This window comes from Patagioenas fasciata, chromosome 3 (genome assembly GCF_037038585.1).
Source record: "Patagioenas fasciata isolate bPatFas1 chromosome 3, bPatFas1.hap1, whole genome shotgun sequence".
In the NCBI taxonomy this organism is placed as follows: Eukaryota; Metazoa; Chordata; class Aves; order Columbiformes; family Columbidae; genus Patagioenas; species Patagioenas fasciata.
The window spans coordinates 125,427,748-125,637,997 of record NC_092522.1 but is presented as its reverse complement, the minus strand read 5'-3'; the positions used below and the strand labels follow the sequence as shown (position 1 = coordinate 125,637,997).

General features: G+C 56.4%; 1 protein-coding gene across 22 annotated transcripts; it reads left to right on the top strand.

Moving 5' to 3' along the window:
• The first annotated feature begins 9,798 nt into the window (after positions 1 to 9,798).
• On the top strand, positions 9,799 to 200,121 carry DTNB (dystrobrevin beta). 22 transcript variants are annotated; one of them, XR_011738581.1, is made up of 22 exons: positions 9,799 to 9,945; positions 10,520 to 10,598; positions 19,584 to 19,651; positions 24,633 to 24,713; positions 27,115 to 27,328; positions 34,779 to 34,864; positions 38,560 to 38,714; positions 44,906 to 45,011; positions 53,903 to 54,069; positions 60,241 to 60,365; positions 75,714 to 75,791; positions 106,380 to 106,487; positions 111,853 to 111,940; positions 119,125 to 119,210; positions 121,196 to 121,309; positions 124,914 to 125,010; positions 136,280 to 136,300; positions 180,207 to 180,363; positions 186,008 to 186,097; positions 189,151 to 189,204; positions 196,082 to 197,285; positions 197,335 to 200,121. XR_011738581.1 is itself a non-coding variant. In XM_065833710.2 (22 exons), exons 3-21 carry the CDS (start codon positions 19,585 to 19,587, stop codon positions 193,572 to 193,574), a joined length of 1,896 nt encoding a protein of 631 aa, XP_065689782.1. In that variant the 5' UTR covers positions 9,799 to 9,945; positions 10,520 to 10,598; position 19,584; the 3' UTR covers positions 193,575 to 193,605; positions 196,082 to 196,183. The 22 variants fall into 22 exon arrangements, 14 of the variants coding, with proteins under 14 accessions (XP_065689782.1, XP_065689781.1, XP_065689775.2 ...); XR_011738580.1 differs by having other exon boundaries at positions 196,082 to 197,302; positions 197,352 to 200,121; XR_011738578.1 differs by having other exon boundaries at positions 196,082 to 197,383; positions 197,433 to 200,121.
• The last annotated feature ends 10,129 nt before the right edge of the window (positions 200,122 to 210,250 follow it).

The window sequence follows — 210,250 nt, the reverse complement described above, 5'->3', positions numbered from 1 at the left end:
GAAAACGCAGTTTAGACCACACTGAACCTCTGTCTTTTGCTTTTTTAAAAGGGATTTAAATTGGAATAGAGGGTATGTACAGAAAAATCGAGTCGACACCATTTTCAAATGTATTTTTACACAAATAATATAGAAAAATCATATTTTACATAAGAATTTTAAGTATTTGAAATCTGTATATATATACTGTATGTACTTCATATATTCTTTATTTTACATTTTCAATGTATTAAAAAGTATTTGAGCTGTTGGGTTGAGCGTGTGATGATGCTTAAGCCGCGGGGGGGTGGGAGGAGGCAGCGCCGGGGCCGGGCAGCGCGGGGCGGCAGGGCTGGGCAGCTCAGAGCTCACCGCACGCTTCTCGGTCCCGCTCCTGTTTGTGTTTCCATTAATTTGTGCTCCTGTCGCCTCCAAACAGCCCAGAATAACCTGTGGTGAGCAGAGCGGGGTGGATGTTGTACCCCGGTGCCGCTGCCGTCACAGCCACAGGGACACTGCCGGAGCTCCTCGCCAAAACCAGCGCCCGAGCGGCTCCGACCGCTGTGCGCCGGAGTTGTGATGAGTAGCTTGATTTCTTCTGTGAGCATCTTATGGTGCTTTGGGGAGTTCAGACAACACACCCAGAGCCCAGCCATTCCAAGGAAACCGTCACGGCGGTCGTGTTTGATTGTGGTGGGAGAAACCCCTGCAGGGGACGGTGCGGCTGCGGCTGTTGGAGACCAGAGCTCTGGGAAGGGTCCCGGGGGCCCTCGGGCAGCCGGCGGCTGGGGGTGCTGCGCCAGCACTGGGAGCGGGGGAACACGAGTCCCTATGGAGAGAGAACAGGAATCCCTGCGGAGAGAGAGCACAAATCCCTATGGAGAGGGGGAACATGAATCCCTACGGAGAGAGAACAGGAATCCCTACGGAGAGAGCACACAAATCCCTATGGAGAGGGGGGAACATGAATCCTATGGAGAGAGAGCACAAATCCCTATGGAGAGGCGGGGGACAAAAATCCCTATAGCGAGAGAACACAAATCCCTATGGAGAGAAGGATGGAACACAAATCCCTATGGAGAGGGGGAGGGACAAAAATCCCTATAGAGAGAGAACACAAATCCCTATGGAGAGACGGGACACAAATTCCTATGGAGGGAGAACACAAATCCCTGTGGAGAGAAGGATGGAACACAAATCCCTATGGAGAGAAGGATGGAACACAAATCCCTATGGAGAGAGAACACAAATCCCTATGAAGAGGGGGTAACACAAATTCCTATAGAGGGGTGACACAAATCTCTATGGAGAGGTGGGGACACCAATCCCTATGGAGAGGGGGATGAATGTCCAAGGGATTCCCGCTGTTCTCCCTCGCAGGAGCGCCCGCAGGAGCCCTGCGCCCACAGGAGCAGCTCCCGGCCCTTCCGTGTCGCTGGGACTCGCAGGGAAGGAAGCGATGTGGGAAACGGAGAAACCTGCCCAAGTCAGGCTGTGGAAGTACAAACCCAAACCTGCACCGGCAACGGGTGCTTCGTCCCGCTGCAGGTCCTGTAAGGCTCCTGAGAGACCAAACCCCGCACGCACCTTGTCCTGCTCCTCACACACCGAGGGGCTTCACTCCATAGGCAGCTGCGCTATACGTCCTGCTCCTGGGGGTGTGCAGGTCTGTATGGGGCTGTGCGGCCGTACGTATGGACACACGCTGCTGGGGGTGTGCAGGTCTGTATGGGGCTGTGTGGCTGTACGTATGGACACACGCTGCTGGGGGGGTGCAGGTCTGTATGGGGCTGTACAGCCATACGTATGGACACACGCTGCTGGGGGGGTGCAGGTCTGTATGGGGCTGTGCGGCCGTACGTATGGACACACGCTGCTGGGGGGGTGCAGGTCTGTATGGGGCTGTGTGGCTGTACGTATGGACACACGCTGCTGGGGGGGTGCAGGTCTGTATGGGGCTGTACAGCTGTACATATGGACACACGCTGCTGGGGGGGTGCAGGTCTGTATGGGGCTGTACAGCCATACGTATGGACACACGCTGCTGGGGGGTGCAGGTCTGTATGGGGCTGTACAGCCATACGTATGGACACACGCTGCTGGGGGGGTGCAGGTCTGTATGGGGCTGTACAGCCATACGTATGGACACACGCTGCTGGGGGGGTGCAGGTCTGTATGGGGCTGTGCGGCCGTACGTATGGACACACGCTGCTGGGGGTGTGCAGGTCTGTATGGGGCTGTGCGGCCGTACGTATGGACACACGCTGCTGGGGGTGTGCAGGTCTGTATGGGGCTGTGTGGCTGTACGTATGGACACACGCTGCTGGGGGGGTGCAGGTCTGTATGGGGCTGTGCAGCCATACGTATGGACACACGCTGCTGGGGGGGTGCAGGTCTGTATGGGGCTGTGTGGCTGTACGTATGGACACACGCTGCTGGGGGGGTGCAGGTCTGTATGGGGCTGTACAGCCATACGTATGGACACACGCTGCTGGGGGGGTGCAGGTCTGTATGGGGCTGTGTGGCTGTACGTATGGACACACGCTGCTGGGGGGGTGCAGGTCTGTATGGGGCTGTACAGCTGTACATATGGACACACGCTGCTGGGGGGGTGCAGGTCTGTATGGGGCTGTACAGCTGTACATATGGACACACGCTGCTGGGGGGGTGCAGGTCTGTATGGGGCTGTACAGCCATACGTATGGACACACGCTGCTGGGGGGGTGCAGGTCTGTATGGGGCTGTGCGGCTGTACGTATGGACACACGCTGCTGGGGGGGTGCAGGTCTGTATGGGGCTGTACAGCCATACGTATGGACACACGCTGCTGGGGGGGTGCAGGTCTGTATGGGGCTGTACAGCCATACGTATGGACACACGCTGCTGGGGGGGTGCAGGTCTGTATGGGGCTGTGTGGCTGTACGTATGGACACACGCTGCTGGGGGGGGGTGCAGGTCTGTATGGGGCTGTGCGGCTGTACGTATGGACACACGCTGCTGGGGGGGTGCAGGTCTGTATGGGGCTGTGCGGCCGTACGTATGGACACACGCTGCTGGGGGGTGCAGGTCTGTATGGGGCTGTGCGGCTATACATATGGACACACGCTGCTGGGGGGGTGCAGGTCTGTATGGGGCTGTGCGGATGTACGTATGGACACACAGATATATTTTAGCTACGTGCTCATAGCAGGATCAGCTTCATCTCGAGCTCCTGGTGTCGCTGGCCCTTGCAGCTCCAGTCACGGACAGAGCCTGGGTGGCAGCTGGGGCCAGGGGCACCCGGGACCCCCCGGGGCTGCCGCCCCCAGCTCTGCGTTCTGGCTGAGCTGGTTTGGCAGCGTTTGCACCCATTTTGCTGTGTGAGTTCCGCCCAGCTCAGCAGCGCTGGGAGGGCCCCGGGAGCTGGAACGGCCATTTGTGGGGCGCCACCGGCAGAGCCGTGAGCCTGAGGAGACGGCGGCGCCCGGACGCGCGAAGCGGCCCTGTGCCTCGTGTCTTACTGCACATTCTGTCCCTCTTCTTGTCATGTAAAACTACCTGCTTTATACATTCATGAAAATACAGCGGTTCTTCAGCACATGGACAAATGTGTATTTTTTTCAGATGTCAACAGGAATGTGCAGATAACATCCTTCAACAAACCACTTCAGTTTAGAGCTCGATAATTCTTATGAGTCGTTTAAAACGTTCCTTTCACTGTCTCGCCTGCATTAAAAGTGATGTCGTGCTCTTGGCACCGCTTTTTCAGCTCTTCTGTTCATTACATGTTGTTCTATCCCGTCATGGCTGTTCATCCCAGCCGTGTGTTGCCAACGTGAACAACGCCGGCCACGCACTCACCCCGTTCCTCATCGGAAGGGTTCCCACACCTCAAATGCTGTTCCTGACGTGCAGTTTCCTAAACGTTGTGTGACCTGAAGCTCCTGCGTCCCCTGTGCAGCCCACCAAGGTCGGTCCTGCCCAACCAGGACACAGAAACCTTCCACAAGAACACAAAGAACGTTAAACCCCTTCAATGCCTACAACGATCTACCTTTGTGGTTGGTTTTGTCCCTTTAACGCCTCGTGCTGGGGTCCGAGGTGGCGTCATCCAAGGTTTCCTTTCACTCTTGCGTCCTGCTCAGGGCTGGATGAAACGTGTGACGACACCGGAGCTGCAGATGTCACTGAGAAGAACAATCTCCTGTGCCCAATCTGTCATTCCAATCGAGTCCCACCACTGGGAATGCTGGGTGCGTCCTTCCGACGGAACCTCCACAGGACTGAGCCCTCGAAGCCCGTTCCTACAGCAGAACGTCTGCAGCCTCTTCTGCTTTCGTTATGCAGCTGCCTCTGCAGCTGGAACAGGAACACCGGGGGCTTGCAGGAGCTGTGCGACATTACCGGCTCCAATCCACTTATTCACCACTTAGGGAGAATGATGTTTGGATCAGGACGGATCTGTAGGGTTTTATTCTCCTCTTGATGCACGTGTCCATTGCCCACAAATACGAAAAGAACCTTGCATGTGCACAGACCGAAGGGAACATCCATTTTTTAATATCTAGGTTCTCTGCGCAGGGGTTTTCACGCTGTGACAATGGGAAGCAGCTGCAAATGCCAGGGGGGCATTTCTAAGCATTGGTGCTTTCTTCATGTTTATGTCCTGAGGGCAGCACATTCTGCCTCTCGCTAATTTGTGCATAAACGGGTTCTGAAAACGCTTGTTATTCGTGGTCCAGAAAACAAAGCGGCAGCACCAGGAAAAGGCAATTTACTGAAACAGCATAAATTACACCTTGGTGATGGTAAATGGAATTCTCAGCCATACGGGACGTTTTAAAGCGTGTGTCACCACGTGCAAACACTGGGAAACAGTATCTGCTGCAGCTATGGGTGAGGAAGGACCAAATCGCTTTGATATTGAAAGAAGCCAGAGGGGTTTAAAAGAAAAATCCATCAGACAAAAGAGACACGACCATTTCCTAACAATGCTGAAGGGTGACGAACGTCATCAACAGCTGCTCCTCTTCTTTATTACCTTGATTTAAGTTTTAAATTTAAATCTGTAACTAAAATAAACCAGAAACTCTAGAGGGAGCAAACTCTCTTAAAACCGAAGTGGAACAGCCTGATGTAACTTCAACGCTGCCTCTGCGGATCTGCGAGGAACCGCGTGGACCACGATGAGCTCCAGAGGCTCCTTCTCACCCTAATTACTCTCTGGCTCATTAACTATAAGGACAGCTCATTAAATGCACGGGCTGCAGAGCCTACCTGTGTCTGAAGGCAGCGGGGCCACGGGCGGCCAGCAGGCTGAGTGCACAGCCGGGGCTTTCTCAAGCCCACGCACTGCCTCTGCTTTCCAGGCGCACCTGTCGGGCTCTGCTCTGTCCCAATCCGCTTCAAACACCGCACTATTTCTTTTCAAACGCTGTCGCTCCATGGCGCACACAATGTTTCACAGAGCATTCGATTACCTGCAGGTACGTGATGCTGAAGTTCCGCGGAGCAGGGCAATAACTGGCCGTGCTGGTGCAGGTCCATGTTGGTGCGGGTCCGTGTTAGTGTGGGTCCGTGCTGGCGCGGGTCCGTGCCGGTGCGGGTCCGTGCTGGTGCGGGTCCGTGTTGGTGCAGGTCCGTGTTGGTGCGGGTCCGTGCTGGCGCGGGTCCGTGTTGGCGCGGGTCCGTGTTGGTGCGGGTCCGTGCTGGTGTGGGTCCGTGTTGGCGTGGGTCCGTGTTGGTGCGGGTCCGTGTTGGTGCGGGTCCGTGCTGGTGCGGGTCCGTGTTGGCGCGGGTCCGTGTTGGTGCGGGTCCGTGTTGGTGCGGGTCCGTGCTGGTGCGGGTCCGTGCTGGCGCGGGTCCGTGTTGGTGCGGGTCCGTGCTGGTGCGGGTCCGTGCTGGTGCGGGTTGGAAGCTGCTCCAGCTGTGCGCCGCGCTGGTGCTGGCACCACCACTGACACCAGGTGGGATTCACCGGCCGCACTCCGGCACCTTTAGCCTCCACGTCCCAGCTGGACAGCGAGGGTTCCCCACAGCAGTGCGGAGTGCAGAGACACAGGAACTCACCACAGAACTGCTGCCCAAGGCGCCTGTTACCTGCGTGGGAGGCGATCCCAGGGTGTCCACAGCAGTTTAAGATTTCTCAAGCCAGCTGATAAGAATCCCGCTCAGAGGGCTCAATTCACAAAGATACAGGCATCTAAATGTCTCTTTATTGATCCAACACAACACTGTTAGCACCCCTAAACCCCTTATCTAACCCTGCACCTGCTTAAATGTTTATCTTCTCTAATGGAATAACTTCCAGCCCACGTTAGGAAGCGGCTCCCGGCCCGCAGGCCAAGCAGAGGAGCACGCTTTGTGTGCAGAGCGTCCTGAGACCCCAGGCGCAGACCCAACCAGGGCACAGCGGCCGCTGCCGCCTTTCCCCCCCAGCACAAACCTCTCCTGCGCACCTGCTCATCCTCAGCTCGTTGTCCTGAGACTACACCAACGCGCTATACGTAAGGACGTGCCCTCTCCGCACGCTTTCCGCTGCTGTTTGGCTGCAGCAATATCCTCTGCACTTTTGCTGTGGTTCCTCTTTTTTAATTTCTTCCCTGGAATGGCTTGGAGAGGCAGTGACTGAGAAAGGAGCGATGCTGGGCATCCTGGGGCAACTGTGCTGTCGACCACAAGGGAATGGAAAGGGTTTTGTGCCCATTCATCTCCTCTCCCAGGCAGTGACTTCGGTTTGGGCCACAGCCCTGCCTTGCTTTCCCCCTGTTAAAGACAGGGTTTGAGCCAAGGCACTAAGTACACAGTAGCGTGACTATATTGTCCTGTTTCTGCTGAGCAACACACAGCATGTGAGAAGGGAACAGTCTGTTCTGCCTCACCAGAGGACTCGGGAGCGGTGTGAGCGCGGGGCCGTTCCCAGCTCCGGCTGAGATCATGGGGATCGGGGGTGTCCCTGCGCACCGGGCAAATGTCACTTGTGCCCTCAGGAAGGGCACGGCAGGTCCAGCTGCACCTCCGTGCCGGGAAAGCGATGCAGTGAGTGAGTCTGGAACCATTCTGGAACAGAGAAAGGCAAGAAGGTGATTGAGAGCAGCCAGTGAAGGCAAAATCGTGCCTGACCAACATTATCACCTTCTGCAGTGAGATGACCGACCTGGGCCACGTATGATGAGGGCAGATGTGTACCTGGATTTCAGCACAGCTGTTCAAGCTCTCGCCCATAACACACGGATGGAGAAACTGGTGGAGCACAGAGCAGAGGAGGGGACAGCGGAGTGGCCCCAACACTGGCTGAGCTGCCAGGCTCAGCGGGCTCTGATCGGCGGCACAGGCCCAGCTGGAGCCCGGTCACTAGTGGAGTTCCTGGGGGTCGGTACTGGGTCCAGAGGGGCAGCATCTTCATGAGGGGGCAGGTGGGGATGAACCATCCCTGGAGACATCCCAGGCCAGGCTGGACGGGGCTCTGAGCAACCTGAGCTGGTGAAGATGTCCCTGCTCACGGCAGGGGGCTGGGGGAGCTTTAACTGTCCCTTGCCAGCCAAACTATTCTGTGATTTGATGACAGCGTCCAACCCCAGCACGTCTGCAGTGGATATGAAACTGTGAGGAGCAGGTGACAGTCCAGGTGCTGGTGCCACCATTCAGAATGGCCTCAGCAGGCTGGAAAAATGGGCAGAGAGGAACCTCGTCAAGTCGCCAAGTCCTGCGCTCGGGAGGAACGACCCCAGTCGTTCACAGGCGCGAGGCCGCACGGCCCCTACACACCAAACCCTGTCAGCCTGCACAAAACATGATCCCATCCAAACTGCCAAGCGGGAATGTCCCTGTCCCACATGAGAACCGCCTGGAGGAGGTTGGGAGAAGAGTAATTGGGCCGGAGCTTGTATATGCACACCAAAATACATTAATTGCTTCACCGCTTCAATGGTTAAACAGAACCATCAAATGCCAGTGCCAATGCCCATGTCCTGCTGCTGCGGAATTCACCAGCAGAAACAACCCTGCCCAGCCCCTCTGCCTGGCCGGTTCTGCTGCTGCTCACAGGCCTGACTCCAGATTCGGGGGAAAAACCACGTTCTCCCACCTACACATACATAGCTCAGAGTAAACATTAACGCAGCGCTAGCTAGAACGGCTAAGCAGCACTTCTTCTTCTCATCTTCCTCTCGGCTCATGGCAAAGCATCTCCCTCCCACACACGCCACGTGTGATGTAAGAATCCTGCCCCTCCCCCAGGGGCACAGAAAACATTTTGCAGCAGCAGCCGCAGCATTTCCACCCAGGGAGGCTGAGCAGAGGGAGCCGCACACGCGGGCTGGCCGGTCTGCCCACGAACACTCACGGACTCGTCATCGCTGTCCTTGCTTGTAAAACGCCCGGTTGCCAGCAAGCCAGGCTCTTGGTGTCTGCTCCCCAGGAACAAGCGCCAGGAGCAGAGGAAACGGCCTCAAGTTGCCCAGGGGAGGTTGAGGTTGGATCTGGGAACAATTTCTTCCCCAAAGGGCTGTGGGGCATTGAACAGGCTGCCCAGGGCAGTGCTGGAGTCACCATCCCTGGAGGGCTGGACAGACGGACAGGAGGTTCTCAGGACACGGGGTAGTGCCACAGTTGGTTGGCTTATGGTTGGACTTGATGATCCTGAGTGCCTCTTCCGATGGAAATGTTTCTATGATTCTCTAACACAGCCGATCGCTGTGCAGTGGCGTTGTCCAGCCAGGCACCGATGGCCAAAGAATGAGCAGGGGACACTGTCACTTGGGAAACTGCTGTTCCTGTGCTGGGGCGGCTGTGGGATGCAGGAGGTGCTCTCAGAGGCTCCTGGGGAACAAGCGACATGTCCTTCAATGCAGGTTTCCTTGGCAGCCTGAGCTGCCCTGCAGGCTGCGGGAGACACAGCCACAGAGTCCCAGAGTGTCAGGGGCTGAAGGGCCCTGGAAAGCTCATCCAGTGCAACCCCCCCGGAGCAGGAACACCCAGCTGAGGTTCCACAGGAAGGGGTCCAGGCGGGTTTGAATGGCTGCAGAGAAGGAGACTCCACAACCTCCCTGGGCAGCCTGGGCCAGGCTCTGACACCCTCACCCCAAACAAGTTTCTTCTCAAATTTAAGTGGAACCTCCTGTGTTCCAGTTTGCACCCATTGCCCCTTGTCCTGTCACTGGTTGTCACCCAGCAGAGCCTGGCTCCATCCTCCTGACACTGCCCCTTTCCATATTGATCCCCAGGAATGAGTCCCCCCTCAGTCTCCTCCAGCTCCAGAGCCCCAGCTCCCTCAGCCTTTCCCCACACGGGAGATGCTCCTCTCCACTCCTCTCCCGCAGCACTGACACGGCCGATGCGCTGCAGCAGCCCCGCAGAGCGCTCTGCCCGAGCCGAGCGTCCCCCGGCCCGGTCTCCCTGAGGGTCTCCTCGGTCACGTGCGGCCGCCCCCCGGCTCCCGCAGCCGCCCCCGGCCCGCGGTGCCGCCGCTCCGGGCAGCGCCGCCCCCCCAGCCCCACGTGGGGGCGCTGCGAGCCGCCGGCGGCGCGCGCTGGGGCAGCGGCGGGAGCGCGCGAGGCGGCGGCCGCGGATTGGCTGGAGAGCGCGAGCGCGCCTGGGGCCCGCTGGCCTCGGCCGCCGATTGGCTCAAGGGGGGGCAGGGAGCGCGCGAGGTGCGCTCACGCACGTCCGCCGCCGGAGCAGCGTCCGCCTCGTGATTGGCGGCCAGGAGGCGTCGCACGGGGCGGGGCTAACACTTTCGGCCGCCGATTGGCTGGCGGCGGCGTAGGGGGTGAGGCGGGCGCGGGCTCAGATTGGCGAGAGTGCGCGCGTGCCTGCGGAGGCGTGCTCGGATTGGCTGGGCGCCGCGCGGCGGCCGGGGACCGTTGGAGAGGGGCGGCTGAGGCGCTTGGCCGCCCGTGCCCGTGGGGCCGGAGCGAGCGGCGCCCGGAGCCCGCGCTCCGTGCCGGGCGGCCCGGGACCCCCTGCCCGCTGCCGCGGGACACAGAGGTGCGTGCTCGGCGGGACGCGGCAGGCGCCGGCGGGGCTGAGGCGGGCCCGCGCGGGCACCGCTACCGCCCGCGGGTGGGAGGGAGCCCGGGCCGGGCGCGGGGCCGGCGGCAGCGGGCCCGCGTTCCTCCCCTCCCGCCCGCGGGTGTCGGCGGCAGCGCCGGCCGGAGCCCCGCGCCTCAGCCCGGCGCCGTGGCGGGTTCGGCGGGTTCACCGGGCCTGGCGCGGGGGAGCGGCCGGTGCTCCGACGGGGCCCCGCGTACGCGGGGGAGAGCCCGGCGGGTCTGCCGGCCCCTCCTGCTCTGTGGAGCCGCTCGGCTGGAGCGGCCCCGGAGGCTGTGGCCGTGCCTCGGTGTTTCCTCCGGCAGCCGAGAGGTGCTGGCGGGGACACGGCGGCTGCAGCCGCGGTTCGGTGGGACTGACGGGAGCCGCGGTCAGGGCTGAAGTAGCATCATCGTAGTTGTGACTGCAGAATGGGGGAGTTGTTATTTTGCTGTGGAAAACCGTGGTTTTCTGGGAAAAAAAAGTTTTGTTTTGTTTTTAATTTTTATTTTTTTTCCCTCCATGTTTTCAGATTGTCTTTAAATGTTTGAAGAAGGAACCGAGCCCAGGAAAGTGGAAGTTGCCCTGAGAGACCTCTCAGTGTAATTCAGGTAATGTGCTCTGTTGTGACTGTTTGAGTTAAAGTTGTATCATGTAACTGAATTCAGTCGCCTGTGTGCCCCGCTCACATTACTGACATGGAAATGTTTCATTTGTGAAAAACTTCTGGTATGAGGTAGTGAATTCTGCATTTTATCTGAGGTATTGGACATGTAAAATACTCCTATGTGAGACACAATTGTTTATTTAAAAACCCCACATGGTTACGTTCTTGTGCAACAGATCCCTGCGCTGGGGAGGGTGACACGATGGGTGTTCTCACAGAGACCGTCCCTGCTCCGCAGGGCGCCGGGCTTGGAATTTCTCCTTTCGGGGGAATCGTTGATCCCCTGAGAATGGGCCGGACAGCACAAAGATACTTTGAAAATTGATTCTGTGCTGCTTGAAGTTCCGTGTCTAATAGAATCTGACTTGTTAAGATTTGGTCGATAGTTGTGTGTGACTGCCCTCTACAAATGCTTTGTACTTGTGGTTTTCTTTTCTTACTCTGACTCCCAAACCTGACTGTAAGGTCTGATGTTCTGTCTGGTGCGGCTGCCCAGTGACAAATATTCTGCGTGCCAGAACCAGTGGTTTAAAAAGTCAGAAGTCTCAGTTCCAGGTTTAAAAGTTGGGAAATGCTGGACTGAAGAATTGGTGGGGTTTTTTTTCTCCCCTCCCCCCATCTGTTTTTTCCCCTGGTAGGTGTATATGATCCTGTACTGCTAGGTGGTATCGTAAAGTACACCCGAAGGAGAGGAGGGACCCCAAAAGCATTGCGTTGAGACTGTTGCCTTTTGTGTTTCTTTTTCTCCAAAGGATATTTTGAATTAATGGGGGATTTAGATAAAAGGGCAAACATGCTGTTGACCTGAAGACTTCTTTTTAGGGAAGCTGGAAAGAAGAGGATTAACCACTGTGTGGGGCAGGGCGAGCAGAATTTCTCTCCCCAGAGCACGTCTGTTTTGCAGAGGTTGGCCCTGGCCCGTGCTGCAGTGTTTTCTGACGTTCTTTTCCAGCCCAGTCAGTTCATGTGTTACCAGCACCATCGTTCCCTGGACCCTTCCGTTCTTACTGTGCTTTCATCTGCCCAGGACGCTGCTCCAGAGGCCTTAACTCATCACCTTCACCCTATTTCAATCCTGTTTGGGTTTCTGCTTCTTATCCTTACCATATGTAGGATTCTTGGCTCCATTTGGTAGCTGTTTGATGTTTTATCCGCAGTGTGCCGCTGAGGTCCTGCCCGGTGCCCAGCGGCAGCTCCCGCTCTGGTGCTGGGGTGCCAGGGTTCGTTGCCTACTTGTGGCACGAGCTCACAAATTAAGAAGTGATGGGTGGTATACAAAACTCAGGAAGAAGTTGTAGTGGAAGAACAAGGGCTTTTGCAGTGTTGCAAAGCCAATTTGATTACCTTACACGCTCAGTACCACAGGTACCATTAGGAGAGGCAACTTAGGATTCTTGTAGCCGTGGTCGTGTGTTACCTGTGGTGTGTTGTGCAAGCTGACAGTTTTGAAGAGGGAGAAAATCAAGTCTTGCAGCTGAAACCAGCGCCTCGGGGATTTGTTGGCGCATTAACCAGAGTGCACAGCACGTTGTCTGCGCGTTTTGGAGTCGGGTTCAGGTGCTGCTCCCGTACAGGCTGTTGTAGAACCCAAATGATGTGTTCAAACGAGGCACTTCCTGGAACCTCTTTTAAGAGGAAAGTTAAACAACTTTCTCAGTCTGTAGCATTGGCACTACCGCTGTAGTTCCTGGAAACATCACCTGTGCTTAAGTGATACAGATTTATAAGAAGACTTGCACCAATGAAGATCTTTGGGCAACCTCAATCTGGAAGAAATGGCAGGAGATCTTTATAATGTGATAACTGTTCTGGAATTTGATTTGGCCAGTTGTCTCTCTTTGCAAATGAATGGAATTATGCCAGCAGCTTATGGTCCCCGTTCATACCTGACTTTTAAAAAGGTGGGATGTATAAAGCGTCTACGGTAGTTACAAAACACTTAAAATCATAATAACTGTGCTGCAAGTAGTTCCTGCCTGTGAGCGTGAGGTGTTGTGTAGTCTCTGTCAGTCCTGCTGCTTTCCAGTGCAGCTTTTTACTTCATTTCAGAGGTGGGAGAACAAGGAGGGCGTTTTGCCATAAAGCAAACAGTGAGGAGCCAAGTCCCTCATTTAAATTTCCGTAGAAACAGGCAAAGTGAGAAAGCTGAAGGATAAAAGCTCTTGGTTTTACAGAAGCTGGTGGCAAGCGTGAGCTATTACGGTTTTACAACTGGCTTACTTTGTTTTTCCTTCCTTAAGGAGAGAACAATCTCCATGGTTGTCCCCAGCTGGTCGGGTGTTTGGCGTGTTGTGGAGCGGGGGGTGGTTCCGCAGGGGGGCAGTTGTGGCTGCGTTGGGTGGGAGCAGCGGGGCAGAGCACGTGGAGCCCGGTGCTGCAGGCCCAGTATCCTAAAGGGAGGTTTTGAACGTAGTCTGCAGGGAGATGGGAGGCAGGGCAGGGATGAAGCGTCCTGCTGCCCTGTGGTTATTCTGTGTTAATACTGGTGGGGCAGGTTCTTGTAACAGCCGAATAGGTCATGAGAAGAGACTTCTGGCAGCAGCAAACAGTAAGGAAACTCGCCTGGGTAGCAGTATCGGTTAACGTGCTCTGTGATTGTGGTCTGCAGATGTACGTACAGATAGAGCAGAGCAGACAGCAAGTTGTTTGGAGGTGTGCTGTGAAATACGCACATTAAAGTGTTTCTTGCCATGGTTGCCTAGTGGATGCAACCAAAATCTGGTTTGGGGTTGTTCATCTGGCGCAAGATGAGCAAAGCTGCAGAGCTGGGCGGCGTGGGCGGCGCGGCCGGGCAGGGGGAAAGCGCAGCGCTAGGATGGGAGCTGCTTTCTCTACGTTCTTTTTTTATTTCAGTGCTAATGGAATCTTATCTTTTAATTATTGTGTGTTGGTCTTTTATTTATTTCTATTTGAATAGAATGATCACATCAAAGGAAGTCCCGAGGCAGCAGGGAGGCACTGCTGGTGTTGACTTCTCGTACCTGTGACTGTATATACCTTCACTTTCCCATTGGCTGTGCAAATGGCGGATACACTCTTAAAGTTTAGGTTAATGTAAATTCCTTATTCTATACTCTTATACGCTGCTTCTCCTGCTGGGCCGACACTGAATGTGTGGTGGTGACGCCTGTGTGAGGCGGGAAGGGCAGGGGTGGCAGGGCTGCGTGGTTGGTGAAGTTGGTGGCAGGTGATGGCGATCTGGAGCTGATGACGTGTGCTGGCAGTGCTCTGATCCTCTGCCGCTGTGGCGGGACGGGGTCAGAAGTGCTGGCGCTCCAGACCATCGCCTGGCAGCCCAGCCGAGGCTTTGTTCTGTCTGCCCACGGATGGATGTTACCCTGTGGTGCTGTGTTCCTGGCTCTGTTCCTGCTCCATCTGTTCGTCCGGGTTAGCAGAGAGAGGGCAGGAATGGAACTCAAAGCATTTCCTAATCAATGTTTCCTTTTGGTGAAGGGGCAGTGGTAGAGTCCTCTAGGCTCCGGGGAGCAGCTGTGGGTCTCTGTGGACTGCACGGGGCAGGAAGGGCGGTGAGGCTGGCGTGAAAGCCGGGCAGCGCACGCTGTGGAAATCCCCTCCAGGGTGGTGAGGAGGGGTGCGCTGGCAGCTGGGACACTTCCAGCTTCTCACTGCTTGAAAATCATGGTGTAATATTTCATTTAGCTAACATGAGCGCTGCTTTATTTTAAGGAAACAATTTGAGCTGCCGTATTTGCTCTTGTTTGCAGGCTCATGTTAAATCTTGTGTAGAGATGTTACTTTTAACTCCAGCATCCACATCACCAGGGCGGGCTGTAAAAAGCCATTGCTGTTCCTCAGGCCTTTGGGCAGTCAAGAAACGGAAGAGTTTGTGGTGGCTCCGGTTGCTGAAGAAGAGCATTTTTCTATCCCAGGTGCTGTGTCCTGACTGCTTAGTGCGCTGGAAGCCAGCCCTGCCTGTGCAGCGCGTGCTTAAATACCCTGTGCTGGCCTTCATAGTCTTCCTGTTCCCCGTGCTTAGCAATTCCTTCGTACTATAAATGAATATAGGTGGCGATGTACCTAAAATAATACCTTGTAGTACTCTTTTAAAGCTTGCTTTGGTTTTGTGGCTTGAATTTCCCAAGGCTCCAAACACAGCGTCTCTGTGCTCATCAACCTGGCTCCAGCCTTGCCTGGAAATTCTTCAGGGCAGGGATTTCTTTCTGTTCTGGGCATTGAACAAATAGTTCCTGCGTGGACTGAAACCTTGTGTCGCAGTCACTCGGCTGCTTTCGAACTCTACCTGCAGCTGCATTCTTTTTCTATTTTGCCTCGAGATAATCTGGAGCTGCTTCTTAAAATTAGCGTTAAAAGCTTTGGAAGGTTTTGAAAGAAACTTGTGATTAAGTAGTGTTCCTTGTTCCATCTTTGTTGGCTGGTACCTGGCAGAACCTCAGCAGCGTGGTGTGGGTGGGCGGCGCAGCGCGGGGCTCAGCGCAGCGCCCTGGTTTTCCACCGGTGAACGAGAGCGCCGGGCCCGGCGGCGGCTGTGCTGCTGCTCCGTGGCCGGTCAAACCCAGCACGGGCGTTTGGTGCTTGGGAACAGCTCCCGCGTTGAACAGAAGCGGCAGGCCAGGGAGCAGGGAAAGCTGTTGTTCTTAGTGCTATGGTTTTTCCTAATCTGCTCGGTTGCCCAGTCGTCTTCAAGCAAGTTTACTGGACAATATCTGCATGTTTTTGCAGAATCTTCTCTAAGAGTAGGTTTTGATCCAAGGGATTTGCAAAAAAAAAAGGAAGGAACTGTTGACTTGTATAGAATTTCACTGCAAAGTTACGATCCCTTTTCTTGGTCTTAGTCTATAGTCTATAGCTGAAACCATACAGAAGACAGAAGTCCAAACCAAATGCTTCAAGTGCTAAACCAGAGACGACATCAACACTTTTTCTGCAAGTACAGATATGCCCCGGATTTTTGTTCAGTATCTTAATCTCAGCGACAGCTTCATTCAAACTCTTACAAGTGAATGAACTGACAGGGATGAAAGCTTTTCTTTAAACCACCCACGGAGGTGCTTTCCTTCTAATTAGAGAACTGGCAGAAAGTTACTGAATTTCCCTGCTGTGGATCGAGTACGTGGAAGAGCAACGTGTGCCCCAGACTGGTCTCCTGAGGTTGTTTTCATTGCAGGTTATTTGTGAAGATAACTAGGTATAAACACGATTTTACACTCTCACAGCAGCTGCAGTCATCTCGTTGATATCAAGTATGATTTTTGCTGCTAAAATGCGACATCAAGAATCTGAACAAGCTCCAGTTGAAGAATTCAGAAGTTAACTTGTATTTCTGTGTTCTTCTGCTTGGCGGCTGCATTTCAGTGCAAACCGTGGTTCTCAAATCATAAAGATCAGGATTTCCTATGGAAATGCAGAAGAAAACAGAATTGACTATTTAAAGGAAAAAACCCACTGACTTTCTGGCTAATTAACTGATTTAGTGATTAAATTAATAAAAAAAAACAGCAAGGAAGCACCTGAAATTGGAGATATGGAAATGTGAAGTTTCCAGTGTCTATAGTGGGCAGTCCCCATAGTGGCAGGTGGGGACGAGCAGCAGCGGGACCCAGGGGGGTGGCTCGAGTCGGTCCGGGCACGGGCAGGCAGCTGTTGTAGCCCGGTTAATGTCGCTCCGTGTCCCACATCCCGGCCGGGGAGGACAAGCTGCTGCTTTAGGCCGTTACCTACAGCTGATGAGCTCCAAGAAGAGCGAAACCTTTTAAGACGGGTCCTGTAGTATTGGCCTGGGAGCGGCTGGAGAACGCGGGGCCGTGGTGCTGGGCTGAGCCTGGCCCGGCAGCGGGGGCAGGCGGGCGTTAGGCTGCTGGGTTTGTCTCTGGGGTTTATCCAGCCGGGTGTGACGCGCGGGTGCGGGAGGGAGCTTGGGCGGGGAGAGCGGGGGCTCTGCATCTTCCTCCCAGCCCCGTCCAGAAGGGATCCTCCTGCAGCGGATCGCTCAGGCTTAGAAACGGGCTGTCAGTGATTCTAACAGACCTCGTGTGACTAACGTCATTTCCACAACTTGCCCATGGATCTGCCAGTTTCTCTTCTCTCTCCGCTCTCCTTGTCCTCCGAAAGTGTACCTCTGGCCCAGGAAGATCATCTCCTGGGTGTCTGCCCCGTCACAGGTAACAGCAGGAGGGTCAGCACGGAGAGCTTGTGCAGCTCAACAGAACACGGAAGTTTGTTTTGGTGAGCAGGTACAGGGTTGCTGAGCTGTTCATCTAATGACAATTTAAAATCTTTTGCTTCCTTCAAGACAAGACGCTTGGCGGAGGACCTGAGAGAACATTCCTTAGGACAGGACTTTCCTGTGACCGTACCCGAAGAATCCGTACAAGGGGACTGCTGAGCGTGGCTGGTGTGTCCCTGCAGCTCTTCGCACCAGCAGGGCAGGTCACTGATGCCGATCTCGTCTCAGGGCGGCTGCTGAGCAGATAACTCACTCATTGCCTTGCAGGGACCGTGAGGGGCAGTGCTGCTCCTTTGCCACACAGAGCTGCGTGTGGAGGGCAGCGTGAGCGGCGGCTGGGCACTGCGTACAATGGTGTTCTGTGGCGTGGGCTGGGACCTCCCAAAAACCACAGGCCCTGACACCGCAAGGGCAGGAGTGTCTGTAGGGAAAGGGGTCCGTGTCCTGGTAATATTGGGACTTTAAATGTGCACCTTAGCAGGCAGAAGCAAAATGAATTGCAGCCCGTAATATACAACTGGTTCTAGTGCTGAAAAACATGGGGTTGTCCTAGAAGTGGGAGCTGGGAAGGTGGAGTGAGGGACATGTGCACCCGGAGCCTGAGGACTGGGAGATCGAATATTATCAGGATTGGGTTTTTCTGGTGTTGCAGAAGATTCAGGTGGTGTTGTCCCATGACAAAATAGTCTCTACTAGAAACAATTTAAAATATCAAATAACTGTAGCAAGGGGGAGGTCGGGCTCTGCTCCCCAGGAACAAGCGCCAGGAGCAGAGGAAACGGCCTCAAGTTGCCCAGGGGAGGTTGAGGTTGGATGTGGGGAACAATTTCTTCCCCAAAGGGCTGTGGGGCATTGGAACAGGCTGCCCAGGGCAGTGCTGGAGTCACCATCCCTGGAGGGCTGGACAGACGGACAGGAGCTTCTCAGGACAGGGGGCAGGGACAGGGCTGGGGAATGGTTGGACTCGGTGATCTTACAGGGCTTTTCCAACCAAAATGATTCTGTGGTTCTGTCTACCCGTTGGAGTCCATCTGTTGTGGAATTTAGAGAGGGACTAGCACTGCAAATAAAGCTAATTACTGGAACGGTAATTGGCATTCTTTGAGGTGATATGCGTGTTTCTTGTGGAAATCAAGAGTTGGTTGCAGAAGCTCCGCGGGCTGAGGCTGAGCAGGGGTTCCCAGGGCCCGATGTCTGAACAGCCGCTCTGCTCTGCAGGGCAGCCCAGCTCCAGCTACCGCATCCTCCAGAGCCTTGGCCGAGTGGACAGGACACTCCTTTTGCTTATGGATATTAGCTTAAGAGCATGGATTTATTTTAGGAAACTGGAAAAAAGGTAACTTTAGCATATCTGCGAAAATGCCCCTTAGAAACCAAACAAACCACCACAACCCAGGAACACGTTGCTTCTGAGTCTGAGATTTCCTAAAGTAGGAAAAAAGTCAGGCAATAAAGTATATTTGTGAACTGCTCTATACCACCGTGCACTTGTTTTCCTCCTCTGCACAGCTGAGGCAAAGGTTTTGGTGTCAGGCTGGATGTGTCGTGTTGAGCAGCGAGTTACCAGCAGGCGCTGCCTGCCCCGGCGCAGCTGGGACGGCGCTCTGTTTGGCTCCGCTCGCTCTTCCTCCGGTGGCGATTCAGCCCGGGACATCTGTCCTGCGGGGGGGCTGACCAGGGCTCCCTTTGCAGGACCAGCGGTGGGGACTTTGCCCTCCCTCTCCCCACTCCTTTTTTTTCTTCTTCTTTTTAGGCATTTAAAAACCATATTGAATGAGTTGGTGAATCTGGTAACAAAAACATAACGTCATAATTTCAAGTGAAATTTTACACTGATTCCGATATTTTGCCTTTTTTCCGCTGGCATTGGCTGAGATTTGGCGTCTGTCTCTTGGGAGCCCGCGGCGCAGGGGGTGTAAGGGCTGCGGAACGGTGCCTGCGCCTCCCTGCCTCGGCCGCGAGCTCCGCTGTGCCGCTGTCCCTTCTTCACTCTGCTTTCCTAAGGAAGGAGGGCTGCCTGACCAAACTAGGCTTTTTTTTTTCCTTTCCACTTTAATTGTATTTAAGATCTTTAGTTCCCTGACAAAGATGATTTGAGCTCAGGCATCGGGTTTCCAAGTGAAGTGGATTCTCACAGGTTTTGTTCAGAGGACGGGGCTGCAAAGCGCCGGCCCGGCAGGCAGAGCCGCTGGAGCCTCGGGCACCACGGAGAGGGGCGCCGTGGGCCGGAGAGGGGCGCCGTGGGCCGGAGAGGGGCGCCGTGGGCCGGAGAGGGGCGCCGTGGGCCGGAGAGGGGCGCTATTCAACGTGTTTCCCTGTTTGAACCGCGAAGCCTCCGGCGCACACCTGCGGGGCCTGGCTGCCTTGGCTTGGCTGCCTTGGCTGCTCTTGCTTTCTGTTTGCAAACAATCCCTTTGAACAGAACGGATTTTTACATGATATCCTTATATGTATGTAGCATCTCTGAGCTTTGCAAATTTAAGATTAGCAACCAAAATGTTTCCTGTACCACGCACCACTTTAAAAGGCATTGAACGAATGCGAGGCGTATCTGTGTTACGGAATGCGATCGTTATCGGGAGATGTCTGTCTGTCTGCTGGTCTTTCCATTTACCAACTCCAAACAAACTGTTTCAGTTGAGGGGGAAAACGTTGTTGTTCACAGTAAGCTGCTCGTGTAACAGAAATTCCAGCACCAACAGTGTTTGCCGTTTTTGTCTTCAGAATGATTGAGGAGAGCGGGAAGAGGAGGAGGACAATGGCGGAGAAGAGGCAGCTGTTCATGGAAATGAGTAAGTAAGAGATGTGAAGACATAATGTCGTTTATTCTTTACTGAGCTTTGCTTTGGTGGTTCCAGGGGATCACTTGGACCTTGGTTCCACAGCCTGTTGCCTCCCGTGGTGGCAGCACCCTCAGCCGCCCCAAAGTCGCTCATTTCTGCTTTGTGAAGGAACATCCACATTTCTCATATATGGCAATATCTAAAGTGTGTGGACAGCTGTTAATAATGACAGCAAACACATCTCTTTTTACCTTAAAAGATATGAGTGTGACTTGGGAGAGAAACGGTTTGGGGGTTTTTTGTGCAGACCCCTTGTCTGAAGGAGAGGCTGTAGCTGTTATTAGAAATCAAATGCCTGCTCAGAGAACATAATTTAAGGACATGAGGCATAACAGCCTTTAAAAAGTTAGGTGCAGTTGTTGTATGTTTGCATGGCTTCATGTGATTTTACTTTCCTCTGGGCACACAAGGCTGTGGGCAAGTATGTCCTATAATTCCAGTTACAGGTGGAGGTCTGTCTTAAACCAGTAGTATATTCCTGCTGTTTTGCTGAAGGAGTTCTGGAGTACCATTCTTGCTGTGGCTATAAGCACCTGGTAGCTTCAGGGACAGTGTAATTCCTGGCTAATTGACATCTGCTCCATCCTGCTCTGGCACAGCATTTCTGCCCCGCTTGCACCACTTTACCTGGTGCTGGAGTGGCCGGTCCTGTCCCTCTTTGGCTGTTGGTGCGACCCCGGCTCCTGTGCTTCTCTGCTCACGTTTGCTGAGCGAAGGTGGTGGGATGGTGAGTCACATCCTGGATGTTAGAACCGTGTCCAGTGCCAGCAGCACTGCTGCTCTGGAAGTGCTTTGGCTTTGTGGTCCTGTAGTACAGAAATGAGCCTGCTAGTTGGTAGCTTTGGCTGAATTGTTAAAAATGCTCAGAATTCTGATGGTGCAAGGTGTTGGTGTGCAGCTGTGGTTCTTGCTGTTCATTACTGCTGGTAGTGCTGGTGTTCACAATTCTAAACGGCGTTTCTCTGGGGGCTCTTTGCACAGCACTGTGAGAAATCTGAGGGCTTCAGGCTTCCCCTGCCCTGTGCTGGAATATTTCACTCTAGGCTGCACATGTTTGCCTTTCTAGGTGAGCTTCATGCACAGAATAAATGTGTGGGGGGAAAACTGATGCTTTCAGTGACCACTTGTTGCTGGTCAACACACAAGTTTACCAATGTGTTTGGATAATTGGTCCTGTGAGCGCAGCCTGGGCACTCAACCCACCGGACGTGCTGCCCAGGATGCGCTTGTTGGGCTTGCAGTAGGTGTGTTGGTTTTGTCTGACAGGCGGGAGTTGTGTGCAGGCTATTGTGATTCTGTGCGCTGCAGGACACACATGGAGTTATCTCATGGGAGGGTGTGAAGGAGAAGGAGCCAGGCTGTTCTCAGCCTGGGGGCAGGGGACAGGGCAACGGGGACAGAGTCCCAGAGTGTCAGGGGTTGGAAGGGCCCTGGAAAGCTCATCCAGTGCAATCCCCCCATGGAGCAGGAACACCCAGCTGAGGTTCCACAGGAAGGGGTCCAGGCGGGTTTGAATGGCTGCAGAGAAGGAGACTCCACAACCTCCCTGGGCAGCCTGGGCCAGGCTCTGACACCCTCACCCCCAACAACTTTCTCCTCATATTTAAGTGGAACCTCCTGTGTTCCAGTTTGCACCCGTTGCCCCTTGTCCTGTCACTGGTTGTCACCCAGCAGAGCCTGGCTCCATCCTCCTGACACTGCCCCTTTCCATATTGATCCCCAGGAATGAGTCCCCTCTCAGTCTCCTCTTCTCCAGCTCCAGAGCCCCAGCTCCCTCAGCCTTTCCTCACACGGGAGATGCTCCACTCCCTTCAGCATCTTGGTGGCTGCGCTGGACTCTCTGCAGCAGTTCCCTGTCCTTCTGGAGCTGAGGGGCCACAACTGGACACAATATTCCAGGTGTGGTCTCCCCAGGGCAGAGCAGAGGGGCAGGAGAACCTCTCTGACCTACTGACCACCCCCTTCTAACCCACCCCAGGTACCATTGGCTTCCTGGCCACAAGGGCCCAGTGCTGGCTCATGCTCACCCTGCTGTCCACAGGTCCCTTTCCCCTACGCTGTTCTCCAACAGCTCGTTCCCAGCTTATACTGGAACCTGGGGCTGTTCCTGCCCAGATACAACACTCTACAGTCTGAACCAGCCGGTTGTGCCTGGTGTGATCAAACCCTGCTGCGCGGTGGCTGGGCCCTGGGAGAGGTTTCGGAGTGGAGCTGTGGAGTGCCCGTCCTCACCCGTATCACAGCCCGGCCGGGCTGGAGCTGCACAGAACACATCCTGGGTCTGCAGAGAGCTGAGCAGTGACCCGCTGGAGCTCCTGTGGTGACGTGGCACAGGAAGACAAGAACACAAAATGGGTGACTTTCTGAGTTTGCCTGTAGCTGTTAAATAACATTTTAGGTGGATGTGTGTCTATGTATACACACACATGTATTTTTTATGGGTTTTTTTACATGTATTTTATATAGACAAAGCATTTTGTGAAGACTCATGGTCTATGGGAGTGCTTCCTGTTATTTGAAAGACAAAAGTATGCACCCTAACTGAGAGTTTTGAAAGAATATTGCATAGAAAAGACCAAATGACCTGTTCTATTGGAGTCTCGGATCTGAATGCTCCAGCTCACGTCACCTGGCCAAGCACTTCCCTGTAATATACCAAGGAGTGTTTTGTCTGCAGCTGAGCCAGTGAACATCCGTGGGGTTTGTAGCACCGTAGCCCCAGCAGCACGGTGCCACCCCGGCTGGGCTGGCCTGGGCAGCCCCGGCTTAGCAAATCCCTCGCTGAGCTTAGGGGGCTTCACCCCTTGCGTGCTGCCTCAGCCACCAGGAGAAATGGTCCTTGCGCATCATTTTCAAGGCACGGTGCACATGTCTCTAAGAACAAGCAAGTGCTTTGGCGTGGGTGCAGGTGCTTTGGCGTTGCATCTGTGAAGCTGTCATGGAATATCCAAAAGATGAGAATCATTCTTCAGTTTGCAGCTGTGAGTCAGGGGGTGCACACGCAGGTAATTTGGATGAGGTGTCTGCAAGCTCTGAATTCACCATGTAGGAGGAAGTAACTTCTCGCCTTTGAGCGAGAGCTGCAGATATCATCAGATGGCTTCTTCAGGAGGATGTGGCTTTGGGGGTTTGTTTTTAAGTATCTGTTAGAGGTCTGGATTCTCCAAGTCCCGGTTATCCCCGTCTCTGCTCATCCAGGCTCTGGTTTATGAGAGAAGTGAGCCGGGCTGCGGCCGATCCTGCTCTCGGCCCTCCCGTGAGAGCACAACGGCGCAGGAGTGTCCACCCCGGTGTCCACCCCGGTGTCCCCGCAACGGGATTGTTTCCGCTGCACCTGGATAGCATGCAGCTGCCAGTGCTGCTGAAATGTCCACTGCTTAAAAGGCATTTTGGTTTATGATTAATGGGTTTTTTGAGACTTGTTGGCTGCTTCCAAATTAGAAATGGTCGGTACTGGACTTTGAACCAGTATCACTTATCATGCCCACATCATTTACGATTGTATCATCAGAGGCTGCACTGCCGTGCAGAGCCCTGGCCAGGCCGGGCTGGGCACACAGCACCTGATGGGTTCAACAGGGGCAGGTGTGGGGTCCTGCGCCTGGGCAGGAACAACCCCCAACCAGCACAGGTTGGGTGACCTGCTGGAAGCAGCTCTGCAGAGGGACCCGGGAGTTCTGGGGACAGCGGGGTGACCACGAGCCAGCAATGTGCCCTGTGGCCGAGAGCCAGCGGGACCTGGGGGTGTGAGGAAGAGTGTGGGCAGCAGGTCAGGGAGGTGAATCCTCCCCCTCTGCTCTGCCTGGGGAGGCCACGGCTGGAGTTGTGGGGCCAGTGCTGGGCTCCCCAGGGCAAGGACCAGGAGTCACTGCAGAGTCCAGGGAGGGACACAGAGATGCTGAGGGGTCTGCAGCATCTTTGTGATGAGGAGACTGGGAGAGCTGGGGCTGCTGAGTGGAGAAGAGAAGCTGAGAGGGATGTGATCAATGATCAGTAGCTCAGGGTGGGTGTCAGAGGATGGACCAGACTCTGTTCGGTGGTGCCCAACGCCAGGGTGAGGGGCAACGGGCACAGACTGAAACACAGGAGGCTCCATGTGAACATGAGCAGGAACTTCTTTGCTGGGAGGTGCCAGAGCCTGGCTCAGGCTGCCCAGAGCGGGTGTGGAGTCTCCTTCTCTGAGACATTCAGACCCCTGGACCCACCTGTGTGACCTGCTCTGGTGACCCCGCTTGACCTGCTCTGGTGACCCCGCGTGACCTGCTCTGGTGACCCCGCGTGAGCCGCTGGGGCTGGGGATCTGCAGAGAGCCCAACCCAGCCAGGCTGGGCCTGTGTGGTTCTGTGTGGTTGGTCCGTGTAGGAGGCCCAGGCTGGTTTGGCAGCGGGTTCACACGGCTCTGGAAGGGCTCCGGTTTGCCATGGTCAGAGCAGTTGCTGGCGCTGGGGGGTGTGGTGCAGACTGGTGACAGATAACAGCGTTCGGCTCCTTTGTGGTGGTGTTTGCAGGTGCATTACACACAGCTTGGGATGGGAGGGTGTTGGCGAAGATGCTTTTTCTTCCTCTGCTCTGCTTCTCCTCCTGGCTCTGCCCTGCCTGGTGTGTTTGGAGATGCCAGGGCTGTGCAGGGCGGGCAGGAACCCCCACTCCCTTTCCTTGTCCCTTGCCTCCCGTGTGTGTCCCAGCACCATCCTCTGCCTGCCACTTGCTTCTCGCTTCCTTTTAACGTACTTGTGTCAGTCTCAAACTTAGGTCACTTTATAATACATTGGTGAAAATCACTTTACCATGAGATATGTAATGATCTTTGTCACCCTCGTATGACAGACCGTGTATGTGAGGACATGCTCGTGCCAGTCTGTAAATAATTCTGTCAGGTGAGCTCAGTGCTACAGAGGAAAGAAAAGCACAACCTTGGTTTTATTTGCAGGAGCACAGAACTTCGATGTCATCAGACTTTCCACGTATCGAACAGCCTGCAAGCTGCGGTTTGTACAAAAACGATGTAACCGTAAGTCATAATTACACTTTACGTTCAGAAATTTCTCACGCATGATTGTTTCAAGTATTTTACCCATGTGAATTATAAGTACAGCAACAAAAGCAAATATTTTATCAGATAGTGGTAGTTGTTACTTAAATAGAGATTAAATATCTAATTAAAAAGAAGCAATGATCTTTCTTCAATACTGTCTAGTATCTTCCAGTTAATTATTTAATGCTTCTAGAGTGTTCAGTATGTGGGCCAGCCGGACGTGTCCCGGTTCTCCTGGGTGCCGCCTGGAGCTGTCGGAGCTGCCGGTCCATGTGTGCGGCACAGAGCACCCGGCAGCTCGGCACAGCCGGGCGTTGGGGACCACCCTGTGGTCGGTGTCTGGGTCTGCTCGTGGTGCTGTGTGTGTGATGTGGCAACCGGAACGAATTCTGTAAGTGCACGTGGCTGTGAGCCAGCTGAACACGAGCCAGCGTGTGCCCAGGGGCCAGGAGACCACGGCATCCTGGCTGGTGCCAGCACTGGTGTGGCCAGCAGGCCCAGGACAGTGACCGAACCTGTGCTGGGACCTGGGGAGGCCAAACCATGAATCCTGGGGCAGTTCTGGGCTCCTCGTGCCAAGAAAGGCCTTGGGGTGCTGGAGTGAGTGGAGAGAAGGGAACGGAGCTGGTGAGGGGCTGCAGCACAAGTGTGATGGGAGCGGCTGAGGGAGCTGGGGGGTTCAGCTGGAGAACAGGAGCTGAGGGGAGACCTTCTGATCTCTGAACTGCCTGAAAGGAGCTTGGAGCCAGGGGGGTCGGGCTCTGCTCCCCAGGAACAAGCGCCAGGAGCAGAGGAAACGGCCTCAAGTTGCCCAGGGGAGGTTGAGGTTGGATCTGGGAACAATTTCTTCCCCAAAGGGCTGTGGGGCACTGAACAGGCTGCCCAGGGCAGTGCTGGAGTCACCATCCCTGGAGGGCTGGACAGACGGACAGGAGGTTCTCAGGGACATGGGGCAGGGACAGAGGTGCGGAATGGTTGGTCTCGATCTCAAGGGTCTCTTCCAGCCCCACAGACTGTGAATCCATGCCACACTATTCAGTGCAAGTTTTCTTGTTCTCTCCTGTGCTCCGTTGAGCTCGGCTGGTGCCGCAGAGCAAAGCTGAGCCCAAGGCCCGGAGGTGGTGCTCTCAGCACTCTGCTGCCACGGCTGAACCACAAGCAGAACGTGGAGCAGGCAAGTGCACAGGGCCAGGCCGTGGGGCAGGATCAGCGTGTGTGTGGAAGGGCAGAGCGGAGCGGGGATCCGCAGGGCACACGTGGAGCTGCCCCGCGCGTCCTGTCCCCGTGGCACAGCCCGGCCTGGGCCGCGTGTCCCGCAGCGCTGCTGTGGATGCCTTGGAGCTGCTTCATTCCCGTGCAGAAGGGCTCGCTCTTGTCTGTCTGTCATGCTTCTGAATTGAAAACCTCTTAACGAGCAGAGAGGTATTAAAAATGCTGATTGTAGTGCATCGCGTGCTCTGGGCCCAAACGGCTGACGCCAGGCACGTGCCTTGGGTGACCCACAGCGCACACGGGTGTCCAGGGAGGCTGCGTGCTCGGAGCCTGGTCTGGACACCGTGACCAGCTGCACGTGCTCGGCTGGGCTTTTATTGTTGTCTGGCTTTTGCCTGAGAAATATCAAGATTAGTTTTGTGTAAGAAATGTTAGCGATCCCACTCTGACTTGAGACCATTCTTTGTAAGTCAAGGAAGACAACAAGGTTGTGGAGTTAGCAGGTAAGCCTGGCCTGGGTACCTGTGTGATCATGTTCAGCGTGGGTTGTGGGTTCAGGCTGATCCTTAGATGCTGTCTCCCACTATCACACACGCCTTTCAGCTTTGGAACGCTTTAAAATAGTGTTTCATGTGGCTCTGCGGATCACTTGGTATGGTTTTGGAGATCTTTTTTCTACATCATTAACACTTGTTAGATAGGTGCTGAGATACGGCAGGGAATTGCTGTGCAGTTCTCAACCCGTGTTTAGAAAGTATCATCCTCTGGCCTTGGCAACTGGATCAACTGGAAACAGCCACAGTTGAACTGGAACGGCAAGTTCCCCTCAGTACTGAGCTGCTGGTCAGTGTGAGGCTGTTCCAAATTCCTGTAGCCCGTTTGGAGTGGGCTTAGACTGCGCCTGATGCCTTTCTCAGGTGGAAACACCCAACGGCTGCCGATTTCCCGGTGCGAGGGGTGGGATTTGGGGCCGGGCACAGGAGGCGCGTGGGCTCTGCCGCCAGCTGCCGGGGCCCTGAGCAGCAGCAGGGTCTGTCACCCTGAGTACAAATAAGGAACTGTTCATTCCCCGGTAAAAGCTAACATACTATTCAGAAACTGTACCATGAAAGTAAACTTGCATGCATTACAGAATAGAAGTTAATTATTTTTCCTTTGTTTTTAGTTCATCTTGTTGATATCTGGAATATGATTGAAGCCTTCCGAGATAATGGCCTTAACACTTTGGATCATAACACAGAGATCAACGTGTCTCGACTAGAAACAATCATTTCATCCATCTACTACCAGCTAAACAAACGCCTTCCTTCTACTCACCAAATCAGTGTAGAGCAATCCATCAGCCTCCTCCTCAACTTCATGATAGCAGCATACGACAGGCTAGTAACTCCTGCTTGTATTCTTCAACTAATTGTCTCTTTTAGTCAGCCGAACGCAGCCAGCAGCCGCACGAGCCTGGGGCAGTCTGTCCGCACGCGGGTCCTCAGGTTCATGGGATCGGCTGTTGCTCACACACGTGTATTTACTGTGTTGGTAGCGCCTTGCAGACGTCCCTTGCACAGCACCAAGGCTGTGCCAAATGGGCTGTGTGGTGTTCTTGCAGACTGCGAGCGCGGGGCTGGCCCGGGGAGCCGAACCGAGCTCTATGGGCATGGACAGAACGTCACGTTAGCCTCGTGCTGCTGTAGCGCTGTTTGAAACCCTGCAAGCGCGTTACTGAATCTGTGTCAACAAAACCATTTTCTAACACTGCCTCGTTTTGACAGTTGGCTTGGGTCCTGTTCTAACATGCTGTGACCCCAGAAAGGTGAATTCTTGTTTCGTGGCTGGCAAAGCTTGATTTCATGTTCAGGCACTGTCGAGGTGTTTCCTTGTGTCCAGTTGAGTTCCTTGCGCAGCCTCTCTCAGGGTTTGGTCTGCGAATGCTCTCGGGTAGCTGTGTCTGTGTGGGTTCTGTGGCACCTGCAGATCTTTCTCTTTAGCACTTCTCACCTTTCGTGGTCCCTTTTTCCCAGTGCACTGTTGTTTCGGTCTCACCTTTCTCCCGCTTTGCCCTCTCTCTGGGCAGTCAGGAGCTGCTTGTTCTACCCAAGGCAGCCTGCAGCACTGAATATGCCGAATAGCTGTGTTTGCAATGCCCACGCTTTGATCCTTTCCTAACGCGACTCTGTCCTGCCGCCAAACAGAAGCTGGGTTTCCCTAGAAGAGTCCAAGACCTCAGAACAACCCGTCTCACTAAGGACAGATCAAACACCGCAAAGCTCGGAGCAGGAGGACAACAGAATCAAACATGTGTTTGTGTTTAGTTCTGGCTTGGTGTTCGTTGCGAGATTGGGTTGTGGGGGTGAGCTGATGGGTTCAGCCGTTCTGAGACGGATCATACTAGAGAAATATAGAATTTAAACATAGAGGTGGTCATGGCTGGGGGCTGGCCCCAAAAACTGAGGCTTTGGAGAGATGATTTTCTCCCCCAAGCCTTCACGTTCTGCCTGTTCTGGAACCCAAGCAGCGCGTGTGATCCCAGCACGGTGCAACAGCTTCTCATGGCGTCTGCTGCCGGTGCAGGGACGGAGAGGGCATGGAGCTGCATCGGGAGCCATGCAGTGAGAGGGCATGGAGAGGAGCTGCAGCGGGAGCTGTGCAGTGAGGGGAGGAGCTGCAGCGGGAGCTGTGCAGTGAGAGGGGATGGAGCTGCAGCGGGAGCTGTGCAGTGAGAGGAGCTGCACCGGGAGCCGTGCAGTGAGAGGGGATGGAGCTGCAGTGGGAGCCGTGCAGTGAGAGGAGCTGCATCAGGAGCCGTGCAGTGAGAGGGGATGGAGAGGAGCTGCACTGGGAGCCGTGCAGCGGGAGCTGTGCAGTGAGAGGAGCTGCAGTGGGAGCCGTGCAGTGAGAGGGGATAGAGAGGAGCTGCACTGGGAGCTGTGCAGTGGTGGCTGTGCAGTGAGAGGAGCTGCAGTGGGAGCCATGCAGTGAGAGGGGATGGAGAGGAGCTGCACTGGCAGCCGTGCGGTGGTGGAGAGGATCCCGAGTGAGAGGAGAGGCCAGGTTCGGGCTCCCTCTCCAGGAGCTGAGCGACATGGCACATGTTTCTTTAGAAATGAAGATCCGTTGGGCTGGGTTTGCACCACTGGTAGCTGCGTGGCTGCTCAGATCACGTCATTCAGTAGGTTCCTCCGAGGTGGTGCTGGTGGTAACCTCACCAATTTCACCACGCAGGTATAGGAACCGCAGTCTTGGCTTCCCCGTGGAAACGCGGGGGTCAGAGCTGTGTTAGTGACCCACGGCCCGGCCCTGCCGCCCAGGGCTCTGTGTGGCCTATGGGGCTTTATTCCTGCTCGGGTTTGCACAAGAACATCGCAGGGCTTTCCCGAGTCTCTGGCCCAGTCACGGCTCCTTCCCTCAGCCTGTGGCACAGCAGTTGGAGTTATTTTTTATTTCATTGTTTCTAGAAATCACAATTAATTAGAGAGTGGGTTTAGTTACTTCAACTTCCTTTATTTCTTTTTGAGTTGTAGGTATCAAACCACGCTGTGCTGGTCACAAAGCAGCGTGCAGTGAGGGGGGTGACCAGCAAACACGTGAGGAAGCGAGGTGGTGAGCAAAGTGTGGGCGATGTGATGAGGAGGAACCCACTATCTGAGGGCTGGGGGATCCACTCAGGCACTCACACACACGTAGGGAAATGCAGAAAGCGCTCGCACCTTTTCTGGGGACCCGGCAGCCCCGGGAGCCTGTGCAGTGTTGGCACTGGTGTGGGGCACGGGCAGCAATGGGAGCAACTGGGACTGGTTCCACAGCGGGAGGGATGGGTGGGGGAGCTGCCCCTGACGTGGGGTGCGCGGAGCTCTGGTCGGCCCTGGGGAGCCTGGGGGGGATCTGGGAACAATTCCTTCCCCAAAGGGCTGTGGGGCATTGAACAGGCTGCCCAGGGCAGTGCTGGAGTCACCATCCCTGGAGGGCTGGACAGACGGACATGAGGTTCTCAGGACAGGGGGCAGGGACAGGGTTGGGTTATGGTTGGACTCCATGATCTTGAGGGGCTTTTCCAACCAGAACAATTCTGTGATTCTCTTTCCAGTTTTGCCCTTTTTCCTTTCGATAGGGAATTCAGCAGGTTGAGTAGCATTCGCATTGAGAAGCATTGGTCCAGAAATCGATTTGGGCGAGTTGCTTAATAACTGCACCTCCACCAGCTTGCAGGGAGGTTTGCTTTTTTCCCTTGATTGCTAAGCAGCGTGTGAGCAGAGGCAGGCCTGGGGTCTGAGGGGGCCGCGGGATACCTTTGCAAGGGTGGGTTTGTGTCCTGTGAGGAGGTGTCGATGGCTTTAGTGTTTGTTCTGGCAATTAATTGCAAGCTGAACCGTTTTGAGAGAAAGGAATGTTTATTAAAAAGAGAAGGGGGACGTGGGCGGAGGCTGGAACTTTGGGAGGTTTGAATGAGCTGGTGGGATTTACTCAGATGAAAGCGGAGCGCAAGGCTTGAGGAGGATGAACCTTTCACAGCTGATTAGCAGTCAAGTCTTTAACACATGGAGGGAGTCTCAGCTTATTCCTTTGAGAAAACTCTTTAAGAGAAAAGAAACAGAGTAGGATAGCTGAGATCTTTACCTTTATACAGCTTGAAATAACTATGTGCCGTGCTTAGCTCTGTCCCTTGGTTCCCAGGCAGGCTGCAGGGAGCTGGGTACCGCGGCCTCTGCATCGCCCTCCCGGCAGAGCATCGCGCTCCCGCGGCCCCTGCTGAGGGTGTTTGAAGTGCTCTGGGCCTGGGCTGGAGAAACAGCAAATTACATTTTGGGTGCTTTCCAGCCTGAGAAAGGCCGAGAGCCTTTAGCTCACCTGAAATGGTACCAGAAGATGATATTTCATATTAACTCCTAGTGTGAAAGGGGAAAGAAAGTGATTTGGTGACTTCCAGATGGCTCTGTCTGGTTGCTCGTCTGTCACTGACGCTGCACCTTGTCAGTGCTCCAGTACCACGAGCCAGCATTTACTGGGAGTAATTCTGCTCTTGATGCTCCCCGGTGCCCGCTGTCCCAGCACAAACAGTGAATATGCATCTCCTGCCCACCAACGAGTGTTCCCGTGTCTGCACACACGGTCCATGTGCATCTCCTGCCCACCAACGAGTGTTCCCGTGTCTGCACACACGGTCCATGTGCATCTCCTGCCCACCAACGAGTGTTCCCGTGTCTGCACACACGGTCCATGTGCATCTCCTGCTTCCTGACGAGTGTTCCCGTGTGTGCACACACGGTCCCTGTGCATCTCCTGACGAGTGTTCCCGTGTCTGCACACACGGTCCGTGTGCATCTCCTGACGAGTGTTCCCGTGTCTGCACACACGGTCCATGTGCATCTCCTGCCCACCAAAGAGTGTTCCCGTGTCTGCACACACGGTCCATGTGCATCTCCTGCTTCCTGACGAGTGTTCCCGTGTGTGCACACACGGTCCCTGTGCATCTCCTGACGAGTGTTCCCGTGTCTGCACACACGGTCCATGTGCATCTCCTGCCTCCTGACCAGTGTTCCCGTGTCTGCACACGCAGTCCCTGTGCATCTCCTGCCCGCCGACGAGTGTTCCCGTGTCTGCACACACGGTCCATGTGCATCTCCTGCCCGCTGACGAGTGTTTCCGTGTCTGCGCACACAGTCCATGTGCATCTCCTGCCTGCTGACGAGTGTTCCCGTGTCTGCACACACGGCCCATGTGCATCTCCTGCTTCCTGACGAGTGTTCCCGTGTCTGCACACACGGTCCCTGTGCATCTCCTGCCCGCTGACGAGTGTTCCCGTGTCTGCACACACGGTCCATGTGCATCTCCTGCCTGCCAACGAGTGTTCCCGTGTCTGCACACACGGTCCATGTGCATCTCCTGCCCACCGACGAGTGTTCCCGTGTCTGCACACACGGTCCATGTGCATCTCCTGCCCACCAACGAGTGTTCCCGTGTCTGCACACACGGTCCCTGTGCATCTCCTGCCCACTGACGAGTGTTCCCGTGTCTGCACACACGGTCCGTGTGCATCTCGTGCCCGCTGACGAGTGTTCCCGTGTCTGCACACACGGTCCGTGTGCATCTCGTGCCCGCTGACGAGTGTTCCCGTGTCTGCACACACGGTCCCTGTGCATCTCCTGCCCGCTGACGAGTGTTCCCGTGTCTGCACACACGGTCCCTGTGCATCTCCTGCCTGCTGACGAGTGTTCCCGTGTCTGCACACACGGTCCATGTGCATCTCCTGCCCACTGACGAGTGTTCCCGTGTCTGCACGCACGGTCCATGTGCATCTCCTGACGAGTGTTCCCGTGTCTGCACGCACGGTCCGTGTGCATCTCCTGACGAGTGTTCCCGTGTCTGCACGCACGGTCCGTGTGCATCTCCTGACGAGTGTTCCCGTGTCTGCACACACGGTCCGTGTGCATCTCCTGACGAGTGTTCCCGTGTCTGCACACACGGTCCCTGTGCATCTCCTGACGAGTGTTCCCGTGTCTGCACACACGGTCCCTGTGCATCTCCTGACGAGTGTTCCCGTGTCTGCACGCACGGTCCGCGTGCATCTCCTGCCTGCTGACGAGTGTTCCCGTGTCTGCACACACGGTCCATGTGCATCTCCTGCCCACTGACGAGTGTTCCCGTGTCTGCACGCACGGTCCATGTGCATCTCCTGACGAGTGTTCCCGTGTCTGCACACACGGTCCGTGTGCATCTCCTGACGAGTGTTCCCGTGTCTGCACGCACGGTCCGTGTGCATCTCCTGACGAGTGTTCCCGTGTCTGCACACACGGTCCGTGTGCATCTCCTGACGAGTGTTCCCGTGTCTGCACACACGGTCCATGTGCATCTCCTGACGAGTGTTCCCGTGTCTGCACACACGGTCCATGTGCATCTCCTGCCTGCCAACGAGTGTTCCCGTGTCTGCACACACGGTCCATGTGCATCTCCTGCCTGCCAACGAGTGTTCCCGTGTCTGCACACACGGTCCATGTGCATCTCCTGCCCGCTGACGAGTGTTCCCGTGTCTGCACACACGGTCCCTGTGCATCTCCTGACGAGTGTTCCCGTGTCTGCACGCATGGTCCCTGTGCATCTCCTGCCTGCCAACGAGTGTTCCCGTGTCTGCACACACGGTCCCTGTGCATCTCCTGCCCGCTGACGAGTGTTCCCGTGTCTGCACACACGGTCCCTGTGCATCTCCTGCCCGCTGACGAGTGTTCCCGTGTCTGCACACACGGTCCATGTGCATCTCCTGCCCGCTGACGAGTGTTCCCGTGTCTGCACACACGGTCCATGTGCATCTCCTGCCCACCGACGAGTGTTCCCGTGTGTGCACACACGGTCCATGTGCATCTCCTGACGAGTGTTCCCGTGTCTGCACACACGGTCCATGTGCATCTCCTGACGAGTGTTCCCGTGTCTGCACACACGGTCCATGTGCATCTCCTGCTTCCTGACGAGTGTTCCCGTGTCTGCACACACGGTCCCTGTGCATCTCCTGCCCGCTGACGAGTGTTCCCGTGTCTGCACACACGGTCCATGTGCATCTCCTGACGAGTGTTCCCGTGTCTGCACACACGGTCCATGTGCATCTCCTGCCCGCCGACGAGTGTTCCCGTGTCTGCACACACGGTCCATGTGCATCTCCTGCCCGCTGACGAGTGTTCCCGTGTCTGCACACACGGTCCCTGTGCATCTCCTGCCCGCTGATGAGTAGCTGAGAGGTCTTCTAGACCTCTCCCAACACCCAGCATGTATTTTCCCCATCACCATGTTTTCCATGATAGCACAAATTATCTGTCTGATACATTTAACTCCTTATTTTAATCCTTTTTCTCCTGTCCGATGTGACTCCATGTTGTGGTCTGTCAGCCCGTACCACTGCCTGTTTGCAGTCAGGATGACGACTCAGTACGGTCCTGTTTGCCAATAGGTTTCTCACAATTCCAACAGCTTTCACACACGTTTCCTGTGCCCTGTGTGCCGCTGAACCAATGTACAACCGGCTTCATGGCAACAGTGGGTTTACAGTGAGACCGTCACACCGTGCCTGGCTTAATATCCCGTACTGGAGGTTCCTGATTGTTCAACCCCATGAGCCACCTTTGTGCTTCGCTGCCTTAGTTCCCTCTCTATTTCATCCTTATCTGTCTTCCTGCTAGCAGGAATACGTATTGCTACAATAATAACACTATTTCTATCTATAAGCTAAATGGGCTTTTTTGTACTTTCCATAGAGACAAAATAGTTTTCTCTTGCTGATCCTAGAAAATGATTCCCCGAATGTGGCATCTGTTCGACAGCACAGCAGCGTTAGTGACTGAGATGAGAATGAAGCGTTGCTCCTGTTGTTCCTGCTGTGTGGTATATTCAGGATATACAACTTGTCCGTTGGCTGTCAATCGCTGTGCTGTCTTACAATGAAACTTGTATTTGAACAGCGGAGTTTAAATCGAGAGTCAAACTTTAAAGCAACTAAGGAAGGGCAGGAGAGGGAAAAAATGAGATTTTTACAGTGAGCAAATGTATTTTAATGTAAAAAACTAAACTAACAAGTTCCTTTTTTATAAGGCAGTTGTGTGATGAACAAGACAGGTGGGAGTCTCTTTATCTGTGTGGGTGTTGTCATTCTGCAAGCAAAACTGATTTGTGGTCAGACACGTGTTAACTCCTCCAATACATTAAAATGCCGCTGTTATCGCTGTTTGAACGTTGTGCTGAATGGGTTTGGCGGATCTTGGGAGTTGAGGGAGCGCGTTTGTGCGTCTCCTCTGGGCCGCGCGTGTTGCTGTTCCCTCTCATTCCTGGTATTAACTCCTGGCCTGTTTTCCGCAGCGAGGGCCACGGGAAGCTGACGGTGTTCTCTGTGAAAGCCATGTTGGCCACCATGTGCGGCGGGAAGATCCTGGACAAGCTGAGATGTGAGTATCTGCAGTCGCACCCTTTGGTGCGGCGTTTGTTTCCATTGCTGGCCACACGGTTCGATGATGGTTGTTCTGCGAGCTCCCTGGTTTGCTTATCCAGCGACGTCCTCCCGAACCGCGGCTGCCGCGCTGGGTTTGTTACCGGGACCCGGCGCGCTCTGTTACACGTGCGGGTCTCTGGTTTGGTTGCAGTGCTTTGCATGGCAAACCTCAGCTCTGCTTTCTGGGACAGCAGTGGCCAATTAGTTGCCATGTCCCCTGTTGTGAGGATGCTGGATTTCTGCAGATCTCGTGCTTCGTCTGGGGTGCTCCCTGTACCTCCTCACTCTGTCACTCCAGCTTCCCGGTTCCTATTTTTGAACTACTTTATTCTCTTTTCATCAGTTTTACTACCTCTTTTTCCTCTTGTTTCCATGGGCCTCCTGCTCTGTCAGTAGAGAACCAGTGATACCATGAGCATTGGTTTGTCCTTCAGGGTTAATTCCTGTTTCTGGGTGACAGGGAGCACTGCGGTGTCAGTAGAGAACCAGCGATACCATGAATGTTGGTTTGGCTGCTGTGTCAGTAGAGAACCAGCGATACCATGAGCATTGGTTTGTCCTTCAGGGTTAATTCCTGTTTCTGGGTGACAGGGAGCACTGCGGTGTCAGTAGAGAACCAGCAATACCATGAGCGTTGGTTTGGCTGCTGTGTCAGTAGAGAGCCCGTGATACCATGAGCGTTGGTTTGGCTGCTGTGTCAGTAGAGAGCCCGCGATACCATGAGCGTTGGTTTGGCTGCTGTGTCAGTAGAGAGCCCACGATACCATGAGCGTTGGTTTGTCCTTCAGGGTTGGTTCCTGTTTCTGGGTGACAAGGAGCACTGCTGGGGTGGGTGCTCTTTCATTTCCACCCTGAGAGGCCGGGAGGTCAATCTCTCTGTCAGTGCCAGATTTTATTGTTCATGTCTTTCCATTTTCAGCTCACCCTAAATTCCCTTTATGAAAGTTATCTTGTAATAATTCATTCCTCCCAATCTCCACGGTTGTCAGCTTGAAATAGTTCTTCCTGCTTTTCTACACCAATAAGCTTCTTTATGCTATTTGCTTTAAAACTCGCAATGTGAAACACTGGTGTGCTGAATTAAATGAGGTGACGAGGTCTGCAAATGGTGAGAAGGCACTGCATGCACATGTTGATATTGGAGCTGCACATGTTTCGGTAGCAGGGAAACCCCTACACTGCTCTCTAATATGTGATTTCCCAACCTGTACTGGAACCTGGGGCTGTTCCTGCCCAGATGCAGGACTCTACACTTGCCCTTGTTAAATTTCATCAGGTTATTCCCCGCCCAGCTCTCCAGCCTGTCCAGGTCTCTGATGGCAGCACAGCTTCCAGTGTCACCACTCCTCCCAGCTTGGTGTCACCAGCAAACTTGCTGACAGTCACTCTGTTCCCTCATCCAAGTCATTGATGAATATATTGAATAATCCCGGCCCCAGCACTACCCTCTGAGGCACTGCACGGGATCCAGGCCTCAACTGGACTCTGCCCATTGACCACGACTCTCCGGCCTTTCTCCTTAAGCCAGTTCGCAGTCCACCTCCCTACCCGCTCATCCAGACCGCACTCCCCGAGTTCAGCTGTGAGGATGCTGTGCAGACTGTGTCCAATGCCTCGCTCAAGTCAAGGTAGATCACGTCCACCGCTCTGCCATCATCCATCCACCTTGTTACATTCTCATAAAAGGCTATGAGGTTGGTCAAGCACAACGTCCCCTTGGTGAAGCCATGTTGACTGCCCCTAATGACCCTCTTATCCCTGATGTGCCTTGAGATGGTACTCAGGATAAGTTGTTCCATCAGTTTCCCAGGGATGGAGGTGATGCTGACCGGTCTGGAGTCACCCGGGTCCACCTTCCTGCCCTTTTGGAAGACTGCAGTGCCATTTGCTTTCCTCCAGTCCTCAGGCACCTCTCCCATCTCCCAAGACTTGGCAAAGATGATGGAGAGGGGTCTAGAGCAGTCGAACCAATTCATCTCTTAGATTTATTTTCTTGACTTTTACTGATATTGAATGTGGTATTTAACAAATATTTTATGACTTTGTATGGTAAAAATGGAGAACCTCATAGCAATTGTGAGACACAGGTCGGACTCAAGGTCAAGACCCTGAAAAACAAGGGTGCCAGGTTCTTGGTGCTTTGTTTTTAGCGTGATTGGAGACGTGGTACAAAGCATCGGGCTTTGGTGGGAGGGCACCGAGCAGTGAACCTTGGCAGTGGTAAAAGGGGCTCTGAAGGGAACTGTGGCACAGGTTTAACGTGGTATCACGAGCTCGCTTCTCAATGTCAGAGTTTTACTACAAGGATTTGGAGAAAGGCAATCGCATGTTGCACACGTACCCTTTTACCTTGGTATTTTGGGGAATGAGCAGTGTTTCTTGCAGTTCTGAATTTTCGATTTAAAAATAGATGTAGGTTAGTGGGGCTTTCTAAAATTTACCCTTGATAGAGCCTGTTCTACGTTAATTTCATTTTCACTTGATTTCCATAGCTTTAATTATGGTTCCGACCTTGCAGGCAGTTGAGCTCGGATTGCGGGCGGTGCGTGCCCGGCAGGTTCGTGTCCTCTCAGCGGTACATGCGGCGGTGTCCCGCTCGCCTCCCGCCGTTCCGCTCTCGCAGCTCCCGTTCTAGACCTTCGCTCTCGTGCGTGTGCCCGCTCGGAGCGGTTCTCACCCCGCACTGACCAGCATTCTGGCGCTTTGCCTCTCGGATTAGTTTTGGTTATTTCCATAGTTCTCATTTGTGTGCATTTTGATCTGAAATTTTCTCCATGTTCAGTTTTCCGGTTAAATTTGTTTATTCTATGAGGATTAATTTTCTAAATTCCGGTGTTCCCCCCAAGCCCTGTTTCTCTCTTTATCTTTTTCCCGTTTTTCCCCGTTATTGCTGGTGTGCCCTGTCAGATGGTTCCACGGGGGCTCAGAGCTTCACCTCCCACGGGCGTTCAGCCCCGGTGTGGGTTCCCATGGGGGTGCTTGTGCTTTCTCCTGAGCTCCTTCCTTCAGGACGCTCGACTGATTTCTCTGGTTTATAGAAATACCCCGCCTCAAATAGTCTTGGTTTTTTGTGCAGACCTGGTTTTGATCTCATTTTCTGTCGCTGTATCCTCTCTGATGTTCAATTACGGATGATGTCCTAAATAACCTCAGAGGTGATTCAGTGGCTCTTAGCGAAGAATTCGGGTATGTGTCACCTCTTGGAAAGCTGTTGCTCTTGGTAATATCCGTGCTGCTTTAATGAAAGCTCCTCAGCAGAGCCCCGCGTTGGCCGTTGCAGAGATTGCTCTTTTCCGGAGAGGTTTCGGTCCCAGGGCAGTTTTGTTTTCCATTGTGTGTGTTTTGAGGTGTGAACACGGTGTGATGCTCCGCAGCTTTGTGGTGCCCCGAGCTGCCGCTCTCCCACCACGCGATTGCCGCAGGTCTGTGCCCAGCACGGGCAGCTCCGCCTCGGATGGATGGAGGACACAAGATTTATATCGCTGCATCTTTGAATATCTTCACTTACGTATTCTATCTTGATAGCAAGCGATGAGAGACTGTGTTCAGAATAGAACAAGAAGATGTTTCTTGGGGTTTAAATGGATTGTGAAATAACTTTTCTGTAGCGAGCACGTATTCACTGTAGGGTTTTACTCTGTTTTCTTACAGATGTTTTCTCTCAGATATCGGATTCGAACGGACTGATGATATTCACCAAGTTTGACCAGCTGCTGAAGGAGGTCCTGAAGCTGCCCACGGCCGTGTTCGAGGGCCCGTCCTTCGGCTACACCGAGCACTCGCTGCGGACCTGCTTCCCCCAGCAGGTAACGGCTCCGGACCCGCGCCCGCTGTCGCTCGTTAGCGCTGCGCGTTAATTGCGCTGTGGCACGGGGTGCGCGGGACGCAGGGGGTGACACAGGCTGTAACCCACGCACCTCGGGCGGTCCGAGGAGCTCCACGCAGTGTGTGTGGGTCTGGGGCCGGGAAGGGACTTGGCACGGTTTGCAGTGCCCCCCTCACAGAGACTCCTGCTCCCCAGCAGCCAGACACCAGGGATCACTGATTTATTGCCTAAAACACATGAAACACAGCATTTTTACTGTTTGCCCTTGATATTTTTAAGCTTTCTCGGTGTGTTAAGAGTATTAGTTTCAACAAACCACTCGCTATTTGGTGTGGTCTGTGTGTTGTGTGCACATGGTTTGTTTCCGAATCTGTCTCACTGCTCTGCTTTTTGGTATCGCTGTCTTTATTTCCAAATATTTCCATTATGTGTAATGTGTGGATTAGATATTGTAGTAACCATCTTCAAAGAGCTTTTGATTTCTTGGTACATTTTAGTTGTACTTTATTGTTCCAAGGATTTGTTTCTACTTTGAGATAACGTAAGTAGTATAAATAAACCTGAAGTCAACGGTAAACATGAACCTACATAATCTTAGGCCTCAGATTAAATGTGTAGGCTCTGGTCATGATTGTTCTGCAATAAATATTTCCGACTTATTTAGATTTAGAATTTGTAGTCACTTTTCCCAAATTTAAGTTAATTAGCAGTTAGTATATTTGAAATACAGCACAGGACAAAGCAGCCTTTGCTGTAGGGGACAGTAAGGCCTGCAGCCCACCTGGAGTCACTGAGGACAGAGTTTTGGGTTCATTCAGTGGCATTAGTGGATGTTTTTCAGTTTCCATGCTGGCCGAGGCGTTTGTGGGCCGTGTTTGTTCCCATGCTCGCCCTCCCGTTCGGCCAGCGCGAGCTGGGAGGTGATGGCATCGAATGGGGGTCGTGGAGGCGACACCGAACCTCAGCCCCACAGGGAGTTGTGCGGTGCAGCTGGGGCTGTGGGGGACACTGGGGAGGCCAAACCACCAATCCTGGGGCAGTTCTGGGCCCCTCACACCAAGAAACGCCTTGAGGTGCTGGAGCGAGTGGAGAGAAGGGAACGGAGCTGGTGAGGGGCTGGAGCACAAGTGTGATGGAGCGGCTGAGGGAGCTGGGGGTTCAGCTGGAGAACAGGAGCTGAGGGGAGACCTTCTGATCTCTGAACTGCCTGAAAGGAGCTTGGAGCCAGGGGGGTCGGGCTCTGCTCCCCAGGAACAAGCGCCAGGAGCAGAGGAAACGGCCTCAAGTTGCCCAGGGGAGGTTGAGGTTGGATCTGGGAACAATTTCTTCCCCAAAGGGCTGTGGGGCATTGGAACAGGCTGCCCAGGGCAGTGCTGGAGTCACCATCCCTGGAGGGCTGGACAGACGGACAGGAGGTTCTCAGGACATGGGACAGTGGTGGCCTTGGCAGCGTGGGGTTAACGGTTGGACTCGATCTCAAAGGTCTTTTCCAAGCAAAGTGATTCAGTGACTGTGATTTGCTTGCGTGTCTCAGTGCTCTGCATCCCATGAACAACAAGGTTAATTCTTCATATTGATTTACATTTAGAAATTCCTTTGCTCCAGGTTGTTCAGCATTACGAAATCCCCAGTGTCAGGGCAGGTTGTAGAGTGGGAATGTTTTTCTAATTAATCCAGATGCACGCTGGACCCCAAGACAGTTCTTTCATTTATGTGAAAACGCTGGAACAAGCAGGTCCTGGGAAGCAGATGGATAGGCTCTCTTAGATTTAATTTCATGTTCTTATGCCTCCCAGCTTTGAAAATGAGCTCCCAGAGGTACCTTGGTGCTGTTCTCTGCCAGCCCGTCCGTTTGCTGGGTTCCCTGCAGACGGCTTTGCTAAAGCTGGGCGTTCAGACTTTGGCGTTTCCATGGCAGACACGTAAGCCGCATCTGTACCGCTTATAGTGAACCGGGCCTTGAGCTGGGCTGTGCTCCTGGGCCAGCCCAACACTCTGAGCACACCGTGCTGTTCAGCGCTCTTATTCCCTCAAGCAGGGTGGTTACAGGGAAACTGCTCATTAAAAATGATTCCTAGGTGATGTTAACACCGGTCTGGATGTTGGAATCATTTGAGGGAGTGAGCGGTTAAACCAGGCACATCACAGTGTTCTGGCTCAGGTGGGGGCTTCCACACATGTAAGATACTGTAAATAAGGCAGGATGGCCTGGTGTATAAAGGGTGGAGTGAGCAGCTCTGAGAGATGCAGGGCAGTTAGAGGTGCAGGTGGGTCTCGTGCACAGCTGCTTACATTGCTCTAACTGGTTTTGGTCGCTGCAGGGTGACAAATGACGTGTCGTCGTGTTGGCTCAGCTGATGTGGTCTTCTGCCAGTGTTTTGTGGGGAAGTCTGTGCATTAACATCTTGTTGAAACAAGCACATTGGCAGTGTAGCGATAAAACCGGCTGTGTTAAGGTTCTAAATATACGAACGGCATTGGCATGAGCTGCCAGTGCACTCCTGCGAGCCGCTGGGGACGGACCACGGGGACGGACCACGGGGACGGACCACGGGGATGGACCACAGGGACGGACCACAGGGATGGACCCCGGGGACAAGCGGCGGCACCAGCAGCAGGCGCTGGAAACAGTCGCTGAGCGGCTGGAGAGGAAGCAGGTGATTGCAGAACGTACCTGTGCGGAAACACCCGTGTTCTCCCAGGGAGCGCTGGACCCTCATGGACGTTGTGCCTTCACATTTGCTGACTCTCAGTTGATGAACCTGGAGCTTGGAACCTGCTGGCAGATCCTTTGCTTGGTGTTGCCTCCCGAGTGGGGATGCGGGCTGTGTTTGCGGTTGGGCTCTGAGGCCAGCAGGAAGTGTTGTACCAGCCGCAGGAAAGGGCTGGATCCCGGCTCTGCCCGCACCGCAGCGCCGTGCCAGGCAGGTTGGACGCTGCCCGGGCTCTGGAGTTCTTTCTGGGCAATCTGTTGCAAAATTTCCTACCTAAAAGTGGAGAAAAACCCCAGAGGCCGTGTCCGTGCTGCCCTCTTGTGAGCTGCGCGGGCTCTGCAGCACTGCGAGCAGCGGCTCTGACAGCTGGTGCTGAGAGGGAAATGGTTTTTCTTTGAGGAACATCCCTGTGTGTGGCAAAGGAAGCTCTTCTGCTGGGCTTGGCTGCTTCTGCCGCTGTGCGTGTCCTATAGCGCTGCCCAACTGTAGAGCCATAGAATCACAGTACGGTTTGGGTTGGAGGGACCATTAAATCTCCCCCAGTCCCCCTGCCATGACAGGGACATCTGCACCAGCTCAGGGTGCTCAGAGCCCCGTCCAGCCTGGCCTGGGATGTCTCCAGGGATGGTTCAGCCACCACCTCTCTGCCCAACCTGGGCCAGGCTCTCACCACCCTCAGCACAAACAATTTCTGCATCATGTCCGGCCTGAATCTGCCTCCTTTAGTTTAAAACCATCACCCCTTGTCCTATCACTACAGGAGCAGAGGGGCAGGATCCCCCAACCCTGCTGCTCACGGGGCTGGGGACGCAGCCCAGGACACGGGTGGGTTCTGGGCTGCCAGCGCACATGGCCGGGTCATGGCCGATCTCTCACCCAGCACCCCAAGCCCTTCTCCTGGGGCTGCTCCCCATCCTCCATCCAGCCTGGACCGATACTGGGGTTACCCTGACCCAGGGGCAGGACCTTGCACTGGGCCTTGTTGAACCTCATGGGGTGGGTCCTGTCCCTCAGGTGTGTCCCCTGCCCCACTCAGCTCGGTGTCACCTGCAAACCTGCTGAGCGTGCACCTGCTCCCACTGTCTGTGTCACTGATGAAGATGTTAACCAGTGCTGGTCCCAGTGTGGACCCCTGGGACACCTCGTTACCGGTTTCCACTTGCACGTGGAGCCACTGACTGTAACTCTGGACGTGGCCATCCAGCCAGTTCCTCATCCAGCCGCCAGTCCGCCCATCAAACCCATGTCTCTCTAATTTAGTGGCCAGAATGCTGTGGTGACTCTATCAAAGGCCTTGCAGAGGCCCAGGTCCGTGCGGTCTGTAGCCCTTGTTGGCTGATGGAGCCACGTCGGAGCAGCCCACCAGCTCGGTCGGGTCTGACCCTCTGCGGTGAGGCCACACTGGTGTCTCCCACCGCTGCCCTGTTCTCCCACCGCTGCCCTGTTCTCCCACCGCCTCCCTGTTCTCCCACCGCCGCCCTGTTCTCCCATCGCCTCCCTGTTCTCCCTGTGTCTCAATGTGTTTTCCATGGCCGGAGCAGCTGTGGGGTGAGGCTGAGTGGCCGTTCCCAGGGTTCCCTTTGTCACGCCTGTGGAAACGGGTGTGATGTGCGATGGATCCCAGCTCTTGTCTCCAGAGAACTTGTCTGTGAGCAGCGTTTGTTGTTTGGCATAACCTCATACTCTTGTGTACGAAAAGGTGAGCCAGGAGCCGCAGCCGAGCAGGGAGCCTGGGAGGCGTTTTCCCAAAGCTGCACCATACCCGCACGAGTAAGTGACTGGGTAATCATGTACAGACGGGCAGCATCCATTCTGCCCGTTGATTACAGCCGGAGCTGCCGTTTAACCTCGTTAGCACCGCGGCTCGTTACGTGAGCGGCCTCTGCTCTGGGGCACCGTGCAGCTCCATGGGTTCGTTCCCGGTTAAACAGCAGGGTGGGTGTCTCCGAAGGCGCTGGGCTCAGCACCGTGCAGGGTTCCTGGGCTGGCCCAGCCGTGCTTGGTGGAGGGATTGGGGGTGTTCGGGCAGGAGAGGCGGGCGGGTGCTTGGACGGGCCAGGCTGATGTGTGTCCAGCACGGGACAGCCCTGGGCTGCCGTTAAAACTATTTGGGAAAAGCTTTTAGTGACGAAGCAGGGAGACTGGAACAAGGACACCTTGTGGAAGGAGCAAGATTAAAGATTTCTCACCGTTTTCCTTAGTGGTAGCTGGGGTAGTTGTCCCTCCGCGTTGTCTCCAGGACAGTTGGCTACAGCGCAGCCGATGGATGGGTTTGCCGCTAATCACAAAAATATTGGTGCTGCTGGGTGCCGCTGTGCGCCCGCTTCTCCCCCCGCCCCCAGCGCCTTCCTTCCGCTCAGCTCCAGCCCGAAACGGTGCGTCCAGACGCCTGAACATATACGTGCGACACAAAACCCAAACCTCCTGAGCTGCCTAAATGCCACCCAACACGGTCTGGTTTTGCCGGCAATTTGTATCAAGAATGTCAACAGAAAGATGAAGTCTCACTTAAAAGAACCAAACCCAAACACAGACCTGTATGGATCTTGTACATTATTTCGCGTGGAACTTGAAAGCTGCGTGGTATTGCTGCCCGTTTCTAAGAGCAACTTAAATATTCCTTAAGGAATGGCTTTGAACGTTGCACTCACCATAAAATGATTGAAGCGTTTCCTGTGCCATTTCTCTCTTTTTGTCTCCTTCAATACAAATATAATCAGTCGCCTACCGTGCTCCTTTCCCCCTTCATTTTTATTTTGTTTTGTTTTTTAATTTTAATTTTAAATTTTAATTTAAATTCGCAACTAGCTCACAGAGCACTGAACAAAGGCAGCAGCTTCTCCAGCGGAAGTTTTCTCTTGCTCGCATGGGTTTCAAACCATAGCAAATACGGCTCCTAACTTGCTGACTCCCTTCTCCGTATGATTTCCTTTCCATTTCATTTTATTGGCAGTTTAAAAAAATCTTGCCTCTTTCTTTACTTTGCCTTTAAAGCCCATTTCCTGTCTGGATGGCCTGTGTACGTGAGCTGTAATTACTCCGTGATGCGTGTCTGCTGTGTTCGGTGCTGTCTGCAGTGCTGTTTCCCCGCTGGTAAATCACCTCTGCTCACGTTTCTGCGTCCCCTCCAAACTCAGACCCTTCCACTGCCGCTCCGAGCCGCTCCAGGCTCACCAGTCCTGCCTTCCCTGGGGCTTTCTGTTCATCTGCTTATGGTTTATCTTCGTATGACTATATCATGTCTATACTAACATGTTTTTGTGGTGTTACTGTTTGCCCAATACAGATTGAAACCCCCCTGAGCAAACAAGTTGTGATTTTTCTCTCTTTATAGCATATGAAATATTCCCGGTGGACAGAAGTTGAGTCAGAGAGAGATGTTAAGGCTGAAGTAGTTTTTGGTGTGTAAAATTGGAAATTGTCGTGTAATCCAGTTCTGCTTGCCTTTTCTTTGCAGAAGAAGGTCACGCTGAACGCGTTCCTGGACGCGCTGATGGCCGACCCGCCTCCCCAGTGCCTTGTGTGGCTGCCCCTCCTGCACAGGCTCGCCCACGTCGAGAATGGTGAGTGGAACGTGTTCCTGCTTGGAACACCTGCTCGGAGCAGGGTTTCTGTTCCACAGGTGTAAGTGTGCTGTTCCGTCTCGCGTAACAAAGCACTTAGTGCTTCCATCGTTCCCACTGGGACCGTCTTGGTCCCAGAGCGTTTGAGCCCGACTTCTGTTAGAGTGAAAACACCGCAGGGCTGGAGGCCGAGTCTATGAAATCGCCAGCAACGATACAAAACAAGATTAATCTTGGAGCTCTGGCGTCGCTAGTGGTGGAAGATCACAGTATCACACAGTATGTTTGGGATTGGAAGGGACCTCAAAAGATCATCTAGTCCAATCCCCCTGCTGGAGCAGGAACGCCTAGGTGAGGTCGCACAGGAATGTGTCCAGGCGGGCTTTGAATGTCTCCAGGGAAGGAGACTCCACAACCTCCCTGGGCAGCCTGTTCCAGTGCTCTGTTACCCTCACTGAGAAGAAGTTCTTTCTCAAATTTAAGTGGAACCTCTTGTGTTCCAGCTTGATCCCATTGCCCCTTGTCCTATCATTGTTTGCCACTGAGAAGAGCCTGACTCCATCCTCATGGCACTCACCCTTTATATATTTATAAACATTAATAAGGTCACCCCTCAGTCTCCTCTTCTCCAAACTAAAGAGACCCAGCTCCCTCAGCCTTTCTTCATAAGGGAGATGCTCCACTCCCTTAATCATCTTTGTTGCCCTACGCTGGACCCTCTCCAGCAGTTCCCTGTCCTTCTTGAACTGAGGGGCCCAGAACTGAACACAATATTCCAGATGGGGTCTCACCAGGGCGGAGTAGAGGGGAAGGAGGACCTCTCTCGATCTACTGACCACCCCCCTTGTAATACACCCAAGGATGCCATTGGCCTTCCTGGCCACAAGGGCACAGTGCTGGCTCATGGTCATCCTGTTGTCCACCAGGACCCCCAGGTCCCTTTCCCCTACACTGCTCTCTAATAGGTCATGCCCCAACCTATACTGGAACTTGGGATTGTTCCTGCCCAGATGCAGGACTCTACACTTTCCCTTGTTAAATTCCATCAGATTATCCCCCGCCCAACTCTCCAGCCTGTCCAGGTCCCGCTGGATGGCGGCACAGCTTCCAGTGTCAGCCACTCCTCCCAGCTTAGTGTCATCAGCAAACTTGCTGATAGTACACTCAATTCCCTCGTCTAAATCATTAATGAATATATTGAATAATATAATATAATATATGAAAAAAACAAGCAGCAGAAAACCAGAATTTTCTACATCTTCATGTTTATTGTGAAACATTTAAAGAGCTCCTGTTGAGCCACACTTTACCGTGCGCTGCCCGTCAGCGGCTCCTGGTGGTGCCGGTACCCGCAGCGCTCGCAGGGGTCCGTCCCAGCTCCTTTCTCCACCATCCCTTTCCTCAGCTCAAGTGTCCCGGCTTTGCTGCCCACGGGAGGAGTTGGAGCAGCACCAAGGGGTGGAAGCCGAGCTCCGTGGTGGGTGATGGGAGAGCCCCCTGCCCCAGAGGGGCCAACGGGCTCGGGGGCACCGGGGCTCCCGCAGGAGGTTGTGCCAGGGTATCGAAACCAGTGGGTTTAGTGGCCGGACGGGTGGTGTGTGATTCATTGTCCAGCTGCACACGGCGGATGTGTGTGAGGGTTCGTACGTGAATTCTAGAACCAAACCAAACCAAACCAAAAGCAAACTTTGGTTTTTTTCCACCCATAAACTAAACTTCATCTTTCGTTTCCTTCCGCACAGAATAAAATCGTGTTATCATCCCTCCAACCCCGGCCCTACTGCTTGTTACCTCTCCTTCCGCTTAGTGCGTCTGTAGCCGTTTCAAGGTGCGCAGACTTGTTCCCTTTAAGACAGGGCTCGGTAAAGCCCAGCCCCAGGCTGCAGTCTGGCTCCAGCCCAGCTTTCAGGGGTTATATTCTGTTCTCCTTCCTGACACCCGTGCCTGTGACGTGGTTGGGTGCTGCTCTGGTTTTGATGTGCTGGTTTTGGCATTTGTTTCCTCGTCTTCTCTCCATCCTCTTGCAAAGCTCATCTGGTTGTGAACCCAGCCGCGTTCGTTGCGCCGTGCACAGGGCTGGGGCGGGGTGCTCCACGGGCCTTTGCTGCTGTATTGCGACGCGAGAGAAGGTGGAGTTCCCAGGTGCTCTGGATGCTTACAGACATTTCCTGATAACAACGGGTCTTATTTTAAAAAGAATTTTGAGAGGAGCAATTTCACAGAGACAAATCTTGTGGGAAGACTGAGAAAAAGCCGAGGGGGTTGATGCAGTTAAAATACTGGGGGAAGCACTGCGCTGTGTTCCCCTCCTTCTGTGGCAGTTTGCACCAGGACAAGGGCAGCAGCTGCTTGGTGCTTTCTTCATCCTTTAGCCTCTTATTCTTATAAACTCATCCTTCAAGAAAAGCACACACGGTGGAATAAACACGGAAAGGAAACGGGCACTCAGAATGTTTGTATGAGTTACAGGCCAGGACAGAATTGCACAGAGCTCAGATCAAATGTTTGAACATCGTGTTTGGCCAGAAACGGTGGGAAGGTCTGAGATAACCCACAGTCCCATCTTTGTTCTGCTTGAAGGTACCTGGAGGGAGTTACTGGATTCCCAGTGTAATCCATCCCTGTAGGTGGGTGCGTGTGTTCCTGCGTCACCGCCAGCTTCAGTGCCACATGGAGCAGGCGGGTCCCCATCCATCCCTGTAGGTGGGTGCGTGTGTTCCTGCGTCACCGCCAGCTTCAGTGCCACATGGAGCAGGCGGGTCCCCATCCATCCCTGTAGGTGGGTGCGTGTGTTCCTGCGTCACCGCCAGCTTCAGTGCCACATGGAGCAGGCGGGTCCCCATCCATCCCTGTAGGTGGGTGCGTGTGTTCCTGCGTCACCGCCAGCTTCAGTGCCACATGGAGCAGGCGGGTCCCCATCCATCCCTGTAGGTGGGTGCGTGCGTTCCTGCGTCACCGCCAGCTTCAGTGCCACATGGAGCAGGCGGGTCCCCATCCATCCCTGTAGATGGGTGCGTGTGTTCCTGCGTCACCGCCAGCTTCAGTGCCACGTGGAGCAGGCGGGTCCCCATCCATCCCTGTAGATGGGTGCGTGTGTTCCTGCGTCACCGCCAGCTTCAGTGCCACATGGAGCAGGCGGGTCCCCATCCATCCCTGTAGGTGGGTGTGTGTGTTCCTGTGTCACCGCCAGCTTCAGTGCCACATGGAGCAGGCAGGTCCCCATCCATCCCTGTAGGTGGGTGCGTGTGTTCCTGTGTCACCGCCAGCTTCAGTGCCACATAGAGCAGGCGGGTCCCCATCCATCCCTGTAGGTGGGTGCGTGTGTTCCTGTGTCACCGCCAGCTTCAGTGCCACATACAGCAGGCAGGTCCCCATCCATCCCTGTAGGTGGGTGCGTGTGTTCCTGCGTCACCGCCAGCTTCAGTGCCACATGGAGCAGGCGGGTCCCCATCCATCCCTGTAGGTGGGTGCGTGTGTTCCTGCGTCACCGCCAGCTTCAGTGCCACATGGAGCAGGCGGGTCCCCATCCATCCCTGTAGGTGGGTGCGTGTGTTCCTGTGTCACCGCCAGCTTCAGTGCCACATGGAGCAGGCGGGTCCCCATCCATCCCTGTAGGTGGGTGTGTGTGTTCCTGTGTCACCGCCAGCTTCAGTGCCACATGGAGCAGGCGGGTCCCCATCCATCCCTGTAGGTGGGTGCGTGTGTTCCTGTGTCACCGCCAGCTTCAGTGCCACATGGAGCAGGTGGGTCCCCATCCATCCCTGTAGGTGGGTGCGTGCGTTCCTGTGTCACCGCCAGCTTCAGTGCCACATGGAGCAGGTGGGTCCCCATCCATCCCTGTAGGTGGGTGCGTGTGTTCCTGTGTCACCACCAGCTTCGCTGCCACGTGGAGCAGGCAGGTCCCCATCCGTCCCTCCTGTGTGGGAGCAGGTGCAGCGGTGCCCCTGTTGATCCGTCTGATCTGCAGCAGGTCCCCAGGCTTCATCCCGTCCTGCACATTGGAGACTCATTACACATCGGTTTAGCATTCAGATAACCCAATAGGGTAACTACTAATTATTTGTGGCATTACATTTCTGACTCTTGTCACCCTCTCCTACAGCTGCTTGTTGAATTATGTTACCAGCGGTAATTTCTGCCGGTGTTCTTGCCCTCTACATTACAACAGCTTTTTCCCCAGAAACTCTTACTGCGTTTCGAGTGGTATTTTTGCTCAGCAGTCAGGCAGCTTCACAGTGTCGATGGGAAGTCCCTGCAGCTGGTGTGCCGGGGAGTGTGACAGGTCACAGCAGGCTCAGCGGGGCGGGATCGGTCTGGATTGTGGCCCCGCAGTCCAAGGGCGGCCTGGCTGCACGGGCCTGGCGCGGGGAGGTGAAACAGCAGATGTGGAGGATGGGGACAGCAGAAGGAACGAGCCTGGGATTCCTGGGATGTGTTGGGGGAAGTCACAGCTCTGTTAGGGCCAGGCCATATGCAAGGGGTCATTGTCGCCATGGGTGACTATCTCCTATGAAATGGTCATTTGCAGTGTTTAAAAAGCAGGAGATGGAGGATGTGAAGTTTTGTCCCAGTTTTCTAGCAGGAGTCTCCTTAGTGCAGTGTAAGCCGCAGTTTGCGGGTTCGTGGCGCCGTTGCTGTGTCTGTGGGGCCTTGGGTGTGCTGGGCGACCCGGCCACCCTGTCCACCAGGTACGTTCACACAGGTCTGGTGCTTTCTCCCACATCTTTTTGGAGCCTGACACCCCAAATGGGACGTTTGTCATGGTCACTCAGTATGTTTATGGAACGTACTGAGCGGCGAGTGTCCTGGAGTAAAGCCCTCTGCGCGTCAGACCTTCCCATGTTGACAGTTCTGTTCTCTGCTGTTTTTCCAGTGAGATTCACGTCCACGTTACCGTCCTGTCATCTCTTGTGTTTCCCTCTGTCCTGAGAATATCATGGGAGACCAATTTTGTTAAAATTACTGAAGTAAGAGGAAAAACTGATGGCGTTTGATGCCTGTTTCTTCCTTTCAAGGTCCATCACTGTGCCTGGGAAGACATTGTGTTGATGTGGCGAGTGTTGTCCGTGGCTCATTCCTCTGCTGTTCTTCAGGTGCTCAGGGTACTTTGCTCTGTGATTTGTTCTGGTGTGTTCTACAAGTTCAAATAACATGGGAAGTCAGGTACATATGTGTAACTTCACACCCTTTTAAGGATCATAGTCACCGTTCTTGTCATGGCCTTTTAAAATCCCCAGCTAGTTTTCTATTGTTCTGTTTTTCTGCCTTGGTCTTGGACTATTTGAGTTTCTCTTTTAACCCTCATTGGTAACGTGTCCTGGTTTTTGCCCCTGCAGGTTTCCTTTTGAATTTTAGCCTATTGGGGAGCTCTTAGTTTCAGGCGCGAGTCTTTCCTGCTCCTTGCTCCCAGCTAGTTCAGGCTGCTTTCTTCAGCAGCGTTTCTTTAACAATCAGACGGTTCTCTGACCTCGGCTGTCCTGTTGGGTTGTTCCTTCCTGTAGCTCACGCTGTAGTCCCGAGTGCGCTGAGATGTGCTGAACTCGCCTTCTCTCTCCTCTGCTTCCTAAAGTCCACGGAATTGCCCTGTTGACTGGTCACCTTTAGCTCACTTGTCATCACCTTTATCAACCACTTCTTTTCTACTATTTGCGACAAGCCTACAAGTCTTTCTTTTCATTGCTTTCTCTATTAAAAAAAAGATCACCGTTTCCTCTGCGGTCCCTTCCGTCTGTGCATTCGTACGCGTGTGCATTGAAACCGCGCTCCGCAGCGCAGTCCTGTGCTTTACCCGGCGCTCTGTGTGCTGCAGGGAGGCGTCACCCACCCGTTGTCTCGCCCCAGTTGCCCATTGTGTTCCCGCAGGCCGGTGCTCCTGTTGTCTCGCCCCAGTTGCCCATTGTGTTCCCACAGGCCGGTGCTCCTGTTGTCTCGCCCCAGTTGCCCATTGTGTTCCCACAGGTCGGTGCTCCCGTTGTCTCGCCCCAGTTGCCCATTGTGTTCCCGCAGGTTGGTGCTCCTGTTGTCTCACCCCAGTTGCCCATTGTGTTCCCACATGCCGGTGCTCCCGTTGTCTCACCCCAGTTGCCCATTGTGTTCCCACATGCCGGTGCTCCCGTTGTCTCGCCCCAGTTGCCCATTGCGTTCCCACATCCCGGTGCTCCCGTTGTCTCACCCCAGTTGCCCATTGTGTTCCCACATGCCGGTGCTCCCGTTGTCTCGCCCCAGTTGCCCATTGCGTTCCCACATCCCGGTGCTCCCGTTGTCTCACCTCAGTTGCCCATTGCGTTCCCACATGCCAGTGCTCCCGTTATCTTGCCCCAGTTGCCCATTGTGTTCCCGCAGGTCGGTGCTCCCGTTGTCTCACCCCAGTTGCCCATTGTGTTCCCACATCCCGGTGCTCCCGTTGTCTCGCCCCAGTTGCCCATTGTGTTCCCACATCCCGGTGCTCCCGTTGTCTCGCCCCAGTTGCCCATTGTGTTCCCACAGGCCGGTGCTCCCGTTGTCTCACCCCAGTTGCCCATTGCGTTCCCGCAGGTCGGTGCTCCCGTTGTCTCGCCCCAGTTGCCCATTGTGTTCCCACAGGTCGGTGCTCCCGTTGTCTCGCCCCAGTTGCCCATTGTGTTCCCACAGGCCGGTGCTCCCGTTGTCTCGCCCCAGTTGCCCATTGCGTTCCCGCAGGTCGGTGCTCCTGTTGTCTCATCTTGGTTGCCCATTGCGTTCCCGCAGTCCGGTGCTCCCGTTGTCTTTGCCGCAGCCGTTTCCCGCGTTCGGCGGCTCTCGCGGCGCCAGCTGCTCCTGGGACGTTCACTGGCCAGACCTCTCTTGGATTTGCTTTGTTGCTCCCTGTGTTATCACACCAAGTCTTGCTTGCAACAGCTAAGGTGTCATTTTTATCATAGATCAAGACCTGAGCCTGTTTCCAGGTCTTTCTCACCCGTGTCTCAGCAGTTGGTATCGGATGTGTGTAAGGACCCAGCTGGCCCGCGAGCTGCTCCGGCTCTGCACGGCACCGCCCTGCCCGTGTCTGCAGGTCCTGCTGCTCCAGACCACAGCAACGCTCAGCTCCTTGTTCCTGTGGTTCACCGTCACCTTCCGCTCTGTCTGCCGTGCCTCCCCTTGTGAGACGCCTGTGAAACAGGAGGGTGTCTCCAGCACCTCATGCCCACATCACTCTGTTGTTTATTCTGACGACTTTCATCTTAACCGGAGCGAGCCCGCGGCTGCTTGTTCACGGGTGGAACAAGGAAGAAGCATTTATTTGTTGTTCTAGTCCCCTTCTGGTGGCGCCTCTGCATGTTTAATTGAATTTCCCAGTTGTCAGGATGGCGAGAGGGGGTGGTGCTGGGCGGGTGGTGGAGCGGGGCCGGCTGGAGGCTCCTCGGACCTGAGCAGGTGCCCCTCACCGTGCTCCGATTTCCGTCTGCTGGAGCGGCTCAGGGCTCACACCGGGCACGGGGATCCCGGGCACACACGAACCCCTGAGCACAACCTCCTGCTTCCCCTGCCCACGCAGACGGGTTCTCGGGGGCCTCCATGGAACCCCCTGGGGCCTCCATGGAACCCCCTGGGGCTGGGCGGACCAAGGAGGGAGAAACACCGAGCGTGTCAGAGGGAACTGTATTGGGAATTGTATGGGGATCTAGCAGAAGATTGGTGAGGAGGTTGGTTAAATGGAAATACACTCCAATGATTGCAGCTGTCTGTAGAAAAAGCACATACATCACACTTATTGTTTTAGTGAGCTTGTGTGCTTGATGAGTAGAACCAGTGTTAGGTAACATAGGCCTGTGAGCAGCTCCAGATACCTTCACACTATGGGAGTCCTGCTTTGCTGTGAGAAAGAGCCGGAGGCTGCGCTGGCCTGGAGCCTTGAAATGCAGGTGAGCTCAGCAGGTTCACATCTCCCAGCAGGGCTGAACTGACCAGCGCCTGCGTCCCCCCCGGTGTCACCTCTGCTGGGAGCTCCGGTGCCACTTTGGAGACCCCCGGTAGAGAGGGAACTAAAGTACAACTTGCTCTTTGCAATGCATTCGTGGCCTCTGGCTGTTCTGCACCGTGCCCACCCTGGTTCACGCAACCATCAACCTTAAACATGCGGTGAATTGTACTGAAATGGCCAGTTCTGCGCTCCAAAGCCACGACCTGCCGGAATAACAAGGTGGTTTAGTGCTTGTCGGGGGTTAGGATTGCGGGGTGACGATAAAACCCTGACAGATGTATTGTTAACCTGCTCCCCCCCTTTTCCCCCTTCAGCCCCTCACTCTCCCCCTTCCCACACAGGACAGGCGATGGGGAGGAAAAGGAGGACAGAGAGAAGAGAGTTGGGAAAATTAACAATGTTTTACTAATGCTACTGCTAAGAATAGAGAAAATAATACAAAATATACAAAACCAATCCTGAAAGTCCCAGCAACCGCAGAGCCGGCACCCGAAGTCCTGGACTGGACTCTGCAGCCACCCGGAGCTGGATTCAGTCTCTCACTGGGCTCAGTTCCAGGGACGACTCGCGAGGTCCTCTCCTAATGTCGCCATAAGGAAAAGGGACGAGATCCTCGTGATCTCCCGCTTTTCTATGGAGTATTCACGTGAATGGGATGTTATACTCCGTTGGTCGGTTTCTGGTCACCAGTTTCTCGTTGCCCCTCTGGCCAGATGTCCATCCGTGCTTGTCAATAGCTTCATTCCATTGCTGTGTTCACCAAAACATGGATCTGGTTCTCCAGGAAAATGCAGCTGATATGAAGCTTTAGGCAAATTCACTAGAAGAGAAGCTTGGTTTTAACAAACCCAGGGCAGTGCTGTAGAACCGGGGGGGTGGAAGCTCCAGTGAAATGTGGTGTCGAGGGTTTCTTAATGTTCACTCATTGCTTTTGTTCCTTTTTGCCCTGCAGTCTTCCACCCGGTGGAGTGTTCGTACTGCCGCTGCGAGAGCATGATGGGCTTCCGGTACCGCTGCCAGCAGTGCCACAACTACCAGCTGTGCCAGACCTGCTTCTGGCGCGGCCACGCCAGCGGCCCCCACAGCAACCAGCACCAGATGAAGGAGCACTCGTCCTGGGTGAGGCGGCGGGGCTGGCGTGCGGGACCGCGCGGTGGGGCCTCCGCGGGTTCACGTGGCCGGAGCGCGTCGGTCGGTGAACCCGGCTGGTTCTGTTACGGTGATGCTGTGAAATTATTGATGGTTGTCATTGCGTTCAGCACACAGGGCCACACTGTCCTGCTCAAGACCTTAATGTGTGGCTGGTTCCCCTCTTCACATCAGTCCTCTTTTCTTCTATTTTCCGCTCTTCTAGCTTAAAAACATGGAAAGGCTGCGATCCCTTTGCTCCCCAGAAAGGAGCTTTATCCCAGTGACATCCTTAAACACAGCGTTTCTCTAACAGGAAAAACGAGCGTGGTGGTTCTCCTGTGACTGTAAATGCACACACTGGGAACTCTTCACTAAAAAGCCTTTAGATAAATTATCTGAGAAATAGCGTTCAGTTAGGTCACTGTATGATAATCACAGCTCAAGAAATAATAGACCATTTTACATATAAAAGCCTATTTTATGGCAAAAGATTAAGTGCGACCTTTTACTTATTCAAAGAGACGTTCAAATGATTACTCGATTATAATTAGTAATTATCTTCAAGAGGAAGAGTCATTATGGTATGACCGTTTAATTTCGAAAATTGGGGCTTAATACCATTCAGTAGTTGGAAGGCGAAGATAGGAAAATTTGGTCTTAAGTATTGTCCTGTTTTAAACTGTGTGGGTAGGGAACTTGTGGAACGTTTAATGTGAGGTACATGAGGTTGTTATCCCCTTTGGTATGGACAAATCCCATCTGCGTTGGTTCACAGAGATGTCCGAGTTGTAGCTCTAGTGCTGGTGGACTCTTCATCCCACCTTGTTCAGCATCAGCCTCTGCGCCGTGTGGTTCTTGCTGGGCCATATGGAATAAGTTGGATTTTAAGATAGGACGTGAACTGGAGGAGCAGGCGCTTCTCTCCTGGGGCAGACGCACATACAGAAACAGCCCTAAATAAACACTACTGCGAAGCACAAGTTTACTGGAAACAGGGTTTTTACAGAACAAAATGAAAGAATCTGTGAAAGAAAATGATGATGTGAACAGCTGGGAACCCGGAGGGCAGAGCAGGGAGCAGCTGGGGCTCTGATCCCGTCGAGAAATACATTGATTTCTCTGGGGTTTCAGTCCATCCAGAGCCGGTTCAGTCTTGGGTGGTGTGTTCAGAGCTCTGGAGCCCCAAGACCCAGAATAAGCGTTAATAACAGGTATTGCTATCAAGTTATTTTTCCTGAAATTCTGAAGTGCCTTTGATAATTTTGTGCTACTATAAATCACATCATATAGTGATTTAAAATATATAGAGAGGAGTATGTACATATTACTATAGCGATTATATATATTGTAGAATCACAGAATCATTTTGGTTGGAAGAGATCCTCAAGATCCCCGGGTCCAACCATTCCCCACCCCGGTACCCTCCATGCTATAGATATGGATGTAAGTTGAGCAGGGGTCTTGCTGCAGGAACACAGCTCCCTGTTGGGTTTGTTTCGAGGGAAAACAACAACCCCACACTTCACAAATTTTCCCTTCTGGGCTATTTCAATTTTGGTTTTATTGAATAGCCTTAAACACAGATTCATTTCGCTGCGTATGCGCAGCAGGGCTGAAAATCAAACAGTTCATTTGGAAAGTGTCGTTAGTCGTTGTCCATTCTATTCCTTTAGTTTGTGTCTATTCTGCTGAAGTTGAGCAGTCTCTGCCATGTATGAATTGTAGGTAAACTGCTGAAATAGCCACGTTACCCGCAGGGTGTTCCTGGGGTGGTTGTTGATGGACCGTCACCCGCTGCAGCTGAGCTGGCAGTGACAAGCTGGTTGTTGGTGGGTTGTCACCCGCTGCAGCTGAGCTGGCAGTGACAAGCTGGTTGTTGATGGGTTGTCACCCGCTGCAGCTGAGCTGGCAGTGACAAGCTGGTTGTTGATGGGTTGTCACCCGCTGCAGCTGAGCTGGCAGTGACCAGCTGGTTGTTGATGGGTTGTCACCCGCTGCAGCTGAGCTGGCAGTGACAAGCTGGTTGTTGATGGGTTGTCACCCGCTGCAGCTGAGCTGGCAGTGACAAGCTGGTTGTTGATGGGTTGTCACCCGCTGCAGCTGAGCTGGCAGTGACAAGCTGGTTGTTGATGGGTTGTCACCCGCTGCAGCTGAGCTGGCAGTGACAAGCTGGTTGTTGATGGACCGTCACCCGCTGCAGCTGAGCTGGCAGTGACAAGCTGGTTGTTGATGGGTTGTCACCCGCTGCAGCTGAGCTGGCAGTGACAAGCTGGTTGTTGATGGACCGTCACCCGCTGCAGCTGAGCTGGCAGTGACAAGCTGGTTGTTGATGGGTTGTCACCCGCTGCAGCTGAGCTGGCAGTGACCAGCTGGTTGTTGATGGGTTGTCACCCGCTGCAGCTGAGCTGGCAGTGGCAAGCTGGTTGCTGATGGGCCGTCACCCGCTGCAGCTGAGCTGGCAGTGACAAGCTGGTTGTTGATGGGTTGTCACCCGCTGCAGCTGAGCTGGCAGTGACAAGCTGGTTGTTGATGGGTTGTCACCCGCTGCAGCTGAGCTGGCAGTGACAAGCTGGTTGTTGATGGGTTGTCACCCGCTGCAGCTGAGCTGGCAGTGACAAGCTGGTTGTTGGTGGGCCGTCACCCGCTGCAGCTGAGCTGGCAGTGACAAGCTGGTTGTTGGTGGGCCGTCACCCGCTGCAGCTGAGCTGGCAGTGATAAGCTGGTTGTTGATGGGTTGTCACCCGCTGCAGCTGAGCTGGCAGTGACAAGCTGGTTGTTGGTGGGCCGTCACCCGCTGCAGCTGAGCTGGCAGTGACCAGCTGGTTGTTGATGGGCCGTCACCCGCTGCAGCTGAGCTGGCAGTGACCAGCTGGTTGTTGATGGGTTGTCACCCGCTGCAGCTGAGCTGGCAGTGACAAGCTGGTTGTTCATGGGTTGTCACCCGCTGCAGCTGAGCTGGCAGTGACAAGCTGGTTGTTGTAGCCCCTGTCACACGGCGGCTCTGGGTTGTGTGAGCACCGCAGCAGAGCTCGGTTGTTCCTGCGACAGCCTCGGTGGCTCCCGCTGCGCGTCCCTGTGCTGATCGCTCGGAAACACAAACCAGAGCCGTAGGCCTGCCCGTTCCGCCTGGCGCTGCTGTACCGAGCTGGTGATGGCCTTTGGCGCTCAGAATTGCATCTCTCGCATTTCTGATTCTTTTCAGTGCCCATTTAGACTAATTTAAAGTTATTAACATTTTTTACTATGTTTTTATTCAGTCCCCTGGAAACAAGCCGGAAGGGCACAGGGCATGAGAGCGTGTGCTCTGCGTCCCTGTCACATCGCGGTCGGTGTGGCTGTCACCATCACAGGAGGGGAAACGCTCCTTCTCTAGTCCCGTGTTTCCAGCAGAGGGCATGCGGCCCTTGGACCGGGATGGGGACAGGGCTGGACATGGGGGACAGGGCTGGACATGGGGGACAGGGCTGGGCATGGGGGACAGGGCTGGACATGGGGGACAGGGCTGGGCATGGGGGACAGGGCTGGGCATGGGGATGGGGACAGGGCTGGACAGGGGGATGGGGACAGGGCTGGGCATGGGGGACAGGGCTGGACAGGGGGACATGTGGGGCATTGGAACGGGCTGCCCAGGGCAGTGCTGGAGTCACCATCCCTGGAGGGCTGGACAGACGGACAGGAGGTTCTCAGGACATGGGGCAGGGACAGGGATGAGTTAGGGTTGAACTCCATGATCTTGGGGGTCTCTTCCCACCAGGACGAGTCTGTGATTCCATCTTTGCAGACCGCGAAGGTGCTTACAGACGATAGCAGATGGGTCAAGATCAGCAGCAGTGAGAGGGAGGTGGGTTTTATTAGACGTTTCTAAAGCAGAGCTCAGCTAATTGGAAGGAAACCAGCCGTTCCTCAGGGCAAGGAGACCCCAGCAGCCGTGTGTGTGCTGCTGAAGCCGCGTGTCCGTTCAGCCTGCCGAGCTCTTTTCACTGCCAGCTGCAGCGTTATCGGAAAGTGGGCATCAGTGGAAATTATCTGTCCCCTATAATTTTCGGAGAGGGAAGCCGCACTGTGGCTCCATCGTACAGCGCTCTGGACAGCACGGAGTTTGATAAATCAGTGGTGGGGCAGCACAGTGGGATATCGTGTTTGCTATCCCAATGGAAAAAACCCTTTAAATTAGCCCAAAAATACTAGGAAGGAAGGGGGCGGCCAAGGCACAGCGGAGTGGATGGTCCGTGCAGACACCAAAGACAGACACAGGGTAAAGTGGGACATACGCTAAGGGGAGAAGTGGAGAACAGATTGAGAGAAATCAGCAGTAATCCACATTTTAATTTGAATGTGCCTTGAGCATTGGTCCCAATTCCACCTTGGGATGTCTCACGGGGCAGTAAATCACTGCACAGGAGCGCTGGGCAATGGGTTACACACCGCTGGTCAGGGAGCCGCAGCCGCCGGGTGACGCATGGGCGCTGTCCGGCTCCCGCATCCTGGCCTGGGGTGTAACCACATTTCAGGGCTTGGTTTCTCAGGCACCAGGGGACTGAACGCACATTTGGAGAGCGTGGCTGGGGCCATCGCTGTGTGCCCCGACACTTGCACCGGCCTTTCGCTCCTCACATGTTCCCAGTTTGCCCAACCAAGCGAACTGGTGAAAGAAAACAAAGAAACAGGTTGTTCATATCCATCCAACACTGTTTCACCTGGGCTTTGCCCACAGGGAACAAAAAAATGTGCAGTTGTCTCTCAAAACCACTTACCTGGATGCACTCGCCCCTTGATTTAATGCCTCATTGCAATACCAGACAATCACAGAATCACAGAATGGACTGGGTTGGAAAAGACCTTGGAGATCAAGTCCAACCCATGGTCCAACTCCAGTCCATTGACCAGATCATGGCACTGAGTGCCATGTCCAGTCTCAGTTTACAAACCTCCATGGCCGGTGAGTCCAGCACCTCCCTGGGCAGCCATTCCAATGCTGACCACTCTCTCTGCACAGAATTGCTTTCGAATCTCCAGCCTCAATTTCCCCTGGCAGAGTTGAAGCCCCTGCCCCCTTGTCCTATTGCTGACTGCCTGGGAGAAGAGCCCAATCCCCCCTGGCTAGAACTGCCCTTCAGGTCGTTCTAGAGAGTGCTGAGCTCACCTCTAAGCCTCCTCTGCTCCAGACTGAACAAGCCCAGCTCCCTCAGCCTCTCCCCATAGGGCTTGTGTTCCAGTCCCTTCCCCAGTCCTGTTGCTCTTCTCTGGACCCGCTCCAGCACTTCAATCTCTTTCCTGAGCTGAGGGGCCCAGAACTGAACACAACACTCCAGGTGTGGCCTCCCCAGTGCAGAGCACAGGGGAAGGATCACTGCCCTTGTCCTGCTGACCACGCTGGTTTGGGTACAGGACAGGAGACCATTGGCCTTCTTGGCCACCTGGGCACACTGTTGGCTCCTGTTGAGCTTCCTGTCCATGAGTCCCCCCAGGTCCCTTTCTGCCTGACTGCTCTCCAGCCACTCTGTGCCAGCCTGGGGCACTGCAGGGGTTGTTGTGGCCAAAGGGCAGGACCCGGCACTTGGCCTTGGTGAACTTCAGCCCATTGGAATCCAGATCCCTCTGCAGAGCCCTCCTGCCTTCCAGCAGCTCCACACTCCCTCCCAACTTGGTGTCAGCAGCAAATTTGCTGATGATGGTCTCAATCCCCTCATCTAAATCATCAGTCAAGATGTTAAACAGGACTGGACCCAACCCTGACCCTGGGGCACCACTGGTGACTGGTCAGCTGGATGCGGCCCCATTCCCCAGCACTCTCTGGGCCCGGCCCTCCAGCCAGTTCTGAACCCAGCAGAGTGCGCTTGCCCGAGCCATGGGCTCCCAGCTTTTGCAGGAGTATATTATGGGAGACAGTGTCAAAGGCTTTGCTGAAATCTCGATAGACCATGTCTACAATTGGTTTGTTTCTTCATCTTATGTATTTTGTTAAACTCCTTTCACGTTTTCAATGTTAGAGCACAAAGAGAGCCCACGGGCTTGTTCACCCGGGCAGCGTCTGTGCTGGTTTCTCAGGCGTTCCTCCGAGCGCCCTGGTGCGATGCGTGTTCTACGCTGTCGTTCAGCTGGTCGCACGCGCTGCGGCTGCTCCCACAGCCCCGCTGTGCTCACCGTTGTTCTCCGCAGAAATCCCCGGCCAAGAAGCTGAGCCAGGCCATCAGCCGCTCCCTGGGCTGCGTCCCCAGCCGCGAGCCGCCCCGGCCCCTGTTCCCCGAGCAGCCCGAGAAGCCGCTGGACCTCGCGCACATCGTGTGAGTACCTGCTCTCCTTTGCTCGCCCAGGCGCTGCCTGTACGTTGGTGTTGTCACAGTGCAATGCTATTCGCGTTGTGTTTCTCTGAAAAATGATTTGAAACATACCATTCTGTTAATATCTTGCTCACAAGAAGAAGGATGCAGAATACGTTTATGTGCCACTGGCTATATATTTTACTTGCATTTAGTAGCGTTTCAAAGTACTGCATACCCTTTGCACATCACCATAATGGATTGGACTCTCTATTCTCCTGTATTGCGGGTTAAAATCATACAAACAAACCGATGGTAAGTAAGGGACGCGTTGACCCGCAGGTTCACGTTCCGTGCTGTGGGCAGCCGCGGGTTTAGCGGGTGCTGCGGTCTGGGAGCGTTGGCTTCGCGTCCTTCTCTGTCCCCGAGGTCTTTGTGTGTTTGTTGTAGCCCTTTTTTTCCAGCCACAGAGTCGAACCGATGGAATGATTTTGACGAAACACCATTGTGCTGGTGTTGTTTGGAACAAACCTGAAATGAGTCTGCTTCCCCGATTTGCCAGTTTTCACATCAAAAGTTAAACCTGAGACAGAAAAACTCCCTAACAGATTCCCTTACTGTGTATCTATAATAGACTAAGCCCCCAAATCAATCTGGTTTAACGCCCTCTGGAGTAGTGAGGAGGAGTCTCAGTGCTTCCATGTATCTGAAGTTAAGCACGTGCTGTGCAGTGAGGAGCAAAGTGAAGGGACGTAATAGATGGACAGTGAACATCTCCCGTTTGCATGAGGACTGAGCCGGTTGCTGTTGTGCGAGTGAGCGGAGCTGGTGCTCCTCTGGGTCGCGTTTGGTGGTGTTGTCGACACCAGCTGCTTCGAGAGCTGCTTTCTGTGCCGGGATTTGTGACCGGAGAAGCGGGGTGTCCGGGTGCGGGTGTCTCACTGGGGTATGGGATGTGCTGCTGGGTTGGCTTGGAGTCGGGGTTTCCGTGTCGGGGCTGCTGTGCCGCAGAGAGCGCAGTCCCGAGTTCACGGTGTTACCACATCCTCGACCCCTTCGCATTTTCTGTTTAGGTTTTTCTGCGTGCTGTTCCCACGTTGAAATGGCACGAACGTTCCCCAGAGCACATCAGTGGTTCATGGTGTAATACTTCTATAAAACATAAAAGAAGATGTAACTGTGTGAGTGCAGTGCATGTAAATAACTCGGGGGTGGAACAGCGGCTGCCCGCACAGGCCGGTGCCGGAACCGGGCCCAAAACCACCAGCCAAAGCTTTACTCTGGCACAGATTGCCCAGTTTGACCAGTTCCTGTTCTCTTTTGCTGGGACTGGTTGGTTTGGTGGCGGGTCAGACCAGGTCCCGGTGAGGACGGGGAGGTGGAGGCGGTGGCTGACGGGGGTTTGTGTTCAGCAGAGGCTGCTGGAGGATCGAATTGGTGCTGCAGCTGCGCTTTGCGCCCGGTGGCAGACTCAGCCTGGACTCAGAGCCAGGCTTTGTCCTGAACCTGGCTTTGTCCTGAACCTGGCTTTGTCCCGAGCCCAGGGGATGCTGGGCAAGGTGGGCTGGAGGGCGCACCCTAAAAACTCAAAGTATTGGGAAATACTACCTAATGCAACAAGGCCAACTGTGGGAAGAGCAGCTGATGGTCTGGTGTAATGACAGTGTAAGTGGGTGGTTTATATCAAACACCAAATCACATGAAAATGAAATCAACATAGGACTAAGAAAGTCGTTGTTCACCTGTGACTGTGACTCCTTACGGTTGTTCCATGTAGAGGAGGCGCCCGTCAGCATCTCCCCAGTGCTCTAGAGACTGGCATGGCGCTCAGATCAACCGCAGCTGGGTAAATAGCGTGGACATCACAACTTTAATAACTGGGAACAGTTAAGGAGTAGTTGGCCAAACGCTCCGGGGAGAGCAAGGCTGGGGGGTGCAGACCCAGCTCCGCCTCCATGGGAGAACGGCCAGGGATCAGCAGCAGGGCTGCACGGAGTCGATCAGGGCGGTCTCTGACGTGTTGTGTTTGCCAGCCTGACCGTGATGGATGAAGGAACCGAGCAGCAGATAAGCGGTTTTGGTGATGAGGAGATAGAAAGGTAGCTCGTGCCAATCAAGCACTGGCTTTTGGCAATTTGGTGTGGTAAGACTCAGCTTGTACCTCCTTGTATGAGGTTAATTTTGATTAACTAAGTGATATCGTTAGCATAATGCATTTGTTATGTGCGTTGAATAGTTTACAACACAATCAATGCAGGCGGATGGGAAAAAAGAATCGTTTAGCTTGTGATCCTCGGTGTAACCACAAGAAGGAGGTGGGATCAGGTGCATTTCGAGGGGCTGACGTAGGTATGGGACGATGCAGCCAACATCGCCACACACGGAGGCTGAGGAATCATCCGATATTTCTAGAAATTAAATACAGTCCCAGGGAGCTTTCGCAGGCAGAGGACACAGAGCAGATGATGGAACCAGGCAAATTCAGAATCAAAATGAGAAATGTGTTTTTAATAGGGAATGTAAAGACATAATTGTTAGGGTAGATGACGATTGCTGGAGCCCACAAGCTGCAAAGACTTCTTTTTTTAAGGAGAAAAAGGTTTTTTTTAAAAAAACGCTTCTTAGTTTATGCCTGCTGAAGGAGAGACTGTATTTGACATGGATTGTGTTTCCTGGGGGAGATCATGTCAAGTTTTCCCTCGCTGCGCTGTGATTTCGGTTCTAACTTGACCATTTTCCCCGGCTCTGGACCCATCAGCTGCAAACCCCTCCCAAACGCTCATTAAACTTGGACCCGAGCTGGATCGTGTTGGTGACAAAGCCCTCTTGTGAAAAATGACCCGTGTGAGATGAGGTGGCTTTCCCAGCCAGAGCCCCCTGCGGTGCCACCTCTGCTGGACGTGGCACGTGCGGGTGTTGCGGTGGCACGTGCGGGTGTTGCGGTGGCAGGCGCGGGTGTTGCGGTGGCACGTGCGGGTGTTGCGGTGGCACATGCGGGTGTTGCGGTGGCACATGCGGGTGTTGCGGTGGCAGGCGCGGGTGTTGTGGTGCCACGCGTGGGTGTTGCGGTGCTGCTGAGCACGGCGGTTCCTGGTGCCGCGGCTGCAGTGACAGATGGGCTGTGTCACCCGAGGCTGTGTCACCGTCCTCCCTGTGACACCCCGGGGTCTGCACAGGGGAGGGGGCAGAACGTGGCGTGTGTCCCCTCCAAGCTCAGGAGCTCAGCGTGACCAGTGACGGTGGCTCCGTGCGGGTGAGCTGTGCCGTGACAGCTCAATGGGGAGTGTGCGTCCCACTCTGTGGTCACAGCCTCTCCAGGTGACAAGTGTGCGGAGCCACGGGGAGCTGAAGGTCGCTGGAGGATTTCAAATGCACTTTGAGGTGTTTGGGGACTGGAGATGCTGCTTTGAGCCCTCAGCAGGGAAGCGATGGGGTGAGGAGGCGTTTGCAGGGATTCAAAAGGGTTCGTGCTCCTGCTGGCAGGGCCGGCAGCAAATAAAGCCTGGGCCACTGTCCTGCGTGTGTCCCCGTGCTGTCCTGGTGGGCAGCGGGACCGCTGTCCCAGGGGTAATACCCTGGGCTGTAGAGAAGCTGCACCCAGAAGGGAGCTGGGGTTTGGTTGGTGGCCCTGGCTCGGCCAGGGTGTTGTTTGCTGTGACCCACTGGTGTGACCACAGCTCCGCTGGTCCCTGCCGGCCCGGCGGCTTTGGCACCGTCGTCCTGGTGCTGGGGTCTGCTGGTTGGAAAAGGTCTTTAAGATCATCAGCTATTAACACAACACTGCCAAGGCCACCACTGCCCCCTGTCCTGAGAACCTCCTGTCCGTCTGTCCAGCCCTCCAGGGATGGTGACTCCAGCACTGCCCTGGGCAGCCTGTTCCAATGCCCCACAGCCCTTTGGGGAAGAAATTGTTCCCAGATCCAACCTCAACCTCCCCTGGGCAACTTGAGGCCGTTTCCTCTGCTCCTGGCGCTTGTTCCTGGGGAGCAGAGCCCGACCCCCCTGGCTCCAAGCTCCTTTCAGGCAGTTCAGAGATCAGAAGGTCTCCCCTCAGCTCCTGTTCTCCAGCTGAACCCCCCAGGTCCCTCAGCCGCTCCCATCACACTTGTGCTCCAGCCCCTCACCAGCTCCGTTCCCTTCTCTCCACTCGCTCCAGCACCTCAAGGGTTTCTTGGCATGAGGGGCACAGAGCTGCCCCAGGATTGGCGGTTTGTCCTCCCCAGGTCCCAGCACAGGTTCGGTCACTGCCCTGGGCCTGCTGTCCACCCCAGTGCTGGCACCAGCCAGGATGCCTTGGCCTCTTGGCCCCTGGGCACACGCTGGCTCGTGTTCAGCCGCTGGCACCAACACCCCCAGAGCCTTTTCCAGCAGGTGGATTCAGGCTGGAAACAAGGAAGAAATTGTTGCCCTGAGGGTGGTGAGAGCCTGGCCCAGGTTGGGCAGAGATGTGGTGGCTGAACCATCCCTGCAGACATCCCAGGCCAGGCTGGATGGGGCTCTGAGCACCCTGAGCTGGTGCAGATGTCCCTGCTCATGGAGGGGGGGAGCAGGCGACCTTTAACGCTCCCTTCCCACCCAAACCACTGCGTGGTTCCACGATTCCACAATCCCTCAGCACCAGCAGGAACGGACACTGGAAAACATCTGAATTGTCACCGTTGGTGAGGTGCTTGCACGTGGTTGTGAGGTCTCGGCACCCCGTTGGCTTTATATTTTTGCAATTATTTTGAAAATTCCTGTTCTTCTGAGACCCGCCGGAGCAGGTGGTGTGAATGTGTTCTGCTGGAGCACCAGGGCTTGCTCTTGGCTTGGATGCTCCTTCTGCCGCTGCCACATCGCGGGCACGTTTACCAAAATTACATAAATATACGTTTTAAAAATGTAAAGATGTTTATCAGAAAACAGATTACATCTTATTCTATAGTAGACTTCTGAAGGTAAACACGTCCAAAACGCATCTTTCCCTCGGTATTCCGTTAGGTTTGCAGCTGAATACCCCGCCTGCTGCATGGAACTTCCCTTCATCTCCGGAGGAGGAAGCTCGTTGCTCTATTTCCCGTGGTCGTCTCTGTAGCTCCTCCAGAACTCAGCTGGGTTTGGGTGTCTCCGCAGCGGCGGGCGCGTTCGGCCCACACCCCCTGCATGTTTCCCCAGGGCCCTTGGATCCCCGCGGGGGCCGCAGGAAACCCTGCGCATTTCACCCTTTTCTGGTTCTTTCTGTTCGTGCGGCACATCAGTCTGTGGTGGTCTTTTCACAGCCTCGGCGAGCGGCTCTCACCTCTTCCCTGGCGAGGGGATATTATTGAGGTTATGTCACCAAGCTACGGGACATTGCCAATAGTTATTTCATAATGATTTCCTGTATATAATACTTGTATTCACAGTGTGGTTCTGGAAATCACGCTGGTATTCTGGGGCAGAATATGGGGCATCAATTATAATTCCCTTTATACTTGAAAAAGGATCTGAGACGTTTGATTAACCCTTAAGCTATTGGTGCTGAAAACAAACAATTTCAATTAAAAATCTGCTGCTTTGATCACGATAGTAATGGAATAAAGAACCAGGGGAAGCTGTTGTGACTGTTTCTCTTTGGTGCCTTAGACTGCGCTTGTCCAAATTGGGCTTTAGACAAACCTGAGTAACTCGGCTCGGTGCTGGAGGCAGCGGGTGAGATTTCAGTTGTTCTTGTGTTTATTTTGATATGCTGTAGGTCAGGTTACGTGGTAGGATAACATCTATCTTACTAATTTATGAACCATATATTCATTTTTCTTTTGGCTCAGGAGGCGGAGGAGTTTGCATTTTAGTGTGTGTGTATTGGTCAGACCTGTGCTTGGATTCTATATTCTGTACTCTTTATTTGTTTCCGTCCGTGCTGCCCTCTCGGTCCTCGTTCTGCCGGCGCTTCGCTCGCAGTGGGGATTCCCTGTGCTGGGTTTGTGCGTCTCTTGATGGGTGCTGTGGTTTGCAGAGTAAGCTTTGCACTTCGATGTTTGTTAATTGAAGGGGAAGAGCGCAGTGAAGTGTGCAGCATCGGTTGTGTGTTACAAACCCTGACGTGTCGGGGCGCCCTGTGCCTGGAAACACATCCCAATGCCTCAGGTAATAAAATACTAACAAAAGAAGAAAGAAAAAGCATCCTGAGTGGTTCTGCAGCCGGACAGTTCGTCCTTGGCTGCCTTCTCTGAGCAAAGAACGTTTTGCCGGATAAGATCCCTTATGCTCAGGAGATGCTGGATCACGTGGCGGCCCCGTTTCCTTAGAGACGGCCCCGGGATGCTGCGCGGGGACACTGCGTGTCAGGATGATGCACCTCAGGATGCTGAATGTCAGGATGATGCACCTCAGGATGCTGAATGTCAGGATGATGCACCTCAGGATGCTGTGTGTCGGGATGATGCACCTCAGGATGCTGTGTGTCGGGATGATGCACCTCAGGATGCTGTGTGTCGGGATGATGCACCTCAGGATGCTGTGTGTCGGGATGATGCACCTCAGGATGCTGTGTGTCGGGATGATGCACCTCAGGATGCTGTGTGTCGGGATGATGCACCTCAGGATGCTGTGTGTCGGGATGATGCACCTCAGGATGCTGTGTGTCGGCATGATGCACCTCAGGACACTGTGGGTCGGGACGCTGCCGGTCAGGATGCTGCACCTCGGGATGCTGCAGGTCAGGATGCCATGCAAGGATGCTGCGCCCTGGGGTACCAGCATGGTGCTGGAGCGGGACCGGAGCAGCGTTCGCCAGGACCGCGCAGGTTTGCTGGGTTTCCCTTGCTCGCCGGATTTTTGCTTTGGCATGAAAGGGTTTGCGGGTGCGCGCAGGCGGGAGCGGGTGTTGGGCAGTTAACCCTCGCAGCGCTGCTCCCCTGCAATCCTGTTCCGGGGCAGCGTGCGGGGGGGTTCCTGGCGGCTGAGAGCAGGTCACAGGGACAGTGTGGGCAGGGACACGAGGGATGTCACAGGGACAGCATGGGCAGGGACACGAGGGATGTCACAGGGACAGCATGGGCAGGGACAGCAAAGGGACGTCGCAGGGACACGAGGGAGATCACAGGGACATAGGGATGTCACAGGGACAGTGTGCGCACGGACATGAGGGGCGTCACAGGGACACGAGGGATGTCACAGGGACAGCATGGGCAGGGACAGCAAAGGGACGTCACAGGGACACGAGGGATGTCACAGGGACAGCATGGGCAGGGACAGCAAAGGGACATCACAGGGACACGAGGGACGTCACAGGGACACGAGGGATGTCACAGGGACAGCATGGCCAGGGACAGCAAAGGGACATCACAGGGACACGAGGGACGTCACAGGGACATGAGGGATGTCACAGGGACAGCATGGGCAGGGACATGAGGGATGTCACGGGGACAGCATGGGCATGGACAGAGAGGGACATCACAGGGACAGGAGGGATGTCACAGGGACACAAGGAACATCACAGGGACAGTGTGGGCAGGGACATGAGGGATGTCACAGGGACACGAGGGACGTCACAGGGACAGCGTGGGCAGGGACATGAGGGATGTCACAGGGATGCAAGGGACATCGCAGGGACACGAGGGACGTCACAGGAACACAAGGGACGTCACAGGGAGAGCATGGGATGTCACAGCGACATGAGGAGCATCACGGGGACACAAGGGACGTCACAGGGACAGTGAGAGACGTCACAGGGACATGAGGGACGTCACAGGGACAGCATGGGATGTCGCAGGGACATCACGGGGACAGCATGGGATGTCACAGGGACATGAGGGACTGCAGGGCCAGCCCAGAGCGGGACATGCAGCAGGTCCCGCCGTCCTGTTCGTCACCGTGAACAGGGCAACAGCAAAGTCACAGTGACACGATATGGCACCCTGGTTTACAAGGACAGTTATTATTAATAGATCGTCCATACTCATGTGACATTTTAGTGGAGAACAGCGGAATTTACCGTGACGTTTTGTCACGATAAGTAACAGCGTATTGCAAACAACTGGCAGTAAACAGGCACGATGAGGAGCTCGCCCGTGTGCGGGCGTCGCCGCTCCCGTCCGTGCCGCGCTGGAGAGCGCTCGGGACGGCTCCGTGAGAGGTGTCGCACGCAAATGACTTGGCTGTTATACAAAAAACCTGTGCAGGCTTCATTTTCACGTTGCTCCAGAGCAATGCACTGCGCCTGTTTGCACTGGATCTTATAGTGCTCAGGGACTTATTTTGCTGGGTACTCCTCTTTCTGTAAAGTCTCCAACATCCATATCTATTTTCAGGGTTGCAGTTGGTTTTTAGCTGCTCAGCGTGTCTCACTCGTTCCCATCGTCCCGACAGCAGCACGTCCCACAGTCAGTCCTGACTCGGGTACTGAAACACTTTCCTATCCAAACATGTTCCAAATGTTGGCAAATATTTAGGCTGCTATTTTTGAATTATACATTTTTAACCTAAATAGCTGTTGTATGATGTGTTGTTGGTGATTTTGGCTGCCTGCCTTTGCACCGCGATAGCTCTTGGCTGCTTTACTGCTGAGTAAAACGGGTCCCGGTGAAGAGCGGCTGTAACGGCCCCGGCACGGCGTGCGGAACGACCCAGCTCGACCTTCTAAAGGGAACCAGAGACCGCACGGGTCCACAAACAAGAAACCACCCATGAATAGGGCAGGAATTGGCCATTTTCTACTGCTTAAAATAACAAAAAGGACTGATTACTCTGGAATCTAAACATGCACATTTTCTTGCACAGTGCTGATATGATTTGCGCCAGAACGGGGTGGTGAGGTCCGATTCAGTATCACAGTTGTTGTGTTCCCTTTTCGTAGGGAAGAAGCATTGGCTCAGCACCCCCCGGATGGCTTTGCTCTTGGTGCTCTCATTGTCAGCTGCTATTTTGAAGCAGTTCCCCATTTTCTTCTTGCACAGGCACTGTCGGAGAGCAGCGTGACCGGGAGGAGCTGCTGCCGCTCGTGGGTGTGCGCTGGGTGTGCGCTGAGTGTGCGCTGGGTGTGCAGTGTCTGTGCGCTGGGTGTGCGCTGGGTGTGCGCTGGGTGTGCGGTGTCTGTGCGCTGGGTGTGCGCTGGGTGTGCAGTGTCTGTGCGCTGGGTGTGCACTGAGTGTGCGCTGGGTGTGCAGTGTCTGTGCGCTGGGTGTGCGCTGGGTGTGCAGTGGTTGTTCGGTGGGTGTGCGCTGGGTGTGCAGTGTCTGTGCGCTGGGTGTGCGCTGGGTGTGCAGTGGTTGTTCGCTGGGTGTGCGGTGCATCCCGGAGCCGTGGCCACACACAGTGTTTCCATTAGAACACCCTAATTCCTTGGATATCTTTAAGCAATCCCGTAATCCGGATTACTCCAGGAGCTGGTGAAGGGCCACAAGGAGCTTTACGTCTGGTTCTCTGCCATTCAGGGACAGCCACAAGTGCGTCTCCATCCGCAGGTTTGTTCCACCTGCACAATTAATTGGTTTGCACGCCCCAGAAATTCAGGTTACCCCTTTGTTTGGGGGTTGGGTTGGGTTGGGTTGGGTTTTTTTGTTCCCTGCTCAGAAAAGAAACTCAGTACCAGGAACTAAGTACCAGAGGTGTCCGTTCTTCACTGGGCGTGCACTTTGGCTTTCAGCTTTCTTATTGGTCTGACATGAACAGATGTATTCATCTTCTGTTCTACTTACCCAGGAAAAGGCAGCAGGAGATCATTATTTGTATTTGAATAATAAATAAAGGGCCTTATTTATATATATTACACTGTACAAAAGAAGCAATTTTTTCATGCCCGCCTACTTAATGATGGTTTTTGAGTAATTAGAGAATAAGAGTTCATACAGCAAATAACAGTGAAAGAAGCACCCTCTTCAGTGTCAGAAGGGATGGGCAGGGGCTGGTGCTGGGTGCTGGCGGTGTGCGCTGTGACACCAGCACCGGAGCCCATGGACGCGGCACCGCGGGGGGATCCGGCCCGGTTGACTCCGGGGGGTTCAGGTGGTTGTTGAGCTCCTCAGGCGCACCGAGTGGAGTAGCCAGGGCAATGTGTAACAGATCGAAACCGTTTTCGCCTCATCTCATTTAAAAGGAGCAATGTGTGCTCCTGCGGAGCTCCAGCGTCCCTGTGTGCTCGAGCCAGCGCTCCTCTTTCGCTGGGATTAACGTCTAGATTGCGCCGTTAGCCCACGTTATGCTCATTGTCCTTGCACAGGAAGCTCTGAAATAGGTATCGGTGCGTTCGCTGAAGCCATATTCTCTTCCCTAGCATGGTTAAGCTTTCTCTTGTAGACATTGTTTAACCTGGAGCTGGTTTGACAGGTAGCAGCCTGGAGTTGGGCCTGAAAGGCCGTTATGAAGTGAATGAACCTTCTGTGTTCGGGTCGTCCCAGCTGCTCGCTCAGCACTTGCCTCCTGAGCCCCTGCGGGGTTATTATCGCAGGATCATGGACAATCTCGAGCTGGAAGGGACCCATCGGGATCCCCGAGCGCCTCGGCACAGACTGCGCTGCTTCCGCACGTCATCCCGGGTCAGAGTGCTCAACACCTCGGGTGGATGAAGGAAAACTGCTGATTTTGGGTGTGCGAGGGGTCTCGAACACGGGTTACTCAGAGCCTGGTGGGGTCTCCATCGCTGGAGGTCTCAGGAACCCAGCTGGCAGGCTGCTCTGCCTGGTGCTGCCGCGGCAGGGACCGGGACTGCGTCACCTCACCAGGTGCCTTCCCAGCTCAGCAGTGTCACCTCAGGTACCCAGCTGCACGAACCAGCTCCAGGATGCTGGGCAGGGTGCTCAAGCAGTGCCAGAACCCATGGGTTAACTCGGGATTGGTGCCACCACTGATGCCGGGGTTTACCGGGGCCGTTGACGCTCATCAGACCCCTCCTGGCAGATTTCTGATTGAATGCGGTGTGGCTTTGATATCTTCCCAGGAAGAAATTGCTCCCCACATCCAACCTCAGCCTCCCCTGGCGCAACTTGAAGCTGTGTCCTCTGCTCCTGGCGCTTGTTCCTGGGGAGCAGAGCCCGACCCCCCTGGCTCCAAGCTCCTTTCAGGCAGTTCAGAGATCAGAAGGTCTCCCCTCAGCTCTGTTCTCCTGCAGGTCCCCGGCTCAGAGCTCTACCCAGCTCAGGCCCACAGGATCTGTGCTGTTGCGAGGGGAGGAGGTTGTGACAGCAGCGGCTGACGGTCCGGGATTAGTGAAATTTGGCCCGAGCGCTCGTTATTGCGATGAACTGGTGCAGCGTCCCCAGCGACGTGTGTTACAGTCCCTCTGGTGGACTGGAGCCACGTCTCTTTGGACAGCGAGGTCCGGGCTGCGGCGTGTGCCGCTGGGGACCGGGGAACGCGGCCGGTCACCCCGAAACACCCGCAGAACCTCCTTAGAGCGTGCCTGTGAATAATAACAGTCATAACAGTAATAGTAGTAATAATAACATCAATCACTCTCCAGTGTGGTGTGATGTCAGTATGATTTTTCAGTTTCATATATAATGTATATTTAGTATATATACAATATTGTTTGAGTTGTGCCTACCGCCACGGGCCGGTGCAGTCTTAGTTGCAATTCTTTGTAGTTCTCTTTGCACAGAAAGCACAGCTGGACTGTGTTGGGGTTCCCGAGGAACATCAGAACCACTAATAATACATGGTGTGAAGTCTTGTTTAGAAGTTCCCGGGTCACAGGGCAGGGCGCAGCTCTGGGTTAGCAGATACACAGCTGTGCAGTTGGTACAATAGCTTCAATTTTAGACAAACTAACAAAGGAGACTGATGGGTGTGTGATGGAATCAAGTAAATGATGTTGCTGTGCCGCACACGAGCCATCTCGGATGGCAGAACCGGTTTGGTACATTTTGGTTACTGCTGCTTTTTGGTCAAAGTCCCTTTGCAGGGTGATTGTCCAGCACAGCGAGAAGTCCCAAGGCTCAGTTCCTTTGACTCACGGAGGTTTTAGGCTTTGGAAGGCTCAGAATTGTCCTCGTTTTGTGCTGGAGCTTGATCGACCACGTCTGACAGAGACAAGCAAGTAATTAGGCTGAGGCTTAATTGTGCTTTTCTCCAGAATGCACAATGATTGATTTTCCTGCCTGAGTTGTTGACTTAGGGAAAACTGTTGACACAAAATAGCGATGACTGATCTATCTCTTATTTCTCCTTTATAGACAAGATTACTGTCACGTTTAGACAAGATCACTGAGAGCAGATGTGGCAGCAGCTTCAGTTACATCCGGTTCTCGTAGGTTTTACTGCAGGTAGGAGACAGTAGGCGATAAGAGTAAATGCTCGTGATAGAGACAAGTTCAGATCTTTGCTGATTTTATTAGAATTACGGCAGTTACCCATCCAAGCTTGTTGACGTGTTTGGGAAGATGATGGGAAGTCTAAGAACAAAGTGTCATCCACCCTGGGTTGGACCAAAGTGCTCTTTAGTCCAATATCTTGTTTCCAGCCAAAAGCAGACACTTAGAGACAGAGGGAACGTTCACGTGAGTGTGTTTGGGAAAAATAAATGAAGATAAGCAAGTCCCAGGTCTGGAGAGCTCAGCGTGCGGTGCCTTCTGCAAAGATGACTCAAGGTATTTTAGCTTCACAATTCGCTTTGTGACCTGTGTGTAGAAGAGAAATAAAACTAGGTGGGTGAGTAAGTAGTTTAAAACGGCTCCGAAGTGGTGGTGTCCCGGCGTTGTGATGTCCTGGTGTCATTCCATCCCACCCCTGTGCGGCATGCAGGGCACTCTCGTGACCCCGTGTTCGAGCCCTCCCGAGAGAGGAGGGTTTATGTATGGTTGTGTCTGTTGGTGTCTGTTGATCTGTGCTCAGCAGCACCTGCTGCAGGGTCTGTGGGTGCCGGGGAGCGCAGCCTGACACAGCCTGGCTCAGTGGCACCCCAGGGCTCCCCACAGGTACCCACAGCCCTGAGGTTTGCAATGCGTGGCCCTGGACAAAGCAGCACCCAAAGGTGCTTCTCCCGGGACCAGGGTCCTGCTGAGCCCGGCCAGACCGGGGCTGTTATTGCCCCAGTGACTGTTTCCAGCTCTGGTTACGTGAACAGGGAGAAGGTTTCCAACATCGCGCCTGCTTCAGCGCAGCCAGTGAGGTGCAGCCTAAAATAATCCCTGAGCTCACCTGAAATCACCCCTGAGCTCAGGAGCTGCGGGACAGCACTGAACTGGGGGGATCCTCGGGAAGGGTTTGTGGGGTGTGCACAGAGCACCCCTGAGCTCAGGAGCTGTGGGACAGCGCTGAACCAGGTGAATCATCAGGAAGGGTTTGCGGGGTGTGCACAGAGCACCCCTGAGCTCAGGAGCTGTGGGACAGCGCTGAACTGGGTGAATCATCAGGAAGGGTTTGTGGGGTGTGCACAGAGCACCCCTGAGCTCAGGAGCTGTGGGACAGCACTGAACTGGGTGAATCCTCGGGAAGGGTTTGTGGGGTGTGCACAGAGCACCCCTGAGCTCAGGAGCCGTGGGACAGCGCTGTTCATCAATGCTCTCACCACAGCAGGGGTTTGCGTTTCCCTAGCAAAATGAACGGCTTCCAAACGTGGCACCATGGCACATCTGTTGGCTTTCCAGCTCCTTAGAACCCTATTTCTGCTTTTCTGTACAGCAAGAAGTTCCTTTTCCAGTGGAGCACACTCATTCAGTATCTTATGACCAAATCACTTCTCGGTGCAATGTTATATTTAGAGCACCATTCGCACAAAACATGCAGAATCATTATTTCTGCGTGAACCCGTCCTGAGCGAGGGCTGAGACTGAAGCGTTGTGCGCTGGGATCCCACCCGGAGCAGGGACACCGGGAGTCCTGCAGGGAGCAGATCGCGTGTGATTCCCTGTGTTTGACAGCCAGGGGATTTGGGTTTTAGCGCTTGGTTGATTCTCAGGATTACTGGGCTCTGGTTGGAGTGCCACGGCCGCCTGGGACGTGGGGTGGCAAGGCTGGTGGTGCGAGGCCTCTGCAGCGCCCGGCTGGAAACCGGCTGGCAAGGGTTCATTGCAGCCCGGTCCGCAGTAAATCTGATGGGAGGTGAGTGTGGACATGACGGCAAAAACAAACCTGGGGAGAATGTGACCCCGCTCCAGGGGAGCGCACAGGGAACGTGGCGCTTTCCTCAGTTTGGATCCCTGTGAGTCCGGCGCTGTCTGGTGTGGAACCCCAGGTTCCAGTGTAAGTTGGGGAACGATCTATTAGAGCAGTGTAGGGAAAAGGGAGCTGGGGGTCCTGGGGACAGCAGGGTGAGCATGAGCCAGCACTGGGCCCTTGTGGCCAGGAAGCCAATGGTACCTGGGGTGGGTTAGAAGGGGGTGGTCAGTAGGTCAGAGAGGTTCTCCTGCCCCTCTGCTCTGCCCTGGGGAGACCACCCCTGGAATCTTGTGTCCAGTTGTGGCCCCTCAGCTCCAGAAGGACAGGGAACTGCTGCAGAGAGTCCAGCGCAGCCACCAAGATGCTGAAGGGAGTGGAGCATCTCCCGTGTGAGGAAAGGCTGAGGGAGCTGGGGCTCTGGAGCTGGAGAAGAGGAGACTGAGGGGGGACTCATTCCTGGGGATCAATATGGAAAGGGGCAGTGTCAGGAGGATGGAGCCAGGCTCTTCTGGGTGACACCCAGTGACAGGACAAGGGGCAATGGGTGCAAACTGGAACACAGGAGGTTCCACTCTGGGATTCTGGGCTTGTATCCATGTGCACACAGCCCTGTGCGGTCCTGCACATCTGACTGGAAGGTGACGGATGCGCTTGAATGTCACTGGCGGGTAAACGTGGGCAAATATTGACTCTGCCATAGCAGTGGCTGCAGTTCTTCTTTCCCAGCACTTGAATTCAGGGCAGAGCTGCCTGGGATGTCCCGGGTGTGCAAACCGTGTCCCCGGGCCCAGCGCAGCCACGTCCACTGCCATCGGGAGACTTCCAGCCTTCAGAAATGCAAATAACGGGAGCACCGGCCCCTGGTTGTATTTTATAGAGCTGTAAGGAACGTGAGGCTCTATCAAGTTGTTTTTTTCCAGATAACTTTAACTTGTTAAAGCAAAAATCAAACAGGTGGTGTACAGGGTGGTCGTGTAAATGATTGCTTGTTATAATAAGTATTTGCTTAATTTCTTTAAGCGTTTCAAATAATTGCCCTAATTAGAATGGTTCCTGTATTGTTGAACTGCTGGGTGATGCCAGAGGTCCTTTATGTCGTGGCAAACGTTGGGTTTGCCGTGGTTTTAGTGTAACGCAGGAGCTGTGACGAGCGGTTAGAGCAGAGCAGCCCTCGCTCCTCAGGCGCCTGCGCAGAGCTGCTGCTGCTCTCTGGCTGGGCATGGTCCCAGGGACAGCGCTGGCCTTTCCCAGGTTCCGCTCGCTTCCTCCTGCGGTTTTTGGGTTTTAGATGACTGACTGGAGTCACTGTTTCCCTCCTAGCCCTCCTCGGCCTGTGACCAACATGAACGACGCCGCGGGGACCCACGTCTCCTCGGGAGCACCCACGCCCACCAAAAGGTACGTGTGCCGCGGCGGCGGCTCTGCATTTGCAGACGGGGAGAGCGCGGCGTGGGGTGAATATCGAATACCGAATATCACCAGGGCTCCTTAGCACGTTTCACATGACACCGCCACTTCAGAATGCACACGCAGCTTTCATAACGTGAGGAGTTGTTTGCAGGGCTTCGTTTTGTTCTCTCGGAGGCGCGGATTTCTGTTGGGACAGGTGTGTTACGTGAAGAGGCTTTTGATTTCCTTTTCCAGCAGAGCGTTAGGTGCCAGGCTGCTCCGGGCAGGCTGGTCTGCGCCCGGGGCTGCTGCGCTCACACGGGTGGTGCTGTGCACACATGGACCAAACCGCGTGGCCACTGTTACCCCTGTTCTCACCCCACCCGCAGCTCCCAGAGCCCGTCGAGTTGCCCATGTCTACGGGAGGCGCTTCGGTTTGAGTCGAACTTGGGTTTATGTTTACTCAGTTCTATATACGTAAGTTATTGTATGGATGTACGTATGTAAACATGCGTGAGCTACCTTTCTTTCTCTTTGAGACGTGCCAGGGAGGATGGTTCCCTGGTTCCCTGCAGACTTTGCTTGCCCAAAGCTGTGAGTGAATAATGGTCCCTGCATGGGATGGAAGCCGTGTCACTGTTCCAGTGCCGAGGTGGCACTCCTGGGTTTCCAGAGCTGGACGGAGCAGATGTCCTCGTGCTCTCCTCCTTTCCTTACCAAAGAAGCCACTTGTGCATGCAGGTTGGAACTGGCCATGGTAAAGGTATTTCAGGGTGCAATGACTGTGAGTGGGTGGGCAGTGAGAGGGTCCCCGTGGCTGGAGGTTGCAGGATGCAAAGGACAGGGTGCTGGATCATCACACCCAGGCTCCCTCGTCCCGGAAGGCCGGGTCTTGTGTGGATCTTCTGAGGTCCCCGAAAGGCTGCGCCAGATCATCTTGTGAGGTCCCTTCCGACCTGGGCCGTTCTGTGATCTATGAAACACACCTGTTGCTGAATTAGACCGTCCGTAAGCAGCGTGAGCCGTAACATCGTCTGGTTTGTCGGGTTTCAAGCACAAGATCTCTTGTATCGGCTCCACTTTCAGCCTCTGCTTGTGGTCCAGGTTTGTTCCCGTAGTGCCAACAACAGTCGTGTTCAGGTGTGCTGGAGCAGGCCCTGCTCTAGGCACACGTGTCCTCAGTGCACACGGGCTGGAACGTCTCCCGAGAGCAGCACCGCCTGGTTCTCCAGCACCCGCTCGTGCTCCAGCAGAACAGACCTCACGGAGGGAGCGGTGCAGCCCCGCAGCTTCCACATCTTTGTTCAACCACCTTTGCCCATTTTCTTCACCCAAGCCGGACAATTCATATTTTAAAAAAGCCACCTCCCGGGCCGGTGGGGATGGTCCCGACGCCGTTGGGTTCGCTCTCCCCGTCCGTGCTGGTCGTGGGGAGCGATGGTGCCGCTCGTCCCACGGAGCCGTGTGGTCCCAGGAACCCTCCGTCCATCGACTTCTCCCCCCGAGGTTCCCGTCTTCTCTTCTCAGGCTGCGTCTGCCGTGTTATCCAGAAGAATCGTGTGTGACCTGGAGGAAGGGGCCGTGGAACCGGAGTCGGGGTTTTCCACAGCACGGAGCTCCGTGTTCCTATTGCAGGTATCGGGACACAGACCTGTGCAGAATACACTGAGTGCGGAGGATCATCTCCCGTGGAGGGGAGGGATCCTCCCTCATCCTGGTTTGGTTCCAGCGCACAGGAGCGAATTCTTCATTACTAAAAGAACAAATGAGAACATAGCAGCGTTGGCTTTATTGCCATGGACCAGTGTTGATTCTAAAGTGCATTCACTCTACCTAAGGAAACAGCTTTTTTTTCTTCCATTTTTTTTCCTTTTTTCCTCTCTTTTTCTTCCTTTTCTTCGCATGTCAGCGTGCAGAGTCTCATTCGGGCCATGTCTGTCACACCATCATCTGCCAGTTACGCTGCTGTTCTCTGCGTCAGGGCCTCGCCTGTCTGTTCTGTTTGTGTGGGAAGGGGGCACCGCAGAAACGCCGGGAAACCGCGCATCGGTCGCTGGTCAAGTTCTGCCCTTGGTTTTTGCGCTTGCCCCCGTGGCACAGCAGCCAGCGCTTGAGTTCCTGACCCACAGTGTATACAGAGCTCTGCTTCAGGAATCCAGCCCACGAGAGAGTTCTACGATGCAGTTATGACCTGTGTAAGAGAACACTTCCTTTTTTGTTGTAAAATTCACCTGGTAAGGTTCTTCATGCTGCGGAAGGTTGAATATATCCCCCTGCTCCAAGCCTGAGGCCTCGTTGCTGGGTTCTGCCTGGCGCAGGTGAGCTGGGCCCCGTCTCTTTTTGATGTGTGTCAGCCACAACCGCACCTGACAGCCAAACCTGGGCCCCCTTGGGGGTTCCACTCCCGTTTTCTTCTGCTCGTGTGGGCTGCAAAGGTCTGGGAACCCCTGGGGAGCAGAGACCGTCCCCAAGGCAGAGCTAAGAATCTGTGGGCGAGGATGTCCAGGGATCTGGATTTGATCCCAAGAAACCCAGAAATCCTGGATGTGGGAACCGCGGGGAGCAAGGGAGACATAAAGAGCTTTTCAGCAGTGCTGCCAAGATGAGTATTGTGGCTAAGGAGGACACGATAGAATCGGCTTTAGAATCAGCAGCACCCGTGGGCTTGGAGCTTTGTGTGGGTGAGGCAGCGAGGTCTCTGCTGCCCGCTGGCCAGGACGAGGTCAGGTAGAGCAAATACAGTCCCGAAACAAGGACCCTGTGCAGGCGGAGCTGTTAGGACACGAGGAGCGTCGTCTGCCCCCACGCACCCACAGGCCACCAGCGACCGAGACCGCGCGGAGCTCCTGGTGGACGCGGTTCTGGTTTGGTAGCTCAGCCCTCACGCTGTGCGGGAGCTGAGTGGGAACATCGAGCCGGGCCGGATGGGAACAGAATGTCAACACAGGCCAGCTCGGCCACCCAGCGCCGTCCCGGGTCGCAGTTATCAGCACCTACGGACCCGCTGGCTGCAAGCAGCACCGAGTTGGAAAAACACGCGACTGCAGGTGGCTTCCCATTGAAAACCAGGACATTCTCGTACTCTATGCAGTGCTGTTCCTCCGGATTCAAAGGCTGCACGGGGGCAGTTCAGGGGGCAGGGCTCTGTCCACACGTACCCTACGATACCATCCCCACCAAAGGCGAGAAGAACAGGTGGAATTTGGAGTAAACCCCAAAGAAACAGCCCGATTGTGCAGAATGGTCCCTGTTGTTGTCCCCTGTGCACGGTTTGCTGTGTGCTGAGACGTCTGCAGAAGGGAGGGATGGCACAGCCTGGCCAGAACGTGCCTTTGGAAAGCCAAAGTCACCTCTGGTCACCTTGGTCCTTTGCAGAACACCCGGTGGTGGTGGCAGCAACTGGGGTCGGGTTGCTTTTCATCACACAATGTGTTACCTGTTTGGTTTAGTGGGAAGGGAGAGACGGGGTCGGATTGCGACGTTACACGTTTCCACCCGTGGAAATCCGCCTGGTCGGGAGGTGTTTCAGCCTGGTGTAGAGCGACATGTCGGGGTCCCCAGGGACCCCCGGAGCAGCTGCTCACGGGGCTGGGGCCTGGGGCTGAGCACCAGAGCTCAAACACTGCGCTCGCCTCCGCTCCAGAGTCCCTGTGCCTGTCCCAGCATGTCCCCATCCATAAATGGTGCAATGTTAATATTTCCCAGAGTTTTGAGGGAGCCGCTGGAGCGGTGGCGGCTCATCCATCACCCCCTGTCAGCACAGAGCCGTGTTTGTGTCCGTGTGTCCTGCGGTTCTTCGCACCTGGAAGCGGCGCAGGTGTTGGCAGTTAATAACAGAGCCGGGGGAGGAAGAGAAACAGGCTTCTCCCCCTTTGAAAACGTCTTGTATTCCTATTCTGTCAGTTCGCGTGTGCCTGATTACAGTGTTTTCCCCGAGATTTATTGCGGCCGCCGTTGCTCCGGGTTGGTCCGCGATGGAGAGGATCCTGGAGGCCCCGGCACGGCTGGGCCGGTGAGGCAGAGGTTGGGTGGCCGGGGCTGCCCCGTGCAGCTGAACGGTGCCCAGAGCCGCGGTTCAGCGCGCTGGTGCTGCTCAGAGCCACCGTGGCCAGTGGGCTGGCTTCCTCGTGGAAGCTCAGTTTGGTCCTCAAACCCACCTGGAAAACGATGGGTGAAGATGTTAGAACTTGGGCGTGCCTGTCTGGGGACACACAATTCACCCTGAAAACGGGGAGGATGGGGCTTAACCCCCCTGCCGATGTCCTCGGTGCTGGGGGAGAATGACGGGGCGTCAGCAAACTCAGCAGCGTTTGCTGGAAGTCTGATTTCTGTGATAGTGACGTTGCATGGTGAGCAGAGGTGTCCCGGCACATCCTGAAATCTGTCTGATTTCTGTGATAGTGACGTTGCATGGTGAGCAGAGGTGTCCCGGCACATCCTGAAATCTGTCTGATTTCTGTGATAGTGACGTTGCAGGGTGAGCAGAGGTGTCCCGGCACATCTGAAATCTGTCTGATTTCTGTGATAGTGACGTTGCATGGTGAGCAGAGGTGTCCCGGCACGTCCTGAAATCTGTCTGATTTCTGTGATAGTGACGTTGCATGGTGAGCAGAGGTGTCCCGGCACATCCTGAAATCTGTCTGATTTCTGTGATAGTGACGTTGCATGGTGAGCAGAGGTGTCCCGGCACATCCTGAAATCTGTCTGATTTCTGTGATAGTGACGTTGCATGGTGAGCAGAGGTGTCCCGGCACGTCTGAAATCTGTCTGATTTCTGTGATAGTGACGTTGCATGGTGAGCAGAGGTGTCCCGGCACATCTGAAATCTGTCTGATTTCTGTGATAGTGACGTTGCATGGTGAGCAGAGGTGTCCCGGCACATCCTGAAATCTGTCTGATTTCTGTGATAGTGACGTTGCATGGTGAGCAGAGGTGTCCCGGCACGTCCTGAAATCTGTCTGATTTCTGTGATAGTGACGTTGCATGGTGAGCAGAGGTGTCCCGGCACATCTGAAATCTGTCTGATTTCTGTGATAGTGACGTTGCATGGTGAGCAGAGGTGTCCCGGCACATCCTGAAATCTGTCTGATTTCTGTGATAGTGACGTTGCATGGTGAGCAGAGGTGTCCCGGCACGTCTGAAATCTGTCTGATTTCTGTGATAGTGACGTTGCATGGTGAGCAGAGGTGTCCCGGCACATCCTGAAATCTGTCTGATTTCTGTGATAGTGACGTTGCATGGTGAGCAGAGGTGTCCCGGCACATCCTGAAATCTGTCTGATTTCTGTGATAGTGACGTTGCATGGTGAGCAGAGGTGTCCCGGCACGTCTGAAATCTGTCTGATTTCTGTGATAGTGACGTTGCATGGTGAGCAGAGGTGTCCCGGCACATCCTGAAATCTGTCTGATTTCTGTGATAGTGACGTTGCAGGGTGAGCAGAGGTGTCCCGGCACGTCTGAAATCTGTCTGATTTCTGTGATAGTGACGTTGCATGGTGAGCAGAGGTGTCCCGGCACATCCTGAAATCTGTCTGATTTCTGTGATAGTGACGTTGCATGGTGAGCAGAGGTGTCCCGGCACATCCTGAAATCTGTCTGATTTCTGTGATAGTGACGTTGCAGGGTGAGCAGAGGTGTCCCGGCACATCCTGAAATCTGTCTGATTTCTGTGATAGTGACGTTGCATGGTGAGCAGAGGTGTCCCGGCACGTCTGAAATCTGTCTGATTTCTGTGATAGTGACGTTGCATGGTGAGCAGAGGTGTCCCGGCACATCCTGAAATCTGTCTGATTTCTGTGATAGTGACGTTGCATGGTGAGCAGAGGTGTCCCGGCACATCCTGAAATCTGTCTGATTTCTGTGATAGTGACGTTGCATGGTGAGCAGAGGTGTCCCGGCACGTCTGAAATCTGTCTGATTTCTGTGATAGTGACGTTGCATGGTGAGCAGAGGTGTCCCGGCACATCCTGAAATCTGTCTGATTTCTGTGATAGTGACGTTGCAGGGTGAGCAGAGGTGTCCCGGCACATCCTGAAATCTGTCTGATTTCTGTGATAGTGACGTTGCATGGTGAGCAGAGGTGTCCCGGCACGTCTGAAATCTGTCTGATTTCTGTGATAGTGACGTTGCATGGTGAGCAGAGGTGTCCCGGCACATCCTGAAATCTGTCTGATTTCTGTGATAGTGACGTTGCATGGTGAGCAGAGGTGTCCCGGCACATCCTGAAATCTGTCTGATTTCTGTGATAGTGACGTTGCATGGTGAGCAGAGGTGTCCCGGCACATCTGAAATCTGTCTGATTTCTGTGATAGTGACGTTGCATGGTGAGCAGAGGTGTCCCGGCACATCCTGAAATCTGTCTGATTTCTGTGATAGTGACGTTGCATGGTGAGCAGAGGTGTCCCGGCACGTCTGAAATCTGTCTGATTTCTGTGATAGTGACGTTGCATGGTGAGCAGAGGTGTCCCGGCACATCCTGAAATCTGTCTGATTTCTGTGATAGTGACGTTGCATGGTGAGCAGAGGTGTCCCGGCACATCCTGAAATCTGTCTGATTTCTGTGATAGTGACGTTGCATGGTGAGCAGAGGTGTCCCGGCACATCTGAAATCTGTCTGATTTCTGTGATAGTGACGTTGCATGGTGAGCAGAGGTGTCCCGGCACGTCTGAAATCTGTCTGATTTCTGTGATAGTGACGTTGCATGGTGAGCAGAGGTGTCCCGGCACATCCTGAAATCTGTCTGATTTCTGTGATAGTGACGTTGCATGGTGAGCAGAGGTGTCCCGGCACATCCTGAAATCTGTCTGATTTCTGTGATAGTGACGTTGCATGGTGAGCAGAGGTGTCCGGCACATCCTGAAATCTGTCTGATTTCTGTGATAGTGACGTTGCATGGTGAGCAGAGGTGTCCCGGCACATCTGAAATCTGTCTGATTTCTGTGATAGTGACGTTGCATGGTGAGCAGAGGTGTCCCGGCACATCTGAAATCTGTCTGATTTCTGTGATAGTGACGTTGCATGGTGAGCAGAGGTGTCCCGGCACATCCTGAAATCTGTCTGATTTCTGTGATAGTGACGTTGCATGGTGAGCAGAGGTGTCTCGGCACGTCTGAAATCTGTCTGATTTCTGTGATAGTGACGTTGCATGGTGAGCAGAGGTGTCCCGGCACATCCTGAAATCTGTCTGATTTCTGTGATAGTGACGTTGCATGGTGAGCAGAGGTGTCCCGGCACGTCTGAAATCTGTCTGATTTCTGTGATAGTGACGTTGCATGGTGAGCAGAGGTGTCCCGGCACATCCTGAAATCTGTCTGATTTCTGTGATAGTGACGTTGCATGGTGAGCAGAGGTGTCCCGGCACATCTGAAATCTGTCTGATTTCTGTGATAGTGACGTTGCAGGGTGAGCAGAGGTGTCCCGGCACATCCTGAAATCTGTCTGATTTCTGTGATAGTGACGTTGCATGGTGAGCAGAGGTGTCCCGGCACATCTGAAATCTGTCTGATTTCTGTGATAGTGACGTTGCATGGTGAGCAGAGGTGTCCCGGCACATCCTGAAATCTGTCTGATTTCTGTGATAGTGACGTTGCAGGGTGAGCAGAGGTGTCCCGGCACGTCTGAAATCTGTCTGATTTCTGTGATAGTGACGTTGCATGGTGAGCAGAGGTGTCCCGGCACGTCTGAAATCTGTCTGATTTCTGTGATAGTGACGTTGCATGGTGAGCAGAGGTGTCCCAGCACATCCTGAAATCTGTCTGATTTCTGTGATAGTGACGTTGCATGGTGAGCAGAGGTGTCCCGGCACATCTGAAATCTGTCTGATTTCTGTGATAGTGACGTTGCATGGTGAGCAGAGGTGTCCCAGCACATCCTGAAATCTGTCTGATTTCTGTGATAGTGACGTTGCATGGTGAGCAGAGGTGTCCCGGCACGTCTGAAATCTGTCTGATTTCTGTGATAGTGACGTTGCATGGTGAGCAGAGGTGTCCCGGCACATCCTGAAATCTGTCTGATTTCTGTGATAGTGACGTTGCAGGGTGAGCAGAGGTGTCCCGGCACATCCTGAAATCTGTCTGATTTCTGTGATAGTGACGTTGCATGGTGAGCAGAGGTGTCCCGGCACATCTGAAATCTGTCTGATTTCTGTGATAGTGACGTTGCAGGGTGAGCAGAGGTGTCCCGGCACATCTGAAATCTGTCTGATTTCTGTGATAGTGACGTTGCATGGTGAGCAGAGGTGTCCCAGCACATCCTGAAATCTGTCTGATTTCTGTGATAGTGACGTTGCATGGTGAGCAGAGGTGTCCCGGCACATCCTGAAATCTGTCTGATTTCTGTGATAGTGACGTTGCATGGTGAGCAGAGGTGTCCCGGCACATCCTGAAATCTGTCTGATTTCTGTGATAGTGACGTTGCATGGTGAGCAGAGGTGTCCCGGCACGTCTGAAATCTGTCTGATTTCTGTGATAGTGACGTTGCATGGTGAGCAGAGGTGTCCCGGCACATCTGAAATCTGTCTGATTTCTGTGATAGTGACGTTGCATGGTGAGCAGAGGTGTCCCGGCACGTCTGAAATCTGTCTGATTTCTGTGATAGTGACGTTGCATGGTGAGCAGAGGTGTCCCGGCACATCTGAAATCTGTCTGATTTCTGTGATAGTGACGTTGCATGGTGAGCAGAGGTGTCCCGGCACATCTGAAATCTGTCTGATTTCTGTGATAGTGACGTTGCATGGTGAGCAGAGGTGTCCAGCACATCCTGAAATCTGTCTGATTTCTGTGATAGTGACGTTGCATGGTGAGCAGAGGTGTCCCGGCACATCCTGAAATCTGTCTGATTTCTGTGATAGTGACGTTGCATGGTGAGCAGAGGTGTCCAGCACATCCTGAAATCTGTCTGATTTCTGTGATAGTGACGTTGCATGGTGAGCAGAGGTGTCCCGGCACATCCTGAAATCTGTCTGATTTCTGTGATAGTGACGTTGCAGGGTGAGCAGAGGTGTCCCGGCACGTCTGAAATCTGTCTGATTTCTGTGATAGTGACGTTGCAGGGTGAGCAGAGGTGTCCCAGCACATCCTGAAATCTGTCTGATTTCTGTGATAGTGACGTTGCATGGTGAGCAGAGGTGTCCCGGCACATCCTGAAATCTGTCTGATTTCTGTGATAGTGACGTTGCATGGTGAGCAGAGGTGTCCCGGCACGTCTGAAATCTGTCTGATTTCTGTGATAGTGACGTTGCAGGGTGAGCAGAGGTGTCCCGGCACATCTGAAATCTGTCTGATTTCTGTGATAGTGACGTTGCATGGTGAGCAGAGGTGTCCCGGCACATCCTGAAATCTGTCTGATTTCTGTGATAGTGACGTTGCAGGGTGAGCAGAGGTGTCCCGGCACGTCTGAAATCTGTCTGATTTCTGTGATAGTGACGTTGCAGGGTGAGCAGAGGTGTCCCAGCACATCCTGAAATCTGTCTGATTTCTGTGATAGTGACGTTGCATGGTGAGCAGAGGTGTCCCTGCACATCCTGAAATCTGTCTGATTTCTGTGATAGTGACGTTGCATGGTGAGCAGAGGTGTCCCGGCACGTCTGAAATCTGTCTGATTTCTGTGATAGTGACGTTGCATGGTGAGCAGAGGTGTCCCGGCACATCCTGAAATCTGTCTGATTTCTGTGATAGTGACGTTGCATGGTGAGCAGAGGTGTCCCTGCACATCCTGAAATCTGTCTGATTTCTGTGATAGTGACGTTGCATGGTGAGCAGAGGTGTCCCGGCACGTCTGAAATCTGTCTGATTTCTGTGATAGTGACGTTGCATGGTGAGCAGAGGTGTCCCGGCACATCTGAAATCTGTCTGATTTCTGTGATAGTGACGTTGCAGGGTGAGCAGAGGTGTCCCGGCACATCCTGAAATCTGTCTGATTTCTGTGATAGTGACGTTGCATGGTGAGCAGAGGTGTCCCGGCACATCCTGAAATCTGTCTGATTTCTGTGATAGTGACGTTGCATGGTGAGCAGAGGTGTCCCGGCACATCCTGAAATCTGTCTGATTTCTGTGATAGTGACGTTGCATGGTGAGCAGAGGTGTCCCTGCACATCCTGAAATCTGTCTGATTTCTGTGATAGTGACGTTGCATGGTGAGCAGAGGTGTCCCGGCACGTCTGAAATCTGTCTGATTTCTGTGATAGTGACGTTGCATGGTGAGCAGAGGTGTCCCGGCACATCTGAAATCTGTCTGATTTCTGTGATAGTGACGTTGCAGGGTGAGCAGAGGTGTCCCGGCACATCCTGAAATCTGTCTGATTTCTGTGATAGTGACGTTGCATGGTGAGCAGAGGTGTCCCGGCACATCCTGAAATCTGTCTGATTTCTGTGATAGTGACGTTGCATGGTGAGCAGAGGTGTCCCAGCACATCCTGAAATCTGTCTGATTTCTGTGATAGTGACGTTGCAGGGTGAGCAGAGGTGTCCCGGCACATCCTGAAATCTGTCTGATTTCTGTGATAGTGACGTTGCAGGGTGAGCAGAGGTGTCCCAGCACATCCTGAAATCTGTCTGATTTCTGTGATAGTGACGTTGCAGGGTGAGCAGAGGTGTCCCGGCACATCCTGAAATCTGTCTGATTTCTGTGATAGTGACGTTGCAGGGTGAGCAGAGGTGTCCCGGCACGTCTGAAATCTGTCTGATTTCTGTGATAGTGACGTTGCATGGTGAGCAGAGGTGTCCCGGCACATCCTGAAATCTGTCTGATTTCTGTGATAGTGACGTTGCAGGGTGAGCAGAGGTGTCCCGGCACATCCTGAAATCTGTCTGATTTCTGTGATAGTGACGTTGCATGGTGAGCAGAGGTGTCCCGGCACATCTGAAATCTGTCTGATTTCTGTGATAGTGACGTTGCATGGTGAGCAGAGGTGTCCCGGCACGTCTGAAATCTGTCTGATTTCTGTGATAGTGACGTTGCATGGTGAGCAGAGGTGTCCCGGCACATCCTGAAATCTGTCTGATTTCTGTGATAGTGACGTTGCAGGGTGAGCAGAGGTGTCCCAGCACATCCTGAAATCTGTCTGATTTCTGTGATAGTGACGTTGCATGGTGAGCAGAGGTGTCCCGGCACGTCTGAAATCTGTCTGATTTCTGTGATAGTGACGTTGCATGGTGAGCAGAGGTGTCCCAGCACATCCTGAAATCTGTCTGATTTCTGTGATAGTGACGTTGCATGGTGAGCAGAGGTGTCCCGGCACATCCTGAAATCTGTCTGATTTCTGTGATAGTGACGTTGCATGGTGAGCAGAGGTGTCCCTGCACATCCTGAAATCTGTCTGATTTCTGTGATAGTGACGTTGCATGGTGAGCAGAGGTGTCCCGGCACATCCTGAAATCTGTCTGATTTCTGTGATAGTGACGTTGCAGGGTGAGCAGAGGTGTCCCGGCACGTCTGAAATCTGTCTGATTTCTGTGATAGTGACGTTGCATGGTGAGCAGAGGTGTCTCGGCACATCCTGAAATCTGTCTGATTTCTGTGATAGTGACGTTGCATGGTGAGCAGAGGTGTCCCGGCACATCCTGAAATCTGTCTGATTTCTGTGATAGTGACGTTGCAGGGTGAGCAGAGGTGTCCCGGCACGTCTGAAATCTGTCTGATTTCTGTGATAGTGACGTTGCATGGTGAGCAGAGGTGTCTCGGCACATCCTGAAATCTGTCTGATTTCTGTGATAGTGACGTTGCATGGTGAGCAGAGGTGTCCCGGCACATCCTGAAATCTGTCTGATTTCTGTGATAGTGACGTTGCAGGGTGAGCAGAGGTGTCCCGGCACGTCTGAAATCTGTCTGATTTCTGTGATAGTGACGTTGCAGGGTGAGCAGAGGTGTCCCGGCACGTCTGAAATCTGTCTGATTTCTGTGATAGTGACGTTGCAGGGTGAGCAGAGGTGTCCCAGCACATCCTGAAATCTGTCTGATTTCTGTGATAGTGACGTTGCAGGGTGAGCAGAGGTGTCCCGGCACATCCTGAAATCTGTCTGATTTCTGTGATAGTGACGTTGCAGGGTGAGCAGAGGTGTCCCAGCACATCCTGAAATCTGTCTGATTTCTGTGATAGTGACGTTGCAGGGTGAGCAGAGGTGTCCCGGCACATCCTGAAATCTGTCTGATTTCTGTGATAGTGACGTTGCAGGGTGAGCAGAGGTGTCCCGGCACATCCTGAAATCTGTCTGATTTCTGTGATAGTGACGTTGCATGGTGAGCAGAGGTGTCCCGGCACATCCTGAAATCTGTCTGATTTCTGTGATAGTGACGTTGCATGGTGAGCAGAGGTGTCCCGGCACGTCTGAAATCTGTCTGATTTCTGTGATAGTGACGTTGCATGGTGAGCAGAGGTGTCCCGGCACATCTGAAATCTGTCTGATTTCTGTGATAGTGACGTTGCATGGTGAGCAGAGGTGTCCCGGCACGTCTGAAATCTGTCTGATTTCTGTGATAGTGACGTTGCATGGTGAGCAGAGGTGTCCCGGCACGTCTGAAATCTGTCTGATTTCTGTGATAGTGACGTTGCATGGTGAGCAGAGGTGTCCCGGCACGTCTGAAATCTGTCTGATTTCTGTGATAGTGACGTTGCATGGTGAGCAGAGGTGTCCCGGCACATCCTGAAATCTGTCTGATTTCTGTGATAGTGACGTTGCAGGGTGAGCAGAGGTGTCCCGGCACATCCTGAAATCTGTCTGATTTCTGTGATAGTGACGTTGCATGGTGAGCAGAGGTGTCCCGGCACGTCTGAAATCTGTCTGATTTCTGTGATAGTGACGTTGCATGGTGAGCAGAGGTGTCCCGGCACGTCTGAAATCTGTCTGATTTCTGTGATAGTGACGTTGCATGGTGAGCAGAGGTGTCCCGGCACATCTGAAATCTGTCTGATTTCTGTGATAGTGACGTTGCATGGTGAGCAGAGGTGTCCCGGCACATCCTGAAATCTGTCTGATTTCTGTGATAGTGACGTTGCATGGTGAGCAGAGGTGTCCCGGCACGTCTGAAATCTGTCTGATTTCTGTGATAGTGACGTTGCATGGTGAGCAGAGGTGTCCCGGCACGTCTGAAATCTGTCTGATTTCTGTGATAGTGACGTTGCATGGTGAGCAGAGGTGTCCCGGCACATCCTGAAATCTGTCTGATTTCTGTGATAGTGACGTTGCATGGTGAGCAGAGGTGTCCCAGCACATCCTGAAATCTGTCTGATTTCTGTGATAGTGACGTTGCAGGGTGAGCAGAGGTGTCCCGGCACGTCTGAAATCTGTCTGATTTCTGTGATAGTGACGTTGCATGGTGAGCAGAGGTGTCCCGGCACATCCTGAAATCTGTCTGATTTCTGTGATAGTGACGTTGCAGGGTGAGCAGAGGTGTCCCAGCACATCCTGAAATCTGTCTGATTTCTGTGATAGTGACGTTGCAGGGTGAGCAGAGGTGTCCCGGCACATCCTGAAATCTGTCTGATTTCTGTGATAGTGACGTTGCAGGGTGAGCAGAGGTGTCCCGGCACATCCTGAAATCTGTCTGATTTCTGTGATAGTGACGTTGCATGGTGAGCAGAGGTGTCCCGGCACGTCTGAAATCTGTCTGATTTCTGTGATAGTGACGTTGCATGGTGAGCAGAGGTGTCCCGGCACATCCTGAAATCTGTCTGATTTCTGTGATAGTGACGTTGCAGGGTGAGCAGAGGTGTCCCGGCACATCCTGAAATCTGTCTGATTTCTGTGATAGTGACGTTGCATGGTGAGCAGAGGTGTCCCGGCACATCTGAAATCTGTCTGATTTCTGTGATAGTGACGTTGCATGGTGAGCAGAGGTGTCCCGGCACGTCTGAAATCTGTCTGATTTCTGTGATAGTGACGTTGCATGGTGAGCAGAGGTGTCCCGGCACATCCTGAAATCTGTCTGATTTCTGTGATAGTGACGTTGCAGGGTGAGCAGAGGTGTCCCAGCACATCCTGAAATCTGTCTGATTTCTGTGATAGTGACGTTGCATGGTGAGCAGAGGTGTCCCAGCACATCCTGAAATCTGTCTGATTTCTGTGATAGTGACGTTGCATGGTGAGCAGAGGTGTCCCGGCACATCCTGAAATCTGTCTGATTTCTGTGATAGTGACGTTGCATGGTGAGCAGAGGTGTCCCTGCACATCCTGAAATCTGTCTGATTTCTGTGATAGTGACGTTGCATGGTGAGCAGAGGTGTCCCGGCACATCCTGAAATCTGTCTGATTTCTGTGATAGTGACGTTGCAGGGTGAGCAGAGGTGTCCCGGCACGTCTGAAATCTGTCTGATTTCTGTGATAGTGACGTTGCATGGTGAGCAGAGGTGTCTCGGCACATCCTGAAATCTGTCTGATTTCTGTGATAGTGACGTTGCATGGTGAGCAGAGGTGTCCCGGCACATCCTGAAATCTGTCTGATTTCTGTGATAGTGACGTTGCATGGTGAGCAGAGGTGTCCCGGCACATCCTGAAATCTGTCTGATTTCTGTGATAGTGACGTTGCATGGTGAGCAGAGGTGTCCCAGCACATCCTGAAATCTGTCTGATTTCTGTGATAGTGACGTTGCATGGTGAGCAGAGGTGTCCCGGCACATCCTGAAATCTGTCTGATTTCTGTGATAGTGACGTTGCAGGGTGAGCAGAGGTGTCCCAGCACATCCTGAAATCTGTCTGATTTCTGTGATAGTGACGTTGCAGGGTGAGCAGAGGTGTCCCGGCACATCCTGAAATCTGTCTGATTTCTGTGATAGTGACGTTGCAGGGTGAGCAGAGGTGTCCCGGCACATCCTGAAATCTGTCTGATTTCTGTGATAGTGACGTTGCATGGTGAGCAGAGGTGTCCCGGCACGTCTGAAATCTGTCTGATTTCTGTGATAGTGACGTTGCATGGTGAGCAGAGGTGTCCCGGCACATCCTGAAATCTGTCTGATTTCTGTGATAGTGACGTTGCATGGTGAGCAGAGGTGTCCCGGCACATCTGAAATCTGTCTGATTTCTGTGATAGTGACGTTGCATGGTGAGCAGAGGTGTCCCGGCACATCCTGAAATCTGTCTGATTTCTGTGATAGTGACGTTGCATGGTGAGCAGAGGTGTCCCGGCACGTCTGAAATCTGTCTGATTTCTGTGATAGTGACGTTGCATGGTGAGCAGAGGTGTCCCGGCACATCTGAAATCTGTCTGATTTCTGTGATAGTGACGTTGCATGGTGAGCAGAGGTGTCCCGGCACATCCTGAAATCTGTCTGATTTCTGTGATAGTGACGTTGCATGGTGAGCAGAGGTGTCCCGGCACATCCTGAAATCTGTCTGATTTCTGTGATAGTGACGTTGCATGGTGAGCAGAGGTGTCCCGGCACATCTGAAATCTGTCTGATTTCTGTGATAGTGACGTTGCATGGTGAGCAGAGGTGTCCCGGCACATCCTGAAATCTGTCTGATTTCTGTGATAGTGACGTTGCATGGTGAGCAGAGGTGTCCCGGCACGTCTGAAATCTGTCTGATTTCTGTGATAGTGACGTTGCATGGTGAGCAGAGGTGTCCAGCACATCCTGAAATCTGTCTGATTTCTGTGATAGTGACGTTGCAGGGTGAGCAGAGGTGTCCCGGCACGTCTGAAATCTGTCTGATTTCTGTGATAGTGACGTTGCATGGTGAGCAGAGGTGTCCCGGCACATCCTGAAATCTGTCTGATTTCTGTGATAGTGACGTTGCATGGTGAGCAGAGGTGTCCCGGCACATCCTGAAATCTGTCTGATTTCTGTGATAGTGACGTTGCATGGTGAGCAGAGGTGTCCCGGCACATCTGAAATCTGTCTGATTTCTGTGATAGTGACGTTGCATGGTGAGCAGAGGTGTCCCGGCACATCCTGAAATCTGTCTGATTTCTGTGATAGTGACGTTGCATGGTGAGCAGAGGTGTCCCGGCACATCTGAAATCTGTCTGATTTCTGTGATAGTGACGTTGCATGGTGAGCAGAGGTGTCCCGGCACATCTGAAATCTGTCTGATTTCTGTGATAGTGACGTTGCATGGTGAGCAGAGGTGTCCCGGCACGTCTGAAATCTGTCTGATTTCTGTGATAGTGACGTTGCATGGTGAGCAGAGGTGTCCCGGCACATCCTGAAATCTGTCTGATTTCTGTGATAGTGACGTTGCATGGTGAGCAGAGGTGTCCCGGCACATCTGAAATCTGTCTGATTTCTGTGATAGTGACGTTGCATGGTGAGCAGAGGTGTCCCGGCACATCCTGAAATCTGTCTGATTTCTGTGATAGTGACGTTGCAGGGTGAGCAGAGGTGTCCCGGCACATCTGAAATCTGTCTGATTTCTGTGATAGTGACGTTGCATGGTGAGCAGAGGTGTCCCGGCACATCTGAAATCTGTCTGATTTCTGTGATAGTGACGTTGCATGGTGAGCAGAGGTGTCCCGGCACATCTGAAATCTGTCTGATTTCTGTGATAGTGACGTTGCATGGTGAGCAGAGGTGTCCCGGCACGTCTGAAATCTGTCTGATTTCTGTGATAGTGACGTTGCATGGTGAGCAGAGGTGTCCCGGCACATCCTGAAATCTGTCTGATTTCTGTGATAGTGACGTTGCATGGTGAGCAGAGGTGTCCCGGCACATCTGAAATCTGTCTGATTTCTGTGATAGTGACGTTGCATGGTGAGCAGAGGTGTCCCGGCACATCCTGAAATCTGTCTGATTTCTGTGATAGTGACGTTGCAGGGTGAGCAGAGGTGTCCCGGCACATCTGAAATCTGTCTGATTTCTGTGATAGTGACGTTGCATGGTGAGCAGAGGTGTCCCGGCACATCTGAAATCTGTCTGATTTCTGTGATAGTGACGTTGCATGGTGAGCAGAGGTGTCCCGGCACATCTGAAATCTGTCTGATTTCTGTGATAGTGACGTTGCATGGTGAGCAGAGGTGTCCCGGCACATCTGAAATCTGTCTGATTTCTGTGATAGTGACGTTGCATGGTGAGCAGAGGTGTCCCGGCACATCCTGAAATCTGTCTGATTTCTGTGATAGTGACGTTGCAGGGTGAGCAGAGGTGTCCCGGCACATCCTGAAATCTGTCTGATTTCTGTGATAGTGACGTTGCAGGGTGAGCAGAGGTGTCCCGGCACATCCTGAAATCTGTCTGATTTCTGTGATAGTGACGTTGCATGGTGAGCAGAGGTGTCCCGGCACATCCTGAAATCTGTCTGATTTCTGTGATAGTGACGTTGCATGGTGAGCAGAGGTGTCCCGGCACGTCCTGAAATCTGTCTGATTTCTGTGATAGTGACGTTGCATGGTGAGCAGAGGTGTCCCGGCACGTCTGAAATCTGTCTGATTTCTGTGATAGTGACGTTGCATGGTGAGCAGAGGTGTCCCGGCACGTCTGAAATCTGTCTGATTTCTGTGATAGTGACGTTGCATGGTGAGCAGAGGTGTCCCGGCACATCCTGAAATCTGTCTGATTTCTGTGATAGTGACGTTGCAGGGTGAGCAGAGGTGTCCCAGCACATCCTGAAATCTGTCTGATTTCTGTGATAGTGACGTTGCATGGTGAGCAGAGGTGTCCCGGCACATCCTGAAATCTGTCTGATTTCTGTGATAGTGACGTTGCATGGTGAGCAGAGGTGTCCCAGCACATCCTGAAATCTGTCTGATTTCTGTGATAGTGACGTTGCAGGGTGAGCAGAGGTGTCCCGGCACATCCTGAAATCTGTCTGATTTCTGTGATAGTGACGTTGCATGGTGAGCAGAGGTGTCCCGGCACATCCTGAAATCTGTCTGATTTCTGTGATAGTGACGTTGCATGGTGAGCAGAGGTGTCCCGGCCCGTCCTTCCCGTGCTGAGGAGCACTTTGCGTTGGTTTATGCCTTCACAGACCTCCTTTCCTCGTGGTGAAACGCTCCAGCTTCCACCAGCAGACTGGGACCTGAGGGACGATTTTGGTTTCGCTTTCCTTCTCCAGGAACTGCAGCGAATACAGATGAATTTACTCAAAGGCAGAGCTGGAAGGGATAGGAAAAGGATACCGGTGCCTGATTGTGTTGGAAAAGAGAAATGCCTCTGCCGTTTTTTGATTGCGTCCACTTACCATTAAGAAGTTGCTTTCCGCAGAGTTTCCTGTAGGTATAGATGATATAGATATAGACGCAGATGATGTACATAGATCTAGATGAGATGTAGCTGCGGGGGCAGCTGGAGGGAACACAGAACCTCAGTGGAAGTGTGTACGGATTAATGTACATGGCGTGAAAAGCCGTTTTCGTCTGCTTCCTGGTCATGTTTTCAGTAAAGGGAGTTCAGTTGTAATTGTGGGTTGTCCTAAAATACTTGTGCAAGACAGCCTTGCTCCAGGTCTGAGCTGTTCGGTGCAGAGGCACACGCAAGTGGTTTGGGTTGCTCCAGAAGGGTTTGGGTCTCTCCAGGAGGGTTTGGGTCACTCTAGGAGGGTTTGGGTCACTCTAGGAGGGTTTGGGTCTCTGTGGGAGGGTTTGGGTCTCTGTGGGAGGGTTTGGGTCTCTGTGGGAGGGTGTAGGTCACTCCAAGAGGGTTTGGGTCTCTCCAGGAGGGTTTGGGTCTCTCCAGGAGGATTTGGGTCACTCCAGGAGGGTTTGGGTCACTCCAGGAGGGTCTGGGTCTCTCTAGGGGGGTTTGGGTCTCTGTAGGGGGGTTTGGGTCACTGTAGGAGGGTTTGGGTCACTGTAGGAGGGTTTGGGTCACTCCAGGAGGGTTTGGGTCTCTGTGGGAGGGTTTGGGTCACTGTAGGAGGGTTTGGGTCACTGTAGGAGGGTTTGGGTCACTCCAGGAGGGTTTGGGTCTCTCCAGGAGGATTTGGGTCACTGTAGGAGGGTTTGGGTCTCTCCAGGAGGGTTTGGGTCTCTGTGGGAGGGTTTGGGTCACTGTAGGAGGGTTTGGGTCTCTGTGGGAGGGTTTGGGTCTCTGTGGGAGGGTTTGGGTCTCTGTGGGAGGGTTTGGGTCACTGTAGGAGGGTTTGGGTCACTGTAGGAGGGTTTGGATCTCTCTAGGAGGGTTTGGGTCACTGTAGGAGGGTTTGGGTCTCTGTGGGAGGGTTTGGGTCTCTCTAGGATGCTCTCCAAGGTCCCTTCCAACCCAAACCCCTCTGTGATTTGGTAATTCTGTGGTTCTTGTGGCCGTCCATGGCACAAGTGGTGCCAAACCAGGATGGACCAGCTGCACCATGGAGCTTCTCGCTCCTCCAGGGCAGCATGAACATGGTGGGGCAGGATGGAAACCTCTTCTTGTGATTTCCTGCCGCTGTAAACATGAGCATAACCCCCCTTTGTTAGTGGCTGTGTGCCCTCGCTCGTGTGGGCTCAGGCTGGGCGGCGGGTGTTCCGGACCTTTCCTGGGACAGGCACAAAGCGGCAGTTTTGGGGCAGTTCCGCCTGTTTGTTACCTGTGGTCCAACAAAACACGGGGTTTCTCTGTTTTATACAGCCAGTGAGCCTTTCTAGATAAATGGTGGTGACGTCTCCTCTGTCAGACTGGGCCAAGCCCGCTGAACGTTATTTGGTTTAGCTAATTTATTTTAAATTCAATTACTTCGGGAATAGATGTTTTTCCTCCTGTTGTGGTCGATGTGCACTGTTCTTCTTTCAGCAATTCTGTTCCCGAAGACAACCTGTCCCTGCTTAGGTTAATTAGCTATTTCCCTCTTTAGACACCCTGCTACGTCACTTGTTTCTCAGCGGCCCGTGGGCTGTGCAGCACCTTTCACGTTGCAGATCCACGTCAGAAATTCACTGTGTTTGTGTTTCAGTCTGGTTGGTGTACGTGCCGTCTGAAAACGTGGACGGGTCCTTCTGGTTTGTCCTAAAGGGCTGGAAGGCGTCCCTGTCCCGTCACAGCCCGCGGGCGTGCGAGGGACGTGGGCGCAGGCGCTGGGGAACCTCTGTCCTCTCCTCTGGGCCAACAAGGGTCTTTGAAACACAAATCCTGGCCTGTAAAGCAGTCGCTGTATTTGGTACCTATAATACAACAAAACATCGCTTTCTTCTTTTCTGATTTCTACAGCTAAGGAGCCCGGAGCCTGCAGACATTACATTTGCTCAGGTGAAACCCGTTCTTACAGCCTAAACACAAAACTATTTGCAGCGTCAGAAGCGAAGCTGAAAGGGATCCCGTGTCACCTGCCCGGCCACCGTTAAACCCAGCTTCTTCCTGTCGGGGGGGTTTATTTCCAGTACCTGTGACTCGGACGTGTGCCCGTCTCCTGCTGTCGCTGCTCACCCGCCGCTCCCGGTCCCTGGGCTCCTGCTGCCTGCGTGTTGGTTGAATTTGCTGCCTCCAGCCCACCGATGGCCCCGGTTCGTCCCCTCTGGGTTTCCCGTTGTCAGCCGGACCGGGTGATTTCCAGGTGTGGGTGTTGCAGGCCCTGTCCTGTGCCCAGCTCCGCCGCCGTGGCTGCGTCACCGCTGCTGTCCTCTGTTTGCTGAGGTTCTGTGACCCGGAGCGCTCTCTTTGCTCGGTTAGCTTAATGTACCGTCTGACGATTCCCAGCCTCTTTCTCCGTGGTTCCCGTGTCCCCGTTCCTCTGTGTCGTTCCCTTCCCGCTGTCCCGTCCCCGGTCCCATCGGGAGTGACTGACCCCGCTGCCGCCGTCCGCTCCCCGCTCTCCTCTGGTGCGGTGTGGTACGTTTGCTTTCTTGCCTTTGGCCTTTCGGACCTCTGGAGACGCCGGGTCCATCGCAGCCACGGGTTCATGCGCAGGGAGCTTTGGGGAGCGTTCACGGGTGTGAGCGGGCAGGGGTGGCAGCCCGTGCTGCCCATTGCTGTTCCAGGAGCGGTGCGTTTGCACCAGGACACCTGGGACACGCCAACATCCTCCCAAAATAGACGTTCTTTCTAGAAAAGCCGTGAACACACCTGTTTGTTTGAGATGAGGGACATCCCAGCCCACACGCGACTTTGCTCCGTGGAGCTGTGACGCGTCACAGCAAGAGGAAAACGAGATAAAGGGGGAGCGAACGGTGAAGACGAGGGTCAGCGTGATCAACCCATCTCACGGATTCACACCAGAAATCTGTGTTTCGGTACTTATTATTTAAACCGGTACCTGTAGGTGTTCATTTTTAACCTGTGGTTTGAAATCCTCCGGGTGCAGTTGTGAGTCTGCGTTACGAGGAAAGTGGGAGTGGGGGGATTTTGCTGGGGTCAGGAGGCGTCAGCGAGGGGAGCGGGTGGGCGGTGTGGGCGCTGCGCGGGGCCGGCCGCGGGGACCGAGGTCGCAGGAAAACGTGAACGAAATATGGACGGAGTCTTGGGTGTGGAGCCTGGGTGTGGAAGGTGCTGCTCAGGGGCTGTTGCAAACCCTGGTGCTGCTTTGATGGCGTCTGTGCCCCTAGTTGCGGTGACAGCTTTGCTGTGTCCCTGTGCCCCTGGCAGCGGTGACAGCTCTGCTGTGTCCCTGTGCCCCTGGTTGCAGTGACAGCTCAGCTGTGTCCCTGTGCCCCTGGTTACGGTGACAGCTTTGCTGTGCCCCTGGTTGCAGTGACAGCTCTGCTGTGTCCCTGTGCCCCTTGTTGCGGTGGCAGCTGTGCCGTGTCCCTGTGCCCTACATCTGTGCCCCTGGATGCAGTGGCAGCTCTGCCGTGTCCCTGTGCCCCTGGTTGCGGTGGCAGCTCTGCCGTGTCCCTGTGCCCCTGGATGCAGTGACAGCTCTGCCGTGTCCCTGTGCCCCTGGTTGCGGTGGCAGCTCTGCCGTGTCCCTGTGCCCCTGGTTGCGGTGGCAGCTCTGCCGTGTCCCTGTGCCCCTGGTTGCGGTGGCAGCTCTGCCGTGTCCCTGTGCCCCTGGTTGCGGTGACAGCTCTGCCGTGTCCCTGTGCCCCTGGTTGCGGTGGCAGCTCTGCCGTGTCCCTGTGCCCCTGGTTGCGGTGGCAGCTCTGCCGTGTCCCTGTGCCCCTGGATGCAGTGACAGCTCTGCCGTGTCCCTGTGCCCCTGGTTGCGGTGGCAGCTCTGCCGTGTCCCTGTGCCCCTGGTTGCGGTGGCAGCTCTGCCGTGTCCCTGTGCCCCTGGTTGCGGTGGCAGCTCTGCCGTGTCCCTGTGCCCCTGGTTGCGGTGGCAGCTCTGCCGTGTCCCTGTGCCCCTGGTTGCGGTGGCAGCTCTGCCGTGTCCCTGTGCCCCTGGTTGCGGTGACAGCTCTGCCGTGTCCCTGTGCCCCTGGTTGCGGTGGCAGCTCTGCCGTGTCCCTGTGCCCCTGGTTGCGGTGGCAGCTCTGCTGTGTCCCTGTGCCCCTGGTTATGGTGGCAGCTCTGCCGTGTCCCTGTGCCCGTGGTTGTGGTGGCAGCTCTGCCGTGTCCCTGTGCCCTTGGTTGCGGTGGCAGCTCTGCCGTGTCCCTGTGCCCCTGGTTGCGGTGACAGCTCTGCCGTGTCCCTGTGCCCCTGGTTGCGGTGACAGCTCTGCCGTGTCCCTGTGCCCTTGGTTGCGGTGGCAGCTCTGCCGTGTCCCTGTGCCCCTGGTTGCGGTGGCAGCTCTGCCGTGTCCCTGTGCCCCTGGTTGCGGTGACAGCTCTGCCGTGTCCCTGTGCCCCTGGTTGCGGTGGCAGCTCTGCCGTGTCCCTGTGCCCCTGGTTGCGGTGACAGCTCTGCCGTGTCCCTGTGCCCCTGGTTGCGGTGGCAGCTCTGCCGTGTCCCTGTGCCCCTGGTTGCGGTGACAGCTCTGCTGTGTCCCTGGTTGCGGTGGCAGCTCTGCCATGTCCCTGTGCCCCTGGTTGCGGTGGCAGCTCTGCCGTGTCCCTATGCCCCTGAATCAGCACCGCTCATCCATTGCAGCTCTTTGTCCCTGCGGCTGGTGCTGGGTTCCGATAACCTCACTGCAGAGCAGGTGCTGAAGCGCTGGTTTCTGTTCAGGTCACCTGTTCTTACACCCCCACACGTTCTTCCACCTGTTTGCTTGAAGTGTCCTGATTAAGATTTCGATTTATGTTTGTTAAGGAATTCACATCAGCACCCACACCCCAAGGGCTCTTAGCGCTCCTGCAGCCCCTTCGCTGGCTCTTGCTCCCCTCCGGTCTCTCTTTCAGTGCAGGTGTCAGATGTTTTCCCCGCTCTCTCTGCTTTCGCAGTGACCATCGCGTGCTGCTGTTGGGCTGCGTATCCGGGGTCGTTGTATCGTGTGATTTCTGCTCAGACGGACGCCCCGTCCTCCCATCCTGTGCTGGGCTCTGCGGAAATCAGAGCTTGTTCCGAGTGCTGGGGACGCGGTGCCTCCCCATGGCCCCCGGCTCTGGGGTCTGGCCTTGAGCCCCAAATTGCTGTGCTAGATTTCATCGCCTGGATTATGCAGGCGATGCGTTATCCTTTGTGACCTTAGCGCCTGTTTAAATCAGCCCTGGGGGACATAATGCGGCAGGAACCAAGAGGTCCCTTAGATGACGTCTGGCAGCTCTTTCCAAAGCGCTTTCCCGTCCCCGTGCCCAGAGCAGCCGCGCGCAACCTCGTGAGCCAGCGCCAGGGACACCTGCAGGGGTTTCCTGCCGTAAACTGCAGGTTTTTAAACAAATTGACTGTTCTCCTTGGCGTTGCTGGTAGGTTTTCAGGAGTTGAGGCACCAAAAGCACCATTTAAATACCTCAGTAATTCATTGAGTTGCTTGTAGAACCAAGTCCTGGTGTGTGAAATGTGGGGCTGGAGCCGCAGAACCTCTCGGAGCCTGTCCCCGCTGACCCAGACCCGCACCCGTCACCCGGGATGGGACATGGGGGGACCTGCACCCTGGATGGGACACGGGGGGTCCTGCAGCTTCAGGATGGGACACGGAGGGTCCTGGATCCCGGGATGGGACATGGAGGGTCCTGCACTGTGGGATGGGACATGGAGGGTCCTGCACTCTGGGATGGGACATGGAGGGTCCTGCACTCTGGGATGGGACACGGGGGGTCCTGCAGCTCCAGGATGTGACATGGAGGGTCCTGCACCCTAGATGGGACACGGAGGGTCCTGGATCCCAGGATGGGACATGGAGGGTCCTGCAGCTCCAGGATGGGACACGGAGGGTCCTGGATCCCAGGATGGGACACGGAGGGTCCTGCACTCTGGGATGGGACACGGGGGTTCCTGCAGCTCCAGGATGGGACGTGGAGGGTCCTGGATCACCGGGATGGGACACGGGGGGTCCTGCACCCCAGGATGGAACATGGAAGGTCCTGGATCCCGGGATGGGACATGGAGGGTCCTGGATCCTGGGATGGGCCACGGAGGGCCCTGCACCCCGAGATGGGACAGGGAGGGTCCTGCACCCCGGTGGGCCCTCTGTTCTGGGTTTTCTCTCCCCGTCTCTCCCCTCTCCCTCGAAGGAGCGGGGTTATCGCTATTTCTTGCTGTCTTCTGGCTGTTGCTTCACCTGGTGTAACCTGGTTTGGCGTATGGCGGCTGTTGTTGCGCGAAGAGTGTGGGAAACACCATCAAATTACATTCAAATGCTGCTTTGACGAGTTGGGTGGCAGCACGTGGCCGATCCGGGGGACGAGGTGGCGTTTTGTCTTTGACACCACCTTCTGAAAGTGACGACATTCCGTGTTCACAGTGTAAGGCTGAGTTTCTCTGCCTGGGGTGTATTGGTTATTTTTCAAAGCAGAAGAAGAGCCCTCTGCAGCGTCTGAGCCGCGGCAAGGGCCCGGCCTGGCCCTCGGACGCCTCCAGAACTCCTCTCAGAAGACGTAGATACGGCTCGAAGTGTTGGTTAAATAGGAGGTGACTCTCCAAAGGCAGTTTTTGAACAAGGAGCCTGCCCAGAGCTCACGTTCGAGGGAATCGCAGAGACGTGCAAATCCAGCTGTGGCTGCATCTGTGCGGAACCACCCGGAGTGTCCCCATCCCCATCCCCATCCCCGCCGGCTCTTTCTGTATGGACAAGGAGCTGAACCTGGTACGGGTTAATGATGGAGAACAAAGAAGGGGGAGAGGAGCGGGAGGGGATGGGGGCGCCAAGGCAGGACATGGCCGCCCCTGCTCCCAGCTGTGTGAAGACGTTGCCTTCGCTGGGACACGTGTCTGAAGGCAAAGGGACCCCTTCCTGTTCCTGAACGCGCTGTACACCGTCAGCCCGTGCCCACGCAGAGGGGCAGGGGCTAAAACAGCTGGCGGAGCGAGGTGGGGAGCGAGTCGTGTGGAAGGACGGAGATGGGGAGGACGGGAAGCACTAATTCTGCGTCTAGTGACTCATCAGGCTTTTGACACCATCCCATATGGTGTTTTCATAAATAGAGGAGGCAGGTGTGGGCTGGCTGACACTACTGTTATGTGGGAGCAACACCAGTTGACAAACTACAGTCAGAGGAAGAAAACATCAGTGTCTTCCTCCCAAGAGGGAGCGGGCGGCAGGTGGGACCCACGGGCTCTGGTCCCGCTTCAGCCGCACTCGCGTTGTTCCCCGGCGGCTCCAGGATGGAACAGGGAACGCGGGTACAGAAATATCAGTGCTGGGGGCTCTGCAGAGGGCAAACTGCTAATTCAGAATGGTCCTGGACATCAAACCGATGGAATTAATAGAGACATTGTTGAGTGACAGAATAAGAAATGTACGGACAAGACGTAGAGATTGACCAACTGATGGGGCTGTTGCTGAAGGGTGTCCTGGGAATTGCCGTGGATTGGGAGCTGGATGCAAATCAACGCAATTCCCACAAAAGGGATGATGCTGCAGGTTTGCGGGGAGAGCAGCGCCGTGTCCAGGGCGGCTGGGACAACGGTCCCACGGCGGTGACTTCCCTTCTCCTGCCTGTGGGGCATCACACGGCGAGTCCAGAGCCGCAGTGCCATCGACACCGGGCCTTGAGATACAGGTGTGGAGACAAGATGGTGATTCTGTTCCTGGCTGTGGTGCTGAGCTGGGAATCAGCGGCTCCCCCCGTTCCTCGTCCTTCTGTACTGGGAAGCCCAGAACTGCTTCTCTCAGCCTTTCCCAGAGGAAATGAATTCAGTGAAAGGCGAGCCCTTTGGAAGAGGGAGTTAAAGGTACATGTTGGCATCTCTGTGCTGGGGACAGCAGGGTGAGCATGAGCCAGCACTGGGCCCTTGTGGCCCGGAAGCCAATGGTACCTGGGGTGGGTTAGAAGGGGGTGGTCAGTGGGTCAGAGAGGTTCTCCTGCCCCTCTGCTCCGCTCTGGGGAGACCACACCTGGAATCTTGTGTCCAGTTGTGGCCCCTCAGCTCCAGAAGGACAGGGAACTGCTGCAGAGAGTCCAGCGCAGCCACCAAGATGCTGAAGGGAGTGGAGCATCTCCCGTGTGAGGAAAGGCTGAGGGAGCTGGGGCTCTGGAGCTGGAGAAGAGGAGACTGAGGGGGGACTCATTCATGGGGATCAATATGGAAAGGGGCAGTGTCAGGAGGATGGAGCCAGGCTCTTCTGGGTGACAACCAGTGACAGGACAAGGGGCAATGGGTGCAAACACAGGAGGTTCCACTGAAAGAGGAGAAGCAACTTGTTGGGGGTGAGGGTGTCAGAGCCTGGCCCAGGCTGCCCAGGGAGGTTGTGGAGTCTCCTTCTCTGCAGACATTCAAACCCCCTGGACCCCTTCCTGTGGAACCTCAGCTGGGTGTTCCTGCTCCATGGGGGGATTGCACTTGATGAGCTTTCCAGGGCCCTTCCAACCCCTGACACTCTGGGACTCTGTGATTATCACTTAACTCCTGCATCTCCGAATGAGGAGCAGGTGCTCCAGGGCTGGGGATGGTGCTGCACAGCCCCACGCCTGACTGGCATCCCCGTGACACCCGGTACCAGTTAATGCTGCTTTTTGAACCATGGGGCTCGTGGTTACGTGAGCTGTGCAGACCAGGATTACCTCCGGGAGCTCCTATAGTTTAGTACAGCTTCTGCTCCAGGAAGGCAACACACACACCTGCAGAATCCTTGTGATACCGCGGTGCAGCCCACAGAACGTCACTGAGCCACAAGATCATGGAGTGGTTCGGGTTGGAAGGACCTTAGCAGGTCATCTATGCTTAGATGTTCTCCTGGATGAGCAAACACCACTGCGTGGTAGCAGACACAGCGCCCACAACGGGGACAGACGTCAGAGACTGCTGGGGATGGTGCTCAGACACCTACACCTCATCCAACTCCTGTTTCGTTTCCAAACCCAGGATGCCGGTCCCTGCTAAAGCTGTTCCCGTTTGGAGTGGGAACCGTGACCATTTCTGCTGCGCTTTTCCTTTCCAAGGAGCGTCTGTGTTGCGTTACGGTGGAAAAGGGTTCGGCACCTCGGTTGCGGTTGCTCCAAAGCTGCAGTGCCGCTGTCAGCGCCGGCCGGGCTGCGCGGTGCTCGGGAATTCCCGTGCGCCACGGTCGGGTCTCTGTTCTTCCCAAGGTTGCTCCTCGCCCGGAGGGGCTGGCGCAGCTCGTTCCGTTCTGCCTGTTTGGTAAGGTCTCGTTCTGCTCCTGGCAGATCTCTCCGACACGCTGCTGCACGTAGCACAGCAGAAAAGGGTTTGTGTGTCTGAAAATGTGGGTTCTGTTTTCCTAGGATCCGTCTATTGGTGCTGAAAGCAATAAATGCCACGTACATAAAAGCCCCTGAAGCAAATACTTCCTGGGCGTGCGGAGAGGGAATTAACTGGGGGTTAGAAACTGAAAGAGCTGCGGGAATACCTGACATGGGAGGAACAGCCGGGCTTCTCGTGCGCTTGTATTTTAGGCAGAAATGCGTATTAAGCTAAAATGATAGCGATACATGTTCCAGAACCATTTCTAGGTAACAAACCCTGATCGGCTGTGGGGATTTGGCATCTCCCGCTGGTTCTGTCTCCTCGTGCCCCATCGCATGTAGAGATATTCAGAACTATGGTAGCGTTATTTTGATGAGCCCTCAGAAATAGACCCGCGGCGTCATGGAGTGAACCCGTGTTAGAGGACAGTGGTGGTACCGACCGCTGCCTGCACCTCGTTGTCACTTCACTCAGGTTTCGTTTGCTGGAGCTGGATAATGAGAGAAAGAGGAGGGACAGGAACTGAACCGAACCGCTTTCGGTTCTGATCGGAGCCGTGATAACAAAGCTGCACCCCGCTGTGCTTTGGGGGATTTCAGAGCGGTTTGGGGTCCTTTGGAGTGGTTAGGGGTCCTTTGGAGTGGCTTGAGGTACTTTGGAGTGCTTTGGGGTACTTTGGAGCGGTTTGGGGTATTTTGGAGCGGTTTGGGGTATTTCGGAGCGGTTTGGGGTATTTCGGAGCAGTTTGGGGTATTTCGGAGCAGTTTGGGGTATTTCGAAGCAGTTTGGGGTATTTTGGAGCAGTTTGGGGTATTTTGGAGCAGTTTGGGGTATTTCGGAGTCCCTTTGGGGGTGTCTCTGAGGTGTCCCAGGGGTCCCTTTGGGGTGTCTCTGGGGTCCCTTTGGGGTGTCTCTCGGGGCACAGCGGGCTCAGGGATCCCCAGCTGGACCCGTTCCGTGCACAGGTACCAAAGTTCTAATCCACAGCAGGTGACTTGCGTACAAACTGGAACACAGGAGGTTCCACTTAGAGATGAGAAGCCACTTGTTGGTGAGGGTGTCAGAGCCTGGCCCAGGCTGCCCAGGGAGGTTGTGGAGTCTCCTTCTCTGCAGACATTCAAACCCGCCTGGACCCCTTCCTGTGGAACCTCAGCTGGGTGTTCCTGCTTGTCCCGGAGACACCCTGAGGTTCGTTTAAGGGACAACAGGGTCCAAACCAACTTTTATTAAACCGGTGACAAACAGGGTTTTAGCGCTCCAAAAGTGACTTAAATATATGTTCGGATATCAGTTGAGGAAAATTATTAAGGGGCAGCAACTGGTACAACAGGCGGTCCACAGAGTGCATGCATGTGGCTTCACCCAAAACAATGCCGGAGCCGGCTCTGAGTCCAGGAGGAGTCCACACTGCATGAACACGGTGCGGGATTATTCTTAAAGAGACACACGTACTCGTAGTGAGTACGGAAAGCGCACGCTCGCGATTCCGCAAGGGTAAATTTATAATACACTCGCAATCCTGCGAGGGTTCATTTACTTACACGTGCAAATGTGCACGGAATACTACACGTGCTTATATGGAAGCACGGGAGGAAAATACAATCGCGATTGTGCGAGGAAATAATTTAAAGTACACGTGCAAGTGTGCATGGAAAGTTACTCATGCATGTGTGCACGGAAAGTTACTCGTGCTTGTATTAAACACGGAAAGTTACACGTGCATATGTGCACAGAAAGGATAAATACACTCGCGATTATGCGAGGATTAATTTTACACGTGCTTCTATTAAGCACGGGAAGTTACACGTGCATATGTGCACAGAAAGGATAAATATACTCGCAATTCTGCAAGAAATTTTCCTCACAGCCGTGGCGGCGAGGCGAGCGGGGTCTCCATCCCGGGGCTCTCGGTGGCACCATCTCGCTCGTGCTCCGAGAGACCGGCGACAATGGGCGCAGTCTCGACGAGAGTCCTGTTTTTATAGGCTGATCAGACCTGACTGTGGCCATTCCAGAAGCTTCTCTGCACCCCCACACCGGCTGTGGGTGCCCCTGAGCCTCCAAACATCCCCACACTGGCTGCAGGCGCCCCGCGGCTCCTGGCGCCTCGGCGCTGCCTTCTCCTAACGGCCCTGCCAGGGGGCTCTGGGGCCAAACAAAAGGAGCTGTCAGCCTCAAACAGAGAGAGGGAGATGTGCCTGCTCCTTCCATACTGAAGGAGGCGGGGGAGAGAGGGGGGTGTGCATTCTGCCACACTGCTCCGGGGGGATTGCGCTGGATGAGCTTTCCGGGGCTCTCCAGCCCCTGACACTCTGGGATCCTGTGACACATTTCCATTTTCAGTTCCTCCTCTGTTTGCTCTGGTTTGTAGCTGTTAGGTCCATTATTGCTGCGTCGAGTGGCACCATGTGCTTCTGTTGCCCATTTGCAGGTGCAGTGGCCCCGTGTGCTCTCTCAGGTCCAGTGACCCCATGTGCTCCCTGTTGCCCATTTGCAGGTGCAGTGACCCCATGCAGTGACCCCGAGTGCTCTCTCAGGTGCAGTGACCCCGTGTGCTCCCTGTTGCCCATTTGCAGGTGCAGTGACCCCGTGCAGTGACCCTGTGTGCTCTCTCAGGTCCAGTGACCCCATGTGCTCCCTGTTGCCCATTTGCAGGTGCAGTGACCCCGTGCAGTGACCCCGTGTGCTCCCTGTTGCCCATTTGCAGGTGCAGTGACCCCGTGCAGTGACCCTGTGTGCTCTCTCAGGTCCAGTGACCCCATGTGCTCCCTGTTGCCCATTTGCAGGTGCAGTGACCCCGTGCAGTGACCCCATGTGCTCCCTGTTGCCCATTTGCAGGTGCAGTGACCCCGAGTGCTCTCTCAGGTGCAGTGACCCCGAGTGCTCTCTCAGGTGCAGTGACCCCGTGTGCTCCCTGTTGCCCATTTGCAGGTGCAGTGACCCCATGCAGTGACCCCGTGTGCTGTCTCAGGTGCAGTGACCCTGTGCAGTGACCCCGTGTGCTGTCTCAGGTGCAGTGACCCTGTGCAGTGACCCCGTGTGCTGTCTCAGGTGCAGTGACCCTGTGCAGTGACCCCGTGTGCTGTCTCAGGTGCAGTGACCCCGTGTGCTCTCTCTCGCCCACCCGCAGGTCTGCGCGCAGCCCGGACGCCGCAGCGGACGAGCACGCCCTGATCTCCGCGCACGTCGCCCGGCTCCAGCGCGGCACCCGGGGGGCGCGGGGACGGCCCAGCCCCAGGTACTCGCAGGGAAGCGGCTCCGGCATCCTCTGCGGTCTCCTGAGAACGCACCAACCCGTCTGCGCGCACCATCGGGGAGGAAGGGATGGGTTTGTGTGCGTCCCCCCGATGGCACTCGCTGCGCTGCAGAATCCCATACAGGAACTGGTTAACGTCACTTAGAGAACTTTTCTCACCTTCAAATCTCATCTCTCACCAGCAGGAAACTAATTTCCACCTTCAGGCTTTCCACAGCCAGCTCTTGGCCACCGGTTCCTGCGCCCAGTGCCGCTGACTGCTCTTCTTTCTCCTCCTTCTCTTATTCTTTCTCCTAATTCTTCTTCCTCCCTATTCTCTCCCCCAGACGCAGCCTCGGACTGATGTCCCCTCCTGTCACCGTCTTTGTCACTCGGACTAAACAGCCAAACTCTTTCAGTCCCCTCAGCACGACCCGCTCCATACGGCTCTGTCTGTCTGTGCCTTTCCAAAGACGCCAGTGCTTTGAAGAATTCACGTCTTTGATGTCAGCCGCAGTATTTGTGCGCACTGTTATTTCCTGTCTGTGGGCAGGGGGTTTTGCCCCAGGGCAGCTCTCCCACCAGGCCGGGCCGCAGCCGTGAGGTTTTCCATGTTCTGCTTTGGCCCTCATTGAGTTCTGCATTGCAGGGCAGGGCTGGAAACCCATAGTGATGTCCACAGACAAGAAAACCAAGAGATTTCAGACTCACCTTCACTCAGTTACTGTAACCATAGGGCTCTGAGGTACAAAGGAGTGCAGCTTGAGGAGCGTACGACAACTTGAGATACAGGGTGTCCAACCAAAAAATCCATCCATGCTACATACGGTGTGCAGCAAACAGAGCTCAGTGCACTTCATTCATCTTACAATAACATGTTTTTCTTCTTTTGCCCACTGTATTCTTGTGGTAACAAGTCCAATGGGTTAAGTGCTTTTCAGCAAACAGTAGAAAACGCCCATTGGGAGGCTGAGGCAGAGCAGGGAGCGCAGGGCGCAGCAGGTCGCACCGGGTCCAGCTGGGCGGCTCGTGGAGCTGAGGAGCTGAGCTGCATTACTTGGACGGGTGTTTGTTACGTGTTTTTACGCTCAGCGTTCATAACTGACGTTCCCCATCGTTCAGCAAGCCTGTTTTTCCCCAGTCCACATGAAGCCTGAATTTCAGCTCCTGTTTCCACGAGTGCCGCTGCGGTTGTGCGTTACGCGCTGCGCGCAGGAGGCGGCTGGCCCCGGGTTTGTGTGCTTTGCCGTTGCTGCTGCAGGTGGACGGATGGCGCTCGCTGCTCGGCGGGTTTGGTTTGGTGTCCTTTGGTCTCCTGGAGCGGCAGCTGTCTGCAGCACTCCCGCTTTTGAAGGAGAACCACGGGGAGATGTCGGTTTTGTTAAGGACGCTGTCCCAGGATCCGCAGCCTGGCCACCCTGGGTGCCCTTCAGGCCAGTGCCGGAGGGACGAGCCATGTCCGGCTTTGCCACATCCCGGCACCGAGGATTCCGGAGCGGTTTTGGAAGGAGCCAAAGGTCTCAAACCTCCCCTGGTGTGGCCCCATCTCCTCTCAGCCCTCATCGCCCATCCCTGGCCAACGCTTGGCTTGTCCGAGCTCGGTTCTGTGTCAGTATTTGCCGTCAGGGCACTGGTGTCTCTGGCTTTGCTGGGCACGGTTTCACAGAGCCCAGCCCAGGCGCTGGTTTTTCCCTGTCCCGTCCATCCTGCCCGTGTCCCGCTCTCGCCCACGTGTGATCCCCACCTTTCACAGCCGCTTGCTGAGCTGGCTCAGGGAGAGAATGAGTTACGGTTTTGTCAGGCCAGGCCTAAGCTGATTCCCGTCCCTTCGCTGGCTCATCCCGTCGCCCTGACGTCCCTCGTTCGGGGCAGATCGCGGTGGCTGCAGAATTGATATTTCCTGCGTGTGTTTGTCGCGTTGTCTCAAACGTTTCCACTGACACCTCAAAACCAGCATTGCTTCCCCTCCCAGTCTCCCCTGGGACTGCTCGTGCTCCGTGCTCCCATCGCTTCCATTCTGTCTCCGTGTTTCTGCGGCAGAGCCAGACTGGCCCGAGGGTGGTGCTGCCTCCTGCACATCACAGAATCACCCACTCACTGATGGGTTGGTAGGAGGAACCGTTAAATCTCCCCCAGTTCCCCTGCCATGACAGGGACATCTTCACCAGCTCAGGTTGCTCAGACCCCATCCAGCCTGGCCTGGGATGTCTCAGGGATGGTTCAGCCACCCCCTCTCTGGGTTCCTGGCTCTCCCCACCCTTTGAGAGCTGCCCCCGGGCTCAGACCGTCCCACTGCGTTACCCACGTTCCAGCTAAAGCGGCATCTCCGGGGAGGGAGAGCTCGGGGTCTGCCTCACCAGGGCTGCACAAGGAGCCCAGTGTCGCTAAAACAGACCAGGCATGCGGTTTGTGAGACACGGCCATCTAAAACTGCCTTGCAAAATTCTGACCCCTTGCTCACAAACCCCCTCCCTTCTGAGCTCTGGGCTTAAGCCGGGCTTATTGCCCCCCTTCTCAGCTCTCCCATATCCCAGAGCCACGGTGCTTGGGACCAGTGCAGCGCTGAGGCTGCTTCAGCCAGGGAAATTCCCCATTTGCTGCTCCAGCCCCTGCCCGGAGAGGCTGCTAGGGCAGAAACCCTTCACAACGTCTCCACGGAAGCTGAAGCTACAAGGAAGTGAGTTTCCCGTGTCGAAGGGAAGTAAGGGATCCCGTGGTGATGTGTAGATGCTTCGATGTCCCCGCTGTCCGTGTGGCAGAGCTGTGGTTGTGGCTTGGACGCGTCCCCTGCCTCCCCGCGTTCACACTGCGCTTCGTAGCGAAGGAGCAGGAGGGTCAGGAGATGTGCGGGTTCCTTCCCCACGGACAGCGCTGCTGAAAGCACCCGCAAAATGATCATTTGTTTTTACATGACAGGTCTTCTTCAAGAAGGTAAGACACTGTCAGTCACTATTTTGTAATTCATTTAAATAAGAAGGGACAGTAGTCCAGGAGTGGGGAGGAATGGGAAGATACCAGGCTGCGGGAGGTGGAGGGGATGGAATGATCTGCGTTCCTGGGAAAGCAGAAGAAGCTTGAACAGACAAAAGTGCAGACAAAAGTGGAACAAAACCAATATCAGATTCAGGAAGTGGGGGGGAAAGAGCGTTCTCCTTAAAAAAACACGAAAAACCAAAAAGAGTTAGCGTGAAGGTGCGGGAGAGGTTCACCCAGCCCAGTGCAGAGCTCAGGTTCCTTCTCTCCCGTCTGTTTCCCGCTGGTTTCTCCGCTGCTTCGCCTCCTCCCTTGCGCTGCGGAGTTGAACATCTCCCGGTTCTTACCCAGCAGACTGATAACAATAGCTCAATTTATCCCCATCACAGCCCCACCTGTGCAAACTACAGTTGTACCTGTGCTAAGTCCAGCCCAGTGTTCCTGTGCCGTCTCAGGCACATCGTGTGGCACACTCAGTCTTCAAAGAGATCGAGGTTCCCATTTGGTGTTACAAAAAAGGGATTAGATCTGTGGTTTTCAATGAACATACCGTGCACAATGTGGATTTGGTTCTTTACATAGGGTAAACACGGTTCTTTGAATAAGGTGAACAGAAACCTGTGACGTTTAAACAATGGAAGCAAATCTGTGAAATGAAGCTCAGAGACAACCTGGTTGTTGTCGGCGGGTGAGGGTTTGGTTGATAAACCCCATTGAAAGGGGCTGTGAGCAGAACCCCCGTGCAGCGGGAGGACGAGGAGCAGCGCTGAGCAGCGGGCTTGGACGTGGGTTTAAGTGCCGCTCTTTCCTTTGGCTTCTCCCTGCAGGCTCCTTGTGCCGGGGTCACTCTGCCCCAAACCGAGCTGGTCTCAGCCTAACCTTGGCTGGTTTCACTTAGCACCAGCTGCACATGAGCGTTCTCCCTAAGTGTTTATAGTTGAAAAGGCATTTATTTGTGAACGCGGCAAGTGATGCAGCACCCCGGGCACTCAGCCTGGGTTCCTGTGAGCAGTTGACGTGCACAGGGGGACGATGCTGCTGTGAAGCCGAGCAGGACACAGGTGCCGTTTCACCTCCCGCTCTGGGGGATCTGCCACCTCTGCCGTTGCTGCTTCGCTTTTCCTTCCTCAGCGTTCCGCGGCCCTCCTGTCCGTCCATGGTGCTGCTGTTGCTGCTGACCGCGGGTGTTTCCAGTCCATCCACGGTGCTGCTGTTGCTGCTGACCGCGGGTGTTTCCAGTCCATCCACGGTGCTGCTGTTGCTGCTGACCGCGGGTGTTTCCAGTCCATCCACGGTGCTGCCGGTGACTGCGGGTGTTTCCAGTCCATCCACGGTGTTGCTGCTGACCGCGGGTGTTTCCAGTCCATCCATGGTGCTGCCGGTGACTGCGGGTGTTTCCAGTCCATCCGTGGTGCTGCTGCTGACCGCGGGTGTTTCCAGTCCATCCATGGTGCTGTCGCTGACCGCGGGTGTTTCCAGTCCATCCGCGGTGCTGTCGCTGACCGCGGGTGTTTCCAGTCCATCCGCGGTGCTGTCACTGACCGCGGGTGTTTCCAGTCCATCCGCGGTGCTGCTGCTGACCGCGGGTGTTTCCAGTCCGTCCGCAGTGCCATCGCTGCTGCTGACTGTGGGTGTTTCCAGCCCATCCACGGTGTTGCTGCTGACCGCGGGTGTTTCCAGTCCATCCGCGGTGCTGTCGCTGTCACTGACCGCGGGTGTTTCCAGTCCATCCGCGGTGCTGTCGCTGTCACTGACCGTGGGTGTTTCCAGTCCATCCGTGGTGCTGTCGCTGTCACTGACCGCGGGTGTTTCCGATGCCTTCGGCCCCACGGCCCCGCTGGGTTGGGTGTGTTCGGTGGGTGTTGCCGGGCTGACCACAGCCGCGGTGTGCGGTGGTGTCCGGTGGCGGGCGGTTCGCTCAGGTCAGCGCAGCTCCCCTGCTCTTCCTCCTGCAAACCTCCTCACTCGGACACTCGTCCTCCATCTCCTGGGGCCTTTTCTCCTTCACCACTCAACATATTCACCCTCTTGAACTTACCCTGAGTCAACCAAAAACATTTGCAGGAAAGCTCCTTAGAAACAAAGTAAATTTACCCTAATGATGTTTATGCGTGAATTACTGAAAGCAAATTATTTTAATGATTTAAAACCAGAGTTTGGGAATCGTGGAGGAAATGCTACCGGGCAGAAAGTCTGGAGAGCAGAGGAGCGAAGCCGGGGATGATGATCTCGATCATTTCAGTTCTGTTTCGCATCCCGCTCTCTTTACGAGGCTCTAGACCGTTCCCAGCCTGACTCGTTTCGCGTCCCGGTGTGTTTGGCAGACGGGTGTTCCCGGTGGCCGTGGGACGGGTGTGTGTGGCGGGCGCTGACGGGTGTCTCGGTTTCTCCGCAGCGTCCTGGACAGCCCGGGCCGGCTGGACGAGGAGCACCGGCTGATCGCCCGCTACGCCGCGCGCCTGGCCGCCGAGGCGGGGAACGCCGTAAGTCACCTCCTCCGCGTTCATGGGGCACCGATAGCCGCCCGAAACCTGGGGTTTGTTCACCCAGCTGATGAGAAAGCAGCACGCTCGCCTCGTTTGCGGTAGAAACACATCCTTGTCGGGCGGCGGGAGAGGGGAAACGAGCACAAATTGGTAGAAATGAGGTCAGAGGAGATGGGAGAATAAGCAGATTAGTCCTGCTTAGTCTAGGGAAGAGAGAAACAAGTAGATGTCTGAGGAAAGCAAATCATGGAGCAAACGTTACGGAATGTATTTAGTCCAGAGGGAATGAGTGTGATAGAAAGGAAGGTGTTCTTTGTGTTTGGGAAGGTGTTCGTTGTGTTTGGGAAGGGGTTCTGTTTGGGAAGGGGTTGTGTTTGGGAAGAGGTTCTTTGTGTTTGGAAGATGTTCTTTGTGTTTGGGAAGGTGTTCGTTGTGTTTGGGAAGGTGTAGTGTTTGGAAGGTGTAGTGTTTGGGAAGGTGTTCTTTGTGTTTGGGAAGGTGTTGTGTTTGGAAGGTGTAGTGTTTGGGAAGGTGTTCTTTGTGTTTGGGAAGGTGTTCTTTGTGTTTGGGAAGGTGTTGTGTTTGGAAGGTGTAGTGTTTGGAAGGTGTTTTTTGTGTTTGGGAAGGTGTTCTTTGTGTTTGGGAAGGGGTTGTGTTTGGGAAGGTGTTCTTTGTGTTTGGGAAGGGGTTGTGTTTGGGAAGGTGTTCTTTGTGTTTGGGAAGGTGTTGTGTTTGGAAGGTGTAGTGTTTGGGAAGGTGTTCTTTGTGTTTGCAGTCTCTTACCATTGAAGAAACCAAAAGAAACACCCAACCAATTCTTAATTGTTACAAAACGAAGGCTGCTTTAACAGGAACCTGCAATAGGGGATCGTGGCGGTTCAGAATTCACTGGGATGGGGTGGAACGATTGCAGCAGAGCGCTGTGCAGGGCCGGCCCTGGATCTCCATCCGCCGTGCCTGCTGGTTACGGCTCTTCCACCGGGACGCTGCCGAGAAGCAGCGTAACAGATCTGCTCTGTCTGTCTGTCTGTCTGTCTCCTCCAGCCAAAACGATCCGCTGGTTCTCTGACGCTGCAAGGCAGGCTGGTGCCTCCCTCCGTTCCTTCCGCGTGTGCTCAGCCGATGATCCCGCTTTGTCATATGAGCATTTCCCTTTTGTAAAACTTCACTAAAGAAGAATTACGCTTTTTAAAGGTGTTCATGTGTCAGCTCCCGTGTTCTCTATCACAGGGCATTGCTGAAGCCATTCAGTTCGCTGTGACTGTGGCCACGTTGAGATATTGAAGCACTACAGTCCAAACGTTCAGGTTTAGCTCGACAAGCAGGGCATTTCTGTGTCATCTTCATACAAAATTACAGTTGTTGAGATAAGTGCTGGATTGTTCTCTCTGGAAGTTCTTCCTGATGACTTCTTCTGGTAGTAACGAAGAAGCGTTACAAAACCTAGAGAGTCACAATATCGGTCCTGAAAGAACCCGATTGTTTAAAAATCCGTAAATCACCTCAACCTGTTTGCAGGCACTTTGTGGTTCTGAAAGCCGTCGAAGATGAAGCATCTTATTTGGAGGTGAAGAAAGCGGCGTTTAGAGTTGCCTGAGACTTTGCAGAGACCCTTCCCTGCTGCCCCTTACGAAATCCCTTCCACACACCGTCACCCCGGTACTTCACTATTGCTCATCCTGGGCGCAAGGTGACCGCAAACTCTTAAGAGAAGGGCTGGTTACGTGTACTCTAGGTGAACGTATGTCTATACTGCCGTATATATTAATATAAAGCAACCCTAGGCCCTGTCTTAGCAACACAGCCTTTCTGGACTTAAAGGGGGCCCATAAGAAAGACGGGGATGGAGTTTTGAGCAGGGCCTGTAGTGACAGGACAAGGGGTGATGGTTTAAACTAAAGGAGGGAGATTCAGGCCGGACATGATGCAGAAATTGTTTGTGCTGAGGGTGGTGAGAGCCTGGCCCAGGTTCCCAGAGAGGTGGTGGCTGAACCATCCCTGGAGACATCCCAGGCCAGGCTGGACGGGGCTCTGAGCACCCTGAGCTGCTGAAGATGTCCCTGTCATGGCAGGGGGCTGGGGGGCTGGGGAGGTCCCTCCAACCCAAACCACCTGTGACTCTACAGATGTCCTACACAGCAGCTCCCTTCTCCAGTCCAATTCCTCTCCCACCTGCTCTCCCCCGGCTCTTGTGTCTGGCTCACACACCACCCGACCTGTGCTCGTACAAAGGAACCTGCCCAGGCCTGTCTGCAGGAACCCAGGAACGTGCTGAGAGCAGAAAACAGCGAGAAAAAGAGCTTTGGGAGAGCAGATGGGAGAGGAGAAGGAGAACAGCCCCGCGTGGGCAGCGGGGGCCCACGGGGACCATCCTTGGCAGGATGTGCTGACCTGAGCAGCCTCGCTGCAAGGAAGAGCACGAGCACCTAATAAATACGAGATAATAGTCAATTATGGATGACTGGGTAATTAGGTTGAGTTATGTGGATGAGTTACGATAATTAGGTTCTTGCCCACGTTGCTACTTTTTGAGCACTGTGTGGTTGCTCTGCTTCCCTCAACATCAAGCGCTGCTAAAAGCCTCTCATCATCTCAGCCCATTAGAGCGGCCGTACCTGCAACCTAAATAATATTGGTTAAACTCCCTTGATGTTCCTTTTCTTTTAGGCATTAGGCTTTGTTTTTTTAATAACGAAAGAACAAGTAAACCAGATTCGCTTTGCAAGGTACCTCTGCAGCGTGTTTCATGGGTCCTGTCTTCTCCTGGTTACACCGGTTATATGAACAATTGTTGCCTGTTTCCTCTTTGCTGATCACAAAGCCGAGGGTGGTGCCACGGTGCTGGTCCCGTGGCTCCATGGACTCCATGCACCCGGCACCTGATGCCCATTAAGTGCAAGTTTTACCGTTCTTTGGCAGTTTGCTCCAAATCCGGGGGATGGAGGAGTGAGCCGCTTGCAAAACTGGCTTCTTGTGCCTTGATTGAACTGTTGTTAAATCCTCTGCTGCCCTGTTTCCCCGAAAATAAAACAGGGTCTTATATTAATTTTTGCTACAAACCTTATTACTCTTTTACATATATAGCTGCCTGGACACGATTTAAATTCCCTTTTTCATGAACTGTAACTAGGGCTTATTTTTGGAGTAGGGCTTATATTTCGAGCATCCTGAAAAATCACGCTAGGGCTTATTTTTGGGGTAGGTCTTATTTTTGGGGAAACAGGGTATCACTCAAAAAAATACATACTGCAGGTAGGTGTGAATGCTCCTGATTACAAACAGCAACCTGAGGTGAGGTTCCAGAAATGGGTCTCTCTCACTTTTAGTGGCCTGGTCATAGGAAAACTCAGGAACAGCGCTAGTTCTACTGCTCCTGTGTGATATTAAGGATTTTAAGCAGATTTTATGATCATGGGGCAGGCGGGTGCTTGGACCGTGCTGGTCTGAACCGCTGGACACTCCGCTGGGCTTTTCAGCTTCAACAATTTAACTTGTAAAGTATTAGTCCTCAGCTCAAGAAGCTTCACCTTTGGTCTGGCTGCTGTTGGGTCTGAAACAAGAGGCTTATGGTACAATTCGCTGTGTCGAAAAGTCCTTTTCCTTTTCCAGCTCTCCTGTGCTTCAAAACCCTCTCACCCTGAATAAACTCTAATGCTTTCTGCAGGGATCTGTGACGTTTGGGGTTTGGTTGTGCTGTGTTATTTCAGAAAACTGGGAACTGCATCCGGTAGGGCCAAGCAAAGATCGTATGGGACTGTTGTGCTCCTTGGGTGCCGCGTCCCTACGGAGAGGAGAGCACAGAGGACACAATGCTGTGAATTCTGTTCGTGTTCTCATGCACGTGTGAAGATGTGGTCGGGGGTTTGCAGTGATGTTGAGGGCTGATGTAGTCGGTTGGGGATGAATCCTGCGAGACAAGTGGTTCGTACCCATCCGGTGAGGTGGAGCACGCACCGAGAGCGCTGGCTGGGAAATGGACGGTTTGGGTTGGTTGGTTTGTTTAATCACAGAGGCTTTGAGAGGCACCCGCCGCAGCGAGGACCCGCACCTCTCGTCGAAGTGAACAGCAGCGCGCAAACGCTCCGATGGGTTCTGTCTCCTGGATTTACGAGAACAGCGTTTGCCGTGGCGGTCCTGTGCCGTACACACAGGCAGTGACCGCGCGTTTGGTGACAAAGCTGGGCAGACACCAGGCAGATTGCTCAGAGCAGCTCGGTCTCTGCAGAAATGTGCTCAGTCCTACCAGCCTCCAACACGAAGCCCAGCATGGCGTCTGTGCATTGGAATGACGCCTCGTACTTTATCGTTATCTCCTAATAGTCGCATTTAGAAGATGCATTTGAAACACTCGCATCCATAAGAAGTAACACAATACTCATATGAATTTAATTTGAAAGCTTTAGATCAGGAGCAGGTCTCACACCGTGTCCACCGGCTTCTCGGTCATTCTCCACAATCCTTTTACCCTGAGTAATATTTCCCCTCACCCGTGAAATCTGATATTTTTGTAGGAGTAAAGGGCAGCTGGGATCTCTGCAGAGGATGCGCCATGGAACTCCATGGAACAGAGCATCTGGGCTTGAGAAACATCGCGACGGGGCTTCCCAGATCCGGTGTCCCATGGAAAACCCTTCACAGGACGTTGTGGTGTTGTACCGGCCACACCACGGCACTCGATTGTCACAGAGAGAGTCCTCACAGCTCACGGTAAAGGAACCTGGGGGATTGTCAATTAATGATCAATCAAGACAAGACTAATGCGACTGATCCTGTGAGCAGAGGAACCGATACGACATTTTGGGTTGCTCAGATGACTTCCCACCCGCGTGAAGGAGGCGCCCGCACACCGGGTGCTTGGAACCAGCTCTGGTTTGGGGGCAGAAGGGCAGATTTTGGACAAGTACCGCCCGGTTGTGCTGCGTGAGACAGCCAGGCTATGGGAGCGGGAGAACAGCTGGAGATGAACACGGTGCTTGAGCTACCGGAAAAGCCACCCAGAAATACAACATCAACATGAAGACTTCTTCCCACCAACGAAGGAACTGAGAAAGAAAACCCTGAGCTCTTGGTTAATGGTAGTTTTTTGTTACTAAGGATGTGTTGGTCAGTTATTCCATTCATTTCTATGACATGATGTGGTTTTTGTCGTGTGTCTTTGGAGGTTTATAAAGCAATAGGAATGGAGATTGGTAACAAGAATGAGAAAAGAAGAGAAAAAAGGAAGAGCGATAGAGAAAAGCTGATCAAAGAGCTCGAGCGGTGGTCGGAGCAGCAAGGAGGAGTCGGGTCTGGGGGCTTTAAAGGGTGAGGGAAATGTGACCTGAATGGAAACGGGAGAGATGGGCAGTGATTGATCCAAATCACCTGGGACTTAGTCCACAAGCCTGAGAATGAGAGAGATCTCGGGTATCTTAGATTTAATAGAAATAGGAATTACAGGACATTTTGAGGGTATTTTAGAGGAAAAATCAGGGTTTTTTTAACATGGGAAAAGGGGGATGATGATGATGGTTTTGATAATGATGGTGATGATGGAGGAGAATGTTCTGTTGGCCATAGCACAGGAACCAGTGCTCAGGGAAGGTTCCAGCTGTGGGTGGACCAGAAGACGATGTTGGAACCAGAAGACGATGTTGGAACCAGACGACGATGTTGGAACCAGACGACGATGTGTTTCCAAACCAGATCTAAGCAGAGAGAAAGCTCCCCAACTTGTTATCTGAATAGGGTGCAACCTATCGCTTCAAGCCATTTCTCCAGTTTATCAAATAATTTTATATTTTGGTGTATTTTCTATATTTTCTCTTGTCCTATGGAGCAGTAGGAGCTCGGCACTGCGTGCTCTGCAGGTGTAAGAAGCAAATACTTGATTCCATGATATTAATGAAAATATGGAGTGGTCCTAAATCTAAAAGAAAGGCTGTAAAACCCCCAGGAGGATGTGGGAGGCGTTGCTGAGGTGACGGGGTATTGTGTCCTCACTTCTGCAGAACTGCATTGGGCCGTTTCCCAGCCTGCCCTCCGGGTATTTACAGGGTTCATCTTGTGTTTGTCCCCAGGCGCTGTGGTTGAGCTGGGCTATGGTGGTTGGTTCTGTCCTACACCGGTCCCGGTGTCAGCTGTGGGGCAGCTCCCTTACCGAGCTTGGTGCGTTCGGACACGAGCACAAAGGCCCCGAGACGCGTCAGGTTTGGTTGAGCACCAAGACCTAAGGGCTCCGGTTGTTTTCCTTGCGCCCCGACCACTCGAATATCCACGTTGTCTTCAGTCTGCTTATTCTAATCTGAGGTTTCACCCCAAGGCTGTGCGTTGCGTGTCCTGGACACTCCATGGTTTTTGATATTAGGCCACCAGGATAGTTGTCACACAACGGCTGGGGTTGGAAGGGACCTCTGGAGATACCCGGTCCAGCCCAGTGTTGAGTTGCACTGGACCTGCAGAGCAGCGCCTTGGGGTGCACGTGGAGAAGCGCACCGAGCCAGCACAGGACGCTGTGATTCCTCCCTCTCACCTCTTGGATGGGATGTCTGGTGTCGTCACCGCCCAGCCCAGCTGCCAACCGCTTCTCCCGAAAGCTGCAGGTTCTCGTTGAACGGCCAGGTCCTTGTGGTAGTGCTGGAAAGTGTCATGCAGTGGTCACATAGATCGGGACTCCCTGGGAAAAAGCAGCTATTCAGCAATCTCACCTCAGCTGATTCTTTGGAGGGCTTGGGAAGGTTTATATTTTCCAGAGGCGGTGACCATGCTTAAAAGCAATGTCTGTGAAAACCCCGTTCATAAGGTGCAAGTTATTCCGAGTTGGCAGGTGGGAAGGTCGGTGTTGCACTAGGACACGTTGTGGTGAAGGTAGCAGCGCATCTCTCCCCAGGGAGGAACAGATGGGCGCGCTCTGATGGTTTCTGGAGGTCTTTGACAGAAAGGCGGTTGAAGTTCTTGGGGCGGAGGGTGAGGACGGTGACCAGGTCCCCATTTCCGCAGCCGTCCACCCCGAGATGAGGCCGAGCCAGCTGTGAAACCACATCTGGCTCATCCCGCAGCGCAGGGAGCTGTTTGCGCAGGTTTCCATAGCTGTAAGTGCCGCTCCGTGGCGTTAGGAGATCCGGGGCTGCGTCCCAACCGCGGTGTTTGCGCCAACAGGTGATGAACGTTGTGTCTGATTGTCTCTGTTCCTCCTCCACCAGCCTCGCCCGCCAGCAGACCTGGGCTTCAGCTTCGATGCCAACAAACAGCAGAGGCAGCTGATAGCAGAGCTGGAAAACAAAAACAGGTAAGAACGGCTTTGATCAGGATTGTTTGGGGAAAAACATTTGCGGGGAGAAAAGCCTCCAGTCTTGTTTTTAGCCTTTTGTATCGCAGTAGGCGGGTTGTTTCCTAGATCTCTCGGTGCGAGGTGTGGCGGCTCGCTAAGCGATCGGCTCCGGCGGGTGCAGCTCCCGTGCCCTCGTTCCCTAGGGGGCAGGTTGATCTTCTTCGCTGATCTTCTTCAAATCATCTTCCCCGGTGCTGAGCCGCCTGGCTCGTGCGCTGCCATCCGCAAGCCCAGGTCCTCGCAGCACGATGAGCGGTTCGGGGGAGCCGGGGAGTGAACCGGCTGCTGCGGTGGAGCGAGCGGGCGGGAAGGCCGGGCTGGGAAACAGCTCGAGAAGAATGAGCCTCTTTGTTCCTTTTGCTGGAAGACAAATCTGAAGAAACTGGGAGGCCTGGGAGAAATAGATGGGCTGTAGGAGAAGGTTTCTGTCTTCTAGGTGTGACCTGATGGTGTGCGCTGGCAGCCCAGAACCCACCCGTGTCCTGGGCTGCGTCCCCAGCCCCGTGAGCAGCAGGGTTGGGGGATCCTGCCCCTCTGCTCCTGTAGCGACAGGACAAGGGGTGATGGTTTTAAACTAAAACGGGAGATTCAGGCCGGACATGATGCAGAAATTGTTTGTGCTGAGGGTGGTGAGAGCCTGGCCCAGGTTGGGCAGAGAGGTGGTGGCTGAACCATCCCTGGAGACATCCCAGGCCAGGCTGGACGGGGCTCTGAGCAACCTGAGCTGGTGAAGATGTCCCTGTCATGGCAGGGGGCTGGGGGAGCTTTAATGTTCCCTCCCCACCAAAACCACCTGGTGAGTCAATGATTCCTCTTGCTCCAGAGGGACCATCAAGAGGTCGCTCTGTTTTTATCCCAGTATTGCATCTGCACTCAGCTGCTGCTTCCGCAGCCGCGGTTCGGGTTCGCGTTTCTGTGGCGGAGATCCCGGAGGGAGCTGCTCTGCAGATTGGGCCGTGGAGCGGCTGCAGACCCCGTGTGCTGTGCGGACGGGCAGCCCCTGGGTGACACTGCGGTGCCCGGTGACGCGGTGGCCCTGTCCCCGCGCTCGTGGCACCCGGTGCCCCGGCTCAACCGCCGGTGTGGCAGAGCTCCCTGTGTACAGACGCTTCCCGGGGTTAGTTCGGAGGGGAACCGGCTCTGGAGAGCAGGGGACAGCCCAGTCCTTGCAGCGTGGATCCAGCGTGGCTTCAATGCGCTACCAAGACGCTTTGTGGGTATTGGGAGTCATTCAACAAGATCACAGATAAGGGAGATCTGAATCAGCGCGAGCAGGAAACCTTGCAAGGGAGCAGCTCAGCGGTTTTAGGGAAGAGCAGGAGGGGGCGAATTAGAGATTATAATCTCCCCTCTCAGAAGGCTCTCATTTCCATTTTAATGAGCGAGTTCTTGGCCGTCAGTGCTGTGCTCCCTCACCTCCGGCTGCACAGAACGCAGCGGCCTTGATTGCGCTGCTGGCTCATCGCCTTCCTCTTGCGAAACCTCCGCTCTGGCTCTGTTACTCCGCGCTGCTGTTCCCGTGTTCCCGAGCCCCTGGGATGCGAGTGGGACCTTCCCGGTGCCGGCACGGCCGCGGGTGCTGCCGGTGCCGCGCGGAGCCCCGACAGCCCGTGCACCGCAGGCTGTGCAGGGAACGGGGCTCCTTCCTCTTCCCGCAGCTCTTTAACGCTTTGCACATGAAACGTTTGGGAGCCGCTGCCCGCGTATGGCGCTGAAGCGATTTCCTACTTCTTGTTGAGTACCCAATCTCCTGTGTGCGCTACAGCAGGCTGTAGGACCGCGCTCACTGGCCTGTCTTGGGTTTGAGCCGGTGCCAGTCAGACCCGGACTAAACTGCTGCGCTTAGGCTGGAGACCGACGGAAAGTGCTCCGGGGGCTGTAACGGTGGTGGAGAGCAGGAATTGACCTCGTTCCTCCTCATCTTCCCTCTGTGGTTTCTGTAGGGAGATACTCCAAGAGATCCAGCGCCTCCGGCTGGAGCACGAACAAGCCTCGCAGCCCACCCCTGAGAAAGCCCAGCAGAACCCGACTTTATTGGCCGAACTCAGGCTCCTGCGGTAAGAGGAACATCTAAAGCTCCTGTGTGTTGGGTTCGGGGCCGCTCAGCCCGGGACGCAGGTGCTGTTGGGGAAAGGGAAGCACCTGCACATCCCAAACCACCTGGGGTTGTGAAGGGCTGAACTATGAAGCCTGACAGCACATTGCAATCTGCCTTGGTTTTTTAAAGTGGGTTTAGAAACAATTAAAAATGTCTCTTAAAATTAATTCTGTTTGTGTAGTTCAGAAGGCTGTTTGTAAAGAGGAAACCGATAGGAAGAACAAGCAGAGATGGCATGAACGGGTTGTCATTTCTTGTCCAAAGGAGTGGAGATGAAGAGAAGTGCCAGTTGTTTGATTAGCCAGCGCAGCTCCAGGAGTTGGTGCCTTCAGGCAGTCAGAGACAGAGACACCCAAAGCTGGAGACCAATCCTCAAAGCCCCTTTGATGAAGTTTGCGTTTTGAGGTGACAGGGGACTCGTCAGCACTTAGAGAATGAAGTGCTCCATAGCTTGGGCGGTCACCGGCGCGGTCTCTGCCTGGATTTCATTTCATCTCCTGTTCCTAGTTAATCCAGAGCTCTGCCTTCAAAAACTCTGTCTGTAGCCTACAGGAGGCTCTAAAACCGCGGTGCTGCGCAAACCACGTCTGCCCAAGTCTCAGGCTTTCCACTTCTTCCATTGCTTTTTCATTCAGAATCTGCAACGTTAGAGGGCATTGCACTGGTATTTCTTGTTCTGTTACTGAATGTCATGGATTTCCTAGCTCTGTGCTTTACATAGCTATGTATAAGTTTTTTAAAAGTGCTGAAAATACTGGAGGGGATACAGAAGACACCCACACATGTTATATGAGAGGGGGAAAAAAGGGAGATTGCGGGGCAACGTGATGTGTGACCCAGCAGAGGGGAGATTGTGGGACCCAGGAGCTGGAAACGGGCCGCCTTCACACCACTAGTAAAGCTCAGGCTTTTTAAAGCGAGGCAATAATCTCAAGAGCAGTTCTAGAGTTTTCAGGCGCTCGGCGTCTTCCCTGAAGATGCTTTTCCGAAATACGGGTCACTGGGAACAAACAGAGCGAAGCAGAGCGGCTGTGGCTTGCTAACGGAACAAAGCTGAGTGGTGGTGGTGGCCACTTCTGGCTTTAAATAGGTGAACGCCATTGGGAAATAGAGAAAACAAGGCTGGACTGAGCGTGCCAGGTCATGACGGTTGTCCCCTGGAATTCCTGGTCCCAGCGCTCCTGCAGACCCTTTTGGACGGGCAGCAGCATCCATCCGTGCGAGATGTCCGAGCTGCAGCGTCCGCCGTGGTCCCCGGCGCTGCGGGTGCCACCGCCTGAGCTTGTGCCACCAGCATCGCTCCCATTAACCCACCCGAAGGGTGCATCAGTCTCCTGGCCTCTGGCACCAAAGAGAAGTTTGTCGTGAGCAGGTTGTCTGCGACCCGAAGGGCTCCGCAAAGTCACAGGTGACGAGGAGACGTCCCCGAGCCGGGGGCAGGCTGGGGTGGCCTTGCCGTGGGACATGCGGGACAGGAGAGCTCGTGTCACCGCGGGAGCGCGGTTGCTGGGTGGAGTTCAGGCTGCAAAAGCAGGAAAAGCTTAATGTGTGTCCCGGGTTGGAACATCTGCAGCCATAGGAGCCTGGGGTGAGGCGAGGCCGGATCCCTCGGCCCCATGGATCCCTTGTCCCTGTGGATCCCTCAGCCCCACAGATCCCTCATCCCTATGAATCCTCATCCCCATAGATCCCTAATCCCCATGGATCACTCATCTCCACGGATCCCTCATCCCTACAGATCCCGCCTCGTGATGCAGATGTCCTTGGTTCCTTGCAAGCCCGCAGGACACTGGGTCACACGTGTGCAAGGCCCAGTTTGCCTCTGGTCACACACGTGTGCAAGGCCCAATTTGCCCTGAGGTCACACACGTGTGCAAGGCCCAATTTGCCCTGAGGTCACACACGTGTGCAAGGCCCAGTTTGCCACTGGTCACAGACATGTGCAAGGCCCAGTTTGCCTGAGGTCACACACGTGTGCAAGGCCCAGTTTGCCTGAGGTCACACACGTGTGCAAGGCCCGGTTTGCCCTGAGGTCACACACGTGTGCAAGGCCCGGTTTGCCCTGAGATCACACACGTGTGCAAGGCCCGGTTTGCCCTGAGATCACACACGTGTGCAAGGCCCGGTTTGCCCTGAGGTCACACACGTGTGCAAGGCCCAGTTTGCCCTGAGGTCACACACGTGTGCAAGGCCCGGTTTGCCCTGAGATCACACACGTGTGCAAGGCCCGGTTTGCCCTGGGGGTCACACACGTGTGCAAGGCCCAGTTTGCCCTGAGGTCACACACGTGTGCAAAGCTCAGTTTGCCCTGGGGTCACACAACTGCATTTGCAGCGCCATAATTAATACACTGATGTTCTACCTGATTTGTAGTTGTTAACCACAGTGTTACATTAAATAAATACAGAATAAAAAGCTACAGACATTGAACTGACCTAGGGAGAGAAACAGGACGGTAGAGGCAGGTAAAGCTGCGTTTGCTGGGTATCTAACACGTTCCAGGCGAGCGGGCCTGTGTAATCATCTCTTCATTGCCTGATTTTGGTGACATGTTGCAGTTGCTAATAACCACATTCTTCAAAATACAAAAGGTGTTGAAAGACGTCCCCGTGACAGTGGACACTCTGTAGTCGTCCGTCCTTTCCGAACCACATGGGAACAAGTGAATGGTGTTTCGTAGCTCAGCGGTTTTGGGTGGGCTGTGTGCCCATGGTCTGTGATTTCCACCGGCACCACCAGAAAAACAGGTCACACACCCCAGATCTGATAATATGTAGTGCCTTTAACTTTGCATTAGGACGTTGTTATGTCCCCAAAATAACGGTAGGTGGATAAATAAGCCTTTCTAGTCTGTTTGGGTTGGTTGTTCCTGTGATTTCCAGGGCCCAGCATTTCTGAGATCATGTAAGTTACTGAACTTCTGACACATTGCCAGCTGGTCTGAATTTCTCCTTAGATCGGTCACTTCCTTATTGTTGTCGGTATAAAATAAAACCGTGCAGTCGTGTTGCCTTAAATATCTCAGAGATGGGCACCTGTAGAAATACAGCGGGTTTGTGATGCTGAGAAAGGGAAGGTCCCTTCTTGTCTCTTCTGGTTACCTGGTCCTGGAGCAGCAGATATGTCAGAGCTGGAAGTCCCGCTCTTGGCCAGAAAGAGCTGCGGGTCCCCATCCAGACAGGCGGTGCTTTTCCTTTGCCAGCACCCGCAGCCTGCTCTCCTCCGTTCCGTCTGTCCGTCTGTCCTGCCGCGGTTCATCCGCGCTGGCCTGGCGGCTCTGGATGCCTGGGGCTCACACTGAGCAGGCTCTTAAAAGGAGGGGAAAATGGGCTTTTTTAGTCCAAATGCAGTGCTTTGAGCAGGGCGTCCTGCTGCCAGCGTGCTCAGCCTACGTTTGGGGATTTTCAGTGAAAAGCTTGATTGTCATCAATAGTTGTCGTGGTCACCGTAGGGCGCTTTGCTCTGGGAACAGGGGGCAGTGATGAAAACCGAAGGTGCATTTCCTGGAGGGGCTGTGGAATACCCAGTTTGTTTTCTGACTCTCTCTGGTGTAACCCGAGCAGGCAGCGGAAGGACGAGCTGGAGCAGAGGATGTCTGCGCTGCAGGAGAGCCGGAGGGAGCTGATGGTGCAGCTGGAGGGGCTCATGAAGCTGCTCAAAGTAAGTCAGACACCGCGCGTCCTCCCCGCTCGGGAGCTCCCCGTCGCTGCTCGCGGACGCCTTTTGCTGTCCTACCCCTACAAATACCCCCTGAGAAACAGAAGGAGTTTGCAAAGAGTCATTTCCTCCTGGCTCTGTGTGTCGGTGCAGGTGGTCAGTGGGTTTTTGGGTTCATGTGCTGCTGCTCTGGTTAAAATACCAAGAACCCGTCAGGTTTGGAAGGCTTTGCAGGAGTGTGAGATCTGGTGCTCGGCGCCTGGTGTTCGGGTGCCGGTTCAGTTCTCCCAGCTCTGCCAGGGACGTGCGCAGGGGCTCTGGTCACCGCGGTGCTGGGCTCACCGGTGACACCGTGGTGGCGGGGGTCTGCTTCAGAGCACGGTGGCTTCGGGCCTGAGCCATAGGACATGTTATCGTTGGGCTTTCTGATGGGGAGCTGTCAGTTTTTTGAGTCCTGCTGGAGTTGAGCTCTCAGTTGATGACCATAGCCTGAAATATTATTATGCGTTTATTCTCTCTGGTCTTTGAACTGGACAAGAGCCGCTCTATAAAGTGAACGGCAAAGCATTGTCCTTACTCAAAGGGGTTCTGGTCCAAGACAAGATGCAGTGAAGATGCAGCAGAACGTGGCAGCAGTGGGGGTGGGATGGCAGCATTGACCCCGGCAGCAGTGACCCCGGCAGCATTGACCCCAGCAGCAGTGACCCCGGCAGCATTGACCCCAGCAGCAGTGACCCCAACAGCAGTGACCCCAACAGCAGTGACCCCAGCAGCAGTGACCCCGGCAGCAGTGACCCCGCAGCCTTGACCCCAGCAGCAGTGACCCAGCAGCATTGACCCCAGCAGCATTGACCCCAGCAGCATTGACCCCAGCAGCAGTGACCCCGCAGCATTGACCCTGGCAGCAGTGACCCCGGCAGCAGTGACCCCGGCAGCAGTGACCTCGGCAGCAGTGACCCCGGCAGCATTGACCCCAGCAGCAGTGACCCCAGCAGCCTTGACCCCAGCAGCAGTGACCCCGCAGCATTGACCCCAGCAGCAGTGACCCCGCAGCATTGACCCCGGCAGCAGTGACCCCAGCAGCAGTGACCCCAGCAGCAATGACCCCAGCAGCAGTGACCCCGGCAGCATTGACCCCGGCAGCAGTGACCCCGGCAGCAGTGACCCCAGCAGCAGTGACCCCGGCAGCAGTGACCCCGGCAGCATTGACCCCGGCAGCATTGACCCCGGCAGCATTGACCCCAGCAGCAGTGACCCCAGCAGCCTTGACCCCAGCAGCAGTGACCCCGCAGCATTGACCCCAGCAGCAGTGACCCCGCAGCATTGACCCCGGCAGCAGTGACCCCAGCAGCAGTGACCCCAGCAGCAATGACCCCAGCAGCAGTGACCCCGGCAGCATTGACCCCGGCAGCAGTGACCCCGGCAGCAGTGACCCCAGCAGCAGTGACCCCGGCAGCAGTGACCCCGGCAGCATTGACCCCGGCAGCAGTGACCCCAGCAGCAGTGACCCCGGCAGCAGTGACCCCGGCAGCATTGACCCCGGCAGCAGTGACCCCGGCAGCAGTGACCCCAGCAGCAGTGACCCCGGCAGCAGTGACCCCAGCAGCAGTGACCCCGGCAGCAGTGACCCCGGCAGCAGTGACCCCGCAGCATTGACCCCAGCAGCAGTGACCCCAGCAGCATTGACCCCAGCAGCAGTGACCCCAGCAGCAGTGACCCCGCAGCATTGACCCCGGCAGCAGTGACCCCGCAGCATTGACCCCGGCAGCAGTGACCCAGCAGCATTGACCCCAGCAGCATTGACCCCGGCAGCATTGACCCCAGCAGCAGTGACCCCGCAGCATTGACCCCAGCAGCAGTGACCCCGGCAGCAGTGACCCCGGCAGCAGTGACCCCAGCAGCAGTGACCCCGGCAGCAGTGACCCCGGCAGCAGTGACCCCAGCAGCAGTGACCCCGCAGCAGTGACCCCAGCAGCAGTGACCCCAGCAGCAGTGACCCCAGCAGCAGTGACCCCGGCAGCAGTGACCCCGGCAGCAGTGACCCCAGCAGCAGTGACCCCGCAGCAGTGACCCCAGCAGCATTGACCCCAGCAGCAGTGACCCCAGCAGCAGTGACCCAGCAGCAGTGACCCCGCAGCATTGACCCCGGCAGCAGTGACCCAGCAGCATTGACCCCAGCAGCATTGACCCCGGCAGCATTGACCCCAGCAGCAGTGACCCCGCAGCAGTGACCCCGCAGCATTGACCCCAGCAGCATTGACCCCAGCAGCAGTGACCCCGGCAGCAGTGACCCCAGCAGCAGTGACCCCGCAGCATTGACCCCAGCAGCAGTGACCCCGGCAGCAGTGACCCCGGCAGCAGTGACCCAGCAGCATTGACCCCAGCAGCATTGACCCCAGCAGCATTGACCCCGGCAGCAGTGACCCCAGCAGCAGTGACCCCAGCAGCAGTGACCGTGACAGCAGCCATGGGGCTGCGCATCAACCACGGGCGCATCCCAGAGTGCCAGAGGAATCCGGAGCTTGTCTGCGCTGCAGGTGATGATGAATGCTCGTCAGCTCCAGCGTGTGCTCTGGAGGGGGAGTGTGCGACCAGGGCTGCGATGGAGCGCTCTCCCGAGGGGCCGTTCTGTCTCGTTTCCGTGGGCAGATGAGCTCATAGTCAGTATTAATAGTAGGGAGTACTTTTTTAAGTCAGCCGTTCTGCACGCTGTAGTTTTGTCCTGTTCAGCCTGTTAATGTCTGTCTTCTAAAAATATTGAAGACGATCGCTTGCTGAATTCACCTCGACTTCTTCAGAGCCTAAACCTTTGTAGGCTGGAGTGTGATGTCTCTGAAAGCGGGCATCCACAACTGAACCACAGTTTTGGGAAGGGGTTAAGAGCTGTTTCAGCAGAAACAGTTTGATTCTTCGTGGGTCAGGTGCCCGCAGGTCGAGCGTTTCCTTGCACACGTTTGAGGAGGCTCCTGGTGGCGAAGTCAGTCTGGCCGTGCGTGGAGCTCCGGCGCCAGGGGCTCTGCGCACCACGGCGATGGCAAAGCTCTCGGTAGCCTTCGCAAATTAGGTCTCTCAAACACAACCTGCCATCTGTCCTCAGGGTGTCAGTGCCACCGTCTCCTCAGGGTGTCAGTGCCATTGTGTCCTCAGGGTGTCAATGCCATCATGTCCTCAGGGTGTCAGTGCCATCCTCTCCTCATGGTGTCAATGCCATCGTGTCCTCAGGGTGTCAGTGCCATTGTGTCCTCAGGGTGTCAGTGCCACCCTCTCCTCATGGTGTCAGTGCCATTGTGTCCTCAGGGTGTCAATGCCATCATGTCCTCAGGGTGTCAATGCCATCCTCTCCTCATGGTGTCAATGCCATCGTGTCCTCAGGGTGTCAGTGCCACCCTCTCCTCATGGTGTCAGTGCCACCGTCTCCTCAGGGTGTCAGTGCCATTGTGTCCTCAGGGTGTCAGTGCCACCGTCTCCTCAGGGTATCAGTGCCATTGTGTCCTCAGGGTGTCAGTGCCATTGTGTCCTCAGGGTGTCAATGCCATCCTCTCCTCATGGTGTCAATGCCATCGTGTCCTCAGGGTGTCAGTGCCACCCTCTCCTCATGGTGTCAGTGCCACCGTCTCCTCAGGGTGTCAGTGCCATTGTGTCCTCAGGGTGTCAGTGCTACCGTCTCCTCAGGGTGTCAGTGCCATTGTGTCCTCAGGGTGTCAGTGCCACCGTCTCACAGTATCACAGTATCACAGTATCACAGTATGTTTGGGATTGGAAGGGACCTCAAAAGATCATCTAGTCCAATCCCCCTGCTGGAGCAGGAACGCCTAGGTGAGGTCGCACAGGAATGTGTCCAGGCGGGCTTTGAATGTCTCCAGGGAAGGAGACTCCACAACCTCCCTGGGCAGCCTGTTCCAGTGCTCTGTTACCCTCACTGAGAAGAAGTTCTTTCTCAAATTTAAGTGGAACCTCTTGTGTTCCAGCTTGATCCCATTGCCCCTTGTCCTATCATTGTTTGCCACTGAGAAGAGCCTGACTCCATCCTCATGGCACTCACCCTTTATATATTTATAAACATTAATAAGGTCACCCCTCAGTCTCCTCTTCTCCAAACTAAAGAGCCCCAGCTCCCTCAGCCTTTCTTCATAAGGGAGATGCTCCACTCCCTTAATCATCTTTGTTGCCCTATGCTGGACCCTCTCCAGCAGTTCCCTGTCCTTCTTGAACTGAGGGGCCCAGAACTGAACACAATATTCCAGATGGGGTCTCACCAGGGCGGAGTAGAGGGGAAGGAGGACCTCTCTCGATCTACTGACCACCCCCCTTGTAATACGCCCAAGGATGCCATTAGCCTTCCTGGCCACAAGGGCACAGTGCTGGCTCATGGTCATCCTGTTGTCCACCAGGACCCCCAGGTCCCTTTCCCCTACACTGCTCTCTAATAGGTCATGCCCCAACCTATACTGGAACTCGGGATTGTTCCTGCCCAGATGCAGGACTCTACACTTTCCCTTGTTAAATTCCATCAGATTATCCCCCGCCCAACTCTCCAGCCTGTCCAGGTCCCGCTGGATGGCGGCACAGCCTTCTGGCGTGTCAGCCACTCCTCCCAGCTTAGTGTCATCAGCAAACTTGCTGATAGTACACTCAATTCCCTCGTCTAAATCGTTAATGAATATATTGAATAATATTGGCCCCAGTACTGACCCCTGAGGCACTCCACTAGATACTGGCCTCCAACTGGACTCCGCACCATTGACCACCACTCTCTGGCTTCTCTCTTTAAGCCAGTTTGCAACCCACCTCACTACTCTATTGTCGAGACCACACCTCCTCAATTTAGCTGTGAGGATGCTGTGAGGGACTGTGTCAAAGGCTTTACTGAAGTCAAGGCAGACCACATCCACCGCTCTGCCATCATCCATCCACCTTGTTACATTCTCATAAAAGGCTATGAGGTTGGTCAAGCATGACTTACCCTTGGTAAAGCCATGCTGACTGCCCCTAATGACCCTCTTATCCCTGATGTGCCTTGAGATGGCACCAAGGATAAGCTGTTCCATTACTTTCCCAGGGACAGAGGTGAGGCTGACCGGTCTATAATTACCCGGGTCCTCCTTCTTGCCCTTTTTAAAGACTGGAGTGACATTTGCTTTCCTCCAATCCTCGGGCACCTCTCCCGTTTCCCAAGACTTGGCAAAAATGATGGATAGCGGTCTAGCAATGACTTCAGCCAGCTCCCTCAGCACCCGCGGATGCATCCCATCTGGACCCATGGATTTATGGACGTCCAGACTACTTAATTGTTCCCTAACCCAGTCCTCATCGACTAAAGCAAACTCCTCCATTGACCTGGCTTCATCCGGGGTCTCAGGGGTACAGGGTTCCCCAGGACATCCTCCAGCGGAGTAGACAGAGACAAAGGCGGCATTCAGCAATTCTGCCTTCTCTGTGTCTTCTGCCACCAGGGCACCCACCTCATTCATCAGTGGGCCTACATTGCCTCTGGTATTAGTTTTATCTGCCACTGTCTCCTCAGGGTGTCAGTGCCACCGTCTCCTTATGGTGTCAGTGCCACCCTCTCCTCATGGTGTCAGTGCCACCGTCTCCTCAGGGTATCAGTGCCATTGTGTCCTCAGGGTGTCAGTGCCATTGTGTCCTCAGGGTGTCAATGCCATCCTCTCCTCATGGTGTCAATGCCATCGTGTCCTCAGGGTGTCAGTGCCACCATCTCCTCATGGTGTCAGTGCCATCCTCTCCTCAGGGTGTCAGTGCCACTGTCTTCTTGGGCTGTCAATGCCATCATCTCCTCATGGTATCAGTGCCACCGTGTCCTCAGGGTGTCAGTGCCATCCTCTCCTGATGGTGTCAATGCCATTGTGTCCTCATGGTGTCAGTGCCACCGTCTCCTCATGGTGTCAGTGCCACCGTCTCCTCATGGTGTCAGTGCCACCCTCTCCTCATGGTGTCAGTGCCACTGTCTCCTCAGGGTGTCAGTGCCACCGTCTCCTCAGGGTGTCAGTGCCATGGTCTCCTCATGGTGTCAGTGCCATCCTTTCCTCAGGGTGTCAGTGCCACTGTCTTCTTGGGCTGTCAATGCCATCATCTCCTCATGGTATCAGTGCCACCGTGTCCTCAGGGTGTCAGTGCCATCCTCTCCTGATGGTGTCAATGCCATCGTGTCCTCAGGGTGTCAGTGCCATCCTCTCCTCAGGGTGTCAGTGCCATCCTCTCCTCAGGGTGTCAATGCCATTGTCTCCTCATGGTGTCAGCGCCATGGTCTCCTGAGGGTGTCAGTGCCACGTCTCCCCAGGGTGACGGGCAGTGCTGTGACAGCTCTGACTTCCTGCTCTCCCACCTGCAGCCCAGGTGCGATTTCTTCCTCAGACAGGCGGCTCCGAACCTGTGTGACCCCAGCACACCCGGCAGAGCTTTCCGGACTTACAAGGGGCCCATAAGAAAGATGGGGACAGACTTTTGAGCAAGGCCTGTAGTGACAGGTCAAGGGGTGATGGTTTTAAACTAAAGGAGGGAGGGGAGATTCAGGCCGGACATGATGCAGAAATTGTTTGTGCTGAGGGTGGTGAGAGCCTGGCCCAGGTTCCCAGAGAGGTGGTGGCTGAACCATCCCTGGAGACATCCCAGGCCAGGCTGGACGGGGCTCTGAGCACCCTGAGCTGGTGCAGATGTCCCTGTCATGGCAGGGGGACTGGGGGAGCTTTGTTGGTCTCTTCAGCCCAAACCATCTGTGGTTGGAAGGCTGCAGCAGAGGGAAGGAGCCGCAGCTGACTCACCTGTGACAAAGTCACGTTTTTCGAACCCGTTTGCTGAGTTGAATCATGCGGTTCAGTTCTGAGGTTGACAGAAGCCTTAGTGACATCTTCTCGGCTGTGTTGTACAGAACCTGCTTAGAAGCTGGCTCTTGCTAGGCTTTCCATTTTTAAACTCAGTATCTTTTATTTATCTCCCCCAGTTCCCAAACTTGTTTCAGAACTATAAGGGCGAATTGAAGTGGATGTGAGGACAGTCCCCTTCCCCTGAGGGTGCTGGAGCGGGGCCCGGGGAGCTGGTGCCTCCTCCGGCCTTGGGGGCTCTCAGGACCAAACTGAGCAGGGCTCTGAGCAACCAGTCTGAAATGCAATGACCCTGTTCTGAGTGGGGCTGGACCTGAGACCTCCCGAGGTCCCTTCCCACCGAGTTATCCTGGGAGCCTGTGCCTGCTGTAGCCGTTTTGTTCTCCATGTTGCATAATGCGGTCCTTGGCATTTCCCGATGAGCATCCTCTGGAGCCTGGCACATTCTCGCTGATTAAAGCGTCTTCCAGAAAGACGTCTGCTCCCGAACTGGAGAGATCAGAAAGGGAGAATTCACTACCAATGCTAATTCGCTTGCACAGCTAAAAAATTACACCTCATTTTCAGTTTTAATGCGTTTTAGGTTCTGGTACCTGCGGTGCTCCCTCCACTGAACTCCAGCGCTGCAGCGCCCTGGTTTCCCTGCACAGATCCTGCTCTTGGCCGGCTCCATGTGCTGAGCAGGTGCAGCTCGGCTGAGCCGCTCGCGGCCCCGGGCTCCGCTCCTTTCCGCGCCTCCCTCGTTTGTCCGCTCTGACTTTTGATACCAGTTTTTAACTGGCAAAACCAAGCCGTGTGTGGAATCGTTCTCCGAGGCTCAGGGCGCTGCAGAGTCCCAGGTTTGTTTCCCTTCATCCCGTTTGTGTTTCCGTGGCAGCGGAGCCCGTGGAAGCCGCCGGCTGGCCGGATCCAGCCCTGCGCACAGCCTTTCTTTATTCCGCGTGGTGCTAGCTGGTTAATGACACTGTATTACAAGCTTGGCCTCCGGAGGAACTGCAGATATGGAAATACATTACATCTGTGTGGTTCCTTTAGAAGCCAAACTTGTAATACGTTCATGTAACAAAATGAGATTTGTTTGGCAAGATCTATTTTCCATGAAGCTATAATGCTTCACATGTTACTTATTAGTTGTATCAGCATTTCTGTTACTTGGAATAAATTAATGTCAGGGCAAGACGTTGATGCTTATTTAAGTTCTTAGCTCCCATTTGGAGTGAGTGCGGCACGGCACGGCACAGCACGGCACGCTCCAGGCCTGGGTATTCGCGGCTCTATGCGATTACCTCCCCTGGAGCAGATACCTCCTCCGGTAATGATTTTAGGAGCCCCAGCTGCAAGTCCCCAGCCTGCTGGTCTAAACCCATCATCTCCAGTAGACACTTTTAAACTCCTTTTCTCCTGAGCGGTGCAGAGTGCCGCGCTGTTTGCTGACGAGGGAAAGCACCGTTAGTCAAACACGGAACAGAAATACTAATTCCTCCTCAAACAGGAAGGGTTCACCGTGACCAGCGCGGAGCAGCACACACCCCCTAAGGCTGGATCTCGTGTCTGACACTTGTGTTCATTTCACAGTCTCTTTGGTGGCTTCGGCCCTGCCAGACACCACGTTTCCCCGCAAGGTTTCTCTTCTCTCGTCCTTTGGTGCAGTTCAGAAATTTTCATTTATAATTTAGATCAGCTGTTAAGCTTTTCTGGTGTATTTTCCATTTTCTTACGCGGTGCTTTTTGCATTTTTAATGCCGCCTTCATTTCAGCGTTTAGGGCTGGACTCGGCGTGCCGGGTTGCGCAGCGTCTGGTGCCTGTGGGTCGGGGCTGTTCTCCGCGGTTCAGCCCGTGGCCACGAGCGTTGGTTTCGGAGCAGACAAGGACAATTGAAATGAGTGTCCTGCTCCCTGGTGTAGCAGCCTGCGCAGTTGCAATTGAGATTTAAGGTTGGGGTTTGCATCGAGTGCCCTTCCATGTCTTCTTGCCGACGTGTCGACGCTCCTGTGCGGAGGTTTTGGTTACGGGAATTTGTTGGTGGTTTCCCCAAGGAGATGTTCAGCTTGTCCCTGAGTGCCGTCGTTGGCATCCCCTGCTGTATCGTCCCACGTGCTCCTGAGGCCGCGGCTGCTCTGTCTGGGGTCTCGTTGGTGCCGGTGACATCCCCGGGGGACGCTCCTGACCCGCTCTGCCGGGGCTGCGGGCGCTGATGTGCTGTGGGACCAGGGCCACCAGTGCTGGCCCAGACCGTCCCCAGCCACCACCCCGAGGGGACCAGCTGCCCCAACCCGTTCCCAGGGACAGTTTGGGGGAGGCCAACTCAGTCATCGAACCACAGAATTGTTTGGGTCGGAAGAGACGCTCAAGACCATCAAGTCCAACCGTTAACCTCCACTGCCAAGGCCACCACTGCCCCCTGTCCTGAGAACCTCCTGTCCGTCTGTCCAGCCCTCCAGGGACGGTGACTCCAGCACTGCCCTGGGCAGCCTGTTCCAATGCCCCACAGCCCTTTGGGGAAGAAATTGTTCCCACATCCAACCTCAGCCTCCCCTGGGCAACTTGAGGCCGTGTCCTGTGGTCCATGTCCAGCGATGACCCAGTGCCGATGGCTGCGCCCTTCTGGGGACAGACTGCAGGGACCGTGCCTGCCTGCTCGAGGGCTTTGCTCTCAGCCGCGCGGATATTCAGCAGACATATCCCATTTCACTTTTTCCATTTCCTCAGCGGTAATTTCCTCAGCAGCCCATCTGATGATTTATCTCATAACCGCTCGGTCCTTCCAGCGAAGCTCTGCGCCTCTTGGGATTGGTTTTTCACATCTGTAGTTAATGCTAAAGCCTCATTTTTCAAACTTCTTTTGTAGAGTGGAGATGGTTGAAGATCTTTTCCCCGGCCTTGCTCACCGTCTGCTCCTGCGAGTCCCGGCAATGGGGCAACGACTGGGAAGGAGCGGGAGCACGGGGAGGGCAGCCCCGTGGCTGGCGTGGGGCTGGTTCTGTGCGGCCGTCCCCAGCACCTGCACATCGGTGCTGAAATGCACACCTGAGAGAGCACGTGGGACAGCAGAATAGGGGTGTCTGCTCAGAAATGGGGAGTTCTGCGCCGCGGGTCCCACGGTCTCTGCCGTGCCCTCTGCGCACAGTTAGGAAAACGCCTCTTTCTGCAGCGGCCGGTGAGAAGGAGCGGCTCTAAATTAAGGGACAGGTTCAGGTTAATCCTGGTGGGAAATAAATGAGGGAAGGTGGATCAATGGGTACTTGGATTTCAAGGCCAGAAGGAGCTTTTATTCCATGAGCTGGATGTCTGGGGAGCTGCGCTCCCCGTGCTGCTGCCGGTGGGGGACACGCTGTGACCCTCATAACGCTGTGACCCTCATAACGCTGGGACCCTGGTAACACTGTGACCCTGATAACGCTGGGACCCTGGTAACGCTGGGACCCTGATAACGCTGGGACCCTGGTAACGCTGTGACCCTGATAACGCTGTGACCCCGACAACGCCGTCACCGCTGCTCTGCGAGCGGCACCAGCACACACTGCCAGCCTTTCCCTGCGGCACCGCGCCGCTTCCGCACCACGGCTGCCCAGGGACGCCAAGTGCGTGTTATAGCAACAAGGGCAAAATCTACAGAAACTTCCGAATTATGGAACTCTTGACTACGTGATACTCGGGCCATTCGCATCGATGCTCATGCAGTCGAAGTCAGACTGCGACCCCACCTGTCCGTGGTCACAGTGCACACTTCTCCGCTTCAAAACAGGATAAAGTCATCCGTATTTCACTTTTTCTTCGTTTGGTCTTCCAGTTGAAGTGGCACACACAGAGCTGCTTTCTGTGCATCCCTCTCCTTACTGCACATCTTGGGCGCTCCTGCCCCGCTTTCCCCGGTTCACTTGCCAGAGGTGCCGGTGGCCGCGGTGCTGCCGCCCCAAACGGGGACGTTGTGCCCCGGGCTGGGCCGGTTTGGGTCTCGGCACATTGTGCACACAGGGACCCGAATGTTGCGCGGCGGTTGTGGCTCCAGGGGGTGCCTCCAGGCTTCGGGTGCTGGAGGTTTGGTGTCTCCTGCCCTGAGAACAGCTCGAGAGGCGTTTCCGAGCCTGGGGCAGGAAGAGAAGCCAGTGAAGATTCTGTGTCAAAGCCAAGAGACCGGTTGGGTTTCCTGTCCTCTTTCCATCGTGTATTCAACTTTCGCCAGCGCTCAAGGCCATTTTAGACAAGAGTCTCCCTTTGAGGATGGAGCAGATGATGCCTTTGCAGCCCCACCTCGGCCGCTACGTCCAAGGGCCTCGTTTCCTTTCGCGTCTGCAGATGTTCCTCCACTTTGCCGGGTTCTGCTCTTTCGTGGGCCCTGCTGTGTATTTTGTGTGTGTATATGTTTCCTTTTCATATGCTAATTAATCTATCCTGTTTCTCTTTTCGCCCTTTTCTCTTGCCAACGTTACAGGAGGAAGAGCAGAAGCAGGCAGTAAGTTGACTTTGTGGGTGATCCAACTCCTTTTTCGTTCTGCATGAAAACTCTTTCCTGTTCGTTGCCTTGTGTGCAAATAAACCGCGGGAACGTGGGGTCTCTCACGCTTGTGAATGTGAAAGCAGCCCTCATCATTTCCAGTAGAGCATGGTTGTGTGTCCTAGAAGTCACTCCTGTCTCCTTTGCAGATGAAGTTCATTGCCGTGGGTACCCAAGTGGTGGCTGCGTTCGTTAGTTCTTTATAGAATTGTGCATGATCACCCGCAGTTGAAAACGTGGATTCTCACTGGCTTCATCATCGATTTGCTGGAGATTCTTTGGAGTGTTTTCCTTGCTAAGGAAGCTTTCTTGTCTCTCCAGGAATCCTTTAATTTGCCTCCTTGCCACACACAAGTCCATGCATGCAAACTAATTAATGACTTAATATTCCGGGCAGGGATCCATATCATTCAATCATGGTACAGCCTCCTCGAATTAGTCCCGGTTTGCTCGTTGTGAACAGGGTGAGTAACGAGAGACGAGAGCGCGTTGCTTTGTTGCCGCCTTTGGTCTCTGTGTCCTGCTGCATCCCGAGCGGTGTGCTGGTCCGGAGCCGCTGCAGAGGGAGCCCTTCTGCTGTTCTCCAGCAGCCACACGGTCCACGTCTGCTCTCCGGCAGAACCAATTCTCCGCATTTTCCAACATGGGTGTCTTTATACACAAAGCTTCAAGGCAGGCTAATCCTGAGTTTCCCATCGTTGGGGGTTTTCCGTGTTGGTTAGCAGAGAGCCCAACTGGCTATGTGATAGGTGAACTGGGAATTCTGGTGGCTGATGTTTTGGGAGGGGATATATCTCCTGGGTCACTATTGCTGAAAGTGCCGCAGCGCTACATGTGCTGAAAGGGGCTTTTGGTGAATTTAAACGGGTGATAAGTGTGTGTCTGCCGTTGGAGCCCCGTTCCTCTTCACCTGGTGCGGATTTGTCGCTGGGTTTGCGGCGGCGCCTTGCAGGTGGAGTTCGGGAGCCTGTGTCGTCCTCTTTCCCAGCGCCACTGCTGGGAGTGATCCCCTGCGTGGACACGCAGCGTGGTTTAGCTTGGCTTTCCTGCGTGGTGCTGTTCAGCCTGACTGTGGAAAAGGAAAAGGTTAAAGATGACATCAAAGGAAGAGTTTGCCAGTTTCACCTCTCTTCTTCCCCGGAGCGCTGTGGTGGTAGGAGGATGAGAGAGCCAAAACTACTGACGTTCTGTCCAGTCCCGTTCTGCTGGAATCTGTGATGGGTGAGCCAGAAAGGGTTTGGAACTCAAGAAGGGCAGATTTTGCCCAACCCAAGGACACACTGCTGATCTGTAGGAACCGAAATTTCACATCCTTGCCTTTGCGTGGCCCAAAGTAGCTTGAAGTGCTCTCCTCTCAACTACAAACGTGCAGCCTGGGAAGCTGGAAGTCCTGGGTGCGATGGCGTGGATGGCGGAGCAGCACAGGAACCACACAGCGGCAGCCCCGGAGAGCAGCGTGTCCCCTGGGAACCTGTCCCGTCGTGTCCCGAGGCTCTGCACGCCCCCCGAGCACCGGGTTCTGGTGCCGCAGTGCCCTCCCTGTAAGAAAGGGTTTCTTTCTTTTTAAATGGAATTTCCTGTATTTGCGCCTGTATTTCCATTGCCTTGCCTCTGGCTCTTCCGCTGGGGACCCCTCAGACGGGTCTAGCTCTGTTTATATCTGGTTTATGTCCATCGATAAGATCCCCCTGAGGCTTCTCTTCTTGAAGCCAAACAGTCCCAGCTCCTTCAGCCTCTGCTCACATGGCAGATGCACTCACTCCTTGATCATCCTTTTGGCTCTTCCTTGGGCTTGCTCCAGTCTTGCGCTAAATCTGCCCTGTATGGGGTTGTCCAGAGCTGGACCCGACCCTTCGTCCATGCCGGGTTGAGGGGAAGGGTCACATCCCTCCATCTTCCCAGCATGGCCCAGGACGCTGGTGACTTTCTTTGCTGGCTCACGTTCAGCATCTCCGCAGGACCCAACGTCTTTCCTGCCAAGCCGCTTGCCAGCCGGTCAGAGCACACAGGTTGTTCCTTCCCAGGAACGGGACCTTGCACCCTGTGCTCAACTTGGCAGTCCCTGTCTGCCCGTTTCTCCAGCGTTTCAAGGTTCCTCTGAACAGCAACACAACCGTCGGTGTACCAGCCGCTCCTCCCAGTCCTGCGTTGGCTGCAGACCCTTTGGGGTGCTCGCTGTTCTGCCATCAGGGCCATCGCTGGAGAGGTGGACAGCGCTGGATCCAGTCCCAGCCCTTGAGGCACACCGCTGGTAACTGGCGCCCAGCTGCCCTTCGTGTGGCTGACAGCCGCCCACTGAACTGGTGTCCCCGCTCTTCTGGAAGGGAGGCAGTGCTGTATCGCCAGCTTGAAGCCCAGGAGCACTCATTGCACCGGGCACTGGCGTCCACACATCCTCAGGACTTCACAGGCAAAGAAATGCTTGAATGAAGGGCTGGATGTCTGCGAGAGTGTGGGCTGAGGATACACAACTGCTGAAGAACTTTAAAAATATAATCAAACAACCCACTGTCCTTTAGAGCTTCCACCAGTTTGGGTGGCTCTAGCGTCACGTCTTCCCTCTGCGCGTGTGTGGAAGCCCAGGGTAGCTAGGAAGGGTACTGGCTACTGTGAGCCCAGCCAGCCCTGCCCTGGGGTCCACAAGCCTGTGTCTTGGAAAAGGAAGCTAAAGGAGAAGGGCTGAGTCTGGTTAGGTCCTCACAAAGGCCTACGGACTAGGCCAGAGACAGCAGGACCACGTGTGAGGGAAAACACGGAGGCCCGAGCGTCTCAGCGCTAAGGTGGGATGAGAGCCGGGGGTTCAGGGCCGGCAGCGGCACATCAGGAGCAGCAGAATCAGCGTCCGCTGTAGGAATCGCTGATTTCCCCTCGCTGCTAAAGCTGCGAGTCCCGTTCTGCCCTCTCCGCATCACCCGTGGGATTTACAGAGGTGGTGAGAGAGGATCTGCTTCTGGCTATGTTCAAGCAAATGGCTTCGCAAGCAAAAAATCCCTTCCTGGACAAAAAGCCGTCTCGTTCATTCAGCATTTGACAGAGACAACAGGGGCTGTGTCCCGGGGGCCGGAGGTGCCATTGTGGACGGTTCACCTGTCACCAGGAGCCGGTGTGGCACCACCTGCAGCAAGACACAACCTGGTGGGGCGGTTTGATCACCGGTGTGCGGGCAGCGGTTGTACGTGCACGCACTGAGCGGAGATCTCTGCTGCTCCTGGGGGGTTAATAACGCGTTATCGACTGCTGAGGTTTCCACCAAGTGCCCGCAGAAAATTGTGTGATAACCAACTTCCATCTCCAGGAGCGCTGGGGGACCTGGGGGCTCAGCTGGAGAACAGGAGCTGAGGGGAGAGCTTCTGAGCTCTGAACTGCCTGAAAGGAGCTTGGAGCCAGGGGGGTCGGGCTCTGCTCCCCAGGAACAAGCGCCAGGAGCAGAGGAAACGGCCTCAAGTTGAGCCAGGGGAGGTTGAGGTTGGATGTGGGAACAATTCCTTCCCCAAAGGGCTGTGGGGCATTGGAACAGGCTGCCCAGGGCAGTGCTGGAGTCACCATCCCTGGAGGGCTGGACAGACGGACAGGAGGTTCTCAGGACATGGGGCAGGGACAGGACTGGGTTAGGGTTGGACTCCATGATCCTGAGTGTCTCTTCCAACCAAAATGATTCTGTGATTCGGAGAGACCAAACTCCAGTCACACGAATGTCCTCAGAAGGCCTGGAAGCTGCTGCATCTCTTGGCCAGTCTTGGTCAGCAAATCCTGGCGAGCTGTAAGGACCTTGTGTCAGGAGAGACCGTGATTTCTGAGCCTGGTATTCACTGGGAAGCCAAAGAGGTTCTGTGCCCCGTGTTCAGAGATCAGGGATCTCCTGTCAAGACTTCCAAAGTTTCTGTCCCATCTTTCCCGTTGCAGAACCGTCCCTTGGAATCCATGGGGCCGGTCCTGGTCGCACCCCTGAGGCTCAGGGCTTTGTGCTGGGAGATGGCTCCAGCACCGCAGTGCTCAGCCACATGGTGCTCATAGCCCGCCAACTGCTCTCTACTACTGCGAAGATTGTTGTGTCCCAGCTAATAAAGATCTTTGCCAGCGTAGCTCCTAATTTACAACAGGACCGTCTTCATGTCACAGCTGGTGAGAGGCTTGAATAATCTGCTCAATATTAAACCCTCTTTGTTTTGTAGTCAAATGAGCAGCCAATGGAGCTGTAGCGTTCAATATTCTGAAGAACGTCAAAGGAATTCACGAAGATGTACATCACATGGGTGATGTCTTTGGCGTGTAGTACAATTCATACAACAAATCCGGAGGAGCCAGGCGCTCGCGCTCCAACACAAGAGAAGCGCTCTAATGCCAAACAGGCGCGGAAATGGCTCCGCAGCGGAGGGGCTCACATGGGAGCGTTTAAACGCTGGAATGGAAGCGTCTTCCTTTCAGAAGATGGTGGGAACCGTGCGGCACGGCGCGGCAGATTTGGCCCGTGAATTCCGAGGCTGTGTTACCGATCAGACAAGCGGACACGCTCCCACCCAACGGTCCTCGTGAGGTCGTGGAAATCGTGGGAGGGTCGCTCCTTATTCAGTGGAGAGAGACAGGAGTCCCTGTTCTCCTCCCATCGTTCAGATGGTTCAGAGTGTAGATGACCACGGAATCATTGTGGCTGGAAGACCCTTAGGATCATGGAGCCCAACCTGCGTTCCAGGCAGCTCGGGAGGTGCAGGGGCAGCGGCGCACACGCCTCTGCCGCCATGAACCTTCCTCCCGAGGGCTCTAGCGAGGCTGGGCCCAGGCAGCAAGCTGGGGCGAGACCTGCGTCCCTTGCCAGGAGATGGAGAAACCTGCACCTGGGGAATTCCTGTCCTTAACGGCCCTGCAGCAGCCGAAGGAGCCTCATCGTGCTGGTATCTGAACCCGAGATGCCGTCCAGATCTGCACCCGTTTTTGCGTCAGCCGGGGGTCCCGCACACCCCTCTGCAGGGGACGGGTGTGCGCGGCTGGGTGATCCCACCAGCGTGTACTATTGCACTGTAATGTAAATAGGAACAATTCCTCCTAACACTGCAAGTCGCTGCGTCTCGCAGCGCGCGGCCTCGGTTGTGTGCAGCGTGTCCCTTCGGGCTCTGTGGGTGACAGGAAACTCACAGTGTTGGTGGATCACGTCTGCCAGCTCCATAGCTGGTGTGACCCAGCCTCCCTGAATGACATTTGTTCATTCTCATACCCAACAAGCATTTCTGGAACCAGTGGCAGAGCGCCGTCGGGAGGGCAGGAGGGGACAGCCCAAATGGCATGAGTAAGAGAGGACTGGCTATTTGGGATGAATTGAAGGGAAGGACCCAATCTGGTTGCCCCCCGGCTGGCAGCCCTGGTGCCATCTCTGGTTCAGCCGACGAGGGTGGCAGCGTGCAGGCTCCGTCTGTGCGAGCGAACACAGGGGAACACGGATGCTGTGAGCTGGACCGTCACAGCCAGCGAGAGTCGGTGGCTTGGGAACGGCGTGTCTGGGAACTCAGATGTGTCACAGCCCTGCCAGGGAGCGTACTGACACTGAGATATTGTGAATTATCTTGTTCCGGTGCCAGAAGCACTCTTTGGTGTGGTTTAACTCACTAGGATAGACAGACATAGCGTTAGAATAAGCTTTGAGTCGGTGCCTCCTCACTAAGAGCCGTGTCACAGTATCACAGTATCACAGTATGTTTGGGATTGGAAGGGACCTCAAAAGATCATCTAGTCCAATCCCCCTGCTGGAGCAGGAACGCCTAGGTGAGGTCGCACAGGAATGTGTCCAGGCGGGCTTTGAATGTCTCCAGGGAAGGAGACTCCACGGGCCTCCTGGAGGGTATCAAACCCTGAAGGCTCCGGGAAGAGCTATTGCGATGACAAAGATTTGGGGTCATGTCGGGAACCAGAGCTCCGTGTCTCTGCAGTTCATCCGTCAGTGGACACCGGGAAGCAAAGGCTGGGTCGGTGCTGGAGGAGCCCTTACCCTGCCCTTGGGGGCAGCACTGCCCGTCGCAGGTGGCGCTGGGGTGCGAGGAGGAGGGCTTGGCAGGGAGCAGCCGTGGGCACACGCCGGGATCCCTTTCTTGGCCGTCGGTTTGCTTCGCTGGGTCACGCTGCCCTGTGGTGGCTGAGGTGAGAACCGAATCCCCGCGTGGCGCGGTGGTGCTTCCTGCCGCGGTGACACGCAGGCCGAGGCGCGGGCTGGCGCTGCACACCTGCCTCTGTCTGAGAAGGACGATCCCTGAGCTGGTGAGGATGTCCCTGCGCGTGGCAGGGTTGGGCTGGTCCCTTGGGAGGTCCCTTCAACCCAACCCATCCTGCGATGCAGTCAGGGGGTGCAGGACCCTCTCCTGGCGCTCGACCGGGGACTGGTGGCAGTTGCCGTCAGCCCGGGGGATCTGGTTGTTCTGTCCCGTTTCGGAGGGCGCACGCAGCACGGGGTGAGCTACAACAGCACAGAGACTTGGCTGCTTCTAATCCTGAACTGTAGTAACCAGAGCAGCTTTCCAGAGTAGCCGTGCGGAGGCCGCGGGAGAAGTGTGGTTGTGCCGATGCTCCCGCCGGCCCGCGACGAGCAGGACGGGCTGTGCGGAGCGCTCACTCCATTCATGCCGGCCCTGAATCGCATTCCTCCGCGCTTAATCACCTTTTGGATTGCGCGGCCAGGAACAGGCAGGAGTTTGTTTGGTTTCTTGTCCTCCCGGCCCTGCCTTTGCCGAGAGCCTCGTGTGCCAAGTCCCAGCGCCTGAGCCAGAGCGTTCCTAACAAAGCCCTGTGCAAAAGCATTGCGGCTGCACTTGCTTTTGATTTGGGGGAAAAATACGTTTATTCGTTCTGCTGTGCTTCAAAAGCAGCTGAAGGGGTTGGGATTATTCGCTAAACAGATCCTCTGGCAAGGGGCTGCCCAGCCTGAGCGTTTTTCAGTTTTTATCTTCTACAGGTTTCCGTTCATTTGCTTTTTGTTTGTTTTAATGTGCGTTATTTGTGAATAGAGGATTGGAAATGAAACGATGTTGGAGTGTTTACAGCAGGACACGCAGTACTCGCATGCAGCGGTTCCTATGGATCCATTGTGGGCGGTTGTAAGGAAATTCAAGGCTTGGTCGTGTGCCATGTGTGCTCAGAGGGGCTCCCCGAGCCCCGAGAGCGTGTTTCTATATCCAGCACGTTCTCCCCCTCCTGATGGCCCATTTTGCCGTTACTAAGTTGGGTTGGAAGCACAGCGGCTGCAGGAGCGGAGCATCCTTGCTCTGGGAGAGCACCTTGTGCGCCCCGGCCGCGGCAGCTCCGGCGCTCGGTGGCCATGGGGCTGCTGGGGCTGCAGAGGGGAAGGGTCTGGCGTGGCTCATTCACGTGGAAGGACCGAGGCACTGGGTCATACACCGCTGTGCTGCTGGTTCCTACCTGGCTCCTGCTCATTGCAGAAATTGTAGGGCCATCCCAACCTATCCTATGCTATCCCATCCCACCCCATCCCATCCCCATCCCATCCCATCCCCATCTCATCCCATCCCACCCTACCCCATCCATCCCATCCCATCCCACCCCAACCATCCCACCACACCCCACCCCATCCCACCCCACTCCATCCCACCCCACTGGGCCCTTGTGGCCAGGAAGCCAATGGTACCTGGGGTGGGTTAGAAGGGGGTGGTCAGTAGGTCAGAGAGGTTCTCCTGCCCCTCTGCTCTGCCCTGGGGAGACCACACCTGGAATCTTGTGTCCAGTTGTGGCCCCTCAGCTCCAGAAGGACAGGGAACTGCTGCAGAGAGTCCAGCGCAGCCACCAAGATGCTGAAGGGAGTGGAGCATCTCCCGTGTGAGGAAAGGCTGAGGGAGCTGGGGCTCTGGAGCTGGAGAAGAGGAGACTGAGGGGGGACTCATTCCTGGGGATCAATGTGGAAAGGGGCAGTGTCAGGAGGATGGAGCCAGGCTCTTCTGGGTGACAACCAGGGACAGGACAAGGGGCAATGGGTGCAAACTGGAACACAGGAGGTTCCACTGAAAGAGGAGAAGCAACTTGTTGGGGGTGAGGGTGTCAGAGCCTGGCCCAGGCTGCCCAGGGAGGTTGTGGAGTCTCCTTCTCTGCAGACATTCAAACCCGCCTGGACCCCTTCCTGTGGAACCTCAGCTGGGTGTTCCTGCTCCATGGGGGAATTGCACTGGATGAGCTTTCCAGGACCCTCCAACCCCTGACGCTGTGTGATTCCATGTGGAATGCTGCTCCAGGCTGCAGAGGCTGGATGCGGTTCCTGCGGTTGATCTCCTTGCGGCAGTTGTTGTATCTCGGTGGCAGAACGCGGGTGGTGAGCACCCGTGGTCAGGGCAGGCGTCACAGCAGGACCTGGTGGGGCACGCGCCCTTCGGAGCAGTGAGAGCAAAGGGTGGTTTGTGCACCGGCAGATCAGAAAGAAGGTCAGAAAGGCCAAGGAGCGTGGTCTCTCCGGGGTCGGTGGTTATTTAGAACCACAAATTCAGTGCTTAGGCTTATCCTATGGGAATGTTTCATCAGTCGCCATGAAAGATCTCATACGTGAGGCTGGAGCGGGGTCTGTTGTTGAAGATATTCTCCCGCTACGTGGGTGTTTCTGTTCTTTCGCACTTGCTCACGAGTCTTGGCTGCGGCGTGCTGGGGGTATTTTGCGTTTCACGTAGATGTTTCCACCAAAGCATTCGTTGCCACATTTGGGGATAGATACTCATGAGCCTATGGATGTTGTGTTTCTGTTGTGGAGATACTAAGATGACTGGAGAGATGTACTACAAGGATTTGCATTCCTTTGGCAAGATCTACTTCTACTTGGTGTTTGTTTCGGCCCCAAGAAATGTGACGCTGATGATGAGTTTGGCACGGCTGAAAGCTGGAAGACAGCATTCTGGAATAACTTATTTCACTGTATTTTCTTTGAGCACGGGGCTGTAACTGGTTAAATGATTATCCTTGTAGGGTCCAGGCTGTGAAACAGTTATTGCCTCCTGCTGAATTGCGTGGCCGCGCTGAGTCTGGTAGGACAATGTTTTCTTGGCTGAGCAGTCACGGAGCCGCTCTGGGACGGCGCTGAACCTCGGTGTGTGCTGACGGCACACACTGCTCCTCCAGGACACGATCCGTGCCGACGGCGCCCACTGCTCCTCCAGGACACGATCCGTGCCGACGGCGCACACTGCTCCTCCAGGGCACGATCCGTGCCGACGGCGCACGCTGCTCCTCCAGGACACGATCCGTGTGGACGGCGCACGCTGCTCCTCCAGGGCACGATCCGTGCCGACGGCGCACACTGCTCCTCCAGGGCACGATCCGTGCCGACGGCGCACACTGCTCCTCCAGGACACGATCCGTGGCGACGGCGCACACTGCTCCTCCAGGACACGATCCGTGGCGACGGCGCACACTGCTCCTCCAGGACACGATCCGTGGCGACGGCGCACACTGCTCCTCCAGGACACGATCCGTGCCGACGGCGCACACTCCTCCTCCAGGACACGATCCGTGCCGACGGCGCACACTCCTCCTCCAGGACACGATCCGTGCCGACGGCACACACTGCTCCTCCAGGACACGATCCGTGGCGACGGCACACACTGCTCCTCCAGGACACGATCCGTGGCGACGGCGCACACTCCTCCTCCAGGACACGATCCGTGCCGACGGCGCACACTGCTCCTCCAGGACACGATCCGTGGCGACGGCGCACACTGCTCCTCCAGGACACGATCCGTGCCGACGGCACACACTGCTCCTCCAGGACACGATCCGTGCCGACGGCACACACTGCTCCTCCAGGACACGATCCGTGGCGACGGCACACACTGCTCCTCCAGGACACGATCCGTGCCGACGGCACACACTGCTCCTCCAGGACACGATCCGTGGCGACGGCGCACACTGCTCCTCCAGGACATGATCCGTGGCGACGGCGCACACTGCTCCTCCAGGACACGATCCGTGCCGACGGCACACACTGCTCCTCCAGGACACGATCCGTGCCGACGGCACACACTGCTCCTCCAGGACACGATCCGTGGCGACGGCACACACTGCTCCTCCAGGACACGATCCGTGGCGACGGCACACACTGCTCCTCCAGGACACGATCCGTGCCGACGGCGCACACTGCTCCTCCAGGACACGATCCGTGCCGACGGCACACACTGCTCCTCCAGGACACGATCCGTGCCGACGGCGCACACTGCTCCTCCAGGACACGATCCGTGGCGACGGCGCACGCTGCTCCTCCAGGACACGATCCGTGGCGACGGCGCACGCTGCTCCTCCAGGACACGATCCGTGGCGACGGCGCACGCTGCTCCTCCAGGACACGATCCGTGCCGACGGCGCACGCTGCTCCTCCAGGACATGATCCGTGCCGACGGCACCCACTCCTCCTCCCGGGCACGATCCAGCGGGTCCTTAGTTCTCCGCAATTACCCATTCCTTGTACTGCGCTGCAGCACGGGCTTGGCACCCGGGAGCAATGCGTCAGTGCCATAAGAAGTGGATACGCTGAGCTTTCCCACAGCACCTTAATCTTGACCAGACTACACACCCGTACCTTTCACATCGTTCTGAATTAAATCCAGTGTGTCCATTTCAGAGGTGGGGAAAACCGATACCTTTTTAGACACTCGAGACTGTCCAAGAAGAAGTTGATGGAATTCAAATGAGAGCCGGCGCCTGTCTCGGCTGTCGCTTGTAGGAGGGGTGGCCTCTGGGACCCAGCCAAGTGAAGGTGCTGGAGCCCGTGTTGCGGTGCAGATGCCGTGGCTCCCGCAGGACCGGCGCAGGGCAGCGGCCACCACACCAACCGCGGGCACCGGGGCGGTAACACCGCCAGTGCCGGCAACCACGGAGGAACTCGCACCGAACGTGCCTTGGAGCCTCCGTCTCCAAGAGTTTCCCTCCTAGTGTTGGCCAAGCCCAGCAGGGTAATCAAAGCCACGTGAGGGACATCTGGATCCAGCGCTGGTTTATGGGGCACCTGGCCCTTATTAATAGTAATGAGGAAATGGCAGTTTGGGATTTCTTGACCTCACATGAAATTCATTTCACTGGGCAAAGGTTGCTAACAGATGGCAGCAATTTGGGGCTCGTTTCATCATCTGTTACACAGACTTTATTGCTCCGTTTTGGACCTTTCCTTTGTAAGGAGCTATCCCTTCTTCCACCTCACGTCTTTATAAGGGTTGTCTTTTTCAAAGGGAGTCCTGAAACATCTTGTTAAAGCATGTTATGTGCAGCACAAGGCTTTAGGTATGGTCTGATACAACAAAATAATCCCTTTGGGCATAAATCACTCCTTTACTAACTGTGTTGTAAACTTTTATCTGTTTGAAGTTGGGAGTGTTTTCTGGGTTACTGGCTTCTCTCCAATTTGTTCTTTATTTCCCCAGCCCACAAATAGACTTTTGCGCTCCAACTTTGAGCAAATGAAAGCACTGTGGGCAGACACAACCCCAGATTTGTCAACACAGTCGCAGAATCACAGAATCATCGAATAGTTTGGGTGGGAAGGGGTCGTTAAATCTCCCCCAGCCCCCCTGCCATGACAGGGACATCTGCACCAGCTCAGGGTGCTCAGAGCCCCGTCCAGCCTGGCCTGGGATGTCTCCAGGGATGGTTCAGCCACCACCTCTCTGGGAACCTGGGCCAGGCTCTCACCACCCTCAGCACAAACAATTTCTGCATCATGTCCGGCCTCAATCTCCCTCCTTAGCAGCGTAGGGGAAAGGGAGCTGGGGGTCCTGGGGACAGCAGGGTGACCATGAGCCAGCACTGGGCCCTTGTGGCCAGGAAGCCAATGGTACCTGGGGTGGGTTAGAAGGGGGTGGTCAGTAGGTCAGAGAGGTTCTCCTGCCCCTCTGCTCTGCCCTGGGGAGACCACACCTGGAATATTGTGTCCAGTTGTGGCCCCTCAGTTCCAGAAGGACAGGGAACTGCGGCAGAGAGTCCAGCGCAGCCACCAAGATGCTGGAGGGAGTGGAGCATCTCCCGTGTGAGGAAAGGCTGAGGGAGAAACCCAGAAGACACAGATGCACGCTGTTTAGTATTAAAGAAAATGAGGAATTCAAGGCGTTGGAAGTGACGAGGTTCAGCAGTGGCTCCCTCAGGCGTCGTGTCGCCGTTATCCTCTGGTACCGCGGTGGCTGCTGCACGGTGACACCACCTGTTTACAGCAAAACACGTGGGCAGGCACTGGTGTGAGGATTGCACCCTACTCCAGAAATGAAAACACCCATACCTGGAGTCGATTTATCCTTAGTGCTGGATCAAAATCGTCCTACCTGGGAGCGCGAGTGCAGGAAATGTCGGCTCCAGCTGTAGCTTTGGCCTTTCCTGATGCTTTCAGGCTGAAACCTCTCGGGGGTTTTATTTATCAAAGTGAAATGGAAGTTGTTCTAACTACTAAAATCATCATGTAATCCAAATTAGGTTTAGAGAGCAATGCTTGTATTTGTGATTTAGCCTGACTACTGTAAATATCCCTACAATTCTGCAAGCATGAAGCAGATGGGCTTAAATCCACAAATGATTAAAACGGCGAGGAAATGGAAAATCTCAGTGTTTTAACCAAGGTAGTTGCGGAAAACCCGGCGCGTGTGGATGTTGCCGTTCTTTTGTCTGTTGCAATGAATTCCCCAGGCGGAGGTGAGCGGGGCGTTTGCTCTAGGGAAGGTCTGGATTGCAGCGGCGCTGGGACCGGCGGCCGTGCTGCCGTCAAACTGCGGCTCCAGCGCCCATCAGCACCCGTCGCCTGTCGGCTCCCGCGGCCTCGCTTCTCCGGGTCATTGGCAGCTTAATCCCGTGTTTCTGACAACATTAACGAGTTCATCAGATTGAACAAAACACAGAGTTCCGGGGGATCTACCTCTTGTAGGCCGGGTTTTGCCGTCGCGGATGCTCCTGGCGCTCGTGCGTGTGATGGCAGAGCGGTGCTGTGCGTCCAGTGTGGGGTGCGCCCCGGCTCCGCGGTCGGTGCCATCTCAGCAACATCACTGGAGCTCTTAGCTCCAGCTGTTTCTCTTGTACATTTCTGCGGTGTTTCTGATCCATTGATGTTGGCTCAGCAGCTTTGAGCTGTGTGGACTGACACTCAGGGTCACTCCAGCCCGGCCTGTGTCCCCAGAAATCCCTTTACACATCCCTCCTGCTCAGTGTAAGACTGGAACCCTGCGGTCCCCACGTCTCCCACCGCTGGTACCCACTGACAGCAGGAACTTTGTCATCGTGATCTCAGGGATGTCCAGAATCCTCACCACCAGCTTCCGATCCAAAGTCCTGCTTTCCTTGTCAGGAATGGTCGCAGACAGTGCGTCGCCTGTGACGGTAGGAGGTGTCTCCTGGGATCGTCGTCTCCTTTGGTGTCAGGAGTGCCCTTTGGCAAAGGCCGTCAGGAGGACAGAGGCCGGAGCTCTGAGCTCCAGCACGTCCAGCCTCCCTAGCAGGGAAACCATTGCCAAAGCTCTTGGTAGGCTCACAGCACAATTACTTGATGTGGGGATAAGAGGAGATCAGGCTCGATGTCTGGAATGTCTTTCCAGCTCTGTGCTACCCTAGAAAACAGCAGGTGACTGAGGATTATTAGAAGAATTTGTGAGTTTTGGAGATTGTATTGATAGTGGCCCCGGTCACCATCAGCGGAACCTCCGGAGAGCTGTGATGATGTGGATGATGTCCAGCCACGCTGCTTCAAGCCACCCGCCTTCAAACGGCTGGACATGGGAGCTCAGACCGTCTGCCGGGGTTCGTGTGTGCCATCCCATCCCATCCCATCCCATCCCATCCCGTCCCGTCCCGTCCCGTCCCGTCCCGTCCCGTCCCGTCCCATCCCATCCCATCCCATCCCCTTTCATCCCCATCCCGTCCCGTCCCATCCCATCCCCTCCCATCCCACCCCGTCCCATCCCATCCCATCCCATCCCGTCCCATCTCACCCTGTCCCATCCCATCCTCATCCTCGTCCCATCCCACCCCGTCCCATCCCATCCCATCCCATCCCATCCCATCCCATCCCATCCCATCCCATCTCACCCTGTCCCATCCCATCCCATCCCACCCCATCCCATCTGCTCCCTACATGTGTCGCTACTGCAGGAAAACCCATTTGCTGAAAGGTGGGTGACACTGAGGGCCCAGGTTCTTCTGCGGCCCCATCCACAAGCTGCCAGACCAGAGCAGCCAAGCCTGGCTTTTCTTTAGGCTGGAGCAGGGTGATTTTCAGACTCTTAAAACCCCGGGGTGGTAATGAGGAGGTATCAGAGCAGCCGGGTCAGGCAGCAGGAGACATTTGGGAAAGCGAGAGCAGCACGGAAGGCTGCTCTAGAACGTCGAGGCTGCACGCAGTGGGTTCCTCTAGGAAAAGGAATAAGGGGAAAAGTGCAGCTTTTTCAGGAGCTGGAGTGTATCGGGGTCTGTGTGCCCGCCCCACATCCCGGCTCCCGCTGCAAACCCAGCGGCTCTCACAGCACGGTGAGCGGCTGCTGCCCTGCGCGCAGGGAAACCCGAGACCCGGCGGAGGGGGCCAGCCCGAGCCACCGCGGTGCTGCCGCCGCTCCGCTGGCAACTCCGGGGCCGTGGCGCTGGTCTGTGAGCCCTCGGGGAAACAGGGAGCAGGAGACGTAAGCAATTCCATCATCACACACGGAGGGGCAGAGCCGCTGCCCGTGCCGGTCTGTGCTTCTCGTGGCCCTTCTCGCAAGTGATGCTTCTCGTGTGAGCTCGTTATAAACCAGCATGCGCTTGTTGCTGCTCATAGGGGCTCACCACAGTTGTCGTTCCCGGTGGTTTTTTCTTTCGAAGAAGAAAGAGTGCTGTTCTTTTCCATGCACAACCCAAGACACAACAAGAGGTGCCTGTGCCTCAGGTTTGGGGTGGTGATGCTTTGCTGTGCCTCTCACTGTGCTCCAGCTCCCAGGTGCGTGTCTGGAGTATCTCTGCTCCTTACTTTCCTGTGTAGGCTCCTGGAAAACACGAGCAACAAATCAGATTATCATCACAGGAACAGAACCTACAGGGACTTGTCTGCTCTCCATCAGCAAGCACTTTCCTATGAGGAGCACGACTCAAACATGGCCCCAGTCACCAGGGTACGTTCTGTGCCACGTGTTTGGTGTCACCAGCTGTACGGCTGTCGTTGGGCACCGCTCGCTTCCAGCAGCAGGACTCAGCTTCGCAGATGATCCCCCTTCCTTTTGTGTCTGTTCGCGGCCCCCTGCAAGACCCCGGCATCACATCAGAGGCTCTCGTGCTGCCTGGCGCTCCGGGTCCGTGTGTTACTCATTAGCTCGTGAGCCACTCCTTCCCAAGATCAAAGCAGCTCGGCCGGGCCGCGAGGACCCGCTTTGGCAAACACGCCTGCGCCAGCTGCGCGGCCACGGAGCAGCCACCGCCTGCTGCCAGCGTGCGATCCTGCCGGGCCCGGCAAAGCCGCGGTTCCGCGGGCTCGGCCGTGCTGCCGGTGCCACCCAGGCCACCGGGAGGCACCTCAGCAACCGCTTTAATACCGGGCCAGGTACAATCCCAGTCTAGTTGTAGTAGTGAAGCAGACTGAGATAATATACAGCCTATCGGTAGGGCAGCTTTATTTAATGTTAGCATTATCTGAAATACAGTTTTAAAATACAACTGTGGGCTTTTTTCACAGTATCACAGGATGTTTGGGATTGGAAGGGCCCTGGAAAGCTCATCCAGTGCAATCCCCCATGGAGCAGGAACACCCAGCTGAGGTTCCACAGGAAGGGGTCCAGGCGGGTTTGAATGTCTGCAGAGAAGGAGACTCCACAACCTCCCTGGGCAGCCTGGGCCAGGCTCTGACACCCTCACCCCAAACAAGTTTCTTCTCAAATTTAAGTGGAACCTCCTGTGTTCCAGCTTGATCCCATTGCCCCTTGTCCTGTCATTGTTTGCCACCGAGAAGAGCCTGACTCCATCCTCATGGCACTCACCCTTTCTATATTTATAAACATTAGTAAGGTCACCCCTCAGTCTCCTCTTCTCCAAACTAAAGAGACCCAGCTCCCTCAGCCTTTTTTGTGAGACTATGCTCTCTTTTCTGAGTTCGGTGGTACAACTCTAGTCAGACTCGCTGATGCTTCTCTGGTCCATCATCTCTGGCTTCTGCCTCCTCCCGTCTCTCTTAGATGTAGGAAATCCGAAGGTGTAAATCCAGTTACTGGTTGTGGGTCCAGGGAGGCGCGTTGACGGGGTTCGGAGCCAGTTGTGGGTCCAGGGAGGCGCGTTGATGGGGTTCGGAGCCGGCGTGCCCCCTGCCCGCTCAACCAGCCCCAACGCACCGCATCCTTCCCGCTGCGCGTTCCTGCTCCTCGTGTGGGCCGTTGCCGGGGTCACCCACCGGGTAACCCACCCGCGCACCCTTTGGTGCGGTTACTCGTCTGTAAAGCGTTTGCAGTCCTCGCCCAGCCGGCCTTGCAGAGGCCTGGTCTGCGCTGGCTGGTGCTGCTTCGAGGAGCCCAGTGTGTTAGAAAAGGACGACAGATCCTGGAGAATTTGCTGGGTAGCACACTTCAGCAACATGGTGAAGGCTGCTCAGGAACCCGCTGCTCCTCACCTATGGAAATCTATAAGACCGTGGCTTCAAAGAGAGCGGGAGTGACGGGGTAAGGGCGCCGTGCCTTTCGTTTTTGGTGTAAGACATAGATGTGTTTATCCAAAGAGCTACAAAGTTCATCATAGCACAGCAACTCTTCTCAGTCCCCAAATAAATGTTGATCCGTGATCACAGTCTCCCTGCAATGGGTTTTAAAGTGTGCTCTGATCGGCTTTTGCAGAAATCCATGGTGTTGCATTAGCAATGAGACGCTTTCCTCAGCCTGTTCTCATTGTATTGTATCCTCGTCAAACGCTTCGTTTAGCTTTTAATCTATTTTAACCACTTTACAGAGAAAAGATTTAGATACAGAAATCGAAACGTAATTTTTTTATTATTGAGTGAGTAGGCTTAAGTTTATTGAGAGTAAAATACGCATTTTGGATGTGTTATGCTGTGGTCAGTGAAAGACACATCTTCGCGGTAATGTTTTGTGTGGGGCTTTGGCCGTGTGTGTGAGCTGTAATTAAACATCCCCGTTAGCAAACTGACCTCGTTTGGAAGGGACCAGAGGCTCAAGTGCGTGGGCTCTTGGGCTGGTTCGTGTTGTGTGGTGCTCGTTCTCCCCACAAAAGCCATGTTTTCTGGGAGAGCTCGTGGCCAGAGAGGTTTGTGTGTGGTTTTGTGGCGTGTGAGCTCGCTTGTGTTTCAGTCCTGGACAGCGGAGGGAAACGGGGCAGAGGAACAAGGCAGAAGAAGGAGAGCGTGGACAGGAGCGCGGTGCCCGGAGCCATTCACGGAACAGAATCACAGTCATTTGGTTGGAAGAGACCCCCAAGATCATCATGTCCAACCGTAACCCAGCTCTAGGATGGGTGGTCCCGCTCAGGGGCCTGCAGAGTGAGTCCTTGTGCTGAGCTCACCTGTAGCGTCCATGGGACGTTCGGGGGCTGAACCATCCCAGGCGTTGCAGGAGAAGGAGCTGGAGACAGAGATGAAGCGTCGCGCCGTTTCTGGGCCCTTTATCCTCCCATAGGATTTGTGGCTTCCTTGAGCGCAGCCCATTCCCTGTCCACATCTTGGAGAAATGCAGGTTGGTCCTCGCTGTACACCCGTTATCCAGGGACAGGAGCAGCACCACCACATCTGATTCATTTTAACTGGACCAGGGGAATAATAATTTGCCATCTATACCCATTTTCACAACTGAAAATGTCCAGGAGCGTGAGTGTCTGAGGACTTAGGTCCTTAGACCCGGAGGAGCTCAGGGTGAGGAGGTGCAGAGGAGGTTCAGCATCTGACAGGAGACGCGGCTCAGCACGGACACCGAAACCACCGGAGACTGGGAACTGGGAGCTTCCCCATTTCCCACAGTAGCGGCACCAGCGCTCCCCAAGGAACACGATCTCTGTTCTGGCCACTAAGCTCAGCTGCTGAAGCTGGTGCTCATGGCTCTTGGTGGATGAAAAGCTGGATGTGACCCGGCCATGTGCGCTGGCAGCCCAGAACCCACCCGTGTCCTGGGCTGCGTCCCCAGCCCCGTCAGCAGCAGGTTTGGGGGATCCTGCCCCTCTGCTCCTGTAGTGATAGGACAAGCAGTGATGGTTTAAACTAAAGGAGGGAGATTCAGGATGGATATAATGAAATTGTTTGTGCTGAGGGTGGTGAGAGCCTGGCCCAGGTTGGGCAGAGAGGTGGTGGCTGAACCATCCCTGGAGACATCCCAGGCCAGGCTGGACGGGGCTCTGAGCACCCTGAGCTGGTGAAGATGTCCCTGCTCATGGCAGGGGGACTGGGAGCTGAGAAGGTCCCTGCAACCCAAACCATCTGTGATTCGGGGATTCTGTGGCTCTCTCCGGAGTCACTGCTCCAAAGAGCAAGTCAGAGGCTGAACCGGCCTCCTGCTCTTGGTCCCTTTCCGAGGACACTGCCCCTCTGTTGGCTTCAGGATCACCTCAGGCCCCACGAAGCAAAACCAAACTTCACAGAGGCTCTGCCTCCCCAGCTCTCAGTGCACTCTTAGTCCATTGACAAGCAGTTTTCACCTTTCTTTTGATTTTCGGCACATAAATTTTTTTCGAAGGAAGAGTGGATGAAAGAGCAAAGAACTTTGTGCAGGGCTCTCGGGAGCACCAGAGGAGCTGGTGGCTTTTCTGCCACCATTCGTGGTCTCTGTAGATGTTGCCTCCAGACCCTGAGGTTGCTGACAGTGTCTCTGTGACATGAAGCACTGAGGCTTTGTGGCCGTTCCACCAGCGCTAACTTCTCGCAGTTTTGATTGTATAAAGCTTCACATGAAGCCCAAAAAGGCAAGGGTGAGGTGGGGACAGCTGGCCAAAGGGGGCACATCTGATCATTTTACATCCCGACTCTTTGAGCGCAGGGAGGCAGCGGAACCGGGGCGTCCCCGCGGGTCACCAGCGCGGTTGGTGGCAGCCCCGGTGCCCGTCTCTCCGCTCAATGACACATTGCGGAGCCTCCGTGTGCTCTGTGCTCCTGGAGCGTGCACGGGTGCCCTCAGCCCTTCCTGAATCAACCCTGCCCGTTCCAGCCATTTCCGCGGCACAGCACAGGGCGACTTTGGCAGCAGGTTCAGCCGCAGCAGCACCTGCGTTGGCAGCGTTCGTCACCAGCACAGACCTTCCCGAGCGCCGTCTCCAGCGTCCTTGAGGACTGCAGAAAATATTGGGAGAGCGTTCCAGGAAATGATGGAAGCCGTGAAGAATTTTTCCCGAGTTTTCTGTCCTCGCCCACATTCTGTCTTCATTGGCTTCTTCTCCTTTTTTGCCGAAAGACTGAGGCCTTGAGCAACGTTTTTTAAGGTCCTGCAAAAGCCCTGTGCGCTCTGTTGCTTTCACACGTCCCCTGCGACGGGACAGCCAAGGATCTCGGTAACAGATGAGCGACCTTGGAAACCCATCCAGCGCTTTCTCGGTTTTCAGCATCTGAAGCCGTATCGTTAATGATTAATTCTCAGGCGCACTCAGTAATTGTTTCCATCACCACCCCGCATCAGTGTTCCCCTGGGATGACCCTGCACCTTTGTTCCTCTGCAGACGCCCGGGGAGCCCCAAGGGCTCCATTTGGCAGCAGCGTTGCCGTTCTCCCCGCGCACCCCATGCCGTGCGGGTCCCTTTACGAGGTTCACGCCCCGTGACACGCAGCGCTTACGTCGTCCTGGCGAGCGGCGATGCCTGTTGCGAAGTGCTGATGGTGCTTCCGCGCGGCTGCGGAGCTGGATTTGTGCGTCTCTGATGGTTCCCCCAGTGCTGGGGGGGTCTCGGAGCTCCCGGTGCAGCCCCTACCTGGCACAGGGCACAGAATCAATCCCAGAGTGTCAGGGGTTGGAAGGGCCCTGGAAAGCTCATCCAGTGCAATCCCCCATGGAGCAGGAACACCCAGCTGAGGTTCCACAGGAAGGGGTCCAGGCGGGTTTGAATGTCTGCAGAGAAGGAGACTCCACAACCTCCCTGGGCAGCCTGGGCCAGGCTCTGACACCCTCACCCCAACAAGTTGCTTCTCCTCTTTCAGTGGAACCTCCTGTGTTCCAGTTTGCACCCATTGCCCCTTGTCCTGTCACTGGTTGTCACCCAGAAGAGCCTGGCTGCATCCTCCTGACACTGCCCCTTTCCATATTGATCCCCAGGAATGAGTCCCCCCTCAGTCTCCTCTTCTCCAGCTCCAGAGCCCCAGCTCCCTCAGCCTTTCCTCACACGGGAGATGCTCTACTCCCTCCATCGCCGTGGTGGCTGGGCTGGCAGGTCCAGCTGGAGCAGTTGCTCAGGACGGCTCCGTCGCTGGCATTGCTGACGCGCCCAGGATCCCGTTGGCCTTGGCCAAGGCGCTGCCGGCTCCTCAGCCGTGGGGCTTGGCCAGCGCCTCCTGCAGGACGGGCAGGAGCAGCGTGAGCTCAGCTCGGGGCTTCTTCCCTATGACAAAGTCGTTCATGTACTCACCATAGCGTTACTCTGTAGTGAGTAATACATCGAACAGGAGCAGAACAACAAATACCCATGAGGAGCAGCGTTCCGGGGCTGGGCACCTTGTGTGCATCAAGAGGAACTTGCCTTCGTGGAGAGACCTATTACTCTTAACTATGGAGCTTCTCATGCGGCTTCAGGACCGGCCAGATAAAGTCTGATCCAAACCGTGAAGGAGGTGTAGGTGTGTATTGGGTCTAAAAGAAGAGTTTTGACTCAACAAGTCTTCTTTTTGGGTGCCTTCCTTCACGCTTTATTGACTAAGGCAGGGTTGCAAGCTCAAAGGAACTGGGTTTTCCCGTAGTTGCATGGTACCGTGAGAAACCATTTTCTCTTTTGAAAGCAACAATATCCTGTTAATGCACTTCTGTCTTTTATCTCTTGCACGGAGCAGGTGTTTTTCCTCAAAGCAGCCTCTGTGAGTGACTGGAACGTTTCAGTTCCTTGGGAAGACAACTGTTCCCTACCACTCCTTTTCATGCACACCCACAAGTTCATGCAGTCTAAATGTAGAAAACTCTTCTTTTTTGTTTGAAAAAGTCCCCAGGCTAGGAGCTTCACTTCTCAGTGAACACCTTGGTGTGCAGATGACACTCACATTAGCATAGCAAAGGTTCTCAGATACTCAGAAATGTCAAAATTACATTGCCTGTACGGATTTCACGGTGCTCTTAGGTTAACGCACTGCACCTGCTCTGAAGGATCAGGCAATGGCAACGTGAGATAGGAAATGTGTGAGACTGGAGCTTGCTGCGCCTTCCCAAGCCCGTGCTGCCCAGACGGTGACACCTGGGATGGGGACATCACTGGGTTCGGGTCACACAGAATCACAGAGTCCCAGAGGGTCAGGGGTTGAAGGGCCCTGGAAAGCTCATCCAGTGCAATCCCCCCGGAGCAGGAACACCCAGCTGAGGTTCCACAGGAAGGGGTCCAGGCGGGTTTGAATGTCTGCAGAGAAGGAGACTCCACAACCTCCCTGGGCAGCCTGGGCCAGGCTCTGACACCCTCACCCCCAACAAGTTGCTTCTCCTCTTTCAGTGGAACCTCCTGTGTTCCAGTTTGCACCCATTGCCCCTTGTCCTGTCACTGGTTGTCACCCAGAAGAGCCTGGCTCCATCCTCCTGACACTGCCCCTTTCCATATTGATCCCCAGGAATGAGTCCCCCCTCAGTCTCCTCTTCTCCAGCTCCGGAGCCCCAGCTCCCTCAGCCTTTCCTCACACGGGAGATGCTCCACTCCCTCCAGCATCTTGGTGGCTGCGCTGGACTCTCTGCAGCAGTTCCCTGTCCTTCTGGAGCTGAGGGGCCACAACTGGACACAAGATTCCAGGTGTGGCCTCCCCAGGGCAGAGCAGAGGGGCAGGAGAACCTCTCTGACCTACTGACCACCCCCTTCTAACCCACCCCAGGTACCATTGGCCTTCCTGGCCACAAGGGCCCAGTGCTGGCTCATGCTCACCCTGCTGTCCCCAGGACCCCCAGGTCCCTTTCCCCTACACTGCTCTCTAATAGCTCATTCCCCAACTTACACTGGAACCTGGGGTTGTTCCTACCCAGATTCCAGAGTCCACACTTGCCCCTGTTCTATTTCATTAAATGTTTCCCTGCCCAACTCTCCAGCCTGTCCAGGTCTCTGATGGCAGCACAGCTTCCAGTGTCACCACTCCTCCCAGCTTGGTGTCACCAGCAAACCTATGTCCCTTATGTCCCCACCCGCCCCCCGCGGCTCCGGCTTTGCTGTGTGACGGTGCCCTGGGAGGGATCTGGTGTTATCTCCCCCCTTTCCCCTCACACTGGCGTGGTTCCCTCTTGGAACTTGAGTTTCTCACCCAAGCGTCCCAATGTCCTGGAGATGTGTCCAGGCAGGTCGCAGGCTCCTGAAGGTGAGGGGCCGTTTGACCCGTCCTTTCTGTCATGGGACATTTCAGCTGGTCAGTCCAGGTTTTGAATCCGTTCCATTCTGTATTGAATTGTTGAGCCAGACGTGTCTGTAGTGGTGTTGTGAAAGCCTGGCGGCACCAAGGAGCATTGGTTTGCACTGCAGGTTGTCCCACCGCTGCGACTCGCGTTGTCTCCACCCCGGGATGTCTGGATCTGGCTTAGCTGCTCTTGGTTTATCTTTCCTTTAGATTAAACATCTCTGCTATTCCGGACTTTGATCCTGGGAATGTACCTACCTGCCTAATGTCAGCTCTTCGTTATCTCTTGGATAACCTGAGGTGGTAGATGTCTCCTGGTCTTCTCAAACCTTTAACTGATGCCTCCGTTTGGCTTTTTCCTTGTCGCCTCCTCTCTCCCTGCTCTACAGTGTGGTCTGTAAAGGGTTTTGCTCAGCTGTCCCAGTATCATCTCCATTAGCACCATCGGTACCTATTGACTCATCTTCTGGCACAGCAGCCAACTGAAGGGTCCTTCATGGTCACCAGCTACAATCCTTTACGGTTTTGGTATTATCATCTCCTATCGGCTTCTCCTATTGTTAGGCCTGGTTTTAACCTTAGCCCAACTGGTCTTAGCTACCCAAACATTCTGCTTTTTCTTTTTAATGTGACGCAGGAAAATGCTAAATACCATTAATGTCCCCATTGCTTCGAGATTGATGGAACATGGATATCAGCAGGCCACAGAACAATCGGAGCCGCTCCTCGGGGATCTCAGGTGTAAGTTATCCATCCTGCCGCCTTTAACAAGGAATACCTGCAGGAAAAGTGTGCTGGATGCTGAAATACTGCGCTATGATCGAGTCCAAATCCGGTCCCAGAGCAACGACGGGTTTCCCCAGCATCAATGATTTCATCTGTTTCACCATCAGGTCCAAGCGATAATCTCCTGTTGGGCATGGTGCACCTGGTAACACAAACCTGTCGTTTCCAGCCTTCTGAACACCGGTGGGGTTCCTAGGGGGCTCTTGCAGACCCATCTCGAGTTTAAAACCCGCACAATCGCCCAACTTTGCTTCTGGGCTTTGCGAGTAGGTGCTGAGGGAGAGCTGGTCCTGCTCCTTCTTCGCTGGGGCACGCAACTCCGTTAGTGCTCGTGGTCCGGATCGGTGATCTAACGGATCGAGAGCCTGGAGTGCTGGGTTAATCATAAAACTAAAGGAGGAATATTTAACATGTGCCACCACCCACGTCTTTTTCTCTTTGCGTTCTTCACCTTTCCTAAAGAGGAAAAAGCCAGATTTTAAGACACCGAGCACACGCGTTCTGCGTGATCACGGTGTCAGCGCCATCGGTTTCTACCGGCTTGTTAACCATGATTTCTGCAGGTTCTTGCCCCTTTGGACTCCTTTTGGATGCCCGAAGGACTGTTTGTGTTTACATGTGGGACTTTGCACAACGGTGTCCTTAGGTACCAATAGTATTTTTACTCCTGCTGCGGTGGAGAACGGTTTGTGTGTCCCCGTTTTCCCCCTTTCCGTCCCTCATTCCCCGTTCCGGACCGGGGGCCGTGGGCGCTGGAGGGAGGTGGGGCTGATTGATGGCGATACCTTCAGTGTGTGCCCCGTGGCCACTTGTGTGACTGCGCTGACCTGCTAACGAGTACTCACCGTGCCATTAGTAACCAGTAACTGGTTCTTGCCTGGTAACCAGTCGCGTGGGCATCAGAAACCCTTCTGCGGGGTGCGTGAGCGTCCCCCACGGCATCGCTGCCGTGTGCAGCGTTCTGCTCTGCCTCTGTGTTCATGATTCATCCCAACCTTTATGTCGTCAGGAAGTTTCATTAGAGCGCAGTTATTTCTGTGCATGTAATTAGAATATTAACTAGGCAGATCCCCGAGGGATTCCTGCTGGATCCCCCAGCCTGCAGGTTGTCTCTCAGCACGACGAGATGGAGCCACAAATCACAGCCGTGCCTCGCCGGGTGACCTGTGCTGACAGCTCTTTTGGAGAACAACCCCAAATACCAGGTTTGTCTCCCACAGTTACTGCCCGGTGCCTGGGGCAGATTCCTCGGCAGCTCCTTTTCTCAGCATCATCCGACTCCGTGTTCTGGCACGAAGATTTCACGCTCCTGCCTCACGGTCGCCAGTCGACAATCCATCTTTTCAGCCCCTCGCACGCCTGTTTCCCTTATCTGTCTCTTTGTTGTGTCTTTGGCAATGGTTATCACATCGGGGTAACCAGAACGCCGTCATCCTTTGGATGCGGTGCCGGGGCGGATGCTTCTGCGCGCGTGGCGTTTTGTGCGGCGCGGCGAGCTTGGGGAGCCTGTTTTCCGGGCTGTGGAAGGGGAGCACGGCTGGCCCGGGATTACCGAGGTGCTGCTTTGTTCGGCAGAGCCGCGGCTCCTGCCCGACGTCCCCGCCGGCCGCCTGCCCTCGCCTGCTCAGCCGCTCGTGTGCGGACTTGTTTGTGCACCCTCTGCTCAGCACCGTGCTCTCCTTACCAAGGAGGAATTCCGTCGGTGACTTTAAAGGCTGGATCTGTTGAGAAACCCACTAGTTCTGGTTTTTATCCCATAAGCCTCCATCATCATAGTACCTGTGTCCCGCCCAAGCACCACCACGAGCAGGACTTCTCTCTCCTTAAGAGCAGCTCTGCTGGCATGGAGGGAGAAGGAACTTGACCTTGGGCAGCGAGATGTCAGAGATGAGGGTTTTGTGCAATACCCCGATGGCTGCAGCCTCGGGATGTGTCCTGCGGCTGCTCAGCCGTGACACGGCGTCTCGGAGCTGCTCCATGGCCACAAATCCCGAGAGGCGCTTGGATCAGGCTGCGTGTTGGACCGATGGGGGCGCAGGACCCCAGCTCCCAACAGCACCCACCCCCTCGGGACAGGGGTTTGGGGGGTCCTGGGGACAGCAGGGTGAGCATGAGCCAGCACTGGGCCCTTGTGGCCAGGAAGCCAATGGTACCTGGGGTGGGTTAGAAGGGGGTGGTCAGTAGGTCAGAGAGGTTCTCCTGCCCCTCTGCTCTGCCCTGGGGAGACCACACCTGGAATATTGTGTCCAGCTGTGGCCCCTCAGCTCCAGAAGGACAGGGAACTGCTGCAGAGAGTCCAGCGCAGCCACCAAGATGCTGAAGGGAGTGGAGCATCTCCCGTGTGAGGAAAGGCTGAGGGAGCTGGGGCTCTGGAGCTGGAGAAGAGGAGACTGAGGGGGGACTCATTCCTGGGGATCAATATGGAAAGGGGCAGTGTCAGGAGGATGGAGCCAGGCTCTGCTGGGTGACAACCAGTGACAGGACAAGGGGCAATGGGTGCAAACTGGAACACAGGGGGTTCCACTGAAAGAGGAGAAGCAACTTGTTGGGGGTGAGGGTGTCAGAGCCTGGCCCAGGCTGCCCAGGGAGGCTGTGGAGTCTCCTTCTCTGCAGACATTCAAACCCGCCTGGACCCCTTCCTGTGGAACCTCAGCTGGGTGTTCCTGCTCCGGGGGGATTGCACTGGATGAGCTTTACAGGGCCCTTCAACCCCTGACACTCTGGGACTCTGTGATTCTGTGTGATTTGGCTCTGACCCCACACAGACCCCCGGGCTGGCTCCTCCAGCTCCGTTCTGCAGCCACATTAGCGACACCGATGAGTTATCAGGATAAAAGCACCAACTGAGAAGCCTGAAAACAAAACTGGGGTGATTTTGAAAGATAACACTGGCTTTCAGCCTTTGTAACGCAAGTCGGCGAGGGGGTCGGGTGGGAATCGGAACCGCGGGGGTCCTGGGAACAGCTGGAAGCGGGAGGTGGGGAGGCAGCGCCGTGGGCCCCGCGTGGGGCCCCGCTGGGGGGGCGGCAGCACATGCCCCAGAGTGGGGGGACGGCGAATGAAAGCAAAAATGTCAGGCTTTGAAAGGCGCTGGGGAAGGGAGGCGTTCTGTGTGGTAACCGAGCCTTTATTGTTTCCTGATCCCCGCGCTGTGTCCCACAGCCGGGGGAGCGAGGGGAGTGACAGCAAACAACGTGGCGTGAGTGGGGGGGTTCAAACGGCACCGGGGGCCGGGGCAGCCGCGCTCGCAGCACCCCAGGCGGTTTTGGTGCAGAAAAAGCCAAGCGACAGCAGAGAGCAGGGAGAGCATCCTCAGGATGGCAACTGCCGCCAAAAAGGCAGGAGCTGCCCGTACCCTTCGCATCTTCTGCTTTATTGTACCCAGGAAAGAAGGATTGGGTGGCTCGGTGGTAGCTGCTGGAGAACATGGATTCTTCTAAACGGGACCAGTGGAGACGTGGAGCTTTTTCCTCTTCCTCCTCCTTTCGCCTGTCGTGATTCGGGGAGGATCATCCGTGTGGCTCTTCTCCTTTATGAGACACTGTGTTTAATTCCACAAGGAGCGCGCGTGGCTCTGCCGCACGACTCGCCTGCCCCGTGGGCGCCGGAGCCAGGGCTGGCAGGGCAGGCAGAAGGCAGGGCAGGCAGAGGAAGGCCGGGCAGGCAGAAGGCAGGGGAAGGCAGAGGAGGCAGGGCAGGCAGAGGAAGGCCAGGCAGGCAGAAGGCAGGGGAAGGCAGGCAGAAGGCAGGAGAAGGCAGGGGGAAGGCAGAAGGCAGGGCAGGTGGAGAAGGCAGGAGAAGGCAGGGCAGGCAGGGGAAGGCAGGAGGAAAGCAGGGCAGGCAGGAGAAGGCAGGGCAGGCAGGAGGAGGCAGGAGAAGGCAGGGCAGGCAGGAGGAAGGCAGGGCAGGCAGAAGGCAGGGCATGCAGGAGAAGGCAGAAGGCAGGGGAAGGCAAGGCAGGCAGAAGGCAGGGCAGGCAGAAGGCAGGGGAAGGCAGGGCAGGCAGAAGGCTGTCATATCCAGCAGAGCCGCAAAGCAGCTCCTCCGCTTCCATGGGGTTTGAAAATACCTGAAAACACTCGCTTGCCTTTAGCAGTGGCAGCAAAACTGCATAAAAGAGCTCTCCCGAAGGCACGGGTTACCCGTGAGTTAGGATTAAAGCTGAAAAAGCAAGCTGCAAAAGAGCTGAGTAACAGCAGGCGGCTGGCAGGGCAGCGGTGGGAATGGCGACGGCGACGTCTCTCCCGTTCGCAGGAGGATGCGCCGTCCCACCCGGTGCCGCGGGCGCCGCGGCTGTGCCAGCCCTGCCTGGGCCGAGGCGACGGCCACGGGGGCTCTGCTGCAGCGGTTTTCATTTCGCACCAACGAGTGTGGTAATGGCCATGCCCGGCCTGGCAGGCCCAGCTGGGTGGGGGTCACAGCCCAGCAGTCCCAGCTGGGTGGGGGTCACAGCCCGGCCGCAGCCCCTGGCCCACCAGCACTGAGCTGTGCCCGCAGGGGAGAGACGCTTCCCAAGCACAGGAGCTGTTAATTAACACTGGGATTCAAACCCAAAGCTGCTCCATGCACGGTCTGGCCCCTTCCCCTCCCCTGCGCGCCCCCGGCACACCCGGCACACTCGGCCTCGCCGCGCGTCGCCTGCCTCGCAGCCCACGCCGTATCGGCGCCCGCTTCGCTGTGTCTAATCTAATTATGTGATTTTGAACAATTAAACGCAATCCCTTCAGTGCAGCGGGCGATGTGCTGTCTCATAATCCCGTCGCCTCAGCCTGGCCCCTGCTCCACACCACCGGGTTAGTCGGCATCGCCGGGTCGACATCACTGGGTGGGCATCGCCAGGTTAGCATTGCCAGGTCAGCATCGCCGGGTTGGCATCGCTGAGTTGGCATCGCCAGGTTGGTATCGCCGGGTTGGCATCACCAGGTTGGCATCGCTGAGTTGGCATCGCCAGGTTGTCATCGCCGGGTGGGCACCGCTGGGTTGGCATCGCCGGATTGGCGTCTACTGGGTTGGCATCGCCAGGTTGGCATTGCCAGGTTGGTATCGCCAGGTTGGCATCGCTTGGTGGGCATAACCAGGTTGGCATTGCTGGGTGGGCATCGCTGGGTTGGCATTGCCGGGTTGGCATCGCCGGGTTGGCGTCACTGGGTTGGCATTGCTGGGTCGGCATCACTGGGTTGGCATTGCCGAGTTGGCGTCACTGGGTTGGCATCGCCAGGTTATCATTGCCGGGTTGGCGTCACTGGGTTGGCGTCACTGGGTTGGCATCGCTGGGTTGGCATTGCCGGGTTGGCATCGCCGGGTTGGCGTCACTGAGTTGGCATTGCTGGGTCAGCATCACTGGGTTGGCATCGCCGGGTTGGCGTCACTGGGTTGGCATTGCTGGGTTGGCATTGCTGGGTTGGCATTGCCGGATTGGCGTCACTGGGTTGGCATTGCTGGGTTGGCATTGCCGGATTGGCGTCACTGGGTTGGCATTGCTGGGTCGGCATCACTGGGTTGGCATCGCCGGGTTGGCATCGCCGGGTTGGCGTCACTGGATTGGCGTCACTGGGTTGGCATCGCTGGGTTGGCATCGCCGGGTTGGCATCACTGGGTTGGCGTCACTGGGTTGGCATTGCTGGGTCGGCATTGCTGGGTTGGCGTCACTGGGTTGGCATCACCGAGTTGGCATCGCCGGGTGGGCATCACTGGATTGGCATTGCCGAGTTGGCATCACCAGGTTGGCATTGCCGGGTCAGCATCGCGGGGCTGGCATCGCTGGATTGGCGTGTGTGAGGGGAGCGCGGTGCATTCACACGGGCTGGATGGAGGGGCCTCGTCCCCGCTGCTCCCGCCTGCCACCCCACACTGGGGGGACCGGGGGGACTTTGGGGTGCAGGGGGACACGGGCGTCGTGTCACTCTCCGTCTGTGGCCATGCAGACAGCCCTGCGTTGGGCTTTAGTCGGGGATTATATTAATGCTTCAGGAAGGTCGTTAGCCTACCCTGATCAGCCTTCCGCGCATTCCCTGCGTGGCCGCTGTGGGGAGGGCAGCGCGAGGCCCGTTGGAGCGGGAGCTGGGGCTGATGTGCCACACGGGACAGCGAAATCCAATTTTCCTACAAGAACAAGGTTAACGGGACCGACTGGGGGGGGCTCTGATTTAGTTACCTGATTTTCTGCTTTAAATATTTTCATCAAAGAGCATTCGCGGGGAGGGGGGTGCATTATTTTTAGCACAGGCTGTAGTCAAGCTGGAATTACTCAGGCAGAGGCAGCAATAGTTTCATTTGCAGCACGCGAAAAGCATTTTTTTTCTCCTCCGTTTCTGGTTATTTTTGAATTACTGGTGAGAGGGAAAACTGCAAATGGCGCTGCAGACCCAAACTCGTGAGGATCCCTTGCGGCACAGGGGCTGCGCTCGTCCGTCCCGACCCGATCCCCTGCCGAAGCCGGAACGGCAAGACAAGACCCGACGGTCTCAGCCCAAACCGGCTCAGCAGCATTCCGATATTTATCACGGCTTGAATGAGAGGAGAAGGCGGCAACAGGAGCATCCCCCTCTGCTCGTCCCCTCGCAGCCCCCTCGAGCCAGCTCCGTGTCGCCCCGTGGAGCCGGAGCCGCGGCGGCTGCAGGAGCCTCGTGCAGAGCAGCTGTACGTTAGGTTGGGCAAGTTTTCTCCAACGTCAGTCGTCAGGGGGTTTCTGTTAAAATAGAAAGACATGTAAATTGAAATTCCTCTATAGTTCGTTATTTCTGTCCTGAATTAATTACTGTTCAGCCTTCCTGCAAGGGACTTGGATTCGCCCTTGGCATCAGGCAGGAGGAGATCACTGGGGCTGCAGAGAAGGGGAGGAGAATTCAAATCTATCCTGAAAAATTGTGGGAATATTTGGAGGAAAAAAAGGCTTTGGATTTCAGAAGGTAGGAAGGAGCATCTGCAATGCGTGTGCAGGAAAATCAGCTGAGCAAATGCAAACTGCAGAGCGCGGCCGGCTGTGCTGCGGGACCATTGCGCTGCTCCTTCCATCAGCCTCCTTGCCTGCAACCATTGGGGGAAGGAATCAAAGAAGCGTTTTGATTAGAAGAGACCCTCGAGTCCATCCAGCCATTCCCCCACCCCTGTCCCTGCCCCACGCCCTGAGAACCTCCTGTCCGTCTGTCCAGCCCTCCAGGGATGGTGACTCCAGCACTGCCCTGGGCAGCCTGTTCCAATGCCCCACAGCCCTTTGGGGAAGAAATTGTTCCCAGATCCAACCTCAACCTCCCCTGGTGCAACTTTGGGGTTCACCAGCCCCACAGCCCAGCCCCCCGTTCTGTGCCCCTCCTGTGGTCCCACCTGGAGCGGGAGGTTGTTCCTCTGATCCGCTCTCCATGAAGCTGCAGCAGGTCCTGGCTGGTCCTGGCCCAACCGCCGGGTCACCCAGCAAGGCCTGGCTTTGTTAGTCTGGAGATGAGGGGCTGGGGCGCAGGCTGGAGGGCTCTGGGCATGGAAGAGGTGACGGCACAAGGAGGGAAGAGCTGCCGTCCCCTGTGGGGCTGGGCCGTGGGCTCCGCTTGCTGGAAACTTGGTTTAGGGGTTTCATTTAGGCTCTAGGAAACTCTGAATGGAGAGGTTTTTGAAAGCGTGTCGGATAAACATCTGTCAGGCGGGGATTATGAGGAGCGGCCCCAGCTGTGGTGCAGAGGGTGGACGAGGTGTTTTCTGACAGCTGCGTTTTCCTGGGATTCTCTTCCTTTCCGCGTCAGCAAACAGCGGCGCTTCCCTGCAGCTCACCCTCCGCCAACAGCGGCTTCCGTAGCTCCTGACCGCAGCAAAAGCAGCTGAAATTGCAGCAAACACCACTTACTTCCATTATTTATAGCTGCAGGATTTCCTGTGGCTCCTCAGCGCGTTGGTTGCACGAGGCACCGCTGCAGAGTGGCTCCAGCTCCGCGCTGGGTGCGCCCGTGTGCACGGAGCCCCTGCTGCAGCCACGGGGACAGGGGGACAGCCAGGGGGACAGGGGGACAGCCAGGGGGACAGCGGGGACAGCCAGGGGGACAGCGGGGACAGCCATGGGGACAGGGGGGAAAAGCCAGGGGGACAGGGGGGGACAGCCACGGGGACAGCGGGGACAGCCATGGCGACAGCAGGGACAGCCACAGGGATGGGGGGACAGCCAGGGGGACAGGGGGGACAGCCACGGGGACAGGGGGGGACAGCCAGGGGGACAGGGGGGGACAGCCACGGGGACAGCGGGGACAGCCACGGGGACAGCGGGGACAGCCGTGGCGACAGCAGGGACAGCCACAGGGAAGGGGGACAGCCAGGGGGACAGCGAGGACAGCCACGGGAACAGGGGGGACAGCCACGGGGACAGCAGGGACAGCCATGGGAACAGCAGGGACAGCCACAGGGACAGGGGGGACAGCCAGGGGGACAGCGAGGGACAGCCACGGGGACAGGGGGACAGCCAGGGGGACAGCGGGGGACAGCCACGGGGACAGGGGGACAGCCAGGGGGACAGCGGGGACAGCCACGGGGACAGAGGGGGACAGCCATGGGGACAGGGGGGACAGCCAGGGGGACAGTGGGGACAGCCACGGGGACAGAGGGACAGCCAGGGGGACAGCGGGGACAGCCATGGGGACAGGGGGGACAGCCAGGGGGACAGCGGGGACAGCCAGGGGGACGGGGGGGACAGCCAGGGGGACAGCGGGGACAGCCAGGGGGACAGGGGGGGACAACCAGGGGGACAGCGGGGACAGCCAGGGGGACAGGGGGGACAGCCAGGGGGACAGCAGAGACATCCAGGTGTGCCTGCAAACTGCAAAACACAGGGAGAATGATGCCGGCGAGTGTTGGAAAGTAAAATGTGGGAAAGCAAGATATGCAGTTCCAGCCACCTGGATGATAAAGGAAGATCAATACTAACATGACCGCTTGGACGGTCGAAGATGTGATACTAACATAATAATAGATAAAAGGCCTTGGACAGATTACTTTGAAGTACGTTTCTCGTTATTGTAAAAAGTTATAGCCCAGACTGGTGAGAATGGGATCTCGGAAAACCGCCCCCAGGTGCATGGGATGCGTGAATGTGCTTGAGCCTGGTCTGTGAATGGGTGGAAATACTAGTGAGACAAACATTACATGAGTTTAGTGTGGTTTTAATAGCAATTAGTGGAAAAACACCTTTTGTAAACATCTTAGTCCAGGCCCCTACCTGTAAATCCTATGAATAGTCAATGGTGAATGAAGAAGGCAGCCTAGGCCTAGGTCAGCTCTGCTAGGCCAGGCTCTGCGCTCCTTCCCGCACAAGGTCTCTGCCTCTGCGTCTCTGTCTGCGCCCTGGTGTGTGTCATCTCTAATCACCCCAAATGGTGCCCCGTGTGGGTGTGTGAGCCCTGGAGGCTCCTCGCCGAGCGGTGGGTTTGGCGGCGAGCGCCCGGTCGGGGTGCGCGGCGCGGGCGGGACGCGGCAACACGCCGCTCCGAAGGCCAAACCCGAACCGCCTCCCGTGGGACGTGTCTGTCGCGCTGCATCTTTTCACCTTCTTTTGCCTGATCTGTGCAAAATGCTCTTTTGCTGCTGCCGCTGCCTGCAGAAAGTCACGCATGGCCAAATCAAACGCCTCCCGGAGGGTGTTACTTCTCCATAATTATCCTCATCAATAAAGCTCGTGATCTTCTCAAGGAGGGAAGTCAAGCGTTGGCCTCAGCACAAGGAGCGTCTCAGCTCGTTCTTCAGGCTCCTCGGTGCGGGTTCTTGGCTTGGCTCGGCCCCAAAGCGAGCGGAGGAACGCGAGGGCACGGTGGCTTCGGGGATGGGTGTGCGCGTCAAATTTTGGACGCAAATGCCATGGGCTTAGGCAGATGATGACATACACGTCTGTGCAAAGAATAACTTCATTTCCTACTTGACAGGCTTTCTGGTGAAATACACAGCCAAGGGGCTCGGTTTGGCGCACCCCCAGCCCTCGACTGAGGGGGGACTCATTCCTGGGGATCAATATGGAAAGGGGCAGTGTCAGGAGGATGGAGCCAGGCTCTTCTGGGTGACAACCAGTGACAGGACAAGGGGCAATGGGTGCAAACTGGGGGAGAACACCTGGGCGAGAGCTGTGTGATCCCGAGGAAGCCGCTGCACGTGGGGAAGGGCTCCGGTTCCTTCCAGAGAACAGGGTGAAGGCTCTGGAGCCGCGGCAGCTCCGGCGCCGTCCCATGGCTGGCAGGTGAAGCCAACGGAGAGCGCGGTGAAGGGGAATCAGACGCTGAACGTGCCCGATGCGCAGATGAGAAACCCCTCGCCATTTCACTTCCTAGCCCAGCCCCTGCCTTTCTGGGGGGCCGTTTGCCACCCTCGGGCGCGCTTTGTCTCCTGCGCAGGATGCGGAACAACAAGGGGGAGTTGTAGCCCCTGTGTTCCTATTCTGGGGTTTGTTCCGCTTCTGCCCTGTTCTCTGGAGTTGGTTATTTGAGGTTGGTTTACCTGTCTAAATCATTTCTCTGAAAGCCGTTAGCTCTTCGGGTTTAGATACATACAAGATCCCTTTTATTCTGATCTATTCGCAGGCACATGCTACATAATACAGTGCATTAAGATCAACGTCTGTTTCTTGCAAAGCAAGATTTCTTGGTTTCTCAGTGAGCATCTGTAGATTGCAGAGATGTGGGGCCTCCTGGGGGTCTTGAGCTCAGCTTTGCGCACGGAGCAGGATTGCTGCTGGCACTAGATCGGGTTAGGTCTGGCTTCACGTAGGCAGAGCTTGGAAAGGCACTGAGGATGGGGCCCCGTCCGTCTGTGCTGACTCCCCATGGAGAACCTTTCCTAAGGTCTGTGTCCTACAAAACCCTCTGGTCAGGGTGGTGTGTGAGCTGCGTCTTCAGCCTGGAGAGAGGAGCAAAGAGGGTACCCAGCTGTAATTTGTCTCCTACCGGGTGACGAAGGGAAAGCAGAGCCAGAGTCTTCTCGGCGGTGCCCGAGGAGGGGACGGTCACACCTCGGAGGGGCTGGGAAGGGATCCCCTGAGTGGTTAAGGGCTGGAACAGGCTGCCCGAGGGCTCCGGGATCTCCCTTTTGGGGGCTTTTCAAAGATGAAGAAGACCCCGAGCAACACTGAGAAGTTGGCCTTGCTCGGTAGAGGAGGTCGGACCAGACACCCTCTGAGGCTCCTTTGCAGTGCTTCTGTCGTCCCGTTCTCCTTTCAAACCCTCCTGTCGTGGCGCTGGCAGGGAATTTGGCAGCAGGTCACCAGAGAGGTGGGGGAGCTCCAGCTGAGCTGCGGGGACAAGGGAGGAGGTGCTGCGCGGTGTTTTGTGTCCCAGCTCAAAGCTGCGCAATGCCCTGCGCTGGCTGTGCTGCGCGGACCGGAGCTCTGCCTCTTCTCTTCAGGAAATGTTCAGGGCTTTTTAGGTTAAGCCTCACAGGTCTTGTATACAAGACTTGATAAACTGGGGCCAATAAATCGATGTCAGCTCCCAAACATTTCAGGAGCTGGGTCAGAGGTTTCCCCCGTTGTTTTTCTGACTTGAAATCCATCTTCTGTGTCCCCCCGGTGCGGTTTCAGGCAGCACATGGGGGGAGTCAGTAACCCCGGGGTGTTCTGAGGCTGCACGTCCAGCGGAGTCGCGGAGCAGTTTACAAACGCCTTCAGATCCACCTCTGCTCTGTTTACAAACACATCCCGAGCTTCCCGTCCCGTGGGCGCTGCGGCGCTGGCCGAGCAGGAGCAGAGCAGAGCAGAGCAGAGCAGAGCAGAGCAGAGCACGGCTCCGTGGTGGGCAGCGGGTCAGAGAGGTTCTCCTGCCCCTCTGCTCTGCCCTGGGGAGACCACACCTGGAATATTGTGTCCGGTTGTGGCCCCTCAGCTCCAGAAGGACAGGGAACTGCTGCAGAGAGTCCAGCGCAGCCACCAAGATGCTGGAGGGAGTGGAGCATCTCCCGTGTGAGGAAAGGCTGAGGGAGCTGGGGCTCTGGAGCTGGAGAAGAGGAGACTGAGGGGGGACTCATTCCTGGGGATCAATATGGAAAGGGGCAGTGTCAGGAGGATGGAGCCAGGCTCTTCTGGGTGACAACCAGTGACAGGACAAGGGGCAATGGGTGCAAACTGGAACACAGGAGGTTCCACTGAAAGAGGAGAAGCAACTTGTTGGGGGTGAGGGTGTCAGAGCCTGGCCCAGGCTGCCCAGGGAGGTTGTGGAGTCTCCTTCTCTGCAGACATTCAAACCCGCCTGGACACCTTCCTGTGGAACCTCAGCTGGGTGTTCCTGCTCCGGGGGGATTGCACTGGGTGAGCTTTCCAGGGCCCTTCAGCCCCTGACACTCTGGGATTCTGTGTGTGCGCCGCTGTCTTTACCAGCAAAGCTGCAGAGGCACTTGACTGTGCTGGGAGAGGAGACGCTGGAACAAGAGCCCCAGCACAGGGTCACTTCAGCAGCCTGAGAAGCCACAGGGAGAGCCTCAGCTCCGCTGTTTGTCAGACCTTGCACCATTCCTCCCATCATCCTCTTTGCCTTCAACCATTGCAGAAAAGAATCACAGAAGCATTTTAGTTAGAAGAGATCCTCAGGCTCATCCAACAGTTACCCAGCCCTGTCCCTGCCCCATGTCCTGAGAACCTCCTGTCCGTCTGTCCAGCCCTCCAGGGATGGTGACTCCAGCACTGCCCTGGGCAGCCCGTTCCAATGCCCCACAGCCCTTTGGGGAAGAAATTGTTCCCAGATCCAACCTCAACCTCTCCTGGCGCAACTTGAGGCCGTTTCCTCTGCTCCTGGCGCTTGTTCCTGGGGAGCAGAGCCCGACCCCCCTGGCTCCAAGCTCCTTTCAGGCAGTTCAGAGATCAGAAGGTCTCCCCTCAGCTCCTGTTCTCCAGCTGAACCCCCAGGCCCCAGGAAGGAAGGAAGGTTGGGAGAGTGATATATTGACCCCCCTCAGCAATTCCTTCCCATTGGGCTCCCGCTGTGTCCGTGAGCTGTCTCGGGACTGTCCTGGTTCACTTCCCGTGGCTGCAGGGGCTCGGCTGCCCCACGCTACAGCACCGGGGGTGTGAGGGGGCTGCCGTTGGTCCTGTGGGTTGCTGTTGGTCATGGGGGCTGCTGTTGGTTGTGGGGGTTGCTGTTGGTCAGGGGGTTTGCCATTGTTCGTGAGGGTTGCCATTGGTCATGGAGGTTGCTGTTGGTCATGGGGGCTGCTGTTGGTCGTGGGGGTTGCTGTTGGTCATGGGGTTTGCCGTTGTTCGTGGGGGTTGCCATTGGTCATGGAGGTTGCTGTTGATCATGGGGGCTGTTGTTTGTCATGGGAGTTGCTGTTGTTCTGCGGGGGTTGCTGCTGGTCATGGGGGTTGCTCTTGGTCATGGGGGTTGCCATTGGTTGCAGGGGTTGCTGTTGGTCATGGGGACTGCTGTTGGTCATGGGGGTTGCCGTTGGTCTGTGGGGATTGCTGTTGGTCTGTGGGGGTTGCCATTGGTCGTGGGGCTTGTCATGGGTCATCGCAGCTGCTGCTGGTCATGGGGGTTGTCATTGGTCATGGGGGCTGCTGTTGGTCATGGAGGTTGCTGTTGGTCACGGGGGTTGCTGTTGGTCATGGGGGTTGTCATTGGTCATGGGGGTTGCTGTCGGTCATGGGGATTGCCATTGGTCATGGGGGTTGCCGTTGGTTGCGGGGGTTGCTGTTGGTCCATGGGGGTTGCCATTGGTCGCGGGGGTTGCTGTTGGTCCATGGGGGTTGCTGTTGGTCATGGGGATTGCTGCTGGTCATAGGGGTTGCTGTTGGTCAAAGGGATTGCTGTTGGTCCATGAGGGCTGCTATTGGTCATGGGGGTTGCTGTTGGTCCATGGGGGTTGCTGTTGATCATGGGGGTTGTCATTGGTCATGGGGGTTGCTGTTGGTCGCAGGGGTTGCTGTTGGTCCATGGGGGTTGCTGTTGGTCGCAGGGGTTGCTGTTGGTCCATGGGGGTTGCTGTTGGTCGCAGGGGTTGCTGTTGGTCCATGGGGGTTGCTGTTGGTCGCAGGGGTTGCTGTTGGTCCATGGGGGCCGCTGTTTGTGGCGGGGCTGCCACGGCCGGCTGGCTCCCCGCTGCTCGCTCCACCTCCGCCCCAGGTGTCTGTCACGCTTGCTCGGTCATTAAAGTGCTTTCTAGGACAGCGCTGGTTTCCGGCTGCGCAGGGCCAGCCCAGCTGTGGGTGCGGCTCCGTGTCACCATCCATGTGTCACCATCCATGTGTCACCATCCGTGTCCTCGGCTCTCACCCATGTCCCCTTGGTCACCCCCGGGCTCCTGCTGCCTGCAATGCCGTTGTGTCCCACGGGTGACGCGCTGCCCGAGCTGTGACCGGGGGACACCGGCCGTGCGAAGGGCTGGAAACACCAGCTCACTCTCTTATTTCTGCTCCCTGTAGGTGTGCACATCGCGGTCTCGGGTCATGCAGCATTTTCCATGCGCATCATTTTTCCACAGGACTCATCATTCGGTGCAGAGCATGTTGAGACCACATGCCCTATGTAAAGAAGGAGAAGAGAGATCAATATGTAAAGTGTATTTGTTTTATTTTAGTGTATTTTATTTTAGCTTTATAATTTGTTTAAATTTTATCTGGAGTTAGAGAAAAACAGATATTAGCAGGTGGTAGAGGTCCATGTGGTGTCAGTGCTGGCCTGGAGCTTCATCTATCATCCCATCAGTGAGATGGGTCACCTTGGCCAGGAGCTCCAGCCCAGGTCACCCCATGAGCTTTGCTTGCTTCTGCTTTCCCAGTTCTCTCCTGCATCCCACTGGTGGGGAGAACACGAGCGGCTGGTGGGGGCTCGGTCACTGCCTGGAGCCAACCCACCCACCAGTGCCGTTACTGGGGTCGGTGTGGTCCCGGTGCAGTTACTGGAGGTCGCGGTGCAGTTACTGGAGCTTGTGAGGTCCCAGTTCCACTGCCCATGGGATCCCGGTGGAGATACTGCTGCCCACGATGTCCCAGTGCAGCTAATGGAGCCCATGGAGACCCAGGGCAGCTGCTGGGGCCGGTGAGGTCCCAGTGCAGTAACTGGAGCTTATGGGGTCCCAGTGGAGGTGCTGGTGTCCATGGTGCCCCAGTGCAGTAACTGGAGCCCATGGGGTCCCAGTGCAGCTACTGGAGCCAATGGGGACCCAGTGGAGATACTGCTGCCCATGGTGTCCCAGTGCAGTAACTGGAGCCCACGGGGTCCCAGTGCAGCTCTGGGCTCACCAGTGGCCGTGGAGCTGTCACCCTGCGGTCCCCAGCAGCAGCCCCGCTCCCCGCTGGCGCTGGGGACAGACCAGACGCGTTTCTTGTGATTTTCAAACCTTTGCTGAACCGAAACCTCTCAGATCCTCCCACATGGCCGGCGTCGCGGGGCTGGGTGTGTGAGCACGGGGGGATGCAGCCCTGCCCGGAGCTGCTCTATCACGTTGCTGTGTGTGCTCTCGCGAGTTGTTCCCCACATCCCTGCGGGTCCCAGAAACCGTGTGGCCGCGGGGCCGGGGACGTTCCCAGCCCCTGGTTGCTGCCGTATGCAAATCGTCACGGCCCGTCTGCCTGCCCAGGGCTTAAAGAAATGAAGCCAAGTGCCTGGGCTCTTACTCTAAGAGTACAGATGGAGACAGCGTCTCGGAGGTAAAGGGCGGTGAAGAAGAGCTTTCCCTCCCGAAGGCTCCGTGTGCGCGGGGTGTCCGGGCGCTGGCGCTGCCGCCGTGGGCGTTTCTGGGGGTCAGGGTCTCCCCGTGGCCCAAGGAACCAGCGCATCTGCAAAAAGCAGCGTGGGCCAGATGTGGAGATGGGTGGGATGGGTCGAGTTTGCCGCACAGGGTGAAATCCGTCCCCTCGCAGCGTGGGCAAGCGTGCTTGGGGACGGGGGGCGGCAGGGATGCCTCACCCCAGTAACGGAGCTTTTCCAGGTAACAAACGCTCTTGGTGGCGTTTTGTTTGCCGTCCCTCTCACACCCACCACCCTCAGGGGGTCTCGGGTGGAGGTGCAGCCTGGGGAACGGGCTCCAAAACAGAAAACACCCCCCGGCCCCTCCAGCCGCCCCCGGGGACTGGAGCTGCGGCTCATCCACCTCGGCACGGCGCTGCCGCCGGGTTTCCTCCCGGTGTTCACCCGGCTTCACCCGTGGGTGTTTTCCCTCGTCTCCCGGTGTTCACCGGGGTCACCCGTGGGTGTTTTCCCTCGTCTCCCGATGTTCACCCGGGTTCACCCGTGGATGTTTTCCCTCATCTCCCGATGTTCACCCAGGTTCACCCGTGGGTGTTTTCCCTCGTCTCCTGATGTTCACCCGGGTTCACCCGTGGGTGTTTTCCCTCATCTCCCGGTGTTCACCCGGGTTCACCCGTGGGTGTTTTCCCTCGTCTCCCGGTGTTCACCCGGGTTCACCCGTGGGCCGTTTCCCATTATCTCCCGATGTTCACCCAGGTTCACCCGTGGGTGTTTTCCCTCATCTCCCGGTGTTCACCCGGGTTCACCCGTGGGTGTTTTCCCTCATCTCCCGGTGTTCACCCGGGTTCACCCGTGGGTGTTTTCCCTCATCTCCCGGTGTTCACCCGGGTTCACCCGTGGGTGTTTTCCCTCGTCTCCCGGTGTTCACCCGGGTTCACCCGTGGGTGTTTTCCCTCGTCTCCCGGTGTTCACCCGGGTTCACCCGTGGGCCGTTTCCCCTCATCTCCCGATGTTCACCGGGTTCACCCGTGGGTGTTTTCCCTCATGTCCCGGTGTTCACCCGGGTTCACCCGTGGGCCATTTCCCATTATCTCCCGGTGTTCACCCAGGTTCACCCGTGGGTGTTTTCCCTCATCTCCCGGTGTTCACCCGGGTTCACCCGTGGGTGTTTTCCCTCATCTCCCGGTGTTCACCCGGGTTCACCCGTGGGTGTTTCCCCTCATCTCCCGGTGTTCACCCGGGTTCACCCGTGGGTGTTTTCCCTCATCTCCCAGTGTTCACCCGGGTTCACCCGTGGGTGTTTTCCCTCATCTCCCAGTGTTCACCCGGGTTCACCGGTGAAGTTGCTGGTGTTGCGTGTGCGTTTTCTAATGATTTGACCTTCGACAGATGCCACCTCCCTCCCGCAACCCTCTCCTCTGCAAAAACCCGTGTCACGAGGACATTGTACTCACTTCTTTTAGTCCCCGTATCACTAATGCAGTTTCGAACTGACAGTTTTACACATGACGAGGTTTTCATGTTCATACGAGTGTCAGCTCTGGGCTGGCAGGGATCAGCTGGAGCGCCGTGGTCCCCAGGCCACCCCGAGCAGTGTCCCCTGCGTGGGACACGGGACCTTGGAGCCGGGCAGCACCCGATGTGACAACCGGTGAAACGTGGTGGTGATAGGTGCTGGGGAGGGGCTGTGCAGGGTGCTGGCAGTGTCACCAATGCACAGAGTGCTGGCGGTGTCACCAATGCACAGGGTGCTGGCAGTGTCACCAATACACAGGGTGCTGGTGGTGTCACCGGTGTGCAGGGTGCTGGCAGTGTCGCCAATACACAGGGTGCTCACAGTGTCACCGATGCGAACATTGCTGGAAGTGTCACTGATGCAGAGGGTGCTGGCAGTGTCACCAATGCAGAGGGTACTGGTGGTGTCACTGATGCAGAGGGTGCCGGCGGTGTCACCAATGCACAGGGTGTGCTGGCGGTGTCACCGATGCACAGGGTGCTGGCAGTGTCACCAGTGCACGGGGTGCTGGCGGTGTCACCAATGCACAGGGTGCTGGCGGTGTCACCAGTGCACGGGGTGCTGGCGGTGTCACCAATGCACGGGGTGTTGGCAGTGTCACCAATGCACGGGGTGCTGGCGGTGTCACCAATGCACAGGTGCTGGTGATGTCACCGATTCACAGGGTGCTGGTGGTGTCACCGGTGTGCAGGGTGCTGGCAGTGTCACCAATGCACAGGGTGCTGGCGGTGTCACCGATGCACAGGGTGCTAGTGGTGTCACTGATGCACGGGGTGCTGGTAGTGTCACCAATGCACGGGGTTCTGGCGGTGTCACCAGTGCACAGGGTGCTGGCGATGTCACCGATGCACAGGGTGCTGGTAGTGTCACCAATGCACGGGGTTCTGGCGGTGTCACCAGTGCACAGGGTGCTGGCGATGTCACCAATGCACAGGGTGCTGGCGGTGTCACCAATGCACGGGGTGGTGGCGGTGTCACCAGTGCACGGGGTGCTGGCGGTGTCACCAATGCACGGGGTGTTGGCAGTGTCACCAATGCACAGGGTGCTGGCAGTGTCACCAATGCACGGGGTGTTGGCAGTGTCACCAATGCACGGGGTGCTGGCGGTGTCACCAATGCACGGGGTGCTGGCGGTGTCACCAATGCACAGGTGCTGGTGATGTCACCGATTCACAGGGTGCTGGTGGTGTCACCAATACACAGGGTGCTGGTGGTGTCACCAGTGTGCAGGGTGCTGGCGGTGTCACCGGTGTGCAGGGTGCTGGCAGTGTCACCAATGCACAGGGTGCTGGCGGTGTCACCGATGCACAGGGTGCTAGTGGTGTCACTGATGCACGGGGTGCTGGTAGTGTCACCAATGCACGGGGTTCTGGCGGTGTCACCAGTGCACAGGGTGCTGGCGATGTCACCGATGCACAGGGTGCTGGTAGTGTCACCAATGCACGGGGTTCTGGCGGTGTCACCAGTGCACGGGGTGCTGGCAGTGTCACCAATGCACGGGGTGCTGGCGGTGTCACCAATGCACAGGTGCTGGTGATGTCACCGATTCACAGGGTGCTGGTGGTGTCACCAATACACAGGGTGCTGGTGGTGTCACCAGTGTGCAGGGTGCTGGCGGTGTCACCAATGCACAGGGTGCTGGCAGTGTCACCAATGCACAGGGTGCTGGCGGTGTCACCGATGCACAGGGTGCTAGTGGTGTCACCGATGCACGGGGTGCTGGTAGTGTCACCAATGCACGGGGTTCTGGCGGTGTCACGGATGCACAGGGTGCTGGCGATGTCACCGATGCACAGGGTGCTGGTAGTGTCACCAATGCACGGGGTTCTGGCGGTGTCACCAGTGCACAGGGTGCTGGCGGTGTCACCAATGCACGGGGTGCTGGCGGTGTCACCGATGCACAGGGTGCTGGCGGTGTCACGGATGCACAGGGTGCTAGTGGTGTCACCAATGCAGAGTGTGCTGGCGGTGTCATGGATGCACAGTGTGCTGGCGGTGTCACGGATGCACAGGGTGCTGGCGGTGTCACGGATGCACAGGGTGCTGGCGGTGTCATTGCACCATCGCCGCGGCGCCGGCCGGGTTGCCCCGGTAACTGATGCACGTCAAAGGGAGCAAACGATGCGCAGGCTTCAAAACGCCGGGCGAGCGCAGGGCTCAAACAGCCGGTGTTTGCTCAGGGGGCCGCGCGGCCGCCGCCTCTCGCCGGGCGCTGGGTTACGAGCAGCTCGCCGTTAATCAAGGGCAGCGCAGGGACCGTGCCGAAATATCAATACGGTCACAGATCGTAAAGCCGTGAGCAGAGCAGCCAGAACCCAGCCCCGGGAGCTCTGCGCTGGAGCAGGGGGGTCTGGAGGTTGTTGCAACACACGAGTGGCTGCAGAGAACAGATTATTGACGATGTGGTGCTGTGCGCCTTCAAAGCACTTGTCAGGATGGCCGGTGCTCCGGGCAGGGGACGCTGTCCCCGGGCAGCGAGGATGGATGGGGAGGGAGGTGGCACCGGAGGGAGGTGGGGACATCTCTGCAAATGTCCTTATACCCGGCACTGCTCGGCGGCTGCCTCCCTGCTCTCTGCCGGCGCCACACGCAGAGTGCTCCATGAGATGATTTTTGGAAGCACGGAGCCAATAAGCGCGAGTCGTCATCTGTATTTCTATGCTGTCCCTGCCCGTCAGCCTCAGGTCGGGCTGCGGAGCCTTGGCTGGGGCAGCAGCTGCGCTGAGCCGGGCAGTTTTGCCCAAGTGAATATTACAGCAGTTTCCTCTGAGCCTTCAAACGCCAAAAATAAATCTGGCGTATTTGTTTGCGATTTGCTCTGAAGTTCAGCAGACGCCGAGTGGATGGGCAGCACCTGGAGGGCCCTGCAGGGAGCTCCAGGGTTTGCTCCGGGAGGCTCCGGCACCCGCTGCACAACAGTGCTCGAGAGGCTTCTGGAGCAGCACAGGGGGGCTTGGCTGGAAGGAAATGTAAAATTAAAAGCTTTTAAAAATCACTATTTTAGTAATAAACAAAAATACATGAAATGTATAAAAATCAGTTAGAAAAGGGGATGGACCTTCAGCAGAGCCCGGGTGGCACCGCGGAGCCGTGGGCTCCGTCACCGCCGCCCGTGGGAGGCCGAGCAGAGGCCGAGCGGCCGGCGGGTCCTTGTGGAGCCCGGGCTGGTTCGGTCGCTCTGTGTCCTGGGGTTCATTCGGTGTCCGGTGACACGGGCAGCGCGCGGGACGGGGCCGCGGGTCGCACGCTGTGAGGACCACGTGCAGCCCAACCCGGTGCTGCCACCGCGGCGTGGTGCTGGCACCAGCGTGCCGCCACCGCGGGGCCCTCCCACGGCACCCACGGGCATCGCGTATTACTCAAATGGAGAGTTTTGGTGAAGCGTTTTCCCTTAAGCATGTTGGGTTGGGGTTTTTTTACAGGATTATTTTTAGACGTTGCCCCAGAAAGAGGTGTTTCCCATCAGTGATGTGTGTGTGTGTCTCCGCGCAGGCGCAGGCCGGCTCGGCGCACTCCTCGCCCACCCACGGCACCGGCCGCCCCCTGCCCGTGCCCGTCAGATCCACCTCGGCCGGCTCCACCCCGACCCACGGCCCGCAGGACGCGCTGCCCGGCGCCGGGGGCGACGCGCAGGACGCGTTCACACCAGGTGAGTGTCACGACGAGCAGAACCGCGGCCGTGCCGGTCCGGTGTGAACCGGGGACACTCGGACTGGGTGCACAGAATAAATTGTGCTGAGGGTGGGGAGAGCCTGGCCCAGGTTGGCCAGAGAGGTGGGGCTCTTCAGTTTGGAGAAGAGGAGACTGAGGGGGGACTCATTCCTGGGGATCAATATGGAAAGGGGCAGTGTCAGGAGGATGGAGCCAGGCTCTTCTGGGTGACAACCAGTGACAGGACAAGGGGCAATGGGTGCAAACTGGAACACAGGAGGTTCCACTGCAAGAGGAGAAGCAACTTGTTGGGGGTGAGGGTGTCAGAGCCTGGCCCAGGCTGCCCAGGGAGGTTGTGGAGTCTCCTTCTCTGCAGCCATTCAAACCCGCCTGGACCCCTTCCTGTGGAACCTCAGCTGGGTGTTCCTGCTCCATGGGGGGATTGCACTGGATGAGCTTTCCAGGGCCCTCCAACCCCTGATACTCTGGGATCCTGTGAGAGGTGGTGGCTGAACCATCCCTGGAGACATCCCAGGCCAGGCTGGACGGGGCTCTGAGCAACCTGAGCTGGTGAAGATGTCCCTGCTCATGGCAGGGGGACTGGGGGAGCTTTAACAGTCCCTTCCACCCAAACCATCCCATGATTTGGTGATTCTGTGTGCAACAGAAGCACAGCTCGCCAATGATGAGACAATAATTACAAACCCCTTTCCTGAGCTCCAGACTAAGGGGATCAGGGGCACATTTTTAATCTTTACAACTCAACGAAATTATTTCTGTGGTGATGATCTTCCCTCGGGGAAGGAATCTTCCCAGTCTTCCACCCCAGGAAGCTACGCCCACAAGTAATTAAAAACTGGTTGTATTTACAAATCTGGTGGTTGAACTGTGCTGTGACTTGCAAGAGGAAAAAAGAGTTTGACGAGCAAAAGTAGGAAAGCAAGCAGCCCGAGGAGAGGAGAGGAGAGGAGAGGAGAGGAGAGGAGAGGAGAGGAGAGGAGAGGAGAGGAGAGGAGAGGAGAGGAGAGGAGAGGAGAGGAGAGGAGAGGAGAGAAGAGGAGAGGAGAGGAGAGGAGAGGAGAGGAGAGGAGAGGAGAGGAGAGGAGAGGAAGAGAAGAGAAGAGGAAGAGAAGAGGAAGAGAAGAGAAGAGAAGAGAAGAGAAGAGAAGAGAAGAGAAGAGAAGAGAAGAGAAGAGAAGAGAAGAGAAGAGAAGAGAAGAGAAGAGAAGAGAAGAGAAGAGAAGAGAAGAGAAGAAGAAGAAGAGAAGGCGGCCATAATGAAGAAGCAAGGCAAATAGGACAATGAACTTTTTCTTGCTCCAATGGCTGCAGCTCCTTTTGCACCTTTTCTACGTGTTATTCCCCTCTGCATTTGAAAATAGCATAACTTTCTGGCCTTAACTTGTGGCGTCTTCCTGCTCCATCTGTGGACATAAGCACTGGATGATCAGGTGGTGTCAGCCGTTTTCCTCTGTCCACCGTGTGCTCCGGTTCTTTGGTAAAATCAGTGTGGTTGGACCAGCCGGGTAAAACGTCCGTTTGTGAATAATATGGCTTCTCCTGCTTCGAAGAAAGTCAGGGCAGCAGCTGACAGACATGGTTTTATTCCCCAAATTCTGTAGGTAGTGGGAGTTTATACCTGGCTGCTGTTGCTTTAAGAAATAATAATTAATAATAATAATAATTTTACAGTCAGGCTTTTCAAAGAAATCCAACTTGTCCACATCAAAGCCTGGTGGGCTCAAGAAGGGTCCAGGGTTTGGAGGCCGCCGGAGGAGCTGGAGTGTCCTGCACACACCGAGGAGGAGCGGCCGCCCGGCCACGGGGAAACCGGCACAGCCAGGCGTGCCAGGGACTCGGCGAATGTGTTTTACCGTCGGGACCATCCCAGTGAAGGCAGAGATTGGTTCCTGCGCGGTGCAGCTCGCGGTGGGGGACGCCGTCCCCGCAGGAACGGGAGCCCGCGCTCCGTGTTTCCACGAGTGGGGCCACTCAGGTTTTCTCTGCTCTTTTCTTCTCTTTTGCTCATTTTGGTGTAGAGTTCTGCATCTTTCGTCCTCCAGAGCATCCTGGGGCGTAGAGCTGTGGGAAAAGCAGCAGGACCCGGTGTCCCTGGGTCCCTCCAGCAGGGTTGTTCCTGAACATGAGCCACATTCCTGGAGCTGCATGTCCGCCTGTGTTTTGTATTCTTCTTATTGACAAGGAAAGATGGACAGACCCCCCTGTCCCTAGGTCAGGACTTCACCTGTTCGGGGGCAGCGGCTCTTCCCATGGCCCTCTTGGTGCTCGGTGGGACATCCCCGGCGTGCTGGACACCTGGGAGCGCTGGTGCCAGGGCCCTGGGCACCGACCGGCGCCCTGGTCTCACCGCACGGGCCGGCTCATTTGCTTCGTTGAAAGAACACCAGTTGTGTCATACGGAGTCACTAAGCTGGAGGTGGCGTTTTCTCATTCCGAGTAGGGAGTATTGTGGATATCAGTGTGAAACACTAACAGATGGGCGGTCTCCTTTCAAAACAAAGAAAACAGGAAAATAAACTTCCCAGAACTGATGATGTCCCTCGAAACCCAATGAGTTTTAAATAACGATTTGCATTCATCAGCTGCTCATTGGATACGTCCCGCTAGGATGATCTTCCTTGCCTAAAGGAGCTGCTGCCAGCGGAAGGGGAGGGAAGCGGCCAGGAGGGCAGCGGGGGAGCAAAAGGGTCCATGAGCACTTTTAACGGGTATTTGGTGCCTGGAATGTCCAGCAGGATCCATGGAGGGAAGGTTCTGGTGAGCGGGTGGGTGGCGGGGACGCCCATCCGAAAGCACGGAGTCCGCGCCGCTGGGCCGTGAGGAGGACGTGCCTTTCCCCATCGCGGCGGCAGGAACGAGCTCCAGGTTCTCTGAGCGCTGCCGGAGCCGGCAGCTCAGCGTCGCTTCCCGGAGGCGGGGTGCCGAGCGCACGAGGCTCCATCTGCGGCCGTGGGTGGTCCGGCCGCCCCCTCTGCAGCTCCGCGGCTTTGCCGGTGCGGCGCGGAGCCCATTCCCGCACAGCTGCTGCTCCGGCCCCCGCTGCGGCTCCCTCCGGAACAGCAGCGCGCGGGTCCTGCCGGGCGCTGGGAAAACCTGCTCCATCTGCCTCAGCGTTTCCCCCTTTCCTTTTTCAATGAGGAAAACACAAGGAGACAAAATTATCCCCTTTCTGCGGCTGGGAGTGACAAACGCATGATTACAGTAGCACATTGACTGTGCTACTTGACTTTCTTTCATTTTACAGTATTGCTCTGGCATCCCAATCTGCTCGCCATCCACCTGCTTTTTCCTGCAAAGCGGTAACAAAACAAAGCTCCGTGTGGTTTGCAGTCCCCAGCGCTGCCTTCCTCGTGCTCCTGGCTCGGTGCAAGCTGATGTGATTAACCACGAGCTCGTTAGTGCCTCGGACCCAAGTGCCTGGTTCAGAAGGGGATCATCTTCACCACGACGTGTTGATGTTGCCCAAAGTGGAAACTTGGGGTGTTTCCAGGTTTTTAACGCCCAGCAGCATCCCCAATGTCTGTTGCAATGCACCAGGTATAAAACTCATCGGGGCTGGGCTGAGGACGTGCGACTGTCTTGATGGTGTAGTTTCCTCTGTAGGTGATCTCTTGGTGTTCCCTTTGGCCAGAGGAAGAACGCAGTGACACGGTATTAGAATAAGATGCCCTGGTGGTGTTGGGGTTGAAATATTCAGGCACAGCGGCCATCATCTCCTTGGAGAACTTCTTGGAAGAGAGGAAAACAGTTCCTCAGGGTTGCTCAGGTGCTGCCAACGGGAAGGCACAAGTTCCTCTCGTGACAACCACAGCCATGGCTCGTTCGACTACCAGAGGAATTATGGCAAGAAAGAAATGGTCAACAGGCTCCGCAACAAGTTTCCTGGAATGATCCTTCCGGAAAGGCAATCTGCGCAATTAGTGCTTTTGCACATTAATCATGCAAAATCAGGCAAATTCAAGGCAAGTGGAGAACACAGGAAACAGGATCAAATTTCTGTGTTTTTCCATAATACAATAATTGAATAGCAGCGGCGGGAGGGCTCGGGCTGGCTCCTGCGCGGCCGCGGCCAGACGAGCTCGTTAACGTTGTTCAGCTGGTTCTCAGGGGACCCAGGCTGTGTTCTCCAGCCTTTCTCTCCAAGGTAGCGCTGGGCAGGCGGTGGCCGTGCCGCGGTGTCACCCGCGGGGACGGGACATGGAGACACCTGCGTAAAGCCACCTCCGTCATGTGAGAGGTGCCGAGGAGTCCCCTCAGTCACAGGCCCTGGGCTTTTTGGCCAAAACCTGCATTTTTTCCCCAGGAACCACACACAGTGCGCGCACAGGAGCGCGCGGGGCCTCGGGAGCAGTGCTGGGGGTCTGCAGCCCAGCGGGGGGAGGACGCTGGGGGAAGCGCCACAGCCCGGCGGCGCTCGGACACCGCTCCAACGGCACCGACATCCATGGGTGCGGCGCGGGAGCTCTGAGGGCTCCGTGGCCGAGGACGGAGCAAATTCTGGCGCTGCATTCGGGAGGTGGACACGGCGCGTCTGGGATGGGAGAGCCACCCCTTTTCAAACCAGGAAACGCGTCGTGGGCGGTTGTCGCTGCTGCAGCTCAGTCGCGCTGCAGAACGTCCCCTCGCTGTCCCTGCGAGGCCACACGTGTCACCTGCATGGCCCGGCGGGAGCAGACGCAGGATGGGATCCCCACGCGGGATCAGAGGGTGCGGGTAACCCCTCGGTGTCGGAGCCGCGCTCTGGGGCTGTGCCAGTGCTGGCTGGGACCGCAGCCGCCTAAAGCCGTTCCTGTGCAGGACAGCGACGGCTGGGGTGGGGACATGGGACACTGCAGGGACCTGTTCCAGCAGAGCTCCCACCCAGGCCCGACGGCTCCGCAACCGGAGACACTGCAGCTACAGAGCACGCTGGGGGAACCGCGGCCCCGGCACCAAACCTCCAAATCAAACCGAAACAGCACAGGGGTCCTGGAGGGAAGGGGCTTGGCAAGGCCCTTGAGCTGAGGGCGACACCAACCAGGGGTCCGGACTGCACACGGGCAGGTTGGTGGCACTGGGTGACAGCACAGAGCTGCTGGACCCGGGCAGGTTGGTGGCACTGGGTGATGGCGCAAAGCTGCTGGACCCAGGCAGGTTGGTGGCACTGGTGACAGCGCAGAGCTGCTGGGACTGGGCAGGTTGGTGGCACTGGTGACAGCGCAGCGCTGCTGGACCCAGGCAGGTTGGTGGCACTGGTGGCAGCGCAGCCCCCAGCACTGCACACACCTGGGAGGATTCTTTGCAGAACACGAGAGTTCAGTTATGGGTTGTTCCCCTCCAAGCTCAGCGGTTGCCGCAGAGGAGCCGGCAGCAATGACAGCCCTGCACGAAGCAGGAGACGGATGAGCCGCGCCAGGGCCAGCACCCGGTGACACCGCTCTGGGGACAGCAGCGTCTGCCCTGCGAGCAGCGTCCTCGTCAGGGCGCAGAGCTGCGTGATGGCTCGTTAGCAGAGCAGCCGAGCAGCGCCGGGCTGTTCGGTGCAGATCGCCGTCTCTCGCCAAGCCAAGGGGGCGCGGGGCTCAGCACCGTGTGCCGGGAGGGGGGCGCGGTGCGATCCCGCTGTGTGTGCTCTGCTGCAGGTACGAGGAGGAACCTCCGCAACGACCTGCTGGTAGCGGCCGACTCCATCACCAACACCATGTCGTCGCTGGTGAAGGAGCTCCACTCAGGTAGGAGTTATTCAGCAGCACGGATGCACAGCAGAAAAAGGGGCGCTCGAAGCCACAAGCTGGAGATTTGCCTCCAGATTTATTGTTTGTAGAACCTCTTTAAAGCGTAGTGCCGGATTATATGCCCATTTGTTCAGTGGTAAAATGAAAAATCGTTTTCATAGCTGACATCCCTGAGAGCTCCGAGCGCCTCTGACCAGCTGCCCATTGATTTGGTCGCGGGGGCTGAGGCTCTGCCCACGCACACCTGGCTGGCGCTGGTGCTGCCGGGACGCCGAGCAGAGCGCTGCGCCACGCGTGTCCCGGTGTGCGCACCCAGAGCTCCCCGACGCCAGAAGCCACATGTGGGTGTCCCCAGGCGCGTGGCAGCGGTGCCGGAGCCGCGGGTGAGGCTCCTCTGCAGCCAATCTCCCGCAGATGCCCAAATCGCAAATATTTAGTAAATACACGCGAGGCCAATTGCAAGTGGAGTAAACAGCGCTGTGGAAAAACAGCTAATGATCCCCTCTGTGGTTTTTGCTGTGCCGGTGGAGGCGAACGCCCCGATGGGGCTGGAGCAGCTCTGCTGAGCTCCAGGGACATGTCCTGTGGCTCTGGAGCCTCACGGGTGCTGCTGTGTACACCAGTTAGGATCCCAGCAGGTCTGTTGTGTGTTGCCTTCTCTCCTAAGAAAGAAGCAAAGCGTTCTGCTCTCAGACCGAGGCCCATGGCGTCTGTTTCGTGCCACCCCAGCCCCTTGCTCTATCTGGTAGTGGCACCACATAATCCCCCCAATAAACTCACCAAGCTCCGGATTAAAAACAGTTCGGCTCTTTGTTCCCACTGCCCTCAATGGAGAAGTCACAGTTATAAACCGGGTTGATATTTTACTGCTAAGCAGTAAATTCTCGGTCTAAGCCCCGCGCCTTGGCAGCTGTGAGTTAATAAAGCCTTTCATGTACGACAGCGGCATCGCGGTGCCGTTGCGGCGAAGGGCTCGGCGTTGCTTCCATAAATCACGGCGCTCGGGACGCACAGCTCGCTTCTCTCTGGGCTGGAGCCCGCGGGCAAACCTGCCCAGAGCAGCTGCCTGCAGTGCAGCCGGGGCCTTTCTGCTCTCAGCACAAGAGCGTGGGATTAATTGCGGTCTCCTACTTGAGGATACGCAGCTACTAAAAAAGGCTCCCTTGAAAGTATCTGAAATCATTTGGTTTGTGTACATTAGGAAGAGCATGAGTTATCCTCAGCTGATGAGAGTCGGCGGGATTGAACGCGCGTTGTCCCGGAGGTAACTGTGAGAACAGACACCTCCTCCAGCCCCGGGCTCCCCGATTTAGCCGCGGCATTGTGCCGGAGCGCTGGTGAGCCAGCGCACAGCGCCCACGCCGCGCTGCCTCCGCCTCTGCAGCGCCCGAGAACCGCTCGGGGCCGGGGGACTCCGCTCGGGTCACCCGTCCCGGAGGGGCCTCCCGAGGTGCGCTGGCTGTCCCCGCTGTCCCCTCTGGTGCTGCACCCGAGCGCTGGTACCGGTTTTACTCCAGCCGAGCTCAAAAGGGCGGGCGGTGCTGGTCCCGGGGGGTGCGATGCTGCTGGGGCCGACTCGGCCCTGCAGAGCAGGTTCAGGACCCGCGCAGCTGCCGGGCTGCAGGTCACGGCCCGAGTTGTTAGAACCGCGTTTGGTTTGGTCGGTGATCCCTGCCCTCGCGTTAAGGACACGTCGGTGCCCGTCACCGGGTGGGCAGGGGCTGTGTGACTCCCGGGTGTCAGAGCGGCAAAGAGAGCAGGTGTTTATAGATCCCTTTGGGTCAGATAATCAAAGTGCTTCGGGTTTTCAAACGGTGCCTTTTATTGCAGGTTTTCCCTGTCTCTTTGCTCCCCGGCGTGTGGGGTGGGCAGGGTGATAGCCCCGCTCGCCATGACTGTTACCTGTTTACACAGGGCTCACCGAAATGTTGTGCGGAGAGATATGAGCCCCCATCTGCAGAAGAATGTGACCTTCTGCTCCCACTCTCTGCTGGTGAATATGAGCCTGCCCATAAACTCCCTTCAGCTTAACCGGAGTTAAATATAATGACCCAGCGGCTCTCGCCTGTCACCAGCTGGGTGGCTTTGCCCACACAAGGTGTCCAGTGACACCAGTGGGCAAAGCCTCCAACACCAGGAGGGACCCTCCGAGGGCCTCCCCTCCCCGTAAACCCTTTTCATTGTTCGTGCTTGATTTGAGCTCAGCCTAAGAGCCCTGGCCTGCTGCCCAGCCGTGCTCCAGCTCACGCTCCACGATCTCTGATCATCCCGTCAGGCTGGAGTGCGGACCTTTCTAACACCGTGCTGGGGAAAGGGTGGTGGTGCTGCCATCCAGCTTCTCTTTGGGGGTGGTCAGCAGGTCAGAGAGGTTCTCCTGCCCCTCTGCTCTGCCCTGGGGAGACCACCCCTGGAATATTGTGTCCAGTTGTGGCCCCTCAGCTCCAGAAGGACAGGGAACTGCTGGAGAGAGTCCAGCGCAGCCACCAAGATGCTGAAGGGAGTGGAGCATCTCCCGTGTGAGGAAAGGCTGAGGGAGCTGGGGCTCTGGAGCTGGAGAAGAGGAGACTGAGGGGGGACTCATTCCTGGGGATCAATATGGAAAGGGGCAGTGTCAGGAGGATGGAGCCAGGCTCTTCTGGGTGACAACCAGTGACAGGACAAGGGGCAATGGGTGCAAACTGGAACACAGGAGGTTCCACTGAAAGAGGAGAAGCAACTTGTTGAGGGTGAGGGTGGCAGAGCCTGGCCCAGGCTGCCCAGGGAGGTTGTGGAGTCTCCTTCTCTGCAGACATTCAAACCCGCCTGGACCCCTTCCTGTGGAACCTCAGCTGGGTGTTCCTGCTCCGGGGGGATTGCACTGGATGAGCTTTCCAGGGCCCTCCAACCCCTGACACTCTGGGACTCTGTGATTCTGTGATCCCGAGCTCCCGTCCTCCTTCTCCTCCAATGTCAGCTGTGCCTGCAGAGCCGGTTCTTCCTCGCCCCAAAAAGGTTCTCCACGTTCTCTCACCTGCTTGCCTCACATGCACTTTTTTTCTTTTGTTTTGAAGCAGAGGAAGAAGACGAAGAAGAAACAGAAAAAATGCAGAATGGAAAGGACCAAGGTAAGGGGGTGTAGCTGTAGATGGGCTATAGGGCACGTTCTGATTTGCTGCTCTGCAGGAGCTCGCTTTCCCAGCTCCATTTCATAGAATCACAGAATCATTTTGGTTGGAAAAGCCCCTCAAGATCATGGAGTCCAACCATAACCCAGCCCAGCACTGCCCCATGTCCCTGAGAACCTCATGTCCGTCTGTCCAGCCCTCCAGGGATGGTGACTCCAGCACTGCCCTGGGCAGCCTGTTCCAATGCCCCACAGCCCTTTTCAGGAGGAGCATCCACCGTGGCTCGCGCTGAGGTCCCTCCGGGTTTCTCCAGCCCGTGTGTTCGGCTTTCAGGACCGTTTTCCCGCTGGGAGCCGCTCTGCTGCGGGCGATCCCGCGTGGGCAGCGCCGTGCTCGAGCGCGGTGGCACCGGGGGTCCCTTTCGGCTCCCGGCTGCAGGTCCCCAGGTCACGGCTGCCTTTGGTGGCCCCACAACACACGCAAACGGAGCCGCGTGGGGCTGGGAGCCGTCGGCGCAGGCGTGGGGCGCGCGGGTTGGGGTCTGCAGGGACCGGCTCCTCCTGCCGGCACCGGCGCCGCTCCCGGACCTCGCTCGGGGCTCTTGGCTTCTGCCTCCTCTGCTTTAAGCAAAGCGTGAGAAGCGGACTTGGCCAGGTTTGAGTCGGCCCAAGCGTTTGCCTCATTGAGCCAGAACTCATTTCAGCATCAACAAACTGGACATTTTTACCCTTTTTCTGTTTCACGCGCGTTTTCCCCCGGCAAAGCGGCGGTGGCGGGGCTCACATTTCTCCCCAAAAGAGCTTGTTTTCCGGAGTTTTCCTGTCCAGCCAGTTCCGCAAAGCCTTTGGGGGTTTGGAAAGGCTTCCTGGTGGTTTGTCCATCGGTATTGCACATTACAAGTGTGTATGGAGAAGTGCATCGGTAGTAGACCTTGTAAGTTTGTAGGATGAAGTGCAGTGAGTTTGATTTTAGCTGAAACAGGAGCTTTCGAAGCGGAATCGCGCTGGCTCTGAATCACAGGGCTCGCTTTGCCCCAGAACATTCTTCTTCAGTTAAATATTTTAGATGCTTAGCAGATGCCCCTTCTGCTTTTTGCCAGAAGTGCTTTGTATCTTGCGTGGGAAACGGTGAAAGGGGGATTTGGAAGAGCTGAAATATGATGTATGGCAGTGGAGACGTAGTGAGACAAATCCGGCTCTGTTACTCATTGCAGCAGCGCTGGAGTTTGGGGGGGGGATGGAGACGTGTAACCAAAAGCAGAACTTGGTCCAAGAGCCTTTGTGTGGAATGTAAATATTATCCCTGCCGGAGAGTGAGTGGTTCCTTAATGGCACAGAGCTAGCGACGAAACTGCGGCAGAAGACTCGAGGAATGGCCGCTATATAAACGGAGCCCTCCTGCAGACGCCAGCGCACACGTGGGATAGGGCTCTGGGCTTTCTGGGCTCTCTGCTCAGCCGTGGCACCCACGGGGACGCGTGTCCGGGACGCTGGGGTCCCCACGTCACTCCGGCCTCTCCACGGTGACTCTGCGCCCCCGTCCCTCCTCCATCCTCTGTGCGCAAGGACGAAGATCGCCCGCGGCTCCTGCGTCCCCAGCTTCTGCGCCGGCGTGGACAGGGCGACGCTGCTCCTCGCGGGGACACGGCTGCACGTGTTTCCTAGGGACAGCATCGCCCTTGGGCTCCTCTGCGACTTTCCTCACACACTTGTGTCATATTTCTCCTAATTAATCAACCCCAGAGCTCGTTTCCCCACTGGAGAGGCTGACGTTCAAATGCCGGATGAGACTGAGCAACCTGAGCTGGTGAAGATGCTCATGGCGGGGGGGACCAGATGAGCTTAGAAGGTCCCTTCAACCCAAACCATGCTGTGATGCTGTGATGCAGCAGGGGTGTGATGTGGCTGTAGCAGGATGAGATCATTCCTGAAGACTCCAGGTTGGCTGCGTTGGTTTTGGCTGGGATTACAAAGCAAGCAGCATCTCCAGAGAAGATGCTTACGCGGGTTTCCAGGCTGCAGAAGAGCCCGGTTGGGAGCTGGCAGAGCCATCTCCATCCAGTCGTGTTCAACGTCACCCCATGGCGTTCAGCCAGCCTCGGCGCTTTGTGGTCCCCCTTCGTGGCACGTGCTGTGACGTGTCCATCCATGGCAGGGCGTTACTGCCGGTGGGACACCCGCTCAGCAAGGGCTGTCCCCGTGGGCCGTGGTCCTGCCGCCCCTCTCCCAGACACGGTGCTGCTGGTGGTGACCAGGAGGAGAACTCGTGGGGATGTCACCTGAATTGAGACTCTACATGTATTGGTTCTTTGGACTTTGTAACCCCCAAATCACTAGAGAAGGGACTGAAGTGCTGTGATCCACTCTGTCAGATGGCTGGAAGGAAGCACTTGGTTTGCAGCCCCATCAGATCTGTTCAGCCAAAAAGAACCGAATTGAAATACTGATGATGATGATGAAACCTGGAGTCCGTGCAGCCGTCTGCCTCAGGGAAGCGCATGTGATCCCAGGATGTCAGGGGCTGGAGGGGCCCTGGAAAGCTCATCCAGTGCAATCCCCCCATGGAGCAGGAACACCCAGCTGAGGTTCCACAGGAAGGGGTCCAGGCGGGTTTGAATGTCTGCAGAGAAGGAGACTCCACAACCTCCCTGGGCAGCCTGGGCCAGGCTCTGACACCCTCACCCCCAACAAGTTGCTTCTCTTTCAGTGGAACCTCCTGTGTTCCAGTTTGCACCCATTGCCCCTTGTCCTGTCACTGGTTGTCACCCAGAAGAGCCTGGCTCCATCCTCCTGACACTGCCCCTTTCCATATTGATCCCCAGGAATGAGTCCCCCCTCAGTCTCCTCTTCTCCAGCTCCAGAGCCCCAGCTCCCTCAGCCTTTCCTCACACGGGAGATGCTCCACTCCCTTCAGCATCTTGGTGGCTGCGCTGGACTCTCTGCAGCAGTTCCCTGTCCTTCTGGAACTGAGGGGCCACAACTGGACACAATATTCCAGGTGTGGTCTCCCCAGGGCAGAGCAGAGGGGCAGGAGAACCTCTCTGACCTACTGACCACCCCCTTCTAACCCACCCCAGGTCCCATTGGCTTCCTGGCCACAAGGGCCCAGTGCTGGCTCATGCTCACCCTGCTGTCCCCAGGACCCCCAGCTCCCTTTCCCTACACTGCTCTCCAACAGTTCGTTCCCACCTTACACTCAAGAGCTGTGATGAGCTCCTGGAGGGCAGGGCAGGGTCCATCCCGGGCAGTTTTGCGGATGACCCCAACCAGGAGCAGCAGCTGGTCCGGCAGAGGGTCCCGCTGGGGACCGGGACAGGCTGGGGAGACGGGAACCTCGTGGAAAAACCGAGGAGCAACAGGTACAAGTTACTGCTGGGAAGGTTCCGGTTGGACTCAAGAGGAATTTTTCCCAAGGAGAAGGATCAGCCATTGGAATGAGCTCCCCAGGGCAGTGGTGGGTTCCCCAACGCTGGACACGTTGAAGATTCAGCTGGTCAGGGCTGGGCCAGCTTGGCCAGACCAGGGAAAGGTTGGACCAGATGAACCGTGGGGTCCCTTCCAGGCTGGCGCTGTGTGATTCTGTGTTGGTTCGTGCAGCTCAGCACGGAGAAGTGCAAAGTCCTGGGAGCAGCCCCGGGCACGGACGTGCTGGAGGGGACCCGTCCGGAGAGCAGCTTTGCAGAGGAGAACCTCAGCGTCCTGGGGGACACCAGGGTGACCGTGGGGCAGCAGCAGGTCCTTGGGCACAGCAGGGAAACGGTGCCCTGGGCGGTGCTGGGCAAAGCATCTGCAGGGCGGGGGGGGACGGTCCTGCCCTCTGCTCAGTGCTGGGCTCCCCAGTACAGGAGGGACATGGGCAGACTGGAGAGAGCCCGGTGACGATGGACGCCTTGTGGCATCTGTCCCATGAGGAGAGGCTGGGAAAACAATGTGTACACATACCTGATGGAAAAGGAAACTGAGCCAGAACTGTGGTGCCCGGTGAAAAGAGGCCCTGGGCACAGGTGAAATACAGGCAATTCTGTTTAAGGGTAGAAAATACTTCTTTACCGTAACGGTGGTCAAGCAGCAGCACAGGTTGGAGGCTGTGGGGTTTGCACCAGAACCTGCAGCCCCCGTCCCGAGCAGCCTGGTGCTGCGGGGGGCTGGATGGGACCGTGTCCGGCACCGCTGGGTTGTGGGTTCGGGAAGATTGGGAGCGCTTTCCTGTTTACCCACCGAGGACTTGCCGTGTACCCTGTGCCGCGGAGCTGTCGTGGTGCCGAGCTGCGTCACCCACGGGGCAATAGGGGATGGGGAGGGCAGACGTTTCGTTTTAGAGGAGGACATATTGCCCAGGTCCTAACGGTGCCCCTGTGTGTTGCAGGTTAGCTGGACGGCCGCCGGCTGCACGGCGATGCAGGTGAGCACAGGGCTGTGTTTAACGCCCGTCTCTGCAGGCACCGGGCAGCGCCCTGGTCACCTCCTGCCCTTGTCCTTTACCTCCTGCTTCTGCACGAGGTGAGGGACGTTCCCCGCCTGCCCGTCGCTCCGCAGCCCTTCCAGAGCACGTCAGGTTTCCCTTGCTAAGACCCGGTTCTGTTCCTGCTGCAGACAGCGGGAAAACACCTTTAGCTTCAGCGGGAGCAGAATGGTCTCCTGGTTTAGTAGTATTGCTTCCACAGCGAGGGGCCTCGGCCGGGAAACGGGGCCCTGCTGCACTGAACGCTGCCCAGATGTGCTGAAAAGATGATCCCTGCCCTCAAAGAGGCACCGCTTCAAGTTATAATACGGCACAACAGATGGACGGACAGACAGGTGGCGGGAGAGCGGCCATAGTGGTGAGGGAGGAAGCCTGAGCCCCTGGTGACAGTACCTGAGCCCTTGGTGACAATACAATGCCTGAGCCCCTGGTGACAATACAATACCTGAGCCCCTGGTGACAATGCCTGAGCTCCTGGTGACACTGCCTGAGCCCCTGGTGACAGTGCCTGAGCCCCTGGTGACAGTGCCTGAGCCCCTGGTGACAGTGCCTGAGCTCCTGATGACAGTGCCTGAGCCCCTGGTGACAATACAATACCTGAGCCCCTATTGACAATACCTGAGCCCCTGGTGACAATGCCTGAGCTCCTGATGACAATACAATACCTGAGCCCCTGGTGACAATGCCTGAGCTCCTGGTGACAGTGCCTGAGCCCTTGGTGACAATACAATGCCTGAGCCCCTGGTGACAATACAATACCTGAGCCCCTGGTGACAATGCCTGAGCCCCTGGTGACAATAAAATACCTGAGCCCCTGGTGACAATGCCTGAGCCCCTGGTGACAATAAAATACCTGAGCCCCTGGTGACAATGCCTGAGCTCCTGATGACAGTGCCTGAGCCCCTGGTGACAATACAATACCTGAGCCCCTATTGACAATACCTGAGCCCCTGGTGATAATACAATACCTGAGCCCCTAGTGACAATACCTGAGCCCCTGGTGACAATACAATACCTGAGCCCCTATTGACAATGCCTGAGCCCCTGGTGATAATACAATACCTGAGGCCCTGGTGACAATGCCTGAGCCCCTGGTGACAATGCCTGAGGCCCTGATGACAGTGCCTGAGCCCCTGGTGACAGTGCCTGAGCCCCTGGTGATAATACAATACCTGAGGCCCTGGTGACAATGCCTGAGCCCCTGGTGACAATGCCTCTGAAGAACCTGAATAAGGTCCTTATCTCCCCACCTGAACAGCCAGGGTAGGCACTGGTGGGTTCCCACACTCCCCAGACCCTGGCTGGGGATTCGCCGTGGCCACAAACCCATTGTCCACGTTCCCGGAGGGTTCTCCTGGCACAGACCCCCTGTGGACACACGTGTCGTCAGCCAGAAAGGGACGGGGACCAGCGCAGCGTCACCCCCTCTCCAGGACCTTCCCACCGCAGGGTGTAGGAACCAGACAGGAGAAAGTCTTTGACCCTCAGCTTCCCAGACCCAGCCCACAGAGATACTGGGCCAGAATTAGTCCCGATGGATCTGAAACACAATTTTGCATGATAGAACCAGCACGTTAGAAATTCAAGTCCTGCCTCATCTGGGAAACAATCCGGTAACTCAAGAAGGAGGGAGGTGACAGCGTTAGGGAGGAAGGCAGCAGAGCAGAGCTGCTCACACTGCCCGTGCGGGGCGTTTTCTGGAGGCCCCTTCAGCTCCAATGGCTTTGGAGCGAAGGGTGGCTTTGTTCGCTCACCCCGAGCCCCAGTCTGGGGGTGACGAGCCCAGCGGTGCCTCCAGCACCGCCAAAACCTGGTCCTGATGGGCGCTAAACTACAGACGACCCGAAGTGCCAGAGAGAAAAACTGCTTTCGGGGCTCTGTATTCTCCAGAAAGAACGAAAAAAAAGACACGTTAGTGAAAGGCAAAAAAGTCCTTTAAGCTGCGATGGTTCTTCTGGTTCCTCACGTTCCCGTTTGTGGTGCCGGGAGCTGTGATGGGGCCTCCTGGGCCTGGCTGGTGGTGGCGCCGGCCAAGCCGCCCCGGTGGCTCCGGTTACCCTCGGGTGATGGAGGGGCTGGGACGGGCAGTGTCCTCAGGCGTTTCTGTTGCCAGACTTTGGGGCACGGAGCCCACTTGGCTTGCCAAGTCCATGTGTCGGCTCACGGGCCCTCGCTCGCAGGGCCTGGGGACCCGTGCGCCCGTGTCCCGGCGGATCTGGGGATCCCTCTGTCCCCCGGGTGGTCCGGTGAGGAGCTCTGGGCTCGGCAGGACACTCGATGGTCAGGGGGGTCCTGCAGGTTTGTCCCACCCTCGCTTGCCCCGGCGATGCCGAGCGCCGAGCAGCAGGTTCCGGAGGTGCCGGGAGAGGAGCTTGTGCGGCTCTCCCGGCGCTGACCGCGTGTTTCGGTGATGCAGGCACCGAGGGTCGCGCTGGCGCCCGAGACGTCTCCCCGGCCTTTGGAAGAGGCCCGTCCCAGCTGATCCATCCACCATCGTGCGCCTGTGACCAACCTCCACCACCTGCCGACGAGAGCGGGCGCCCCGCGGGCCCCGGCCTCGGTCACTGCATGCTCCAGCGTCCTCCTGCGGTCACCAGCGGCCATCGGACAGTGCCCCGTCAAACTCAGACATCTGTGGAGCTTTAAGGAAAGGAAAAGACAAAACACAGAAGGAAAGCCAGCGCTCCCGCTCCTGCCGAGGTACCGATCTGGATCGATCGCCTCCCAAACGGTGTCATCGTCGCCTCACACGCTGGTTCCTCCTTCTCGCCCCTCGGTGTGCATGAAAAAACGGGTGTCGAGCGTCCCGGGTGCCTGGGACACGGAGGGGGTTCTGCCTCCAGAAAACCCCCCATCCCACAGCGCCACGCTGCCCACGGTGTCCGGCTGCCGCCGCGTGCTGTGTCACTGTCACCCTGGCAGGGCCGCGCGGCCGGCAGAGCAGCACCGGCCACCAGCCACCGCGCTCCGGCGTTCCCGGCTCCGCTGCCCTTCCGACTGTTAGAAAAGGTCCCTTTACAAGCAGGGAATTCAGGGACAACCGCTCCTAGGCCGAGGTTAGCGTCTCCGTGTTCATTTTCAGGAGGCAAGGTCGGTTTTGCTCCAAACGGAGAGACGAGCCGGTGGTGCCGGGCGGCTGGCAGCTCAGCGCCCAGCCGCGCCGGGCTTTGCTTCCGCAGCCGCTTACAAAACACGGCCATCGCTTCCAATCAGCGGCGGCTTCTCCTTTCCTTGGTGCTTGGGAAGGTTCTTTTTAGTGGAAGGAGCTGAGTGCCCTAATGCATCTATAAATATTTATCAGGGGTGATGAATGGGAAGGAGCGATAAACCCTGAAACCAGCCCTCGGCTTCTCATCCTGCCGGAGCCGATACCGCGGCGCTGGGCGGCCGGTGCTGGTCGGGCACCCACAGCCCTTGGGGAGAGAGAATAAACAGGCGTGCTGGCCGCAGCTTTAGTGGGATATAAATATTGTGAATGAGCTGTCAGGAAGGACGGGAAGGTGGTGATAACCTGCACACCGGGCGCCTTTCGTGGTCGTCCCCGTGCGCTTACGGCTTTGGCTGCGGCTGCGGGAGGTTTGAGCACCGGAGGCGGGGATGGGAGACCCCAGCAGCTGAAGGTGTCCCCTCCGTGGAGGTGCTGGGGATGGGAGACCCCAACAGCTGAAGGTGTCCCCTCCATGGAGGTGCCGGGGATGGGAGACCCCAGCAGCTGAAGGTGTCCCCTCCGTGGAGGTGCCGGGGATGGGAGACCCTGGCAGCTGAAGGTGTCCCCTCCATGGAGGTGCCGGGGATGGGAGACCCCGGCAGCTGAAGGTGTCCCCTCCATGGAGGTGCTGGGGATGGGAGACCCCGGCAGCTGAAGGTGTCCCCTCCATGGAGGTGCCGGGGATGGGAGACCCCGGCAGCTGAAGGTGTCCCCTCCATGGAGGTGCCGGGGATGGGAGACCCCAGCAGCTGAAGGTGTCCCCTCCATGGAGGTGCCGGGGATGGGAGACCCCGGCAGCTGAAGGTGTCCCCTCCATGGAGGTGCTGGGGATGGGAGACCCCGGCAGCTGAAGGTGTCCCCTCCATGGAGGTGCTGGGGATGGGAGACCCCGGCAGCTGAAGGTGTCCCCTCCATGGAGGTGCCGGGGATGGGAGACCCCAGCAGCTGAAGGTGTCCCCTCCATGGAGGTGCCGGGGATGGGAGACCCCAGCAGCTGAAGGTGTCCCCTCCGTGGAGGTGCCGGGGATGGGAGACCCCAGCAGCTGAAGGTGTCCCCTCCGTGGAGGTGCCGGGGATGGGAGACCCCGGCAGCTGAAGGTGTCCCCTCCGTGGAGGTGCCGGGGATGGGAGACCCCAGCAGCTGAAGGTGTCCCCTCCGTGGAGGTGCCGGGGATGGGAGACCCTGGCAGCTGAAGGTGTCCCCTCCATGGAGGTGCCGGGGATGGGAGACCCCGGCAGCTGAAGGTGTCCCCTCCATGGAGGTGCTGGGGATGGGAGACCCCGGCAGCTGAAGGTGTCCCCTCCATGGAGGTGCCGGGGATGGGAGACCCCGGCAGCTGAAGGTGTCCCCTCCATGGAGGTGCCGGGGATGGGAGACCCCAGCAGCTGAAGGTGTCCCCTCCATGGAGGTGCCGGGGATGGGAGACCCCGGCAGCTGAAGGTGTCCCCTCCATGGAGGTGCTGGGGATGGGAGACCCCGGCAGCTGAAGGTGTCCCCTCCATGGAGGTGCTGGGGATGGGAGACCCCGGCAGCTGAAGGTGTCCCCTCCATGGAGGTGCCGGGGATGGGAGACCCCAGCAGCTGAAGGTGTCCCCTCCATGGAGGTGCCGGGGATGGGAGACCCCAGCAGCTGAAGGTGTCCCCTCCGTGGAGGTGCCGGGGATGGGAGACCCCAGCAGCTGAAGGTGTCCCCTCCGTGGAGGTGCCGGGGATGGGAGACCCCGGCAGCTGAAGGTGTCCCCTCCGTGGAGGTGCCGGGGATGGGAGACCCCAGCAGCTGAAGGTGTCCCCTCCGTGGAGGTGCCGGGGATGGGAGACCCCGGCAGCTGAAGGTGTCCCCTCCATGGAGGTGCCGGGGATGGGAGACCCCGGCAGCTGAAGGTCTCCCCTCCGTGGAGGTGCCGGGGCCCAAAACGCGGCGCAGGAGGGTTCGGAGGGGTTCATGTCCCGGGGACGCAGGTTGCGCACGAGCCTGGGTCACAGCGCGGCGTCGCGTTTGCTGCTGTTTTCCTGTTACTACTCGCTCCACAACTCTCTCTTCTTGCTTTGGCTGCCACCGTGGCAGCCGGGGTAGCGGGGACATCGGGGCTTGGTTCAGAAAGCCCGGTGGGATGGACGGGGTTTTGTGGATAGACGTGTTAAATCGCAGAATTGTAGAGTGTCCTGGGTTGGAAGGGACCCACGGGTCATCGAGTCCAACGGCTGTCCCGGCGCAGGCCGGCGCGGCCCCGCGTGCCGCGTCACCTCACCCGCGGTGCCCTTTGTTTTAGCCAGAAAAGCGGTTTAGCAGATGTTTTCTATGATCGCAAGGTGGGTGCTGGTGCTGCCGGGGGACGGCGTTTGCTCAGGATGAGACCCTCTGTGTCCCCCAATCCACGGGGTCCTGGCAAGGCCGCGGTGCTGCTGGCACAGCCCCGGTAACCCGCACCCTGTCGTGCACGGTGATGCAGGGCGCCCGCAGCCGTTCTGCACCCCGGTGACACCAGGCACCTGCTCCGGTGACACGCCGGGACAGTGCAGAGGGGACAAACCCCCCAGCAGCGCAGCTTGCTTGTGGCTGACCTGAAAGCTGTGTGTGAACTGGTGTTTGCCTTCAGAACAACCGCCTTAACCCCCCAGAGGAACGGAACAGTTCAGGCCAGGCCTTAATTCCCGTCCCCAGGCTGCGTCCTGCTCCGGCGTCACCGCAGCCCGGTGAGGGTGCAGGTCCCAGGCTGGTGGCACCAGCACCGGGCTCAGCCCCATACCAGAGGCTACCAGTGAAAAACAAGTAACCGCAGATGCGCTTCTTCCCGTTCCAATTTGGGGTTTATTTTATGCAACCGGCCGGTCAGTTTTTGTCAGGAGCCCGTAATGGGAGCCACCAGCAAAGAGCGGGGCCGGACCAGAGCAGGGCAGCACCCCGAAATTCAGATTCGCAATGAAACTTTGCAACTCCCGCAAGGCCAAACCCACCTGAAGATGTGACAGAGCCCCGTCCCCGCACTGGCACCCCCGGCCGGGGCCGCGGTGCCAGGGTTCGTGCCAGGAGAGGGAACCCGGTTTGCACAGGTAGGACCGCAGACACTGCCCGTGGCAGCAGAGGGACCCCCGGCGCACTGGGGGCTCTGGTTCCCTGTTCTGGCACCGCCGGAGCGAGCGGGAGCCAACGCGGCTGGACGTGCGGGAGCGTCCCCAGCAGAGCCCTGCGGACTGGAAGCCATGTTCTGTCACCTGCCAAATACCCAATAAACTCATCTCATCCCTGGGGGGTGTCGCGTCCCTTCTCCGCGTGGAAAATCAGAGGTGTTCGTGTAAAAAAAGCCAGAAAGAGAACGGTTTCTAAGAGGACACGAGCGCTGCAGAGCAGCGGGAGAGCAGCTGCGGCCGTTGGCAGCGGCAGAGCCGGCGCATTACCCGCATTGGTCATGGCCGCGGGTCACTGCGAGCAGACAGAGCCACCTGTGTTGGGGGCCGCGGCGCCTGCCACATCTGTGCCATCGGCTCTGGGCTGCTCCGCCAGATGTTCCCCCCGCTGCAAACCCTGCGCTGCCCGGCACATCTGGCAGAAAGGGCGAGGGAGGGTGGGAATCACTGGGGTGGGGGCACTGGTGCGTCCTGGAGTCTCCGTACCCTCCCAGGGAGCCGGGGTTTGGGTGGCGGGTGCCAGAGCCCCCGGCAGAGTCCCCTGCAGCGGTGGGGCTGTTGTCTCTGCCCTGGAGAGCTGGTGATGGCGGGCGCTCGTGCCCACCCAGCCCCGCTGCGCTGTGCCGGCGCTGCCCCACGGCCACAGCGGCTCTCGCAGGGGCTGCCCCACGGCCACAGCGGCTCTCGCAGGGGCTGCCCCACGGCCACAGCGGCTCTCGCAGGGGCTGCCCCGCTTGGTGAAGCATCGCATCCACCGCTGGACCCTCTGCCCGCTCTGGGGGTGCCCATGGCGCAGAGCCCCCGGCAGAGCCGCCGGCGGGGCCGCGCTCTGGGGAAACCTGACCCCCAGGAATCCACGGCTCCACGGCCGCAGATGCGTCCCCTCCGCTCCCGGCCCCGATTTGGCACCGGGCCACCCGGCTCGTTTGTGTCAGGGATTAGGGGCACTGGTGGGAAAGACACGGACCCTTCCCAGCGCCGGGGGGTCCCGGCTGGGACCTGGGGCGGCTTCGCGCTCCTCAGCCGGGGTGGTGGGAGCCAGAAGCACCCGGGGAGCCCAGCCTGGCTTCGAGGGGCACGGACCGAGCGCCACTGCACGCCCCGCTGTGCCACCGCAGCACCGGCACGCTGGTGACCCCAGCTCTTCCGCAGGGAGCGGGCGATGGCCGAGCGCGGCGGGGGGCCAGCACGGCATTACCGGCACTGCCGGGCTCCGCACCCAGCCCGGTGTGTGCCAGGGAGCGGTGGGTGCCGCATCCACGCTGCCCAAGACCACCCAGGGACAGGGACCATTGGTGGTACCAGGTGCTGGTACCACCCGCATCCCCCCTGCATCGTCCTCGGGCCTCCCCCACTGGTCATTCCCATCCCCACGTTGGGGGGCTGGGGCAGCACCCCCTGCCCTCAACAGCCCCCCTGAGCTGCCCATCGCCGAGCACCCCCCGGCTGGCACCTTCGGCGCCCCAGACCCCAGCGGCTGCACCCGGGACATTGTCCCCACCGGTGGGGGAGGACTGTTTGTCTGGCTCCCCTGCGCCCACGCAGCCCCGCAGAGGAGGGTCCCCAGCGCCGGTCCCACCCCGCAGCACCCTGTGTCACCCCTGGGACCCCGGGTCCTGACCTGTACCCTGCCAGCCACCGCCTGGGGACACTGAGCCACCGCGTTGGTCCCGTTGTGCCGGGAGGGCACAGGGACACCGAGCTGTGCCAAGACACGGCCCCGGCCCCGACACCGCCACCCAGGGCAGGGAGGGTCCCCCTGCCCTGCACCCCGTCCCGTGGGGGTGCCGCGGGCGCTGGGTGGGCAGGACCCGCGCAGGCAGCAGCCCGGGTGGCACCTGCGGCCCCGGCCCCTCCCCCCGCTTGGGCTGTAGGTGACGTTTTCACACCTCATTATCGCGGTATTTAACCCCAATTACCCCCAGCTGGGAGGTCAGGGCCTGCTCAGGTGGGGCAGCAGATGGGCTGAAGCCCCACGGAGACCCCAGGGACCCCATGTGCCCCACAGAGACCCCCAATGACTCCCTGTGCCCTATGGAGACGCCAGGGACCCCGTGTGCCCCACAGAGACCCCAATGCCCTATGGACCCCATGTGCCCCAGAGACCCCTGTGGCCTATGGAGACCCCCATGGTTTCTGTGCACCCCAGGGACCCTGTGTGCCCCATGGAGACCCCAGGGACCCCGTGTGCCCCACAGAGACCCCAATGACTCCCTGTGCCCTATGGAGACCCCCATGGTTTCTGTGAACCCCAGGGACCCCCTGTGCCCCATGGAGACCCCAGGGACCCCGTGTGCCCCACAGAGACCCCAATGACTCCCTGTGCCCTATGGAGACCCCCATGGTTTCTGTGAACCCCAGGGACTCCATATGCCCCATGGAGACCCCAGGGACCCTGTGTGCCCCACAGAGACCCCCAATGACTCCCTGTGCCCCATGGAGACCTCAGTGACTCCTTGTGCCCCATGGAGACCACTTGGTTTCTGTGCATCCCAGAGAGACCTCGGGGACCCCATGAGCCCCACGGGGCTGATCTCCGGGTGCCCCTTGCCATCCCACTGCAGCCATCACCGGGAAAGGCCGAACCCACAGTGCCCACCACGCTCCGGTGCTGCGGCACAGCCCGAGCTGCAGCCAGGACGGTGCTCGTGGCACCCAACACCTCACAGCGCGCATGGCCAGGACCGGGGTTTCTGCACCCGTCCCAGCCCCAGGCCCCCCTCTGGGCAGCCCCCGGCGTGGTCCCTGGACGTGGGACAGGGCTGGGGACACCCGGTGACCCCTCGGTGATGGGGCCTCGTGTCAGCAGCCGCCCTGGGGCTGCTCGGCGTCTGCCGGTTAATGGCCACCATGGCTCCATCCCTCACCACCACCAGATTTGGTGTGACCCACACCCCTCCTCACCAGCACCCCCCTCTTCCTCCTCCCCACCCATGATTTATGGGGGAGGAAGGGGAGTGGCGAGCGTGGTTGTATCGGTTATCGGTGGGCGATCGCAGGGCAAACACGGCGCTGGGTGGGACGCCGAGGGAGCGGCCGCAGGTGCCGGGAGCGCAGCACGGTGCCTGTCCCAGCCGGGGGCTGCGGCCCCTCCGGGGGGCCCGCTCCTCACCGCACCCGCCCCCGCACCCCCGTGGCACAGGACGGCTGGTGCCGCGCACACCGCTGCCATGTGCCACACGCTGCGTGTCCCTGGGGACGGGCCACCGCCACGTCCCTCTGGCCATGGTGACATCATCCATGTCCCTTGGAGTCCCTCTGGCCATGGTGGCATCATCCACATCCCTTGGGGTCCCTCTGGCCATGGTGGCATCGTCCACGTCCCTTGGAGTCCCTCTGGCCATGGTGGCATCATCCATGTCCCTTGGAGTCCCTCTGGCCATGGTGGCATCATCCACATCTCTTGGGGTCCCTCTGGCCATGGTGGCATCATCCATGTCCCTTGGGGTCCCTCTGGCCATGGTGGCATCATCCATGTCCCTTGGGGTCCCTCTGGCTATGGTGGCATCACGCCTGTATCCCCACAGCAGCTGTGGGGCCAGAACCATGGGGCGGGCCCCAGATCAGGGGTCTCAGGCTTTGCTTAGTCTGGGGGTGCCCAGGTCCGGACCCCAAAACGAAGCAAATCCCCCGCAGTGAGGAGGCGATGGGGCACAGGCAGCAGCAGGAGCTGCCCCGAGCGCGGTGGTGGCCGGGCTGGCGGCATCGGCAGGGATGAGGGGCAAAGACGAGACCCCCCCAGCGGCCCTGCCTTGTCCCGGGGGTCCTGCCCTGCCAGCACGGCCACCGCTGCCCTTGTCACCCCCACGTCACCCCCGTGCGGCTCACCGGGGCTGGGAAGGGGAAGGGATGGGTGCCCTGGCCCAGGCAAAGCTGCGTGCCAGCCCGGCACACCTTGCACCAGCCCGGCACATCATGTACCAGCCTGGCACACCACGCACCAGCCCGGCACACCATGCACCAACCCGGCACACCCTGCACCAGCCCGGCACACCATGCACCAGCCCGGCACACTGCATGCCAGCCCAGCACACTGCGTGCCAGCCCAGCACACCCTGCACCAGCCCGGCACACTATGTACCAGCCCAGCACACTGCGTGCCAGCCCAGCACACCATGCACCAGCCCGGCATACCTTGCACCAGCCCGGCACACCATGCACCAGCCCGGCATACCTTGCACCAGCCCGGCACACTGTGTGCCAGCCCAGCACACCCTGCACCAGCCCAGCACACCTTGCACCAGCCCGGCACACCGCGCACCAGCCCGGCACACTGCATGCCAGCCCAGCACACCCTGCACCAGCCCAGCACACCCTGCACCAGCCCAGCACACCATGCACCAGCCCGGCACACCGCGCGCCAGCTCAGCACCACCGCAGGCTCCCCCTGCACCCAGGCAGGACCAGCTGCTCTCCCCCCACGGCAGCGCTGACGAATCGGCTGACCGTGTGTCACCGGCTTCATTTGGCACCCGCCTTCCCAGCGAGATTAATTAATCCAATCCCCCGGTCCCTGGAGGGAGCCAAATCAAACGGCACCTGTCACCAGGACCTGGTGCCGCTGCTCCTCGCGGTGACGAGGCCGCGCTGCCAGGGGGACCCTGGGGACCCCAGCTCTGCCAAGGACTGCGGCATGGACGGTGTGGTGAGCACCATGGCCAGCCGGGATGAGCCTGGCAGGCAGCGGTGCAGGCAGAGGCACAGGCAGTGGTGCAGGCAGCGGTGCAGGCAGAGGCACAGGTAGTGGTGCAGGCAGTGGCACAGGCAGCGGCGCAGGCAGCGGTGCAGGCAGTGGTGCAGGCAGAATCACAGAGGCACAGGCAGCGGTGCAGGCAGCAGCACAGGCAGAGGCACAGGCAGAGGCACAGGCAGAGGCGCAGGCAGTGGCGCAGGCAGAGGCACAGGCAGAGGCACAGGCAGCAGTGCAGGCAGAGGCACAGGCAGAGGCAGAGGCAGCGGCACAGGCAGCGGTGCAGGCAGAGGCACAGGCAGCGGCACAGGCAGAGGCACAGGCAGTGGTGCAGGCAGAGGCACAGGCAGCGGCACAGGCAGAGGCACAGGCAGTGGTGCAGGCAGAGGCACAAGCAGAGGCAGGGGCAGCGGCACAGGCAGCGGCACAGGCAGAGGCACAGGCAGAGGCACAAGCAGAGGCAGGGGCAGCGGCACAGGCAGGGGCACAGGCAGAGGCACAGGCAGCGGTGCAGGCAGCAGTGCGGGCAGAGGCACAGGCAGCGGCACAGGCAGCGGCACAGGCAGAGGCACAGGCAGCGGCACAGGCAGCGGCACAGGCAGCGGCACAGGCAAGCAGCCCATCCTGGCCGCACCATGCACGGGCCGGGAGATTTGCGGCTGGGAAAGGCCAGGCCGGGAGCCGCTCCTCCAGCCCAGGCCCTGCCTGCCAGGCCGGGATTTAAGCCGGGATAATTGCAGCTATTGGCAAAACTGGAGCCACCGGAGGAGCTGGGGGGCAGGGGGGCCATCGTACCCAGGGATGGTCCCACATCTCTGCCGGGATTTTGCCTGTTCCTGGGTGTTTAAATCCCCTTTTCCTCATGTTTTCCTCACCCGGCTTCTGTCCGGCTTTCACAGATCCTCCCTGAACATCCGGCCTCCCTCTCCCCGGCAAACGCCGCATCCCCCCCGCTCAGCACCGGCACCGGCACTAAAGCCACGTTCCTGCCCATTGGTGCAGCTGCTGCTTTCCGTGACCGAGCAGCCCCGGGAAGGTGCCAGGTTTGGTCTGTGCCGCTGGCACCCTGGCCCCGCGGGGAGCGCCGGTGCTGGGCTGCAGTTCCCTCCCCGGCGCAGGGTGACGTGGGGAGGGACACTGGGGACAGTGGGGACAGTGGCAGAACTGGGAATGATGTGGAGACGATGATGCGGGAGCACAGGACAACGCGGGGGTGGCACCGGGAGCAGTGGGGACAACGTGGGGGACGATGCCGGGAGCACCGGGGACAATGCGGCGGGGACGCTCGCGGTGCCGCTGGCACAGCCGGCGCGGGGGCACCTTACAGCCTGGTCCGGGAAGCAGTGGCAAAACCCGGTAAATGCTGTTGGCATCAACTTTTCCGTGGAGGTTTCACAGCAAAAGGGATCAAATCGGTTCTGGTTTTGGTGCGAGGGCCATGTGCCATCCTGGAGCTGCCGGCAGGAGCCGGCACAGGGCGAAACATCCCAGCGGGTGAGTGGTGCGGGAAGCGCCGTGCTGAGCAGCACCCGCCATCCGGATGGACGGACGGACAGGGAGCGACGCCACCACCTGCAGCCCGGGTCCCTGGGAGTTGCCGGTGCCGCCGCTTCCCCGGCTCCAGCCCCACTGCCGGCACCCACCGCGGCAGAACCACCGGAAAACACGGGGAACACTGCAGGGTGAGAAACCTTCCTGTCCTGCCCCGGCCCACCGGGAGTGCGGTGTTGGTGGCTTTCCAGCCATATGTACCCACAGCCATAGGTACGCCCAGCCATAGGTAGCCCCAGCCATATGCACACGCGGATGTACCCACATGCACCCATGTGCAGGTATAGGTACCTCCAGCTATACCTAGATGCAGATATTCCCATATGGAGACAGACCCTTCTATAGATGTACCTATGGGCAGGTGCACCTACCGGCAGACATATATGCTATATGACCTGTAGGATCCGCTCCGGTGACCCCGTGTTGGCGGGTGGGTTGGTCTGGATGATCTCCAGCGCCAGCCAGGCTGGGTTCTGTACCCAGCTCCCCATAGGTGCAGCTATACCTGTGTGAGCCGCACCTCTGGCACGGTGCACCGCACAGCACCACGGCTGCCTGCACACGCACCTGCCTGCACACATGTGGGGAGTGCGGCTGTGCTGGGGTGCGAGCGCGGCTGTGTCGGGGTGGGGAGCGCGGCTGTGCCGGGGTGCGAGCGCGGCTGTGCCGGGGTGGGGAGCGCGGCTGTGCCGGGGTGCAAGTGCAGCTGTGCCGGTGTGCAAGCGCGGCTATGGCGGGCAGCACTGCGGTGAGGCCAGGGCTTCAGGACACAGAAGAAACCCCTGCAGCGCGGCAGCTTCCACCGGAGCCAGGAGCAGGAGCCGACATGCAGCAGTCGCAGCAAACCGAGCAAGGTGGCAACACCGGCATCGCCGGCACCCCTCGTTGCGGCTGTGGGAGCTGGCTGGGAAAGCCCTGGCACAGCCTGCACCATGGCTGCAGTGTGGGGTGTCCATGGAGAAGGGGACACAGGGGGCAGGGCCGGGGTCACCGCAGCCATCACTGGTTCCAGCATCCTGAACCAAGAGCCTGCAGGCGCGGTTGGGAGAGCCGCCCGCGTGCGGTGGCTCGGGGCGTTGGGTCACACTGGCCGGGGGAGCGGAGGCTCCGCGGCTCGGCATGGCAGCGCACCGGAGGAGAGCTGCTGGGAGGGGGGACGGCAGCTGCCGTCACCGCGGCACACGCTGCGCCAGCCGGATCGTCACCGGATCGCAGGGCAGCCTGGGGCGCCGGGAGCAGCTGCAGAAATGGCTTCTGCTGGGCAGAGCTGCGGCAGCGCCTGTGGGGAGGGCACCAGGAGAGCGCGGCCACAGCGCGGCCACAGCGCGGCCACAGCGCGGCGAGGCTCTTCACCTGCAGCCGGGGCCGGGGGCAGCCGGGGTCCAACCAGCATCCCAGCACAGCGCCAGAACCGCGGCTCAGCCGGCCAGGCTCACTGTGCTGGTGCGCTGGTGCACCATGAGCTGCCACCGGGCTCTGGCTATGCTGGCACAGCTGGGAGCTGGGCAGGTCCCTTACCTGACGTGCCGCGGCGATGACACGCTGCTGGGGTCTGGCAGCACTGCCGGTGGCTCCCAGCGCGGTGCTGGGGCCGTGCCATCGGGAATGCAGCACCGGCTGCTGGCACTGCTGCCAACCCATGGGACCATGCCTGTGAGGTTTGGTGGGGCCATGGCAGCCCCGGCCCAGCCAGTGACTGCACCCTGGTTCAAATGCTTGTGCCAGGTCTGCTGCTGCCGGCACAGAGTGGGCACAGCAGGCACTGCCACCGGCTGCACCCGGGCAGGTACCGGCAGCCGGCAGGGCCAGGCAGGGTTTGGCAGGGTTTGGCAGGGTTTGGCAGCTCCAGGCCGGGGGCACCTGCCCCTCCCAGCCCAGGCCAGCAGCACCCATGGGGGCTCCCGAGGGAGCCAGGAGGAGCAGCCGTTCCCACAGTGGCGCAGGAGGCGGCCCCGTTAAGTCAGGGGAATGCAACATTAATTATTATTATTAATTAATGTCTTATTTTACAGTGCCCCCATGTGCACCAGGAGCCTTCCAGCAGCGCAGGCGCGGGGTCCCCGCGGGGAGGGCTCCTCTGGGGGCCGTGGCCGGCGCGGTGGAGCGCGGTGGCTCGGCACAGCCGGGGCAGGAGCGGGGCTGCCCAAGTGCGCCGGGAGCTGCCAGGGGGTGCCCCGGGGGTCCACGGGTGGCAGCCTGGGACCCTGGACACCCGTCCGGGCGGTGCGGGGCTGGTCCTGGGGCAGGCAGCTCCCCCCGAGGTCACCCCATCCTCAGCACCCGTGGGCGCTGCTCTCGGTGTGCAGCCCATGCCTGGCGTGCGCGGTGTTGGGGGCGGCACATTCGGCATCCCCAGGTGCCCACCATGGCTGGGGAGACACAGCAACCTCCCCCCAGCTCCCCAGAAGCCCCTCCGCCAGTTCAGTGCTGGCCCACGGCTCTTCTGGGGTCTCCGGTGGCCTCGTAGCCCAGCCCCAAGCCCCCGATCTTCGGGCACTTCCCCGCCAGGACAGGGCAGATCCCATTTTCCCCCAAACCTGCTGCCAGCTGCAGTTCGGTCCCAGCCGTGCCCATCTCTCCGGTTCCCCCGGCATCCATGGCACTGCTGGAGCCGCAGGAACCTGCATCAGCCCCCGGGAAAGCTCCGGTGTGTTCACAAATCACCACACTCACAGACACCCCAATGGCCGAGCCTGCGGATCCCTTGGCTGCTTCCTGAGCCTCCGTGGTGCGTCCGTGCCCGTCACCGGGCTCCGAGCCTCTCCAGGCTTCACCACGCACCGCCCCGCGGGGAAGGTGCCCCCAGGACACTCGGGTCCCCGCTCGGCCCTGGTGTCCCTCTGGCAGCCCCTGGCTGGGTGAGGAATGTGGGGAGTCCCTCCAGCCCACCAGCACGGGGCTGTTGTGGGGAGCTGGGGTGTGGGGCAGGGGTGGCCAGTGAGCCCAGGCTGAGCAGGGGGATGTGGGACCAGCCCTGGGTGGGGGCACCGGGCTTGGGCACCACAGGAGGGCACAGGGGGTTCCCTGCCATGAGGCAGTGCCAGGGATCAAAGAATCATTGAAGCATTTTGGTTGGAAAAGATCTTTAAGATCATCAGCGATTAACACAACACTGCCAAGGCCACCACAGCCCCATGTCCTGAGAACCTCATGTCCGTCTGTCCAGCCCTCCAGGGCTGGTGACTCCAGCACTGCCCTGGGCAGCCTGTTCCAATGCCCCACAGCCCTTTGGGGAAGAAATTGTTCCCCACATCCAACCTCAACCTCCCCTGGCGCAACTTGAGGCCGTTTCCTCTGCTCCTGGCGCTTGTTCCTGGGCAGCAGAGCCCGACCCCCCTGGCTCCAAGCTCCTTTCAGGCAGTTCAGAGATCAGAAGGTCTCCCCTCAGCTCCTGTTCTCCAGCTGAACCCCCAGGTCCCTCAGCCACTCCATCACACTTGTGCTCCAGCCCCTCACCAGCTCCGTTCCCTTCTCTCCGGTGCCAGTGGTGCCCATGGCTGAGCTCTGCAGGACGCACAGAGCAGGGGGCAGGTCCGCACAGCGCTGCATGGCACAGCCGGCACTGCCCAGCGTGGCTGGCTTCGGCATGGCGCTGCATGGCTCAGCATGGCCCACAACCACGGCACACGGCACGGCTTGGCACGGCACGGTCCAGCTGACACTGCACAGCCCCAGCTGGCACTGCACCCCACTGCATGGCCCTGCACGGCCTGATACGGCCTCAAACCCCTTGGCTCAGCAATAGCCTTTACAACGTGGCATCGCATGGCACGGCTCGGCACACAGCTCAGCCCTGCACGGCGTGGCACTGCATGGCACAGCTTGGCACTGCATATCCTGGCACTCCTCAGCTCGCCATGGCACAACTTGGCACTGCCAGCATGGGCTGGCACAGCTTGGCTCGGCATGGCACTGCTGGGATCTGCCCAGCATCACATCACCCGGAGTCCTCAGCCCAGCTCAGGGTGGCTCTGGCCCAGCACTGCACGGGACTGCTGGGCTTGGCTCA

Coding starts and splice junctions, on each gene's coding strand:
- DTNB (XM_065833702.2), top strand. CDS start 19,585: ATGATTGAGGAGAGCGGGAAGAGGAGGAGGACAATGGCGGAGAAGAGG. Junction 24,714..27,114: donor TGTACAAAAACGATGTAACC/GTAAGTCATAAT, acceptor CTTTGTTTTTAG/TTCATCTTGTTGATATCTGG. Junction 136,301..180,206: donor AGGAAGAGCAGAAGCAGGCA/GTAAGTTGACTT, acceptor GTCTCCGCGCAG/GCGCAGGCCGGCTCGGCGCA.